This window comes from Anguilla anguilla, chromosome 12 (assembly GCF_013347855.1).
Source record: "Anguilla anguilla isolate fAngAng1 chromosome 12, fAngAng1.pri, whole genome shotgun sequence".
Classification (NCBI taxonomy): Eukaryota; Metazoa; Chordata; class Actinopteri; order Anguilliformes; family Anguillidae; genus Anguilla; species Anguilla anguilla.
The window spans coordinates 19,993,521-20,213,828 of NC_049212.1; the positions used below are offsets into that span (position 1 = coordinate 19,993,521).

The 220,308-nt window shown below is 43.3% G+C and overlaps 11 protein-coding genes across 27 annotated transcripts in view; 6 read left to right on the forward strand and 5 right to left on the reverse strand.

The window, feature by feature from the left end:
* Positions 1-9,526: 9,526 nt before the first annotated feature.
* On the reverse strand, positions 9,527-18,428 carry ccnl1a (cyclin L1a). Of its 4 annotated transcripts, XM_035385101.1 has the most exons (12): positions 18,104-18,281; positions 17,597-17,671; positions 16,969-17,078; positions 16,353-16,392; positions 14,474-14,594; positions 14,113-14,174; positions 11,525-11,624; positions 11,239-11,343; positions 11,012-11,153; positions 10,795-10,906; positions 10,604-10,702; positions 9,527-10,415 (listed from the first exon to the last, which is right to left on the reverse strand). In XM_035385101.1, exons 3-12 carry the CDS (start codon positions 17,003-17,005, stop codon positions 10,022-10,024), a joined length of 1,212 nt encoding a protein of 403 aa, XP_035240992.1. In that variant the 5' UTR covers positions 17,006-17,078; positions 17,597-17,671; positions 18,104-18,281; the 3' UTR covers positions 9,527-10,021. The 4 variants fall into 4 exon arrangements, with proteins under 4 accessions (XP_035240992.1, XP_035240991.1, XP_035240993.1 ...); XM_035385100.1 differs by lacking the exon at positions 16,353-16,392 and having other exon boundaries at positions 18,104-18,425; XM_035385102.1 differs by lacking the exons at positions 17,597-17,671; positions 18,104-18,281 and having other exon boundaries at positions 16,236-16,392; positions 16,969-17,075.
* A 721-nt stretch (positions 18,429-19,149) lies between these two features.
* On the reverse strand, positions 19,150-25,027 carry si:ch211-203b8.6 (ankyrin repeat domain-containing protein). The gene is made up of 4 exons (XM_035385104.1): positions 24,755-25,027; positions 22,667-22,939; positions 21,129-21,678; positions 19,150-19,951 (listed from the first exon to the last, which is right to left on the reverse strand). Exons 2-4 carry the CDS (start codon positions 22,912-22,914, stop codon positions 19,478-19,480), a joined length of 1,272 nt encoding a protein of 423 aa, XP_035240995.1. The 5' UTR covers positions 22,915-22,939; positions 24,755-25,027; the 3' UTR covers positions 19,150-19,477.
* A 7,235-nt stretch (positions 25,028-32,262) lies between these two features.
* veph1 (ventricular zone expressed PH domain-containing 1) lies at positions 32,263-98,554 on the reverse strand. Of its 2 annotated transcripts, none has more exons than XM_035383741.1 (14): positions 98,431-98,554; positions 90,140-90,417; positions 87,766-87,981; positions 84,202-84,376; positions 65,786-65,949; positions 64,369-64,578; positions 58,304-58,524; positions 56,742-56,963; positions 56,118-56,497; positions 51,348-51,487; positions 50,256-50,390; positions 44,099-44,216; positions 36,877-37,013; positions 32,263-35,131 (listed from the first exon to the last, which is right to left on the reverse strand). In XM_035383741.1, exons 2-14 carry the CDS (start codon positions 90,275-90,277, stop codon positions 34,895-34,897), a joined length of 2,493 nt encoding a protein of 830 aa, XP_035239632.1. In that variant the 5' UTR covers positions 90,278-90,417; positions 98,431-98,554; the 3' UTR covers positions 32,263-34,894. The 2 variants fall into 2 exon arrangements, with proteins under 2 accessions (XP_035239632.1, XP_035239630.1); XM_035383739.1 differs by lacking the exon at positions 98,431-98,554 and adding an exon at positions 96,471-96,814.
* Positions 72,259-76,551, forward strand: ptx3a (pentraxin 3, long a). The gene is made up of 3 exons (XM_035383742.1): positions 72,259-72,724; positions 73,288-73,833; positions 75,213-76,551. Exons 1-3 carry the CDS (start codon positions 72,568-72,570, stop codon positions 75,836-75,838), a joined length of 1,329 nt encoding a protein of 442 aa, XP_035239633.1. The 5' UTR covers positions 72,259-72,567; the 3' UTR covers positions 75,839-76,551.
* Positions 98,555-99,010: 456 nt separating the features above from the next.
* LOC118210423 (lysosomal amino acid transporter 1 homolog) lies at positions 99,011-107,977 on the forward strand. The gene is made up of 8 exons (XM_035386604.1): positions 99,011-99,181; positions 100,246-100,637; positions 101,223-101,352; positions 102,362-102,449; positions 104,288-104,397; positions 104,880-104,975; positions 105,689-105,874; positions 106,050-107,977. Exons 2-8 carry the CDS (start codon positions 100,438-100,440, stop codon positions 106,161-106,163), a joined length of 924 nt encoding a protein of 307 aa, XP_035242495.1. The 5' UTR covers positions 99,011-99,181; positions 100,246-100,437; the 3' UTR covers positions 106,164-107,977.
* A 550-nt stretch (positions 107,978-108,527) lies between these two features.
* On the forward strand, positions 108,528-134,724 carry golim4a (golgi integral membrane protein 4a). Of its 5 annotated transcripts, none has more exons than XM_035385465.1 (16): positions 108,528-109,292; positions 120,761-120,835; positions 120,964-121,013; positions 121,642-121,695; positions 122,068-122,218; positions 122,786-122,868; positions 123,247-123,330; positions 124,475-124,636; positions 125,707-126,006; positions 127,264-127,544; positions 127,925-127,998; positions 128,248-128,312; positions 128,991-129,173; positions 130,429-130,497; positions 130,909-130,965; positions 132,901-134,724. In XM_035385465.1, the coding sequence occupies exons 1-16, from the start codon at positions 109,106-109,108 to the stop codon at positions 133,069-133,071; spliced, it is 2,046 nt and encodes a 681-aa protein (XP_035241356.1). In that variant the 5' UTR covers positions 108,528-109,105; the 3' UTR covers positions 133,072-134,724. The 5 variants fall into 5 exon arrangements, with proteins under 5 accessions (XP_035241356.1, XP_035241357.1, XP_035241360.1 ...); XM_035385466.1 differs by having other exon boundaries at positions 127,925-127,968; XM_035385469.1 differs by having other exon boundaries at positions 124,475-124,537.
* A 3,523-nt stretch (positions 134,725-138,247) lies between these two features.
* LOC118209328 lies at positions 138,248-144,871 on the reverse strand. 3 transcript variants are annotated; one of them, XM_035384565.1, is made up of 7 exons: positions 144,713-144,871; positions 143,295-143,448; positions 141,577-141,670; positions 140,521-140,639; positions 140,171-140,313; positions 139,082-139,255; positions 138,248-138,735 (listed from the first exon to the last, which is right to left on the reverse strand). In XM_035384565.1, the coding sequence occupies exons 1-7, from the start codon at positions 144,721-144,723 to the stop codon at positions 138,624-138,626; spliced, it is 807 nt and encodes a 268-aa protein (XP_035240456.1). In that variant the 5' UTR covers positions 144,724-144,871; the 3' UTR covers positions 138,248-138,623. The 3 variants fall into 3 exon arrangements, with proteins under 3 accessions (XP_035240456.1, XP_035240455.1, XP_035240457.1); XM_035384564.1 differs by having other exon boundaries at positions 139,082-139,279; positions 144,713-144,870; XM_035384566.1 differs by having other exon boundaries at positions 138,695-138,735; positions 139,038-139,279; positions 144,713-144,870.
* Positions 144,872-146,536: 1,665 nt separating this feature from the next.
* On the reverse strand, positions 146,537-163,907 carry serpini1 (serpin peptidase inhibitor, clade I (neuroserpin), member 1). Of its 2 annotated transcripts, none has more exons than XM_035385362.1 (9): positions 163,649-163,907; positions 153,722-153,993; positions 152,865-153,095; positions 152,207-152,401; positions 150,002-150,206; positions 149,589-149,698; positions 147,981-148,064; positions 147,590-147,679; positions 146,537-147,363 (listed from the first exon to the last, which is right to left on the reverse strand). In XM_035385362.1, exons 2-9 carry the CDS (start codon positions 153,969-153,971, stop codon positions 147,314-147,316), a joined length of 1,215 nt encoding a protein of 404 aa, XP_035241253.1. In that variant the 5' UTR covers positions 153,972-153,993; positions 163,649-163,907; the 3' UTR covers positions 146,537-147,313. The 2 variants fall into 2 exon arrangements, with proteins under 2 accessions (XP_035241253.1, XP_035241252.1); XM_035385361.1 differs by having other exon boundaries at positions 147,981-148,067; positions 163,649-163,902.
* A 204-nt stretch (positions 163,908-164,111) lies between these two features.
* On the forward strand, positions 164,112-174,545 carry pdcd10a (programmed cell death 10a). 2 transcript variants are annotated; one of them, XM_035385364.1, is made up of 8 exons: positions 164,112-164,267; positions 166,844-167,030; positions 168,832-168,885; positions 169,463-169,580; positions 171,860-171,986; positions 172,296-172,374; positions 172,516-172,598; positions 174,056-174,545. In XM_035385364.1, exons 2-8 carry the CDS (start codon positions 166,941-166,943, stop codon positions 174,135-174,137), a joined length of 633 nt encoding a protein of 210 aa, XP_035241255.1. In that variant the 5' UTR covers positions 164,112-164,267; positions 166,844-166,940; the 3' UTR covers positions 174,138-174,545. The 2 variants fall into 2 exon arrangements, with proteins under 2 accessions (XP_035241255.1, XP_035241254.1); XM_035385363.1 differs by having other exon boundaries at positions 164,115-164,263.
* Positions 174,546-175,586: 1,041 nt separating this feature from the next.
* Positions 175,587-198,842, forward strand: LOC118208837 (WD repeat-containing protein 49-like). Its single transcript, XM_035383761.1, has 21 exons — positions 175,587-175,778; positions 176,940-176,978; positions 177,009-177,096; positions 177,567-178,016; positions 178,631-178,807; positions 179,683-179,854; positions 182,180-182,347; positions 183,775-183,923; positions 184,380-184,613; positions 184,936-185,100; positions 185,428-185,543; positions 186,368-186,498; positions 189,099-189,197; positions 189,481-189,645; positions 190,696-190,883; positions 191,871-192,068; positions 192,647-192,861; positions 195,104-195,213; positions 196,398-196,544; positions 196,696-196,825; positions 197,138-198,842. The coding sequence occupies exons 3-21, from the start codon at positions 177,016-177,018 to the stop codon at positions 197,172-197,174; spliced, it is 3,132 nt and encodes a 1,043-aa protein (XP_035239652.1). The 5' UTR covers positions 175,587-175,778; positions 176,940-176,978; positions 177,009-177,015; the 3' UTR covers positions 197,175-198,842.
* Positions 198,843-214,191: 15,349 nt separating this feature from the next.
* zbbx (zinc finger, B-box domain containing) overlaps positions 214,192-220,308 on the forward strand; it is a 31,926-nt gene continuing 25,809 nt past the window's right edge. For 4 of the 5 annotated variants that reach the window (XM_035383700.1, XM_035383703.1, XM_035383702.1 and 1 more), the window contains exons 1-6: positions 214,192-214,305; positions 214,935-215,042; positions 215,415-215,528; positions 218,188-218,269; positions 218,569-218,617; positions 218,758-218,879. In XM_035383700.1, coding sequence (XP_035239591.1) covers positions 214,981-215,042; positions 215,415-215,528; positions 218,188-218,269; positions 218,569-218,617; positions 218,758-218,879 — 429 coding nt within the window. In that variant the 5' untranslated portion in view covers positions 214,192-214,305; positions 214,935-214,980. The remainder of the gene's footprint in view (positions 214,306-214,934; positions 215,043-215,414; positions 215,529-218,187; positions 218,270-218,568; positions 218,618-218,757; positions 218,880-220,308) is intronic. The other variant, XM_035383701.1, reaches the window with a different exon arrangement.

Below are 220,308 nucleotides of genomic sequence, written 5' to 3' on the forward strand. Positions count from 1 at the left end.
AGCTAACTTTGGAGTGATACAGGACTGTGTTCCATACCTGTCTCTGTTCAGGTATGAGGTCATCTTTAGCGCAAGTGAAGTCAGCCCTACAGACTCTGAAATGTTTGAACCTTAAATTATATAACTGGAAGTAATCTGAACTGTGCACATATGGTACTTGAGATTCAGTTGAGAACTGAGTTTTGGGGGGAGGGGAGCGCCAGTGATTGTGTGCATGTGTGTGTGTGCGTGTGTGCGGGTGTGTGTATGTATCTAGACTTTTTTGTGCGTGAACGTTGTATGTGTGTATGGATTGACAGTGACCTCCATAATGTTTGGGACAAATACTTTTTTTTTTTGATTTGGCTCTGTACTCCACAATTTTAGATTTGTAATAAAAAAAATTCACATGCGGTTAAATTGCAGATGTTAACAAAGGGTATTTTTATACATTTTGGTTTCACCATGTAGAATTTTTTTATAAACAGCCCCCCATTTCAGGGCTTCATAATGTTTGAGACAAATGGCTTCACGTGTTTCTGATGAGTCGGGTGTGTTCAATTGCTTCGTTAGTACAGGTATACAATGATTCTAGATGTTTGGTTTCCTTTGGAGTCTGTTATTGGCATTTTCAACATGAGGTTGTGTCAATGAAAGGTAAGGAAGCCATTATGAGGCTGGGAAATAAGGAAAGGACAGTCAGAGACATAGACCAAACCTTAGGCTTACCAAAATCAGGTCCTGAACTAATATTTAATGTTACTCATTAGATATAAGGTCTTGTATATTTAGGATGCCAAGGTGCAGTGAGATTAGCTTGACGTAGCTAACTTCAGTAGCCTTTTGTACATGCCATTCCCCTGGTTTCCAGGCCATGTTAGTTAGCCTCACATGCTAAAGGCTGCTTCATAATTCACTCCAAGAGAGGAGCCATTGTTCTCTCAGGCACCATGTGTGCTGGTGAACACACACATGACTAGACACACACACGCAACACGCGAGCCCCCTTTCATATCCCCTCTTTATTTAGTCTTTTAGGATTTTAGTTTAGATGTGTGTTTAATAAGGTGTGGATTTGTGAGTGACTGCTGTTTGCAAAAGATTTCACAAAAAGAAGTAAAGAGGCTACACTGCAAGATGCAAGCTGCTAGTTTGCTGCAAAAACAGGAGGCCAAGTTAGTTTGCTAAGACGTACCTAAAACAGCCTGCAGAGGTTTTGTGGACAGATGAAACCAAGATTCACTTGTGCCAGAGTGATGGCGAGAGCAAAGTGTGGAGGCCAAAAGGAACTGCTTAAGATGCAAAGCATCTGTGCAACATGGTGGTGAGGGTGTTATGGTTTCCCCATGTATGGTTGCCACATGTCTTCCATGATAATGTAACTGCTGATATCAGCAGGAGAATGAATTCTGAAGTGTACAGAAGCATCTTTCTGCTCATGTTCAAGCAATTGTCTCCAAACTCACTGGATGGCGCTTCATCCAACAGCAAGACAATGATCCCAAATATACTGCTAAAACAACAAAGGAGTTTTTCAATGCTAAAATTTTTCACTGGCCAAGTGAGTCACCTGATCTGAATCAAATTGAACAAATACTCAGCACCTGGTGATGTCTATGGCTCACAGACTTAAAGCAGTCATTTCTTGCAAATGATATGTGACAAAGTACTGAACATGAGTACTTTAATTTACATGACATTAACATGTCCCAAACATTGTGATGCCCTGTATTGGGGGAACTATGTAGAAGGAGTGCTGTAATTTCTACAATGACACCAAAGTGTATAAAAATACCCTTAAATAAATGAGAATGTGCACTTTAACCACATGTGAATTGTTACAAATGTAAAGTCAGAGCCATATATATATATATATATATATACGTCATTGTCCCAAAAATATGTCCATCTATGTGTGTGTTTTTGTGCTAAAATATTTGTAGTAGAATTGGAGCATACACTTGGTGGAAGACAGTGTTTTCTTGGAAGCTGCACTCAAGTATAACTGGAGAATACAAGGGGCTTGAATTGAAGATCACATGCACAGTTAAATATCCAAAAATAACTCAGCATTTGGTTCCAAACAGACTAATCAGATTTGAAAGTACTCCCTCCCCCCTCTCTCTCTCTGTTTGTGTGTGTTTCTATACCCTCTCTCAGAACTACATTGGCTGAAAATAGGCATGTTTCTCCTCAGTTGTGTTCATTCTGGATGGCAGAGTCAGAGACAGGTGCTTGAGTGTTCAAAAGATTGTCATTCCCACAGATCAAGTGTGGCAGCCCAACACAGAATTTTACATAAACAAGAAGACGCAGAGACACGGCTCTTGGGCACACACTTAGGCAGTGTTTGCTGGCCTTGTTTCCTGAGGCATTGTATCTCCACCTTGTGCACATTCTCTGCTCCGTTTGGCTGCAAACATTCCCTACAGCTGCACTCATGACCTTTGACCCTCGGCCCTTTCATCTTACCCTCCTGCACTGAAGGGCCTGGCGCGATGCTTCCTGTCCAACCTGCTTTTGGACCTCTGCCTCTGTTCTCTTTGTTGTCCTTAGAACTTTCAACTCCTGCCAGAGACGTGTGTAGTATCTGGCGCTGTGGCTTAGTTGGTCAAGGTGCCTGTCTGGTGAGCAGGAGCGCTCTGCAGCAGTTTAGCAGAATGGTTTGGGACCTCGACTTGTATCATTGAGGATGTTGTTTCAATTCCCAGGTGGGCCACTGCTGTTGTACCCTTGAGCAAGATACTTAACCTGGATTGCTTCAGTAAAATAAATAAATAAAATTCAGCTGTGTAAACACATTGAAAGTCATGCAATTACTCCGAATGAGAGCATCTGCTAAAAACCTCCATTGTCAATGTAAGATCATGCTATCTTTTCTCTGAGTGATGAATATTCCAAATTTCATTGCTAACTGAAAAGGAGGGGTACAATCTTTAAGTCTTTGGGTCAGCTGCTGCTTTTCTGTACCCCAAGTCCATGTGATGGTTTCCTCTCTTATTGCTTATTTGTCACACTGAATGGTTTTGGATCTTTAGACAAAATGTAATATTATACAAAAGGAAACTGAGCAAACACAAAACACAATTTTTAAATTATTACTTCATTTTCTTCATGAATAAAGTTGTCAAACATGCATATCACTCATGTGAAAAAGTAATTGTCCCCTTAGTTACTCAATCAACCAATTAACCAAATTTAATTGATTATTAGATTCAGCTGATTGAACACTGCCAGGTTTAATTGCAACCAGCCCTGCTTAATGTAAACCTCACTCAGACTGAATTTTATCATCAGAGTGAAGTAGTCACCACACAGTTTCTACAGGCACTCTCTACCACGATCAAAGGAAATACCAAAAGACTGTTGAAAGGGTTACAAAGCCGTTCCTAAGGCTCTGGGACTCCACAGATCCACAATGAGAGTGACATTTGGAACAGTGGTGAATCTTCCCAAGAGTGGTTGGCCTGCCAAAATTTCACCAAGGACACAGTGACAACTCACAAAAGATCCCAGAAGAACATCCAAAGACCTCTGCAGACCTCTCCAACCTCAGCTCAGGTCAGAGTTCATGACTTGACAATAAGAGAGCGACTGGGGAAAAAATGGAATTCATGGGAGAGCAGCAAACCACTGCTAACCAAGAGAACATCAATGCTGGTCTCACATTTTCAAAAAAGCACCTGTATAATCCCCAAGATTTTTGGAATAATTTTCAATTGACAGACTTTTTGGTTGACCCATTATGTCTGGCATAAAGCAAATACAGCATTTCATAGTAAGAACATCATACCAACAGTCAAACATGTTGGTGGCAATGTGATGGTGTGGGGATGCTTTGCTACCTCAGGACATGGTTGACCTGACATTATTTAAAGAACCAGTCATCTGTCTGTGAGCTGAAGCGTAATTGGGTTATGCAGCAAGACAATGAGCGAAGGTGGGGTTCTTTCCGCTAACTGAACCCACCACCCACCACCTTCCCCCCAACTCAGGGTCATATCACATATTTTCCACCTCTTTAACCTGAGGGTACAAAGTGAAGTGGAAAGTTATAGCCAGGTTCATTCTTTGCTATTCAGTTAAAGGGTGAGAGAGAAACAGTGTGGCCTGGATCCTAGGTCATTTTACATCAGACACTCAGACTGTTGAAGTGTATGTAGCTTTCTGGAGAAAGCATTATGAAACCTCCCCTGACACAAGAGTACTCATCCCAGCCTGTGCTGAAGAAAGACACTCTTGCCTACTGGTACCTAATAGCTGGGGAACTGCACTAGATGCAGGTCAATCCTTCAGTATTTCTTTTCAATAAGAGAATAAGGGGAAGTGACCCTTGTGCAGTACCTGTTTGCCTTGGAAACATACTTGCGTACCATGGCAACTGGCCTACCTTCGGGGTGGTTAGTTTTTGCCATGGTTACTTGGCTTTGTAGCATGGCAACTTACCAACTTGAACATCTGGGTGTGGAATCTGTTCCTGTCCAAGGAAACTGCAGATGTTTTGAAACTCCTGATCCTGTTACGTCAATGCCCATGGGCTAGTATGATCACTCCTCTCTGCGTAGATCACCGCACTGAATCATTCTTCTCTGTATATATCACCACACTGGATCACCCTTCTCTATAGATCATTACACTCTGGATTACTTCTGTCTGTACAGATCACCATGCTCGGGATCAGCCTAATCAGATAACCACTGTGTATTTGAGATGAGAGGCTGGCTCTTGGTTTCTGTACGTGTGACAGTGTTGTCAGTAGGCACCAGGTTTCAGCATCCCAAGTACTTTGTGTTAAAGAATGTGTGGTGATATCATACAGAGGGCAGACTAGTGTGGATATTAAAACATCTTTTGGCAAGATATTTCATATGTAGCCTAAATATATATTGTTTATGTTTTATATCAAGTCAAATGACTTTGAAGATGGCTGATCCGAAGTGGGGAAATGGCTAACATCATCACCTAATTTTTGCCCAGAATGTAATCACGCTCCACAGTAGAGGATGGCATCATAAGCTTCTACTCTAAGTGAACAGAGCCATGGGAAAGTGCCAATAGGAGTAGTGGAGATGAGGAGAAGAAGGCCATAGGAACAGCTGGTGCTGAGTGCTGAGTATACACTGTATTTTTAATCTGGGTGATGGCAGTTCAGGGAGACTGTCTGAAAACCTTACTCTAAATGTTCCTAAACACGTCCCAGTTTCAGTGAGAAAACAAAGGGAAAAAACTTCAGCTGTCCCAGCCTGACTGACTGTAGGAGTGTGAAAGTGAGAGGCATGGAATGAAGAGAAATGTTTCCTCCCATCCTGCACTGTGGCCTCTGTTCTATTACTGAATCTCCCAGAAACCAACACAATCAGGGATGCCAATGAATAGCCCCAAGATACTTTACTCTCAAAGAGGTCATCTGTGAGCGTGCCATGCCCTGAAGGACCAAAACAAAATCAATAAATAAGAAACGCTCAGGAAAAAAAAGCTTGGCTTAAACTGGCTATGCTGCTCTGGTTTGTCTTTCTTCGCTTCCTCCCCTCTTTTAACACACGTTTAAGTATGATGAGTGGAATGTGCGCGTGTCACAGGGGAAGTCTTTCATGACTGTGCCGAGGATCGTGCCTATAAACGAGCCCCTCCTAGCACGGGGTGAGCCTTTTAGCCCAGTGCTCCTGTTTGTGATTTATGCGCATTCCGAGATTCCGCCACCTCCCCCTACGCCTTCCCACACCCACAATCGCCGTCGCCAAGGCGACAGGAAACACGCGGAGGGCTCTCCGTGGGGATGGCGTGAGCACAGGGAAGGTGTTGCCGCAACAGGAAGTGACTGCGAAACCTCAGCCCATCATTTCCGAGCATACTAATGTGAAAACGTGTCATGAGGCTAGGAGCTCATATGTCCTTTTGTAAATCCACCCGAGCTTAAATGTTCTCTTGTCAAACCACATTTTTTTTGTGGGAGTTTCAAAACAAGAGCTTTATAAAGAGCTGACATAGCAGTAGATGTCCACTCGTACTCATGTGCTTGCTACATTTTTCTTTCTAAATGTTTTGTGTTGATGCTGTGTGAAAGCCTTCTAGCTACATGACCTACAAGTCCACAGTGACAAAAAGACCTCTGTTTTTGGCACAACAGATGCTGACTTTAGTGGGTTACCAAATTAGCCTTGCTACATATATTATTCATTTTTGGTAACACCAGTTCACCAAGAATCGCTGAAGGCACTGGGTAAATTCTTTAGTATATTAATAGGATTAAGTTCCACATATGTTCACACTGAACAATGCTGTGCAGCTCATAGATTCCTTTTGTGTCTGTGAAGCAGCTTATCCAGCTGTCCTGGAATACCAGAGATGTGGAATCAAGCTGACTTGGCAGCTCAGTGTTAGGACTCACTTGTATTTATAAATGCTCTGTGAGTCACCCTGGAGGAGGACACGAGCCCAGTGATTTATGAATAAATAATATCGGCAATATGAAAATCTCCCAGTGGAATGTTTGACCTCGTGTTGAGGCATGATCTAAAGTGAATTAATGAGCTGCATGATCTGCAACGATTTTATAAGCTACATTGTTGCCTCAAATGAACAACCGAGTGGATAGGTGCTCTCAAATAATCTGTAAGAGTGAATTCTTTTTTTAATGTATGACCTAATGAAAAAAAAAAAAATACAACCCAACTTCTCTGGGCATGATAATTAATTCCATGACACTCCAAGGTATGCCCTTCTACCATCTGTTACTGACTGAGGTGTCTACGTGAGACCGGGAGTCTGGTAGACATGCTGGATGGGGCCCCAGTGTTGTCAGGGTGGGTGCTTATGAAATTGTGTGGTTTCCATGGCAGAGACAGGACAGTGTCAACAGTGCAACAAGGATGAGGACATTGCATTATATAACAGCAGAAGGGTCTCATTGAAATCATAGTGTATACACAGCCTTACCCCAAGCACTGACCATTAATCAGCAATTACTTGTGTGGCAGATTTGTTTGGTCAGTATTATGGTATGGAAGAAAGGGATCTGTCAAAGTTTGTGTAAAACTGATGGTGAAACAATCCTCTGCCTAAGAACATTTATTTTTATCCTGTGCCAATCTTTACGCCATACTTTTCTTTTCAATCTTTTTTTGTTTGCCATTTTTCTCCCATTTTCTCCCCAATTTAGTTATACCAATTCCCTGTGTGCATCACGGTCCTGGTAGATGCGCTATCCTTCTGTTGGTCTGGGGAGGGTGTAGACTACCACATGCCTCCTCCAATACATGTGGAGTCGCCAGACACTTCTTTTCACCTGACAGTGAGGAGTTTCACTGGGAGAGTGTAACGGGTGCGGAGGTTCACGCTATCTACCCCAGATCTCCTCCCTGCTGAACAGGCACCCCAACCAACCAGTAGGAGTCACTTTAGTTTATTGCTGTTTATTTATCTACATAGATATCCCTTCAACAAGGTTGAACCTGTGTACAATTACTATTGTTATCATACCAACATCATAGTTGGTTTATTCACATCTGAGAACCTTTCACATGCTGTGAACTAATCATATGGCTAATGTGTTACTCTTTATCATTCAAGGGCAAACCAGCGGGGATAGTTCCAAATCCACAACCCGGGTGCAGTGACCTTGCCCGCTGTCTACAGGACTGTATGAGCAAGTGGTAGGGATCTAGATGGGTTGTTTAAGAGGCAAGTTGTCCTGGTTCAGAAAAAAGAGTGATGTATCATGCCTTGTGTTATGGTGCCCTCTGCTGTCAAGTATTTCTTAATATTCAGAGCTGTTGAACTGCAAGTTCTGTCAAATGCCTTTCCATTAAAATATCTATTGGAAATGTTCTGTTTAAGTGTCAATTACGCACGTATTCTTTTAATCGATGTTTAAATGATTAATAACCAAAATAAATACTCACTGAGCTCCGTCGCTTGTAAATATGAACCATCAGCTGTTGGTACTAAAGTAAACCAAATTTGTGAGACATTATCATCACCTGCTAAATGATTATATTGGATTCAGCTGTCGCTGATTTACACATAACAAACTGTTTAAAAACGGAATTGCATCTGCACCGGAATTTCAGGATAATTCAAAGAAGGCAACTATTTAACCAGTTCCTGTAACATTTCACACAGCTAGCTCCTCGCCTCAGCGCTTCATAAAATTGTTCAGTATTGCAGCAAATCAAGATCCTCCAAGGTTAAAAAAGTGCTCCTGTCATTGAATGTTTGGTTCTTTCTTCCCAAATGGTGACATTTTTGTGTTTCTGTAATACTGTATTAATGTGGACTTTCTGTGGTTAGGTTGAGCGTTATCAGTCTGCTGCTACGATTTTGCAGTGGCCATTTGCCGCCGCTGTGGGTTTCAGATTAAAGCTTTGAAGACACTATTTCAGTCATTTGTCCATTCAAGATGTAAAGTGGATGGAGACCAGAGGTGGACAGTCCAGCGGTCAGAAAGTAAAAGCCCTCCCATGCATTTCTTCCTCCCATGAACTCTGCCAGCTGATTTCACTAAATCAGTGGTGTCAAACTCGTTGCCATGGAGGGCCGTGTGTATGCAGGTTTTCATTCCAGCCTCAGATCTTGATTATATAATTAGTTAAATTATTTGCTGAATTAGGGATGCAGGTTTGTGCACAATGGTGACCCGACGTCTATGGTGACCCGCATTGTCTAAATAAAAATTTTCTTATATTCTGTGCTTCAATGCAGTTAAACGCATATGGCTGAATGAGTAATTGGACTCAATTAAGGCAGCATTAATTGGTTGGAATGAAAACCTGCATACACACGGCCCTCCATGGCAACGAGTTTGACACCACTGCACTAAATAGTCCTACCTCCTGGCTGAGGAATTGTGCCAATTGGCAAATCCAGGTGATTGGAACAAAATACTGGGGAGGACATTTACTTTCTGAACCTGGACTTTCCACCTCTGATGAAAGACAAACCCGCTTTTACAAAATGGCTTGAATCTTCATTATTCAATGATTGATCAATTTGCCCTTGTCTCTACACGGGGATAACCAAAAGAATGCAGTCAATATAATACATTATGGGCTGTATTCCCCATATATTATACAGGGAATACAGGCCATATTTTATCACAGCAGGAGCCATTTTCAACTTTACTGTGAAATTATGTTCCCGTGAATTCAGAAACCTTCAGTTTCAATTTCTTCACAATGAAACGCTCACCTATTAAGAGGATTCAATGTGTTTTTATCCACGGGTGTGTGGTTTACCCAAGAAATTTTGTTTTCCAGTGTGCTAAACAAAATTCTTTCCAATATCAGAAATCTACAGGTCCACACTGCAGCACTGAATACCTCAGAAAACACGCGTAACCTCCGCTAAGGTTTCGTAAATCTTTGTGAGCCCAAATGTCTCCAGTGCTGCTATCGAGGTTTATGAATGTTATCTTAGCAAGGTACTTTAAACCTGAGTTCACTCAAGCGAACCTTGGGAATCCGTTTAGGTGCAGGGCTGAAAGGTTGCAGTTTACAGCTCATCTCTGCTGAATTGGTCATTTAGTTAAGACAACTGAAAAACAGGCCAGTGGTTTGTACCGAGTCTTTTATTGAGTAAAAATCAGACGAACACGTGCAGACTAAAAACCAGTGTAACAAATTCACCACGATTCTAACAAAAGAGGTCTGAAATTAAGTGTCTGCAGCCAGCTGTAAAAAAATAAGGTCTATATCTAGAGAAACCCCTTTTTTCCTTATATCTGTACAGCACACAACTTTTGTATACATCTGTCCAAAAAAGTAAAACATACATATCCAGGTGTTCATCTTTCTTTGAACTGTGCAAAATCTAGATCTTTCCTGAATTATTTTTTTTCCCCATAAATGTTGCTTTTATAAATCAAAGCGTTCTTTGTAATACACTGGCATAAGCCATCTTTTACACTGTAAATATGTTGTTTCAAGTCCATAGCTTTACATAAACTGAGGGTTTGCAAATTAAAAACAAAAAAAAAAACAAAGGAGAAAGTAGAGCACAGAAACACGGGGGGTGGGAGTCTGAAGCCAGCGCTCTGGACAGCGTCTCAGCGCCGGTGGCGGCCGTGGCTGGAGTGACTGCTGCTGTGGTGCTTGCTCTTGTGGGCGCGGTCGTAGGAGCGGGACCGTTCCCGCCGGTCCCGGTGATGCCCGCCGCCGCCGGCGCGCTCGTGTTTGTGCTTCTTGGCAGCGGCGGCGTCGGAGCTGCGGTCGCGGTCCCTGGGCTTGCTGGTGGACCGCGAGCGGCTGCGGGACTTCTTCCTCTTGTGGGCGTGGCGGCCCTGCAGCTTGAGCTCGTCCGCCCGGTGCTTGGGTTTCAGGTGCGGCAGCAGCGGCGACGGCCCGTGGTTCTGGTGTCTCCGCGGCGACGGGCTGCGGCTGTGGGATCGACTGCGGGAGCGCGAACTGTAGGTTCCAGAGCGGCTCCGCCGGTTGTTGTAACTTCAGACAGAGGGGACACAGTCAGACATGAGCTGAGAGAAACCACAACCATTCTAGCTGACAAGCTTGGTCCCCGGGGCCTGCTCTAAGACGTATCCAACACAAGCCCTATTTCTATCCATTGACCCCCACCTGGAAGCATTCCCTTGTATGTGTGTGTGTGTAGGGAGAAAAGGACAAGTACTTACTGTCTGCGAGGGGAGCGGGACCGTGACCGCGATCTCGTTCTTGACCGTGATGGACTCACACTCCTGCTGTTCCGGGTCAGCTTGTTATCTTTCCTGAGGCTGGGAGGAGGACACACAACACCGACTGTTAGCCCAAGAATCCGAGTCTAAGCTAAACTGGAGGGCTCCTGGGAGGGGGCGCTGAGACTCACCCATTGTGGGGGCTTTTGGAGCTCTGCGGCCGGTCATCCGGCTCCTTCTTCACCACCTTCTGCGTCTGGGGGTTGGGAGATTTCTCATCCACCTTCGACTCTCTTGGAGATGCTGAAAAAAAGCAAGAACGGCATCATTAGCCATCGCTGCGCTGGACGCAATGGGAGGGACTTCATCTGGCAATGGGTGGGGTGGGGGGGGAAGAGTGCCACTTACATGGTTTGGAGCCGGGCGAAAAGCCGCCGGGGTTGGAGAGTGCAGGGGTGCCATCGGGGTTCAGCCCTTTGGCCTTCAGCTTCGCCTCCTGCAGGGCCATTTTCCTCTTCTCCACCTCCTTCTCCAGGAAGTCGTAATTTGGCTGAAGAAGGAGATCACCTTTAACAACCCACACCGTTTACCTGAGGACCCAGGGGCCGGCTGCAGAGGGCGGAGTGAGGACTCACCTTCTTCCGGGCGTACAACCGCAGGGTGGTGATGCAGATCTCCTTGATCTCGTCCTCAGTGGCTCCAAACAGTAGATACCAGTGTGGTCTTGAGGGTAGGGGCATCTGGTGGTCAGACAAGGAGGATTTGAGAACCAGATGGACTGAACAAGACCGAAGGAAAGAAGCAGCAAGGCAAACAATAGTACAAGAGAAGGGAGTGGGAGATGGAGAGGTAGAGGACATTATTACGAGTCATTTGGTCAGATCAGACGAGGAAATAAAGGGGGAGGACAGAGATACCCACTTGAAGAGCTCGAGCAGCAAGGTAAATGCAGGCACACGCGATGGTCTCCACTTGAAATCTCACAAACACGTTTGTCCTCAGGCTGTCGTTCATGTAATTCCTAAAACACAAAACCGTAGAACAACAATGCAGCATATCCTACACCGTTATTTTGAGAGGATCAACTTAATGCATTTCAACTCATATGGAGACTCAATTTAGCTTTGTCCTTTTCTTCCTTAAAGTGTGTCCATGGTGACAGCGAGACATTCACCACAAATGAAAGCTCCAACCAAAAAATAAAAAAATAAAAAGGGGGGGTGTCATGGAAATTCTGATGCATGCAGCACAAACTTCACCTAGTGCAAGATAATGGTTCACCAATTTCCTTTTTTTTTTAATTTTTTTAAAGCAAACAAAGGAAAAAAAAAGCAACTGCCACAAAAGCATTCCATACTCTCTCAGTGCACAAGGTGTGCTGTACTGGGGGAGGGTGTGGCAGCGGGTATGAATGTCTAGTATGACGAAGTATAGATTACTGAAATGCTTCTAGTGATTTGTACAGCATGTTCCTGAACAGGTTGCTCCTGGTCCAATTGCAGGACAATGACAACACCCTTACCAGTGTCATAACTGGTGAAAACAAACAGCAGCCTGACATGGTGGCAATGGGTAGGTAATTTTATACACAGAGGACAATTAGTGAGTTGTCAAGACAAAACAAGCCAAACGATTTAAGGATTTAAAGGAAGTCAAGTGAACAAAAATGGACGTGACCCTGCTGTCCACCCCAAGCCCAGACGTGTATATAACTAAACAGCAAATCATGCCCTCAGCCAACCTACGCGGTGAAGCTACTGGAATAAAGCTGTCCAGCATGTTTCTGCTGCGTGTGAGAAAACATTGGACCTTTCCACAGAAACCAATACAGAATATGGCAAAATACAACTATTAATTATATTCCTCAACTTGATTTTATCAGTGTTATATTTCTTATGAAGTTGAGTTTTTGGGACACTTCAGTTATTTTGATCCTGCATAGCTTATAGTCAGCAAGAAATGTGGCAAAGCTGCAGGAGCGGGTTCCACTATTGATTCTTATGTTATCATACAACAGCTATGAAATAAATCTATGAACGCCATTATATCAGTTGTAGCCAGGCCATTCTGTGTAGATATTCAGCAACTACCAAGCTGGTTAGGAGATTATTTGGTTTATCAATTCCCAGGGCTACGTGGTTAAAGCCTACAGTTCCATGTTTTTAATAAGCTAGTGAGGAACTTAATTGTATTTGACATTCTATGTTGCCAACTTGCTAATCAATATAATTAGCAAACTTGTTAACTAGGAGATTCACAAATAATCAGCAAGTAGCAAAAAATGAACTTAACACATTTACATTTGATAGCTATCCAGAAGGCCAATTCATGTAGAAAGGAAGCTTGTTAATGAGTCATTTTGCAAACAAACCCCTCTAACTTTAATAATGTCTAGTACCCAAGCATTAACTGTATAACGAGAGTTCCCCCCCCCCCCTTTTTTTAATTTGGCTGTCCAAGTATCTTGGTTTAAATAGGCAACAAAAGCTTTTGCCCTCATCCCATGCAGTAAAAGGCTGCTACCAGTCTGATCCTGTACTTCAGCTCCTCACCCTTCAGTGAGTGTGTGCGTGCACGTGTATTCTGTACCCCCCCTCCCCCAAACAAGCTCTGCAGACACACCCTCATGGTATATCCCCTTCGGGGTCAGATGTAGGAGAAACTGCAAATGAAGACGGAAAGCTAGAAAAACGCCTGTCGCTTGCTCAAAAAAAAAATTATGAGCTTTAACGTTTCGCATTTAGGTTCAAGTATGAATTTTAAAAATGGCAAACGAGTAAACTAATCGACAGAGCTAGCGAACGCAGAAGATGACAGAACAGGTCCTTGGTGACAAAGCCTGCGCTGGAAGAGGCCTGAAAGACAGCTCTGGAGACCATGTCAGTTTAAGATAGCAGGCAACAACAATAAATCATGAAACATTTCATCTATTTAAAAAACTATGCTGAAATAAAAAGGAAACTAATATTTACTGCTTAAGATGCATTTACGTAATGAAAAATATAGCAGAGAGCAGTTTTAAAATCTACAGAACTACAAAAAAGGTAACATTTACACCTGGAAGCCAAAAAAAAAACAAAAACAAAAAATACAAATCCTTTCGACACCCCAAGAAAACAAGGTGATGCTGCCAGATGGAATAGGACACCTTCAGTGATTCTCGGCAGAGAGCTCTCACTGGATTGGCTGTCTCGAGAAGGGCAGCCAATGGGGGGAGATCCCTGAGGTCATGTGGTTGGAGGAGCAGAGTTCAGAGGTTCTTTATGACACTTACCATCATGGACTACCCTTTAATCAAAGAGTAGAAAGAAAGGACAAAGTTAAACTGAGTTCCCCGTTCACATTCATAAATGAAAAAAAGTCTCAAGCCATGAAAACACAAGACAAAGAAGTTTGAATAAGAAATTCCAGAGAAGTAGAACAGAAACATTACAGAATGCTGAAGCAAACAATTTGGCTGGTTAATTAGGGACATGACATCACATACGAGTGACCAGGCAGCCACTTACCATGCTGTCTGGATCAGCGTCTGGTTTTCACATTCAAGGACTTGTAGATACATGACAATAATCTGTAATAGACATGACAAATTATGTACCTAGAGAGATAGCCAACTCTGGTGAGTTCTGAAGTGAAACTTTGCTAACCATAATAGCATGGCAGCCTGAAATGGACTAATCTACACTCAAGACAACACTAGACACCAACAGGAAACAGGTGTGCTCTCTGCAAAGTCTACATGGTGGCACTGCACCAATGATATAGCTTTGCGAAGCATGCAGTGTTCTGTGTGGGGCCTGGGAGTCAGAATGGAGCCACATGCAGCAGCGGTGTGCATGCGGAGTGTGCCGCCTGCGGTGTGGTGCTCACCTTGTGCGGATGCTTGACGTGAACGCAGAATCCCAGCTCCTTCAGTACACGCCGCTCCGCTTTAATAACCTGGTTTTTGGTGTTAATGTAGTTCTGATCAAGAATCAACGGACTTGGGCTCCTGATTTGCAAAAGAATAAAAAATAAATGTCTCCCAGGCAAAAAAAGAAAACAAAACTAAAACAAACAAAAAAAAAACCTTTAAAAAAAAAAACCCAAAAAACTGGCCACTTCTTCAGTTCAGTTTTCCCTTTCAACCAACTAAAGGCAACAGATTCTAATTTTTTTTTTTCTTTTTTAACTCCTGTACCTGCAATAGAAGCTTTTGAATACCACTGCTCAGAAGAAACTAAAACAACCAATGTGCACCCTCTCTGACCATGCACCACAGCTTTAACAGAAAGTCAAGTTCCACACAAACCAAACGGCAACTTTACACCATTTATGCCATGGATAACAAATCTGCATACATTTAGTGCCAATGGTTCTCACCCATCTGAGACAAAACCCCACCCCCTTCCATTCATCATTTCAATGAATATCCTAAATTATGGAACCAAATTTTGAGTTTACACACCTCCACATGCCAATTCCAAATGATTTCTATTCAAACAACCATCAACCACAAACGACATTTAGCTCTTCCCAAAGCCCCACATTCAACACAAATCGTTGTCACATGCTTGCCATCTGGATTTAGGCTATAATTCACATCAAAAGTTGCAGATGCTGCATATTCTTCATCTCAATTCAACCTGGTTTCTTGTGTATTTTCAGTTCAACATTTACAGCTCATCTAAAACACATACCTTGAGAACAGCTTCACTGTTTTTCTCTCGGGTCACATGACAGACATGGTAAAAATAAACCATGCTCCTGCCAATACAGTTCAGACCATAACTAAAAGCAGGATCATATCAGGGTCATCACCTATAGCAAAAATACAATAAATCTGAGCTTCTGGACAGTACCAGATTGTACTAAATCACTAGTGAAAAGCTAAGTGCATCGCGGTTGACTATAAATGCCAAAATAATACTACCACTACCTGTCCTCATTAATCAAATATGTAAACATACTCATTTGCAGAGATCAAGTTGAACTTCTACAGTAGATCAATGGAGCCTTTAGTGTCATTTCTTTTTTTTTTTACAGACATAAGGTCAACAATCCTATTACTACAATGGCACCAACACATAAATGGGTTTACACAAGCATGTATAAAAGTGGCATACAAAATTAATGTAGCCAAAACTAAAACTATAACTGTATAAAGATTGCTAACCGTATAATTTCAGATCACTAAATACACAAGCTCTGACAACCATTAAGATCATCCACGATTACCGAACTAAATTGGACTACAATGAAAACGCATTCTACAAACATATAAAATAAAGCATAAGCAATTTTTGAAAAATTCCCCTAGGCAAAGACTGCTAAATTTAAGAGTGAAATCCAATGACAACCTGTTAGCCACTTGTTGCAAATGATGATTTCCAACAATTTCTCAGTGTTATCAAGTACTGGATAGAACCAAGAACCTGTTCTAGTGTACATCAGTGATGTGGGGACTTATTATTCACACATTTAAATCCTACATACAAGGTGTAAGTGATGTTTCTGTGAAAGCTGTGGCATGCAATTTAGACTCACTGCTGTCACATTAAATTGTTTTCTTTTTTTAAGTTTACCAGCAGTACACACAAAAGCTTAGACTGAGGTACAGGAGTTTCCAAGATGCCTCGAACCAGCGGCCAACCTGTCGTCCCCGATCCCAGTGACCCGCTCTCAGACCACTGGCTTCTCCCGGGGGAGGAAGGGGGGAATGCGACACTTCGCTCACTGTTGCCATGCCGACAGCTTCATCTCTACGTACCATTCCACATCACCCAGGGTTTGGTAAATGTAGCTGGTCGCTGTTAGTTGGTTGCAAGGGAAAAAAGAACTCAAGTTAATACCATGGCTCTGTTTCAATACTGAACAGATTCCTCCAATACAAAAAGACAAAGGAAATCTAAACCCTTGTCTTAGTCCTCCTGATCACAGATTGAAGCTGCTGTATCTAGAATCTGAAGATACAATTTCTAAACAGATAAACTGCATTTATAATTTTAACTAATTAAATAAAGCATAACAATTAATGTTGAGACAAGAACTTGACCTAAAAGGACAAGTCACTACAATTACCCTTAAAATCACAATTGATGAAAACTGAAAAGTTAAGATGGATTTGAACATTCATGAAACAAAAACAAGTAATTCAAATGAAAGCAAAGTTTCCAAGTAATGAGAACACTTCACTACTTACACATTTTAGTTTATGGTAAACAGGATAATGGAATTAACATCAGCAATAAGGTTTCAACAGAACAGTTCTCTAGACCATAACAAAGGAAGGAAGCTGCTGGGGTGGTGGCACAACAAGTTGAGGAAAAACACATTGAACTTTTGGTGTAAAACATCGGAAGTCGAAACTAGAATGAGATGCTTACCTTTTTCCTCGTAACTGTCGCAAGTGATGGAAAACATTGATCACATCCCTTATTCGTCGGGGCGCTTCCTCGATCTTGGAGGCCAAATTCACGCAGGCCATAGCAACAATCTGGGGAAACAATACAGATTTTCGGTAATACACGGTTCTAAAAAGGCGGAGCTGTCTAAAAAAGACCAGGGTAAAATACAACATAAATGTATTCGTCCACTTAAAGTTGCTAGCCATTTCAGTCCTTTATTGCGAACTCGTTCGACAACTGCCTTTGTTCGCAGGGAGTGACGTCGTAAGATTCGCAGCTAAGGGCACTCGCTTTCTGGCTGACGCAAACTGTAGGACTGGTTACTTAACTACCGGCAAGCACTGACAATAAATCCATGAGATTTTTAAGTGAACCAATCTGCATTACGTTTGGTTTGTTAGTGGCGTTAGATTTACTGTTATTTACATCGATTTCAAACACTTAAATCGATGCGCAATTGTACATATAGCTTAGCAGTGAGCAGGCCTTTCCTAACGTTACCTTGCTGACCGAGCTCACAAGCAGCTCACGTTAGTCACAACATGGCTGCCAGTAAGAGCGTTGTAATTACGTTAACTCCCGACAACGCAACTGACAGTGCACTTACCTCGAAGCTGTGTTTGACGAAAGACTTCGAGTAGAAAAATCGATGAAACAGGACTTGCCCAGTAGCCATAGCCACCTACAAAAGTAAAGAGAAATTACTGAAATATGACATTGTAGTCTATTCACTGAAGGCGCCCTCAATTTTGTGTCCGCCATTTTGTTTTTGTCATTACTCATTCTCAATAACAAGCCGACTGAAAACTCAAATATCGCGAACGAAGTAAAAAAAAAACAACAATAAGATAAGACTCACGTGTTAAACGTTGCTACGTGATTTAAAAATTGCTAACGTTTCACAAATTCCCAATAGCATGCTTATGCTAACTATGCCATGTTCGCTACGGTTAGCCGAGTGTATTTTTAGCGGATATGACCCGAGAAAAAATTATGAGGTACACAGCAGATGTGGGAACTTCTGACTGACAAGTGTTCTTAAACGATTGGTTTTTATGGTCTCGTTTATAGAATGATTTATTTCGAATGAGCATATTCCGCAACACACACATACCTGTGGCAACCGTAGAAGAATGCCGGCAGACTGGATTAGTTCGCAGCCTAGAATGCGTAGGTCCGTTTCGGAGTGGAGGTCGAGGCCATCGAGCATAGACGGTGTGGGCGAGAGCCTTTCTTCAGGTATAAGCGAGTTGTCAATTGTGAGATAAACCTCCGAATACACCCTATCGCCGATTAGTATCCCCTCATTGCTTGTGGATGTGTTAACGATAGGAGCAGTCGAGAAAGCACCAGTGGCCATCTTTTCCTCAATCGAAACCAGACCACACGACACACAAGCAGCCAGCCTGGAAGAGATGAGGAAGAGACGGTACGTCTATGACGTAAGTACGCTGCCAAACCACCAGCTAGTGTATCGCTGGAGGACTGTATTCATCCGCGTTCCGTTCGCGCACTAAAAACAGAACAGAATATAAGCGTGCCATTACGTTTATTTTCACATCATTTTTTTAAAGAGTAGTGGAAATTTGTGACATGTCTTGTTTATGAACTTGAAATCATATATACTCTTGCTTCGTAATCGAATTAAATAAATTGTGATAACGTACTATCTCGATTTCATTTCACAAAGTTTGTTTATGTATGTGTTCGGATTAGTCTTTGACCAAAAGCGCCTACCAAATAACTCATTTGTAAATTTTAGTTTATTGAGACTTTGGCGGTGGAAGTTCCCGTGACGTCGTTTCCAGGAAAACATCACCTCTTCTCCATTAAGTTTTGAACATATCATTCCGCGAATATCGCGATCGTTTGCTTCTATGCCTGGAAGCGTAACATGGGAAGACGGGCAGACTTACGTATGTTCAACGTAATGCGAGTGAGTCAAGTAGCCCGCCAAATTGTTCACTCCACTTTTTTAACTTAGCTGATATGTTGCAAGGATTTCTGTGGCTGATTCGGTTTTAGTCGGCACTTTGGTTGCAAGATAATGTGTTTGCCTTTCAGAGATGAAAACTTTCGACCTTTGAGAGTAACAATTACGACATAAATAGGTAGGCCTACATCACATTATTTACGTTACTCCAAATTAGACATTTAGGACACGGAAGATAGCACCAACATTTATTTTTTATTACTGCATACATTTCATAAAACAACTAAATATCACGAATCATTGAATGCGATTAAGAGATTTTTGAATCAGCAATTAAAGTACTGCTAAATAAAGGAATTGGCTTTAGCGTAGTTTAATATACAATTTTTGTGAAGTGTTTATATAATTTACTAGATTAAAAAATGTTAATTGGTTAGGCTTAAAAATATTTAAATGACCAGTGCATATATAACCACATCATGTGAATTGTAACTTACAATTCACTGTAACAAACAGACAAACACCATTGTAATTGTAGCTTCATCTTAGAAGCTACTATAGGATGCTGTGTTGCCGGCCCTTAGCATGGGTCTTTTGCAGGGTCCTCAGGTACGATTGAATGACCTGCAGTGCATTGTGCTGCTTATGCTCAGATGCTATGTCACTGGCAGTCTCCTGCCAGTGTGACCGGAGCAGTGGGTTGGCCCCGCCCTCCAACAGGATACGAAGCATCTCGCAGTGGCCCTTCTCGGAGGCTAAGTGGAGGGGCGTCCGTCCCAGGCGCTCGGCCACGTCCACCTTGGCCCCATAGTACAGCAGAAGCTTGGCTGCCTCCGTGTTGCCCCGCATGGCCGAGTGGTGGAGGGGGGTCATCTGCAGGCGGTCCTGTGCATTGAGCCCGGCCCCGCTCAGGATCAGCAGGTGCACGACGGCGCGAGAGCCGGCCCCAGCTGCCAGGTGCAGCGGGGCCACGTGATCTGTGTCCACAGCCCCCACCTCTGCGCCCCCAGTCAGCAGCAGCTGAAGAATCTAGGGGAGAGACCAAACAGCGTTAAGAACACAGGAAATCAGCACTGTGCTGTGTCCTGCCAAGTGCCATCTGTTCCCCTCTCTGTTCTCCCATGCGCAGTAAAATAAAAATTATCTGGTATACATTATAAAGACTGGGGATATAGAAAGTAGTGATTTTTTATGGACAGTGTTTCAAAAATACTTTAGATTATAACATTTTGTTTAACTGTTTGTGTTTTTATGGGATAATTCACACATATCATACATATATTACATATTTGCTGGACAGTTGACAAGATGTCCTGAAATGTTTTTGAAAGCTAGTTGTCAAACCAAAACGTTAGCTTATTTGCTGAAAATGTATTTGTAGTCAAGCTATAACGGTAAGGACTGACATTTTGCTAACAGGATGCCAACAATTCAGAGTAGTTCTATTTTATAATATGAAACCTTTTCTCAACACAAATTTTAGGCCATGTTTTAATATGCTCCATTGATTTGGAAGAGGACAGATAAGCACTGCCAGTCACCACTTATGTTCACTTAGCAGATCTGCCCTAAGCTGTGCGGAGTAGCACACTTCATATGCAGCTGATGCTGACTGACTGCATCCACCTGACTGACCAGAGCATGGGGCAACACTACCACCTAGCTTCTCTGACAAGAGTGGTGTTTTTGTAACAGTATGAATGTATCAAATCAGTAATGGGGATGGTAAAACTGTGTAAGTATGTTCCACATATAATAACAGTTGACTCAGGATATTGAATGTTAACTCCTCGCAAACCTTCATTTGGAGTGTAGACTACAGTATTGGGTATAATGGGTTTATTGGGTATATTATTTTTGAAGAAATGTGCTCAGTCAAAAAACTAGAAAATATTCTGCAGGTGAGTAGAGCCATAAATGAAAAAAAAAATAGAAATGCTGACTGCATACTCTCAATCTTCACTGAATCAACATCGGTTTATTTTAGCTCACTTGCTGACAAAACACTGCATTGTCAACGCACCCCTCTGGGACGCCCTAAACATCTCACATTTTCAGAGGTTTTATATTAGCTGCAGTACTTGCGTTCTGATCTCTGATGAAGTAAAATTAGCGATGCATATGAAGGTCTCTAAAAGAGACAAGCATAAAGAAGGAAGAAGAGAAGAGATCCTCTGTCTGTTTTAAAAGAAGACCGTGAGATCACCTTCTTGTTGCCGGAGGTCGCGCAGACGTGCAGGGCCGTCCTCCCGTCCTGGCCCCTGGCGTTGGCGCTGGCACCGCAGCGCAGCAGGAGCCTGACGCTGGCCTCGTTCCCGGCCAGCACGGCCAGTTGCAGGGGGCTCATGCCCCCGCCCTCGTCCCCGTCCGCCGTCACCCCTTGCCCCAGGAGCAGCTGCACCATCTCCCCCCACCCGCCGAACACCGCCCAGTGCAGCGGGGTCCATTTGTGGATGTCCCTGGAGTCTGCCTGGGCGTGGAACCTCAGCAGGACCTGCACCGTCTCCAGGTGGCCGTTGGCCGCGGCCAGGTGCAGGGGGGTCTGGCCGGAGCAGGTTCGCATCTCGTGGGAGGCCCCCTGCTGCAGGAGGCTCTCGGCCGTCTGCGCGTGGCCATTCCAGCAGGCCCGGTGCAGGGGCGTGCAGTTGAAGAAGTCCCTGCAGTTGACTTCTGTGCCTCTCCGGAGCAAGAATTTAACCACAGGGAGGTGGCCACCAAACGCGGCGTGGTGTATGGCTGTCCAGCCCTGGGGGTCCCTGCAGACATGACCAACAGATTCAGAGGACCCCGGATTTAAAAAAAATGAGGCCAAAAACATTTTTGATCTGTATGCTCAAGGATTCAAAACCCATCGTTAAACCTCACAAGAGGAAGAACCTCATTATCATTTAAGACATATACTGTATGCTAATCAGCTTCTTTGAGATCACTGGTTATGTATTAACACATGGAAGCTAAGAAGTCTGCACATATAAGTAAGTGTCTGAGTAGTCATGGAAACCATATTCTGTTCAATCTGTAAGAAGATAAATTTAGACAATCACAAATCTCAACATAATAATGTCTGATACATTTGATCCTGGTCATGGGAAGCCTGTTGATTTCCATGTATTATTATGATATATATATATGATACATTATGATACATATATATATATAAATTGAATATATATATATATAAATGGAAAGGAGCTCAGTACCACTTTCATTATGTTATGGCTAATTGCATTGCTATTGGCAGACAGTCATATGTACTTACAACGCTAATTTGGCATGATGCATTAAACATATGCTGTGCATTTATCACTGGAGGAACAAGGACAGCAATAGAATTGGTCAAAAGCTGCCAGTATTATAGTTAAATAAACATTAATTTGAGAAACAATGTTAAAATGAATATGTGAATAAAAATAATTTCTTGCAAGTGTCCTTAGGGACAACTGAGTAATAATTATGATTTGTGCCGCGGAGTAATGAAAGTCCCAGCAAGAAGTTACATTGACCGAAATGATCTTGTTTCATATTTCATATTAAGAATAACAAATGGAAGTATGCGTAACCATCCTGTGATGTGGTGTCTGCTGTATTTTGCTAAACCTGGTTATGCGCTCATAACTAATACACCTGTGAAACAATGAGAAAAGTTCAGAGGGCAGTAACGCAGACCTAACTGAATGGGGGACAAAGGCTTCCACATGTTTGGCTTGGACGGCCTGGAGGTCTGAGCAGTGGAAAGACACTCACTGGCAGTCTGCCGGCACGGGCAGCTCGAGGAGGGCTTTGACCTGGTCCAGACAGCCGTTCCAGGCCGCGTGGTGCAGCCTGCGCTCGTCCAGGGGCGAGTGCTGGTGCCCCGGGGGCAGGCGGGGCCAGCGCTGCAGCTGCCAGCGCTTGAGCCCGGCGGCCCGCCGGATCTTCTTCTCGGCTGCGTACAGGGACACCGAGTCGTGCAGCTCCATCCATGCCCACAGGACCTCCGGCGGGACACGCATGGCCAGGCTCTGGAAGCACGGGACACTGGAGGACAGGGAGGAGCACATCCACAGCGCTGGGTCAGGCAGGAGGAACTCTACTGCACATGTGCATAGGATGCTGTCCAGTCCTTTCAAGGGGCTGTTTATTCTGATTTGCAGCTGAAATTTGAAAATGAGTGTACTTTTGAAAAGCGTTTAGACTTTTGAATCATTTTAGTACTTACAGTTTCCTTGGATTGTAGCTATTATATAATTGTACGTAGGCACTTCTTCATGATTCCTTCGCTTCAAAAAATGAGGCTTGAAAAGTGCTGGCATGAATGAGAATATTTGATGCCAAACCAGAACATGGTGTACCCATTTACATGCAGTGAAGAGAGAGAGGGACAGGGAGAGATATGAACAGATCCAGACTGACGGGAGTTGCTTGTGTAGCGCAGACAGATGGAGGAAAAAGACTGGTTTCACAGCAATTGAGCACATGAAGCCTGTGACTGCCCCTTCTTCCCCCAAAGCTCAGCTGCTTTATCAGTCATTGTCGGATGTGAATGTTGAATGAGCAGGATACATATTTACTTGGCTACATTTGGCCAAGGTGGTCAATGGAAGCAGGCACAGTGTGTATCTTAATTTTTAGGCATTAATTTCATTACATTATATTACAGGCATTTAGCAGATGCTCTTATCCAGAGCGACGTACACAACTTTTACATGGCATTTTACATTGCATCCATTTATACAGTTGGATATACACTGAAGCAATGCAGGTAAAGTACCTTGCTCAACCTTGCTAACCAGTAATTGAACCTGTGACCTTTAGGTTACAAGACCAGTTCCTTACCCATTATACTACTCTGCCACCCCATTCAGCAGGCGTTCTTACACAGAACAGCTTACGTAACTTACATTGTTTTTGTATACAATCTATTCAACGGAACATTTACTGAAGAAATTTAGATTAAGCTCTGAGTTCTCCAGGGTGCAATGTCATTGCCCACACCTAAGAGTCAAACTGACAAGCCAAGTTTGCAGTGCAGGTAGGGGGGGGGGGTTGTTTCCTGTTTAACTCATTGCAAAATCTGGTGAGGGTAATCATTCCCAGTACAGGTCAAGCAGTAAAAACAATTTCAGCTGTCAAGCACACAGTGGGTATAGTGAAGAGTTAAACACTGGCATGACAATATCCACAATTCTGTCTTCAAGGAAATGACAAAATGTAAATTTGCTCATTTCAAAAGCAGAGGGTTTTTTAATGCCATGCAAATGACCACAAGCATACCTCCTGCACATGCTACCTATCAGTTAGGCATAATGCATTACTGTGCATTTGCTAGGTATTAACACTCCTGAGGAATTTTACCCAGAAGGCTTTGCTCTCACCCCACTCTGCCAAGCTGAGCTGTGAGCAGTGGGATCTCTGGGGGGGCGTAAGTGAACTGTCAGGGCGTGCGATTGTGTGGGTGGACGTCTCCAGCTAATTCTCCTTTTGTATCAGATTTTACTGCAGAATATTGTACTTCACCACAGAAATTTCAACCCATTTGAAGACATGGGGACAGGGTCTGTGTGGTTTACATCAATTTACTCACATGGCAAAAGAAGCAGATTGCACGTAAATACAGAAATAAAATGAGAAGAAGTTGAGGGGCATTTTGATAAACCTGTATGTTTATCATCTGAGGGTGGCAGCTTTCATGATTAAATCAGGCATCAGTCACAAATGCTTGTTCAGGCACTCAGTCAGTTACTGGACAGCTGGCACATTGCTAGAGAGATCTGCAGTACTTTTTAATGCTACTTACTGTACTTGAGCATACCAATGAATTTAAGGCAGTCCACAAAATGATACCAAAGTTACCTTGTGCTGTCTACTCGGTGAAGAAGTGCATAACCCTCCAGGGCTCACAGCAAAGCGTCAGCTTCCTGTAGTCCCTCAGCGCGTTCTAACATGAAATTCCAGTCCGTCCGCCTTCCCTTCATACCATGCTGAAAATGTTTCTCTTCCAAGAGTGGTTGCCGTGGAGACAGGATTAAGAAGAGTGTACGATATTGTGTGATGCTATTTACGGGGAGGGCAAAGCGGAATAACAGCGCCTTAGAATGCTACAGTGCGCATGCACCTGCCACTTTTGGTGGCAGTGCAGATTCTGCCACCCTCCCGAGGGCACAAGGTGGCATCTTCACAACCCCGCCCACACTAAGGTGGGCTTTTCTTAAATCCTCCTGCTCCTCAGATTACACCTGGCTGGGTGTCACGTGGAACTTATGCTTAATAAGAACGGCGTGGTTCTACAATTGTAAATACTCCTGCCTTTTGAAATTTGTAGTCCCACCACAAAGTAATTGGCTTAAGGATAAATGTAGGTATTATTCTTAAGTCAAATGTTGATTTGAATTAGACTTGTAGGCAATGTCAGCCTGTATTAGTATATATGAAAAATGTGCATGCTATCTCCCTCTTACATAGCCTGGAATATAGAGGAGCATTGCAGAATAAAATCCAAAATGCTGGTGATTGTTTGTGCATACGTTTTTCTCAAATAGTTCGCTAATGAGTTAATATAATATTTTAAACAAAGTGTTCAGTGCAAGTTCTTTTCGTTTTTATTTTTATATTTTATGCTTGAAATTCTTATCCAAGCCATCATGCCTTTCACAGTGTGTGTGTGTGTGTGTGTGTGCACGTGCGCATGTGCCTGTTTGTACACAGTTGCATCCAGACCTCATATTGTTCACAAAACATAGATTAAATATTTTTTTATTTTATAAGGCCATATTTATAGGTAATTTTCTTTATCGGCAATGTACAATTTTGCTAATTTTTAAGACCATGCCATGTTGTATCCATTATCACACAGTTTATATACCCTTTAATGTGGTTTATAAAAATTCACTTTTTTACAAGTATTACCTGGGCTGTCCATCCAAAATCCGAATGATTTTTGAATAGACACATTTCCCCACACTCAGTTTAATACATTTGACTTTTTAATGACATTGATCCACATTTACCTTACCTTAACAACTGTACAACTTGCGTCAAACGTGCTAAACTTCCATGTTAGTCACCAAAATAAAGGAGATGGACTTTCAGTAACTCCATACAGTATATCCCACACATTTTCCACAAGGGGGAGATATAAGCTTACAAAGCACATTACAAATTCTGTACCACCAGAGGGCAGTATCACAAAGTTATTCCTGGCATGATCTCAGTTCTCGTATGCTGAATATACTGTAGCTCTGGCTTTTTCATACTATTTACATGTGTCCTTTTGCGTCAGCCTTTATTAAAAAGGACTTCATGAATCACTGCAAAGAAGCTGGCCATGTTCACTGATTGTAACAGAAGATACTTATATATACTGTCATATCAGTCATACGCTTGCCCAGACCCTCTGTGTAATGGAATCTGCAGTGATAAGTATTCTCTGTGTCCACCACATCCTCTATCTATTTGTAATTTCTCCTTCTAGCAAAATCCGAATGCATTTAAGAGAGAGCTGCCTCCTTATCAGAAAAGGACTGAAACACTGCAATAATTCTACAGTCTGTCACAAAACAGTGCAAACAACTCCCACTATAGGGCAGAGGTGTTAGATGCCCACCCGAGGGTTGGGAAGTAGTTTCTCAGGCTGGGGTGAAGCGGTGTAGCTTCTGCTAACGCTTGTGTGCAGTATGGTCACAAAGGTTTCCGGTTTAAGGCCACCTTTTGGCAGGTATTTGAACAACATTTACTTGAGAAATGCTACACAATAGGCCTGCATAAGGGCATGATTCAAGGGACAGTTCTGGGTTGGTCAAATATACACAGACAGTGGTGGATAAAGGGGGTAGTTTAGCAGGAAGTATTCATAAATGTTTTCAGGCATCCATCTTTTTAAATAAAAGACCTGGGCATGCTGGTTGTTTATATTTTAACTCCAAGATTTCTGGAGCAGCCAGATTAGCTAGCTTGAAGAAATGGGTAAAAAAAAGTGTAGTTTCGATTCCTCCTGGGTGCTGTCAACTGCTGTTAACTGCTTTCATGATTCATTTTGGGTCCTTTCTGGTGTTTGCATATTGTGAAGTGTTTTATTTCATGAGGTTGTTTAGCTCACTCACTCGATGACTAATACTGCCATAAAGGATGGCAGAGAAGAGGAGATGGAAGAGAACAGAGTGCAGCAAAGAAAGCTCATGAAAGTCTAGGATTGAATGTGATTGACAGTATGGAGTGAGATGAGTGGGATAAAGATAGCATGGGTTGAATTGCTCCTCAAATTGTCCTGGATTGTTGGGAATGATATACACCAGCTGAGACACTTATTCCTAATGTTGTGTCATATAGTGCAGAGCCTGACCATGCCAGTGCTTTATATGAGCTGGAGGACACAGGTGCCAGTGTGCACCCTCCCAAATTGATGGAAGATGTTACAGATAATGAGGTAAGAATCCAATTGTGAATGGTGCATTCCAAATTGGAGGGGAAAAGAGAGACAGTTGGTAATTATGACTTTAAAAAATACAATGCCAAGGCATTTCCACAGCAAACCCTCCCAATTCAAAAGCATCCCAATTTGAAATGAAATGTGCCATGGTCATTATTCCTCAATCAACCCATTCAACCTACTGTGCTTTCATTTACAGATCTACCAATGAGGTCGCACATATCACTTTTAACACATGAAGGGCTTCATTGTTGAAAAGCTGGTAAAATCTGACTAATATGTAATTTCTCTACATGGAGCAATATATGTAATGCTTCTCATTGGCTACATCTAACACCTCTGGCAAAGGAATGAAAGTTATATACGTTGGTATAAGCCATGGTAGATTAAAGTAGCTTTAAGAGAAGTTGTACTGTGACACAACACAAGTTCACTGATGTAAAGTGCATTTCTCCCATTATAAGACCACGCCATGACACAAGTGCATTTTGTTTTTGTTTTTTTAACAGTGAATATCACTCTTTTTGACAAAAGCATTAGGCATATTAATTTATATCAGCGATAGGTGGCTGGTAAGGTATAAACATTGTTAGAACAAAAAGCTTTTTAAAGTGAAATGTGGAGTAATTAAGATGCAGTGCCACCCCGTGGGGGCCTGTTCATAAATAATGGGCTGTGGATGCGTTTGGAAACACGTGCGGCTCCTTTCTGAAGTGCACAGTTTGCGTCGCTCTCAGGAATCCGAAGCCAAATGACTGTGCATAAATCCAGCGGGCACCAAGCGAGAGAATCCGAAGAATGAAAATCGAAAAAGACCGACAGCACTACGGTGCCATTAAATATGTGCTCGTGTGTACGTGTTTGCATGTGTGCGTGTGCGTGTGGACGGAGGATGTGTCAGCACACTCTCTCCGGCTCGAGCACGCACTTTCACAACCAGATGTGTCCTCTCCTGTTAAAATTGTGCCATATGGGAAAAGCCGAGTGGGAAATCTCACCGGAGAGTTTCTCTTACTTTTACTGTAAGACAGCCAAAGGACTCTGAAGAATGACTACAGAATGTCTTTTTTTCAGAAGTGTCTATTAGCTTTGAGGGAGTGCTGCGAGTATCTAGATTTCTGCTAAAGAGAAAAAGACAGAAAGTAAACATTCACAGTTTAAACGAGTTCCAATGGATATAATGTACTCTGTCAGTATAAAAAAGTTTATAGGAGTTGACTTGGGAATTGATACGGAATTTTGCAGTCTTAAAATGTAGGGGGCAAGGCGCACATATATATTTAATCAAATTGTACAATACTTCATGGATTCCCACCTGGTGTTTAGGAGAACCATGGCTTGCATTTGATGGAGCCAGAATTGGTATGGGTTCTAGTGAAGATACCATTTGTTCCTTAGAAATTGAGAGGCAGAGAATCCAGGCTCAGAGAGCTGGTTGTGCTTAGTTTAGACTTGAAGTAATTATGGTCCTCTAATGATAATCCTCATTTAAAGTGTATCTCTGATCATAACATGACTGACAAACCCAAGCAGCACACCCCATCTAATTTACCTCTGTTTACAGATTCAAATCACTTTTAGTTATGGATAGGTTTGGCCTCAGAATAACATAGCCATAATGGCTGCCATAATGCTTAACATGTGTTAACATTGCCAATGACCAGTATAAGCATATCTCAGAATAACCATTATACTAAAGGCCTTTTTTGTCCTCTGCTGACAAAACAATTTTCATGTAATTGATTGGCCCATTAACATCTATGGTATATACAGATGTGCAGATAAATCTTTTTTTCTGAACACTTCTGTCTCAAATCATCTCAGATGAACACACACAGGCAAACTCAGAATCCCTGAGCTCACTGCATTCTCCATATGATTTCCATATTGCTAATGGAACAGCTTTCCACAAGCTTGGCATGATATAAAATATAAGACATAACATAAACACATTAAAGCATTGCATTTGGCCAAGGTCATCTGCAGAAGAGGTACCACTTGAAATGCATAGTTGTGCCATTTTGTACTGGGAAAAAACGAGGAAATAAATTGTAATCACATTTCAAAGTCATTGGATCTTCCATAAGCATTTTGGTTTGTCTTATGCATTTCAGTAGGCGCAGGTTCTGAAACTGATTCTATGTGAAGCCAAGTGACGTAGAGCATAACGAAACAATTGATATCAGATGAAGGGCATTACCGTTAATAATTATATGTTTTCATTCCAAAACATACTTGGAAATAAACCATTTCATGCTGCTTTAAATGGAGATTGTACACTATCTCATTGTCATCTGCTGAGCACAATTGCCAAATGCCTATGAAGTACTGAAAACCCATTTCCTGTTATACTAAAAGTCTGATCTAAGGGTCTATACATTTTAAAAGAGCAAAGTATATAGGATCATCAAAATCCTTGCCTGACCATGTAGAAGACTTATTGTTATTTTTCTTTCTCAAGAATAATTGTCCACTACAGGAAACAAAACCAATGGACCAAAACCAAAGCCAAAGAAAATGGCGAGCATTGTTGGGCTGAATGGCCTGTTCTCGTCGTTATATCATGTTATGTTATGTTAAGGAACAATACTTACCATGTCAGTAGAAGCCAAGACAATAAATATCAGTAGTTTTAAATGAACGGGCTGTCCTTAAAATGTTTGTTTTAGCCACTTACCAAAAAGACACTTTAACTTAATTTTGAGCATTGATTATGAGAGCACGGTAAATGGAAAGGTAATGGAAAGCTCTCAGATATGTATCAAAATATTTTTTTGGAGTAATTGACATAAATCATCTTCAATGTGTACTACCCCATCAAAGTGGCAAATCGTTTTTGGGATTACATAAGCTTGTGTGTCATTAACTGCCTGAAAGGGAACCACTTTCAGCTTTTGGCTCGAATCCAGACTTAGGGTTCTGTGAAGGGGGGGGCAGGAAAAATTATATACAAATCAGCGGTCTGCGTATATTTTTCAGGCAGCCCTGTTTATTTGTTTAAGCACGTTCCCCAAGGGTTTTGTGGGTCTGGAGCCCAAGAGCCTGTCACTCTTTCTCACATGTGCCGGGGATTTGTACCGGATCCGTGACGCGGTCCTGTCAGGACCTTCTGAGGTGTGCCTGCTCGCCCGCGCGTGTATCCACCAGCAGGCAGAGTCGCGCTGCCGGGCACGCGTGAGCGGGCGCCGGGGAGGGCGACGGCGGGGGAGGGGGCTGCCACCAGAACGAGGGCTTGGGGGTCAGGGACGGGTGGCTCCAGGAGCACTGCCGCATATTTTGTGGGATGCCAGACGTTTTCATGTGTCTCCCCTCCTCTTTGGTGACCCCGCCACCTCCATCAGCATGTCAGCCAGTGCCAGGGCTTCAGAGCAGAAAGTTGCCGGATTGCCTCCAGAAGTGAGTTTTTGTTAGAATGCCGTTAGGGGGTTGGAGTCAATCAAGAGGGAACTTGAGCTTATTGTCAACATGCTTTCAATATTTTTGGGCACAGTGGTATGTTAAATATGTAAAATGCAAGTTTTTTTTCTTTTTTGCTTCAGACCACTGTCTTTCTCTGCAGGGAGCTTTGAGCAACCTCTTCTTGGAATACTCACAAAACATATCCTTGTTTCCTGGTAATATTTTTTCTGGATGCCTGCAAATATTACATGGACTTTGAGATGCAAAATACACAGAGGGAGACAGAGCAAAGAAATGCTCTGTGGGAACAAAAAGGATTTGCACCAGTGGTCTCAACCCTCCATGGTCCTGTGGTTCTTAATTGATCTGAACCCTTTATTTCGCAACTAATTCAACAACGGAGCTTGGATGTCAGTTGACAGGTTGCAGCTGAAGGTGCCACAGTATTTGGAATGTGGGAAGAGACATTCAAGACCTGCAGGACCACATCCCCACTGGAAGGCCAAAGTTATCTTCCAACAATTGGCCAATAGAAATTAGGCTGAAGTGAAGTACACATAAGGAATCTACCCCTTTGTTTTGAGACTGGGGTAGGTGTGGGGGTTGACTGGGGAAGCAGGATGTTGGGAGTATTGATCAGGGTAGGGCAAATTCCACCACCCCCTATGCTCATAGTGGAACAGACAGGGCAGAATGGTGCAGAATGGTGCAGAGTGTACAATGTGCAATCCCCTGCTAAAATTATACACGCCCACAGGCATAACAGAGAATATTTGGCAGGGAACACGTCCAATGCAATGCTAAAACTGCCTGATTTGTCCCCTCCAAAAATCATTTCCCGAGTCGAATTTCCTCTTCGGGACTTAAGTGGGACTAGAAGCCTCTCTGCACGAGAGTCTGCCTTGCATTCACATTGCTGTAAATCACATTGATTTAACCTAAGATGCTGTTATCTTTAATCTGTAATCATGTGTGGCTGGGTTCCCACAGACAAGTGGCTTTGCCCCATCACCAAATAAACCTCATTACAGTCTACAGAGAGCCAGAGAACAGGAGGCCCCGGGCCAGGCAGAAGGGTGTGCGGGTCCACTTACACAGCACTGTTCGTTTTATGGCCTGCTCGTTTTCGTTATCAGAGAGAGCGGAAGTTCCCAAATTTGGAACGCCATTTGGAATCATTTCCAGGAAAGCACTGCCAAAATGTCAACTGCTATTTTAACTACACTGTTGTACTTTTCCACATTATTCTTCTTACACCATGCAGTATTGAGAAATATTTGTGATACAGAACACTGCCTAACGTAGAATATTTAATGTGGCAGCCAACTTATGTAGTTATTTCTCTCGGGCGCCACACATATATTCTTGTACATCCTACAATTACGGAAATACATTAGTGCTCAGAAAATCCAATGGACAGACCCCAAATCATGCTGGTTCACAATTCTAGAATGAAAACACTACAGCAATAGTGTACATGTGATAAATGTGTTGCAGTGTGTGTGCTGTGGTTTGGTAGCCAAGGGAGAACACAACATTTTTCTGATGTGTTTAATTTTTTCTAGAAAATGGAGAAAAAAAGGCAAACAGTATAGGTTTTACAAATCTCAGTACATGCAGTGAAACCAGTACCAAAGCAAAAGTATAAATCACGACTACAAAGACAAAATTGCATTTAAAAATGAAAGGTTTTTAAAGAAACCAGCATTAAAGAAAATTACATCTGATAAAAATTCTACTTACAATATTTTGGAACAGTCATTTGACTAAAATGGTCTGTAGCTAACAGTTTTTCAAGTTTGGTTAAAGTTTCAACATGCCTGTTGCTTGAAAAAATAAATACTGACCTGCAAAAAAACAAAATTGATACGGTTAAAAAATTACCTTTAAAAGTCAATGTGACGAGAGTTAATGAATATGTTAAACTATGATTTAAATGCCTAAAATGAATTTTATAAAGCCTTAATACTTTTGACTTGCTATGATTCTTAGCAAAATATCCACGTACATTTTCCTAACATATTTAAAGTGATTTTCACAAAACCTCCCATTGTGTTATGTTAAACTCCACTGCAGAGCTTATGTGTTCCAGTGTATGCACATAAGGAAGGGTCACCCCTCCTGTGGACTAACACTCAGTTCCTGGTTTAATTGATTTCAGACATAATGTCCCATTTTTTGAGAGCAGCAAAGAAAAAAAAACTGTTTTTAGAAAATTACATTTGGTAATGTCAAACTTAAAGGCAAACGCTAATATGAAGTGTCATTACAGATGGGGGTATAATAGATATATTATATTTACACAGCTGCCTATGCATGCAATTTATTATTATTATTTTTAAAAAGAAGCTTTTGGCTCTGCATGAACCTCAGAGGATCTGAAATCATTTGGAGAAACAAGACATTGAGTCTGGGACAGTACTCCTGCGCTACGGCCCCAGACAGCCCCGGAAAAGCACACAGAATTCTTGCGTCCTGACTAAATTGTGTGGCAGCACAAATATGGCGCAGCTGACACTGCGGTGCGCAGTGGTCAGAGCCCTGGACTGGACCTGGAGCCATGGGATCAAACCTCGGATGAGATACTGTTGTTGCACTCTTGGGTGATGCACTTTCACTTCAATAGCCCCAGTAAAAACCCAACTGTGGAAATGAGCCACAAAATGCATACAAAACAAAACAAATGAAATAATTTTTCAAGTCGCCCTGGATAAGGGTGTCTGGTGAGTAAACAAATAATGTCACATCATGAAAATGTTCTTGTGCTCGCTTGGAGCTCTCTGCCACCATGGCCAAATAGCTTTGTGTAAGATTTATATAAGATTTCAAAGGGTTTCTTTGGTTACTGGAAACTTCAGCTTGAATTTGATGAATACTTAATATAAAACTGATTGGGTGGGAACACAATGGAGGAAATAGACTTCTATGTAAGGCATTTATTTTTTACTGTGACGTTTTATTTTATAATTGTATAGACCATCCATAGGCACCCACAACACTGTCTATTGTTTATTACACCCATGTAGTAGGGGGTAATGCTTTGAGATAATCTGTTAAAATGTTTATTTCAATGCTCTACTGTCTTAAATTATAATTAACTATTTCATCAAGCAAGAGGGCAAGAGGGGAGCACCGATCCTCTTTTGGTACATAAATATTTATACTGTCTTTTAAGTTTCAAATTATATTCAAGTTCATATATATATATATATATATATATATATATATATATATATATAGTACAAATATTATTGGAGCTATCCATCATGGCTGCTTCAACTGCTTCACTGCAAATCCCCACTATCACAAAACATAAAATGAAGCAGTTTGACATGGTTCTTTTCTTTGATGGAAACTTAAGGAAAAACTTTGCCAGTAAACATGTTTTTTCTGTGGAGATGCATTCCCAAAAGAATCAGAGGTTACGAAATATTGATCAGAATAACAAAGTTTAGGATTTCTGCTTTTCACCATTTCATGGTCCTCAGAGATTTCCAGAAGATCGCTCTTGTATGATAAATTACAGTTAATACCAGCAGACCTTGCTAACTTTTTTGAATGGAAAAAATATATCACAACTTTTCCAGTGTTAAATCAAGAAAATCTATATGCTTGAAAACTGTGCTAAGCTTAAAGAGCTATCATTCACTCCTCAGTATTTGCAGAGTTCAGAAAGAGTGCGATAATTTACGGTCTTAATTTCCCACACCACTTCTCGCTGGGCGCATCACAGTTTTCAGTGGAACCAGTATTGCTGTAAATTGGAAAAACAGGAATGCATTTGCTTCTTTAGGTTATCTTTGTTCTTTTGGTTATCTTCTTTTTTTCAGTTTCCACCCTTGGCAGCAGTGCAATAGATGACTCACAGGTGTCATGGTCACACAGTCAGGGCATTGTGGTCCATCTCAATGGATGGTTTGTTCCCGTGATCTCCTTTGAGTCACAGCTTTTGTTTGGTTGTGACAGGTAAGCTGAGTCTTTGCAGAGCTACTGTTATATGTCGGATTTCAGGTGGTGAGGTGTGGGGTGATCGTGGATTCCAACAGATGCATTTGGGTCAAAGGCGGGCCAGGAACTCACAGTTTGATGTTCTGTTGTGGAGGGGGGTCACACTTGAAGGTCACAGGTAAGAGGTCAGGAGGGGGCAGGGGGTGCTGCCGTTGGCTGGGTCACAGGTAGGTGGTGGCCTCGCGGTTCTCCCTCTCTTTGGCCTGTGCCATGGCCACGTTGATGTACTGCAGCCATTCTTCGGCGTGCTTCTCGTCCTGCGCCTTAAGGACGTACGTCTTGCTGTCGGTGAAGATCTCGAAGGCCCGCGGCAGGCTGCGGTCGCGCCTCTTCTTCGCCACCACCTTCACGCTCTGCACCTTGCTCAGCTCGATAGGGCTGTCATCCAACTCCTCCTTCTGCAGGGAAAGGAGGAAGTGGGATGGAAATAGGAGGACTGCAAAGCAGGGATGCTTTAAAACAGGCTTGCCAAAACTCCACTGATGGCCCGATGATGTCTCCCCGCCCCCCACCCCAGTGTTCTGGTTATTTTTCTATGTATGCCATAATGTTATAAAATACAGGTATGATAGATTCCTGTGAGATGCTATGTCAATGTTTTACTCTGCATGGAAGCTGCATCCATCTACTTTTGTTAGGTCTGATGGCTTAGAACTATTTCCATGTTAAAATCTGAGCCCCTTGACCCCAGCCAACATTTTACCAGGCACCTCCAAAGACCAAACTGTATCCTGTATCCTGTTAGCCTTTAGTGTGGGCTCATTATGGTATACTCTTACATTCAGAATGGCTACAGAAGAGTTGAAAGACACCAAGGCCTTGTCACAGAAGGGGGGTATAGGGCAGAGGGGTTTAAAGGAGGGGGGGGGAGGCAGTTCATGTTGGTGGGAATGGGAGGGGAGACAGGGGAGTGGGGGTCTCGCTGAAACTGCACATGCAGGCTTTGCTGATGTGCCAAACAGCCCTGAAGGTAGACTGGCGCAGGCCACTGTCTGGTCTCAATTACGAAGAGAGCCCAAAAAAAGACAAAGGGCTGGAAACCATGGAGACAGAGTGAGGCTTTTCCCCGGCCGGTGGAGTTCAGGGGCACCAGGAAGATTAAAGCTCGGCCACATCAGGAGTCAGTCGGACACAAAGTGGCGGTTTTTACAGGAAGGAAAACCGTCAACCAATCACCCCGGCAGAGGGAGAGGGATGCTTGGCCAAGTGGAGGACTGCGATATGTATCGGGTTGTACTGGCTGTGGTGGGAGCACAGGGGTGCCCCTTCGTTTTGGTGGTAATTCTTCATCTCTGTAAATATCTCCCTAAAGCCCTAAAAGAATGTGAAGCCCTCAATCCATAAAATCTCTCATTTTCTTGACCAATGCACAGTTCTCAGAAGATTGGTTCACTTCTTACTCTAAAGATTGTTTAAAAAACATGATTTTGTTTAACAACGAAGACCCTTTGTTCTGCTAAGTGAAATTACCATTATGACCCTCTCCGGCATTTTAAAAACAGACACGGCTATATAGACAGTTTTTATACTGAACAATAAAATAGTGTAATGTATCTAATTTCCTTGTGTGGTGAGCCATGAGAAGAAATAGTTATTATGATAGCTGGAATGTTTTGCTGTGTTTGGCAAGGTACCAGGGTGCACTGGTGCCTAGCTAACCTCAACTTAGCCTGTTTTCCTCCAGGTGTTTTGACTGAACATTTTCTCTTGCACAATAGCTTTAGATTTGGAGGCTAAATGACCTCAGACTAAATTTATAGTGAGCTGCCATCAATGGCCTCGGTTACATATACAATGCTTATTCATCATTCTTTTATTCTCTGCTTTTGGATGTTGATTTTTATCCAACATTTTAAAACACAATGACTCATGTTGTTTCTGCAATTGCATTTTGGCCGTAGGAATTCCCCAAAGATCTTTACCGGGACCAACATTATTACGTTTAGCTGCAGCTAATCCCCTGGAGAAAAATGATGCCTTATCGGGAGATGAGGTTTCCATTATTCCACAGACACCCATCCTGATTCAATTACAAAGAGCCAAAGAGCAATGGTATATATTATATAGTATAGGGTGTTGTTGAGGACAAGGGTTGAAAACACTTTCTTTCATGTGCTCCTCAGAGAGCAAAATGTATACCTACTGATTTTCCTTTTCGGAAGAGGAGCTGGTTGCTGGCCAAGGTGAAGTAACGTGTTTTCCAGCGTTTGATGAACTTCCACCGCACCTGTTTCTCCTTCAGCTTGCCCTCGATCAATGGCTGGCCTTCTTGGTTCACAACTAAAAGTAGGAGGAATATATTTTTTCAAATGACAAAGAACTGGGAAAATGGCACTTGTCCAAAATGATGACAATACAAGTGTTGTTCATTTCTTCAAAAGTTTACATAAAAAATCGGCAACCTAAATGTATGTGTTGCTTAAGCATATGCACTGACACACAAAAAAGGCACGCCCAACACATCAAAGTGACACACCAGTCACAATATCTCAGTTACATCTGGGCCTCCATCCCCCCTACCCCACAGCCCGGTCTGCCACAGGGAACAGAGAGGAACTGAGTCACTGAATGCCCTGTGCTGATGCATCCTGTCCACTCACACCCACCACTGGGCCCCTGCCACCTCCATCTCCTTGAGCTCTCCAACCCCCCCTGCACCAAAAACAAAACATCGCCCTGCAGCCCACAGCGAAGAGTTAATGACCATTACGAAACTGCAGGAAAAGGACCAAATCTCCTTCACATTATTTACTACCCCAGCGAGGCCCAGAGTGCACTGCAATGCGCCTGTCACTTCCGATTTTAGATAATAAGCCCCCTGTTTCCTTTTTCACATTGGTTTGGCATGCTGGGCCTAAATCTGGGTGCAGTTTGCTTTTTGGAGAGCTCTGGTACTAACTGTTGCCAATTAAACAGGAAAAGAGGGACTGTCTCTTCCAAAATAATGCACAGAGAGCTATTGTCCTGGTTGAAGTCTCATCTTCTACTGCCCTTTCATCCTCTGGGATTAACTATGAAAAGGCCCTGTCCATCTGTCCATAACTGCTGCCAGTTAGTGATTACTGCAAAGCTGCATGATTTATTTCTGACTGTGAACTGGATTGCACAGCAAAACCTAATAACATTAATCAAACTCCTTTATGAGCACAGCATTATTGATTTATAAAGAACTTATAAACAGAGGTTGTGCTTTTTGTGACCCACCGCTTTCATTTGAACATGTTATCACAATATTAATGTTAAAAGCGATGTTTTGTGGAGGCTGCAGGAGCAGGTCTCAGACAGCCACAGCAGACCATGACTAGTCCACAGTAATCCACCAGGCCAAGCTCCAATGAGATAGCCCAGGCTTCCTTTCCCTCTCCCTCATACTCCGCGAGCACAACCTGACTGTCGGTTAGCATCGACCAGTAGCCCGTGTTTCGTGTGAAAATTGCCTTTGACATTATTCATGTGAGAGTACAAGTCACTGTGATGTGTTGTACGCCACGGAGCTGGAGGAATGTTGGGCTGGGCAGCGCTACACGTGCGGACCCATTCCCTGGCTTCCACAGGCGCGGGCCGGTTTTAGCGCTCACGTGGGGGCGTGTGCGCCAAGGTCCCGCGGGGTGCACCAGCACACAGAGCTATTAACAGCAAACGCATGCCAAGCGCTTTTACACATGACATCATTCACTCGCCTCTCTCGGAATGTACGGCAACGTCGGACACGCGTCCTGTAACATTCATTCTCGTTTTATTTTTTTATGATGGCGATTAAAATCAAGACCGCGGACCTCATATCGCTCTGACGCTCAGACCACTGCTCTGCACTGCAGCCCGTGACCCTCAGGTCCAGAGCCCAGGGCTCTAACCACTACTCCGCATTGCGACTCTTTTTAATTGTGCGCCTGTGAGGATCAGAAACTTTCCACAGCATGAAACAGCAGCTCATTTAAACCTGTCACATTCCACATCATCCCTGTCTCCCTCACCTTGTAAAAACCACAATGAAGCACGCAGCATCTTTGAACGGAATGAAAGCCAGACCCCTTCCTGGGCTGTTTACGTAACGTGATCCTAGGCTTTGAGTGCTCTCACAACAACTGTGTCCAAAGGGAACAGGAACATTTGCTACTTTTGGAAGGCAAATAAATTGTACAAATGGCCGTAGACTTCCACAAACGCAGCATGCGTCCAAGGTTTCTTACACTTTCAGAACCATGGGGTAGAAAGAGGTCAGGATTGGATGGTATATTTTTTTGCAGATTGAGGAGTCTTTTTCGAAACTTCTGGAAACCGGGGAATTCATTCTGCTGTTCATGCAACAGTGTAAACAGTGGGAGCAACAAAGAATATTCCAAGCCCTGCAGAGACAAATCAAGTCCTGTACAACTTCTATATGACGTATCAGATCCTGCACAGTATCTAACAGGAAAAGTTCAGCTTGTTCATGCTTGGTTGGAAGGAATTCAACAATCTGTCAAAAAACTCTAGGGGCGCTGGTTTCTAGAGAGATTTGGGGAAGGGGCGGTGATGGGGGACTTGTCTTTGGGGGTGGGGGGGGAGGATGTAATTGAATGTTGAGCACATGTTCAGAAGGTCCTGCTGACGCCCATGTGAACATGTGAAAAGTGACAGCTCCTATTTTTTAATTCATCTTATGGCTCCCCTGTGGGCTCTTCTGTGTTCTGGTCACTCCATAGAAGAGTGCCGATCCTAAGGGCAATTGAAGGAAATCTACACAGATGCAGACACACACACACACACATGCACACACACACTCACAAGTTCGGTCTGCTTCACACACAGGGGTGCGAGTTGCCACGATAATTTCCTGAAGCCAAGACGTTTTCCAAGCAGTGAGGAACTGTTCCAGGAGACAGAACAATGATTGACTATGTGAGACTAAGGCGTCACGTCCTGGGCATTTTAAACATGGCGAGGGGCAACTTTAATAACATTTCTTTATGTAAACGGAAGGAAACTGAGGCAGGGAAAGAGTTGAACCACAAACTGTTGCTTTGCTCCCTTCTTGTCTAGGAGACACTGACACTGATTGGTGATTGGTGTTCAATACATCAAGAACTGAACATTGATCCGACCTTAGTACATCTAAAAGGAATGCAAGCAGCCAAAATCAACAGCAGCAGCAAAGCTAGGCTCTGAGTGGCATTATACAAATTACTTTTGTCCACGCTCTTGATTACTAGAACAAACAAGCCAATTCATTGAATTACACAAGCTGTATTTCTTAATGATTTAAGGCCTTTACTCAGTCTTCTGATTAAATGTCAATCTCTCTTAATCATTTTTTGGGTCTATTCATAAAGGTGCCCATATTTAACTTAATATCCAGTGCATTGCAGTTTACTTTGTCAGTTCAAGATACAACTCAATTGGACCTGACACTACAGGGTTTCACTCAGTCATGAATGTACCGTATGCAAACATCAAGACATTGTTTATAACACAGTTGATTCAAGGGCTTCCTGCCCTGCTCATCTAGCCCTTTGAATCAATTTTCTGTTTATAATACCAAAAACATTACATACACAGACTCCTCCAGGCCTCTACCAGTTTAGGACCAAGGGAGCTGTCTCAATAATCAATTTGAATCAGCAAACCGTAAATGTAAATGTTATGATGACAGGAAAAGTAGCTTTAATGATTAACTCCTGTTTTCGTAGTTAAAATGGCACTTCTATTCCTGCGTTGGCAGTAGTTTTTACATTCTTTAAAAAAAATTATTAGTGCACTAATAAATTGTTTTGCATCAGAGACTTCTGTTGAGTTCACAACAACAAAATTCCATTCTCATTATGAAGATCATTGTTCATCTTCAGAGGAAGCTTTCACCAATCCATCAGCCAAATGAACGGACTAGGTCTGGGTTAACATAATGTGGATTATTGACTTCTGGGCCAAAGCAGACCCTGAATCATCCAAAGAAAACACCAGGCTTTCATGGGTGTAGATTATTATTTCGTAATAACCATTTTATTGTGCTGCACCTAAAGGGATTTGGTTTCTCTGCTCTACTTTTTTAATAGTCCATTTGTAAAAGGAGTTAAGGAACAGACATACATCTAGCCCCTCTATCTCTTCAGCCAGGGCTTAGGTGAGATGTCCAGGTCTCCAGCTCCCGATGGACCACTTAATTGTGCACTTCTGGTCGAACCCTACACTTCCCCAGGGAGGCGGAGCCAGAGAGCAAATGAAGGGCTCGCCTGTGAATCACACACCAGGGCCAATACTTTATAACCGTGTCTCGAATGCCAACTCAGCAGTTTTTTCTCACCATCTTAGCAAAGACAAAATGTCCTTTATGAAGTCACCTAAAGGTTCCCAGCACGCTCCACATTTCTCAGCGCCATTGCTGTTGACTGTGGCTTTTACTGATGTTCTTCAGCAATTAAGAACATTTTTCAGTCTACAGCAGGGGAATGAGAAGTGTGAAGGTCAAGCCACTAAAGAGTCTGACAGATGGGATAAAAGTAGGAGTAAATGGATCAAAAGGTATTTTGAAAATGATCTAGATTTTCACCTTCTAGCTTCAAATTAAATAAACAATTTTTGTAGTGGTTTGTATGTGTAAATATCGTCTTATCTACTGCTTGTATTTTTGCGTAGACTGCGTTGTTGCTGTTCTCGTTTGTGTTAGTATTAATCAGTTTAACCTTCAGGGTCCAAGTTGAACTGTGCGGTTGTTCCCTGCACTTGGAACGGTACTTCTCTCTAGGGTTTTCGACACACTTGTTCCTGGTTATGGTTATACACTTTATTGTACGTCGCTCTGGATAAGAGCCTCTGCCAAATGCCTGTAATGTAATGTAATATATATGCTGGTTGTTGATTGGGATTGAACCAACAATATTCAGGGCTTAATCTTGGCATTTTTACTTTACTTTGTGATTAGAGCAACGGTCATACTTTGTGGTGATTAGAGAGTGGGTTGTGATGTTTGTGCTTGATGATTAGAGAGTGGATTGTGATGTTTGTGCTTGATGATTAGAGAGTGGGTTGTCATGTTTGTGCTTGGTTAGAGAGTGGATCACACTTCTCATGCCTCCTCCAAGGTAACTGCACCTAGTAAATAGGAATAACAGCAAACCCATCTGTGTTGAAGAAACCAATAAAGAACAGTATTCCAAGATAGCAACCCCAGTACAGAGCCTGTCCCAATGATACATATTGGTTTATAGGAAAGCCATATAACATGTGCTCAGAAAAAAACCCTAACTGAGAATTTCCACATAGTGTAATACACTGAAGTCTTATTAGCATTAAGTGAATTTTTAGTGTTAATTTTAAGTTTGTTGGGTCAGTCTAATTAATGATTTTTTAATTAGACTGACCCAATTAGACTGTTTGTGTCCAGCTTTCTTATGTAATTTGATATCTCACACAGTAAAGCATGTTGGCAGCAGTCTTTAAGTGTGCTTTGTGCACAATGTGCGTGGGTGGTGGCTGCTGGGATTTGTGGGGCTTGGTAACCAGCCAACTCTAACAGTCAAGGCAAAGGCTTGCAAATCTTATGCCTGCAAATGACGCACTTGACAGCCTTTATACAGTGCCGTGAAAAAGTATTTGCACAATTCTACAATTCATCAAGTCTGCAAGATGGACTTTCACGCGAGTCCACTTTGGTGCAGACTTAACCAGACTTTGCCAGTGGGATTACCAAAAATTTATAGCAATAAGGATGTGAGGCAGTAAGGAAGCAATGCCAAAAGCAAAAAACAAGAAAATAATATTAAAAGCATGGTGGGAAAACAACCGAGGGAGGTCTTCCAATGCAAATAGTACATAATTCATAGAACCTAAATCTATTTTGCAGACTTTGATTTATTTATTTTTTATTTATAATTTATTAGCGGTCATGTTCACCAAGACGAGTTAGGTCTGAATTCCAGTCTCATTAGCAGATAGCTGAAAAGACGCTAAATTAAAGTTTCGAGTTGTCTAGTCAATGTCCTGATTTGAACCCTGTAGAGATGCTGTGGCAGGACCTGAAAAAAGCAGTTCATGCTCGAAAACCTACCAATTTGTCTGAATTAAAGCAGTTCTGCAAAGAAGAGTGGGCTAAAATTCCTCCACAGTGATGTGAAAGACTCATATCAAATTATAGGAAGTGTTCGGTTGCAGTTATTTCTGCTAAAGCTGGTGCAACCAGTTATTAAGTTTAAGGATAATTTTTATCATTAAATAAATTAAATAATAATTTAAAAATATGTTTTGTGTTTATTCAGGTTTCCTTTATCTAATATTATATTTAGTTTAAAGATCTGAAACCATTCCGTGTGACAAATGTGTAATAATAAAGGTCCAATGTAAAGTACTGATAACCTGGCCACTCCTAGTGAGTGAAGCTCTATATCCAAATGAATTTTTGAAGTAATGTAATGTAAGCCCGTACTTATTGCTATTAGTTACAGTATGTATGTTAGTATAACATAATGTAGCTGCAATTATGAATACATATTTTACACCATGTAAACACTGGAATAACATTGTTGTTGGGGAGATGAGGTACCAAGTTGCAGGTTTGAAACCCTGGTGAAACCATACTGTTGCATTCGTGAATACAGCAGTCCAATACAGTATACAGTGCTACTATGCTGAAACTGTGGTATGCTGAAGAAAATTTTATGTTTACAATTACATTTTTAAAAATCCCAGCATTATGAAACCCAATCAAAGATGAGAATACAATTTTCATATAGATATCCCAGTAAACTGGCAGTTTTTATCATTTCTGGACCTGTGAAAGCAAAAATCTAAAGATGGGATGTAGTGGATTATACAGTATATAATAAAATAATCTGCAGCCCATTGAGCCCATTGTTCACCTTCAAAATGTATGACTTCAACTTCTATAAGATCAAAAGAAATGGATATCTCATAATACACAGCAACTAACAAAGGGCCAACATGTTTCTATTCAGGGCTAACGAAGCAGCGTCTATTTGAATTTTGACAGAATTGTATTTTTAATGTGTCATTCATTTCCACTGTCTGCCACTTTCTTATCTGTCTGCAGGCCTGTCTGTAAGCCAGCACATCTGGAGTCCACATGCCCTTCACTCTTTTTGGGTCTCGTAGCTCCAAATGAACTCTACTATGTAAACAGTGTACTTAATATGTTCACTTTCCTTGCAGTATTCCAGACAAAAAATACCCACAGTTCACTAGCTGACATGCCATGACCCATGATCTCTACAGGGGACAGGTGATATCACACAGGATTAAGGTGAGACGTACCTACGAATGCTTTCTGGTAAAATGTAACTGCACCTTAAAGACTAGTGGCCAATATTAACATGCATACCTTTGTCTTAGATTGGATGTGGCATATTTACAAAAATTAAGCATGACGTGTCTACCTGTGGCTTTCTCTGGATTATTACACATGAAGCAGAGCCAGCTTCCTTCCTCGTCACTGTAGCCGAACAGATCAAAGAAACGCACCTCCTCCAGGTTCCTCTGTAGACTGTCCAGATCCTGAAGAGAGAAAGAGAGAAAGAACAGAGCTTGTCTATATACGGATTTTTGCTTCCACCAATTACCTTGGCTCAGTTAGCTAATTAGCTCTCATACATTTAGACCACAGTAAAACTTTTTGTCTAGGGACAGAAGAACAGTTATCAGCTGTGATTCATGGGATTATCAATAAATCTAGCAAAATTGCCAGATTACATAAATTAGTGGGCTACTGAAAAAGTTAAAGACAAGCTTGCATGGAATCCAGAAATGCATAAGGCCTCCCTTACCCACCCTGAATTTAGAGAGACTAAAAACATCTGTTTTTTTTCTCCATTTCCAAAAACCATTATCTAGAGTCAGTTATAACTTCACACACTCCACAGGCCATTCCTCCTACAGACACATTAAACCTCCAGCTTCCAGCATGCATGGAGCAGGCAGATGAGTGGGGAACCTGGAACGGAATGCGCCATTCCATCATTCAACCAATCGCAACCACCGCAATTTCCTACTGAGGTGAGGCAAGTCCCTCCTGCGGCATGCTGGGAAGTGTGAAAGGAGGTCATGTTTGCCTTTGATGATTACGTGAAGTGTGAGTTCTGAGACACGGCGTACCGCTGGCCTCACGAACGCAGACAGTGAGCAAGACGGGGCCCCTAAGATCCAGTGATGAATCCTTTCTTTGGACCCAATTTGTGTCCCTCTTGACCACTTACTCCTGGATAAGGAGCGGCCTGTGTTGAAGCAGAAGTCCTGACATTAGGCCACATCTGGAACCGCTTTGCTCTTTCGCCTGGGATCACTGCTCATGTCAGCCGCACTTCTCCTTCGCGTAGACACACTTCTGCTCTCAGTGTCATCGTTCCAGTACCCTTTCACACACATCTTGGGGATGTGCACACACTTCAGTAAAGGTCCCGCAGTCTTCATGTGTAACTCTCATGCGTCATTTTGCCTGTCTTTGACACGGTATTCATATGTAACTTATAAAATCTCTTCACATCTGACACAGCCTTCACATGTAAAGCGCTTTGGATAAAAGCGCTATATAAATGCAGTCCATGTACCATGTACCATGTATCTAATGAATATCTTTCATATGTGGTGGCATGGTCTTCCTGTGCACTGTCGTCTAATGTTGTGCCACTGAAAAGCAATGACACAACCTCGCTAAATCGCAATTTGCCCCCAAATCAATTATGCCTTATAATATCCTACATCCTTTTACAATAAGTGTAACTGTTTTTGATTCAGCTGGGAGGAAGATTCAGGGAGGAAAATACTGTACTCCACAAATGCAACATGAAAACGAGCTGGAATTGAGGCAATAGCTATATGGACAGAGAATGTATTAAAACCTACAAATAGTATTGTTATTAAACCAACTGCTTGGGTAATTGCTCTTGTTAGTGTCTATTTAGGGTAGTGTACTATATTTTCTACACCAGACACCAGACTACACCAGAGAAAATTACACCATGATTGATAATCAGGCTGGATCTCAGTACATCTAAATTACAGAGCATACTCCAGGTCGTAATCAACACATCATGATTTGTTACAGTTATACTACTAGGAATACTGATTGGGTATACACTGGTGGTAGAAAGCTTACATCTTCCTGATTTGTGTGCCATTTTGTGTCTCTTTGAAGTTTCTGTCACATGAATGTTCTCATGCTGGCCAGGGGGGTATTTGGCTTTACCTTCACACTTTTTCGGAAGAAGGCCGGGGGCCAACACTGTGAGCAGTGGAAGGAAAAAAAGCCTGCGTGGGACGCTCCTGTGCCCCACTTCAGTTTCTTTGCTCTGATTTTTTTTTTTACTGGGATTCATGACATCATAATAAATAGCAGACTATTAAAGATCAGTTTTCAATTTCTAATTTGTGCAGCCCAGGGACTTTTTACCTTTGTGTGAGCCTAAATGCTGGGAAAGAGTATGGACCTCCACCAGGAAAAACATACCCTTGTTTCATTCTGTTGTGCGAGTCAACAAATGATTACCGACTGCAGGGGTCCTCATTCCTCTCATGAAAACTTGTTTTCACACAATCATACAATCTACAATCTTTGTACTACATCCGGATTGTGAAATTACTTTTCATGGGTACGTTAACGAAACGACTCAAAAGCTCTGACCCCTTTCCTCTATGAACAGTATAGTGCTCCTCGTAGAGCTCACCGTTACTTCAGTCCTCTCCTACAAACCTAGGTGAAAACGTGTGTGGGCTGTGTGCGGAAGAGTGGGGGGGGGGGGTGACACTCCTCATTTTTCACTGTATTTTACACCACGTTCATGGTTTCTACATTGCTGGAAGCTTAAAATAATTCAGCCATACATGCTTCTGTCAGGCCCTGTGAGATGGATATTAATGATCTTTTCCGACTCCTAAATTCTGACAGAATGGTAATCCGGGAAGTGCGTATGGCCACCATTTTTCACTGCTGCCCCCAAACCCTCCCCCCAAAACACCACACGTCTTCACTTTGAACTCCTGAGCCGGGCTGAGAGGCAGAAATATGTCAAGCGAGGAAAAAATGGATACAGTTACAAATGATATTTCAGGGACGCTCCATTTAAAGGGCTTTACACAAGGGAAGAGGTTCCAGGCTGTTTCTGATTCGTACAGGTTTACATTAATCTGATACAGGAATCTGTGGCAGGGCTTTGATTTACACTAAAGAAAACATGCTGCTCACATCTAGCTGGGAGACTTGTGACGGTACGTGATGAAGCGACCTTAGGGAAGCTTTACAGTTTGTCTTTCAGATCATGAGACTTGACTGGTTTTGGTCCATTTCACCCACAAGGGCATTCTCCGTCAAATGCTAAATTACAGGGGAAAGAAAGCAAAGAGTGCTGGTAGGCCTGGAATATCGCCGTGTCTGCATTGAGGCAAACTCAGAAATGTGTATTCTGTGAGACGGCATTGTCCTGAGCAGGAACGGAAACACACAGAAACACAGAGGCCACCAAACTGGGACCATCTGCATGGGGGGGGGGGGGGGGGGTTGCCACTTCTTCTCGCACAAAGCGTTCCCTTAAATACTTTCATCCCTTCCAGTTAAATTCTTCAGAAACTCTGAGACTCCTAATGTGCTCCATGCTCGCTGGCAGGCGCTGTGCTTGCTGGAAGTGCCCCAACAGCTCTAACCCTCTGTGTCCCGGTCCCGTTGGGAGGAAGGGATGTAAGGGGAGAGGCGAGTGTACAATCCAGACACGAGTCGCCCCCCCCACTGCGATTTACAATCCTGGACCTGGAGAACTCCTGGAGGTTGGGGGGGGGGGGGGGGGGGGTTGGGGTTTCAGGCGAGAAGGATTCGTGGCCGTCGGGCACACGGGACTCCGGCGGGCTTCGCGTGACACGGGGGTCCCTCGAAGCTGGCTGCCGGAGCCGTGTGAGAATTCTCCGGGGCCTCTTTGCTTTGCACAACTCCCTCCACAGCTCTGCATTCTGAGCTGAACGGCAGGGACTGCAAGGCTGGAACGCGGACGAAACGGCCCCAGCAACAGAACGGCATGAGGCCGTTCCGCAGAACACACGTGCCGGCAACGAGGGGGGGCGCCAGGCCAGGCGATAACTCGAGCTAACAAGAGATGCACAAACTGCTCTGTCTGCTTCGGAACGGATAAATCAACCTCAGTGCTTACATGCCATATTGCAATAAACCTTCTCTGTTTCCTGTAATTGCGGTCCGTGGCGACAAGAAGTTGACTCAAAATATTATGGAAATTCGTGTTTACAGAGAACCTTTGACTCTGTTTAAGTGAGTGTGCACACACATGTTTGTGAGCATGTGTTTGTGTGGGCAAGGTACAGGAAGTTTATATGTTGTGTTCTTTTTTTTTTTTACACATGATTTTTTAATGTCTCTATAAGCTTGTCCAGGTGAGTCAGAATAGTGAGAGTTGAGGCCTGGGTGGGCAGTTTACCACTTCCTGACAGAAAATGACACAGGATTACAGGAAATAGAGAGAACCATCTTATTGCCATGAGTAAGTACCGAGTCAGTCGAATTTGGGCAGTGAGTCCTTTACCTGGAAGACCTTGGGGACCCAGCAATGCCTGGAGAACCAGACCCACGAGAACACACGTTAAAACTCACCAATCAGGACTAACAAGTACCAAGTACCTCGGACTATGAAATATCTGATCAATGGGCAATTGATAAAACTATTTAAGTTACAAAAACACCTTCTGTTTCCCCCACACCATGACCACGACAGGACCAGCTTTCACATACATACAGTACCTACATACTGACAGACGTAAGCACTCAGGCAAATACTCAATGCTTCTATGCCAAAGCAGCAGCATTGAGTAAGCCAGAGACTGAAAAAAAGAGTTGTATATGCAAAAAACACTTTTGTTTAACTACGTGTGTTTGGTTACCACCAGACGCACTGGGAAAAACAAAGAAGTGATTCTTGCGACTTGATGCCAATTTATTTATTTATTTTCCCTCCTTTTGGTGGAATGGTCCACAGGAGAAAATGCCATGATTTGTCACTGCCAAAATGACATTTCTAATGTCTTCAAGATGGTGCAGAGGGCAAATAACTCTAAGACCTCCTGCAACTAATTTTTTTTTACTTTTGGGAAGCAAAAAAATAAAAAGAACAAAATATTGTCAGCCACATTATAAAATCCTCTACACTCCACTAAGCCTTTACTTCCAGGTGGAAATGATTGCGGGCTCTCTCTCTCTCTTGTTAGCTCTGTTTCTCCCTCTCTTTCTCTCTCTCTACAAAACTGGCAATGGCAGCCACCATGTCCATGCTGCTGTTCCCCTGTGCAGGCTATCTAAGACCATGTTTGGATTCCGCTTCACTGTGAGAGAAAATAACTATTTTCTTCTTTTGAGAGTCATGAAAGAATTTAAGAATACAGCAACAATGGACCAAGATGAAGTAGAGCTGTTTGGTTCACTAATAAATTAGTGACTCTTGATTTTAAACAGATTCCACATAAGCGTACGCAGTCCAAAACAAGCTAGGGGAGAGTGCATACATCCCTCTTGTATCCCACCCTTCCACCCCCCAGTGCATATTTTAAGCAGTATGTTTCTTTCCCATGAAAAGGTAGCTGCTCTTTGATTTTTGCTTATCAGCAGGAAGATGATTAGTACGGCAATAAAGTTCTTTTTCCCATTATTTCCACCAAACACATGTTTTTCATCTCAGTCTGAGCACATGTTTCTGATTGAGGACTCATATGAAGCAAGCACTTCAATGTACAGGACTGGGAAATTTCTGTATTAAAAATGGGCCAGATCCAATCCATAGTCAGTAATAACTTCTCAAAGATAAATAGGTAAAGATAAATACAGGTCAAGCAGCTGCCCTTTCGTGTACTCTTTCTGGGAATAAAACAGGTCAGTTGTGGCAGGGACCGTCATAGTGTGCACTACTCATGAATAGGCAGGGGAATAAATCACCGGATCAATATAGGCAGGATATCCCTGCTGCCTTTACCGGGAAATGTTAATGAGCATGTCGGAATCCGTTAGCGTCTTCTCTTTGCGTAATGTCTGCTGTATACACACACCATATGGTCGCCCTGAGAGTGCTCATCTAGGATGAGAAATTACCCCTGGAAAAAAACACAGCTGTATTTTCTTTCTATTTCTAATTATTTCCTATTGTCCACTTAGAGTTTCTTATACTGACATGAGTGAATGCGAGTGGATGCTTTGCTTACAGAATTCCAGCCTCATAAAATGGCCAAAGTTAAACATGAAAACAGCCAGCTCTTTTGGGTGCCTCTGACCTTTGACCTTTTGCCTCAGCACTTCACGTCTCAAACTGCATGGCTTCTGAGGTCATTTTCTCCGTGCTACAACACAGCCAGAGATGTGGGGAACAGAGCACCAACAGGCCGCTTTGTATGGGCCAGCACACTGACACAGGGCTCGCGGTGGAGGGAGCTTGTGGACATGACCCTGACTGAGGTTCGCCCTCGGGTGAGCGGAGGTCTGCGAGGTCGGGGTCAAGCGCAGGGCCACAGCTCTGTAGGACCCCAGACAGACGGATGGGGGCGGACGGGGGAACCTACCTTCTTGTGTGGGAAGGTGGCCTGGGTCATGGCCGTCTCGAAGGTGTGCAGTCCCTTCAGCTGAGCCTTCTCCCACACGGCCCTCAAGAACTGCACAGCCTTGTCCTCTGAGGAGAGGGGCTCACTGGCTTTACTCTGAGAGGACACAAGGGCCCAAAATCAGCCACACGCCCTACCAATTGAATTCTGCTGGATAACCTAAACTAACAGAGGCCAGCATGTCAAAGCCAAAAACAAACACTGGCAGGGAGGCCAGGTGGTCAGGCAGATTGTGCAATACAGTACAAAAGAGACAGTTTTTTATAAAGGCATTCTGCTCAATAACTATTATTCAGTCTGTGTACCTACTGTACCACACTGTGCTGATACTTCATCACTGGGCCTTGTTTCAAGGGATCTAAAACCTAAAATCTTCTGATCTTTGTTCTTGAACCTCATTGTTTGGAGTGTTATGCCGTTACATTCCTGTTTCTGTTCCCCTGTTTTGTCTTGGGATACTGTCTTTCTGTCTATAGGTGGAGCTGCAGAGGGAGATTAAGGGTTTATCAAGAACACCTGGCTACCTCCATTCCAGAGGATAAAACAGTCCTTCCCCACCCACATGGAAGCCTCTCTGTTGACTTGCTCACCCGATTGCTGATTCATCTATTTTGATAGGGTTTGCTGGATCCTGTTCATGTTATAGCCTTTATTATTTGTTTCTTCCTTCAGTATTTTGTGTGGTTTTGCCAGGTGCACCTTTTTGTAAGGGTTTGGGTGAGAGTAGGAAGATCAGGGCTGTAGTATTCTGTAGGTCGTATTTTGACCTGTCCTTTGTCCTGTCCACTTCTGCCTCAAACACCTAAGTGATTCATATGTATTTTGTAATTTTGGGTTTCTGTTATCTTGCGTCTATAGTTTTGTGGCAAACAATTTGATTACATTTAGCGATTTTCAGAACCTTGGTGGGTTTTTGTTGGTTAAGTACAAATGGTTGTCCTCCAGTTAAAAAACATGGCCCAAGCAATCTTGCTGTCACTTGAGTATCATTCTAGAATTCACTGGAACCTTGTCAGCACTGTGCCTCCTTTGGGCATGTTCTAGAACTCTTACCTGCAAGGAGAGCAACATGACGTGTATCCAGATGTGTGGCTGCCGGCTGCTGAGGGTAAAGCTGGACTTGCCATAGAGGCAGTAGTGTCCCTTCAGGGGGCAGGAGAAGGAGAGTTTGGCCACGCAACCTCGGCTGGAATCTGAAAATGGGCAGACAGGGAGAGAGGAGCCTTACATTCCTCCTGCATCACTCAATAACTCACCGCTTACACCTCGGTACACAGAATGAAAATACAGACCTGTGCTGTTTGGGGATCAAAGGATTTCAGGTCCACAGGTGTACCGGAGTAGTTGTTAGAATATTTGACACTGAGCCTGAGGGTTGAGGTGTTTTACAACATATTTTCAAGGAACACATTGCTGGTACACATAACATAGGTAGCAATGCGGTGTTATTGTAACAGAACTTGGCTTGAAATACTCAGCATAGCATATAAAACCCTTGGCGATATAAGCAGGGTAAGGTTTTCCGCTAAACAAACAATAATGTAAGAACTGCCAGTGTTTACAATCCCTCTGGAAAATGTCTATGTACAAAAATAGAGTACATGTTGATATACTCTAGTGTGCCTCAGTCTGAGGGGAGGCATCCATGCATCTTATGACGATAAGTCTGGGCATTTTTACATAATCCCCATTTGTTCCAGACGAATACATATTTCAGGGTACTGTTTTTTTCCCTAGTGCCACAATTGTACAACACAGCCATAAATATCCTACACACTCATTACCCAGCAAGCACTTGACCTCGTAACTGGGCTGCAGTGACTGCGAGGCCGTGTTTCGAAAGGGGATCTGCGGTGAGGGAGCACTTTCCAGTGGCAGCGGTATGGTCCCCCTAGGCCTGCATGCTGGGGCCGTGGCGATCGCACCCCTGGAGCCGGGATATGAGCACGCTGCTTTGAACGCGCCAACTTCACTCTGCGCAGCACCCCATGGCCAGGCCCCCGCTGCCGTCTTGCCTTTGACACAGTTTCCTCTCCCAAACAGCCAAAACATGAGGGTAAACTCCTCCAGGTGTGTGTGCGTGTGTGTGTGTGTGTGTGTGTGTGTGTGTGTGTGATTGCGTGTTTACATGTACGCGTGTGTGCAAGGTTATTTGTATGAGTTTGTGTGTGAGTGTGAGTTTTAAATGATCACTCTTGGACACCACAGTGCGGTAACTCTCACTATAATGTTTCTTTAAAAAGAACAAGACCAAACAGACCGCTCTTCAGACAGACTTCTGAGGGTGGACTGGTTTGGATAACAAAAAGACTAAAAACAGCTTGGCTGTGGAACTCCAGACAACTTAATCTGCTCACAAGACAGGACAATGACAATGAAAAGGAATGTAAGAAAAGGAAGACCGTTGCAAGTTCTGTCTGTCCGTATGATCAGTCCGTATGTCTGTCCATACCATCTTCGAGGCACAAGCTTGTCACCCAGTCTAACTCAATTACATGCAGTGCAGTCTGTAAATATTTGGACAGTGACACAATTTTTGTTGTTTTGGCTCTGTACCCGAGCACACTGGATTTGAAATGTAACAATGAATATGAGGTTAATGCGCAGACTGGCAACTTTGATTTGAGGATATTTACATCCATACTGGGTGATCTGTGTAGGAACTGCAGCCCTTTTTATACATAGTTCCCCCATTTGAAAGGACAGAAAGTAATTCGATAAATTAACATAATCTTAAATAAAGACATCATATTTAGTACTTGGTTGAAAATCATTTTCATTCGATGATAGCCTGAAGTCTGCGACCCACAGACATCAACAGATGTTGGGTATCTTCCCTGGTGATGCTCTGCCAGGCTTGTGCTGCAGCCATCTTCAATACTTGTTTGTTTCTGAGGGATTTTGAAGCATCTGGTTGGATCTGAGCAGATAAGGTGTTTCATATCATCAATAAAGATAAGTGAGCCAGTTCCAGTATGCCAGTATGTATACAGCTGTAAATACAGCTGCATGGTTCACCCTGTATGGATGTAAATACCCTCAGATTAAAGCTGGCAGTCTGCACTTTAACCTCATTGTTTCATTTCAAATCCAATGTGCTGGAATACAAAGCCAAACCAACAAAAATAGTCTCACTCTCCAAATACTTACCGACTGCACTGTAAATCATCCAGGAGAAGCCTGGAAAACAGCAGCAGGCTGAAGAGCAGCATTCCATCCTGTGTGCCATAGATTTGTACTCACCCTTCCTACAACTCATGAAAAGTACAAACTCAGTGTGTAGGTGTGGCGCACAACTCTTTTTTCTGACACAAATTACACTTTAAATCTATGATTAAAGGCTTTACTGTCACAATAAATTTCCACCTCTCCATTGTTGTGTTGACCGAAAGGCCCTACTGGAGTCCAGGTGGCAGGATGTGTTCAGTAATTCCTCCTGTTCCTCCAATGTGCTGTTTTGCCAGTTTTTTCTCTCAGGGGGAACGTGATGGCGCTCCGTGCATTAAATCTCTCTCAGCCCGAGACTCCACTGTTTGTGCTTTCTCTCAGGGTGACCTCTGCACACTGAGCTGGAGGTGGAACTCACCGACCTCTCTAGCCTACAACAGACAGAGGGCATCCTCCATCCCCCCACACCGTCCCCAGCAGAGCTGTCAATCACAATGATTTCATCTCAGAACTGCCTGAGGGATTTTTACATGGATATTTGTGAGGTGGGACCATGTATTCCAATCCTGCTTGTGACAAACCCAGATACCAGTCATTGGCTCGTGCCTTTAAATCTCATATAATCTGCAACATATTTCCACTGCTAGTATTACATTTGAGCACTTTGTAGTGGTTTTTTTGAAGTGGAATTCAATTTTCACATTTTGTTGCCTCAGAACTAGAAATGACATGACACTCTTTGAAAAAGAATTCATATTTCTGATCTACACAGCATATATAAACAGTATATAAATAACCAATTAACAATAAACGTGTATGTCTTGATTGCATTCATTTGGATTCAGTTTATCAAGGTCACACAATTACTTGAATGGCATTCGTCTGTGTCCAATAATCTTACTTGACACAGATCATTTCAGAAAAATGAAACCCAACACATTTGTCCTAGGTCAGGCATTGAATTTCGAGCAAACATCGAACCAAGTCAATCATTAGAAAGTGAGTAGGCATATCAAGCCACCTGGACACAGAGATCAGTCTGTCTCCCACGTCTGAATAGCCGAGCAAAGACAACCACGGGGAGGATAACAGCAATTTAAAAGAGCTGCAGAATAATATGACCACAAATCAACAATAGCCTGGTTGTTCCACAAAGGGAAAACCCTTCTGATCTGATCTCTGTGATTTAAATTGATCAATCTCAAACCACCATGTTCCATGATAATTTGTGTGCACCAGAACTAATCTAGATTTTAGTTCAGGGATAGTCCAGGGTCTGACTACTTACGTAATCAACAATCAAGCATATTTAATTATGTATTTATTACATATAGGCTATACACATACATGTGTTGCACTTTAATATCAATGAAGGCCATATGTCTTCAATCACTGAACCTGCCACTCTGTTTTTTTTTTTTTTTTTTTGGGGGGGGGGGGGGGGGGGTGGGGTTCTGAAGTGCTGTACAAGAATATGACACTGCCATACCGTGATGAACCATCAGCTGTTGTGGATAACCTAATCCTAATCATACCCCCGATGATTCATTATGGACTACTGTCCAGACACCCACGACTCTCTCTAAATGTGTGTGCTGTATGTGGGACGGGGGGAGCAGAAAAGGGACATGCAACAGATGAGATGGGAAATATATACGAGTAGCACCCCCCCCACCCCCTTCAGGCCCCCAACCCCCCATCTTTCTTCCACCGGACAATGCTCATTTCCGTGGTAATGCCCAGCTGGTGTTTATCGAATTTACTGGACTTCAAGGGCACATAAGCTCCCAATGAGGCCTCATAGTGGCCTCTTTAAAGAGAGGGGGGGTCCCACCCTGCCTGACACCCCCTTAAAATAGTAAGTCTAAATATTTCCATTTCCAGATGTTTTCAATTTGAAATGACTCTGGGAAAAGATTTATGCTGAATGTGTGGTGAAAGCGTTTTTGAGGCAGAGATTCAGCATTATTTCTGGCCCTGCATGCGGACGTGTACAGCACTATATGTCGCTAGGGCCACTCAGAGACTACTCACAGCCCTGCACTCTGATTGGATATAACAGATGAAACTTGGCCACTGCTCAACTTTATCAAAAACTGTCTCCTAACATTAGAAATAGGGTCTTAGTTTTGACGGCCCCCATTAAAAAATGAATGTAAGTAAACTTCTTGATTGTATTTCAGTAATGAAAGATCTTGGCTATTGCAGAGTACAGGGGTTAGGGGAGAGTTTTGGTCCTGTCCATATGTTTATAATTAATTCTTCACACAGCTCCTGAAATGTACGCATTCTGTGCTGGGGATAGGAGAGGGACACTAATCATTACCATGTCATCAAACTGTCAAAAAAAAACGCACTTAATTTCACTGATGCAAATAACACCTTAAAGCTCCGATTAAAGACCTTAGAGTAAAACTGAAGCTATGATGTAAACCTAATGGATATCCCATTCAAATGTGAAACACAGACAGTAGTTGAGCTGGCTGTTTTGTGTATCTGTGGTGCAGTGTTCATCATATGAGGGGCTTCAAGTTGTACCCATTCAATTAAAAATAACCACAGTGAATTAATCACAAACCTCTTTCATTTCCAGCGTAAGCGATTTAGAGGCTAAATACTTATCAGATAGAACAGTAAACTGAAAAGGGCCACTACCTTCGATGACACACTGTTCTGGCACAGGGATGCGTTTGATGATGTCAGAGCAGAAAGCCTTGATCTTCTCCTCATTGTCCTTTAGGTGGACCCAGAGCTTGTCTCTCTCTCGCGGGTCGTCCTCCTCCGTCTGTCCCGGACCATCTGCGCAGGGGGCCTGCGGCGGATCCACAGGAGGGGCGGGGTCACAGGGGGGACTGGGACTCTCCTCGGGGGGCTCGTCTGGGAGGTCAGCTCCCTCAGCGTCCCTTCCACTTTCCGGGCTGGGCGACCCATCGGACAGGTACGCCTCTGGATTAAGCTCCGCCCCTTCGCCGTCCTGGCCGTTCTCCGAGTTGAAGGAACGGGACCGCACCGCGTGCAGTGCCAGGCTCTTTGACCTTGAGGGGTGGAGGCAGTGACTGTGATCAGTGGCTGTTTGTGTTTGTCTCCTGATTGTAAACAAGCTGAATTCACACATGGAGGCAGGCCACAGTACTGCCCCCACTGGAGAACATGGTACTGATCTCTTCCATAGCTTCCACAGTGTGAAGTATTAGCCCTGTTGCATGTAACATTATGACAGTAATGCGATTGCCTCTGTGAACACTGAGGTTTGATAAATGAGTGTGGTGATTGGCGCACCTGTTGAACCTCATCTCCCGGCGCTCTTCTCGGGCGGCCTGGCCCAGGCTGTGGCGTCGCTGTGGCCCGGGCGACCCGGCCTCGCTCTCCCTCTCGACCTCGCCCTCCTCACCCATCTTCTCCTCGAATGCCTGGATCTTCACCTGGAGCTTCTCATCCCCGTCGCTCGCACTTGACTCCAGGTCGCAAGGCTTTGGACACTGCTCCGTCTCGTCCTCTACCCTGAGGTGCACACACACAGACACACAGCTCATCACACCTTTGTGTCCTTTCTCCTATTGTCTGTACTGTAACAGTACTTTGAGTCAAACATTTTTCCAATGCTGCTAGGGCTGCAAACCCAGCATTATTGTACAAGCACAGCAGTACATGCTTCACCACGTTTCAAGAGCTTTCATCCTTATTCACTGAATACATTTACACACAGTCAACAATTGTGCTTTAATTCCTGAGCACCCCGATATGTTCACCTCAGAGAAAGACTGGAAGAGCACAGGGGTACAGGTAGGGAACTTTGCTGCGCACGTACTCTACACAGACACACAGGTGCATTGGAGTCTGAGGATCACACAGGTACACAGCCATGAGGTACAAAACAACACAGCACAGGTGTGTAGCCACAAAGAAACACAGGCACACAGTTACATAAGCACACGTTATAGGAGCGCAGGCGCAGAGACACACAGGAGCACAGACACACAGGTGCATGAGAGCACAGGCAGAAAGGCGGAAATCCAGACTGACGCAGACACAAAGGCAATAAAAAGGACAACGCAGCAGTGCAGAGATGAAGGAGCACAGGCAGGCACGTTGACATGAAGGAGGAATGCAACACCAGGGAACAATGGAGAAACCTCCGTGTGCAGCGCGAGACGAATCATACCGAAGAGACCCACTCGACTCGCTCCAGCGAACATATTTCAACAGAGCCTCGTCCCTCGAGTACGGCCAGCACAGGGGCACTTACTTAAACAACATCACCTCTGTTTTTTTCAGTTATTTTTTTTCTCTTGTAATTTTAATGACTCCTTCTTCTCTTCCCAAAGAGACCCCAAGCAAAGCTTTAGGATGTGTAGTGGACAAAATGTTCCAGCTGAACCGTCATGGAGTGAATGAGTGCCAATTTTAAAAGCAAGCCAGCAAAACATCTGAAAATAGAGCCTATGATATGGCTTACTGCATCGCTTTTCTGTTTTAAGCTGCATGTTCAGATTAAAACAGATTGATTACTGGGAATAAATTAATTCCATCAAATGTGTCATTGTTTAATATTTTCCACCACTGGGCTGAAACGAGGAGAGAGCCCTGTTTGTGAGACTTTTATAAAGTAGCTTCACCGTCCTCATAAAAACCATGCTGTACATTATACAGACTAACAGAGACTGTTCCAGAACATAACACACAAAATGTATTTTTCAAAAAAAGGGAGTTACAGAGAGGGAGGCAGAGCATAGTGAAGATCTCCCCAGATGTGTTAAAGTGATGTGTGCAGTAAATACCAGGGGGCAGGGCCTGAGTGCTGGACCGGTTTTGATTGACGGGCCGAGGCACGCGCGCGGTACCTGCTGGCTGCTGCAAGGTCGGCCTCCAGGCGGCGGCCCAGCAGCCGGGCGATGGCGGTGAAGCTGTTGCTCATGCGGTAGATGTCCTTCCCGCAGCCCCCCAGGATGGAGGAGAAGCGGTCGGTCAGCCCCCGGATCTCCAGCAGCAGAGTGTGGTGAATGCTGTGCTCCATGCTGGCCAGCAGAGATACCAAGTACACTAGGGAACTGTGGGCCTGCTCCTGGAGGTTGAAAGAGTATGTCACAAACCAGAGTCAGAGCAGCAGTGTGGGACAGTGGTCAGAGCAGCAGTGTGGAGCAGTGGTCAGAGCAGCAGTGTGGAGCAGTGGTCAGAGCAGCAGTGTGGAGCAGTGGTCAGAGCAGCAGTGTGGAGCAGTGGTCAGAGCAGCAGTGTGGGACAGTAGTCAGAGCAGCAGTGTGGGGCAGTGGTCAGTGCAGCAGTGTGGAGTAGTGGTCAGAGCAGCAGCAAGGATCAGTGGTCAGAGCAGCAGTGTGGAGCAGTGTGGTCTGGGAAGTCACACCCATACAACACAGCAGGAACCTAACAAATGAGACATTAATGTCTGAGTAAGCCCACCGCAACAGGACAACGGTGACAAAGAGCAGAGCGGCCTCCTCAATGTTAGAGCTAGACCGACAGTGCACCATGAGAGGGGGGGACAATTAGAAGGTCACGTGTTAATGTGCTCCTGAAAACACAAGGTATGCCGCAGTATTAGAGAGGAGTGTTTTGTCCAAATTTTCCTATGGTGATTAAAAAAATATATTTTTAAAAAACCCAATTTAAAATGTGTGGTTTGGCTTCAGGATATTCACATTATTCAGATGGTGCCAGCATCTCTTCAACCATGGCATCCACACTGTTGTCTCCACAAGGGTTTCCCAGGAAACTCCACATATTTGTTTGTGCTTTTGTGAATGAGAAACACACAGCAATTCACTCCCTTTTAATCCTACTGGGGTTTGACGCGTCAGTGTTTCGGTCATACGTTCCTCTGAAGACGCTGTCAGTAGCAGTGCGGTTAACCGCACCTAATAGGAGGCTTCAGCCTAATCCCTCTGGCAGCCTGACGTCAGGGGTTAAAGGCTGAGGAGAAATAGGCTCTACTTCTGCGTTATTTTCTTGTCTGTTCTCTGCCCCCTTCTACCCCCCAGCTGGAATGCTAGGGTAAATGACACCAGCTCCTGACAGGGATGAATATCCTCACATTAGTGAAACACAAACTAGCGCTGTTTCCATTTGAGCTGGCTCTGGAGTCCTGCGAAGAGTCAAGCTGCTTGCGGTTTGTCAGTGAGACACCTTTATGAGCAGTTTCCAGAGTTTCTTCAAGCGAGGGCTATATATTCAAGGAAATAAGAATGAGAGAATGAGAGAGAGAGAGAGAGAGACGCATCTGGAAATGCTTATAATACGTATAAAGTGGGGTCCAGGGTCCAGTGAACTCTTCTAATGCAGTTGTCTGTGCCAAGTCATCATTTAAACCAATGCTACACAGTTTCCTCTCCTGATATAAATCTGTACCCATCACGGGCTCACATTAGAACATCCAACATCCACAAATATCACAATATCATTTTTGCAATATTCTACATTTCTTCCACATAATTATGCAAAGATTCATGTCATTCCTCCAATTGCCCCACAAAGCAATAGACCTGCAATAGCTGGATATGAACCCAAGGCCATGTGGGTTCCTGTTAGTGCAGACAGCCAGTGCAGGCCTCACATTTACAAACCAGCTGATCCCCCCATCCCATTGAGCCCGGAAACAATAACCTCCTTCTCTCCCTCTCCCTCTCTTTCTTTTCCTTTGTCTCTTGTGAGCCCAGCGATGCATTGTTGCCAAGGAATAAACAATATCACCCAATGTGTCAGTGTTCCAACCAACAGTTTCAAAAGCATCCATCGGAAGCTGCTCTGACAAGCCAACAGATTACAGATCAGCTACAAACAAGGGGGTTCCATACACAGTGATGGACAGACCCAGGTCCGTGGGGGGAGCGAGCGGATTTGAGGGAACATTTGATAAAGAATAGTCATGTAGGGCCTGTTTATGCCTATTACTAAGGGAAGTGTGTCGTGCTCAAAATGAAATGGAGCCAGCACAACTACAATTTACATGAAGTTAAGTCCATTTCAGTTTTGTACAACCATGAGTTTGAACCCTCTGTGTCAATAGCCACTACAACACACCTCTGCCTAAATGTCAGATGTCCGACTATAATGTTACAACGTGCTGTAGCCATGTAAAGACAAAAGAAGCAAAGATTTCATGAGGTTGGATATGCTGAGCCAACTAGACATAGGTAACCCAGGTAGGTGACTAAGAAAGGTTTCAGGAACATCTTGGTATGTTTCTGCTCTAACGTGTACAAATAGGTGTTTTGTAATGTGCTTTGCTTCAGTTTGTGATCAGGCCAGCTGTGACCGGTCTTGTCCCAAAGGCAACCAATATTAATGCCCGACAAACCGTTGCCCGAACCGCCTCTCCCTCGCCTTCCTGGCGTCTTTCAACTGCCCCCTACCCTCTGTCACGCTACAGTACACTGCATTTCATCATTCTGATAGAATCAGGAAATAATAACAAATGTTCAGAGAGATGCCTCCACAGAGTTCTCCAGAGGAACTGCTTTTCAGTGCAGAGTGCCCCTTACGCTTGGCATCCTCTCTCCCTGGACACGGCTACCCCCCTGTACCCCCAGCGTCACCCCTGCACACACATCCAAACCCCCTCCATATGAAATCTGTACCACTACTGGTCCCCCAACGCATACTTTACAGATCGCCCTTCCTTTGCCAGATGCCTATTCCATAAAATCACGATTCATCTCCCTTGTTTTTCCAACAGAGCATCACCCCTGACACAGCCAGGATATGTTCTTCCTTTTCCACATTTTTCTGTCTCCCTGTATGCATGCTGTAAATTGTCAAACAGGAATGAATGATGTTTCTATGCATTTTTGGACATCTACCATAGATTTCACAATGGTCTGTATTCACCATCTCTTGGGAAGATGAAAACATTTTAACGTTGACCACAGTATACACCCCAGTCTGAGTTTTCAATTAGAATAAACTGTAAGTTACATCTGAAGCTCCAAAAGAAATCTGCAAATATATCAGTAGGCAGTGCCTGTAGCTATGGTAAATTTATTAAATCACACTTCAAAACCAACCCCATATGTTCTCACTTCCCTTTTTAATTATTAGGTGTTGAATGATGTATTTTCTGGTCTCAGGCCATTATAGTGCTGGGCCAATCTCAACATCTCATCAACCTCTTGGCATTTAGAGATTTTTCCCAACTGCACCACATAGCTCTATTCATTTCCTGCTTTTCAAGGGGACACCGCAACAGGGAGTAATTTGAGGAAGACTCTAATCAGATGATAATTGAATTATTGGTTCTACTAACATCCCTATATTTTTCTGAAATACAAGATACTCCACTGAGAAGTGCACCCCATGACTGAATCTAGGGATTCCTATGCTTGAGAGGCACTGATCCATTCCGATGGCTATGCTCTAACTAACAGAATCTAATCTGGGACTGCAGTCACATTCAGACACATCTTTATTTTGAATGTAAAAAGACCACAAAGGTGAAGGGAAACACAGGGCTTACTGAACCTGGTCAGGGTTACCTATTTTTCAAACTAAAAATCAAACCCTCAGCCCTGCCATTCCATTAGTCCTAGAATTGTAAAAATACACCAATGTATCTCCTTATGCTTGACATTTTTTGCCTCTAGGATCCATAGGGTCCGGCTACAACTTTTGACTGCCACTTTAAAGTTATTTTTAAAAATAAAGGCAATTTTGACAATTCTAGGACTAACTGGGATGGCTGGGCTGAGGGTTTGATTTTGGGAACTGATCATAGTGCCCCATAATTGCCACCTCATGCCATGGCCTGTAATATTTATGAGCCAAAATGGACAAAAAGTTTGACCGATGTCTAACCCAGTTAATAGGGGAGAATAATAATAATATGAATTTCTGTAAATACAACAGGTTTCCCCTGCTTCACAGTGCAACCCTAACAAGGAATGCGGTGATACAGGCAAGGGTCCAAAATATGCAATGTCCCTCCCCCCTTGGGAGGTTGAACAATTTTGCTTGTCACTCTCAATCACCTCAAATTTCTGATCGAAACGTGTTGGTGCCATGGAATATTCTGCCAGTATATGTGCTGAATGTTTGTAGGAAAACAAAAGAGATTGACTGCAACAGAACTGCTGTAAAAAATAACCTCATTTTTGTTTTGCTTTCCCCCTTTTTTCCAAATTGTCATCCCACTGGGTCCTGAAAATCTTCACACAGCATTTGCATTTGGCACGCAATGACTTTCTTTAACAAGTCATACCAGTCCCATAAATGGCAGTTGCACACATCCACAGAATATGACATGCTTCCCTTTGCATGGAGCCATTCCTTCAAAATTTTGGAAAGGTATCAAAATCACCACCAAAAGATTTTTTTTCCTTATGCAGCTTTATGCAAAAAGCTTCAGCCATTATGTACTTGTTTATCCTCTGAGATATCTGTGTCTACTTCAGTAAATCATTAAAGATAATTCAGATTGTGACCTACAGTTTTTTTTCAACGTGAATATGTTTACATCACTAAATCATTAGATTTATATCCTACTCACAAAGCATGATGTAACATTTATTGCTTTTCTCCAAAATGAATCATAATCCTGCTTACACCATACATTTCTTGCATAAGAGGCCTCAGCAGGCAGAAGCAAATTAATGCAGCTGTAATGTAAGACAAACAGTGAGATGCAAAGAGTCAAGGAGGCTCACCACTAGCGGTTTACATTAGATTTCTTCAAAGAACTTGATGGGTGAATTCGGAGGGGGGGTTAGTAAGAATATAAAAGCAAAAAAGCACAAGATAAAAGCATGTTTTGAACTGTTACCAGGCACGGCTCTAGCAGGGGGAGGGGCTTAGGAGTAGTATGTAGATAACACATACTTTAAACCCATTGCTATGGCAATTACTTTCGAAAAAAAAAAGATTTATGATTTTCAAAGAATATAATGAGCAGTGAACTGAAATAGAGTGGTGCATCTTAAGCTGCCTTCACACAGCTGTTTTGGTAACCATCAAAAACACAAATCTCATTGCTCATTGTCAATAAGAGCAATGCATTGGGATGGAGATCAGCAAACTATCATCACTAAAAACAATGCTCTGTTGACCGGTTCACCTTCACCTGTGTTGAAATTGGTATTTGTTGGGAATTGTTTCAGTTATTTGCATTTTACAACAAGGTGGAAAAAACCTCCTTGTTAGTGCGACCACTCACCTACATTTTTCTTAGGTATTTTCCAGATGCTCTTGCCCAAAGCAACTGACAAAAGCACAAATACCAGAGATGATACCAAGTTATCAGTGCCACTACCAAAAGTAGTATTTTATTACAAAACCTACAACATGGCATTACATGCCATTATAGATGGAAGAGAGAGATTCAATATGTACGCATTAAATAGCAAACTGGTTTGAGTGTGTAGGGTTAAATGTAGCGTAAGTGTACTCCACCCAGAATAAATGCTCAGAGTTTATGGTTTGTTGAACCAAGATGCAGCATCAACCGATGGAAGACTGATGAGACTGTTCTGACAGCAGTAGGCTAATTCCTTCATTGGAGGATTAGAATAGAGAGAAGATATGACCAAAAGGAAGGACCCTTCCGGGAAGGGATGACAAGGGGACCTGAAGGTTTGATAATAGATTTCAGGTAGGAGTGCAGGTCCTCTTGCTAGTCTGTATTATTCAGACCACGACTTGCAACCAGTGGAAGGAGATGAGGACAGGTATGGTGTGCCATGCAATCGTGATGGAAAGACCTTTGAGGGGAAAGGATGTCACTGGCAGGTAGAATAACTAAATTTTAGACTAATCACCCAATAGATCAAGTAGAATCAAGACAGAAAACATGGATGCTGCTTGACTGAGCACTTTCAGTATGCTGAGAGGCTGGAATTGAATGCAGATAGGGTCAAGAAGGTTGTTTTGAGATAGGTAATGTGTCAGATGATTGGATACTCACCTCACTGGTCAGTCCCACAGCTCCATGGATCTTGGCGACGTGGCCTAGGAGGGCAGGAAACTGCTGTCCGACCTCTCTCAGGGTGGGCAGGAAGTTGGAGACGGAGGCTGGGCAAGCCAGGGAAACGTCCACCAGCACGGTCAGCACCGCGTCATTGAGCACAGGGTCGCTGAGGTACCCCACCAAAGAGGGCACTAGTGAGCTCAGTGCCTGCAGGGGGAGATCACATTACAGACTGTTTTAGCTGAACATGCGCTCTTATCCTGTTTACATCTGAATCATTACACACCTAAACAGCTGGATGTTTACTAGTGCAGATGTTGCTCAAGGGCTACAACAGCAGCACCCCTTGCCCAAATTCAGGGTTCAAACCGGTTCCACTGTGACATCATTCAGCAGTTCAGGCCCTTAGGGGAAGGGTAGAAGGATAGGAAGAAGGGAAATCAAAAAAGATTAGGGAAGAAGAACAGGTAATAGCAGGAAATAGACAGTAAAGAAGATGAAATGGGTAAAAGTTAACAACTCTAACATAAAAGAGCTGGAAGTGAACGACGGCCGCACAATGCTAGGGGCCTTTTATCTGCGAACATCTGAGAACTGAACTGGATGGTTCATAGAATGTAAAAGAGTAAAAAAAGATAAAAACTCTTATTACAGAAAAAACTGATTTTGCTTTCTGAACAGTTCTGTCCATTCTACCACAGTACTCTGAGGACAAACTAATTCTGGAGCCCGATTGGCCCAGTTCGGGCCCTCTGTGCTCTAATTGGCCACATCTGAATCGCCCACTCCAACCTGACACTGCATATCGTTTCTCTGAAGTCTCATTTGGAAGCAGCAGTGTAAGAATCAGTGTTGTCACTTCATCTGAGACCCCCGTTTTCAAGTTACAGTTTCTGCAGGCAGTTATAAAGGAGGAAGTGATATCACACGGCTCTGTGTCTACCATAAAATGCTTACCTGGTCCCCCAATAAGAATTGGCCTCCACCTGCTGCAGATGACCCTTCGTCAAATTACAGATTACAGATCTCATATGACTACTCCTCTTTGAAGCTGTTGTTAATACAGAGCAATGACGTTGCTGTGTATGTGGAAGTTCCGATTTTCAGACTTCTAAAGTGAGCTCAAGAAAAAAGATTGCCGTTGAAATTTCAGCGGTTAAACTCAAGACTGCGCACATTTTTGGCCTACCGCTGACGAGCCAGATTGGAATGAGGGTGGAATTACGACGGCATTGCGCTTTAATTATTTACAGCAATGCACTACATAGCCGCTCCAACTGGAACAGTGACACAACTCATTAGGGCTTTCCCTCAGTCCCCCTGGACACGAGCGGGGCTCGCGAATACACAAACCGGGAATTTCCACTTTGCGCCGCTCTTACGTAAACCGCCGTCGCACGCCCGCATCGCTCACCAGGGGGTGTTGCTTGGCGACCATCTGAAGCAGTCTGAGAAGGTGCTGCTGCTCTGGCTGCTCAAGCTGTGACATCATGGCGGTCAATTCCCCGATGTGGAGGTGGATGGCTTCTGGCTGCTTCTTGTACACGGAGGGAAGGACCCGCAGGAGCATGTGGTTCCCTGTAGGAGGTAGTGGTGCAGGGAAAGACACATCTACATCAGGGGGTTTCAACCCTTTCGGATCCAGGGACCCCCACCCAGACTCAAAGGCATTTAAAAAAAAAAAATGTAATTTTATATTTAAAAATATTTTACAAAGTCTATATATAGTAATTGCATATTAAGACTGGCCAGGGACTCCCTATAGTACCTTCAAGTATCCCCAGTTGGAAAGCCAGGATCTAGAAAATACAGAAAAACCTCCCCTTCAATTTGTATGGACATAGGGATAACTTGAACACAGGAAACTGCTCTGATCAGTGGCAGTATGGTGCAATGATTATGGAAGTAAGTATCCATCCATTTACTAACATGCCTGGACAGTGGCCTATGTATGAAGGCCTCTTGTAAAGAACTGAACCGGCCCAGTGATAGTACTTCCATGGATTTGTATTACTGCTGCGTATCACTAGCATGTAACCACCTGACTCAAATACTTTATGGTATTCTTACGGAATTCAATTTATGGCATTGGATTAATTTAGCATTAAATTTATTGTGCCAATCTGATCACCCAATCCGCAATCTGCTTTTGAGGCTTCTGTATCACTGGTTAAAAAAAAATCAGTTAATATCCATGTGGTTACCCATGTGGCTCAGTCATTCCCTCATAGTACAAACATGAAAAAAATGTGAAAATGGAAACATGATAAGCTTAAGAATATTATGACTACTAAGTCAACTAACAGCACACACGTCTAGCAAGTCTGTTGTGCAATGTGGATGTGATTTCGAGCAGATTCACTCGGGGAGTAAACAATCCTTCATTTCGTGCAGAATTAAGTGTTTTTTCCCCCCTCTTAATCAAGACTTGATGCTTTTATTGATGTTGTTTCCTTTTCTTTCATTGATTTATATATTTATTTTGTTAAATGTCAAACTATCTCATCTGCCTGGCACATGGGTCCTGCTCTGAATAGAACAGGGCTCAGAAAGCAGGTCTCCTACCCATGCCGATATCCCAGCATGCAATGCATCAATGAACAACTATAGTTACAGGTCACCTGGAAGCAATCCCGCACTTTCAAAGGGGGGATCACGTCGTATGAAATGACGCGATTTGCAGGTCGAGGCAAACTATCTTCTCCACCAAACACTTGCGAGAAAGAAAAGATGGAAACTACCGCCGCGAGAAACATCAAGCCCACGTGCAAACAGGAAATCCTACTCATCTCCCAGGGTGCCTGTGTTGTGCTGGGCCAGTGGGGATTACTCACGGAGACCAATGAGCCAGGGGACCTATCGGATCCCTTGTCTGTGCAGTGAATAATCTTAAATGAGTTCTGTAAAAAATGCCCTGGACCACTGGCGTCAGGTCCCGATATATGACGGCACGTCAGGGGAGGGGTAACGCTGGGTTCACAGGGAGATACTATATGCACTGTGTCAAGGGGGTGTGACTCACCAGCAAATATTATAAGATTTACAATACAATATGCGCTGCCTTGAGTGAGCTGATGCGATCAGGTCAGTTCAACCAAAGGCTCAGACTGCTGGACAGTAGCTGAACCTCACATGATTATGTACTAATATGTCTTTCACTGACAATGGCTCCAGCTGCTGTGTGATCTGTGCGCACTGGAGTGTAAGGTAAGCTATCCCACTATATCTCCTGTACTGCCCGTACCAGGAAATGACTTATATTACACAGAGATCCCATTAATCCTGCCTGAGACCCATCCAACTGACAGCAGAAATGCTGAAGAAGCAATGAGAACCACCCCAAGACGCCCACCTATGTTCACAATGGTTTAGGGCACCAAACATTTTCGGTAAACTGTTAGATTGGATTGGCATTTTAAAATAAGAGTTAAGTTTAGTTGATCAAACATGACAAATGCCACCCCTTCCCCCTTCAAATAAGATCTGCAGGTCCCGTTGGGGGGTGACATCACAGCACAGTCTCACTGCCGCCATGGCGACAGACTGCTCTCACAGCGACCTGACTGGCTGACCTGACCGGCTGACCTAACGCTTACAGCGAAAACATTGAAAACCAAACAAAACAACAAATACAGTGCGCCGCCATCCGTCACCTTTTCCATCCCCCCCAGCTGCGGGAAATCGCACCAGTGAATTATTAACGCCCCTTTCATGTCATGATATGACCTCGGTCACCTTCGCGCATGCACACTCAAACAAACACTGCCTAAAGATATTCATTAAATTAATCAGAGGCCAGTTGCCCTTCCACATGGCACGTCTATGCATTTTTGCGTGTATACACATGGGAGGAGGTTGTTTGTGTGTGTATGTCTCAACATGTGTACATGTTGTTGAGAGAAGGATGTGTTTGTGTTGGTATGTGTGCACGTGTGTGAGTGTGTGTGTGCGTGTGCACGTGTGTCACTGTGTGAAGGGAAGACAGAGGGGGACTCAGAGGTTTGAGTGGTGGAATGCAGAGGGCAGGAGCCCGTGGTCTTCAGACAGAAGGACTCACTGCCAGATTTATGACTCGGCGCACCGTCCTCGTTTCAGCGACTCGCTCCACGTGCCTGGCGAGAAGCTAGCTCATGAAAACTCACAGCAGCCATCTCACTTTCACATGGACATTTCACCGAAACACCGGAGCGTAACGGGATGACAGCCACACAAATGAAGCCCTCCCCTTCGGAGAGGAACCTGCGCATCAGCATTATTCGCAGCCTGGAGAGTATTGTGTTCTCTGAGCTTTTTACTGCTGTAATACTGAGCCGAGAGCTGAGGCCACACCCCTGACATTGGCCCGAGGGCTGGTCGTGATGGGAGCATTTAACAAGCGTCTGTTCCCTCTAACAGCTATACAGGAAAAACTTTTATTGCAGTTGGAAAAAATTCTTTACACTTGTAGCGCATGCAGAGTGAGTTGTATAGGATAGATTTACAGCGATATTAGAACAAGCAACCAGACTCACCTACACTAGCCAGACATCAAAAACTATTCATCAAAAACACATCAAAAACTATATACAACCATGTGTGTGTGTGTATGTGTAATTTTTTATGTAAATATACAGTAAGCTCCATAATATTTGGGACAATTTTACATTTGTAATCTAGCAATTCACATGTAGAAGTTACAAGGCTTTTTATACATAGCACCCCCCCCCCCCCCCCCCCCCCGATTTCAGGGCAAGGTAATGCTTGGGTCAAATGGCTTGGCAGGTGTTTCTTCCTTAGTTAAGATATAACACAGCTATTCACATCTAGTCTTGATTCTAGGCTTTTGATTGGCTTTGGAGTCTGTTATTGGCATTTGTCAATATGAGGAAGCCATTCTGAGACATAAGAAGAAGAAAAAAACAGTCACATAGGCCAAAAATTAGACATAATTAAATATAAAAAAATTAAATCAATTGTTTGGAACATAATTAAGGACAGAGCACTGGTGAGCTCAGTAATCACACGGGGCCTGGTAGGCCAAGAAAGACCTCTACAGTTGATGATCACTATATTGAAGAAATATCCTCAAACACCTGTCCAGCAGATTCGAAACACACTTCACAAGGAAGGTGTGTATGTGTCACACTAGTTAGCCGCAAAATCAGGATGGCCAGGTTACAGTTTGCTAAGAATTACCTAAAAGAGCCTGCAGTCTTCTGGAAAAAGCTCTTGTGGACAGATGAGACCAAGATGTATTAGAGTGGTGGCAAGAGCAAATTTTGAAGGTCAAAATGAACTTCCCAAGATCCAAAGAACCCCCCCATTTATGAAACATCATGGTAGGGGCATTATGGTTAGGCATGTATGGCTGCCACAGGTACTGGCTCACTTCATCTTCATTGATCATGTACCTGCTGATAGCAGCAGCAGAATGAATTCTGAAGTGCACATCAGTTCAAGTTCAATCAAATGCATACAAACTCACTGGCTCCAAATGACTCCAAACATCAAGACAATGATCCCAAATATACTGCTAAAGCAACAAAGGCAAAAACAGGAAAATTCTTGGTTGGCCAAGTCATTCACCTGATCTGAATCCAATCGAACATGCATTTCGTATGCTGAAGAGAAAACCTAAGGCTACTAGGCCCTGAAACAACCAGCTGAAGATGGATGCAGTACAGGCCTGGCAGGGCATCACCAGAGAAGATACTCAGCACCTGGTGATATCTATGGGTCACAGACTTTATTCAGTCATTGCAGGAAAGGACTAAACATGACTTCTTTAATCTGCATAACATTAATCTGTCCCAAACATTATCAGGTGCCGTAATGGTAAAACCAACTCCACATGGTAAAACCAGTGTATGTAAATATACCCTTAAATCAAAGCTGAGAATGTGAGCTTTAACCACATTTAAAAGAATTGTGGCATGCAGAACTAAATAATGTCTTTGTCCCAAACGTTATGGAGCTCACTGAACATATGGAAATCAAAAAGATGTGCACTAGTCACTCTCCACTATTGGGAAATTTTGAAAATGTTACAGGATATGCTTTCTGGTTGTTGAATGACCTCTTAAAATAACACTTAAAATTTGATACCGACACCAGTTCAGTGAGACTGATCCCCACAGGACCTGCCTTATGGAAACTGGATGTAAAACATAAAACTGCAGTGACAGGACTTACCCTGAGACTGCTGCACATGTAATCACCTTATTTATGGGAAGTTGCATAAGTCGAAAATGCACAAATTGGAGGAAAGATATAATTGTACTAACGATGTAATTACATCCAGTGTACACAAGCCATTTGAACTTGTTTCTTTTACACTCCCCTTATTTTGTTCAAAAATGTATGAATCACATCTCTTAACAACAGGCTGCAGAAAGGATGCATTCTAAACTGGCAGTCTGTTATGGGTAATGATGACAGTATCCAGAAGCCTGGCACACTGTTGTTGTACCACAGAACACCAGGTGATTTTGCTTTGTCAGCGACAATAAAAATTCAGCCTGTAACCAGCCTGTACACAATGTAAATTATGTAAAAATGTGCAATAATGATGGCATGTACAGAACTCCCAATAATTTTTTTCCAGAAAGTCAAGCAAGCACATTCAGATTTTTAGGTTTTTATAGGTTTTTGCAACAATGAATTTCCAATGACGACATTGAAGCATTTCCCAGTATAGTACTCCTTAACTGAAAAATAAGAGCTCTGGTGCAATGCGGCTATGTCATCAACTGAATTTCAAAACCTCCCAGAAGAGCCAAACTGCTGAGTCATGAAATGAGTGCTCACAGAGCAGTGAGGTACAACTTCCTGAGAGTAGTACAGTACAGACATTTTGAGCAGCCACAAGCATTTCCACAATGCTTCTACAATACCAAAATGACTTTACAGGCCAAAACCTAGCCATGTAATATGAACTCATTTATCTGAAACTAAAGTATCTTGGCAAATAAACCAAAGAACTCCACCATTAAACCAGCCTCAGATCCTCATATTTCCATTTTCATGACACTTTGGCACCATGCTGGGGAAAAAAATAAGCTTACAGTAAATAGCTCAGAGCCCATTTAAAGTGATAAACGCACTCTCTATATTGACTGCAACTGGAGAGAGCACACCTCAAAACTGCAGTGTCAGCAAGAACAAAGTTTTACCAATAGCGGTCGAGGAAAATAGTCACAGGCACTAAGTAATCAATTTTGTCAGTGAGGAATTGTTCTATCTCACCTGAATGGAAAATAATGCTTTACCACTGGTCAGATTCCAGTCCATGTCTGCTTGTTTTCTCACTTAAATTCCTTACAAACCTACTGGACCATCAGAGGCTGAGAGGGCATCCATAAGTCTTCTATCATTGCAGAAAAAACAATCGTATTGTTGTATTTGGTAAAGCTAAGTAAAGTAGAAGTAGCCTGGCTTCTTTGGGTGTTTTAGGGTGGATGTCCGTGCTTGGTGACTCTGCTGTTTATTTGTCATGACGGCAGGAGCCTCTTCCTGTCCCCCACAGCTGTGTTTACCTCAGAGTGAAGGAGAGAAGGAAGCTTTGAGCCACAGCCCTCCGGGCCCCGGCGACACTGCGCCCTCATCTCCTTCACGCGCCCTTCCTGCCCTCAGGTCTCTGTCCGCCGGCTCTGGCACATGGCAACGCCACGCTACCGCATCCCACAAGGAGCGAGCCGGGGTGTGGGGGGGGGGGGGTCTCACGAGGAAGTCATTATGCTTCCCCCCACAGTCGAGAAGAGGGAAAAAAAAGTAAAAATATTCCCCTTTTGGCAGTCTCATCCACCCACGCACAACACATTCTCAGAGGGGGACAACATTTCTCTCGTTCCTTTTCACTCTCTCTTCCCTCCTTTCTTCTCCCCCACACACCCCCCTCCACCCCAACCAGCAGGAGCAGCAGTTATATTTGATTACAACACACATGCTACCTCCAACGAAGCATTACTCACTCCCCGACTTCCCCGCTCCGTGTGCTGTTTATATAGACCGCGCAGCCCCGTGTGCGCTCAGTCTACTTTCAGCCGGTGCTCTGTCCACACCGAGGAACGCGGCCAAGAGATTGCTCAGCAGTACAGAGGGAGGACCGCGCACCGCAGCCGACTCCAGCACTTTGCTCGACGAGAGAGAGAGAGTGAGAGACAGTGAGAGACAGTGAGAGAGAGACAATTCCACAGAACAATACACGACTCCAGCGACATGCCTCTGCCACGGGTTCTGCTGATGTGCTTGGTCTGCTCCTGCACTGTTCTGCTGACACGATGCTACGAGGATGAGATCGAGGTGAACTACGCCGATCCTTTTTACAACGAGATCGCAGAGGGCGCTCAGCCGGAAAGCACCCAGCCACAGGAGGGTGAGTCAATCAGTAGATTAAATAATTTAAAACCTTTTCATCTCTTCAAGCCTTTTTCTTTCTCCACTCCTTTTATGTGATAGCCCTTTGGCCAGTTCCATAGCGGTAGATTTAACAATGCGCTATGTTGAAGAGGCAGAATTCGGTCATCGCCAAAGCGAAGTAAAAAATTTAATTGAGGCTTTGTTGTGAGCTGCTTTGGAGAGTGTGCTTGGGTGCAAAACAGATGAGCAAATACAGGACGTTGATAGGAAGGAATGCTCTCAATTTGAGAGTACAGAGACAAAGAGTGCTTGAAGCTAAAAATGTAATGCGATTAAATATTTCATACAAAATGAAAACATTCCACATATTCTTCCAGCAACAGCTCATTTACTACTCTGTCCTGTTTCTTATAAACATATCTATGAATATATGAACCAAAGCCATCTGTAGCTCAGCCTGCTAAAAATAATCCTCAAACCATCCATCAGTATATCTACCTGGCCCCTGAAAGTTCTGTTTGTTCCTCTCCTCCTCCTCCTCTTCCTCCTCTCCTCTCCCTCATCTTCCTCCCAACTCAGTGGCACCCACGACGGCCCCCGTCAAATTGCCGGAGTTCAACAAGTGGGACAAGCTGTTCACCATGCTGGAGAACTCCCAGATGAAGGAGAACATGCTGCTGCAGTACGCCGACAACATCATCAAGGTGGAGCTGCAGTCCCTGAGGGGCGAGATGCTACAGTTTGTGGCCAACTACGCAGGGGGCTGCTCCAGCGCCGTGGACACCGCCGGCCGCCGGCTGTCCCTGCAGCTGGAGATGAAGCTGGCCCAGGCCACAGAGCGGATGAAGGAGGTCAACGCCGAGCAGCTGGGCCACCAGGAGGCGCTGCTGCAGCAGCTGGTGAGCGTCAGCCGGGCCCAGACAGCCCGGCTGTCCAAGCTGGAGAGCACCTGCCTGAGCGCTGCGACCACCAAGGACCTCCAGTCTGACCGCTCGGTCCGGGATGCGACCGCGGCCGAAGGCCAGCTGGAGAAGAGCCTCACCGCCATGGCAACTGACCTCCAGAAGGCCCGGGTCCAGCTGGACCGCTCCCTGCGGTCGGCCGAGAGGCATTTCCTGCCTTCAGGTACCTGGTCCTCGCCTGTCTTCCTGTCTCTGTGTCCATTATATAATCTGCACTATAATCTGTCTAAGAGCTGCTGGGATGGGATGGGATTTTGTTACATAAGATCCTGGCCATATTCTTTTGAGTCTACCCCCCTAACCCTAAAACATGACGGCACAACACAGCTATTGAACTCACGCTGCAGCTCTGCTTTTCTGCGGGGGCCATTTAAAAAAGCAGAAACCTTTCAGCCATCACGAGGGCAGTAAATCCTGTCAGTAAGACTGATATTTTACCCAGTTTAAATGAGATAAAAACGATTTAATCTCCAAACACCCATATTATCCGTATTATATGTTCAGTAGATATGACTCTCTCCCTGAAAAATAGAACAAAGGATAATTGCTAAAAACGGTTAAGTGCTCCCACCACACCAAAGCTGTCGATAAAGAAAAACAGATGGAGAGCTTTTCTGTCCTGAGGGATTATGCCCTAATCTAAGACAAATGTAATGTCAATATTTTGGGTTTTGTAGGAAATGTGAGTCTCTGCTTGTCATAATGGAGGATAAGCCCAGTGGTTCCGTTTCCATGTGCCGCTGGGAACTGTCTCTGTTGTACCATTTCTCAACCCCTCACTTCACTTTGCCTTCACTCAAAACAGCAGGGTGTGACTGTACATCTATCCTCACTTGTGTCTCTCAGCAAGTCTGTCCATCATGAAGTGGAATGGGGTGGGCGTCTGCATGATGGGAAAAAGGCACATTGAGATAAACTGCCCCAATGTTCCTCTAACATTGTATAACTGCTATCATATCACTAAGATTTTTCTACTATGAGAAAAAAATCATAAGACACACGGCCTACAGCCAGGACCCTGAATTGCATATCCAGTTGCTGCACTTTGAATTGAAAGAGCAAAAAGGCTTGCACCCTACTGTGCACCCTGCTGCTTGAGGCCAGAAACTTCTGACCACTGACCATGTTTGGAACCTGTCTCCTCTCCTGATTTAAGTTTCCAGTTCACTTGCTGCTGGATGAAAGTGGTAAAAAATGTCAACAACAGAGCCATGCCTACATAAAGCAAAAGGGAATAGTCTTTTGCTTTCCCCCCACCTCTTCTAGTCCCCAAGCCCCTTTACCTCCAAGAGTAGTCCCTGGGTAGACCTTTGCAAACACACCACTGGCAGACATGAACCAGGCGTGAAACTGAGAAAGATTTACTTCATTTTCTGGTCTATGAATGTTTCTTTTTTTAACAGGAAACAAAATGGTGGGTTGGGGTGAATGGAGTATGGAGAGAAATGCTGTATGGAAACCTCTGTATTCAACTCCCAGTTCAACTTCCATTTTCTCCTTCATCTTCTTCCTCATCTCCCTTTCTCTCCCTCCTCCTCACAGGGTGTGAGATGGCTCTGCTCTTCCCCATGCGTTCCCGGCGGATCTACGCCGCAGTGACGCCCGACGGCGACATGGGCCTGCACTCCTTTACGGTCTGCCTGTGGGCCAAAGTGAGGGAGGCACTCAACAAGACCGTGCTCTTCTCCTACGGCTCCAAGAAGAACCCCTTCGAGATTCAGCTGGTCCTGAGCGGTCACTCACTGCTCTTCACCGTGGGCGGGGAGGCACACCTGGTGGAGGCCGGCAACGTGGTGAAGGACGGCCAGTGGAGCCACTTCTGTGGGTCCTGGAGCTCGGAGGAAGGCCTGGCCTCGCTGTGGGCGAACGGGCTGAAGGTGGCCAGCTCGTCCGGGGTGGCGGAGGGGCATGTCCTGCCCAAGGGGGGGACCATGAGCTTGGGCCAGGAGAAGAACGGCTACAGCAGCTTTGGCTTCGACAGCGGAGCTGACCCTAAGCTGGCCTTTGCGGGCAAGATGACCGGGGTCAACCTGTGGGACCGGGTTCTCGAGGAGGAGGAGATCTTCCAGAACGCCCAGCGGGAAGGCTCCTGCAGCAGCCGGGGGAATGTAGTGGGCTGGGGAGTGTCCGAAATTATTCCACACGGAGGCGCACAATACATCAACTAACTGCTGCCGTGGGAAACCTACAAAAGAGCCAGCGTTTCTCAGCCGCACACTGAGTGATACCAGCAACAGCAACAACAAAGCCCCTTTCTGACAGAAAGACTGAAGTATGCTCTCCTCACCAGTGAATGTTTCCCATTTGTGGATCTTCTGTTATTCATAACAGAAGCATTACTCGGCTTTAGAAAGAGAAGTCTAACAAACAGCATTTACCAAAGTAAGAAACCATTTATGAAAGAATAAAGAGTGAGTGGATCTAATGTGCTTTTTTGTCGGGAAGCCAGTTTGCAAGGTGCCTTGGAGGGGTCTTCTTTTAATCTTATTTTATTTTGTATGAACTGAATCTTAAACTTTTTTCCTCAACTACATAATGTGTAATATTTCCAACTTTGTATTTATCAAAATGTTTACATTCAAATCTGAGAAACAATATTTGTATTTTATCTCTGTTTTTTTTAGTTATTTGCGTGTCGCATTTGAAGTGATCTGTGAATCAGTCAATGTTCTCCCCCATTCCTCATTGTTTCCTTTCACACAAAGACATTTCTTTTGAAGATCGATTAAGGAAAATGTTTACAACGTCTGCCATGACTGTTTTTCTGTTTTTGAAATGTAGAAAATGTGTATTATATTGTAAATTGTTTCGGTAAGACATGAAAATGAATGTATTTTGTACATAAATATTTTGTCAAATGAATAAAAGACATAAAAAAATACAATGTTTCATAAGAGTGGTATGGCAGATATCCATCTAAAACTTCATTGTAAAAGGTGTAGTCCAGGAAGATCAAACAGGGCATAAGAAATTATAATGGAGTATACAAAATGAGCAACTTACAAGTACGCTACAAATAGCACAACATAGTCCAACAGTCCATTATTTTACATTTGCTGGGATTAAAAAAAAAATGTCCTCTCCGAAAACTGGGTCAAACAGTGGGTCAGTTTGGCCAGTCAAATGCGCCAAACCGCAAATTCAGTGAAGGCTAGGACAGAGCCAGGCGCACACACAAGTCGCCGAAAACGCACCCCTCAAATTGCCTCCACATGTGGCTGTGTGCAGCCTTTAATGCGGCCGAGGGTTCCAAATAAAACAGTGGCGGAAGAACAGCTTCCGGCGCACGTCTGTGCAGCTTGGCCTCCCTCTGCGGGGGACGTCCATTTTCCGCGGGGGTCCTGCAAATTGACGCGTCTGGCGTGTTCTGGTGACGCGCACGGCTACATGAGAGGTCTCCGTGTGTTCTGAGACTAGGCTGGGGAGGGGGAGGTTATGACACTGAAGGGAAGCAAGCGCTCACAATTAGAAATGCAATGTTTGTGCTATTCTCATACTCCCATAAACCCAACTGAGATCATCGCTGCGTAATGATCAAGGACGGAGCTCTTCCAAACTACTTGGTTTGACTTCCCTCAGGTCAAGCATGACTACATTGTGTCCCAAGTGATAGACTACAGTTTAACAGGGATCTGGAGCAGTGGTCAGAGCAGCAGTGTGGAGCAGTTGTCAGGGCAGCAGCGTGGAGCAGTGGTCAGAGCAGCAGCATGATGCAGTGGTCAGAGCAGCAGTGTGGAGCAGTGGTTAGAGCAGCAGTATGGAGCAGTGGTCAGAGCAGCAGCATGGAGCAGTGGTTACAGCAGCAGTGTAGAGCAGTGGTCAGGGCAGCAATGTGGAGCAGTGGTTACAGCAGCAGTGTGGAGCAGCGGTCAGAGCAGCAGTGTGGAGCAGTGGTTAGAACAGCAGTGTGGGGCAGTGGTCACAGCAGCAGTATGGAGCAGGGGTCAGAGCAGCAGTGTGGAACAGTGGTCAGACTAGTACTGTGGAGCAGTGGTCAGAGCAGCAATGTGGAGCAGGGGTCAGAGCAGCAATGTGGAGCAGTGGTCAGGGCAGCAGTGTGGAGCAGTGGTTACAGCAGCAGTGTAGAGCAGTTGTCAGGGCAGCAGTGTGGAGCAGTGGTCAGAGCAGCAGCATGGTGCAGTGGTCAGAGCAGCAGTGTGGAGCAGTGGTCAGAACAGCAGTGTGTAACAGTGGTTAGTGCAGCCGTGTGGAGCAGTGGTCAGGGCAGCAGTGTGGAGCAGTGGCCAGAGCAGCAGTGTGGAGCAGTGGTTACAGCAGCAGTGTAGAGCAGTTGTCAGGGCAGCAGTGTGGAGCAGTGGTCAGAGCAGCAGCATGGTGCAGTGGTCAGAGCAGCAGTGTGGAGCAGTGGTCAGGGCAGCAGTGTGGAGCAGTGGTCAGAGCAGCAGTGTGGAGCAGTTGTCAGGGCAGCAGTGTGGAGCAGTGGTCAGAGGAGCAGCAGGGTGCAGTGGTCAGAGCAGCAGTGTGGAGCAGTGGTCAGAGCAGCAGTGTGGAGCAGTGGTCAGAGCAGCAGTGTGGAGCAGTGGTTACAGCAGCAGTGTGGAGCAGTTGTCAGGGAAGCAGTGTGGAGCAGTGGTCAGAGCAGCAGCATGGTGCAGTGGTCAGAGCAGCAGTGTGGAGCAGTGGTCAGAGCAGAAATGTGGAGCAGTGGTTACAGCAGCAGTGTGGAGCAGTGGTCAGATCAGCAGCATGGTGCAGTGGTCAGAGGAGCAGTGTGGAGCAGCGGTTAGAGCAGCAGTGTGGAGCAGTGGTCAGGACCCTACTCTCAGTCCTAGGTTAAAAGACCGAGTGGGGGGTCGATGCTGTGCCCCTGAGCCATGGATCCGAGAACATGTTAGTCCCCCTGGATAAGAGCATCTGCAGTGAAAACAAACGCTTGTAATGATTTAAATAACCCTCGGTTAGTGGGGCTGTCTCAGAAAGGCCCTCTGCGGGCTATTAGTAATACCAGATGGTGTGTGGAGCTGCATTCTTTAAAGGATATAACTAATAATGAAACAGCCCCTGGCCATCACTGCCTACAAGCCTCATGCCACTTTCAGCTACCTCTCTGTCTGAATCTGCTGCTGTGCTACCTCCTTGGGGGAGGGCTGGCTGTGAGCTTGATGTTGCGCGCATATAACTCCAGGCTCCCATTCATCGAAGAGAGAGAAAATAAGAGCACCCAGCCGTCAAGATGGCTCTCTCACACAGAGATCCACTGTGAATGTACACATCCCTTTGATCTTCTAACTGTGGGGGCTAATTGCAAGAAACAGGAATCAGGAGGTGGTGTGTGAAAATGCCCCAGACGGTCAATGCGGTTCCTGACCTGTTGGCAGGTGAGAGTTCTAGCAGACTTTGTGTCTGGCAGTGGGGATATGTCGCCGGTGACTTAGTTCAGCTTCCTGTGAGCTCAGCGGGAAAGCGCCTGTGGGCTGGGGAGGGGCAGGGAGGTCAGTCTTCAGAACTAAAGCCAATCCGCTACGCCCTGCTTTTGCCCTTGGCGCTTGCTTCCCTCTGCCATGGTCACATGACTTTTGTGTTACCTTAGGCAATGTTACCTGCGATAGTGTCCTGGCACCCAAGAAAATTAGTTTGGGAAAGCTGTGACAAGACTTAGCTTTGGAGTGAGGGGTTGTTTTTGCAGCGTGAAGCAAGTCTCACATAACACAAGTTGGCAGGTCTAATAATTGAAAAAGGCTGCTTTACCTGAGACCATAGTGTGCTGCCTGAGGCAGCCTTATGGCAATGTTACTTTAAACTGAGGTAGGCTTGTGTAAAGCCGCGTTTCCACCAAAAGTACCTTTTGGTCCCAGGAACTACTTTTCAAGGAACTAAAAGGTTCCTTCAGCCCATTGTTGTCTGCGTTTCCACCGTGGTCTAAAGTCCCGCGAAGATTAGGCAAATTAGCCCACTGACGTATGAAAAAGCGACGTTGTTGTCGGTCCATCTGTCCTATGATTTCTTCTGTAACCCCATACTACCACCGAAGTAGCCTACGTTATTTTCTAATAACCGGGACAGCCCGGAGGGGTTTATTCCACTTATATTTACCAACGGGTTACCAACAATGAGTATATATGGTTACTTTTGTATTTATTGATTTTTATCGATTTAATCACCTGGAATTGAAATATTCTTCTGCAGCCGTTTGGGCATATTTTACCGTTGTCAAGCAAAACTGTCGTTGGTAGTTGAACTTGGACCGTTGTTATGCAACAAATAGGATATAACAGGCCAATAGTCAGATTGTAACTGTTTTATATATCCTCTCAAACACATTCATTATGTTTCTATGCGAACATTCACTTTCATGTCTTGACATCCGAGGCGACAGAATGCATTCACATTTCCAATATAACTGGCAACAACAGCAGAAAACATGCACACGTTGTAAACAATTTGCTGTTTGATTACTTTCTCATCGTCAATTCCATACAGGCTAATCGCAAAATGACAAGAATAGAACGAAAACTCGAACGTGAAAATTTAAATTAGCAGTGGTACAGCCACCGTTTGCTTTCCTTCAAAGTTACTGCTAGCCGAGCAGCGAAGTGTGCCCTCCAGATGCGAACCACGCACCATAAATTAGTCCATAGTCTTCCTGGTCTTTTTGTGGAATTAAAGAATGGCAGAGTAAAATTACGGCAGTCTGAAAAAGCTAAAGGGACGATTACTAGAATTAACCTGTTATTTTACCCTGACAAAAAGTGCGGAAGGTGATTTCCAGTTTGTTTTTACTGTATCACCAATGTGAATTACGCAGAACTACCGCATACCTCACATAACTGTACCAAACATTTTGAGTCAATTCCAACGGGCTAACAAAGAAAATCCGGAAGAAAATATTCAGCAACCGAATTAATCCGTTTGAATGTTTTGGTACGTAATATGCTGTCCCAGCACGAATGCTTAGCATTTTATAAAATGAATACTAAAGCAAGAAAAGAACAGAAGAGCACACTGTGGTGTGGGGATGGCTGGTTTAAGCAGCCACACCTGCCCTGGGTCAAGCTAATTAGACCTGGCCAATTGGATAATTGGTTAAGAATTAGATAATTGGCCAGGCTAATTGGACCCAGGAACAGGAGTGGCTGCACCTGTGCATAGTGAGGTAATCACTGCGCACAGGTTAAATCTGCCATCCCCACCCACACAAGGAAGCTTCTCTGTCATGACAGTGTTTAAGATCTGCTCACTTGGCTGTAACATCTTGCCAAACCCTCGTAAATAAATGTGGACTATTTGAACATCTTCGCCCTGTGTCTCTGTGCTGGAGGACCCCTAGGAAAGCCACTTCGGTGGCCTGTGGCAGGCGTGTTTGCCACACACACGTTATAATTCTAAGACGCTGGCAGGCTATAACCAAAACTAGGCTACTGCGCCGCATAACATACAAGTTTGATTTGAAATTATTATGAAAATAAATTGGTTTGCGGCTGCAGATTTTTAAACATGGCGGTTGAAATTTAAAAAAAATTTCAGCGCTTGCGCACCACCCCAAAGGTTCCGGTACTTTTGGAAAGTACTACCCCCGAGCAGGGACGTTTTTGGGGGTAAAATAAAGGCCCCGGGACTTAATTTAGACCATAGTTCCTGCGGTCGAAACGCACTGAGTTCCTCAAAAGGTTCCTAGTTCCGGGGTAAAGTTCCTGCGGTGGAAACGCGGCTTAACATGCAGAAGTCTTGCTTCACCTGAGATGGTCCTGTGTTACCAGTGCTGTGTTAGTGTAGTGTTACCAAAGCTAGTGTTGCGAAGGCCTACCTGGTATATTAGAGTTTTGAGACCAGCCTGACTAAAAACTGCCTCTTCCAAAAACAGCCCTTGTGCACTCACCCACCCCCTGCCATCCTTACATAAATTCACTTCTTGTTTTGAGGGCCGAGGAGGTGAAAGGTGAATGTTTATTGGTTCTCAGTAGTGGCAGGGGCAGTCGCGGAGAGACTGGTGTTTACAAGGCTGCGTGAAGAAGCTACGATGCTCGACTGATTTGCGGAGTGCGGGAAAGGGGGAGAGAGGAGGGGCAGGGGGAGGCGTAAAGAAGCGTTCAGCAGCTTTAGCTCCCTGATATGCCCCCCTGCAGACTGTGTGGGGTACAGGGCTCAGGGGCCTGCTAAACTGCTATATATTGCATTACACCCTATTACATTTATTTATGCTGCTTTTTTCACCAATGCTACCCACTGATACAGCTGAGCATTTGCCGAAGCAATTCAGGTTTATTTCAACAAGCCTACCACAGCCACGGCCCACAAGTCATACCTGCATGAGCAAGTTCCCTAAACACTCGTGGCAAAAGTGAAACGGAGAGTGCAGTCTGGCCTCAGTTCAGTTCTAACGCTTCCCAAATGTTTGGAGATCAGCCAGAGTTTGTAATGTCTGGCTGTCTTTCATTTACTACCCCCCCCCCCCCCATCCAGAACCGTACAGAATGGCCCCCCACCTACAGAGAGGCAGTGAAAACATGGGGGAAGAACATAACCTTTCCTTTACAGGCAGTAATCTGTAAAATGTTAGCGCGCATAAATACCCATGCACATGCTGACCAGGTAAGTGGCCAGGCACATTTTCTGCTTGAGGGAAACATGTGGCTGACAAGAGGCTTCCTTGATTACTGTGTAAATTGTACTCGTCGGCAAAATGTGCCTGCATGAAACTAGAAACCCATATTGTTGTTACTGGTGCCATTATTATTTCATTAACTTGCATGCACAGAAGAATGGGCACACAAGGAGAGATTAGGGGCCACAATAGGACAGTATTATTTGGGGGAGCCCTTCTCACCAACCGAAAAAGCATCCCTCTAACATTCTGTGGACACTGGAGCCACGTGCTCGCTGGGTGTGGACGGGGAGGAGGGTCGAAACCTGTCGTGGTTCATGCTGGCACGCTCCTGTTTGCTCCGCGGGCTTGTTTTCGTGCGTCAGGTGTCGGGGGCGCGGCTCCCGCTGTTCCGTCTGCTTCGGGAGCAGATTAATCTTAAAACGGGACCCATTAGGAGCTTAGCGAGCAGGGCTCCCTGTTTTCCACAGCTCTTAAGCAGCTCCACCAGGTACCGCCCTGGCCCTGCCTCCATCAATCAGCCCTCCGGCGGGCGGGGACTCTGGGGTCCATCCGGTCCCTAATGAGGCTCTCTAATGTGGTTGCCTAATGAAGTTTCATAACAAGGGTCCCTCACGGAGAAGTGAGGGGGGCGGGGGGCTAAAGAGTGCCTGTTTCGCAACCAGGATGCGGTGCAGGGCCACTGCCACTTGACTTATGACTGAAGGCCTTATTGATTCAGCTCTTCAGAGGGAGTGCGCTGTTGTGACCTTTAGCAAGGCACTTTACCTCACGTGCTCCTGTCGTAAATTCCAGCTGTATTGCCTACTCATGCGTAAATAAAAGGAAAAGCCCCCGTAAATGAATCATTAAAGAATTATTTATTTAGAGCCCGCTCGCGAGGAATTACAGCCCCGCACATCCTGGTGCGCAGCGGAAATGATTCGTTCTTGTAAAGGCAGAAAATGAGTTTTAATAAATCTGTTAGGGTGTGGAAACAGGGCCCGTTGAGGGGCACAGACACTCTCAGATGGACAACATGGTGAAACTCGTTCAGTGACTACTTTTCTCTCTCCCTCTGGAGCGAAGCCCTTGTCCTTTGGCTGACCCCCAATCAATGAAACCATCTTATCAGCTTTCCGCTTGTTAATGCATGTACACAATCTAAACTGAATGAAGCTATTCCAGTGAATATTAAAGCCGAAGCAGATGGGGTTCATGGACGCTCCTCTCCCTCTGGGCCGCCTTTCCGGGTGCCATGACAATGCTGTTTCACAGATCTTCCTCTTGCGAGGGTTTGTAAAGTTTTCTCGGACCATTTGTGCTTTCTCTGAGTAAGCCCTGAAAATTTTAATTATTTACCAAATAATGGCTGTAGGGCAGGCAAGGAGGATCCAAGAATAATTCACTCACAGAGCCAGGACTTTGAGAACGTGCTTTTGTTCAGATTGAAACTGGAACTGACACAACCAGCTCCAGGTGGGGCCAGCTTCATGTTCCTAGCCTGTGGCCTACAGATGGGCAGGCAACTCTGTAAACCACCTTGGAACAGATCTGATAAGTAGATGGTTGAATTAACCACAATATTATCATGTTAATGGGAACTTAATTGGGAAAAATCTGAATTTAATTTCAAAATTGTACCTGGCCTGTTACAATACTTCTTTGCCAGTGGTTTTTCTTTGAAGCATCAATAATTGAAAAGCATCTGAAAATTAATTAAGTCTACTCTACTAAGTACCCACAATCAATTAATTCTTAATATCGTACAACCCGCCACACAGATTCAGTTTCTTGCGGCATGGGCCACAGTGCATGCTGGGACTGCTCTCAGTCTGTGACAGGCTGTGGAGTGCACGATTCTGCTGGCAGTTCATTCTTGCTGGGTCTTCTCAGATGCAAGTCAGGTGGAAGTTCTGCAAGTTCTGCTGAGTGGAGTTGTGAATTAATGTGGTGATGGGGAGGTGGTCTGAGGTGTGCGATCCCTACCTCTCAGCACACTGCAGGTGATGGCCTCCGTGTGCTCGGCCAGGAGATCAGCCTTGGCGATGGCCGCTAAGGACAGGTAGCTGGACATGTTCCGGGACAGTTCCTTGTTCCCCCCCTGGAGAAACTTGACAGCTACGGGTACTGCCAGTGCCATCACGGGGGGCTGATTGTAATTCTGCAGGGGAGAGAACCGCAATGACGCACGTTACGCCATCCGATTTGTCTACTCAAAAGAATGTGATGAGAACAGTTTCTCCCTCTCTCTTTCCAAAACGTATAATTTGGAGTTTTCCTAGAGAGATTCAGATGAAGAGCACTGTTCCAAACGCAATCCAGAGATGCACTACTGCTCGGAACTGCACAAACACAAACCTGGGCTCGGGTCTTCATAATTTTTACTCTCGATCAAAATTATCTGGACTCTACAATCATCAATTTCACAATCTAGAATCACTTCAGTTGGAATGCTTGTCCTCCAGTCTTTTTTGAAATGACAAGACCGGATGCTTCTGTTCCAGAACTAAAATAATGAAGACAGTAAAGAAACACCTGATAGGCAGGACACAGAGTCACAATTAATTCCCCTCTAATCTTACATACAGTATTAGTAACAAAGACAAAGGCAATTCAGACACAGTTACTGCAGTCATTTATTGCTGCATTCAAATAAGGGCTATCAAAACTCATCAAAACAAACCAGAAATTCGTAGATCAAGCAAAGTTAGATTGGCTTTTGTTTTTATTTTTAACTTTTTTGTGGTCGTTCAATTTTTTTCTTTTGGGCTAATGAGCGCTTTATGCCACAGTTACTGCAGTGCTACAATAAATAAACTTCACTAGAATTAAAAAAACTTATATTACCTTTAGTGTCTTCAACTTAATTTTATTAACATTTTTCATAAACCTTTCAAATCCACCAATCTAATTGGACAGGATTATCCAAATACTTTGGGTCAAACCTCAATCTCAGTCTCGATCTTTAACTTTTTAGACTGTGACGGCCACATTTAATTGCGATTAAAGGTTAGATTGGATTACTGAAACTGAATAATTTCAATCTCTTTTTTCCGTTATGGATAGCCCAATGAAACTTTAATCCAATTCAAATCTGATTTGAAAACTTGAAGAATCAGGCCCTGGCGATGAAGGACATGTGACCACAGAAATGAGGGATGAGTCCAGACACATCTTCGTCACCTGGGATTAGCAGGTGGGGAAACATTCATTTAATTCCTACACTCAAAGCAGTATATCATGAGTTTAAACCTGTTTTAAAATGGAAAAACCTTTTTTTGGCTGCTATCCACTCTTATCCATCATCCCCCATCATAAAGGAATTGTAATCATGTAATCCCCCTAACACACACACACACACGCACACACATGCACATATACACGCACACACACACGCACACTCACACGCACACATACAATATGCACATACACACAGATACACGCACTCACATACACGCACACACACATTTGCACACACACATGCACATTCACACACATACACGCACTCACATACATGCACATTTACACACACGCACACACGAACACACACACACATATACACGCACACACACACACACTGCCCCAAATATATAATTCCTTTCAGATTCCTCAATGGATAATTTTATTCCTGGAAGTAAATTCAATGTGGACCCCCTTTGCACTTACAAGATGATTCCTTATAGTTCCTTGTGTTGTTTCATGCGTGGAAAACATCTTGTATTCTATTACACATATTACAAAGACTCCACATGGGGTCCAATTCTGCTCAGCTGGATCACAGGGACAAACTGATTCTGACCACAGTGGACAGGAAAGCAAGGAGACAGGAAACACGGATAAAGACTGAAAGATAAAGGCGGGCATTAAATCGCTCTCTCTCTCCCCGTCCCCACAAAACCCAGAGGGGACTTGAGTGACTCATGCAGCAGCACTGGGGAGAGTAGAAGGGAACATTGCGGGACAGGAATGTCTTACTCAACACGTAAAGCTTCTCTGCTCATGTCCTTAACCAACACATGTGCATGTCTGGCTGTTTGAGAAAATCACTGAAAAGGTTTTGGTGCCCCCCAAAGGAGGAATCAGAGAACATGCAGGAAGGATGGTGTTTGTCTTTCTGTTACTTATTATTACTGCCAATGTCATACCCACTACTGCCAACAATAATACACTTATAAATGCTTAATGCTTATAAAGCTGCTGCCTTTTCAACTACTTCTACTTCTCCCACCATTAGAACTACAGATGACTAGTTACTTCAGCTACTAGTAATTCATATTATCACTCACTCTTAAACAACTAATGCTAAGGTTTTGATAGTATTTGTAAGAAGCAAATATTTAGGTTTGACTCCAGCACTAGAATGTGACCAGCTCTCTCAAAGGTTCACTATGAGAGCTTATTTCATTTTCACTGCTGAGTGCATTCATTTTCTTGCCATTCCAATTATGTCCAGCATGGGGAACCCTACACACACTCTAGACACACAAGCACGTACTGTATGTATGCATGCCTGCACATGCACATACATACATACATACATACACACACACACAGACACACACACACACAAACACACGAACTCTCTGTCAGGATTAACAATCTCCTACAGTTTACATGTACCAGTGTGCCAAAAACAAAATCTACAAACTAATGACAAGAAAGTCATTCCAATGTCAAGCAACCTCTTAGATCAAAGGCTCCCTCTACAAATAGCTCGGGAGAAGTCAGCCATTTAACAAAACACTCTGGACAATCTCTGGGCCTCTAATTAAGCTTGAGCCTCCCCGCTACCCACCTTCCTACTTGCCAGCCATACTCTAGCTTACAGTAATAGGCAAGGGACACTGATTTCAGTGAAAGGGGGTCATATGGGAGGTAGACACAGTCTGCATTGTACAGCTCCTGTCAGAACAGTCACCATAATTTATCACAACATAATTCAACATCATTCAGTCAACATGATTCAAAATCATAATCTATATCCAGAATTTTCTCATGGACATGTCACACCTGCCTCTACGTTCCAAGCTTTTACAAAAACGATTTTTCTTTTGTGAAATAAATAATGGTTTACTTCAGCCAGTAACATTTTATTTGTAAGGAACTTCCATTTATTGACTGGCTCAAACATGCCAGGTACTGATACTATGCATCCTGGTAACTGTAGTCATTGGCCTGGTTTTTAGTATCTGCTGTGGGTGGATGGGTCAACAAGGTGACCTGAGTGTGTCCTGCTTCACAGCTGTCACACTGTAGCACCCTGAGAATGTGCTTGTGATGGGGGTAACCCAGGAAGGGGGGGGGGGGGTGTGTGACAGTTATTGGACAGTTATAAAGTGAAGGTGATACACACAGGCTTACAGATATGTGTTTGCAGTGGTGACCGAAGAGGGCTGATGGATATGGGGGGGGGGGGTCTGAAAAATATTTTTTATTGTCCTGGGCCCAGGAATTATGTAGTAATATAATTTTATCCCAGGCCCAGGAATTTCCCCCAGTAGCCCTGGGTATGTTTGGTAATTGTCATGGCGGTGACTGAGGAAGCCTGACCTGCAGGATGCAGCTTGTGATGTCAGAGGCGATCTTGGCGTGGGGCGTGTCCTCGTCCTTGCCCTGGGGCTGCAGGTTGTGTTCCAGGCAGGACTCCCACAGGGAGACCAGTGCTGCCCCATGCCTCTCAATGGAGCGTGTTTCCCGGATAGCTGTAGTGATACGCGTGATGCAAATCTCCACCACGGCCTGGTCATTGTCATTGGTCAGGTAGTCCTGCCATAAACCAATTAGGGACACAGAAATGTTAATGCAATAATATAGCTAACTAGCTATGCATATATGCTGTCCCTGTTAGAGCATGCAATCCATCATTGAACAGTTATGTCATGTATAATATTGCATTATAAATATTGTTAATCAATATTTAGATCAGTGTGTAAATCATATGTATATCTGAATTACATTCATTTTTAACTGAAAAATGTATAAAACATTTTACTGAACTCAAACTGATAGTTTGGATAACTGATAAGCAAGATAATATAATTCTAAAAACATGGTCTTTAGCATATTATTTTCAGTAAACAGAAAACTGCAAATTAAATAAATGTGAAGCTTAAAACTGAGAGCGCATTAAGCCCTGGAGGATGTAAGCTCATTCAACTCTGAGTCACTGGACTTGCAAATGACAACTTTTGAGGGAAACGACAAGGATCGTGAAATCATATAAAAAAGAAAATTAAGCCAAATGAGAAACAGCTTGGTGCACTGGAACCCATGTTCAATCCTGGGAACACAAACCTTGTGTTTAAATGCCTTGGAGGGCTCTCCTGAAATGGCCAGAGGAATTGTGCAACATATCCATGCACAGTTCCCCCACACTGCATGGAGCAGCATTTTGTAAGAGGTAAGACTCTGACACTGACTCATACGCTCTCTGAAAGGGTGAGCTGGCATTAAATTGGGGGGTATTCAGTGGACCACCCTGCCGGCTATATTCTGTTGGGCAGTGCACCCCTTGGCGTGTTGGGCAGAGGACTCATAAAGGGGAGGTGGGGGGCAGTTAGGAGGATTCCAAGGACGCTGACTGAAAAAATATTAAAATATTAGACTTTCTGGGGTGATGGGGCCCAATGTGAGATCTTTTCATGGGGCCCAAAATCCCTGGTGAAACTGCCTGTGTTGGGTAATAAAGAGTTTCTTGCCGCAGGGTGTATCTTTAAAAGATGTGCTGGGAGAAAGCAAGGTGCACCTTTAAAGGGTGTTACTGTGAGTCATGGTCAGTTAAAAAGGAGTCGGAGTTCAAAAGGATTCACCAGCCTGCTGACATATCATATCTTTAAGAGCTAAGTGCCCGATGGAAGTGTCCTTCAGCATGGTGGGTTATTAACAGCAAGCCACTCAGTACACTGGTATACAGGGTGTGTCCCAGACCACTCCCTTCACTCTTACAGTGTGGCTTCCCTTGCCATGCAGCAAACTGCTCACCAAAACCAGTCCCAAAACTGAAAGAGGTGTTTTATTACACCCTAAACTGTCCTCATCCATCAAGACTGCGGATGTGCCAACTTCACAACTCAAACTGGAGTAACCTAAGCCAGTCACATAGGCATTGTAATGTTTGTCTGCATAACAGCAAACACAGCTATATAGGCTGTTTAATGCACATTCCTTAGTTTTAATTTATTTATATACAGTGAATGATAAATTCACAAATTCAGAAGTCAAACATAAGGAATGTATATTCATCAGCTATAATACTACAGAAAGTGAGCAAGCCAGCGCATTAAGGTTAAAAAAAAATATTGAGCCTGTTTGTTAACCAGTGAATAATAGATTTGATAACTTTCTGCAAGCTACCTAATAAAGTTTAAAATTAATTTAGCTAACATGCTCATGAATATTTTTTCCAGTATGTCAGCTACCTAACTTATAAAAGTTAAAAACCAACTAAATGAGCTTTAGCTATGGATAACTTGTGAGGCAATATACTTTAATGACAAAACTAATGTTAGTTATTAGCCTCACATTCCAGTCTACCTATAGCAAATAGCATATGGAGTTGACACTTGTCAGTTATTGATGGTTTAGTTTTCCCTTCAGATGCTTGGATGACCAAACTGTAACTTATTGAGCTATGCTAATCCAACAGGTCTCATCACAAAGAGAAACTTGACAGAGCGTGTCCAGGACTGGAGGTTTTGCACTCCTGCCACCCCTTCTACCCTCAGCATCTAGCTGCTTAATTTGCCCACTCAATGATGTGATAAAATTACACATTAAAGGGGCTTCATGTGAAAGAGACCTGATAGAGGGGTCAAATTAAAGCACAAAGTCTGTGCTCAGCCATGTGCAGAAATAGACTGCGTGACCCTCGGCATGCTGGGATACAAAGGGTAGCTTGTCCTGGAGGCAAGGATACGGTTCTCACCGGAGAGCAGGAAATGGCCTTGATCTCCTCCAGCGCCTCAGAGAGACAGTCCTCTATCACTGCATCCTCCAGGGAGAAGAGGTCCCCAGCGCGCGACAGATCCCGCTGGCCCAGCACCAGGCGGAAGAGGTGGTGCATGACGCCAGCCAGCCCACCTCAGACCGTGGCCAGCGCTGACCCTGCGTCGCCCTGACAACCGGGCATAGCACGGCATGCGCCACTTTTTCTGGGGATGGCCTTTGGAATGGCTCCACACACATCAGACCTCCACCCTTAACCTGGAAATAGGAAAGAGAGCAGGAGGTAGAAAAGGGGAGAGAGGGAAGAACACAGAAAGAGTACATGAAACCATGTTTTACCTTTTTAGATATTCACAATAGAGCGCAGTGAAGAGTGCTGTTCAAATTTGGTGCGCACATGTATATGAAGATCAATTAAAGTGGCTAGCATCTGTGTCAATTGCATTTCAGGAAGAATTATACATATAATGGCAAAGGGGTTCTGTAGGCTTAATTAAATACTTAATTAGATGGGTCATACATTTTTAAAACATTTAGGACATCGGACATATGTTATGATGGATACCTGTTTAAAGTAATGTTTATAAAACAGAATAGTTCAAGGTAGACTTTTCCGTCTACACTTGCTTAAAAACAAAGGCAGAGAGTGTCCTGTGTTGTGTCACATACGGTGGCAGCTATATGCCTGTCCTCTCTTTCAGCCTGGTTAACTAGTCACCGTTAATGAGTAATGTGTAAATTCTCTCACTTAATGAGCATGTTATTTATTACATAAAAGCAGAATGTGATGTGAATGGATTTACTGTCTCTCATGTTCACTTTTCAGTAAATAAATAGCACAGGTCAGTACATTCCAGAATGAACTGAAGTGTATGTATAGCCTGAAAAACCTGTCTCTCAGAAGTGCATTTTTTGGAGAGGAACCTGTTTGGGGAGCAAGTGGGACTGTTTTCATGGCTGTAGAGAAAAGGGGATGGTTAACAATTTACTGTGTTCCCTTCTGCTACACAACATGTAAAAAAAGACCACTCCCAGATTTCCACTTCAGCACATGCATGTTCTGTTACCGAAGCCCAAACACTCGATCGACAAGTTTCTAAAACGAATGGTGCTGCTTTCCATTGAAAAGCCTGTCTCATGCTGGGCTCATGCTGGTAGTATTGATGAAACCCAGTGTATCGAAACATCAGGCTCACTGCTGGGCCATTCCATTCAGCTATTTTAGCGACCCAATGTTTATGACAATGGGGTCATATCTTTCTGTAATAAGGAGGAAATCAATTTCTCGTTATGCGAAAACTGCTTTCTCGCCATGACCTCTATGAATCAGCTGTCATGTGACGTGAATGTTACAAGTTGGGAATAGTTACGACGCTTCGTTTACTGTTTACATGTCTAAAAAAAGAAAGCGAGGCTTCATTTAAATGAAATCTAGAACCATTCTCTGAATTCCTGTTTCATTTCTTACTGTACCACCCTAGGGGCAATCTCAGAGAACTACCTTTTAATATAGTGCGCTGATTTGTAAGGCAATTTTGAAAGCAATACAAGTACAGCTTTTTGTTATATTGACATTACACAATACGTTTATATTTACATTACAAGTACATGACCCCCAAGGGGAGCTGTTAAGTTTACTGTTACTAAATGCATTCGTGATTTCAGTCCACAGGGGACCTTTCAGGACGCTGTTCTGCAAATGCTAAATGTTTTAAGGCCAGGCTGCACCAGCAGCAGAAACATTACTCACTTGAGTGGAAAGACTCCCTGTGGTTTTGGGAACTAACCATGTGTCATGACCACACAGCGTGGACCTGGGACTGCAGTTTCAGTTCTGAGGCCCCATGTGCTGCCAGAAAGGGATGATGTCTCGGACAAAAATGCCCAGAGCCAAACTGAACCCATCCGGGCAAGTGAGAATTTGTTGAAATCTGCGATTCTTGAATGCAGTGGTTTTAGCAGTTAGCACCCGCATTTAATGTTTGGCACTCAATAACAAACACAAGTGACTTCAAGTGCAAAAACTCCTTGCATATCCAACATGCAAAATATAATTAAATTGATTTAACTAGCTCATTATTATCGGACACACACACACACACACACACACACAATTGCTTCCTCATTGGTACCAACTCTCTGTAGCTTACCTCTATGGTGGTTTGATCAAGGTAGTCTAATCTAGAGTCTACATCTGGCCAAATGGCAAAATTAGAGGCCCTAAAGGAGCAGTCTCAAACTAGAGTGATCTGCCCTGTATGTGCTACTGGCACCAAGGTCCAATCTGAACATTTGTGCTGTAACTGGAAGTGGGCACTGCATTCTTCTTTCAGAGCACCACTGCTTTCTTAGATACAGATCATCGAAACAAAATTTCTCTTCTCACATAAAGTGACACATCAGGTTTTAAGTATTCAAATTCGCCTCAAATTTGCAAACTAAAAAGCATTAAATCCTGCAGGAAATTTGAATTTGAAGTTCCAAACAATATCTTACATGCCCATTTAGCCCAAATGTATGGACACAAATTATATTCCCTGGCATGGATACTTTCATTAAATATTACAATTTGCAATAATATCCACTGTACATAAATAATGCTTATTTTTAGTTCTGTATAGCATAATGATGAAACTCCACAGGTTCCCTTTGTATAATGCAGAAAGAATATATGGCTTCAGATATTCTACTTCACTAAAACTTTTTTGTTTCCTCAAAGTTTAAAAAGCCTTGCCATGCAGAAACTTTGTTGTGTGTGTTGCATTTGTAGTCCTGGTTAATGAAAGCCCATTTATGGCATGTGCGTGCCCAACATTGCCTGACACTATGTGGGACTGATAGGGGACATTATGGGCTACAGTCACACTAAACCAGATCCTTACCCTCACAGACAGCACATAGCATAGGCGATGCATGGTGAAATGTACTGCTGAGATAAGTTTAAAAGCATAGAAAAGAAAGCATCACATGCTCAACAAGTCAGGACTAGCTGAACTCCCGATGCTGCAAGGTGCTCTTGAAGAAAAAGACTGCAGCAGCCTAAACATGAATATTAGTAAACTTCAGGCACTCTTGCACAGAGCAGAGATTAGTGAAAAAACTTTATTAGAAGTGAGTTAAAATGCCACAATAACGGCTAGGGTTTTTTAATAAAATTAATAAAAATAAACCTTTATTAAAATAAATCACAGTGAAAAACCTTTATTTAATAAATCACTGATGCATAGACTTGCTTTCTGGACTGTGAGGGCAGCAGCTAATGATAGCAATAATAACAAAATATAATAACATAGTTTATTGCATTTCTGTATTATCATACTCATGTAATGTGAATCACCCACTCACTTGTACTTAATTTAATGGCCTAATTGTATTGTTATTTTTGCCATTACTGTTGTTCTTCATATGGCTATATGAATGTTAGGACAGACACTACCCACAAGATCAAGCGACTCAGCTCTTAGGGGAAGGGTCTGTATATAACCATGGCTCGATGATGGTAATAAGAGCCTGTCCATGGTGGGTGCACTGTGAGTCAGCAGGCCTTGCTGTCTGCCAGCCGGTGCACTGAAATGTCATTTTTTATGCCAGTGCAATGGTCCTGGAGACACTGGATCAATGCCAGACTCTTTTGAAAGGGTCTAAAGGCACAGTGCTGGGATACAAAAGTAGGAATTCCGATTGGACCATAGCTGCCTTTTGTCAAGCCAGCAAACCATAAATATATGTGTTTGTTACTCAAATATAAATATTTGCTTTATCCTAAAATCGGACCTCTGGCAGATTTCCTCCAGTGCAACCATTACCCCTTCTTAATGATATCAAAATCACAATTAAGATATTAATATTCTTATCCACATTCTGCCTGCATCATTTCTCTAATTTTGCTCATGTACATGTGATACTCGTGTATGTGTTCTTGTGTTTAACAGCATGCCATGGAGAGTGGGAGAAGAGGAAAGGTAAAAAGGCGGTTAAATTCAGTGTTCTAAATCCCCCCTCCATTCTCAAGCAGAATTCACAGTGAACATCCAGTATTCCACTCAACTGCTCACTGTCCATCACAACCCGAGCCTGCTGTTACCACACACGTACGCACATGCTCAGACACATGCACGTGTGCGCCCAGCCACACATACATGCTCACACACATACGGCCACACACAGAGAGCAATGAATGCATCGACCTGCAACCTGAATGTTGTGGCATCTCAGACTGCCTTGTGTCTACTATGGTCTGTAAACTCAGTTGTAAACTGTGACCATGGCCAAGTTTTGTGTAAAAAAGGAGCCTCTGGAATTCAGCTCTTAAACAATCAGCTAGTTACTATTAATCACCCTGATACAGCTCAACAATCTCAGGAATGCAGACTTTAAAAAAACAGGCGGAGCACCAGAGCTTGGATATGGACAGATCCCGGGTCAGTTGACTTGAGTGGACGCACAACTAGACAGTTGAAAGGACCTTGAACGAGGAGGGTAACTGGGCAGGGGGGAAGGGGAGTGTAGGGTCTGCATGTGTGTCTGTGCATGTGTATGTGTGTGTGTGTGTGTGTGTGTGTGAGAAAGAGAGAGAGAGAGAGTCTGTGCACGTATGTGTGTGTGTGTAGTGTGTTTGCGCGTGCGTGCATACATGTGTCTATGCGTGTTGTGTGTGTTGCGTGTGTATGTGCATGTGTGCGTGTGTGCATGCCTGCATGTGTGTGTGTGTGTGTGTGGTGGAGGTAAAATCTCTAAAGGGCTTAGTCATGTGGAGCCCCCTTGCTCTCCCAGGCACTCCTAACTTACTGGGCAGAGAGAGAAAGAGAGAAAACACTGGCCCTTTTGTGTCCCCAATAAGGCAAGCCTCTCCCAGCTCCCTGCTCAACCCCTGCTGCCACTGAAGCCTGTAATGTGCACCCGCCGGATACTGTTCCCACTCTGGGACAGAAAGGGACACTCGTACGGAGGGAAAAGTTTTTTTGATCTTTCTGCTGCTCCATTTGGTTTGTCCCAGAATACATTGCAAACCATGCACATGGTGCTAAAGTTAGCACGCTGAAAAAGTTACATGTTTCAAAGCAACTGTGGGTCTTTACTCAGACATTTATTTATGCACATAATTAAAGAGGCCCTTTGTGGAGAAGGGAGTTGGGAAAAGGGGGTGTCAAGAACTCAAAGGCCATTCTTCAGAGAGCTTATGAGAAAGAATTTGTACTATTGATGAAGCCAGTTAATATCTATGCACTAATGAATGATCACAAATCTGAAATTTTGATTATTTAAACGATTTTTCCATACATTGGGTGTCAAAAGAACCCTGTTGTAATAACCAACATAGAATTCTCAGCCAGGATTCAGCTATGCGCTATATGATCTGAAAATGATACAAAAGATATATAACATCCACCACCCCACCCCACCCCCACGCCCATTCCAATACCATGTGAGTCAAAAGTGTACAGACCTTCTTCATATTAAAAAAACCAAATGTTCTTTTTAACTTCTTACATTCACAGCTTGACAAAATTCTACTGGCAGTTCAGCATTAATAAAAAAATTAATTAATAAATAGGTCACACTCTGTTGTGTAACATACTGGATTTTGTGCAAATCATTAATTAATATGAAGCAAGTTCAAAAAATAACAGCCAGAGCTGTTACAAAAAAAGTTTAACTGCTCCTTTAAAAAAAACCCATCTGCAGCCTGCATTATTTAATGCTTGCAGTATTTCAGCAGCAAGACACACGGTGATGCATATCTAGCATCAGTGAAGACAAAATGAGCAATCCAGAACGGATGTGTGGGCCAGTGCACTGTGCATCCATTCTTAGGCTCAGGCAGTGCATCCCTGCTCTGGCTCATGTGTCATTCATTCAAATTGAGATATTGGGCACAATCGGACCTCTCAAAGAGAAGCACCTTTGACTGGTACACAGTCGCTAAGCAACGCATTCATCCCACTGGCAGGAGCACTTCTACGGTGTCTTTATCTAAATGTCCCCAAAACTTCTGCTTTTGAATCAATCAAAAGATGTGGTTTGGCACAGTCTAGCATAAGGAGGCTCATTTTCAAAGACCATAGTGTCCATTCAGATTGTTACATCAATCTCATTTTAATAGAACTTGACAACCAAAAAATGATATACATATATATATATATATACAAGTACGGCGCAATATATGAGCAAAGACAGAGGAAGTGGTTCTCTTCTCTGGATTTTTCTTTAAGGTAATAGTCCCTGCACTGTTGTCTACCAAATACCTTCTGAATTTGGCGTTAGTCAAGCATGCACAAACTTCATCACCAGATAAAAAGAAATGCACTTACATCATCACCAGCCTTCTAGATGAAAGAAAAAATAAGAGAAAGCATAACTAAGACCAGACAAAAAAAGCTGATTTTGAGTCCAGAGCTTCCAGTTACTTAGTATCAAATGCTCCTCAGTGCAGCCGCATGAAGAGTGTTCCACTCCCTCAAACAGAGTGAGAGACGGACAGAGAGAGAGAGAGAGAGAGAGAGAGAGACTGCTCAGTGTTCCTATGGTTTCCATGTGGCTGACAATCAACGGGACCTCTTCTCAATAAATCTTTTGATAGACCCTGATGTCTGAGAGCCAGAGCGCATTTTTATGCAGGCTTTAAGGCTCTCACAACTGCACCCGTCTGCTGAGAGCCCAGGGAAGAAACAAATACAACAATACACACAAACCCAAGGGACAAACTCTCTCTCCCCCTCTCCCGAATTCTCTCTCTCTCCCTTCCCATAGACAGCCACTGACATTAAAATAAGAAAAGAGTCCTCTGGTCCTTTAAGGGCATCTCTCCTTCTCCCACACACTTTTTATATCAATTCTTAATGTTCCTTAGCAGCAGTGATGTGTAATATTTCTGACACCAGTGAAATCTAAAAGCTGTAAAAATTAGTGAACTAGTGAAGCTCCCTATCTGTCCTCCCAGGACTTTTTATTTACTTATTTATTTTGCTCTGAGCTAATGTTAAAATTAAAAAACGTTGTGCATTTTAATATCAGCTATAAAACCTGCTGCAGTAATAATAATAATAATAATAATTATTATTATTATTATAATTATAATAATAATAATTGCGGGCCAACTGTGAAGCTGCATGTTATAAAAATTAAACAGCGCAATTTACACAGCATGAAACACCAGTGAGTAGCCTATGACACATCACTGGGGATGCAGCAAGTTCAGTGTTGGGCACATCAAACAGTCCAATATGCCCAGGTGCAACAAAGATAAAAGGGAAACAAACTTAAAACTTTGTCACACTGTGATGATTTGCAAATACATATTTAATTCTAAGCTTTCCTTCAAAATCCGTCAGAGCATTTGCTAAATTCAAAACCACCAAGCAATATTTTTTCCAGCCCATCTTAATTGCTTTGTAAACAAGGATTTAAAACTAATACAGCCTAATACAGTATTTTTGTAGAGTGGCTGGTATAGCAGTGTTGAAAGAATTGGAAGATCGCCATGAACATCTTCACAGCACGCAGGTGATCAACTTCCTTTTCTTCCTTAAAAGTAAGCTACATCTCAACCCGAGAATAAGAAAACGGTATAAGCTGGTAAAGGCAGGCAAAACTTCACAGACATCATATAAGAAGTGATCAAATGATTTTCCCTTTGGAAAAAATGTATTTTTACCCGTTGTTTTTATTGCCAACCGGTCCACATAACCTACTCAGATACAAACGCGAGCTCCTGCCAAAACAGAATTAGCATAGGCTATATATGAGAACACATCAGTGTGTGTTGTCTTTTTCCAGGACACTTCAAAAGTCTCTGACAAGACTCCGACGTACGATTTATTATGGTGTATCAGTTAAAGCAATTTGGCATTTAAATTGATTATTTGATCAAACTGGACAAGAATGTTATAGCCTTTTCTGTAACAATTGCGGTATATATTAGTCCACTGCTTCAATTTATATTGTAACATTGCCCAAATGTAATAGGGCATCTATTCCGTATCTCAAAAGACATTCCTATAGGATGAAATTGCCACTGTATACGTGAGACCTGTACAAAAGGCAGCTTGCAGTCTCTATAGTCTATTGTGGGACTGTTGACATATAATTATTTTAAAACAATTTGTTAAATTGTAACTAAATAACAGCTTGTGTCCTGCACGGAGACTTTTCAACTTTTCATAAATGAATGCAAGCACGACATCAATGATATTCCAAAGGCAAGCGTCATAACTAGTGCATCATTTCGAAACAAATACGAACACAGTCAATGATTTATAAAAACTGACTCACCGTTTCATTAATCTCGGGTAACGTATATAATAACTGTATTTACATTATTTTCACTTGGTTCCAGCTCCGTTGTGATGGCCACAGTTGCAATTGTTCTCTTGTCGCCTACTACGCAAAGCGCGCCACCCCGTGTGCGGCTATGTGCGCAACAGGTGTATTAGACTACTTTGCCTAAACTTGCGTTCATAGCTGACATCTTACAATAGGCTACCTACAACTGAATATGTCGTGTACACGACAGTAACCCGGTACAGTTATCGTTGTGATCTTGATCGTTGTCTTCAGTGTCATAGCCTGTAATTTTTTATTTATTTTTTATTTTTTTGCGCTTTTGCAATTAAAGTGCTCATATTTTGGCTAAATATTTTTGAGAAATTTGAGAATTTTCATTAAATAAAAGGGTTATAGACTATATATTTTAATTTAGGAAAATTGCATTATCTGATGGAAGCCAAAACATTAATATTACAACTTTCACGGCCCAGTTTTTTCAAGTTTAAAAACGCTTTTCTTTGTAGCCCCCGAAACGGTGCTGTTTGTCCCTCTTGTGCCGTGGTGGTCTTCCATCCGTAACAAGGAAATAAATTTAGCCATTCGCTTGTGTGTTCTTTGACACACCAGTGCCTTTTCGGGGATTGTGTATGTGTTGTTGAATGGCAAAATTTGATTTTTGAAATAGCATCACCCGAAGCAGAATGGGAAACCTTTGCTTAAACATTCAAAGGAAAACAAATCGACGGCTTACGACAAGGTGACAATGGAGAGAGACAAGTTTTTATTTTTATGGCAGCATTCAAACAACCAGAAGCACAGTAGCTGAGCCTTAATGATCTTCCTGCTTCACCTAATTTAATCCTAGCACATCTCGTATAGGCTACTTAAAAAATATAATAATAATAATAACAATAACAACTAACAATAATGTTAGTGTTCTTTGTATAATAATACTAACAATAATAGTCTATTGTTATAATAACAATAATAATGATAATAATTATTATTTTTGTTGTTGTATTAGTAGACTACGGATTTGATAGCTATTTAGCGCCAGCTCCATTCGCAAATCATTCAGCGTGTTAATTTTTCTGCCAAGTTGGCGTGTTGGTTAGCTAACTGTTTGCGATGTTAAACTTGTGCGCTACGAACCCCAGAGTAATTTATAAAGCTGGTTGTATTGAATATCAAACAAATAGTTTCGTTAGTAAAGATTAACCTTAGTTAGTTTAAATGTGTTTGTTCAAATGTTTTCATTTTTCTTTGCAATGAGGAAGGCATGCCATTGTTCCCAAATAGACTGGTCGCTTGCTAGCAAAGATGATCTGTGTTTTGTTCTTCTAAATTAATAGCTGAACTTGCTAGCTGCTCATATTTAAATATGTAACCACCTCGTTGTTCGATCCTTGTTTTACATCGTTGTTATCATACAAATAGCTTAGTTTGCGAACAAACTATAGTGTTTGCTGATAAAATCTGTTGGACGGTAGCTGTATAGTTCGGCTTCTGCCGAGTGATTCTCGATTTCCTACAGGGCTGCCCAACCCTGTAGCGGGAGTCTACCGTCTTGTAGGTTTTCATTCCAACCTTAACCAAGTAGCCTACCCCTTATTCAACAGCTCGAGATCTCGTTGAGCTGCTCTTAGTAGATTCTACTGGGTGTGCCAATTTGGGATTGTAATGAAAATCGCTAGATCTCCAGGAACAGGATTGGCCAGTCGTGGTCTAATCTATGAGCAGTGCCGGTGTCCGTGTTGAATCGGACATGTCAACTCTGTCTTATAATATATGGCCCATAACGTTATGTTTTTGTTTTCCCAGAGCTGATAAATGACAGCAGACTAAGAAGAAACGCCACGCGTCTGTCGAAGGCGTGGTGCGCGGAACACACATTTGAAAGGTTACATCATATCAGCTGGAGAGCGTACATGTACGGGGAGCCGAGTTAGACGCCAGCTGAACAGCGACGGACCACCGAAGCTCTCCAGACGGAGAGCCCTGGGATTCTCCTCAATGGCCCACGTTCGCTATCCGGAGGAAAGGCCTGTAGATGTGGCCACCAATCTGTCCTCGGTGCTTGGACAGCCTTTATGTGTCAACGGGACCCCGTGGATTTTGTATCTGTTTGAGGAATGCGTTGAAAATGTTTGGGAATACTCGAGCGTCGTCATTGGTCTCATCTCAATGTTTTGTTTCTTGTTATCGACTCTGCCGTAAGTAGTCATAGCTATCACTAGTTGCCAGGGATTATATTCAAATGATCTTGGCCTAATCTAATTTTACAAAAAAAAAAAAAAAAGACAGTGTTCCACGTATCACCTAGCATAGCCGACTGTGTCAGACTAATAACTCTCCTAATTTGAACGTGCTTTGCTTTGTTATATCATTTGTACAATGCAGTGCATCTGGTACCTAAACATGTAAAATTATTTTTTTCCCCATATCCCTTAAATATACATTCATGATTTTAAAAATTACTTTAAATTCTCTAGGTCATGAACATGGTGGCTACTTGGATTAATTGGGAATGGCAGTGTAAAACTCAATGGCCAGATTGTTTGCTTAAACTTTTATACTTTTCATTTGTTAAACTGATTACAGTTTTACTTTGTAGTGTACTTCTTTACTTTGTTAAAAAATAAACAATGTCACCTTTACATTATGTTTATCTTAGGTGTTCAAAGTTCTAGAAATAATTTGATAAAGCTCATCTCGCCCCCCACCCCCCACCCCCAATAATGAGTTATGACTTCACTTCATTTTAACGCACTCTCTCTCGTTCTTGCTTTTGTCTTCAGTCAGGTCTGTGAGGCCTATAGGAATGGGAAGGTAGAGGAGGCCGTGTCTATGGGTTTCTTGCTGTTTCTGATATGTGGGGATCTCAGCAACTTCACTGGGTGTTACCTGACCAACCAGCTTCCCATTCAGGTACTGGTAGAACTTCATGGAAAAGAAAATGGAGTTGACAGGAAATTTCAAATGTGTTCGAGAGTATAAACATCTTACAATTCATATATCTTTATTTAGTTAAGTCTTATTTTTGTCTAGTCTAGTTGCTATACAATTAATTATTGTGTGTTTTTTGTCTGTAGTACAGACAAAAGCAATTGGTGATGGTTCAAATTCAGAAGCATTTATATTTAAGTTAGTCTTTTTTTCTGCTTTATTTGCTGCTTTAAATGCAAAGGATTTGGATGTGTTGGAAAAGTGTCCATCACCACTGAGGCTACAGAATTTCATTTATTTCTTCTAGATACAAAGCTATGGTGGTAGATTTGTGTTTTTGTTTTTAAGAGCAAGCGAAATGTTTGAATTGAGAGCCAAATAACCAGTCTTACTAAATAATTAAATAAATTAATAATGACAATAGTAACAACAACAAAAATAATAATAATATTTTTTTATTATTTTCGTAAATTGTTATTGAAAGCTAAACATAAGTCCAAACTGGAAAAGAGCAAAACAAGCGCAAACAATATTTTTTATGTGAAAAAAAAACTAGTGAATAAAAAAAATCACTCGATCACTTCAATTGCAATCTTATCTTGCGATAAAATTGCTCTTCCTTTTGTTCTACCCCTTTTGTTTATGATTCCCAGGTCTCCGCTTTTGTTTTTTCTTCTTTTTGCGATTGCGGTGGTTTGCGACAAATCTCAGGTATCGGAGGGATCTAAGAGGACATATACCATACCTTTCCTTATACGTTTGTTTGCCGTTTTAATTTAGACTAGTCCACTGCCATACAAAGTTTAAATATTTTGTACCACTAGAGGGCGCAACCATTATAAATACAAGAATGGAAAGCTGTAAAAGTTAAAGTAAGATAGGAGTTCAAATCCAACAATGCAACTGTTAGCCCGTTCAAACAGAGGCGGAATTGGGCATTGTTTAAAACTAAATAAAAATATCTGTTTTCTGTTCTGCACATGTTTTCCAGATCGTGACAGCTGTGTTCTACATCTTCACTGATGTCATTCTTATCTCCCAGTTCCTATACTACAAGATCAAAAACAGACGTGCTCGAAGTAAGATCATATTGGGGGGGCATGGGTTTGACTTGAAGAAAAACCTGAACTTTGCCCCAATCTAGCTTTTTTCTTTCCACCCTTGTGTTGTGCAGTTTACTTTATTCTGGCTGAACTTAGATAATTACAATAGTGAAAGCTTAAATAATGTCTTAAATGCCATACATTTGAGGTTCAAACTTTGTAACAAATTGTAACAATTTGTAACAAATTGTGCTTTTTATGTTGTTTAGCTCCTCAGTGTGCAACATGCAACACATCATTTATGGTGCAGAGTTAAGCTTTTTAAGTTGCAAATTGTGAATTATATTTAAACATGCTGACAGTTGAACTGTGTCATGATATGATGGTGCTGTCATCCTGGATGACTGAAACCCTCCCATTCCTGGGCATTGCTAGAGCCAATTGGGGACCACCCAGCAGGGCTGCTGGCCACAGTTGGCACCAGAACAATGCTTTAACAGGCCGAGCCACTCAGCAGGACACCAATGCTGACTGACACATTCTCAGCTGTAAAGGTCCTTTTTTGTATGCGTGGTCTGGTCCACAAAGGGAGCTCCAGATGTGCGTATGTGTATGTTTAGAGCAGGGATCAGCAACTCACGGTCCTCGAGGGCCGAGATCTGCTGGTTTTCCACCCTCCCTTTGCCTGGGAGTCAGGTGTGAAGACAGTCTGGCCAATCAGTAGCACTAATTACCCGGGAGAAAAGAAACCAGGGCTGGATTTGGATTCGAGGGCGAGAGTTGATGATCCCTGGTCTAGAGTGAGCCAGAGTTCAAGATCTGATCCACCAATGTAATCCGGTAGTTGGAAGTGGAGGGGAGATTAAATGATCCATTAGATGAGATTGCACATTTGCAATCACAGACCTGTATATTTAGGATCATGTTTAGTCCCTTAGCCAGTCATACCTGCAGAACTCAAGACAGTGCTTGTCTTGGTGTATGTCAGGTCTGAATCTTATGCTCCTCCCTTAGCTGGTGACTTTCTCATTTTAGGTAAGTCCAGGTCAATTCAACACACATTTGGACTGCATCCTCATGGATTTTAATGAGATTTGGCATGCTTATTTGGTCTTATAAAAAACCCCTGGAACTGAAATGACACTTCTCTGGGATCATTATTAAGGGAACTAAGGGCTAACAGAGTTTGGGCAAATTAGCGCGACTCTTGACTTGCCATATCTGCATTACTATAGGTCATAGAGAAATAGTTCTTGTATAATTTTCTAGCTTTATCTTTTACATACGCATGCCAAATCTCTTTGACAATGTGGTCCACAAGTCCGTTGAACTGACCCAGACTTATCCCTTCATGGCTGGACCCTGCATTGAAATTGTTCCCTTAAGCAGGGAACCTAACCTTGATTTTTTCAGTAAAAACATGCAGCTGTTTACATGAGTTTCAATCTGTGTTATTCATAAAAGTTGCTGCTAGCATCTCTGAATCTCGCTAATTAGGAGCAGACATCACAGCAGTGCTAGCGTAGTGAGCACCAGGCCTTGTAGTCCATTCTAGAGCTTAAAGGCCTCTAGTGAGGACTGGTTAGTGATGTCTTCCACACAGCCCTCACTCATGCAACTTTACCTGCTAGGTGGAGTTCAGCTGCTAGTTTCAACGAACCTGTCCTGGTGGTCGTTTTATTATGAGTGACATACTCCCTGCTGCGACCTTTAGAAAGTTGAAGGAAACGTTGGTTGAGACTTCCCAGGAGACCATAGCTTGTCCAGTGTAGGGCAGAGTGCTTGATTGGTCACTTAGTTGACTGAAATGTTAATGCTAAAGGTACTGGCCACTGAGGTTTCCAGAGTGTAATTTGCAGCTGACTATATTCCAGAAAACCCCTTCCTGAAGTGGATCTGTTTCTTGTGGTGCGGGGCTGCCACCGTGGGCTGCATGGTGCTCCCTAAACTGATCGAAGACAAAAAAGTCAACACTGTTGAACAGGTGAGGAGCCTGTGGAACCTGTTCTTTGGTTAAAATGCGTTTTACAGTGGAACGATGGCATCTGCAATGAACGGCTCAGTCGCCCAAGGCTTTTGGTGTGAGCACATAAGGCAGTGCCTCTGCAGCAACACGTTTGAAATCCTGTAAAGCTGATGACGATGGGGGACTGTGCTGTAAACCTGTATCAACAATGTTAACTGCAGTATTTGTTGAGTGACTAGTAAGTTGTCCTTTGCTGGAAGGAAGGGTGGGGTTTTATCTAATGTTTATTCTTTTGTCGTAACGAACAGCATGTGTTGTAATAAAAGTAGTAGACCCAGGACCTATATAAATATTGCTGTTTTCCCTTGAGCAAACAAAATTGTTTTGGGTTGCAGCATTGGTAGCAGTGCAAGTTGTTTTGGAACTTAAAGTTAGTATGATAAACTGATGAGTTTGAAATCGGTAACCAATGTAATGACGGGATTGCGTTGTTTTGACAGAATCGCTTGAACAATGTTGCAATCTCTGGCTATGTCTGCGGATACCTGGCCTCCATCTTTTACCTGGCCTCACGTTTTCCCCAGCTCTACAAAAACGTATGTGTGACTGGGATGGGGGGGGGGGATGTCATTTTCCTAAATCATTAATGAGTAACAGGCAGCAGAAGACAATGGAGTTCTGTGTCTTGTAATGTTATACCAACCACTGTGGCTCCTGCTGAGATGTGCTTCGCTGCTGCTCGATTCTTATCCCTCTGTAATGGGGGCTTCTCGCTGTGTCTCTCCTTTTTTTCTCCAAATCAAATCCATGGGTTGCTTTGAGCAATGTGCTGTAATATGCATAAATGCAGACACTTAGCCAAAATATGAGCCATGCGATTCAGTCTGTGTCTGCAATCCATTTTGAGGCATTTGGGTGAATGAAAGATTGGATCATAGCTCCTTGAAAAGTATCAGCTCGATTCTGGCTTTGCGCATCGAGCCAAACTTTCTCAGTGCTTAGGTTTTGTCCAGTACTAACTTTCGTTTCTGCAGCTGACTTGCATTGAGTTACTTTAGAAAATTCATTTTATATCCATGTTTAAGTGATAAGAATTTTGTAAATCTATATATTTTTTCTGTAAATGGTTGAGTGTTAATTTGATGCATCCATTGTTTAAACTATCTAAAACAGTGACCAGGAAAATTATACTTTATGTTTTTCTTCTGTAGCTCTTTGCTTTAGAAAGCAATCAGGCCAAAAATTGATTTTTTCCATTTGTACAGGATGGGGAAAAGATAACATTTGAAATGTATTTTCTCTGGTTCAGTTCAAGAGGCAGTCGACGGAGGGCACGTCCTATTGGCTGTTTGCTCTGGCCATGCTGGGGAATGGAACCTATGGTCTGAGCATCATTGTGGTCTTGCCTGCGCTGAAAGGTTCCAAAAGCCTCTTCATCCTGAACCACCTGGCCTGGCTAATTGGAAGCCTGGGGGTTCTCTTACTGGATTTCTTCGTATCCTTTTTTGAATTAATGCTAAAGGAAGCAGGAATGCATTCTTTAAAGTGTGCGTGTACATGTGCGCATGTGTGTGTTTGTGTTTGGGTGCGTGTGTGTGTGTTCAACATTTCTCTATCAGTGAGCACATCCATACTTAGGTGTATTTTCCTGAATGAGTGCTTCTCTCCAGATCTCTGCCCAGTTTATCATGTACAGGAAGCGGACTCCTTCTTTGCCTAATCACTTTTCCATGAAGAAGGTTCCAGAAGTAGAGCCTCTGCTTTGTGAGGAAGAAGAGGCATGAAACCTGCAGCCATGTGAAAGTTCCAGAACGGTTCCTCAGTATTCACTGTGGAGTCTGACTCCACAGAACTCTAGAATAGAGCCCTCCACATTGAAATGGGTCATGAAAGGTTCTACATTAGATATATACAAGTACAATGCAGCTGTAGTATACATTCAATTTATAGATCCTTAAACTTGTTTATTTATTTTCTTAATCTATAAAATAATGTTACTTGAAATTGCTCCATTTATTGTTTTTTGAAATTCCAGATATATTTAAAATTTGTACTTCGTTGACACTCTGTGCCATTTTATGGTTGCATCAAACGTGCATGCTTTAGAGAGGAGTTCTGTTTGTTCCACACTGAACCCGCTATTCCACTCCAATTCAGACACAGTGACGCCTCTCATCAGTGTAGTCTTCCTGTTAGTGTGTGATATAATAATCAAGTGTCATCTGTAATTGGAGAAATGGCTGCAAAATATCCCTGGTGTTTAAGATTATTCACGATTTTACTGATAACTGTGTAGACCTACATTTTGGTACAATATCATTTTTTATGAGAGTGGGATACCATGTCATGTTAGTGTTGGAAGTGCCTTTGCACTTGGAACACTTAAGTGGACAGAATGTCCATGCACAAAGTGCATGTGGATTGAGATGCAATAGGAATGGAGTGTTTTCATGGTTCTGTTGTTGACAAAGAACATGAATACTCGTGTAGGATTGTTTCTGTATGTAGATTTAGGGTTCTATTTGTGTGATTTGTTCCTTTAATGCAGGCTTATACCTCTATAGCCAAGTACACTGTGCCTTGTGTTGGTCTGTATGTCAATTTTCAGTTTTGTAATTGTGCATTAGTAGCTTGGCATAAGTGTGGCCCTGGTCATGGTTCATAGAGGGGTAAATCAAATGACCGTAATAATAAGATTGTAGTATTGGATCAGAGGCATTGGTCAAATTCAAATGTGATGCTTTACCCAGCTGCAGTGAAACCAGATGTAATTGAGCATAGGTCGGCTCTGCGATTGATGGTACCTCAATTCAGGGCACCATCTTGGTTAAGCCAGTTTTAAGAAAAATTTAACTGTCTTCTTAACATGGTGCTTATTCCTAAATCATTGTAATAGCTAATTGTAATGGGCTTAGCACAACCACAATAGGGTGGGCCCTCTTGGCAAACTTGCACAGATTTTGCTACCTCATTCTTGGTGTCAAAAGCACGTGCCATTTAAGGGGCCAATTATTAGTGGGACTTTTGGGCGGCTCTGTCTGGTGCTTGGAGTGGCCTTAGGTAGTAGGTGTGAGGCAGTAGCATGTTTTTTTTTTTTTGCTCTCTTTCAACTCTGACTGACCCAGAAAGACACTTTTGAGCTTATCCAACTCCATTTAGCGTAGCCATGGTGCAGCGAAAATGTCAAGTGAAGTTTGCTACCCTTAAATAGTTGTGGTATTCTGGCAGAGTTAGTGTAAGCAGTTTCCATTCTGTAATAGTTATTGTGTACTGTACTTCCTGCCTGCAGAATTCGTACTGCGTTAGTGAACAAAAAATACACTGATAAACTCCACCCTATATTATAAATGTGCATTTAAAATAACCAGATTAAATTATATTTATACTTCAGGTTAAATGTACAGGATTAAGTAATTGTATTGTATATTTTTTTATCTATGGGAAGAATTCCATTTGGTTTATAAACATTTTTTAAATGAAAGTTGTTTGTAAAAGTTTTGTTTGGCTTTCAATGCTCAGATCTGCCATTCTAATAACATGTTGATAACTGCGAACAAATAAAAGTGCAATATACTCATAACAGCTACTTTACCTCCAACAGTGTGTCAGTTTGTTTTCCTGGTCGTCCTTCCGTATTTTAGCTGTGGATTATAGTTGTTTTAAATCTTTCCAACCAACACCCTGCTTCACGAAGCAGGATTACTGAGTTAGCTGGATAACAGCACGGAGTAAAACCCAGAATCCTCCCAAATATGGAACACAGACTGAAGTAAAAAGAGTTTCGGGTTTTACTGAGCGCAGTTATCCTCTAACTCCGTCAGCCTGCATCGTGAAATATCCCCCAGTTATCACAGCGGAACGCTGCTAATATAAACAAACGCGGACAATACAAAAGTAGTAGTCTACGTGCTTTCTGTTCGAATGGAACTCAAATGGCACGGGCCTACCCAATTCTGTGGGGAAATAATAAAGTAGTTATCGGTATATTGTGACAAGTACTACGACTTGTCACAATATACCAGATCAAAGCAAGTCTAACACGTTGCAGTTTGACAGAACACCTCAGTATCCAATGATAAAGTTTGATTTTCTGTAGGGGCGGGAATATGGAAGGGGGCATGTAGCTTTTCACACGGGAGGGACTTCCTCCTGGGTTGCTGTTGGACAGCACTACTCATAGGTGACACGTAACTTATACTAAAGGAATCCTGTAGGCCTCGCAAAATAGATACAGGAACTCCTTGCAAGTCCTTTGCTAAACTTTCTGCGGTGCTAGTTTTGTCTTGTTTAAATGCAAGGTTGGAGTACTTCTTTGGACAAGGGGAAGAGTGGCAGTATATTTTATAATCCGATATCCCTTTATCTAATGAAGACCACTGGGAAAACTTTGGCTAGCGAGCTGAGCGACAACTCAATAGCCTACCGACAGGATACTTACAGAGACTATTGTAAAGTGCAGCGAAGAAAGTGTGACAGGACTGTACGGTTATTTGCGTTCATTTGATCGCACACAGAGTAGGCCAGCCTATGCTTTAGCCAACGATTACCTTGCATGAAATAATTGCATTCCCGCGGTATAGTATTCTAATCGATCCCTCCGTAAATTATTCGGCTGATGCATCGGTGAAACAGAACCAGGAATAAAGGCTGGGCTAAAAGTTTGCTGGAGTTTGAATTGAATTAAGTCTCAGCCTGTTCGCACAGCCAGTGTGAAGAAGCATTGAATATGGGCAACGGAATGTGTTCCAGAAAACAAAAAAAGATTTTCCAGTTTTTGTTGCTGCTCACCGTGACTTTTGGATTCATTTATGGGACCATTTTTTCTTACGAAATGCACAAACAGCTGAAGAGAACAGAGGCAATGGCAATCAAGTACCAGCAGCATCAGGAATCGCTTTCGGCGCAGCTCCAAGGTAAACATTTTACCAGATGTCGGCAGCTGGCAAAATTTTTAAAAAGACCTAGCACTTTCGACATTTTGTAGGCTAAAGACTGTTGTCGGCAGGTTTTGTATTGTGGTGTTCACTTGTCTGTTGTCGCTAGCAGTGCCCACAAATGATCACTTCTGAGATTGTTGCGACTTTATTGCATCTTCTTAACGTTGCTTTGGATTTACGTTTGAGCTCGCATTCTTCTTGCATAAATCACATTTGATATCACTCAGCCCAGCTGAACAGCCCGATTCTAAGTGTCACATGGGTATCAAAAGAAATCATGAACGGATGTGCAGTATGAAGTTATCTTAAACGTTGCCTAAAAAGACCATAATGACACCGTTTACATGAGACTGAGTTGGCTATGATGAGAAAGCTCTAGCTATTGTGGGATTTTTAGCTTGCTATCACATCTCGCTCTACTTTTACAGTACTGAACTTAAAGTTTAAGGATACAATAATTTAACATAATTAATGCACATTTAAAACAATCGCATGTGAACTAACTTCAGTGCATGGTATTTGGTCTTCTAGTGAGTTCCTGCAGAATTCGATTTGTTTGCACCTTGTTGTCGGAATGTTTTGTTTATTGTTTCCTGTCAAAACAACAACAACAATAATAATAATACTAATCGCATGCTGCATTTTGCATCTGCTCTTCTAGTCATTGGATGTGGTACAGAATACGAAATCGGATTCGTGTGTTCCGATTTCCCTCGCGCTCAACCGTGCGGAGGTTATATTAATTATGAATCCCATCACGTCCGAGTCTGGTTAGAAGTAGCCCACCCAAAAACCTGAGAACATGTCTCCAAGACTACTGCAACTACCAATGAACGCTGTGGTCACGTAGACTGAGTTAACACCATGTATAAAAAAGGCTTCAGTTGTCAAACTAGCATACTGCGTAATGTTTATGACTACTAGCATTAAATATCAAGAAGACCAATAGCACAATTCATAAGTCACAATTTACACAGTTGGCTGTTGACAATATGATGTCGCCTTCCAATTGCAAACGCATCACACAATTTCAGTATTGCAATAGCAGTGCTTAATCTCACTGACGTGTTGCTACTGGGTACAGCCCCGAGTAAAACCAATATTTTGCTTAGCCTATCTATTCAGGCTAATTCTGAGTAGTCTAGCATAAGAATTTCAGTCTCGACTCTACCACGAAACAGCTTTAATGTATTGACCTATTTATAGCCGAGGTTTCTGTAGCACAAAACCAGAGTGAGCACTGGTGCGATCGATCTTTAATTACCTCAATTAGCATATGGGTGGCCAGTTATGGCAGGGGACAAGCAGTGAATACCGAACTATTGGAAACGGCATGCATCATAAGGCAACCCACTGATGCATGTCGAAAATATCCATATATCCAAATATTGTTTTGCCCTTGACTCCACTCATCCTTATTCTGTAATTCATTTCACGAAGAAGAATGTAGGCTTGGAAATGCTGTCCAATACATACTCATGTATGAATATGAGTTTCATAGCCTACTGCCGAACATTTTTAATGGACCCCATCTTGCCATGGCTAATATTCTACGGTCATTATAATTTACTACAAACAATAACTACTGAAACTATTCACCCACATTGACTATTTCTCATTTTTCTGTGTTGCGAAGTGAAATTACAATATATTTCAATTAGATTTTTTCCCCAGTGCTATTGGGTTTGTTCGGTTGGCATAGTGGGAAATATTCACATGTAAGAGGACAAACTGCAGACAAAGTTCAGGAGGGATGAACACTTTCTGAAAGCACTGTGATACTTGGCATCCACTCAATATCCTGCACATTCTTGTGATATGCAGTATAAATCTCTAATAAGTTCTCTAAAATAAGCTTGTGCCCAATAGTGAAACTATTAAGTTAGTCAAATAAGACTGCCATGGGAATATAATGCCATTTCCCTGATGAAGAGAATATACCAAAACATCTGAATAATTTAGTCTCATCTCCAGTAAGTGGTGACTCTTTCTTTCTTTGTATTACTGATTTAAGCTCCTCTGTTTTTAGCCCAAATGGTTAAAACATAAGTGAAATTCAATTTATAAATAAAACATATATGTGATTTATGCATTCTTGTGCACATGTTTACAGACAATTTAAGAACTGTTTACATGCTAAAATTTAGTACGAAATCCACTACAGTTTTGTGCATAAGGCCAGATGTCCAAGAAAGTCACACAGAGAATATGTGGAAGAGGGCCTGTGAGAATAATGAGAACACATGGATATCTGTTGCCCTTGAGGGGGTGTAGAGTTGGAAAAAGACACCTGAGATTTTGAGTCAATGAGAGCTGTTGTGTAAGGATAGCCTCTTGGATGACTTGCAGTGCTCCCCTGTAGCCCTTAAGTAGGCTATAAGTAACAAGTGTGGAGTCTGAGGATCGCATTTATGTCGATTGCCTCAGGAGGTAACCGCTTGAAGCACATGTGGTCCCTCATTGCCTGGTGTTGCAATTATAGACCCAAGATGGCAAGATTAGTCAGAAGTCCTTGATTTGTGTAAAACTATCTTTGTATCTAACCTAGCCACTTGTATGGGTGTACAAACAACACAGTCACCCTACATTGTGCAGTCACAGCAGCTTCAGCTTTCATTGTATGTGAATATTGCTTTTGGAGATAAGACATATAACCATTTTACTGACTCTGTTTTCTGTGTCTGCAGCACAGGACTCATTGCTTTTCATTGCAAATTCATGAAGAACTTAAGCTGCATGAGCACGAGCTGCATCATGCTCAGTTTCTTCCAGTCATTTCAAAAATGTCTTTGATTTGCCTGGAAACCAGGAAACAGATTACTGTGTCCTAGCTCTGTCTGCCCTCGAAATGCTCATATTCTCCGAGACTCCCTTCTGCTCTTAGATCCCAAAGAGTTCAACTATAGCACAGGCGCTTTAAATAATGTCTGTTTTGCCATTAAGATATATTGATAGGAATGTGTTTTGGTGTTGTACTAAATGCATGAGTACATACAAACAAATAGGCTACACATATAACTAATGTTCATGGATGCAAGCATAACTACGATCCTTAACATGTTTGATGTACTATCCCCTATGACAGAGAAGTTATTTTATAGAAATGGGTTCTGGGATATATAGCTATTATTCAGAGTCAGACATAAGCAAGCTATGAAATTGTGTAATAACTGCATGGGTTATGCAGTGTAAAAATCAACATAGTCTATGCAAAACATACATTAATTGCAAACGATATTCATGTCTGAATGGGCAGCAGTGTGGTATCATTTTGTTGACTGGGATTATAATTCAGAGGTTGTCAATCCCATCCGGGGTCCAGCCATTGTACCTTTAAGTGAGGCGTATAACCAGAATTGCTTCAGTAAATATACAGCTGTTTAAATAGATTTTGTGTTAAAAATGTAAGCTGTGAAAGTCTCTCTAGATAAGCTGCAGCTGCAAAACACTAAAAATGTAAAAAATAATGAAGTGAAATTGGAGGGCAAAAGAGGTAGTCTTGTTAGGTGTGTGCTTACCCTTTGGGACCACCTCAACCCACACCCCCTAAGAGATTTGCAAATATCGTGTCGCTCTACTCAATACCAGAACTAATGTGATGTCATACATGTCCTGAGGTCTTATAGGTGGTGTTTAGGGTGATATTTCAAGTATCACCCAGATTCCTTTACAAGGAAGGAAGCTGTATCCTGCTCTCCTTACCGGTGTCCTTTCAGAAGTAGTGATAGCCAATACTGTTTTTATCAGTTGCTCCACTGGGCAGTGCCTCGGGAAGAGGTGAAAGGAAGGTGTAGTAGGAATAGGTCACTCAGTCCAGGAAGTTTCAGGAGAACACCTCCCTTTCTGAGAACACCTTCATGTTCAGTCTCGATATCCTGGTCAAGGCCTGTCCCTTTCGAAAGGAGCCTGGCTCTCACCTGTCTATAGTTGCTTGGCTGAGTTGGGTTACAGTCCCGGTGAATTGACGTCCCCTCCCTTCACCTTTCGGCCAGATTCAGAAGGGTTAGGACCATCCTGTGAAACCTCAGATGTAAACAACCTGCGTTTCCTACCCAGAACCCCCAAGTCATGCAGAAACAAGGAAAGGTCGTCTACAAAGGGGCCATTCTTGTTTGTTCTTTTCATGTATAAAGTCACATTCACCATCCTGCCATTGTTCTCTAGCTTTGACTTGCCGAAAGCACTGAATTTATGTATTAAAAACATAACTTCTTCACCATTATTTTTCTTTTTCCAATAAGTTTTGAAAGTTTCATTATATATCTTGGATGGTGTTGTATCCACATCATTGTAGCCTCCTTCTTTAACTCAGGAGAATGTTGAACTCACATGCTGTCATTCGCAGTCCAGGTTCTGTCTGCTACATTTCTTCCCTCTCCAGTACGCGCAGCCGCGCAGTCTTTGTACCGGAGAAGTACATTGTGCGTCTAGCACAGGTACCAGTTTGAACACAGGAGGCGTGCGATGAGGCTTGGAAAAGCTGGATGGACGGGAACCCACCATCCCTGGGCATGTCATTTGGACGACACCCTGCTGACCTCAGTCTACGGCTTCAATACCAGACTGCGAGGTCCATCCACTCACTGGAATGGTGTCTGAAAAGAATGAGTCACCCAGCTGAGTACATTTAGATTTAAACGCACTGGCATCTGTCCATTTTAACACTGTGCGGTGTGATGAATGATTTGAAGTAGCCTACATCCTCAAGAAATGTTCACACTGGAACGGCTTTTTTGTGAAAGACCTATGATTTCAGACCATACATACTACGTGTTACGATGCTATGATCAATTGCGCTTGAAGATTGCATAATTGTTCTCTGTTTAGTGCATTGTATCATTGGCAATCAATGCAGTTGTGTACAGCTAGTTGGCTAGTTGTGCATATTTGGAACATGCACAACCATATACAAACCTTCCATCAGGAACTGAGATTGACACCCACTTTTCTCAGTAAAGTCAGGGTGATGTCATGTGATTGCTGTATATCGGAAGGGATCTAACAGACTTTGGGTAGTCGGTGTTACCATCATGTGTCCAAAAGGCCAATAAAATCAAATATATGCTCGGATGAAAGAGGTGGGAGATGCATAGTAAGAACAGAGGTGGGTGGGGGCGGTTGTGGGGAATACGCTGCCAAGGAAACGCAGGGAACAGGAACATGCGGCCATTCACCTTATCGTTATCGTGAACTGTGTGGCGGCAGTTTATTTCAGCCCACCCACTGGGTCTTCTTGACTTATCATTGGTGTAGATTTGTTCTTTCTTCATCCCTCCCCCTTATGTCTCACCAAGTCCCCGTTCATCTGCTTGCACTATAGTTCTCACTGATTTTTTTTTTTGTTCATTGCATGTCTGTGTCTTGGCTGCTTTGCTTTTAATTCGTCAAATGCTGCTAGTGCTGTCAAGAGAGTGCAATCATTGGAATTAAAATCTGCCTCAAACAATAGGAACATAAATCTTGGTTCAGTTCAGCAGGAAGTGATTAAACCGCACTTTTGTTTTTACATTGGTGTGGAAACGTTGTTGAGACAGTCTTCCTCCCTGGAGAGGTGATGGAATTAGGCTATACTGCTTAGGTTGTGTAATGATATAGGCACCCTGCTAACTGGAGAGCAAACCACAATCGCCACAAGGAATACAAACAATACCTTATTGTTCCATTTTTGAAAAATTATTTTCATGCCTAGCCAAGTAGAAACAAACAAAATAAGCTTTGCATGATGTGTAATATCCTATAAATTACCTGTACTCAGGATTGAAATTATTTGGCTCTCCCCCATGGATTGTGTAAGACTGGCCTTGGCATAGGCACCCACAGTTGATTGTCTGCCGGTTACTGGTTGGCAGTGATTGTGTTCGCATGGTGCTGGTTTACTGCCCTTTTGCACACAGGCAATGGAGTCTTTGTTGCGTTAAACGTAATTTGCCTAAACAAATTTTACATCCCAGAAATTGGCGGTGCAATATTTTTTTTATAATAATAAGCAATAATAAGTTTAAAAGTGACAGAGGAGCTTGTCTTTGTAGCACAGTTATGTGTCCCACAGGCTTATGGGAAATCTCTGAGCTGGTATAAGGAGGACTGACCTTTCTTTTTAGAGGATTTCTTGTCATCTGGTTGCTCCTAAGTCTGATACTAGCTTGCTCAGGTGTTGCTTGTATTGATCTGCCACAAACCAAAGGTATCTAGGCTATATAAAGCCCCTGTTAAAGTAGATGGCGGTTACTGTGGCTTGCTGAGGTGAAAACTCTGTATTCAGCATGAAATAAGCCTTTTCTAGTTCAATTCTGTTACACCCGGCATGTCCCTTTCAGACTTATTTATTTTTCAGTGTATGCATAAAATTGGTTATTGCCTCAGATTTTCAAACACTATGTCTGGTTGCTAAGCATTCCTGCTATTGCTCGATTGGTTGGACTGGTTACCTCAAATTGTATTAAAATGTTGTCCCTGGTTACAGTCAGACTTGTTGCCCTTATTTATTTTTTCTTTTTCCCTGTTAGAGGACGCATTTTTATTTTTGTTTATTTTTTTATTTCTGGCCAGTAAGCCATCTGTTCCAGCTGGAAGGCACATTGATTGATCTGCAGAGCCTGGCTGCTGGCAGTGACTCTGAGAGCGATTTGTCATGTCTGCCTGGGAGGTTTGGGCTCTAATATGGTCACTGGTTCTCTTCTGTGGGTCACTCTCTTCCTAGTGCCAGAGTTTATACATGCAATTTCTCTCTTTTCTTATCTGGGCAGTGAAGTTGGATTTAAAGGGACATCATTTTTGGCTTTCAGGAGGCTGAGGGGACACAGAAATTGATTAAAGTTTTATTTCTTACTCATTTTGAGCACCCTGTAGTCACTTGATGCTGATAGTGCAAGGGTATGGACTAGCAGGCATGTTTACTAGTTGGTGAGGATTGATTAGGCTAGATATTTGTTTTTGGGAACACGGATTCATGCTATTACTCAGAACAAAACAAAATACTAGTGCATGTTTCTTACATATCTTACGTTTTGTTTTAAACTAAAAATGAGTCATTTAAGATTTCTTTCATAGTAGGATTCAAGCCTGCTAATAAATAATGTCACTTCTGTAATGTGATGGCACAACCCTTTCACTCCCAAATGTGTTGCAAAATTCACCGCAGCCATGACTGAGAAAATGAGCTAATGTTGTGACGAAAAGGGCCGAGTCCCAATGTAGGCTTGTCCCAGTGGGGGTTGGGTGTATGTAGATGGTAGGCCAAAAACAAAAAGTGGTGCGCTGCCTAATAGGACAGGGGATGCAGCTGACTCACCCCATCTGTAGGAAATCACCCTTGTTCTGCTTACTTGTTCCACAGCCTTTTGCTGCTTTGGTTCCCTCCATTTGCACAATACGATTAGATCATGTATGGATACAAACGCACATGCAGTGTCTCCGAGGGCCTGTTAAAGGGGTTGCTTCAACTCCTTAACAGAACAAACGGAAGTGGGAGGAGGCTAAAGGGCCTCATTCAGCGAAGAGCAGCACAGTCGCATAAGCATGACCTCTCAGATTCCCATACTCAGTTTCACATTCCAGCAGAACCACAAACACGTGTTCAGAAAATGACCAAGCAGATGGATGAAGGCCAAATCAAATTAATCTCATGTTGTTGCGGTCACACAAATTGCCGACCTCAGGACTTCTGTCTCTGCACAAAGTCCACAAACTACCAAGCAACCTCAAATTTAAACTTCAGTGCCAAAATTAGTTTTTTGTTTGATGTCCCTTTCTCCTTCCAGCAGGAGAGAAACTTTTGACACTGTGACATTATAATACTTAATTCCCAAACGATAAAGTTTGATCCTTTAAGGAAATGGAATACACTGTGGTATATTGATATAAACGATATTTTTAAGCAATTGAAGAGTTAATCATCAAAGATTTCTTAATGATAGTATTCGACACTGTCCTTGCGACAGCTTTCCATTTCTTAAACATTGGTTTCCAAGGCTTTATTTTTTAGACCTTGTGTTAGCATTGATAGTGCCCTTAAGTCATTCATAAAATAAATACCCAGTAAAAAAAAAATACCACCTGCTCCTTTGTTGACTAGGACAGGTGGAATGTCGGCACTATTTCCTAAGTCATTGTGCTAAAGATGGTTAATAGATTTCATCCAGGGAATTAAAGCCTTCTGGAAAAATTGCTGTAGAAATGGGGTGCTCTGGTTTTTGTAAAGTTACAATCACATTTGCACACATTGGATTCATTGGAAGTTAATGTACTGTGAAGAGTAAGACAAAGATTAGCAGACACAGCCGCGGTAATCATTCGAACGATACATGCATTACGGAAGAATTTTAGTACCTAAGATTGTGAAGCATGAAGGTTGTATTAGCACCTGGAGGGTAACCCAAAGAAGAGATGGTGAGCAGGAAGATGTAATTAAGATTAACTTTGACATGGATTTCATAGCCAGAGGATGAGCTACAATTATTAAACGATATAAATGGGAAACGGACGTGGGGACACGGGAAATACCAATAAGATTGTCAGTGTACGGAATAATATGATGAGCAGTACCATTAACAAAAAACAATCCCGGCAAAAGGTCAGACAGGCCAGAGAAAGCAGAGAAGTCCTGGTGAATCTGATTAATTCTGTCTGTATGCACGCTACTGTTTTACAATGGAGTGTATGCAACTTGGACAAAGGTGGGATCAAAACCGATTCTTTTCAAGATGGATACAGATGGTGCCACTTTCAAGTGTCGAGTGAGAGCTTTGAAAGCATGATACACTTTTTGGTCGGGGCAGTGTACATGACCGTGGGTTTTAACAGAGATTAACTGAAACTCGTGGAGCTGGTTTGGTCATAATTTACAGCGACAGTTGTTCTGTAGGGTGTACAATGGCAAGGCCGTACTGTTGGTAGCTGGGTAGAATCTGTGGGAAGGCCCTGCACTGTTGTGGCTATTGTACGGTACCAACACTATAAGACTGTTGCAGAGAATAGTCTTTGTCTGATTAGTTAGCTTAGCTGTGTAACTTGCGTTGTGGTGAGAGGCACAGTTCAAATTGAATGTGTACTTAGAGCATTCAGTCTTTTCATTGAGAGTTTGTAGGCTGGTCATTGCTGCTGACTTAATGAAATGAGTTGAAACTATTGCTGTTCCAATAGTTAAAAATGTGCATTAACTGCATTTGCTTTCATTTATACTTGACAATAGCCGTTGGACTCGGAACCCAAAAGGCTTGGATAGCAGATCAAATTGAAAATAGAAGCTTTCTGGAAGATTCTTCTAATTGATTTAGTGAAATCTGCAGGTGGAAGTTTTGTGTCTGTGTGCCCAGCCCTTAGTTGGGCACGAAGCACCTTTCTCATGGCCATCGGTCCACCACAGAAATATCTCCTGTAATAAAGCTAAAAAATAAGAGATGGATGACCTCTTCTGCCATCTTCCACTGATGCGTGAGAACTTTGAGAAGTTTGAATGCAGAGACCTCCTCTTCAGAGCCCGCGATGCTCTGTGATTTATAGGGGCGCAGGCGATGAGCAACGCTCTCCCTCCACTGGCAGGCTGACAGAGGGGTTGTGTGATGTACGACAGACAGGTCGGAGTTTTGGGGGGGAATAGTCATTACTGCTCCCTTATTTAGTTGCCGTCTGCTGAACCCTAGAAGATGGTAGCTCACGTTGACTGATGCCAGGTAGCGGAGCGGCCAAAAAAGCAAGCTGGAACGAGTTGAGACCGAAAGATAAGCGATCTCGGCTGTGCCACCCTCGCTCAATAAATCAGCAGGCGGGGCAACGGCAGAGAGGAGGGCATCGGACAGAAATAAGGCGCCGTTATTGAAGTCCTGAGGGGCTCGTCTTTGCAACCTGCCTCAAGTCTGAATAAAAGAATGGCCATTCCCTTCCTCTTTTTCATGTTCGGACTGACAGAAATGGCTGTGCGGGGTGTGCGTGTGTTTGTCCGTGGGTGCCTCTGTCCCTGTCGTTGGCGTGTGGACTTTATACAGCGTGGGGCCTGCACCGGTGTGCCGAGGTGCACAAAGGCCAATGGCGGGCGTATGGGGTTTGGCCGGTCAATAAAACATTCATTATAATTATCCTGAGGAAATCTGCCACAATAACACATTTTCTTGATGCACTAATTTTGTTTTTGCATCCAGTTGCGTCTGTTTTCCTCAACTCACCTCGCTTGTAGAGAAATACAACAGCCAGTAATGGTGCAGGAATAAGCCATGCAACTGTTTGCACAGCATTGCAACAGCACCTGTTGAGAAAGGAAGATCATGAGAACTGGGAGTGACAGCAACTGAGAATGTAGCCTCAGGACTGGGATCAGAACATTGTTGGCAAGAAAGGTCACACAACTGATTTATGGATTTAAAAAACTGGCAGTACGCTCCACCTCAATAACTGGGTGCTAGGTACAAAATTAGCATGGTTGGAGCAAGTTTCCGAGGGAGCAGTATAATGAGCTGAAAATAAATCTTGTTTAGGCTACAGTAAAACACACCGACAGGTGCATGTATTTGTTATCATTGCTGGTCGCAGTCTAAGGTAGTTAGATGCCGCCTATGCTGTTGTGGACTGCTACCCTCCCTTTCAGTGTTCCTCATTGGTGCCATGTCTTTTGTGACCCCAGAAGGACCAACCCTAAGCTTGCTTTGAACTGGAGGTTTTCTTTGTGTGTCCGTCTTGTACATTGCTTGGTCAGTCACTTTCAGTTTCTCTGTAGGCTTAAACAACACATATTGGCCACATTCTCTAAGACAGGAGCATATGGTTTGTAATCTTCTTATTTTAAAAAGAGTAGCATTTTTTTGCTAGCAGTGCTTAAGGTCATTATTCTCCTGAGCCTTATGTTTTTTTCAGAATGCTGACATCAAAAAAAAAATTTCTCAAGTGATCCTGGTTACAGATTGTTTGATTATTAACTTATAAACAATGTATTGCTACAACATGAGAGCCTGTAAGCCTGCTAATGTAATTCAAGGAACTGTCCCAATAAATGATTGATGATGAAGTTAGTGTTCTTTTGAATCAAAGTTAAAGTCCTGCATGACTCCCATTAGCAAATGATTCATATAGCAGGTCCTGCAGTATTTGTATAGCTATATATGTGTAATTTTATCACTAAATGCCAGCTTGTTGATTCTGTCCAAGACAATGTTGTCTGATTGTCAACTGTTATTTATTATCTGTTATTTATGATCTATTGCTGTGGATATTTGGGTATTTAAGCTGTCCGTGATCCCTTTTGATTTCAGGCATCGTCCATCATTTCTTTGATTCCTAAGTTGCAAATCCTCTTCAGCCATTACATACAGCATTATTGAGATGTAGGCTATATTGTGATAATATCTTTGACCATATCGCCCAGCTCCTAGTACAGGCCAGGGCTTAATGTGCACGCTTCCACAGTGAGGGGCAGTGAACGCCTCATTGAGTCTTGCTTCCTTCTCTCTTCACAGTGGTGTATGAACACAGGTCAAGGCTGGAGAAATCCCTGCAGAAAGAGAGACTGGAGCACAAGAAGGCCAAAGAAGGTTTCATTCAGTCCATGTCTTTCCTCCCTTTAAATCCCCCAGTATTGAAGTTGTCATGACCTTGGTATGTTCTAGATGTACTTTATTCTTCTGCTAAGGCTCTTATGTTTTTACTGTTTTTGTCTAAGATCACCTTGTGTACAAACTGGAAGCACAACAAACACTGAACAAGGAGAAGGTAAGAACTGTATAGCGTACCATTGTGTGATGTAATTGTAATTATTATAATAATTGTATATAGAGCCACCCAATCAACGTAATATCTTGATGAGGGAGGATGGAGGATGTGGCCATCAAGTGGCCAATAGAAGAACATAAACAATTGGACAAATGACCAATAATTACAGTACATATATGTATGTGCTGCCACTGTCTCTACAGTCAGTCAGTTGTCTGTCTGACTAGATGAAAGCAGATGCATTGTAATATTGAAATTGTGATATAGGAATTAGAAGGAACTTCTGCTTTAGGAAACTCGCTGTTGAATTATCGATGTCTGTGCGTGCCTGAGGGAAGGGGGGTGGGGTCAGTCGTGACTGCACTTTATGAGCTGGGGCTCTGCTGATTCCAGAGCCAGATACAATGACAGTAGAAAGTGATCTGTCTAATTCTTCCTATATATCCCTTCTCCATTACTGACCTTATCTACAACTTTTTGTGGGAGGTTTAAATGACTTTTTTGTCTGTCTGCCATTGAATACATTTAGTTTGTGTGGATTAGCAGACATGGATGTGATTGCTTTTAATATGCGTTAGAGATGTGTAACGGGACATGGTTTTAAACGTTGATTACTTGTTGTTAACAGCAAGACTCCAGCAACAGATTTAATTCATTGCATGTGCAGCACCAGATGCTCAAGGTGAGTAAATAAACACTAGCTCATTAAAAAAAAAAACATTAAAATGCTGTTGCATGATTGTACACACACACACACACACACACACACACACACACACACACGTGCACACAAACCATTGGTGTGTGTCTCTGGAGCTGTCAGTATACTCAAACACACTCGCACACATGGTCTTTCATTTGGATAAGGGGTCCACTATGAAAACCCAGCTTTATTAAACACACAATAGAAACATATATAAATCTCACAATGTCTTATTCCCAACCAAACTGAAATGGCAACCAAGTTCAGTATTCAAACCCTAACCCTCACATTTGTGGGTTGCTTCCAAACGTCAACTGTTTACTCAAAGCATTTGTGTGCTCTTTGCTTCAGAACCAGCATGATGACCTGAAAAAGCAGCTCTTCAGCCTCCAGGATGAGCACCAGGCCTTGAAAGGGGGCCACATGAAGGTTCTGGATGACCACAGGCAGAAATATGACCAGCTGCAGCAAGCCAGTGAGCTGGAGCTCTCCAAACTAAAAGGTACTTTAGGTACTTGTCTCAAAATCTCTTGGCAGACAGCAAGGAATGCTGGGTCAAGGCTAGGGCTGCGGATTTGTAATAGGACAGGTATCAGTCAGATCAAATTTAAAGTGTGGTGCTGATACCAATTTTAAGTTGCCATCAGCTTTCAATGAGCTGTTATTTCAGCTCAGGCTTTGGTTCCCTCTGTTGGTTGTGTGTAGGAACTACACTGTGGGCACCATGTAGAGACATGTCTACTGTATTTCAGTGAAGATGATTCTTAGCCAAGCTGTAGTCAATTGTATTTTAATTCCATAGCAATTTTTCATTGGGAAAGTCAAGTCGTAAACCTTTATTTTATTGTAGGCACAGTAGGTATGGGTCTACGGCTGGGGGAGCCACTGGACGTGCGGGTCATTGAGCAGTGAATTAATCGATATGAACTGTTAGTTCTGTAATGACAGCTGCTTTCTCCATAATGTGATGTGCATTCAGCTGTGTCTCCCACAGCAGTTACACTCCAGTACAGTTTCCTCATTCTCTCTCTCTCTCTCTCTCTCTTTCTCCCTTTTGTTCTCTGCTCAGAATCTGTGTATAACCTGCAGGGGGAGAACAGACAGCTCAGGAAGGCCCACCAGGATGTTCACGTCCAGCTGCAGGATGTTAGGGTGAGCGGAAGTCCAGAGCTGCTGGGAGGGAGGGCGGGGGAAGGAAGGGGTGGGCCTGGGCGGGGCGTGGAATTGCTGGGGGGGCTAGGAAGTGGGTGACCTAGTTTAGATGGACCCTCTACAGTGAATTGTAAAGGCCTAAGGAGTGGGTGTGACATAAATCAGATAACTATATGCTTGATACCATTATTATACACTTTCTGTTATAGTACTAGTACTAATATTGATGTGTTTTGTTTTGTCCAGAGTATACTATATCGCGCAGAATGTATTTGCACTGCTTGGTGCACGGTATGGGCATTCAGGCTTTTAGAAATAGCAGCTGGTAGGGAAACCTCTCCTAACATCAGTGCTTGATCTGTACGATGTTCACTATAGCAACAGCACAAGGATTTAAAGTCGTCACATGACCGACTTGCACTGACGTTACAGGACCACAAGAGTGCGCTGGCGACTGCACAGGTCAGGGGGCCATGCCTGGGTTTCGGTGGCGGGTTTTGCAGGGGGAGGGCGCTGTGCTGCATGAGGGGCACGCTGCATTCCAATGAGCGCAGAGTCTGGCGGTGTTCTGAGGGGGAGCTGAACGCTTGGGGTGTCTTGCCTCGCTTGGACACTGGTCAGCTTACTAACAGCCCTTTGTCTTTATTTCTCCTTCTCATTCTCTCTATCCTGCTCTTTCTCTCACTCTCTGTCTCTCCTACACACACAAGCACGCACACGCACACAGCACACAAACACACACACACACACACACACACACCACTCATTCTCTCTCACTCTCTTCTCTCTATATCCTTTTATCCCATCTATACCTCCCTCTCTATGTAGCTTTATGCACATCCCCCTATTTCTTGGTCTTTTTGTCTCCTCTATCCCTCCATCTCCTCTCTTCACCCCGCCCCCCAATCTGAGCAGTTCTGCCTGCTTATTACTGTTCCTGCCTCTTCACAGCGCCAATTAGACCCAGTTCATCTAGCTTGCGTGATTCTTTTACGCATTCATTGTTCAGTGTGACAATATGAGGCTAGTCAATTTAGCCTAAGAGGAAAAGGCTTGTTTTAAGATCCATTAGTTATTCATTACAAACTCCTATCAGGGCTCGCTGAGGCTTTTTAATTTGTGGTAATAGGTGAAGTCCCGTCGTTTTGGCAGGGGTGTTCTCAGTCCCCTGGGGCAATTTTGAGGTGATTGCACTGCATGCTGCACGCTTGTGTAAATCAACAGGAAAAACAGCACAGGGCCTAACGAGGGGGGGAGATGGGGAGATAACTGGGTGAGGGATGTTTATTTGTGGGAATCGACGGAACTGATTCTGTGCTGCGGATTGACAGTACGCCGGCTCTCTAATCTAAAGCAACCCGTGTTTTCACTAATCTGAAGGCTCCTGTAGGCCGTCGCTATGCGTGCAGCAACACACGTGTTGCCCTTTGACCCCTTTAACCCATGAGCTAGGAGTGGGGTATTGGCCTTGATTCTTTGCATGTGCAGTGCCTGTCTGGCAGATACTGGGCACATCATTGCTAACTCTCCATTTTAATCTTAATTGTTGCCCCATTTTTCAAATATTCTTTGTAAATCTCTGTGCTCATCTTTTGGCTTCTTTAAGCTGCAAGTAGAAGAGTACAAGCAGCTGAAGGAGACGCTGAACAAGATGCCCAGTCTACGGCAGGTGGGTCAAAATCCAGCACCGCCCCCAGCCAAGACTGCTGCTGCCCTGGGGGTGGACAACACCCAAAAGCAGCTGGCCCACGTGGCTCCACAGGCCCAGGTACGAGCGTTTATACCGTTGAGGCTAATTCATACTTTCCGCGTCCGCGTGTCCGCGAGGGTCCGCTTTGGTCCGCGTGACATAAATGTCATCATCCGCCCATGTCCGCGAGGGTCCGCGCGGACCCCTATGCAGACGTGCTCCAGATAACAAAATTGGATGCTTGTTTTGAACAGAGTTGTGCGAGGAGATCCACTATTACCCACATTTATATTGTCTAGCTGGGCATTCATAAAAATATTCTTTCACCGTTCAAAAATCGTATTCCGTCATAGCAACAAGATAAACCCGACAATAGCCCTAAGATATGCCAATACGGCAGTGAAAACACTGCTCACTGAATAACGAAATAAACGAGACAAAGTTTTAAAAAATGATACCATGTCATTATACAGTCAATATCTGGGACTAAATATTGAATAAATATACAACCTTCCCATTGGTTTTACGTGTAGAGATGTCCGTTTTGAGACTGAGTGGTCATATATTGTCTTAGACAATCCGTTTGTGAAATACACACGCATTTGTGATGCCTGGGTACATTCCAAAATAGCTGTGCGTAGTACTACACCTGTTGTTTACGGCGTTGTCACCCTTTTTAGTACAGTCTGTCTTGATTGACAATTCATTTATTCAGTAGGTGAGAGTATAAGCTTTCTAACGATGTGCAGAATGTCTAATTTTGCTTTTGGAATAGCATTTTATAGGTCAGCGTAACCAAAAGTTTTCTTATCATCGCATTCACTTACGCATTCACTCAGAGATAATGGAACTGGAATGGAGTGTAGATCGGGAAATGCGCATGTGTGGAACGCCAGACCGATGCGGACCCTCAATTGTAGTATGAATGGAACCGCGTGTGCGTCCGCGCGGCCGGTACAAGTCCGCAGCTGTCCGCGGACGCGGAACACAGAAAGTATGAAGCAGCCTTTACTCAGCTCTTATCCAGAGAAGTGTTCCACTCGGTCCCAGAACTGAAGATGCCTTTTGTGTGATACTTCATAGAAAATTTGAAATGATTTGTGGAATGCCCATTCAAACGCACATGTCCTAATCTGACTGCCCCAAAGGTGGAGGAGGGACAAAGGCACCCCCTGGTGCCCTTGGGCGGGAAGCAGCCGGCTGTATCCCAGCATGCAGCTCGGCCGGATATCCCAGTCGTCCAAGGGGCGGGGCCTGAGCGGGGCGGGGAGACGGGCGAGAGGCAGGAGGAGGAGCGACGCAGGGAGCTGGCGGAGGAGGAGATGGAGCAGGCGGGGCAGCCCCAGCACCTGGAAGAGTCGGAGCAGCCCCAGGAAGAGGGTGAGGAGGCCGAGCACGGTCAGCCTGACGAGAATGCTCTGGATCATGACAAACGGCAAGATGCGCAGGTGAGAGCCATTTTGAAAAGACGATGTCCATCCATTCAGCACTGCTGTAACTTCTCCAGCTGTTTTCCTCAGTTGTCTGTTCACCTGTTTTTCCTCACCCTGTTATTGCTGTTGTGATGAGACGGCTTCAACCGTCCCAAAAGCTTTGGCAGGGAAATATTTGTGACTAATATTTATATTTAGCACTATCTAAAACATTTCAAGCATTTATAGCAAACTATATAGAATCTCTGGTATTACATAGCCGGTACTGATAGCTATATTTGTCTAGCAGTGATCAAAACCTCTGAATATCTAGCTAGTCAACTCACATGGCTGACATATTTGTTAATACCTAGCTGGTGTTTTCATTAGCTTGCTAACTCTGCTCATCTTAAGTCTGCCTCCACAGATATTGTAAGTACACAAAATCACACAAACATGCATGCTAGGTAAGGTAGCAGTACTTAATAATGCCTGGTTATTTTCCAAATACCTCTCCTTTGTAATATGAGCACTTATTTTGCTGCACAAATAACATATGCCATATCTCTCTTGCTTGGAAATTGAAGAGCTATATTCTTTGGCAGATACACATAACCAATTGTGGTCATTTTTACTAACTAACTGTTTATTTTTTTGTACATTTGTATGCTGGTATTTATTCATGGTAACAAGCCTATGGTAAAAGCAGAACAGGCTACTTTCCAACCTATGTGGTTCCCTTACAGCACCTGGGAAGGGCTATGATAAACCCACAGTGGTTTGGTATTTTCCTGTCACTCCCACATGAAATACATGGGCAGTAGCTGGAATGTATGACTTCCTGTGTAAATGTAGCCACCTGTGGAAATAACCCGGAACATCTAGCCGCACTTAAATCCTGCACCTCTACAGAACAATAAAATGTGTGCATGTGTTCACACGCCTGTGCGTTAAGTGTAGGAATGTGAAACATACTTCAGATGAATTACTGCGAGTTAAATTACTTCTAGTGTTATAGCATGCCAGAGGGAATTATGCCGGAGGGTTGTGGGTCTTCAAAATGTAGCCAATGATAATGCATCCTCCCCGCTTCCTGTAGATTAAGTCTCTGCTGTATGCTCTTACGTAAAGGAGTGTTCTGGAAGTTTATTGCAAAAAAAAAAAACAGTGAATTAACACACAAAGATGCTGCACATTATTCAGAGCATTAGAACAGATTTAATAAAGTCGCTCTAGAGCTGGTAATGACCGCAAATGTTGCCGTGCCGTATGGCACCGCCGCCTCTCTCTTAGCGCCTCGCACAGATACCTCAGCTGGACGTGCGGCCGGAGCCGCCCGCGCAGGCGGAGCGGGTGAAGTCTCCGTACGAGCAGCAGCAGGAGCAGCAGCGCCTGGCCGCGCAGCAGGCGGAGGAGCGCAGGCAGCTGCAGCTGCGCCAGGAGGCCCTGCAGAAGCAGCGGTGGCAGGCGCAGCGGGACAGGGAGCTGCTCCTGCGCGCTCAGCGGGAGAGAGAGATGCAGCAGCACCGGGAGGCCAATCGCAAGGAGCAGCTCCTCCGAGAGCAGCAGCTCAGGTCAGGGGTCAAAAGTCAAGGGTCACAGCGGGAAAAGATGCCGCAACTAGAGTATGAGTTTATTATTTTGTGCATGCTACCACTATAGCTGTGTCACTCTAGCTCAGATGCATGCATATCATAACATAACCTAATATTAAGTTAAATTCAATGCTTTATGAAGGATGACATAACACACTATGTTAATTGGAATTCCAAAATTGGCATGGCACACTGCCATTTGACGTTCTGCAAACATTCTCATTTCGCTTTGGTAGATAAGGTGATGTACACATGCTTAAAACATGTGCACATACTGTAAATGGTGACCCTCTGCATATCTTCCGGTTTCATTTGTCTGCACTGTGTTTGAATCCACATCTCTGCCTTACGTCTTGCAGACAGAGGATGCAGTATGAACATATTGACACAGGCATTGTTCAAGGTGAGGAAGACTGGAAGAAGGAAGCAGAAAGTGAGTGTTCCCATGCTCAGACCGTTAGTATAAAGATAATATTTTCTCCCTTCTTGGTTTTCCATTGTATAGGGTCTGCCCCAATTCTGTGTAGTGCTGCACAGGCCTTTGCCAGATGTTACATTAATGAAAGCAGCGTGTCAGAGGACAGGTGCTCAAAGGTCACAGATTGGTCAGCTGATGTGTGTGGGCGTGTCTGTGAGTGTGGGGCTTGTTTGGGCAGTAGACTGTAACTGTGTCTTGTTGCAGTGAGGAAACTGAAGGAAGGGGAGGAGAGACCACAGGAAGTGGGCCGTGGGAGACATCCGGAGGGGGTGAGTTAAATTATGTATTCATATGCAGGTTCTCGCATTATGGAGTTATTTTCTCATAAATTACACATTAAATTGCAAATGTAATTTTTCTAGAACTCTTGATTTTATTCACAGTGATTTGTATGCCTTTCAAAGATTCTTAGAAAGCTGTTAAGTCTGACGCAAGCCTTCAAAATGTAAATGATTTCCAAGGCAGCACACACACAAACACACACACACACACACACACACACACATATTGTTCATACTCATTATACATCCCACCCTTTTTGGTTTTCATATTCCTCACACATACATACACTACACACAGCCAGTTATTTTTCAACTCTGGTCACACTTAATCTGTGTCTTACTGAGCAAGACCCATGGCTGCCCCCTAATCTCATTGTCTCAGTTTTCTCAGCCCTTCCTCCAAGTGCTGCTGAGACTTCCTGATTGATGCTGTCATTTTCAGCCGTTGCCAGGCAGTAGTTTTCCGGCTGTATGAGGGCACTAGACTCTTGACCCCAGACGTGGGTTTGATTATTTTGCAGTACACAGCTTTGTGAAACGCTGTACCTTATATGACCTCAAAGGGAACTGGTCCCCAGAAACGGCCAAGCTGAGCTGGAATGCTAAACTCACTCACCTGCGACTGCGCCGGTCTCACTGCGTCCCGCATGTCCCCCGCCCCTCCAGAACCTGGCGGAGAAGGACCTGAATCCTGAGGACGACCCCAACAACCAGGGCGAGGACGAGTTCGAGGAGGCGCAGCGCGGGGAGGCGGGGCCACCAGGGGGGAACCTGGATCAGCGGGCCCATGAGAACCCAAAGCCTGCAGTGGTGGAGAGAGACGGGAGAGGAGGGAGAGGGGCTCTGGAGGTGAGGCTGGAGGGAGAGGGGGGAGAGGGGCCTTGGAGGTGAGGCTGGAGGGAGAGGGGGGAGAGGGGCCTTGGAGGTGAGGCTGGAGGGAGAGGGGCAGAAGTAAACTTGGAGAGAAAGGGGGGGGCTATTTAGAAAAATGGATAAAGGAAGGAATTAGGAAGGAGTTGAAATAGATGGAGAGCCTGATGGAGGAGAGAAGCAATTCATTGGGTTGTATTCATTTTTGTATGTAGGTTAGTCCCATTGAGATTAAAATCTTTTACAAGGGAGACCTGGCCAAGACGGGCAACGCATTTAGTTTTAGTGAATACAAGGTAAAAGCATACAAAAACAACAAAGACAAGCAAAAAGTACAAAAATACAATCAAGTGCAAAAAGCAATCAAATTACAGCTAAAAACATTTGCCAATAATTACCAATAGAATTTGGTTCCCATCTGCAGAATACATGAAGGCCTTCTTGCCAAACTCAGTGCACACTTTAGGAATAGCCATAGGAAGAAGAGTATTGAGACGTTAACTTACCATATGAGTGCCTTTACATTTTAGTGCCATATACCTGCATAAATTTGAGGAAAGTTTTCCTTACATAGCCTATTGGTGACACTTTATTTTTATAAGTGCAGACATAAGATAAGATATAAGATATACTTTTTATTGAACCCCGTGTGGTAATTTGTCCTCTGCATTTGACCCATCCTAGTTACTTAGGAGCAGTGGGCAGCCACAGTGCAGCACCCGGCGACCAACTCCAGTTCTGAGGCCAGTGGCTTGGTCAAGGGCAACTGCAGGAGCGCACCTAACATAGGATAACCAGTTAATCAAAGGGTCATATTCTTCAGTATTTAAAAATATCAATATTTAAAAATGAATGTATTGGTATATTTGTATCAATAATATGCCTGCCAGGTTTAACAGTGGCATTTTCTGGTAAATGATTTGTGACACTTGTTAACCGAAGTAGTTTATCAAAAACTTCAATTTATATGTGCAGCATGTTTATTAACCATTTCAGAGCAAGAGCCATTGGTATTTCATTTTTAAAAAATATATAAATATTTATTAAATGCTTGTGAGCATGCAAGATAAATAGTGGGTGATGAATGTAAGGGTGAGGGGAGGGGAGGAACAGTGTACTGCATTTATGGTCCTAGTGATGCTAATCCCAGCTGAAAAATGACCATTTTTCCGGTGCGGTCAGTGTGTGAGTAGCTGAACGTAACAGGAAAGGGTTTTTATGGTTTTTGATGCAGATTGCTGGAAATCCAGACCAACAAGAAGACGCCCTGGATGAGCAGTACCAAGAAGAGGGAGAGGAGGAGGTGAGATGAAAGAATAAACACATGCATGTGCACGCACGCTTGCCCACACACACACAAGCGTGCGCACGCGTATGTGCACACGCTTACATACTCACATATGCATGTGGACATTCATCCCGCACACATACTACAGACCCACAAGCGTGTGTACCCTTACAGGCTACACACAACCAAAGTTTACCTACAGTACTGTTCTGCACAACACACAGTCTGACATATTCACGGTCTGAGTTCTGCATACTGTAAAAGTAATTTTCAATATGATGTGTACTGGGTCTATTGTGTTCAGAGTGATAAATATTGAGTGGTGTCTGTAATATTTAGAGTAATGTGATGTGCCTAAGAGTAACCAGATTGTACAAACACGTGTGAAACTCCTACTGTGTGTCTGTCCTCCTGTTGGCGAACCAGAAGAGAGAGGAAGAGGTGTTGGAAGAAGACCCGTACAATGACGACAACAGGGAACATGTGAGTGTATATTTATCTGTCTTTTATTTATTCCTCCAACCGGACATGTACTGTATGTAGATTTCATAGTGTGGAGAAAGCAAAACTATTGGATCAGCAGTTTAAGGTGTACAAGATGTAAGCACTGTCCTGTATGCCTAAAATTCTGATCTGCGTCATTGGCCCAGAAGTACAATGGAACACCTTACATTTCAGCATTGAGCAGACGTTATTATCGAGAGCAAGTTACACCGACAACATTTACATACAGTTGATTTATTTGTGGTAAAGTGTCTGGTAAAGGGTGAAATGGCAGTGCCCCAGCTGATAATCAAACCCAGAACTCTGAGGTACAAGCTCAGCTTGTTAAACAGTAGTACGGCACTACCCTGTTTTTTTAGTTAAAAGATCTAAAAAGACCATGGCTGGCTGAGACAGGAGGGAAGGCGGGGTGTACGGTCTCTCCAGTGATAAATATTGAGGGTTTTACCCAGAGAAACCTATTGCTATTAAACGGGTGGGGTAGTAATTATCCTGGCCTGGTGAATCTGCTGAAGAGAGCGATTGGCACAACGGGACAGGAATTTGAAAACATTTTTGGAATTGAACTTCAGTTAATTTGCTAGTTTTCTTTGCACTACACAAAGGAAAAATGTCAGGTGGTTCTCGTGGTGACAGTTTGATTAATCTGTAATAATTATCACTCTTATAAAAGTCTGAATGTTTAATTTACCCCCTAACACTTAGACACTGAAAATAGCCCTGTCTTTTACACAGCAGTAATTGACTGGAATGGAAACCAGGGCCAAAATATTGAATTCTAGTTTTAGATTCGCAATTTAAAGATCCCCCCACCTCCTTGCCATCACATAAGTCACATTGATTTCTTGTCAGGTCATTATGCAGCTCAGATACTTTTGGCTCACTTGCAAATTATTTTAGCTGTGACTATGTGGGTTGTTGAAGTGACTGCCTGGAAAATAAATGAATTCACACCTCAGGCTTTGGACTTTTTAAGGGCTTAGTTAGTAAGCAGAGAATTTTTCCTTCAGTATTTTGAAATTTAGTTTGCCTGTCCCCATGCTTCGCTTCTCTGTGTGTATTTGAGACAGATGCGTGTGTGTGCGCGCATGTGTGTGTGTGTATATGTGTGTATGTGTGCGTGAGTGTGTCTGCATGTGTCTGTGTGCATGCATATGCGTTCACGTGCCTACACTGCTTCCGTAACAATAGACTGATCTGTGTGCTGCAGTTCAGCGAGCAGAGGATCGGTTACATCCCTTCCTCAGTGTCCAGTTACAAGTGCTTCATTCTGCATCTGTAGCAGACAGTACAGTTTACCCTTTTCTCTGATGTGCACTTAGGCACTGCAACATTTCCTCTGAGAAATTTTCACATTTCCAGAGTCTTTTCAGTGTAAGAAACAGAGTCTATTCCACCATTGTGCCATCCTTCCAGAACATTCTATCATTCAGTGTTCTGGAACATCCTGTCTGCCTGTCCTGAAAATTCTGTCTATCATCAGTATAAATCATTTCACTTGCCAGAAAGGTTTATCCAGCACCACCGAAACAGAACATTTTATCCTTCTCTGATCCGGTCATCCCCATAGGAGTCTATGTTTACAAAGCCATGTATTTTATTAAAGGGTGAGTAGAACAGAATGCATCTGTTCTGTGCTCATATCTTTTTTTAATAGATATTTTTACATTAATATATTTTTTTTATCACAATGGAATTGTGTTTGTCCAGCTACAGCTTGTAGCACCCACATCACGCAGATTGGGCTGAAGTCTGTGCACTCTACCAGTATGAGGCCAGTTGTGTCCCTCCAATGCAGACTCCTGGTCTGTGACATAGCCGTATATCCACCTTGCACTTATGGCATGTGCTTTTGCTGAGCTTCAATGGAGCCTTATACTTACAGTATATCTCCTTGTGTTTCATGTCTTGGAGGCTAACGTGAAACCACACGAGGGCCTAGAAAAAGAACACAGAGATGTCAGAAAATTGGGAGCAGCCAACGAGGAGGAAGAGAACTATGAGGAGGAAGATGAGGAGGAGGTTGTGGAGGATGATGAGGAAGGAGCGCATGACAAGCCAGCCAACCGCAGGGCAGAGATGTGAGAGAGTTATTCCAGCTTCTTCTTCTTTCCTCAGGCTTTACCAGATTTTTTCCCCAATCTTTAAAAACAAAGACTTTTTCATATTTTGTTTTGAGAACTCACTTTACTGGGACTGGCCATGATCAGGTCTGCTGGGAGATGGATGTATAATTTCCTTTCTGGGATTGGAACCAACCACCACCTTCCTCAAGGATTGAAGAATTTAGGACACGTCTACAAAAAAGAGGGATCTGACTGTCTGAATGTCTTGCCAAGAGAACACTATCATAAATGCCTTAACAGGAGTGAATAGTGTGAAACAAGAAATCTGATGGAGTAGATTGAACAAGAGGTCGATGTTGAAGAAAGGCCACTGCTGTACACTACATTTTTTATGAGAAGGATTGATATTTAATTTTATATGGTTATTAATTATGTTTTATATGCTTGTTTATAACAATCAAATCTCCCACATGCATTGTACCTACAGGAGAAACGATGAAAGAGATTTGAAACTAGGAAAGCCACTGCGTAAAAAAAATCAAAGCAACTTCCCTTCCATTAGGAATTCCATTACTGTGGTATTTGGTACCAAAAAAAAGTTCAAAAATTTCAGGTAAAATTCAAGACACTGTGTTTGAATTAAATTTGAATGCAAGTGCAATAAGAGTAGAAACCGTGAAGGACAGTTGCTAAAGTGCTGTATGGCTCAATAACCTGTTGGAGATGCAAGGGGATGAATCCAAAGGGTTTACTGTACTTTGCTGTTGTTGACCAAGCGCCATATCTTCCCTCTGGTAGAATGGAAGAAAGCACTTGTTTAGTACAATGGGAGAAAAGCTTACGTGAGGCTGCATGCAAACCTTCACAAAACAAACAAACCCAGGGTATGGGAATTGTTTTTCTGGGTAAAACTTTGGGAACGCTGTTGGCCTGTGTTTCATGAGGTGTACAGCGTCGTTGTTACTGAGGTCCTCCCGCCTGAACGCCTGCCTGAAGGCTGCAGTGTGCTGTGCATTGACCCACAGTTCATCCATCAGGCCTCTGATGTGCCCTGCCAGTGCTGGGCCTCCTGCTCCCTGAGGTGCTGACCTGAGCTGGGCATCTTTATTCCGGATCTTTCTACTCAGCTTCTTTTGTTTTAACAGGCCAAGCTGGTCATGGGAGAAATATATTGTCCTAATGTTCATTTAATTTTGAAAAATTTCTTTTTTTTCTCTATTGTGTACAATACGGGATTGCTATTGTGTGTCATGAAGTATTCTATGATTGTTTTGAAAGCATTTTTTACGGAGTTTTTCAATGTATTATTAATTGTAAAGTGTACATTCCCAAAAATATGCAACGTGTTATTTATTTTTTAGAATACAGAGATTCTAAGATTCTAATCTATTGTGAACTTGTACCATTGCTCCGTATAGTATATTTTTGTATTCCCTTTTATGATCCAGGTGATTTTCATGTCACATACTGTACACTATAAAAGCAATCCGATTCTCATATATCTACTGTAATGTTGTGTGTATATAGATATAAAAATATATACATTTGTACATATTTTATTGGAGCAACTGCGGACCTTCTCTTTCTTAAAAAAAAAAAGATTTTGTACTGAAAATGCATATTGCATTTTATCTAGAGGTTGCTGAAATTAAAAATGTAATGGGATATTCCATGTCTTGTGTACGTCTCTGGGTCTCTTGGGCTGAGCTGCATTGACTTTTGGAAAGCTTTTCTGAAGCAGAGTACAACATTTGAGTGCAAGTCATTTTCGGGTCAGTAGGGAGACCATTTCCTACCATGCTACTGCCTGTCTTTTACAGAGAGATAGAAAAAACCCAGTTATGCTCACAGTCATATGGGAATATGTTTGTAATTGTGTCGAAATGTTGAGCGGATTCCTGTTGCCATGGAGACCGGTTAGTTGTTGATGAGGTTTCTGCATCGGTTGGCAAGGAATGATTAGAAGGTTACAGGGTAGTTGGCTCTCATCCTAGAGTGTGTTAGTTATTTTAGAACGTAAATTAAAAAGAGAGGGAGGAGGCGTTGTCAGGATTAATCTCATCTACCCTCCCTTCCTTAGTGTCTGCCCCCTCGCTGTCTCGTTCATTTCTGAAATTGTGGGTGCCTGCCCGCACCTCAGCTGCGGCAGTGGAAGTCATGTGTTCTCTCCCCCTCCCCCTCTCCCCCATGTGGCCCCCCAGGGGCATTCAGTAATAGCGTGGGAGCTGTTGCACTCCAGAGGTGATTCATTACTTTTCTCAGAAGAGGGATGGCAAAAGGATTACAGAAAAGGTTGTGGAACTTAAATGGCTGTGCGGAATACACGTTGAAGGACTGCAAGGTGATGCCGGTAATGAAGTTATAAGGCGCTAATACATTTATGAGGCAGGGGAAGCTGCTCACATCAACCACTAATAATATGTATGGTGGCACCCCACTGTCTCCAGATTAGGGAATGATTACAATGCTAAATTTACATGCTAAGTGTGATGTGGTCATGAGCATTAGTGACTAAGAATGTTTCATATAAAAAGGCCATCTCTTACACCAGCAGTTACATTTGTGCTCTAAGATGTTTCATTCTGCTTGTTCAAGAGGGAAGACCAGCCCAACAGTTCTGGCTGCAAGATTTAATTCCCAGCTCCTCCCATTCAAATACAATGCCCAGCCTCATTTAGGTTGACACCTACCAGGATACAGGATATGTCCACTCGCTGCTGTATGTTGCTACAAAATATTCTTCATGAAAGTGACCTGATTTAAATTAAATGCTATCAAAGGAACCTTGAAATGGAATTACTGAGCAGATGATTTTTTAATGGGGTTGCATTAATCTGACTGAAGAAAACACAATGTACATCCCAATGGAAAGTAATCCAAGTATGTCTGTGAGTGTAACCTTCAGAAATTCTGGAAATAATTACTGTCTTCTGTAGGGAACAATGCAAGTGATGGCACAGCATTATGGATTCAAGTACATTATAAGGCGACATTATTAAGCTTCATGATGACCAGGGAACCAGCAATCAGTTGAATAATGAACAAATGACAATACGAATAAGTGATTGCAAAATGCAATGGCCTGTAAAAAATTATGTCTGGATATTATTGGAAATGGTCCTACGATACCAAATTTCATCCTTACCCCTTAACCGTAACTGAATTCATAAAGATAGTTCATTAAATATACAGTAAAAGAAGTATTACTGCAAACTGTTTTACACATGTATCTGCTTTAATCTGTTCTGGCAGCAGCTGCAAACCACACTTAACTGTTTAAGTAGTGCTGTCTTTGTAAGTTTAGCACGTACTTACTACTGTAGAATGAAGACACATCTTAAAGGTGAGGTTGCTTTTTTCAAATAGATCTGGTTCAGTGGGTTTTTTATGTCAGTCTGCTCTGCCAGCCTCTCTTATTTATTAGTGATACATCTGGGTGAAAGATTGTCACCTTTATGATCTTTGCTGACTCTACTCACTCCTTCTTTACTATATTCATCTCTATATTCAGCCTTCTCTCCTTTTTCCTTTTCTATTTTTTCCTTCTCCATTTCGACTATACTGTACCCCTCACCTCCTCTTTCTCCATCTTCTCTGTATCGCTCTCTCCTTTGTGAATCTCTCATCTGCATTTCCTGTTTCGCACTGCAGGTCTCGCAGCTGTCTCGTTAATATAATGAGGGAAAGCGAATGTAAACAGCTTAAACGGGACTCTGACACTGCTGGTTTGGGCCTATTTTTGGAAGCACCCACAGTGCTGTCTGTGTTCCATAGCCAAAGACCCATCCTGTCTGGACTGCAAAGTAAGAGGAAGAAACCATGGCAATAAAAAATGTACATCTGTCATGGACGGCACAGACCACAAATCCCTGCTTTTTGTTTGTTTAAACCATTATAGACAGATTTTATTATGGACGGACCAGATGGTCGGCTCCATATTTGTGACATTTAAAGTTCTCTCTCCATTCTGTCTACGCCACAACATTCCAGTGTGGTGCATCTACTAAATATTCATTAAGGGGCGTGACCAAGGACAGTGCCAGTTTCAATGGAAGTAGGAAACTACAGGAAACCTAGTTAACCAAAAAGGTAGATGGAATGTAGGTACCATTTTGCTTTGTCTGTACATTTAGGTTCAACGAAATGCCTGACAATATTTTTCTATGTTGTAAAAATATATAGTCCCTGGCTCTTTACATACTGACAGTGCTGCACTGTAGATTGCTATGTTATATTGACTTAGGTATGGGTCTGCACTGCACATAAATGGCTGTATCCCTCTGAAATGAACCCTATGACCTCCTCTTAGTGTTTGTGTGCTTTACAGGAAACGATGGGGATGCTCATGGATTTCACAAGGCCAAAGCAATTGGACGTGCGTGTGTTTCCAATGCTGTCCGATCCTGTTTCGGTGGAATTGAAATCAACACCAAAATTAAAACAAAATACTGTACTGGAGATGAATAAATGAAGGGATGATGAAAGGAGGCAGCCATTGTGATTGTGCTGGGGGGCGAGCATGAATGGGACACCTCCAGTGTCTCCTGTGTCTCTGCTCTGACACACCATTGCCAGGAAACGCCCCTCAGGTACAGCGCAGGTAGACGGGTCCGAACAGCTGAAGTACAACACATCAGTATGTGGTGTGTACACATGTTCAGGTGGGCAGGTGTAGCTATAGACATATTCTTTGGGTGTGGGCTGATGTTTTGGTGTATGGGAAGACCGGTATGTGGCACAGGCTATTTTAAGGTAGACGGGTGTATAGCATTGACTAGTGTTCATCTAAAAAGAGGTCCGTGTGATACAGATTGGTGTTCAGGTGGGTAGGTGACTGGTATACAGGACTGTGGTGTGGTCTGTGGTGTGGACCGTGGTGGACTGTAGACATATGCGTGATACAAATGAACATTCAGGTAGAAAGGTGTACAGGATGGTTGTGACTTCAGAAGGGAGTGGCACTGCCCTCAGCAGAGGATCACATGGCCACGGCTGATCCGTTAAACTCTGTCTGCCGCAATAAGAGACCAGCAACCAACCCGTATCACTGAGGGGTAAATTACTATCAGAGAGTGGAACACACTAAAAGCCAAGGAGCACAAGATGCACTAAAAAATCTAACTGCACTGAATATGAACGAGGACATGGCCTCTCCATCCAGTGAGCATTTGGCCTAATGGTTTCAAACACTGAAATAAACAAACATGATTTATTAAAAAAGAATGCTTGCATTTACTTATCATTCCATCAAAAAAGTTGAATTGATAAAGATTCCACCTGGGAAAAATGTGAACCAGGCACAACTGACAATCTGTTGAAAATACATGTACACAAAATGGCTTGCAGTGTCTACAAATACAAAAGTCACTGTTAGGTTGTAAGTTTCTTATGGAAAAGTATATATAATTAATTTAAATATCTCTCTCTTTTGCAGTTGATAAGTATCATCTTAGATAAATGTCTGACTATTGGGTTTGTGTGCCAGTATAAAACATTTGGAATAGATTTAACATAAATGTTTCAGTAGAGCACATTAAAATGGCATGAGGGGACAGATCACCCTCTCTGAAGTCACAGAATAGTGCACATCCTGGAAGTGGCCAGGGGCTTGGGAGGCACAGAGTCTTCTAGCAGTTTGGGGATCCCGTCCAGGACTTCCAGTTTTGGCAAACAGGAGAACACTCTGAGGAAACAAGGGACACTTGCTTTAGAAGAACAAATAAAAACAGGGAAACAACAGCAAAAGAAGACAGAAGGACATTGATTTGGAGGTTAGTTAAAAAATGCCTGAAAGGAATGTAAAAAAAAAAAAAAAAAAACACTTCACAATGCCTGCACAGGAATGTCATATCCCGAAAACAGTCAATAGCAGGTTCCAGGACATATTTTTAATTAGCACACATATTACATAACCTTTACAGCAGTGTTGTGGTTTGAGAATGTACCCCTATCCCTCAAGATGGTGGGCTATCTGTCTGTACCTACGTTTGCGTAAGGGGGGCGCACAAAGCGGGAAACACCTCTCTCACCGTGAGCGGTAGTCCTCCAGGAACTCACAAGGGTTTCGGCTGAGTGTGAGGGACTGGAGGGGCGTGGCTCCCAGCAAGGCCAGCTCCCCCAGGGCCTCAATGCTGTTCTCCGACAGGCAGAGGTGCTGGATCCGAGGGACCTTTGGCAGCTGTCGGATCGACGTCAAATGGTTCCTATGCAGATTCAGGCTTATGCATCTGTGCGGCAGAGGGCACACCGTTTCTTTCATACCCATTTAGGAGATGAACTTTTTTCTCAGTGACTTCTTACAAATTTCTTCATGTCACAGGACAGATTTAAGCTTAACTGTCCAAGGTTGCCTTTTAAGTTAATTATTCATTTTGCAACATACAGTAGCTGCAGATGCTACATATGTTCAGCATCTGTGCAGCTTAGCAACTCATTTTCAATACTTCTGAGCAACATAAATGTTACGTCCCTGTTTCTGCTCCCTTTTTGTCTTGGGATACTGTCTTTCTGTCTATAGGTGGAGCTGTTGAGGGAGATTAAGGGTTTATCAAGAACACCTGGCTACCTCCATTCCAGAGGATAAAACAGCCCTTCCCCACCCACATGGAGGCCTCAGGCTGTGAGTACACGTCAGTCATGGGGGATCCCTGGGCATGCTGGTTTTTGTTCCAACTGCAATTACTCTCCCAGAATTTCAAAAAACTGTTCTTATTTCTTTTTGTGCTCTGAGGGATTATTCATCCTTTTAAGCCACATTATGTCAGAAAAGGCTATGCATACCATTAAGAATAGTATATAGAAAATGATTACAAAGAGAGATAAAAAAAAGCAATTGGCTGCTAAGTGTTGAAAGTGTGGATACATGACAACTAAAACTATCTGGTACATAATGAAGAATTTTAAGGCAAAGCAAATGATAATGAGCAAAACCTGTATTATATTTAAGGAAAAAAATTATGAAAGAACTTAAACATGTTCGACAGCCTTAATTGAGCAAGACATTGGCTGTTACGAAAACCAGCATACATAGGGGTCCCCAGGACAGAGTTTGAGATCCACTGACATAAACATTATTGTGATGTTGCTCCACAGTTCCCACTGCATTCTGGGAGGTGTACCTTGGCAGTCGGATAGAACTCAGGTCCCTCAGCGCATTGTCCACCAGCTGCAGGCGCTCCACTCGAATCAGCCTGCGCAGAATCCTGTTGAAGTTCTCCAACTGGTATGGGTCCCCCAGGTCCTGGTAGGACAGGTTCAGCTCCTGCAAAGGAGAGAAAACATAACTTTATAAGTACAAGGCAACAAAATATGTTGTTGAAAAAACATGCACGTTATGGTATAATCCGTGTGTGAGCTGTCTACAGCATGTGCGTTTGAGCTGTGTGCATTTGTGTGTGAGTATGTGTGTGTGTGTGTGTGTGTGTGTGTGTACACGTGCACATGTAGGTCATGGTTGTCAAGCTCTCACCACACAGTTCTCCCAGTTCTCCTGCAGTCTCTCCTCCCACCTCTGCCCCTCCTCTCCTCTCCTCCTATCCATAAGCACATTCTGCTCCCCTCTAAGGAACAGTTCTTCCTCTGAGGGACCTGATTGGGTGATAGATATGCTGTACATTACATCAGGTTCTTAAATTCCATCAATGAATCGGCAAAACAAAATGCATTTGCTATGGAATATTTTTACATCTGTATCTCCACAAAGCACTGAGGCTTTCCTGTATGAACTCAGAATAGGTGTTGGGGTGATGAACACCATAATGGGTGAAGGTGGGTGAATTATCAAGGCAACAGGCAAATGTGAATAATTAGTACTAGTACTTGCAATTAGAATCAAAATGCTAATATATCTTCACCATGAAAGTAGTTATTGTACAAATGCCTAAATTAATCCATTTTGTGTGCAAAATTATTTACATTCTGACTTACATTATGTTGAGCTTGATTGAATTGAGCCTAATTGTACTGGGTAAGCATAGTTACATTTTATCAATACATTTGTATGAGTGAACTGTTGATCTACTACTCTCATGATTGGCAAACTTAAATGTAGTTGTTTACATTCTCCGTGTTCCAAGGGAAAACTGTTGAAATAATGACATTAACAGATCTATAGCCATCATATTCATTGGTCCTACTGTGATTAATGTGTAAACCTCATCCTCACAAATTTACAAAATGTGTAATCCATGTAAATGTAATTCAATATTAAATGTTATCATCAATCAATTTCTGTAATAACCTTTGTTTCTTAAGGACGAACACAATGATAATGGATTACTACACCTCAGAGACATTACCATCACTTTGATATAATATAATAGAACATTTTATCAACAAATCAATGAGCAAATGTATGAACCAATCAAAAGCTGCTCCTAACAGCAAAACACCATGACTGATTCAAATTCAGTGAACCAAGGAAATCCCTCATGGCTGCACTCTTTCTGGTTAACTGCTGTTAACTCTGTAATGAGACACTGTTCTACATGTTGCCACACACAGAATGAGGCAGGTCTGACCTCACCTTCTCTGACTCTAGGGCAGGCGAGCTGGTCTCCGCGGACATCGTGTTTCTCTAACTTGTACCAGGAGACGAAGCGGAAGCGGCTGGATGGCGACTGAAACAGAGGAATGCTGTGTGAGCTACTACACAACCGAAATGTAAGCTTGCTGAGGACCTCTGGGTAATTTAGTTATGCAATACCAGCTACCACACAAGCAAAACACTGAGCTGATACTGAACAGACAACCAACATTAGCAAAATGGTGGCCTTATCTTAAGGAGAAATCTAGTTCTTTGAAAAAACAATCAGTATAATCATACGTAATATTAGCCTTCTTCAAAAAATATTAAAATGGCATTAGCCACCAACATTTCTGTGCAGGATGAAGATACTTCTGAGATATGTGTTCATATTCTGTATCTATGTCTGTCTTAACAGTTTTTCTTAACTTTTTCTTGCATTTCTTAACATGTGCTGTAATTCAGTCTAGCTACGGCAGCCTTAAATGTCCCTCTGGATAAGAGCATCTGCCAAATGTTTAAGTGATAACAGCAATAATAACAGCCATCATCACCAGCATCAAAGCTCAGAATTTAGTCTGTGAAAAGCAAACCTTTCAAAACATAGTTTAGCGACGAGGGGCATGTGACACAGGAGACACACGTGTCACACGTCTTTAGCCTACTCTCCAAGCGCACCGTGTCTGCAACCCTTCATTTTCACCCAGCAGGGCGTTGACAAATGCAGGCAGTGACAAACACCTTCTCGAGGTGATTGTGACAGATCTGAAATAGCAGCTTCACTCTGAATGACAGGAGGCCCACTGATGAGTGTGTGTAGAATTAAACACACACACACACAGTCTGAATACTCTCACTAAGTGTTAGTAAAGACAGTTCTCCACCACGTAGGGAGACTGAGAGAGTGCTTTCCTCCCCCGCTGTTTCCCTCAGCAATCTGTCTCTCAGATCACAGTCCCCTGTGTTGCTGATCAGACCCACTGAAGCACTCAGTAATATACAGTACTGTTTTCTCCTGACCTGATCAGAGGTCAGTGTAGCGTCAAAAATAAAGTCAAGCCTGCACACCATTTCTCTTCAAACCAGTGCAGTTCTGCAAAATAAGGACATTTCAGTCCAAACTGGGCCTTTGTCAGATCTGCCAGCAATGCACCAGAGATAGAGCAAGGTGGCTTTCATGCCTGCATCAAAACAACTTTCATATTTTTAATATTTCCGTTTTTCAAAGAGGTTCATCCTTCGCCATCCTTCAGAGATATTCCACGTTCACCTTGATATGTCATTTATCATATATATATATATATATATATATATATACACACACAATTGATTTCATGGTTTTAAGAACTTATATGGTCCTTATAATGTTGATGCTTTGCTCTCAGGTGAGGCATACCGTGATGCCCTCGAGCAAGGTCCTTAACTTTAAACACTTCAGCAAAGCCCCAGCAGTTCAAATGGATAATACATTAAACGTAAGCCACGTAAGTCGCCCCAGGATAAGAGTGCATCACCAGGTAAATAAATAATACAAAGTAATGCTATGAGCAATGAAGCATAATTTAATAGTCAATAGTAGGGGAACACACATAAACAGCCTTTAACAGGGTTTAGCTAACAGACTCTGCTTTTATGACGTTACATCACTGGTGGATGTGTGTCTCAGTGTGAGATGGGAGGCTAGGTCTTGCGAGGCACGGGGGGCACGAGGTACTCACGGGGGTGGCGATGAAGCCTGAATCCGGACTCTGCTCCACTGAGACCCTTTGCCGGGAAGGCCCCGCCTGAGAAGTGTGGGCGTCGCTGAGGTCAGAGTAGCGGGCAGAGTGAGACTTGGGATAACTGTCATTGTTCGTTACTACACCTGAGGAGCTGAGAGAGAGAGTGGGAGGGGAAAATAATATTATAGTGAAAAGTGAAAAAGGGGGCAGCAGAAACGGCAAGAATTGGTGTGTGTGTTTGTGTGCGTGCGTGCGTGTGAGAGAGAGAGAGAGAGAGAGAGAGAGATTAATTTTTTATTTTCTGTTCCAGTTATCAATATTATCTGTAGCTATAGGCCCAGTGCTAGCTTCTTTTGAACAGTTTAAATGTATACCTGTCTTTCTATTTAATGCTTTGCCAATATTATACATATACATGCCAGTACAGCATTTTGAATTTAACCAAGACAGATCAAATTAACCTAGAATCTGAATTAACTCACGTTATGGACCAAAAAAAAAAAAAAAAACAAAACACAAAAAACAATATATAGACCCACTGTACGTTTGGACCACTTTTTGACTGCGTGCTAATTTTCGAAGCCTAATATTTTAATTGGTAGGCCTATTGAAGTCATCATGTCCGGTAGGCTACATTTCAGTTTACAATTTAAGTTGTACGTTCATAAAGTTTAAGGGTGTCCAAATGCCTTTCAACCAAACACTTGTGACCTCTGACGCAATAAACGGATCAAACATGTTCTTGCACGAAACTGCAACGTCTAGGCCAAATTGCCTGATTGAAATGCTACCCATCCCATATATCCTCTCCGCTGAAATTCTGACCTGCTTCAGCCCGTTTAGGGTTACCGTGAACTCTGCACCCTGTGCCGGATTAATGCGGTAGCCATAACAGCGGGACACCCGAGCAGGTGTCATTAACTAATAATTTGAGCATTAAGGAGAGCGTGGACACCCTTTATCGGTTCTGCTGCTTTTGTAACTGACCGTAAGCACATTCATTCACGCCGCTGGTTGTGGTACTTCTTAAAATGTCGTTTTTCACTTTTTAAGATCCGGTGACGCCTTCAGTAACACCGACACTAACTTTCAACGAGCTAGAAAATGTTGCCTTAAAACAATAAATGCAAACAAGGCTACAGTGTATTAGCCTATGCATATTCTAAAAACACCATTGCATACAAACATCAAATGCATCTCTCAAAAAAAACAAAAAAAAAAACCAAACAAACAACAACAACAAAAAAAAAAACAACAAAAACAATCAGTTAATTCTGGAATGTGGGACCAAATGTTATCTGTTAAGAGTTGAATTGACACTGTTAGATTTTAAATAAGCCTGACATTTTACTCTGTAGGCTACAATGACATGCAACCATGACGTAGCTTTGTAAAATGAAATAACCAGCTCCTACCTTTCTGACATGTCCTGACGCTGTCCCGAACTGCTGCTCTCTTTAATTCATAGTGACGTTGGCGTTTTAATAATCCACCGGCGCTAGTTCCCATCAGGACTAACAGCCCTGTTATTGGCGAGGTAAGGCTGCACTGGTGGCTTGTGCTGAAAGGTGGTGTAGCGCTCCTGAAGCCACAGGAGAAGGTCATCAAGGGCAGGTGTTTGTTGCCTAGCAATGCGGTCTTGTGCATTTAAAATAGTTAAAGATAGCTACACACAATTCGTCCAAATCAATTTAAAATATATATTTATTATATATATTAAATTGTGTGTTTTATCGTGTTGTTGCTTAATTATTCCAGCTATGATCACATATTAAGTAAAATGGTTTAAGGGAGACAAAAAGGAATCATCTATTTCTAGTATTACCATAAGTAATAAATTGACGCAAGTGGAAGCCATTTGCTGCACAGGATCATGAGCGATGCTATATTCCTGTTCGTTGCGGCGAATGAAGATTTTACACTGATCTTGGCTGTGAGCCTCCAATAACCTCTGCTTCAATTAACTGCAGGTCAGTCTCGTGGTGATCAATCAGGCGTTGGGACACCCTGCAGGCGCACATGCCTTTGGTCTTGAATACCAAAATGTAAGCGACCACAAAACGATTAGTAAGAACAAAGACAATTACAACCTTTTTATTAATTAGTGTGGACTCTTTCCCGTTGATTTTTCTTATTGGAATTTGAACATGGATATGATTTGTATGTTTTTTTTCCCCTTCCATACCACCCTCACCAGCTTATTTTTCACTTTCAGTATGTGGAGAATCTGTTGTTTCCTGTTTATCACTATCTGCTCTTTGCAGCACCTGGCTGAGGCGCCATTGCTCTTACCCCTAGACAATGATAATTTGGTCCTGGCAGACCACGCTGCCAATGCTATCCTGCTAATCTAAATCATCTATTACTGTACAGTCCACCTGGTTTCTCTGTATCCACCTTCCCTTGTTACGCTGTCTCTATCTCTGTCCCCACCAACATCTATTGTAAAGACCTTGATGTATCACGCTATTCCTAAATAAAAACAACTATCTATCCTTAAATCTACCTTGCCATATTACATGTAATCAGAATTGCATCCTTTCAGAACAAAAACATGGCTGTGCTGGGTTGGTGACCCATTAGTATTTAGTATTATAAGGTGTTAAGCCACAATATGGAACTAAAGATAATCATTAATTTTGCAAACTCACTTGAGCTAGAGCACAGTGCTGAGATGAACACAGTAAAGCTGTTGAGCCGATGGAAAAGAATGTCTGGAGTAGACATCCTGAAGAACAGATCAGGATGCTTTTCCTGTGACACCCTCCACATCTTAACACACAAGCTAGCTGTCGATTTGGAGCATAACCTTTTCACATACTGCCTCTGACTTTCCTCTTTCCGTCAAATGCTATCCAGGGGGCCATGCTTGTGTCAACTGTGACCAGATATGCTCCTCATGACCAGGGTAAGAATTGTGTTTGTGAGTGAAGCAAGCTGTGAACAGTGCTAAATATGTATAAAAAGTGATGTAATTCCTACATGATAAAACCAAAATGTATAAAAAATACTTCATTAAAAGCTGATAATCTACACTATATATATATACACACACACACACAATATTACAAATCTTTCTTACAAATTTTATTTTGTCCATTTTTTGTTAAACAGAGATACTCTGAGGGTTTTTGTCAGAGAAGCTAAAGATATTTCATTGGGAGATTAGACCCTGTGAAAACAAGTTATTCAAGCACAATGATAAAATCAAGGTAGTGGAGAAAAGACAGAAGGCTCTCTAATTTGAACACATTCATATTTATTTCTGAAAAGAGTGCATACAGCTGCTGGTTTTCTCTGTACACTGACCTATGTCACTGAGGCAGCCCACCTGCAACATCTCCTTCATAGCCTACCTGAAAACCTTCACTTCCTGTACACCTGCAAGTCCATAAAATCAAAAAATAAACAATAATATAAGGCATATTTGTAGTGTAGCAGTATTTAAGCCATATACTTTTAACATAAAAACAAAAAGAAATTAAATTAATAAGCTCTAGTGATTTCAATACAGAACTACACAAATTTGGCAATAAATACCTACTCTCATATGTAACACAATAGTGAATGTACAATAAAATAATGCTGAGACAATTTCGTAAAGATACACACTGTGATAACCAGTGTAATGGGCTGTAGGGTGTCTGGGAGAAAGGGTGCAGGAAATTGGAGATTTTCCATAAAGAGAAAGCATTTTCAGATATGAGGAAGGATTATGCATATACGTGTTCTGTGAAGAGAAGAGTTTAAGGATATACATGTTCCGTAAAGCAGATATAAGGGGTACATGTGTTCTATAGTTCTCCTGCAGTGAGAGATCTTTGCTCAAAGACTCCATTTCCTCATATATATTTACAAATCTGTTCTGGTGGTTTAAGCTTACAGTATAAAAACACAAACCCTATATTTAATATAAGGTTATAAAAACACAGCAAATGACAAGAGAGAAATGTATTCATTAGCCGTTCTGCTAGTCGCAACAGCTTTGACAGAGCTACGCTGCATCACGATCACGGTCAGTCAATAACCTCAGGATTCATGACTCTGCCCATGAAGAGAATGGAGCCTGCAGAGAGGAAAAAAACACAATTTAAAAATGCACTGTGCCTGACAAAGCGGTGGGTTCCCTCCCCCAAGGCTTAAAAAGTTACACTACAACAGACACGCACACACATGCACAAACGGACAAACACACACGCACACGCGCGAGGACACACACATGTAAGCATTTCTATCACAGGAATAATGAGGCTCTGTGAAGAAGAAGACTGCCCCGGGGGCAAAGCTCTAACCTGTCCTCCTGTTTCTAATGAGAAAGAAGAAGGGATGGTCAGCCATGACCTGCGGGTACAGCACCAGTGTCCTGGTCAGTGCGATCATTCCTGAGAGGGGCAGAATAATGTCAAAATCAAGCTAAACTCAGTCACAAAAAAAACCAAACAGTAAAGCAAAAAGAGTATTGGTGAGACTTAATCAACAGAAGGGGGCAGTGTATGCTTTTGTGATGGTGAGGATTTCTTTGGTTCTCTAAATACGCCCTTCCACAGTCACAGAAAACATAACCAAAACAGAGAGAGGGCGTGAGTGAAAGCATAACGCAGGAAAAAAAGAACAGGTGATAGAAAGTTTAATTAAAAGAGAATGCAATTATATATATTTTTCCACAGAAGAAGACTGCATCACCTGATCCAGCGGCTCCCTCCGCCCCTTCCTCTGTCACCTCCAGGTATGCCTTCTGAACTGCTTTCCCAATGAAGAGCTCCTTGCCTTCTGAAAGGCAAGGACACAGCCGTATAAACGGAGACGGCCCCTGTGAGGAAGGCACCGAGCACGGAGGGTGGGGTGCGGGGGGGGCACCCTAATAGATTCTCTGAGAGGGGTAATTAATGCAGCTGTTGCGAGCCGCGCATGTAAATGGCTTTTGCAAGGTGGCCATCAATTGACCCGCAAAGGTAGCGAGAAGGGCACGTTTGAAATGGCTAAGCCAGAAAAAAAAAATATTCTACTGGGATTTGATTATTAAATGCAACCCAGGACAGCGAAGCGATCGTAATGATACTAAATGTATAGTTGTTATTTCAAATCGTGGCAGGGGTAGGATCGACTAAACCTGACTGGCTGCTGAAACAGAGAACAGACACCCCTAAACATTCGCAGAGGCTATTAAACATTTAGTAGATAGGACCTGCGCTCTTCCTTAGAAACTGTACCGGTATTAACATTTCTTTGGCACTGTCATTGGTTTGGCTAAAGTCAAGGAGGTATATTAAGAATTCATAAAGAAAACAGGGATCTTCAGCTTTTTACAACACAAATGCCTGTAATGCAATTGCATTTAAAGGGATCAGGAAATTTGTTATAGATAAATGACAGAAAGGAGCTTTGAGCTAAGACTCTTCTCTTTATAGACCTTTCTTCACTTTTTTCACAACTCAGACATTGTAGTCAGGAAATGGACATACTGTATTATCCAGCAATGACTTCTAAAAAAAAATCCGCAAAAAAACTAATAAATGATACTTATCGCAAAGAGTTATCTATCTTATCCTGTCAACATTTCCAACCTGGCTCTCTCAAATTGCCAATGAATCATACCCTGATTTAATTGGCTAAGAATTGTTCTCTTCCTCTCCACCTCAACTGATGTATAGTGAGTGTTCTGGTTCAAAATGGCTGCTGTGTATCCCCCAGGTAGGTGCTGCACAACAGTGGTGGTTGAGGCGAGTTTTCCCCTTGTCACTGTAAAGCACACTGAGTTTCCGGCTGGTGATAAAAAGACTATATACATGTAAGGAATTATTATTATTATTATTATACAGATTACACTCAGGCTATGCGCTTTGGACAAAGTTTTAAGAATGGTACTTTGCTCAATAACTTATTCATTATTCATCTTAATTGGGAGCCGAGCTTCTTAAGGCATATGCCACATCACTGACACTGACACACAAGCATAGCTGAGACACTTTCAAGTAGACGAAGGCCATGCAGTGCCACTCATAGCACAGGCCCTCACTCCCACGCCACAGCTGGGCGAGCGAGAGAGAGACAGGCTCAGCGCCCACACTGTGACTCACAACAGGAAGCTGACAATAGAAGTGCCAGCAGAGCGCTTCCTGTTAATTAACCAACGGTCGCTGGCGGCGCAGGTCGGCCAAAGTCCAGGGCGCCCCGGACTCTTATCAAAGTGATTCATTCTGAAGCTGGAGATACAGTATGGCATGGCGAGCGGACATGGGCAGCAGGCATGTGACTGGTGCTGTGGGATGGCACCAGAGGGAGAGGACTCACCTGCCATCTCGCCTGCCATAGCTGACAGGTCAGCGTCTTTAGTAAAAATGTTCTTGATGCCCAGATTCTGCAGGGTTTCTCTCAGATCTATCTTCTGTTCCACTTTGAATCTGCAAACCGATATGCCAGAACTGCACTGAACCATAACATACTTATCCTGCATTGCTTCAGTATATATCCAGCTGTATAAATGGATGCAATGTAAATGCTATGTAAAAAGTTGAGTAAGTCGCTCTTGATAAGAGCGTCTGCTAAATGCCTCTAATGCAATAAAGCACACAATGATCAGAGTGGATGTCCCCATGTGTATGTTAGGACCTCATTAAATGTTTGTGTATAACTGGATGCTAAACACTGCCTAATCTGCCTTAAATATGTTTAATTACTAGCTCATTTAAGTCACTAGGGCTCACCTTGGCAGGTATACCTCCACCTTCTGCTTCTTAACATTGTTGGCCCAGTCTTCCAAGAGCTGTGCCTTGATGATTGGTTCCAGTGAAGCTAGAGGCACTTCCTGTCGGGGCAGGATGATCATCATGCTCATGTCCTCGTCCTCATAGGGCATCTCCAGCACTTGATACACACCCCCTGCTTCTGTGGAACCATCACTGAACTCACCTGTGCAAGGAGTTGGGAGTACTGTCAAAGTGCAAGTCATGCTTCAGCACAGTGAGAAATGAGCTGTGGTGGCATGCATCACTCTCAGAGTGGTTAGAGGGTGAATGTCTCTACATCAGCTCTGCGTGGAGAGACTGTAGGTGGAGCTGCAGTATATTATGAGAACAATATGTTTGAAGGACATGGCCCTGGGGGACCATGCCTTTAAGTACTGACTCATTCATTAAGACAGAATGTGTCACCATGGCAACAACACACATGCTGACCAGTCCTTGACAGAAAGAATGCTAATGTCTGCTCCACCACATGTTTTCCCTCTTTTGGGTGTTCAAGCATGCAATGCACCTGGCACAGCACACGTGCATGTATGTGCGTGCGTGTACATCAGTGTCTGTGTGAGAGTTCTAGCAGCACTGCTAAATATAGGATGAGTGAAAACTGCTGAAGATGCAGCACTGTGGGAGAGTGTCTTCAAAATGCTAAGTTCCGCATCAGAATTCATAGATTTTCATTCAGTTGTGTCCTTAGAGGTTTGTTATTTTCAAATAACTGCTTTACATCGCCAACAACGTCCTGCAGCCTACGTTTAATTTAAATATAAATATACTTGACTATATATATATATATATATATATATATATATATATATATATATATATATATATATATGCTGCATTGTAAGAGTTATGGTGCATAAATCAAGATAGTGGGTGTTGTACCAAACAAAGCTATACTGCAGTGCTACCTAAAAAATAAACCTCTAAGTCTCTCAGAGAGGAGAAATAGAGAATGAATAACGGAGAGGTAGAAAATACAGAAGAACATAAAGAGATAACAGAGAGATGGAGTAGTAAACATAAATGCTCAGATCCACCTGCCAACTGATGAAGATGCACTACTGCAGGGGTGTCCAATCTAATCTGAAAAGCACCAGTATGGGTGCAGGTTTTTGTTTTACCCCAGGTATCTGATTAAACTAATGAACTAATCATGGGTCTTCAATCAAGATCTTGATACAGTAAGTAGAATTGAGCATCTTAGTGCTGGGCTAAAACAAAAACCTGCACCCGCACCAGCTCTTTTCAGATGAGATTGGGCACTCCTGCACCAGTGGACTGGTCCGTTAATTACAGCAGACCCAGGTGACTTATCAACAAAGAGTAACCAAACAGCCATGATCATGTGCAGACTGGAGAAAGAGTCACTTCTCTTCAGAATAGCCTTGCAGAGAATGTTAATCAGAATATTCATATTTGACTGCTTTAATGTTCTTCATTTTGATTTAGTTGCCAGCTGGTTGACATTTGTCCTCTGTTGCTGGCCAGTGCACAATTGCTCCTTGACTGAAACTCATCTCTCCAAGGTACTTCATTGCACTAATCCGATCTAAACCTTACACCAAATTGATCCCAGATTTATTGCTGACCTATACGAAGCTGGTCTATTGTTTCTGTCTGGATCTTAACTTCAAAGGAACTGGATATTTACAAAAAGAGCAAAGGTGCAAGGTTAAAGGCTGACCACCAAATAGAGTGAAATACAAGATTTTAATTTAAGCACCAAATGTTATGTCTTTGCCTACATTCAAAAACTAACAATAAAAGGTTACATTTTTGTTTACAATCTGGTTATAAAATTATTATTGCCATCAGTATTGATACAGCACTAATACGGTTCCAAAATGCCTTTCAAGTTGTTGGCCAGATTCCAGGGGGAATATATGAATAGTTTTCAGTTTGCTGGTTTTACTCATGATTAAAATTCTCTGATAAAATGATCGAGAGGAGCTATTTGGATGGAGTGAAATAATGACTCAAGCCATCATCTCGATGTACACAGCTTCCCGTCAGGTTGCAGCTGGTACGTTCTTGCCACCATCCTTCGAAATTTGTGTCCTACACTGTGCCTTACTTATACATCTGGGAATTACACCCAAACGACCATAACTTAACCATGAGCCCCCTGTTCTGCACCCATTCCCGCACAAGACAGACACTAACCATAGTAGAAATCTCCCTGCTGGTACATCATCAGGGTCTGCACCTCACTGCCATCGTCCTTGCTGAAGGAAAAGGTCCGGGTGTTTTCTGGTCGGAACTGGTTCTTCCAGCTACCCCGGAAGTAGACTGCATTCACCAGAGTGAGGCGGGTCACACTACTGAAGTCGTCCGCAGACAGCAGATTTTGGATTTTACCTGTAAGCAGAAGTCACGCGACCTTTAGTCATGTTGAATTTTAGGGCAAATCTGACTGGGATCGGCATCATCAATTTTGTCACTGTTACAATGGACAGGCTCGTCCAGATTAAATCAATGTTCGCCAGATGACATGATACATATAGCTCCTCTGTGTATTTTTTCTGGCATATTTTTTGGTTGTTATTTTTAAATGCTGTTGAAAAACGAAGTTTAACAAGATTATAATTTTGAATTTAATTTTAAAAGAACTTGAAGCAATGGTTGAACTTGAAGCCAACTCTCACAACATTTATAATTCATATCAGCTTCTTAAAAAACTGAAAGCTAAGGAGAAAGCACACTGAAATTAGACTGCAACAATGAAACTTGTAATTACATTTCAGCGTAATGTTCCAGTTTCAGAGACTCTAAAAATGAACAATCCCAAAACTCTGTTTCCAGCATCCCCAGCCACACTCACTCTCCGTATGGTTCTCCACCCAGGTGTTGATATGATCAGCCACAGCACTGGACTCGCTGAAGTCCACCGTCTCGATCTCTGCCCGGAAGTACTTCTTCATGAGCTGCAGGAAGTCGGGGTTGAAGTGCACGCCGGTCTGCAGGAAGAGGGAGTTGGCCAGCTTGACCACGTTCTGCGTCTCTTCTGTGGCCAGGGCTTGAGTCAGGTTCCTCAGGAGGGAGAACTCATCACCTGCCCAGGGTTAAAGGGGACAGACCAGGGGACAGACAGTCCAGATCAGAACGAGATCCAGAGTTGGTGGACAGATGGAGTGATATGGATGAATATATCAAACAGATCAGCAAATGGGTGAATCCATGAAAGGATAGGTACTGTATATCAATGGACGGGTGGAAGAATGGAATAAAGTTATGGAAGGCTGGACCACTGAATATATGGAAGCGCACATTTATGCAGATAGCTGTGAAGATGAAAAAATATGAGAAGATGATTGGATGTAATATGGAGGATGGATGAAGGGATGAGTTGGCTGGATGGACACTATACAGGCATTGTTATTTTTCGATTAGTCTGATGGATTTCCATTGTTGTAGGTGTAACGAGATTCCATCTGGGCCTCTCACTCGTCCAAAGATTTAATTGGCAGCGGCATTATCAGTCAGTTAAATCGCCCCTTAGCCAAGAGCAACATAGTTATTTTAGAATTTGAAGGTTGTGTCACGATAACCTGCAACAAGACCTTCGCTTTACCTCACCTTTACTGTGCTTCATTAGCGAACTAGCCAAACTACACCCACAGGCTACATAGGCACGAGGTCGAGGAAGAAGGTGCTGTCCTCATCGTCGGCGGTCCTCACCTGCTTTGAGGTGGCCATAGCCCACGGCCTGTCTGATCTCGTTCAGGGTGGGCCCCCGGGCCCCCAGCTCCACCATGCCGAGCGCCACAGACACGCTGAGGGGGGAGAAGATGATGTTGTCCTCCCCCTCGGAGGACCGCAGCTGGTGGTACAGCTTGACAGAGAACTCCGCCGTGATGTCCTCGGGAACATCTCCCGCCCGGCAGGGCATCTGCAGCAGCAGCAGCGGCAGGAACCCCACAAGCAGCATCACGCAGGAGAGGCTCTCACAGCTGCGGGGGGGCAGAGGGAGGGACAGAAACGAGAGGACAGAGAGAGGAAGATCGAAAAGGGAAGAGAGGACAGGAGAAAGAACCAAGGGAGATAAAAAAAGAAGAGGGAAGGAGTGAAAAGGAGGAGGGGAAATAAAAGACAGGAGGAAGGAGAGGGAGGAGGCAGCATGAGTGGTAAGAAAGAAAAAAGGGCAGTGGGGGGCAGATAGAAGTAAAAAGTAGAAGATGAAGGGAAAGAGAGGAGAGAACAAGAGGAAGAGGTAAAAGATAAAGGAAAGGTGAGTGCCATTGTCCTACAGCATATGCTACTCATGGCTCATGAGCAAAGCAATATGCACAGATCACGTGTGCAATTACTGTGGTCTGTTGCATTTGCCTATATTTCATAAAGCTTAATTTACAAAAGGACCTAAAGCATTTGAAGCAGTTATGTTCCCAGCTTAAAGGTAGCATTATCCCAGAGATTTGAGGTTGGTGCTTTTGGGCACCTTCCGCTTCCACTCCGCCACTGCTGCCCTTTCCACTATGGCTGCACGTCCCGCTGCCTGTGCTGTTGCCTAGCAACGGCGTTTTCGCACAAACAAAGAAAACATGAGCGTGTGCAACGTGCTTAAATTCACAGAGAAATGTACGCGATGTCACAAACGACAGAGAGATGGAGAAAGAGAGAGTTAACAAGATAAAGAGAGAGTGAGGAAAAGGAAAGATAAGCATCCCTGCCTTACTCTGTGATCTCTGCTGTGATGCGCTCCAGCAGAGCCGTGTATTGTGTCGCCTTTGTTCGTGTTTAGGGGAGCAAGCTCAGGCAATGGCCTACTGCCACTTTAGTCCTTCGCGGGTAATAATCCTCTGCCACCACGGTCCTTGACTGGGACGGAGTGTGGCGCAGTGGGTAAGGAACTGCGCTTGTAACCGAAAGGTCGCAGGTTCGAATCCCGGGTAAGGACACTGCCGTTGTACCCTTGAGCAAGGTACTTAACCTGCATTGCTTCAGTATATATCCAGCTGTATAAATGGATACAATGTAAAGTGCTAAGTAAAAGTTGTGTAAGTCGCTCTGGATAAGAGCGTCTGCTAAATGCCTATAATGTAATGTAATGTAATGTAATGTGGTGCCACGGGTTTATATCTGCTCCTCTCTCGGGCCAGGCTGAAAGGCTCACCGTGCCTGCTGTGGTTCTGGGGGCCCGTGCACATGCCCATTGTGTCTGACCAGGGTCTGACTCACGCGCGTGTGCGCGCCTCAGCTCGGTAACTCAAATCTCCCGTCCATGGCCCTCCTCCAGACGGAAAACAGACGGTCGGTTGTGAGCGAGACGGAGGCAGAGACACGCCTGAAAAGGAGAAGCCCGCCTGACCTTTCAGGACGTGGGTCCTCTGTTCTCTGAAAGGGCTGCCGTGCGTAAGGGAAAGCCCCTCTGACCACTCACGGTCTGTGCGCCTGGCCCTCGGCCCCTGCGCTGGACGGCAGCGCACCTCAGCGCTTGATTTAAAAATATGAGACAACAATGACACTTTATTCTCTTTCCAAGGAGGTTCCTGGAGGAGACCTTTTACACAGTGGTCTTTATTATACACCGAGAATGATGTCACACATAAAAACGTCACACCGGACTCTCTGCCTGTCTATTCGTGCAAGTGGTATCAGACGCTGGCTGATGCAATGTTCCATAAATGTTACAGGAACATTTATACAATGAATGGAACGTATTTGCACCTCAATTTATTCATAGCAAAGCTCATAGGGGAGAACAGAGAGACTTCCATCCACGGGAAATCCCACAGACCCCATTAAAACAAATAAGACTCAATTTAAAAAAACCAAGCAAACTGGGCTTTTCACCCCTCGGGGTAGACAGGGCCCTGGTCGATTTCCAGCGCTAAAAGATGCAACAAACTTCTATCAAACTCTTCCCTTTTTGCCATGCCCTAGTGATCTCTTTTTGCAGCGTTGCCATGGCGACGCATGTCCTTGCCGGATTTCACAGCTTCCCCGTGGGGATTCTGCCCGTATGCATGAGGGAAACTTTGAAGCGCAGAACAGGAAATCGAAGGTTCGGCACTCCCAGGGTCCCGCAGCCTTGATGGCTGGAGGAGACTTTGAAGCCTCAGCGCAAGGGGTTTTCCCTCTCTCAGAGCCTTTCCATTTACAACGCTTGATCCAGTTCTGTCAGATTATCGTGGGGAGCTCTTCTCTCTCTTCAAACAACACTGTACAAACTCTGCAGAGTAAGTCATTTTTAAAAGGCTCTGCGCTGCTTTTACACTGAGGCAGCAAAATGCAGGTGCTTAATGCAACCCTACATACATTTTCGGCAACTAATAAACTTTAGCATAGGGAGCTACGCACTCCTGTAACGTACTGCACAAACACAGCTGTTCTCAGGTAGGCGTCAGCACTCCACAAAGAGCAGAATCAGTTCTTCCACAGAGCAGCAAAATGCCCTGTTTTTCAGGTAGTGCCACCCTACATGGCATACCAGGTCATTACAAAACTACACATTCTGCAGCATGGTAAAAGAGACTTTAGGTAACATGCTCTCTGGTAAGCTTTAAGGCAAAAAGATTGCTGGCATATTCCCTGATTGTGAAATATAGAGAAGGACACTGATATAATTGTGGGCATGTTTCCAAAGTGGTTCTGACAGTCTATTCAGGAGCACGTGCCCTGTGAAAATAAAGAGTCGCAATCAGAAGGGCTAATGTTTTCAGCGGTGATGAAGAACACTCCCCACAGCAGAGAGCCACACATGCGCTCTCGCTGGCGGTCTCTCGCGCGGCTACACGGAGGTGTGCTGCAGCACTGCTGCATCTGGAGCGGCCAGCAGGACCGTGCCGAACGCCGCACTGCTCCGCGCGTTCGGACGCATTCATCAGCCCAATTCCCACCGCCGGAGCGCCCCAGATAACGCGGCGCTGCAGCGAGCTCGTCTAGATCTGATCTTCCCTCACTCAACGCAGCACCTGACTCAGAACACCATTCAGTGAAAAGGATTGATACAAGAGGCGGTGACGGGGTTGGTGGGAGAGGCTGCAGGACAGGACAGGGAGGGAGGGGCCTTTAAGAGCATTTGGCCCCACACACACGCTTGTATCGTCAAGCCAGAGAGCCGACCGTCGAAAGACCTGCCGCAACATGGGACACTTCAAGTGTGCAGCGCATCAACAAACTGAGGCTCAGTGATAAGATGTTCTTTTTTCCACTCCATTTTCAGTTTGTGAAGTGCGCCTTCATTGCACACCCAAATGGATCAGTTATCTGTTTCCAAAATTTTGCCCCCAGCCAATGCAAACATGAGCAAATCACATGCTCACAGAGTACCTGGACTGCATCTGTCATTGTCCCATTAGTGTTCATGCCAGTGTTCTCTCTGTTAAACCCTGCTTTACTTCGCTCTCATTGGACCAGCCAAGCTTTCTTCTTGAGATATTGTTGTCAGTTTCAGCTGAAAGTCATTCTCCCTGTGCTGCCTCTTCCAAATTCTGTCCTGCTCGTCTTCTTGAGGGTGAAGATAAGCAGGATTTGGCTTGCTGCTCAGAGTGTCTCTCTTCATTAAAATGTGAATTGAGTAGTCATTGCTTTGTCTTTCACATTTTCGGCGACAAGATGCAAATATCACGCCGCTCTCTAGAATGACTGGAATCTTCAATTGGTCTGTTGTTCAAAGCACTGCTGTCTATCAGATTTAGAGACAGCAGAGGCCTCTGAAGAGGAATTTAAAGGTGGGGACAGGGTGTCTGACCCTCCTTTTGTGATCCCTTTCCATGCTGCTGCTATTAAAGATACTGGGAAGGAAAGCAACGGCAAAGATCCCAGGGGATCCAGAGAAGGCAGCTTCAGGAAACATTTCCCCACATACTGTATGACATGATTTATTTTTTATATTTATAGACTGGAGTCTTTTTTAGCTAAGACTCATTTTCACAAAAGCCTTTCAGCAAATTGCCACTGCCGCCTCCACACTCACCCTAGCTGACCTGCAATGTTCTCAGAATGCACTTACAATGTCGCAGTCAAGTTACATTGTCACCACAGTGTTTGTACCATATTTTCACAGTTTTCCAAGGAACCGTACCCCCCCCCCCCCCCCCCATTTTGACATCATCTGCCCCTTCATCTTAGACTCACCCTCCTGGAATCTGTACTCTTGAGTGACAGCTGAGATGCTGCGACTTGCTTGCAGAGAGTGCTTTATGCTAATGCTGAAAACTGCAGCAATGCGTTTCTCTATCTTGAGCTGTGTGCAGTACAGTGGCCTGTCCTGTATCTGCAACTTTGCCCAGCTGGCTACTACTCACCACTCAACAGGTTTTTCATAAAATGACACTTGAAAGCATGACCAAACCTTCATTTAGCCCATACGCAACTACACAAACTTAAGTATCAGGCTCATTTTCACATTGTTTGTATATGTGTGTATGAGCGCAAGTGTGTGTGTTTGTTTGTGTGTGTGTGTGTGTGTGCGCGTGCGCGTGTGTGTGCGCGTGTGTGTGTGTGCGTGTCCACATGTGTATGTCCATGTGTTCACTATGAACATTCAGATGGAAACGGTAATGTGTGCCTATCGTGGGTATTTCATCCTCCTCTCTGGCTGTAGATTTCCCTCTTCATTACAGCGCAGTCTGAAATCAGCACTCGCACTCTCTGGCATCTCTGAATAGCAGGCTGTGAAATGGGCCAGAGGTTTCTGTATTCATGCAATACCACAATGTGTCCCGACCTACGGGAGCTTTGTGACTGGGTGACAGACAACAGGAGCTGTGGGAGCCAGGAGAGAACAGCCATCAGACTGAGATGGGGAGGAAAGTCCGGCATAGCTTCCTCACCTCCCCCTTCATTTGAAACAATGGGAATAAACTGGTCTCTGTCCTCTTGGCTGAGACGGTTCAGTGCCATTGATTAGGGGGAGCACGGATCTGCGTAATGGCTTAAATATCCACCCAGCAGGTTTTAAACTTAATTGAACGGCAATCAATACTATCCAACCTTGCAGATTTGTTTATGGAGCCTGCCACCTTAGATCTTTTCTCAGCAGGTCTGTTGTCCTCCGAGAATCGCAGGATGACAGAAGAAGAAAAAGCCCACCACGCACTGGATCTCATCTATTGATTTGCCACTCGATCGCCAGCTTTTAGGAATAGCAAAAACAATTGTCTGATAAACAATACGGACTGAATAACTAATCGTGCTCACCAACAATGAAATGAATTGTCATGGTTTTGTGTGTGACAAATCCTTTTGTTTCATGGGTTTTTGTTTAAACTCTTATAAAGAGAAGGACAAAAGAGATAAACAGGACAAGTCTGTTTTCTTTCCTTCCAAACTGATGAAAAACGAATATACTTGCAAGCTGAAATTACGGGGGTCACATTTATAAACACTTGAAAATCAGAATACTGCATGAATGATAAATTCTATATTATTGAGATACACAATTACATTGTCAATTGCTTGATGAAACCCTTACAATCTTGGTTACAAAACCTAATCCCTAACCTGTTCACAGTTTCAGTAGGTGTCAAGGAACTTTCTTACTAAATGTCAGATGTCTGCTGCTACTGGAAATGGTATTTTTCTCCATTTGCTATAGGCCACCATGAGGCTGACCAGCTTCCTGTAGGTGAGGTTTCCATTTGGCGTAAGCCTGCTTACATTCCTGCATGAAAGCACCTGGATTTGAAACCACAATCTCATGGTTACAAAAGCAACTCTCTAATCACAAGAGCACTCTCGGTCTCAGTACAAAAAGAACAGATCTGCAATACTGCTGATGTGTAATTAATGACTGGCTCCATGTGGTTAGTGTGGGCATTTGGCATAGGCGTATGTTTTGCCATTTGGAAATAACAGAAGCATTGTGTGCCACCAAATACGAACACATAACCTGGTGGTTACAAACAAAGCTCCCCGACTAAAACAGCACCTGTGGGACAACTAAAAAAAACTACTGTATTACCCACACACCATAACTGAATTCAGACATATTTTCTTACATATAGGTATGATATTTTTTTTTCTTATTTACATTTACTTATTGACATATTACCATGAAGAGACATAATGGTAGCCTATACTAGCCTGGGATGTAAATTGGGATAAAACATTCATGTGATTGAAGCATAAGTTAAATTTGAAATGTTCATATATTGTGACTCACATAAAAAAAACAACTTTAAAGATTTTCTGCATGTTCCAGATTTGACCTTTAATTGAGAACCTGGCCATCTCAATATATTACACCATGGAGCACTGCTTTGCATTAGAATTCTGAGCTTACTTACAGCTGAGGAATAGATGACCAGGAATGAAATGCAAAAACCTTATAGATGATAACCAATTATGGCTAATTAAGATATTGTGATATATATAATTGCATACAACTACAGTTTTGAACATGGACATAATTGAACATGGATATATGGATAATAAATATGGAATTACTTCAGAACAGTTAAAAAAAAACGTAATTGAAATTATATGGCAACTCTATGCAAATGTGTAAAATCTCTCATTGCGTCTGGAAGCCGACTGTTACAAATAAAAAACTTGAATTTTATTAACCTGAAAGATAGTAGTTCAAAGATATTGCATATCATGTTTTGTGGAAATCAGCCCCATGGGTAATAAGAAATGATTTCTTGGAGCTGATTGGCCCCTAGCAGCCAAGGTTTTTGAAGCTTCAACTTTCAATATTTGCACACATACTGTATATAATTGCTGCAGTGTTCTAAGTTTGTAAAAACCAGCCAATTATATTTATAGAAATATTTTTTTGTGAGATTTAGCAAAGATGAAGAATAATCAACAATGATCTGATGGAATATAGTGTTCATGTGTTCTTTTTAGATATTTAAATGAAAATCTGAACAATTCATAGAATAAGTAGCCTATAAAATACTGACACAAATCATGACTTGCGCAAAAGTGCATAGATATTCTTGCCATTCAGAGGTCTTTTGACTTTCCACAAACATTTAGATAAAGTGAAATTCAGATGATGTAACCCAGATGACTCACAAAATTTATTCATTATATGATTTTTATGTGTTTTTGAAATCCTGTATGAAATAATAGAATGAATCACATATAGAATAAGCTGCAGTTGCAGTATAAAGAATAATGTTCAGGATGAACAAAAGGACATTCGTACCAAGATTCAAGTCTATATGTCAGTGGTTTCCAAAATGGTTTTTATTCCAACCATAATTTCAATATCTGAAGTATGACAAGATGTTAACTGCTTTTAATACCTTCAATGTAAAATGCAACATTATGTCAGACACAGATATTCCTGTTACAATGAATGGCTATGTTACATTCATTTAAAAATATTTAATCTGTATTTGCTGTAGGCTATGTGAACAAGCTGTGGCAAATTATTTAGTCTGAAAGATTACATTTTTACACTGTGATTCATTGACAGATCTACAGTTGTAATCAGTGATAAAGACAATATTGTTGCTAGAAGAACAGGAGGCTTCCAGCACGTTTGCTGCATGGACCCCTGTTAAAAAATGATCACTCTAGCTTCCCTGTTAACACTGTGCATCCATGCAGAGTCATGCACGGTCAATTTCAGGCACTCAAACATTCCCCGTTTCTGTGCAAAAATGTCCTCTTGCATTTCGGCACAGTCAGGCTGAAGGAACCTGTGAGAGTAGCTTTGGATTCAATTCACGATGACATCCTCTCAGAGAACATTTTTGTTGGTTTTCGTAATTCGCGTACGTCAAGTTTTTTTTTTTTTTTGCCTTAAACATCATACGGCCCGTTACCCAAGCTATGAATAAAATTCCAAATAAATGATTAACTAAGTGTGCTTGCCTCCTTTCTAAATTAAATCTAGTGTCATGCGAGCTTCTCCAGGAATCCCAGGAAACTTTCGGCTGAGGGCTAGAGGTCAACAGGTTATTAATCCTTGTTAACAGCCCAACAAAGAAAGGGTCTATTCAGCAGCTCATAGCAGAGAAGGCTTTAAATACAACCACCACCCTTCCAAGCATGGAAACAAGGGCTGGCGAGCCAAGGTTACCCAAGCCGTCCTGCCCGACACGGCTTGCCTGGCCCTGAAACCCCCACTCCCTCCGACACCACAGAGGGGCCGCACCTCAGAGATTTCACCAGTAATTGGATCTGCTTCTATTTAGATTCATTCAGTGGAATAAAAGACTTAAAGACATAGAGAGAGAGAGAGAGAGAGAGAGAGAGAGAGAGAGAGAGAGAGAGAGAGTCAACCCATCCAAAGCAGCGGGGAAAACAAAGACAAAATGCCGCTAACCACGCACATATCCTTGATACTTCTGCCCAATATGTCATGAGAACAGCCATAGAGGTGTAGTGATGAGGACTATAAAATGAGAGCAATGGCTATTGTCATTTCCACCAACTGCTCTTGCAAAAACTGATACATCCTTTAATGTTTTCTTTTGGGAGGGAATACTGCATTTCATGCCATGCAAGTCTTCTGTTTGTGGTAAATGAAGGGTATAGGTAATTACCAAATTAACAAAACCCTCATCTCCCTCTTTCTCCACACAACACCCACACATCTGACAAGTGGTATACCTATGATTTCATCAGTGCGAGAGGGAGGGAGGGGAGTATTATGTCCGCAATCATGACAAGCACCACTCTCTCCGGGGAAAACCCCTCTCTTGCCTCTTTAATCTGCCTCTTCACTGAGTAAATATTGATTTTGAAATGGCTACTATATATATATATATATATATATATATATAGAATGAATGCCCGATGAAGAACATTATAGCATCATATAGGCTACCACTCACATTACTTTCGGACAGAAGTGTGCCTTGCAACACGGTAAATGTAATTATCGAAGTGCAATTACCCCAGAAAATATGCACATAATGAATATGAAACTTATATGAGAAGCATACACTAACCATAAACATTACAATTTTCCATAGAAAGATATGTCGAAAAAAAAATTGTTCCTAAGCCACCACATCAGATATTTCTTTCGGTTGGGTTTATTTTTGTAATAAATGTAATATTGATAATTTTCTCATAAAAAGACACATAATAATATTATTGTCATTTTCAGATATTTGGCAAAGTAAATTAATTGGAATGGGTAAGGCTTACTTTGGGGTATTTCCCGATTCACGCGCCTATTATTACAGCTAATGTGTAGCAAGCGGCAACTTCTCAGGACTGGATGTAATTTGGCAGTATATAGAAACATAGGCGTATTTTCAATTAGGTTTACATTACAATTGTGATTGCAATACAGCTATCGAAATACCAGCACTAATTTGAAAATTTTATTATTATTATTATTATATATTATTATTATTATTATTATTATTATTATTATTATTATTATTATTATAGTGCGTAACCGCGGATCAGAATATCAGAAGAAAAAACAGGGAACGTAACCGTATACTTTCGTTTTCATCGTCAATCACTTGAAAATACATTTATGTCATAATCATAACTGGTACTCTACCATTATAAGGGAAAACAACTTTGAAATATTACATCAGGATATTTATATATGCATGAAACACAATATTATTTGGATATTACAACAATAGCATTGGAGACATTTGCGTCAAGTCGCCATTCATACAACGCAATATATAAACAAGCGCAAGCAAGCACATTAATACAGACAAATCTCCTTACCGAAGCGTATCGAGAACGATCCTGCACAAACTCGTGTTGCCTCGTCTTCTTCGACGCTGCTGCAGGTTCAACAGAGAGCTAAATATTTTCACTGATGACCCTACCTTTCTGCCTCCCTATTGGTCCTTACCACCCTACCTTAGGAACCCTTTAAACTCCTCGCACGTCATTTTTATTTTGCTATTACATTGGCTTATTATGTATATTCTGTAAAATCTGCAGCATGACTTTTAACAATGTGAGAATTGAAGCACAATTACAAACAAATTGTATTCGATGTATCCCAATATCTAATAACCATTTGATAAGCGAGGTGCTAATCACTTTTGGAAGACCCAATAACAACAAAAGAATACACTTCCGGGACTTGTATTTCTGATTGAATGTGTTCCTATGCTCATGCTATTGTGACAGAAGATCAAAAAACTACATTTCCTCCTACTGATACACAGTGGCAGGGACTCCTGTGTGGTGCCAGTTGATTGGTTTGTGCGCGGAAGACGTTACCCCTGCCTGGTCTCTGTTCATGCAGAAAACTTCCGTCTTCGGTTAAAAAGGAAAACACGTAACGTACTGAGGAGTTGTTGGTCTTACATTGAAGACCCGAAGGAGCCGGTAGGTATGGAACGACTAGTTTCAATTGTAATCACATGTTCGTTCAACAACGCTGGTTGTAGTTTTCTCGAGTTTTGCAGAGTAATCCAGTTCATCACGCTAATGGATTAGCAAACCAGCCAGCTAGCTAGCTATCATGCATATTCGAGTTAGCTAGCTAGCGACGTTCAATCGAGGTTACTGGCTGGACGATTCATAAGTACATTTACGCCAAAAACATAAAAACATTTACTGCCTGATTAACAATATTGGTCCACTTGAACTGGAGCTAAATTTCAAAGTTGTAAATCAGAGGATAAGATTTCGGGGAAAGGGGCCCCGAGTTCGGCCTATGCTTGGTCGTAGACAGTTGTCAGTGTATTCCGGAACTTGGCTAGCTACTACTACTAGCTTTCTAACGTTAAGTAGCTGAATGTAACATAAGCCTTGCCAATAAACTGAATAATCTACAGATGCCTTGTAGAGAGCTGCCATGCAAGCAATCCTAGCTACAAACCTGAGGTCTCGATTTTGGGGTAGGCTAGTTAGCTATGCATTTAGAAGTATCTACAATCAAAGTAGCCAGATGTAGCTTGCTGACACTAACTAGCTGAAACTTAGTTTATAACTAACGTTGACTAACGATATCTGTTTAATGGTTTACAAACTCTGACATTGGCAGAACGTGTGCACTATTTTACTGTAAGGTTTAATGTAAGGTACTGACCAATTAATGTAAGGTTGTGATAAATTACTGAGCTAGCAGCCTTTTATCGTATTATTTTTGAAGATCAGTTGCTGCTTTGCGACAAATAACTTGGTTGGCACATCTTCCGAAGTAAACCAACTCGGCATGTTCCCGGTCTTTCACCCCCAGCACACTCTAGAAAAAGATAGTTTTGCTTGCTGTCTACGTAGTTCCTCATCGTTATGCAATTATTTATTAATTTAGTTAACCAACAAATGTCATGTCCGTCCCGGTATTGCCCATTATACAGTCAGTGTAGCGTTGTGTGTGTTTTTACTGTGATTTTCTTTTATTTACCTACGAGACTGGTTTTTGTTTCTCAGATTTCTTGTCATATGCAGCCAGTTAAATTCATTTTTCTCGCTAACGCCTTTCTGTTTTTCCATGTCGTACATGGCTATAAAATGTTTACATTCCCAAAGCTGCCCTGCTCTGTTTGTGGTTGAGTTAGCTAAACGTTTCAATTTGGCAGGGCAATGTTACATTGGTACGTGTAGTGGTATGGAGGTTTGTTCCGCATTCATTCACATTTATGGTTTCATAGGTGAGTGCACACTCGAATCCAGGAGCCTTGCACTGGAGAAATGCACTAAACGCATCATCTGGGATATTGTAACTTCATTCAGTTGCTTGTCAGCTGTATTTTTTGAAAGCATGGCCAATGCTAGCTAGGGAGTGATAACTTGAGAGTGCCTCTGGTTTTAAAAATTTGATTTAACTCCCAGCCATAAACCACTTAATTTAACATTGCAGTAGAGCAGGCTGTGGCTGCTTAAAATAATGGCTAATGAAACAGTGTGGTTTTTACGCTGTGACAAGCAGGTAGTTTAGAACATTATTTTAATGAATGATGAACCCCCCCCAAGAGCCTCTTTGGGCTAAAGTCCTAAGTCATTTAATCAGCTTTAAGACTGCTTTGTTTAAAACGCCAGGCAGACAAGCATCAGAAGACTCTCTCTTCCAACAGTTTGATTTCTCAAATCTGCAAAATATGGAACATAGTGCATTTTTTAAAATTCTGGTGGGGGTAATTTTTACCTTTAGCGAGGTGGCTGATTCATAGGCGTTGTGCTAAATCATTCTTCAAGAATCTCAGGTTATCCAGTGCTCAAGGCCAAATTTTACAGCGACAGTTATGTAACTCAAGCTATAAAATCAACTGCATGAAGTTGAGGGCATGTTTGTAGATGCTGTCAGTCAGATAAAACTGAATAACTGCTTGAAATTCTGGGCTTTTTTTCTTAAAATACCTGATGTCACAATTTGCCATAGTATTGCGAGTGCATGTTCTTGACCCTTCCCAAGGGCAGATGCCCTAATCAGTGCACAGGACTGCTTGTTCAGTTTTGGGCCAGTCTCTTATCTTGAGGATCCTAGTGACATGCAATAGAAAAGAATGTCATAGATTCAAGTCCATTTTATTGAAAATATAGTGGATGGACTGTCTGTCTGAAACAATTCAAGTCACTAATGATATAATTACGGCACTGTACCTCCGAGAATTTAAATAAAGGTTCTGACTGAATTACGAAACAATATTATTTAATGTACTCAGATGCTCAAGTATACTTTTTCATGCCTCAAGAGCGTGTCACAAGCTGTTCAGTGAGACTGTGTTGAAGGGTGTTTGTTCTCATTGCATGGCTAAATTCTTTAAGGTGGCATATTGACTTTTAAAGGGTTCTTTGCAATCAACAGTGATGATGATCAAATAAAAGTGTGAATGGGTATTCATAAACTTGTCTTTAGTGGATTTTTTGGTCAGTGATGACAAGAACAGACAAGACAAATGGAGAGACTCATATCTTGCCTTGGGTAGAATGTCTTTTCCAATATCTTGTCTTTCTTTGCAGTGGTTTGCTGGGCTGTTCCTTGGTGCTAATCTGCTGTGGATGAAGAGGATCTTGCCTCTGCGGCACCTTCTCACCGAAAGTGGGCCTTCCAACGAGGATGACAATGGAAGAGATGAAGAATGAAGCTGAGACAACCTCGATGGTTTCCATGACGCTCTACGCTGTTATGTACCCAGTTTTCAACGAGGTATGGCAGGTGGCAGGTGGGAGAGGGGAATATTATGGTCTGCAGGGGCTTGCAAGCTACATGGCAGCAGTAAAGCATGCCCTGCTCTCTGTGCTTTTCCAACTTAGAGGATATTGAGAATATGATTCAATGCAAACAGTGTAATATAGACACTTGTCATAACCAGAACTTATGAAATGGCATCATTTTAAATTTGGCGCATACATGAACAATTTCTTAACCTAGCTCATATGTGTTTTTTTTTTCATCTTTTGACTATTTCTGCAACTCAGGTCTGTCTGTCTAACGTGATGTCAGCCAGCATTTCTTACCACACTGCAGTTTGCAAGTTAGGGTCGCGCAGACATGAGTCTGAGGAAGACCGCTAATATGCAGCTTAACAAGCAACCATGTGGGTGCCCAGTTTACTAGCAGGGGCTGCTGGTGTGCAGTGAGATGCCATCATCCCGACCGACCAAAACCGATATAGCCCTGGGCGACACGTGAACCAATCGTGCATCGCTCTGCGGGGCTGCCAGAAACAGTTGCCCTGGCACAGTCCGGACGGCAGGGGCCCATGTACGTACTATAACGGCGCTTCAACAGGATGACCCGCCCGTCAGCTCTCCCATTATACCTTACAAAAGAAAAGCAGAATTTTCAGCCTGTTTTCACAGCAGACTCTGCGGTGCTGTGCGCTATGCCGTCCTGTAGGGGTCACTCTTGAGCTGCGTGGGAGACTTGGCAGTCTCTATCTCCTCTCCCATTGCGTGGCAATAAATGCACGAGTGTTCCTTAATGTGACAAGGAAAGTGCTGCTAGTGTTTGGCGAGGCACCTGGGTGGGTGAATCGGCTTATTTGGGGCAGGGGGGAAGAGATGAGCACGGAGCTGGCGAGGGAGCTGTGTGGGCAGGGATGGCGGCACGCACACAGTCCCTGCGAGCTCCGTGGAATTAGCGAAAATAACTCTAACAGCGATGATAATGAGTTGACAAGTCCCAGCGTGCGCGCTCGGAGTGGGAGCCGCGTGCGATAATTGCTCTGCCCAGCGCCGCTGTCTTTATAATGCAAATGAAGCGGCCTTCCACTTTGATCAAGGGAGACCGGCGTTTCTGCTGCACAACAACGAGCTAATCCAGGTATTAGAGTCTCCTTACGCATCACCCCACACACTTTCACCCTCCTCACATACAGGCACGCGCGGCGCACTTTGAAGACTCAGAGTGTGTAAACAAGCATTAATCTTCCATTTTTATGGTCACGGTTAATATAAGGCGCCGGATTGTCCATCACTGCCTGCGTAGTGATTGGGCTTCGTGGCCAGGGTGGGCGTGGCTGTGTGCAGGATGGTTGAAGGCCACCTTTTGAGGTCTGTCTGTTTTCATATTGGCGAATGGCCCATTTATCATTCAGCCACACTCTGCCCCAGAGTCTAATGAGAATTAAGAGCTCCGCTAATTAGGGGAAGCTTTGGCCTCCACAGGATGTTTTTTTTGTATATATTAAATTTGCTTGTAGTAGTGTCAGTATCCCTGTCATAGAGTGTGTATGTGTGGTGTGTGTGCGTGTGCGCGTGTGTGCATGCTTGGGTGTGAGAGAGATGTCTTTTGTAACATAAGTGTCCATAAGTTAAGCATTGGCTGTTCCAGTCAGTGAAGAGAAAAATGATGACTTTGGCCATGAACATCAGCACTGGATTTGGCATCGGAGGCACACAAAAAGGACGTTATATCTATAATCAAAGATTTTTTTGGGTTTAAAATTATTACTTGTTTAAAAACAACTTTTTGTAAAAACATTTTTATTTGTGTTTGTGTGCAGCTGGAGAGAGTGAACCTGTCAGCAGCACAGACGCTGAGAGCAGCCTTTATCAAGGTAGGGGTGCAACCTACATGCTTTCCTTGGGTCAAAGAGGGCACCAGTGTCCTAGCAGATGCACAATAACACAATCCTACTGTCGAACTTCAGTTACTACTGGGAGGGAGGGGGGCCATTTACTAGAGTAAACAAGTACATTCCTGCAGATTCTTAAAAAATAAAAAAGGTAGTCAGAAAATGATTTTTTTTTGTCATCTTTTAAAAATAATTTCTATAGTAATGGGTCATAGCGTCTATAGCCAACGTGTTGCGATGACCCCAGCTGGTCTGCAGTCTTGCCTAGGGCGGCAGAAAGCCAGGTAACGGTTGAAAACAAGCTTTTATCCTGCCAAACACTGTTGTCATGTGCGATATCCTGCATCGGTGAACATGCCCTGCAATGCCGTCAAGCAGATCAGCAGCTGTAAAACGGGCTTTTGGCACGATAAACAAATAAATAAATATAAGAGTGCTTATGTAAATTAAAGGACAGGTCAGCTTGTTTTGAGAAAGCAGTTCAATGTCCCGGCCCTAGTTACTACTGTAGGGGGGATTAAGATGAAGGGACCTGTAACTGGCTCCTCCCCCTGGCCAGGCAGAAAAGGAGAACCCAGGCCTAACCCAGGACATCATCATGAAGATCCTGGAGAAGAAGAACGTGGAGGTGAACTTCACCGAGTCCCTCCTTCGCATGGCTGCTGACGACGTGGAGGGTGAGGCTGATGCGGGGGGGGGTGGGGTGGGGGGCGGGTGGGGGCCGAGGGCGTACTCTCGTCTCGCTGTCTATTAGACATTTATCTTTCGCTTCGCGGCACCTGCTTGTTTTTATTAATTGAGCTCAAGTGCACGCCTCTGGTATAAATCAGATAATGGTCTTTACTTTGTAGACAGTTTGAAACGCCTCTTCCTCCCAGCCACCATATTAAAAAAAAAAAAATCTCTCTAATTAAAAGTTCTGTCGTCCAGCCTTCACGGTGCTGTGGGGAACGTTTATAAGCAGTCCTGCTTCAAACCTGGCATGGGATTCTGCTGCAGATTGAGGGAGGGAGAGAGCAAAACCTTCAGTGAAGTGGTTTTCACCCTAAATACTGATCCGGAATGTTCCACGTGTCATTGAGTGTGCTGCAGTGCAGTTGGAGATGAGGAGAGATGATTGTGTTTCATAACTGTGAGAAGCAAAATCCATTATGGAAATCTGGTGAAAGCCTGGCCCCTTGAATTGGTGATGCGCCCCGAAGACGCTGTTGGTGTGGAGCGAGGCGGTGCTAGCGCTGTACCCTGTTTCCTGACCGAGGGCGTGTGCGGGAGCCCACCGTGTGTGCGGGAGCCTACCTGCTGCGTTAAGCACAAACCCTACGCAGGCAATCCCGCTCATAGATGGTGCTGTTTCATCACAAATGACAGAATAAGGGACTGATCCAAGATAATTTTTTTCTTCAAATTTGCACCTTTTTCCTTTTTTTTTCAAATGTGCTGCATTTTCTTGCACGCAATGTTCAGATTTACGCTCGTAATGAATTCATATGCACACAGTTGTATTAGCGGAATCGCTTGCATATGACATCTAAATGTACCTCGAGCAGTAATCCAGAGCTGTCCTTCCTCCTTAATCCGAGTCCCTTCTGCAGTAATCCTGCGGCAGGCGGTCAGGGAGGTGTGAGTGACGGCCAGGAGCGGACGTGCGTGTAGAGGAGGCTGGCTATCATTTATACCTGTTCAGTTACGGGATTTTACGCTTTTATGCTTTTCTTCCTGGAGCCTGTTATGTGTGTGTTCATATTGTGGTTATTGATTAGCATATTTCATGTGTTTTAGTGCTTTTGAGATAAATCTTGTGTATAGGATGTGTATATATTCACGGGTCAGGAAATGTTCTTTATGAGGTCTGGCAGTATTGGACATATAAATTAGGGGCATGTATGTTCTACGTTGTAAGCTACTCTGGAGCTGAGCTTCTGTAAATTATTGTATTGTCATGAAAGACCTCTGCCTGTCAATGGAATGCTCAAATTCTGGGAAATGTCACGTTTCTGCTCAGGGTCAAGCAAGGGTGCTAAGTAATGGTTGAAGAAGGGAGCAGACCTCTCTGGTGCTACTAATCAAGTGTGGATCGAGAGCGGGGCTCCCAAAACTTTTCAGGCCCCAAGACTCATTTAATGAGCCCGCACACTACCTGTAGCCCACCTGTTATCAAATGTATATGTCAGACATGTGGACTGTTTGTTTGCTATAAGCTGTGTTGTAGACAGCATGTGAACTAGCCAGTGCAGTGTTTTGTTTAGAGTGAGATTGTCCAGTGATAGGCTGTTTAGTGTTTTGTCATAGCCCGCATCCAGCATGTTCTTAAGGACAAACAGTGTTGGTGCCTGTGTCTTAGAAGAATGTGTGCTGTTCTAGCCCTGCCTTTGTTCTCAGTGAACTGCAGCGTGTGGTAAATGGTCGAGGTTGTGTTTAGCTTCTGTTTAGGTCCTGTGTATTATGAGGACCGAAGCAGACTTAGGCCCATACGTAGTGTTCTCGGTCGGGTGATGGGCCCCTGCAGGCTGCTTTTCTGTAGGGGGGTCCAGTTTTTCAATAAGTGTGTAAACCTGATTAGACAGGATTATGTCAGTTATCATGCGGACTCTGCATGTGCATTTTTAATATGTGTTCGCTCTATATGTTTGGTAATGAGCACTCTCAGAACTAGGAAATTTAATTAGTTCTTTTTCCCCAAGTCAATGTTAATTAGATGGCTCAGGTGCTAATTTGTAATTTAGGCTTATTTTTATTTTATTATTTTTTAATTTGTAGTTTATTTTTACTCATGTGGAAACGTACGGTAACCGTGCAATATCTTCTGAATATATCAAAATTAATATTCCCTAATTACCCTAATAACATGGAAGAATGGGGAAATCGTTTCCTTCTTCATATTGATGGTTTAGGAAGGGGTTTTTAACCTGTTTCCATGGTGACTGACACGGTGCCTGTCTCCTGGGCATCCCTGCAGAGTACATGATTGACAGACCGGAGCAGGAGTTCCAGGACCTGAACGAGAAGGCACGTGCGCTAAAACAGATTCTGAGTAAAATTCCAGACGAGATCAACGACAGAGTGCGCTTTCTGCAGACCATCAAGTGAGTGACACGCGTGCGCACACACACACACAGACACACACACGCACACATAACTGGCAAAATGTATTATTCATTTGTTAGTTCCACATATACAGCTGGTGAGGTTTCATGTTCATTTATGTGTAAGTTTTATGTCGGTGTTTTTTTGTTTGTTCTGTTTGCTGTATTGCTTGTATCATTTTTCTTAGTAACTTAAATGTTCTGCAACACTTTTTTTTCAGCTTGAAAGTACTGTACTGCTGTGGATTGGGAGTATTACAGACAGGCTGGTTGCCTGTTGGTGAATGATGTTTTAATTGGTATCCACAGAGACATCGCGAGTGCCATAAAGGAGCTACTGGACACAGTCAACAACGTGTTTAAGAAATATCAGTATCAGAACCGGAGGGTGAGTGCCACGCACCGACACGCCTCTTAGTCTCTGTCTCCATTTTTTGTTTACGCTGGGTAGTTAGGTTGAGTGGGTTCTGCCCGTGCGACATCATCGTGCCTCTATCATCGTGAAAGGAAACCAACTTTGTCTTTCCAGGCACTCGAACACCAAAAGAAAGAATTTGTGAAGTACTCCAAAAGCTTCAGCGACACCCTCAAAACATACTTCAAAGATGGAAAGTAAGAAAGCGCGCCTCATCGCAGAACCTCCATCCGCGTTGCGCTTTTGATTAAGTGCTGCACCTACACAGTGATTCTCTCAGTCCTGTTTCAGCGGGGCCCGAGCACCGGCTTTTGTCCTAACCGACTTCAAGTAATGAGGTTTCAGATATTCATTGAATTCTGATTTGTTTTTCACATCTCTTTGATTATTTTACAGGAGTCCTTTGTGCAAAAAGTCCTATTGAGGTGTGAAGTCGATATTTTTCTTCAGCTTTCTTTTCTCATTTTTTCCCTCCGGCAGCAAATTGATAATATAAATTAGTATTCACTTTAATTAAGATTAATTCATTTTACATTAATTGTTTTAGGGCTTAGAACTAATAATTGAGCAACCAATTAAGCTTACTTGAAGGATGCCCAATTTTTCATTAAAGGCCTATATTAACAAAATTGAATTTGAAGAAATGCTCTGACACACAAATGCACCTCCAAATCTACATTTCCCGACCTTAACATTCAGAGCAGACGGCTGTCGTATATAGATGGGAAATCCAGATCAAGATGCGTCTGTTCTCTCGCTTAAATGGATTCGGGGTGTGTTCACCTGTACACCTAGAATATGAATGGGCTTGCTGGTTAGAAATGCAGAAGGCAGCCTAAATTTCAAAGGCTGTTTTCTATTTGGATTCTGGACAGGAAGTGCTCCCATATGCATGGAGATCAACAGCTCTGTAAATAGACTCCTTGCCCTAAAGTCGCCCAACTTGTTCATGGACTTACATTTAGAGCAGGTGCTGTACGGATGCACAAGGTCATGTTCTCTGTGGGCTTGCTGAGATTCATCATACTCACATTTTTGAGTTTTGATTGTCATTCAAATTAGGGATTTCTTAGACCGCATTTTCAGTCAAGATTACTTTTGCCATTTCTCTGCAGGATCCTTTGACTGTGCTTTCTTTAGCCTCACATGGCTGCTTGAATCCACTCCAAAGAAGTCGAATCCGACGCTATACACTGCTGAAGTAGTATCACCTGAAATAATTATGGTTCAACAATGCAGGGCATAGACATTTCCTGTGGATTTTTGCATTTGAATCCATAAAACAACTTACCTCTGCTATGAGAGGGAATCATTCCCTCCTTATGTCAAGGCGACCTTAGAGAAATATGAATGAAAGGCGATATGCACAAGGGGCTCCGCTGTTGGTGAAAAGGACCAGCATTGGTGAGAGACGGTTCTACACCGCAGGCTGGCACAAACACTTATGAAGTGCCTTTCATGTGTTTAATTATGACATTTTAGCGGTAGTTCCAGAGGGAAGTTCATTCAGACACACAAAGCAGAGACTCCTGTGCTTAGCAGGCCTCCACACACTGTGGGTGTTTGAGAGGGATCAGTGCCTCAGGTTTCTGCACGTTCCAGACTCTCGGCCGACTGCTCATCTCCCTGTCTTTGTCTCCCGTTCTGTTCACAGGGCAATAAACGTCTTCATCAGCGCCAACAGGCTGATTCACCAAACCAACTTAATACTGCAGACCTTCAAAACTGTAGCCTAGGAGCTCCTGTTCTTAGAGGTGTGATTTATTTTTTTTAATGTGGGGTAGGATAACCTTTATGTAAAATGTACATTTTTTTTTTTTTTTTTTTTCTTTTTTGACTGTATAATTTATGAGTCTTGCTTCACGGGGCTTCTATTCCTTTTGCTTCTAGCTTCTCAATCATGATTTCACCACAAAAAGATTCCTGCGTCACCTCTTGCTGTCACTATCATTCTATCCGAAAGAAAGCCAAAAGATTTCTGCGCCTTAAAATGTCATGTAACATCCCTTATATGAAGTGTAAATATTGGTATTCTGTTTCAGACATTCTAACTTGAAGAATAAGAAATGCAAGTTATGTATTTAAACAGATATTTGGTGGCAAATGTTCAAATAAATAGTTTACATATGTTGGAAAATTTTGAAGTCATTTCAGTGTGGTTTAATGATCCTCTTATTTTGTGACTTGTTTGTCAGCAGTGAAGGTGTGCGTGTGTGTGTGTGTGTGTGAGAGAGAGAGAGAGAGACATAGACAGGGACAAAGAGAGTGTGAGAGTGAGTCTTGTGTGGAAGAGATGGAGAGATATGTTCACAATGTTAGAATATTATTTTAATACTAGTGCTATAAATCCTCTTAATCAGTAAAATATAAATTGTGTTTTCACTGGTTACTTTCTATAAAAAGGACACGTTGTGACACCAGTTACAACATGGCATTATCACAGAATTCTGCAGCAAAATAAAAATTGCGGTGATTCAGTGAAGATGGACATTAGTTTTTCAATCTGTATAAATGGGTTTCAGTTTTCATTTTTGATCAGCACATTTCAATAGGAATGTGTGTGTTTATTTATTTTTTGTGTCACTTCTCAATCCAACAAGTCTGCTTTGGACACGTTGGATTCTTACATGACACTTCCACGCCGTTACTGTGAGAATTCCTAAATGGCGGCCGCGGTTGCTCTGAGCCGCTGCAGAATCGCGTAGCGCGCAGGACAGGTCTGCCCTTGGGCTGGTCTGTGGAATGACAAATGGATTCCTGCCCTGGTACAGTAGCAGCGGGACCGGAATCAATTCAAGCTGGGCAACTGCGGCAGAGAGAGCCGCGCTGCTGTAGGAACGCTTGAGAGATGGTATGATTCCATGCAGCTTGCTGTGGAGTGAATTGCTTTACACCACCTTCAGCATGCATCTTCAAAGTAATATAATGAGCACTGTGGGAATGCCGGACGGGCCATTGTGTAACTAATAAAATTCATTGCCCCCCTGCACACACCGCCACACCCGTGTGCAGGGGGTTGGGGTGGGGAGGAGCTGGGTGTCGCTGTTTAGCCTTCAGCTAAGCACCGCTCCTGTGTCCAGTCTGAATGGAGGCGTGGCAAAGAGCCACAAACGCAAGCTTCTCGCTGCCTTGGTTGCCAGGCGATGTTTCCAAGGCAGCAAGACAGGGTGAGGGTGGGGGGAGGGGGTGGATAAGGCAAGGAAAGCTTGAGTTTGTGTGTTGTGCTGCTCCTGGTTAAATCTCTGGTTTCTGTGGGTGTCTGTAAACAAAAAACTCACACTTTGGCTTGATTTGACTTTCTTAAAAAATTGAGTTTTCTGCTGCGTCTCCCAGAATTCCTGTAGAGGGATAAACAAACATTTCTCAGTAGCTCAAAGGTAGGGAGGAACTTTTTCAACATTTTATTTACTCACTGTGTGTGTGCCTGTTTATCAACTTTCAAACTACCACATTCACTTGATTGATCAGTTTCTTTCATTTTTCCATTAGTATTTATAATCTTTTTTGAGGATTGAACATACATTTGCAATGAAAATGAAAGGTGCAGTTTGGTGCTTATTCAGTCTTGTTATGTTTTAGCCTCCCTCAGTACCCTTGGGTATGTCCGGTTTGTCTTGGCTGTGCCAGAAACACTTATTTAAGGGATAATCCCTGGGACTGAACTAGTGTATGGTCTTGTTACATTTTGTATGATTTGTTCATGTGGGATTCATGACCTGTGCATCGCATATCTTTTCTGTTTAGCAGTATAGCCTCATTTCCATTATTTTCTTGTGATTATTTGGGAGTTTCAGAGTTTACCTTTTGTCGTAATTGTCGTTTCTACATTGGAACTCAACATTCAGGTAAATCTTTTTTAATGTGGCACTGGTAGTGGAATTCAGCTTCTGGGAGGAAGGCTAAGGCGCAAGTCCACCAAGGGAATGCCTCACATCGGCCTGAAATAAACCGTGCTTGCCGCATAGTGTGTTCAAACAGCTCTGTGCAGTGGAGTATATGACACAATAAGGGAGAACTGTTTTTCCCTTTCATCGCCAATGGTTGTCCCGAGAGGGAAGTTATGGTCTGTATTCATGTATTCTCCCCTCATAAGCATGCAGGCCTGGTGCTTTAGCCTCTGTTTACTTCATTTGTGGAGGTTTGATTCCTAGTTATCCAAAAAGCGTCCCGGCAGGACCTGAATACCAACTACTTTAAGTTTTAGGCCATTGCATTTTATCGCTAGTGTAAATGTGAGGAAGCGCCTTATTTATATAGCGCTCACACCCTGATGTGACCCATATCTCTTTATGACTCGATTAGCACGCGGTACGTTCGATTAACTTTCCTGAAGGCCTGCCCGCAAGCACAGAACTCACGGTTCTGTCTAGAAACTGGTGAGTGACGGCAGGATCGAGGGGTTCCCCAAGTGCCAGCTGTCAGCTAAATGGCCAATTGCACACCTCGGCTACTTTTAGACATATATTTAAGGTTTGCAAATTTTCTAGGAAAAATGATGGCAACTCAACAATTTGTCTCTCTGCCACCAACACCCCTAGCTGGCTACTTTTCTCACCTGGCTGGCTACTAAAAAATTTGGGGAACCCACTGAGGGTCCCAGACAGGTCGGAAGCCATGGAGACCAAGAAGGAGGCGGAGCTACTGGAGTGCAGGCTGAGTGTGTCAGACTTTGTGAAAATGCAGAACCTCTTCCTGGTAAGATGAGCTGTATTTTTCACTAGACCATCATGAATATTAGAAGAGTCATGAGTGTATGTCTATGTGCATGTGTTTGATTAAGTCTTCACTTCACAGAAAAGCAAAAGAAGAATTCTATCACCAAAGGGGCAAGTCTTTGTACCTAATAAGTTACATAGGGGCATTTCAGACATTTTTGCATATCTGTACAGCTGGCATATTTGTGCAAGCATTTTAAGTATAAACACTATATTCCATTCCAGAACAAACCCACAGCATTGGGTCCAAAGGCATTTCCTTTGCAGATACTCAAAGTTACTTTGGCAGTACAGTTGTGGGAATTTTGGGTTTGGGTATCTACTAAAATCAATGTATCTGAAACAGGCCAGTCAGAAGCAACGCCCGTTAAAAGATTTACTTAAATGGGGTTTGCACAAAGACTAGAAAAATGGCCGAGGGGAACCTCTCCCTCCATCCGTGCTCCTCAGCCAGGTGAAGCAGGTGAGTCAGGTGACCCGGTGTCCTTGGAGAGGGCGGAGTTTGTGGAGCGGGCGTGCTCCCTGGTGGGCCGAGGCTCGCGCGAGGAGTACGGGCAGCTCTTCGACAACGTGGACGTGACCCGCGAGGGCCGCGTGGACTGGGAGAAGCTGACCACCTTCCTGCTGCTGGAGCTGTCGGAGAAGGACGAGCACGCCCGGGCGGCCATGGTCACGCGCTGGAGGCCGCTCCGAGCGCTGGCCGCCGCGCACAGGGAGCCCGTCCAGCAGGTGGCATACCTGAGGAGCTCCGACGAGTACCTGAGCGTCAGCAAGGACGGCGTGCTGGCAGTGTGGGCGGACGACCTCGCCCTTCTGAAGACCCATCGCCTCGCCAACGACTCTGTCAAGCCTAAAGATCTCTGGGTAACCGGAATGGTGGTCCTGGCAAACGTGCAAAAGGTAAATGAATAGCATTCGATGTGGCTTTTGGAAGTTATTTTTAATCGAATTGTTTACTCTAAATGTAAACAAAGCATACACTGGGGATCTGTGGGTTTGATTTTATGTTTTTGTTTAATGAAATACTTCCTATAAGGCCTGCATGTTTAGAAACATGGTCTCTGTCATAAATATAGAAATGAAGTGGTAAACAGTGCACATTTTAATAATAAAAGGCTTCATTTGAATATCAAAGGTAGGAATGTACCCTGTATTTTCCACCAGTTTACATAAAGGCATGAGTTATATTGTAATATAGAGCTAAGGGAGTAGACGGATAAGTGTGACTTCAGTCCTGTCTCCACCTCCCTCAGTTCAATTTTGCTAATTGAATCTCTCTCTCTCTCTAACTCTCCCACTCGCTTTCTCTGTGCCTGCCTTTAAGCTTGTCTCTTTTTGACTGTCTTTTCATCTGGTGCCAATCATCCTTATTTCCTTGTAGTTTATTTCTGGATTCTCTCTTTTTCCTTGACACTGTAAGCATCTCTTCTTTTTTCCCTCTATCTGTTGTTGGCTGTTTGTTTGTGCACCTCTTTGTCTCTCAGAAACAGCTTTCACTTTCTCTCTGTCCCCAGATAGCTGTGAGCTTCACCAGTAAGGAGATCTGCTTCTATGACCTACTGTCCAAGCAGGAGTTCAGCTGTCAGTACAAACTCCAGGGCCTTAAACACACTCCCATCAGCCTGGACTACTGGTTCAATCCCGAGAATTCAAATGAGGCTGTGCTCAGCTTCGGAGATGTTGGAGGAAAGGTCAGCCCTCCTGTGTGTGTGTATGTGTGTGTGTGTGTGTGCGCGTGCGTGCTTGTATGCTTGTGTGTGTGTGCATGTGTAAAACTTCATGGTTGAAATCTCGGGTTGAGATTACAATTCACACCTTTTCTATCAAGTGCACCCTTCTCATTCAGTTTAGCATTTTGTGTTTAAATATACGGAAAGTGAAAGTCCAATATCTTAAAAGGTCACCAAGTAACTGAGTTGTCTGGACAAATGAATCCAGGAATCTGCTTAAGGGGCTGTTGTTGTGGCTTTGGTTCATCTAATACAGCACATTCTATATTTCATTTTCAAATAATCATGGGCTGTCTTTCCTAGAGAACTCAAGCCTAATTTGGAGGCCCAATTACATGCATGTGTCCAATTAAAATGGGCTAGCAAGTAATGACCATTTTTCAGAGAATAATACCCTCACCTTTTGGATAATAACCTCAGGCAGAGAATAACCTTAGGCTTTTTCTCTGGTTTGGCTGCACACATCAGTCTCCTGACTCTGCTCTCTCTCATCACACACTCAACCTGCAGCACACTGTGTTCTCCTGCTGACCTCATACCTGTGACATTGACAAATATTGTCTTATGACATTACATTAGTCTCTCTCTTGGCAGACACCCTTATCTGAGGTGCCTTACAGCGCCTGCAAATTAACACCTAAGACACACATTGACTCAATTATACACACGATGAGACTCCATTATTTACCTGGAGTATTACTGCAGAAGGGGACGTGAAGTCATTTGCCTGGGACACTCTCGGGGCTGCTGTTTTGCGGGCTAACCGCTACGCTCTGTCCCTGCCAGCTTTCTCCTGCAGGCGTGTGTGAGTGACGTTCACCTGCGTGCGCTTGCAGGTGAGCGGCATCTGCTTCAGGACGGCCCAGATGTCCCTGTTCGAGAGGCCTGGCGCAGGGGCGGAGCAAGAGGCGGTCCTTGTCATCAAGTGGGCGGAGCTTGCGCAAGGTCGCCATAAGTGCTGTTATACCGTCCAGCACCAGGCGCACGGCCAGGTGTGGGTCCGTAGAGGTGAGCCTGCAGGTCCTTCTGCTCAGCCACCCCGCTCCCCCCAGCCCCCGTCCTGTTTGTGCCTGCCCTGGTGTGCAGGTGGATGTGCACACGAGCGTCACACACTGCGAGTGTCGCGTGCAGATATCCAATCACAAGTAATTAATAGAGCTGTGATCTGTGTGACATGTCGCCTGTCAATGCTTTTTATCGTCTGTCTGCCAAAAAATCAAGCACGCTGAAATTTCATGCCTCTCTCGTTCATTCATTATGATCACATCTGTTTGGGCTCCCTCATTAACACAGGATATCACTTGCTATGCAAATCGAGTACATTTGGTAGTCCTTACTCATTACACTCAGAATAAAACTTCATCTCCATTTTTGCTGTTGTTATCATGCCCAATGAGCTGAAAGAGAGAGATTACTGACTGTGGAACTGTTTTGTGATGGATATTCTTTAACTCTCTCGCTCACACAATGCAGTCTTAAGATTCTAAAAGATAACTTTATCAAAGCTTACTGGACAGAATCCCACTGTGTGTGTGTGGGTGTGTATGTGTGTTTGTACTACTATCTTCGTGAGGACTAAATGTCTTCACAAGGATAGAAAGATGAGGAAAATTACGGGAAGTGAGGACATATGCTGGTCCTCACAATTTCAAGAGGCTGTTTTAGGGTTAAGACTTAGGGTTAGGGTTAGAATTAGGTTAAGGTTAGGGTTAGGGTTAAGCATGTAGTGGTTAGGGTTAGAGGTTATGGAATTAATGTAGTCAATGGAAATCAGTCAAAAGTCCTCACAAGTATAGCAATACATATGTGTGTGTGTGTGTGTGTGTGTGTGTGTTTGTGAAATTATGTATGCATGTGTATGGACATATGCTTGTGAGTGCATTAACAAGTGTGTAGGTGTTGATGTGTCTCTGAGTGTTTGTAAGCCCTGTGTGTGTTTTATGTGTGTATTTGTGTGTGTGCATGCTTGTCTGTTTGTCTGCATGTTTGGTCCTCTGTGGTCAGACCCCTGAGTGAGACACATCTCTAGTGCTGCTCAGCTCATCTGTGCTTTCTGAGCCAGCTCTCATCAGAGACTTCCTCTGTCAGTTACCAGTCAACCCAACTGTACTGTATCCATTACTTATTTTAACTAGGTTAGCATGGTATGGCATGTCCACTTACTAACTGCCTTATAATTTCCGTCAGGTGAAAGGCAAGGCTGATATGATATTTGACTACGGCCCTCTGGAAATGGATGTGTCACTGTTGCTTTATGCTTTTGGCCTGATTCCTGATAAACAAGCACCTGGGGGAGTGTTCAGTCTAACTGCCGAGGGTCCTTGTCTTTAGCTTCAGGCCTTCATTCACATTCCGCGGACATTGCACGGCAAATACTCTGTGGCATTATTCCGTAGTTGTGAGCGCTGTAGTTCTGTTATTTTGTCTGGGGAGTTTTGAACTTGAGCGACTTGTGCTGTAACCATGGTGACTCGCTGCAGTAGGTGCTCAGTGTATAGCAGATCACCCCGTGGTATCTTAATTACATCATTAATGACTTTATTACACTGTGGCGTGTCTGCACCGCGAGCATTTGTTCAACTGTCAGCTCCACTTCGACATGGAGAGGAAGCAGTGCGTCCATCCGTCCATCTCCCTGTCTCTTTGTTGATAGGCGTGAATGTATGTATTTGCATGTGTGCTAGTGGTTAATGGGGGAGGTGCTTAGGGGATGGAGAAACTGTGTATTTAGTGGGAAGAGACAAGAGGATCAAAACTAATTAAAAAGAACAACAGAAAAGGCAAATCAGAAACAGAAATAAAAACAAAACATGAAAAGGACAGCTAATGTACATTTTCAGGGTACATTATCTACACTAGTTTTTTTGCTGTCTTTTGAAGTATATAGCCCTGAAAAATTGTCTGGTGTTGTTGCGAATTAGAAGGGAGGGTCACATCCAAACCACTGCCTTGTAGCACCGGCCAACCTCGGGCCAGAGGGACGGAACTGATTTGAAGTCAGAGGAGAATGTGTCAGCGATAAGAGCTGAACATGTCTCCTGAAAGCTCATTGTGAACATTAGCAAAATTTGCATTAAGAAGGCAGAAAGTTGTTTTTTTTCCCCCTCCAAAATAGCAGCGTCGATCCCAGACTTGTGAATCTAGGGCAGTGAAACTACTTTCCGGAAGAGTGAAAATTGGTTGATATCTTTCAAACACTACTCACTCTTACCCTTTTTCTTTATCTTCCTCTTACATTTCTTCCTCTTCCTCACCTTCCCGCTCCCAGGTGGAGCTGAGCCCTTTGGAAAGGCTGAATTATTGAGTAAAATTGCGCTTTCCTTCCTCTTCCAGTGAGGTTCCTGGAACACCTGGAAGCCTTCATGTCCTGCTCCACCTGCAGTGAGAGCAGCCTGGTCCTCGCCTGGAGAGAAAAAGAGGCCAAAAGCCTCCGGACCACGCCCTTCCACATCCCCAAGGGCACCAACGACCAGGACTACCACACCGGCCTCAACCTCATCGGTATCACTCCATTAATCCATCACTCTTCTCTTCCTGGGCCACCCCCCCCCCCCCCTCACGCCCTCCTCTACCTCCCCAGGCACTCGTTACTTTATTCTGATTGTTAATTATCTCGCACTCCTCATTTATTCCTTTCCCGGGCTGACGAATGTACATTCCTCAGTCACAGTGAGGTTTGTTTTTTTATAACAAACAGGACAGGCTTTATCATCAGAAGGTTTTTTTTTCATCAATAATTATAATTATGGAAAATTCCTGGGCTACCGTTCTGCTGATCAACAGGAGATTAATTGACTTATTAACTAAAATGAATTCAAAGTAAAACGCAAGACTAAGCAACAGCAGGGGATTCGCCTCTGTGCTTGTCTTGATACACCAGCTCTGCTGTTGGCTGCATTTACATCATCTGTCATGCACAACTCATTGCATTCTTCAAGCACAATACTTTTGGCAGGAGCTCAGCACAAGTGTATTAATCATATCTTCCCTGACATAGTATTACCTCCATCTGAGATGTTGTCACACGAGTGCAGTTCTACATCTTATGTTGCATTGAATTATGCATTTGCTCTGGGGATTCTCTCCTTCAGGGTCGCTTGATCACTGTTACAGAAGCAATTTGTGATCATTTTAACCTCTGACCACCTCAAACTGCATTCTAAATGGAAGGATTTGAACCCTGGCTTGATCCTCATATACAACATGACACCCAGCATTAAGGCTGTGAAATGCCGAGAGCATTGTTTTTATCGCAATGACCTTACGGCCTCTTTTTGTTACAATGTTAAATCTTTCGACGGCTGCAATATCAATTTTGGGTGAATGCCTCACAGTTGGTGACAGGCTTAAAAAGTGGTCATAAACATAAGTGTACCTCACTTATAAACACATTGGGAGTAAAGATAACTCTTCAGTCTTGTTAAGGCGGTGTCTGGATGGGCCCTGGATGGGCCGTCCTCTCCGGTATCGAGTCCGGACTGTGCCATTGCCAGTGGTGGCCGGCAGCCCCTCAAGGCGATGCTGTGTCCAATCACAGGGAGGGACAGATGCGGTCAGCTGTGATGGCTGTGTCCCATTCCCTCTTAGGGACCCCCGCTTGCGCAAGCTGCACAGGAACGGTCTTCCTCCAGCTCATATCTGTGCTAGCTAAGCATGTGGTCTGCTGTGTGAAATGGAGCAGAGGTGTTTCAGGGGAGATCACATGCTTGACAGAGCGCTCCTGAATTGAAAGAGGAGGTTGCAGAAATGAGTGCTGCTGGGAAATACAACTGGTCATTCAAAACTCTGGAAAATTTGGTGGGAAAAGAGAAAAATTTAATGTCTTCTCCATTCACAATGTATTCTTATAGCATAACTATTTGACAACTGTTTTCAAAAGGTGGTATTCAGTACATTGACCTCTTTGTCGCTCTGTCCTCTGTCTGCAGCCACGGCAGGCATCGACAGCAGGGTGTGTCTGTGGAACCCCTACGTGACCTCTAAGCCAGTGGGTGTTCTGCGGGGTCACATGACTAGCGTTGTGGCAGTGCAATTTGTTCTGGGAAAGAATCAGCTGATGAGCTTCTCCAAAGACAAGGTTAGCGGAGAGGAGCTGAGGAACTGCGTGTGTGTGAGTGAGTGAGTGAGTGAGTGTAAGTATGTGTGTAAGACACAAGGAACAATAAGTCTCTGGTAAAAGAATGGTGGATGTGGAGGATAGAGAGGACATGGCCATGGTGTGACATGGTCAGTGATTAATTGATTGATTGGAGGTATTAATAGTCAGTGCTGTTGTGTCTTAAGCAATTTCGATTGTTGAATAATACAGTTTAGCTTCCACAAGAATGTAGTATGTTCAAAGCTCTGAAATGTTTGTAACTTTGAAGGTGAAATGCAAATGAAACACTTTTACGAATTTGAATTCTTTGACATATTAATTGGAATCATGCACTTGGAATCAATGCCGCGCGTTTATTTTAAATTTGGTTAATGTTGAGGTGTCCTCTCCCCTGCGGCTTTGTGGGCCAGCGCTGAGCTGCTCTCCTTTCCTCAGGTGTTGAGGGTGTGGGACGTGCATCACCAACTCTGTGTTCAGCGGGTGGCGGGGGTCTTCCCCCGGACGCAGGAGTGCCAGACGCGGCTCTTCTTTCACGAGGAGTGCGGCCGGCTGCTCCTCACCTTCAACAGCCTGCTCACCCTCCTGGAGGCCTGGCAGGAGGTGGGCAGGAGGGTGAGCAGCCACGAGCACGCGGTCACCTGCGTCCTGTACAACCCCCTCTTCAAACAGGTGACCTCTCCCACATCTCCCTGTTCATCTTCATCTCCCGTTTACATCACCGCACTTGTTCTTCCTCCTCCATCCCCGTATATTCTCCGTGCTTCTTTTATTGCTGCCCTCCTCTACCTCATCTGCCTTCTTCCTCAGTCCTTCTTCTCCTTTCTTGATATGCTTTTACATTTTGTGCCTGTTTGTGTTTCTAACTATTGATCATTCAGTGTGTGTGTCTGCCAGTCTTACTATCTACCTATTGTAAAAAAAGGTCCAGGTTTATCATTGTATTCCAGTTGAATTTGTGTCTGTAAAAACAGCATTGCTCATTCTCTCTAAGGTCATAAGCAGCGATGCCGGCTCCACCATTACCTGCTGGTTAATCGACACAGGTCAGAAGGTCAAGCAGTTCAACCACTGCCATGGCGACGCCGAGATCTCCACCATGGCTCTGGACGCCTCCCAGACCCGCCTGTTCACCGGAGGCAGCGACGGGTCTGTCAAGGTCAGACGCCACGGGTCGCCATTCCCGCCACTCTTCCCCGCTCAGTGTGCGATGACCTGACTCAGCGCCGCGGCTGTCGTCATGGAAACAGGAGATGATGAGGGATGTCACGGTCTTTCTCCACTTGGGTTGTGGTGTTTGTTTACCCTGCTTCCAGAAAGACAGATGTCATAACAATGTCTGACTGGATGTGACATCTACAATCTCTTCCTCTTATCTGTGTTTCCTACAGTACCAGACACTTTCTTTCTTTCTTGTTCGTGTCTTTGTTTTGATTTGTTGGAGTTGAGCTCCCTCAGAATGAATTTTCTGTGTTGTCTCTCTGAGGTGTGGGATTTCAATGGACACTGCCACCACAAGCTGAACGCGGGTCGGGGTCAGGCCGTGGAGATCTCCCAGATTCTGGTCCTGAAGCGGACGGTGCTTGTGCTGGGATGGGAGAGGTACGGCGCTCCACATCGCCATCACCTGCGAGCGCTCCGCCCTCTTCCCCTCAAATCTTCAGTCCTTCTCATTACGTCTCACTCCTCCTTCACCTCTCTGTCCGTCTGAGTTTTTGATAGAACATAGGATCCGATATCTATCACATAAAAAACTCAGCCTTTTGTCAGACGTTTTAGTTGCCAGTGTGTAGTATGAATCCTAGCCGCTAGAGCTTTTGGAGTGTTGGAGAGCCTATGGAGCAGAAGCTGGGCTTGGCACAGTGAGGGGGGGCCTTGTCTGTCTCCCTAAAAAGAACATCTAACATCTGGAATCAACAAGTAACATCTGGAATCTCCAAAGACCAAAACCTTGAAATTGTAGACTCACTGTCTTTTTCACTACAAAACATTGTGTGAACCAGCCACAATTTGTGAACTATCAAAAATATATCCAGGCTCTGGTTCAGAGCTTGTAAGGATTGAGAGATGAGCAACTCTCCCTCTGGACTATGCTTTACAGGCAGAAGAAAAGAACCGTAGCAATGCAGGGCATTTTTATAATGCCATAGAGTATATGCAGTTTATTTTCCTCAAGCAGTTACTTAATAAGATGTTACATTTTGTTGAAACTCTTCCCTGTACAGCTTATAAAAACATATATTGTGAATAGTGAAAGGATCAGATTTCTTGAGACTGATTTGACATCATGGTATCAGATCACTCCGATACTGTGGTATATTGTCATAAATAGTATGATGTCCTGGTAATGTTGAGATATTGTGGTAGTGATGTGCTAGCCTGGTCACATTGTGATAATGATGTGCAAAGTATGTTCCTTCTTGCAGGATAATCACCGTTTTCCGGCTCAACACGTTCTCCCAGTTTTTAATTCAGCCATCTGAGTGGAAAGGCGGTGTTCAGCATCGCGACGATGTCCTCTGTGCCGCCTTCCTTCCCCCTCAGACTCTGGTCACAGGTACGTACCGCGGTGTTCACGATTAAACCTGTTCACAGCCAACAGCCAACAGCAGGAACTTCAGCCAGGTGAAAGACTCTCACCCTGAACACTAACAGCAACCTGGGAGAAACAGCCAATAGCATGTCATGAATGAAATGTATTAATTTTACATGCCAGTAAGTGTCAATTAGAGATTCAGATTCAGATCAACTTTATTATCCCATATGGGGAAATTTGTTTGTTCCAGTGTTCCAGACAATTAATGTGCAGTATTAACGTGAAAATAAGAGTGTAATTTCACCTGTTCCCTCCAAAATATACGCTTATGGTACGTTTCCCTGTCTCTAAATAGCTGTGCTTTCAGGGTGTGTAAATCAATGCCATATGGGTTGTTTAAATGATGAGAATGTAACAGGATCTGTTGCCTGTAGGTGAACTTTGTCTCACATATTTAAATTTACAGTGAATGGTTCTGCTTGTCCATTTATTAACTATATAGCTGGGAGTTAAATACTGACCAGCATCTTGCTGAAAGTACAACTGCAGTGTTTCTCTGGGGATTCAAACTCGCAGCCATGTGGTCCAGTGCTGTTACTGGTGACAGACTGTGCACTAGGGCCTTGACATACAGTGTGTTGCACTCCTTTGAGTTGGTGTGGCATCTATTTTTTTAGGTTGTGGCTTATCACACCCTCCTACATATCTCCTTTTGAAGCATCAAACACAGAGTTCTGAGCCACAGGGTCTGCTAATTTTGTTTTCACTTTAAGCCCAGTTCCCAGTTCAGACCCGTGACACCAGGTGAGGTGAATGAAGTCTGTTATTAACTGCTTTCATGTTTAAATGAAGTGTTAAGTAAGAACAGGACCCAGATCCTGACCTAACAGAAGTGCAGAATGTCTGCTTGGCATGATTCTTGCTCACGAGACTGTGTCAGGGTAAGGGCTCTTCAAGCACTGTGACTTGTAGATGGAGAAGGGCGCTTTTAATTTGTAGCACTTCCCCTTCCCTCCCCCTTGGTAATCATGCAATGACATGCAGACTCAGGGAAATACTCTGGAGTGCCAAGAGAAAAGAAATCTAAGAGCAATTAAAGCTCTTCATTAACCTCTAGGCTCATCTGATTAAAAACAACAGGCTCTCTGCCCCTTCTTTCAGGCGTATTGCTCTTGTAGAAGGTGTAAATTCGTTACCCACCAGCATTCCAAATTCACACACTCACACGCAGAGCAGTCTCCAGCATAGATTCAGAACATGGAGAAATGCTCTCTCAAATGCATGATTGGCAAGAGAATGTAACTCACTGGAAGGAAAAGACAACAGCTTTATTCATGCTTATATAAGCGCTATGTACATGTGAGGTTTCTGGGCCTCCTGCAGATGAATTGAATATGAAAGGGCTGAGGGAGAGTGAGAATGAGATGGGAACAAAATACAGACAGGATGGAAAAGGTTGAAAAGAAAGAAAAAAGAAAAAAAAGTGGAGAGGGGCTGGGGTATACACAAAGCTAACAAGGTATTCAGAATGATAGTGTGCTCTCTCTCCCCCTCTCTCTCTGGATTATGCTAATGCAGAAATTAAATTACGTTTATTAGTGCAAGGCGGAGACGGAAGAATTTGCTTTGCAGGCTTGAAGTCCTCATTCAGCATGCAGGGAAACATTTGGCTGTTGGGGGACTGTTCTTTTTGCAGCTCCTCATCAATATTCAAACTCTGCACCACATACACACACGCGAGCACACGCAACCAGACTCACTCACACACGCACACACACACACCCACTCTAATACCCATCACGTCAAGGGCTGCCGACTTTTTTTATTTAATCTGCCATCTCTTGTAACGTTTCTCGCCTGAATAACCGGATATTCTGGGCATGGTCTCTGAAAGTTTGACCATCCACAGGGGAATGTGCTGTTGAACCGTACTGCTTTGTTTAAAAAAGAGAGAATAAATAATGACCATGATTTTTTAATGATGCCCCCCTCACTGCAATGGGCAGTAACTGACAGCTCAGAATTTTGCCCCTCGGGTGAGGCCACACGGTTTTGGTACACGCAGGCCGCTGGTGCAGGGTTTGCTAAGGCAGCAGTGCACAGCAGAGGCTACACTGCATGCTTAACATGGGGGTGTGGGTTTGAATTTCCCGATGGGAAACTTTCTGTTGTGCCCCTGAGCAACGTATTGCACCTGAATGGCTCTAAATCCGAGTGAAATTAATCAGTTCGAGAAGATGAGCGTTTCACTATTTCAAGAGCTGTCGCAAAGTTTGGATGAGGATGGCTTTGAGACAAGCAAATAATACAGCTCCTCACTCCTCACTGCTCCTTGCGGAACTAAAAATGAAAAGCAGAAAAGGTAAGTGACAGAAAATTAAACGCATTATGGATTCAAAGCCAATGCAGACTTTGCTATGATTCTGCTGTCATCTTGTGCATCCTGCAATTATCTACATGACTGAAATTATCTTTCGAGCTCTGCAGTCGTCTCCTTGAATCTAAGGTCATCTCCAAAGGTCTGCAGTCATCTCCACGGTTTTGCTGTCATCTCTGTGGTTATGGCGTCATCTCTGTCTTGCTGTAATCAAAGCTCTGTTTCAATTTCATTGTCATCACAGGGAGCTATGATGGACAGATCACGGTGTGGAACAACAGCACAGAGAATGCCCTGCGCAAGCTTCATTGGGCCGGCCAGCAAGGGTTGAGGTCCCGCTCAGGTCAGGATGGACTCCTAGGACAATATAAAAACTTCCAGTTTTGTGTTTTGATTTGAAATGCATGAATTCCATTTAAAAGGACCCACAGATCTAAGTTATGATGTGCACAACTGTCAAATCCTGCAGCATTAATGTTAACTTTATTAAGCAACACAGTGGTGCTCAGGATTAGGTATGCTCTTTTGAATCATAAGGGAGATGCCTGCAAGAGACCAGGCAGGAAACGCTGCTGTCCCTTTCTGTGGTCTGACTAACCTCCAGTGTCGTGGCCATATCTCTACAGACAGCAAATTACTGCGGCCGCACACTGTGCTGGCTACCCCGAGGAGCTCCCTCCCTGCCTTACCCCTGCTGTGCCCTGCCCCCGCTGGCGTGGAGGACCCAGAGTGCAGCAACGCCGTAACCCGTCTCTTTTTCCTGGAGGCCAGAAAGAGCGTGGCCGCAGCGGGTAGGGAACGCTGCCAAAGCAATCAATAAGTGTGGCTACAGACCGAATTGAACTTTCCGTTTTGCTATCAATGATCCATTTCAGCGAATCGGGTTAAGTGCCGTTAAGAGAAAGCACTTTCATAGGTTAGAATCAGTCGACCATTGAGTCAGCATATCTCAGCCCCTTCGATCGATGAAGCCTGACAACTATGGGACTCCATAGATGTTATTGAGCAGGGGATTTTGGGCACTGCTTTAATAAGGTAAACTAACCCTGTGGAGAGGCGGATCTGAGTCATGGGTCTTGGGAGCCATCTTGCAAGCTCTTTGCACCACCTGCTTTCAAGGGGTTTGCACTGTATTGATCTGTGAGATGAGTGCTTGTCTGAATTTGATATCTTATTGTCAGTTACCTGCAGAAAGTCAATGTAAAATCATTTTTACGTGCGTAAAGATAAAAACTATGAAGGAAATGACCGTAGGGTGCCAAGATAATTTGTGTACTTTTTAAATTATTGTAGGGCCTGAAACAAATGAGCACTTAATTCATCTTAATTGACACAGCTGCTCAAAATTTCTGGTGCAAATATTGACTAAAGTTATGTTTTCATCAACACAAAGACCTTCAACAAAACGTTTCTTCAAAATATTTTCAGCAGGTAAATGTTAGGAACCATTAAATATATTTTACTATTGACTAAACCCATCGATTAAAGCAATTAAAATAGACAAAAAATGGCATAAAAAGACTACTTTGGAAAAACTTGGAAATCAGATGATGAAAGTCTCTCTGGAACATATTACCCTTCAGGTGCATATTTTCTTTCCTTTATTGATGTTGCTGAGCACTAAAATTAAGCAGAGAAATTTCCCTTAGTTGTGTAAAGGGCACTTCATAAACCGTTGAATATGTTTTGAGCACTGGTTCCTGTCTGGTCAGATATCTGAATGTACTTCCCTGTCAGAAATTCAGCCCTTGAGAATTTATTGGGCGTGCTTACAATTTAGGGTTAGACTAGGTTCAGCTAAGATCCGTGGATACTCACTGTCCTGGTGTGGTCTGTTGCAGGGGGGGCGGACCTGGTGTCTTGTGGGGGCTCGGGTATGGTGCGTTTCTGGAACACGGCTCAGGGCTGCATCATGGGGGAGTTCGTTGCTCACGAGGACTGCGGATCCATCATAATGACGGTGGACAGGAGCGCACGATACCTCATCACCGCAGACATGGACGGAGGAGTGAAGGTGTGGGACATACAGGTGAGAGGCTGGAGGAGAGAGATACAGAGAAGAACGAAGGCAGGCAGATCGAGAGATGCCCGAATTGCCCACAGAGGAAAAAAGATGAGAGAGAGAAAACTGGAGAAGTAACCCGAAGGAAGGCTGAAGGTATAAAAGGTAGAGGGAGGCTGAAAAAGAGGCCTGCCTCCATATTTTAATAACCAGTGTTTGAGGATTGATGGATCAGGGTGGGGTAGAGGTGGGATGCGGAGGGGTGATGCTAAGGGACACAGGGGGATGAGAGATGGGTAGCCCAAAGGAAGCAGCCTGCTGAAACCTTATAAAAAAAGCTGCTGACTCTCAACATAATATTCAATTTAGTTTCTCTCTCAGGTGTTCCAGGCATCAAGCACACATTATAGCCTCTTGACAGGACAGCTTTTAAAAGAAATATCCTTTTTTTACTCGCCATCAGCGTCAGAAGCCCCACGTTGTCCTTGAGGAATAAAGTAACCCTGACAATGGAGTTGGGTGATTGATGGCAGGCGAGAGGGTGCTTGTCAATTTCCCGAACTTTTCTCGAAGTGTAACTACATGCACCGATGAGAATGAATTGCGCGGCCATTTTACTTCAGCACTTTAATAAGACATGATAATTTGTGGTCCCGTGTTTTGGCAACGGGCACCGCGGTTGATGTAACGGCTTCAGCGATTCCGTAATGGATTGCCTCCAGCCTTCCTGATGGCGCTCATCAAAGAGAAAGTGCTACGGCACGGCACATCTCTCTCACTGCAGCCGCACCTTGAGCGTGGACACTCTGCGGCTCAAGGTTCCTCTGCCATTAAGAAAATTCCAGGCACGGTTCCAGTCCCTCTCCCGCGCGCTGTTGGCTGTCAGGAGTCATTGCTTCTGTCTGGTGGTGCCCGCCCGTCTGACCGGTCTAACGTTGTTAGCGTCTGACTGCTTTCCGTACGTGCTGAGCCCTGATTGGATGTTGCGCTGTTTGTCGTGCGTCTGCCTCGCAGGACTACTGCCTCCGCCCCTGCGAGGGCGTGAACCGTGAGGCTCCGGCGCTGCTGACCAGCGCCCGCCCTCACCTGGACTGCGTGACTCATCTGGAGACCTGCGTTCATGGCGGGCAGCTCTACCTCCTCTCCGCCTCCGCGGACTGCAGCCTGGCGCTAAGCTACCTCCCTGGAGCTGCCCTGGGCATCTTTGGACAGGTGAGCGTGCAGAGCTCACAAATGTGTCTAGACCAGACAGACAGTGTAGTGTGCAGAAGCCAAAGATGCATCACTCGAAGGGCGCATGATGGTACAGCAAGCAAGAATACATCTCTGGATAGACAGGGGAATTGCACTCAAGTGTGTCTCTGGATGGACAAATGAATCCGACTTAGGTGTGTTTTATGATGATCAGGTGAATGTACAGCATACACAGACATGGCTCTTGGAACACAGTGCCTGTTTTTGGGCAGGGAAAACACTCCAGAGTACGTATGACCAGGTGGTCTATGAGGTGGTAGTCTATGAGCGAGATCAGACTAGGTAAAGAAAGTAATGTCTTTGGAAAAGAACCTGCAAAGTTTCAAAGATGTTTCCACCTTTTTCTCCCAACAAAGATACACTGTCTTTTGCTCAGATTTATGAACATAGCTTTAGGCTGTTTTTGTAAATTCCTTCACATTTTGATTTAGCCCGAGGGTCTGACGTACTGCTGAGTGTGTCTGCCGAACGTGTCTGTCCTGCTGCCCTCCTGGAACGTGCCCCTCTTCTCATGCGTCTCCTCTTCTCACCACCAGGAGGTGCACTGGAACCTCGATTGGACTGGGGAGCCCCTACCAAACGGCAACGTCCTGCAGGAGAACCAGGAGAGCGAGTCGGGCCGCAGGGAGGGGCCGGGGTCAGCCACACCCTCCGAGCAGCCGTCCCGGGGGCGGGGATATCCAATTTCGGAGGACGCGTCCGTGTTCTTGGCTGTGGAGGTCGATCCGGACTGTGTGGAAGGGAGCATCAAGTGAGTTGCTTTCCAAACAGGTTTATGCACATTCATTCATCACCGTTTCTTATGCCCCTAATCCCTTCTTTCCAGCTCTTCAATATATCCTCTGTTAACACATTTTGCTTCTAATTCTTGGCATTTCAAACTGTATTAAATTATTCAAGTATTATTGTAAAATTTTATTAGTTTGTTAACAAGATTCCCTAAATGACTTACATGGCCTATGTTTAACAGGTTCTCAATTTATATACTCACACCACTCAAACGTAATCGTGGAGTCCTGCCTGGTAACTTGCCAACCTACTGTCTTTACTTTTCTGCATTGCCACCAGTCTAGCACTGCACTGTGCCACTTATAATTGTTGGTTTTAGTATCACTCTGAATAACTGTAAGGTGATGGCGGCAAAAGGGCATTCTGGGTGAGATTTTAGACAGATGAATGATATTCATTTATCATATGAATGATCTCCCAACGTGAAAGTTCTCTTTTATCTTTTATAGCATTCATTTCAGAGCTGTGATTTATTCATCCTCTTCTGCATGTGTAAAATTAATTATGTGCACTTTGCCTTCTTATTATGACGATGGTGATGATGATGATGTTGATGATGATAATGATAATAATAATAACAATAATTATTATTATTATCATCATTATTTTTATTCTTATTATAATTATGATTATGATTGTAATGATGATTATTATTATTATCATTATGAGCAGAGGAAAAATCAGATAAGTTAGCTCACTGATAGTTCCTTAGTTTTTGTGTGCCATTGCAGTGTGGCATCCACTGATAAAATGCACAGAGGGGACTCTGTACAAGAGCCTGGAGTTGAATAAATCCTATCCTCCTTTACACACCTGCACATCTGTGCACCTGTATTGTCATGGCAACCACCATGCCCCTGGCGGACAGATAGAGTGGAGTTATTGGGGATTGGAGGAGGACAACAAAGTCATGAAGTCAGAGCCTTAAAAGATGCTGAGGACCATAGATCTTCCAACACCATGCCCTGAATGAATATCTACACAGGGAACAGCTGCTGAACATTCTAGAACCACATCGGCATCTGTTAATGTACCGCATTTGACTTGGAGCTGAGATTGTGATTCTGTCATTCTGAAGCAGATCCAGTCTGGTAGCTGTGCTCCATGTGCTGATGGTGCACAGAGTGTGCTGAATCCACGCTCAGCTCGGTGACTGCTTAGCATTCTCAGCAGAAAAAGCCAGGCATTGTAGAGTGTGTCTTACAGAAATAATGGGGACAATCTGCAGAATATATTCAGAGACTCCCTTTCATCCCTGGGCATGGAATGACAGTGAGAACCAGCTTTCGGTTTTATAAAGTAGTATTTTCTCATTCATTCCGTAATTCAATTCGTACGGACACATTTCAGTATCCATCACGGCTTCTGCAAGCGCGGCTGCAGACTGGAGTTGTAAAAGAGAAGGATTTGCGCGAAAGCAGTGCTTGATATTCTCGCGTGCTCGCTCTGGGCTCTGGGAGTGCTCATAACACTTTGATTTCGTAAAGGCTGTCGCCGTTATCGCGTCCTCCCCCCGCCCCCCTCGCTCTCCCGTCTCCGCGGTCTCACCCGTGTCCCCAGCCCGCGCCGCTGCTTTGATGGAGCCCTGCGAGCGGCGTGCTAACGGCGGCGCGCGGTCTCTCTGTCCGCATCGCACGCCAGCCGGCGGGTCGCAGGTCAAACGGCCCGATCTGGCGCGTCTGCCGACCGTCTGCTTTCCGTTAGGATTAATTAGGCAGCTGTCCTGTGTCCGTTGGTCCCTCTGTGCCGGTGTGTCCCTGTGACTGTACTGCCCTGTGTCCGTTCGTCCCTCTGTGCCGGTGTGTCCCTGTGACTGTACTGCCCTGTGCCCGTTCGTCCCTCTGTGCCGGTGTGTCCCTGTGACTGTACTGCCCTGTGTCCGTTCGTCCCTCTGTGCCGGTGTGTCCCTGTGACTGTACTGCCCTGTGCCCGTTCGTCCCTCTGTGACTGTGTGTCCATTTGTCCCTTGCGTCTGTGTGTCTGTCTGTCTCGTCTGGCGTCTGTCTTGATGCCCCCTGCTTCTCTTTCTTTGTTTTCTTGTGGCATTTTGTCCCCCTTGCCATCTGTCCAATCATCTTCAGGCACTACTGTGTGGCTGTGCATTCTTGTGTTTGGCCCCCTGTGTGTGTTTGTTTTTCCCTGTGTGTTTCTCTGTTCATATGTCTGTGTGTCCTTATGACTGCCTGCCTGACTGCATTTCACAGCACCAGTCCCTGGAGCAGCAGCATTCTGGGAAAGAGCTACCAAGAGAGGTGGAGCCTGAGGAAGAGTGACAACAAGCCGTCCCTGTGGAACGATACACAAAGTCCCATCGGTGAGGACTAACAGTTTATGACTCAGTTATTTACAATTATGGAGGATACATGTTTTGATAGTATACAGTTTTAATATGATGCCAGTACATTTTCCATTTGGTATAAATGTCCAATACATTATGATTTATGCCCTGAGCGGTAAATCATGGCTTAGTGTTAGAGTTGCATGGAGAGCTCACTGCAAGCTACATTTTGGTGCTAGATAGTTGCAGCAAATTCCTTGGCTCATACTTGAGAAGAACACATGTCCACATGTCCTATCTTTTCACTCAACTGACTACCAGCTGTGACCAATGCACCAGAGAACTGGCAATCCCCTGCTAACTGCAGCTTCTCCTCCCTGGGAGATGCCATGGATGATTATGCATTCTCCTGCAGACCCACAGCTGGCTCTGACATGCTCAGGAGTTACTTCTGGAGTGTGGGGTGTATGCACTACAGGGGGGAAATACTTCACTAATGAATTCCTTTGAAAGTAATTACTTTGTAAGCAAAGTATTTTATGATCTAGTATTAGGTTACTTTAAGTTACTTTCCATAATTTTATCATCATGAGGTGATAGGAAGTATGGATGAAATTTATGGGAAAGCATGGTGGGAGATTATAGGATGCTGTGTTGCTAATAGCAACTTAATCAGAACGTCTTTTGGGCAGAGGAGGCGATGCTTTGCTAGTTCACCACCAGCGAACAGGTGTTTATTTGTTAAAGTTATGGAAGATTTCCCACTGGTATTCACCATGTGTCTGTGGAAGCCTGTTTCATTGTTCGACTTGATAATGCTGAAAAGGTCTTGAAATTTAAATTGCTGAACGTTTTTAATTCACGTTTGTGCATTGTTTTTGGTTAGGAAAACCAAAAAGTAAAGTTAGGCAAATTTGCTGGGTTTTATTTGTTTCACAAACTATTCCCATTTCATTAGTATAGAATTGTACAGTGTGAAATGATGTGTCTAGAAGGTGATTTTACATCAGTTCTGTACCTGTCAGTATTATTCTTTTTGTATGGAGATATATATGGTGGACCGCTTGTCTTTCCCATTTGTCATTTCTCTTCTTGCTTTTTTCTCACAATGTTTGTTCCCACTATCCCTGATTTTGTTGTCATTAACCCAGCTCTGTTTTTTTGTTCTGTTCTGTTTCCCTCCATTTCATGTACCTTTTGGGTGCATGTTATCATGTCAGGAACATTCAGCTCACTGCATATGGAGGAGCTGGATGCAGTGGCAGACGTCCACAAGCCTGACTTTGTGACCAACCCTCAGCAGTACTTCAGGGAGAGCTGGGATTGCGCCACGCCCATTCCGTCCTACCTCCCTATCGCCATGGAGAGTAAGATTCCCCCTCTGCCCCGCTCACCCCCACCACAGCACTGCAGACCGAGCTCCACACGCATACTGAACGAACATGATGAATATATGCTCTCTGAGACTTCGGGGCTGTCGCTGGTCATTATCTCTCATTATACCCTCTGGGCCAGCAGCGGTGAAAGCAGCCTTTGATGCCAAGAGTCTGTTTCCGAGAGAACTCCTGGAGCGGGACCAGTGGACGGGGCCGCCGCACGGGGCCTATGAGGCTGGAACGAAGAGGAGCGGCGGGCATGGGCGTGGCAGGTGCGTGAGTGAACCGTCAGCAAGCCCTGTTGCTTTTGCTTCTGGGTGTTGTGTTCAGTTTGAGGATTGCAGGAATTCTTCAGCACGCCACAGTGTCGAGGGATTACAGCATGCGACAAAAGAAGTGATTTTACTAAGGGCAACTGTGATAAGGAGAGTATTTACTTTGTGCCCTTTTACGGTTGGTCATAAACACGACACATCTTGCATGTAGATGCAGGGCATTGATTTAAAATGTTTACAGTGTGTCCCTCTTTGGAAAAGACACACTGCAGATCATGGCTAATGTGTTTATCTCTGTTTTTCACACAGGAAACCAAAAGCTACAGCGGCTTTCAAAGCCAAATAAAAGAAGACCACACACGCGCACTCACACACACACACACACACACACACACACAAAGGCCTCTTTTAGTACAAAGCCCATTCATACTGTATACTGTAAACCTAGAAATTGTAGATGTGCCCTTGCTTTATTGAAATTATTTTTCATATTTGTTTTATTAAGACTATGACATTGAAATGGAAGGTCTTTTATATTACAGTTGCATTTTATTTGTGCACCATTCCCCGGGGAGAGCTGGACTGGACTTGAATCCACTTACGGCATGTCTCTGCATTCATTGTTACAATTGTGTTGATGAGCATATTCTTATACCATTGCTCATCTACGCTGTGTATAGAGGCTGGAGAGATTTGTTGAAGACGTGTGTTGGAGTTAGGTTTCCCGGTTCCACCGATCACTATCCTGATGAAAGCTATCAGATTAATCACAGAGATCACTTCATTTCTCAGTACATTGGGCTACAAGGTGATGCAAGAGACTGTCACCTTTTCAGTCTCCAGTCTGCTCAGCGAGACAGTGCACATCAGTTTGATGGATGCATAATGGCTGTGGGCCCTCATGCTAAATGATGCATTTAGTGCTGATTCTGAATCAGGACACCTCACAGTGCAGTGTTACACTTTTGGTTCAACTTTTTGGTTTCTGCCCATCCTCATTGCTTTGAGGGGCAGAAGACTGATGGCTCATGGTGTTGGAAGAGGGGGAGTCTTCAACAAAAGTCTTGACCTGCATCATACATGCGGGCAGGAAAGTATGTCTGTGAGTGTGAATGCGTGTGTAATAAGTGCATCTAGACCTGTTGTTGAGGGAGCTGTATAAACCTGCCTGTAGATACTGTACTACACAAACAGGCCCAGGAGCGTATTTGGACTCTAAGGATCCCTTAAATCCCCCTGAAAAAGAGAAACAACAACAAAGAACTGTGAGTGTGTGACAAGCCAGTGAAGAGTTTGAAAAACAGCGCTACTCTTTAAGGTGAGACAGCAGCTCTCCGGGCCAAGAGCGAGAAGAAAGCGCTTTCGGAAGACTTTTGCAGAACTTTAATAAGAGCGACTTTTCAGACTTCACAGAAAGTTTTTCTTTTTCTCCGTGCGGCGAGCGGCGGAGGCAATCCGGAGCTCTTCCCGGCCCGTTGCCAGGCAGGGAGAACGGATGGGCTCATTTGCTGCCGTGGCGGATAAGACCATCAGCGGTGCGGTTCTGCTGGCGCTGACAGACTGAGGCCGATACGCGGTTCGGGGGGACGGGATTATTGATGGTCCTCGACGAGGGCTCTAATCTCTCCTCAGAAACAGAAGGCTTAAATTACAGCGGGGACAGCAGGCTGAGGCTGGGTCCAGCTCACCCCCTGCGACTGGCGGAAGACTCAATTAAAAGCCTGAAGTTTCCACAGAGGTCACGGGGCGCGGAGTGGAGGGGAAAACCAATTATCGTAATAAATGCAATTTTTTGATGATAATTAGTGTTCGTGCTGTTGCTCTGAAAAACACCTGTTGCTTCCCATGATTCTGACAGATGAAAAGATTGTTGCCATGGCACTGAACCCAGACCAATTTATTTTTTAATATGTGGTGCAGGAACAAAAAAAAAACTGTGAATTTCTGCACTGTTTGTTTTGCTTGTTGAAATATCATATGATCTAATAAAAATAACCATTGGTTCATAATCCTTTCAGGGAAAATAATGTAGTTGACTTGGCAAGGTGAGTAGAATCTTCCTGTAAATATGGTTTTAAGATGATCATTGCCAGTAAATAACTTCACCTGTTCTGCGATTAACCCCTCTGTTCTTTGTCATACAGCTATTGTTATTCTCTCTCTTTCTTTTGTAGGCATCTAATGCTTAGCTGAAAGTCTCAAATGAATATCTGTATTCTCCCTTTAAGCCTGTCAGAAAGGGCTCTGGTCTCTGTGTGTCTCTAGTAAGGGTGTTTATTTCACTGTAGATATCTCTTAAAGGTATTTGGCCTCCTTGCATGTCTCTAGTAAAGGCCATTTATTACCCTAAAGATCCCTGTTCTCTTTGTCTCTGCCCAATAAAGGTGTCTGGTCCCAGTGCAGTCAGTTCTGCCTTAAGACTATAGTAGCACGCTGTGGTGATATAGTCTTAAACCACAGTAGATCCTCCTAAATATTTAATGGTCCTACTTTACATCCTCTTATATATTTTATGTTGGGTGGAGTTTGGCGGCACCTAGTTTTGTAGATTACGAGCCTGGTGAGCGGGGCTATTGGGGACCTGTAGGGATGTTGTGAAGGAGCAGATGTCAGTGTTGTGTGTTCACGAGGGCTTCCTCGTGAAACATCATTACCTGCAGTCAAACTTCCTCTGTTCCTCCTCCAAGCACCTCAACTTCAAGCTTTTCTTCAATGTCACTCATTTTCTTTGGTAAATTTAAAGTTCCCTTTATTTATACAAGTGATGATTTATACAAGTATAAATATATAAATAAGGAACACAAACACATAATCCTCCTCTGCAAAGTTAAAGGATGAATACCAATGACCCACTGCAGAATCTGTAATAGGAATTTGATGTTTTGGACAATGCCACATGCAAATATTGGCCGGGCTTCGTTCTACGTGGAATGCCAATCAGGGACCTGGGAAATACTAATTTTTTATTTTCTTTGTGATCTCTGGTGACTATTGTCAGAAGAATGTTTTGTATGTTTTAAGAGATTTTCAACACAAAAGGAGAAAAACTGGCTCTGGTGTTAGTTTTGGGTTCATAATATTCTATTAGATTGACAGAATGATAGAAATGCGCATGTGCTTTTGTGTTATTGTGATGTGAAAATATTCCCTTTGTAATAATCAACCTGATTGCTTCCATCATTGTTGTCATTAATATAAATGGCCTTGCTCTTGTGTACTGCATCACAAAGAAATCTGAAGCACGCACAGTGAATTCTAGCTTGCGGATGCAGCACACTGACTTGGTTTGATTTGAAAGTCAAATCAGCTATCCCAATTATTCTAGTTGAAATTCCCAATTAATTTTATTCATAGTGTGTAACGTCGCTGCTGCATGCTCCTCTATTTCAAATACAAAGAGTAAATTGCCAGAAACAAGGAATATTGTAATATGCCCCTGAGCTTGTGTGTGTATTAGCATTTCAAATTGAGCTATATGGTTAAATAAGTACCCTTTCTGCTACTGCTGTTTACAGGGTATGTTACTTATTTATTTATTTATGTTTTGCTCAAATGCAGCAGCAATGCGACATCAGTATTGGACCAAATAGTAGAAAGAAAGAAATAATTCCTAGGCACATATCCGAGACCAAGCTGTCATTACATTTAACCTTTTACAATTTTTATTAAGTCCAACAAAAAAGAGTTCAAAGCACTTTTAAGTAGATTGAGTTTAATCAAGTGCCTTTCATCGCACAGACGTCCCCATGTCTGTATATGAGTTTGTTTGTGGGACAATCTAAGCAAAATGTTACATTTCTTTTTTTCAATTTACTTCGAAAGGGCACAACATCAAGACACAGCGACAGAACTATAATCAAACAATTTTGACAGAATTATGTTTTTATTTATTTTTTTATTTTAGGGGGTGGGGGGCAGATTTAGCCTTAAATTAGTCATACAGGTTTTCAAATGTTACTTTCTGTGTTTGTCTAAATTGGGACTCAATAGCTAAAATTCCATTAGAATGGTACAAGGGAATTGCCTTGGATCCATAAAAAACAATTGCTTTTACTCGTTATTTGAAAAATCAGGTGTTTCCAAAAGACAGGTGTTTCCAAATTGTTTTTCGTCTGAAAAAGTGGTGTCATGTAATTTGAGCCAACCACAATTGTTTATTATTTGTCACAACTTTAAATATCTTTTGATTTTTATGTAACTTGTACATATTTAGAATCTTCCTTTAGATTTAGAGAAATCCTAAGGTCTAGCTCTTCATATTAGTGTGTGTGTGGGTGGGTGGGGCTTCCTGTATAAATGCATAATACTTTAAAAACTTTTTTTACTGTGTTCATATTTATAGCGGCATATTGTGCAATGGTATGCTTATTCGCCTTGTTGCAATCTGCTGTTTTTGGGCTTTCTTTTTTGCCTTGTGATTTGTTAATGTTCAGCACTTGCAAAGGAACTGTAATTTCCCTACTCCACTGAACACAGCAGTCCGGGTGTTGACCGTGAAATCTTTGCTGTACAAGTTAATTCATTGTCCAGAAATGAGGTTTGCTAGGAAGAAAAAGAGGTAGTGAACCCATTGCCACAGGCTGGTTTTGGGGGGGGAATAAGTTTGAAGACATGAGAATGATTTTTTTCAGATGTTGTTGAGTCTCAACAACTGCGATTGTAAACATGTTTCCAAAAAAGCACTGTAGCGGACTCAAACTCAAAAGCCAGGGACATTTCCCTTAAATCATTTGACACATCACTGTATGCTTGTATGGATCTGCCATTGTTTACTAGTATATGTGTTTATATTTCTGTTTATGTGTGTGAGTGTGTATGGCCTGACTTTTGTACTGAGCTGTAAGCCCAACACTCTGAGATCTGAAAATATCTCGGGATTTATAGGTCTCTTTATAGAGAGAGAGATTGTAAAGATCTGGGACAGGAGCAGTAAAGGCAGTCAGGCTGAGACTGTGGATACTGGCAGAAAAACCACACAGTCTTTGGTCTTCCTGGACAGCAGACAGGCACCCTCTGGACCTTTCCTATCTCTGAAATCCACTGTCAGACTGCATTTTACGTAGCAAACAGAAGTGTACTGCGGCCGTCTTTAAGACTGTACTAGCAACAGGCTGAAAAACCTTTTGGGTTTTCATGTAATTTTTCTAGCTCCATTACAGTGACAGCTTAATTTCAGTGAATAAAATTGCCAAATCATGTCCTCAAGTCTTAATAATAGTGATTAAAATTAGCCTGCACCTATGGCATTAATGTTATTCACACTGTCACAAAAGTGTCAGAGATACTGTACTATTTTAGTGCATAACTGCTCCTCCCTCTCAGCAGGTGGAGATATGGTGTTATTGTTTTTTTATTGTTAAGCAATTTCATCTCTGATAATTTTGGGATGTGAAAATTGTTCATTTGAAATTTAGTCTATATCAGCTGCCGGGGAGTTTAGGAGCTGAATCAGCTCCATATAACCACACTGAAGGAAAAATCATATACACAACACTGCACCTGCTTATACTGCATTCAAAGTGATACTGTGCCCTTTTAAACAAAGTATACTTCTGGGATATACTACACTATCATAGTAATACTTCATACGCTTACACTAATATTAGGATATATTTTGCTAACAGTAACATTGTACTGGACTGCATTCTATGCTAGCAACATTCGGTATTTTTATGTAATTCACAGTGCAGATATGCACCTACAACAGCAGAAAGGATTTAAGCCGCAATCAATGGCATAAGTGCAGTACCCCAACATCTGCTCCAGTGCCTTTGTTTTTCATTAGCATACATCCATTTTCTATTTATGGCAGGCAAGGGGAAGTGTTAAGGGTAAAATGTACTGACCAACCAGGTCAGTTAGGGTCAGTTACAATTTGATCCACGTAATCCTGGAATTGAATTGAAATTCAACAAGAATTGATAATCCCCACTCAGCATTGTCATTTTTTTAAACTCATAAATTGAAGGTTGATTTGTTTTATTTAAATGACTTCGCTTACATGGATTTGACCACAAGCTTATGACTAACAACTTCACAGCTAAATTAAGTCTCTTTCTCCCACACTTCAGTATGATTCTGCAAGCTGCTCTTGGGCCCTGGGTTCTGTTTCCTCGACCTGGTGCTCACTGCGTGTTGCAAAGGTTCGGAAAGGGGATGGACACGGGTCAGCAGGACGTTACCAAGAGTGACAGATCCCCGCCTCTGATAGCGATGATGATGAAAGAGAAAAGAAAAATCCACATTAAACAGACCAGAGTGGAGGACGGGGAAGAGGGTAAGCAGCACAGCTGGATCATCCTTCTCTAAATTTGAGGAGTTGAGGGGTGTGTGTTTGAAATACAGAACCTTCACCCCTTCTTATTTTGAATTGTAAGGAAAGGGAGTGAATCGCATCTTCAAAAGGGTCCAAGGGTTCTTTCAAGTCCTAGCAAAGGGTGAAGATCTTAATCAGCCCATCCTCAGTCATGACTTCCAAAAAAAGAACACACACACATTCCATTTATCTTCTAGCTCTTAATGCCTTTTTAATTGCATTTTGATTACCAGTAAATACTTAATTTCTCCTGTGTGCTGGTAAGTTTTAAGTTATTTTCCTTTTAAAGAGACAGAACAGATTTACTGGCGTGATGAGAGATGTAGCAGAGATGGAACACTTGGGTTGTCTCTTCTGATTTTATTAACTGTAAAATCTATTTATCTTGACTTTATTTCCTCTCCGTCAGTTTCTCTGTGTATATTCCTGAGCAGTCGGCTCCATATGCACAGACAAAGTGAAATGCAAATTCTATTTTCCCCCGAGCACTTGACATTCTGAAAGTAATTCCGAATGTTCTCTGTTGCAACTTTCAGAAGAGACCGCAATGCCGCACGCCTTACAAGAGCCCCCTTGTCTAATAAAGGTTTCAGCCTTCATTCACAGATTAATGTGGAGGTGAAGCTGCGGGGGGTAATTATTCCGTTGTAGAACCTAATGGGAACTCCTGAGACTTTACTCTGACAACAAACGAACAAGGTCATGCGTGAGTGTCAGTACATTTTGACAGAGTAAAGTATTTTATATTGTATTAGTTTGAAAACAAGCGTGTGAAATGATTCCATAATGGTATTGTTCGTTCACATGCTTTTGGGGAGAGGGGAGGGGGAAAGAGTGTAAATGAGTTTTTGGCTGGTGAATGCCTTTCTGCATTAGGGAGAGTGTTTTCTGGCAGTGTGTTTGCTGCTTTTGTGACAGTGACAGTTTGTGTGTGCCCGTTCCCTAAGGCGATGCTCAGTCTGCTCTCGTTGTGCTTCTTGATACTTGCCACAGGGTCCTGCATGCAGAGAAGCGGCAAAATATAGATCTGTGCCTTGGTTCTCAAATATCCAGGAGAAGTGAAGGCATCCTCACCCAGGTAAGGAGAGGGTGGGTGGAGAGAAAGTAGACACATCCGCCATTTCTAAACCAGGAAATGGTAAAGAGTAGAGGTGTGTTGCATGGTAGAGGGAAGAATATTTCAAAGGCAGAGTTACTCAGTCCAATAAAGACTGAATTTTCATTAGAAATGGAAGCGGGGGGGGGGGGGGGGGGGCATATTAAATTCAGCTTTTCCTCTTCTGAGTATAAAGGTGACCTCCTTTCTGTGAGAACAACAAGGAGAGGGGAAAAATAACTGATTTTATTTTGAAAGTGGCTTCCTGTTAAGGAAATCAACTTCAGTACTCTCTAGAATTTCCAGAAAATGTGGGGCCATACCATAGATGAATGTGCACACAAATTCTAAACCCAAAAAACATACTTAAGCATTGCATTTGGAGCAGGATTCATGTCTGGCTGAAGTGTCAAATGAAGTCTTCCTTCAGCACAAAAGTTTCCATGTAGCTTCATGAAGACAAGACCCTGAGCTGATTCATTGAGACAGACCATAACGTAACGTAACATAAATCAAAGTTATTCTTATCCTCCAGCTAACGCTGTGAAACAGTGCTTCAGCAGCCATCCCACAGTTACAGTCCGGGCTCACTTATCTTTTAAAGCTGTGTTTTAGTTGGCTTCAGTTGTGTCATGTGATAGATTGACTGAGGGTCACTCCAGGTTTGCTCAGTTTCTGATTTTTATTTTCTCATGACTATTAATTACCTAATGGAATTAATTAGACATTTACTGAGATTTATTCAACCTTCTTTGTGATGTGTGAGATACTGTAGATGCAGTAAACCACAAAAGCAAACAAAACAACTCAATTTGGTACTGACACCTTTGGGGGAGCAAAACATGACAGGAACTGCGTGGCAGGTACTGAAAAGTCCAAATCAGGATTTATGATGCGCATTCACCAAAACAACGGTGTAGCATCGATGTAAATTTAAGCAATGCTTTCTTTATGGGGCACCATTCAAGTCTAACAAAAAAGATGGACCGCATCCATCAACCTGGTGGGTTTGTACACATCCATGCTTTAATACACCTGAACAAATCTTATTTAGCAGACTGTACTGCTTGCATAACTCAGTAGGCTCAGGTTGAAAAGAAATATGCTCTAAAAGTCTAAATTGGATATATAAACTGCTTAATTGCAATGATTTGTCATCATATAAATTCAGATGACACTGCACATTCGAAAAAGTCTACAGAAAAGGAAAGAAAGGTACTGAGTCTGACAGAACACACACACACACACACACACACACACACCCACACCCACACCCACCCACCCACCCACCCACACACACACACTGTACATACACTCTGATATTATAGACCAGGCCTTTAGTGTATCCTAACAGAGATTAGTGGTCCCTGTCAGCATCGTGGCACGGCAGTCTGCTCTATGTCCTCAGCGGAAATGGAGAACACACAAACACATCTGTACAGCCAGCCTGGAACGAGGGCAGGCGCCTCATTACAGACTGATTCATACAGAGTGACGCTCTTATCTGAAGAGAGAATGAGGGGCAGAGCAGTAATCATGTGGTGTCTTTTAAAAGGAGAGCCAGTCAAATGCCAGCTCAGCTTCGTCAGCACGATGGAGACACAAGGATGGCAAATTTTCAAAGCTATCATGGCAACCGACTCAGATTTACTCCTCTTTACATAGTTAGCTTCCCCATGTAACAAGACTGGAATCACACTGGCGATCACTTCACCTCACCATGATGGCTCTGTAAGTTTTTCCTGACTGAGCGTCTGCCAGGTGGACAGAGAGTAATGATAGCGATTAGCAGGTTCTCGTGACAGTGAAAGTCGGTGACCTCAAAAGTAAAACAGGGTTTGCAAGACACTGTGCGAGCTCTCTCTCTTCCTGGTTTCTCTCTCTCCTTTCTCTCTTGCTCACTTTCCCTGTCTTTCTACCTGTCAATATTTTGTCACTCTTTCTCTTCCTCTTCCCTCTCTCCCTTTGTCTCACTGTCTCGCTGAGTGAAGGCAGGGAATCAACACCCCTGACAGGGCCAGTCAACAAGTGCGGCAATGGAAATCCATAGCAACACAAACCTGCTGATCACAGATCCAGTGCTGACTGCTGAGTGTACACACACTAGCAACAGATACAGAGAATGGTCAGCACCTCAGGCGATCATTAGATGCCAGTCAACCATAAAGGTGGCCATTAGAGACTTGTCAGCACCAATGCCGGTCATTAGCAGCCGGCAGGTACTAAAGTTGGTCTGGTAACAGAAGTAACAGAAGCAGGTCAACAGCATAGGGCTTATTAGAAGCCAGGAGTCAGCAATGAAATTTGTGATTTCTACCATCACAGAGGCGCAATAGAGACCCCTGTAAAATCTTATCATCATACTCCCTCATAAACTTCACCCACCCCATATATCCTTGACCAACTTTATGAACATCGCCCCCTTTATTGGTGTCACAAATTTAACATCCCATTGAATTACTGTCTCATTTCCACATCCCTTTAAATTTGGGAATGCACAGGAACAGATGTTTTCAGGGGTAACAATGGGCAGAGTATCTGTGACAGGTGAGAATCTGACTACCTTCAAGCACAGACTAAAGACTCATCTCTTCAGGCTGCACCTCTCCCCACCCCTCCCTAGCCTCTAGTTTAGCTCAATGTACCTAGTTAGGCTAATGCGATCATGTTAGTTTTGTATTTGGCAGGATTGTTTGTTTGTTTGCTGAACAGGTTACCCTACAGGGTTGGAGTCCTGATCTATGTGGTCACTTCTGGCACTACGATCTTTATTTCACTCTAGTGTGTTTTTTCTGCACCTCTGTACCTTGAACTGATGCACTTGTTGTACATCGCTCTGGATAAGAGCGTCTGCTAAATGCCTGTAATGTAATGTAATGTGTATCAGACACTCATCAATGGATTTGGGACAGATGCATGAGAACGTGACCAAGTGATTTGGGATGGATATATCTTGGACTGTGGGACAGTGATTCAGCACAGTTGTGTGCGGGAGTGATTTGGAACTGGTGTGGGGCAGCAAATGAGTATTTTGGAAGAGGAGATTGGGACAGTGGGAATGTGATTTGAGTCAGTTGTTCTGTGTTTCGCTTCTCTTGTCTCTCAGAACAGCCAGCTCATCCACACTATTTTTTCAGCCACATCGCTTTGCTTGCATAACCGTTTCAGTTTCAATTTCTTTGCATATGAACTAGGGTTCTGATTCCAGTTCCCAGGAAATCCATTTTTTTTCCATGGGGGAACGAACCCTGTTAAAAGTGTACAATAACCCTGGAATTAAAACTGCGAGAAACACAGACTGTGAATATTGATATCATTATTTTGAATTGTATTTTATACTGTTTGTTATTGAAACATGTAGTCATGTAAGTGTTAAAGTGTGCACGTAACTTCCACGAATACAGACTCTCAATGCTATTTTACCATGAACTCGTCAATCATTTAGAAGCTCAGTGGATTCGGCTTATCCAAGGAAGAGGCTGAATGGTGTGTGACAGTTCAGCCCTGGGACACGTCCACATATATAATATCCTTTCTAATATCCTGCCTCTTCCAATTTCTCTGGGAATTGACCGTACTCATGAAACAAGGTTATGCATACAAAGGTTTTATTCAATTTCTGCACGATTGATTTTGTCCGTCGGACGCATGAGGCAGCCTGACTTGAAGGAGACGAAGGGGAAGAGACACCCAAGCCCTTTGAAGTCCAGAAATAAAAAGTGCACTGAGTCCTAAAATCTGTTTAAGGTGTGCGTGAGTATCTATGTACATTTGTGCTCTCTCTCTCTCTCTCTCTCTCTCTCTCTCTCTCTCTCTCTCTCTCTCTCTCTCTCTCTCTTTCCCTCTTTCTCTCTTTCTCTTAGAGCCTAGCTCATTAATGATGCAGGACCTGGTGGCGTTTATCATGCCATCGCCTGGTCTTTGTGTGTTCTTCCATGAAATTAAAGTTGTTTAAGCTCGTGTTTAATCAGGGAGCATTGAAAAGTGCTGTGCTGACAGAACGTTCACAGAACGTTGGGAGTGCACAAGAGCAGTGGCCATTCATAATGGGGAGAATGATATTAGAATAATTAAAAGCACAGGCGCTCCTCTCCCTGTATGCTCAGCAGTGGGGCTGTGTGCCTTTCTCCCCTCTGTTCTCCAGCATTTATTTGCATTGTTTACAGTGGGGGGGTGGGGGGGTTATAACTTCTCTTCTTATATTGGGGGCTACATGACCAATTAAATGAACCACTACAACAAAATCTATGTTAGTGCTCTCTTCAACCGGAACTTGTCTGGGGAGTGTGGATCAGTAACAAGGCTAGGATATATCCACTTACGAAACATTCAGTTGTGGTCATTAGTGCATGATCACCGATGATAAAGGTTGATGACAATGATGATGATGTGGTACCAGCGCAGGTAGTGTGGCCAGTGCTGGCAGCTGCCTTCTTGCTGCTTTAAAGTTTACTGCCCAGACTGCCCAGCATACTGGGCCTAATTGTCTTGTGGGATGACTTGGTGGTCGGTTTCAAAAAGTGAGACTGGTCTTTTCACAGGTGAAAGCAATAAATTGATCAGTAGCTTTTTCCTTGGGGGGTCAAGAGGAAACGTCAAGCTTTACTAAAAATGTAGGTATGGTTGAAAAAACACCACCCCTATTCTGAAAACCATCCTCGGATGACCTCTAGATGGCACTGCAGTCAAGAGCAACGCATGCATCATAGCGTGATGGGAGAAGGATGGAGTCCAGAATGTTTTCACTCTTTACCTGCGCCCACACAGGGGAATGTGGGATCTCCCAAAACCCCACACCGAACGTCCTAAAATTTCTTAATTTGTTGCCACAATTAAACGAGACGGTGATGTGAACTATCGAAATAAACTGCAAATAAAGATTCCCTGAAATATATTTTCTTTTAGAACTCCAATTCATATTGCACCTCGGAGGAAGAAAGATGCCAAATGTGTCTGCTTAAGCATCTCTATAAGCAGTAATTGGAGGGACATTTTTCTTCATTTGCATTAACGGCGCACCAGCTGACCCCAGCGCCGGCCCCCCAATCACATGCATGAGGCTCCAATCGAGCGCTATCAGGAAATGCAGAGCAGAAATGAAGTCTGACAGCTTGGCAGGGCCCTGCTTCAGACATTTAGCACTCCCCTTTTCAGGGTGACAGGATGTCATCTCTATCAGCACTCCGACGGCACTCTGATTACGCTTCGCTCGAACCGCCCACCCTCCCCCCCATTCTCTCCCTCTCCCTCTCCCCATTCTCTCCCTCTCCCTCACCCCCATTCTCTCCCTCTCCCTCACCCCCCATTCTCTCCTTCTCCCTCACCCCCCCTTCTCCCCTCTCCCTCACACCCATTCTCTCCTTCTCCCCTCTCCCTCACCCCCATTCTCTCCCTCTCCCTCACCCCCATTCTCTCCTTCTCCCCTCTCACCCCCATTCTCTCCTTCTCCCCTCCCCTCACCCCCATTCTCTCCCTCCCCCCTCTCCCTTTCTGTCTCGTCCCGGCTCCTCCTCAGTTGATTGTTCGGGGGAGTCTCTCAGAACACGCTGTCCTGTCGGGAGCCACCTGTGGTCACCCGCGCCCTGATGTCCTGAAGCTCTCAGCTCTCAGCCTCAGCCGTGGGGACGGTGATGAGGAAAAAGAGCCTGCCTAATTAACTTAAGCCATATCTCTGCCTCTCCCATCAATTCCAGGGCTATCAGTGGCCTTTTGCCCCAGCTCTCCCTGCCTGCTCTCCCTTCGTCTTGTTTAGTCCAGTCCCTTGATTGTTTTGGCTGGTCGACTGTTTGGAAAGACTCAGATGGCTGATAAATATATTGTGATTTCAACAATGCTCTCCTTCTTCTTAATAATGTTCCAAACAGTTGATTTTGGTAAGCCTAAGGTTTGGCAGTCTCTGACTGTTTTTTCTTATTTCTCAGTCTCTCCAAACGGCTTCCTTAACTTTCATTTGCAGAATGCCGGCCCTTATGTTGACGAATGCCAATAACAGACTCCAAAGGCAATCAAAAGCCTAGAATCAAAACTAGATACTGAAAGCTCTCATACCTGCATGGAGGAAGCAATTGAACACACCTGTGGAGCCATTTATCCTATACATTATGATTCCCTGAAATGGTGGGACTATTTATAAAAAGGTTCTGTAATTTTTACATGGTGAAACCAAAATGTATTAAAATGCCCTTAAATAAAAGCTGAGAATGTGTACTTTAACTGCATGTGAATTGATTATTACAAATCTAAAACTGTGGAGTACAGAGATAAAGAAGAAAAATGTCTTTGTCCCAAACATTATGGTGGTATGATTGTGCGTGTGTGTGTATATACAGTATATATATATATATATATATATATATACACACACACACACGACACCATTTCTTTTTTGAAAGACCAGCCATCACAAATGCTGTCTTGTTTCCCCATGAAAAGGTCACGGGATTCTTCGCTCCATCACGGAACATACCAGGTCCTGGAGGAGCTGCACATGACAGATCTGACATGAGTGACACTCGTGACCCTGCTGCTCTAGGGTAACATTATGGGGTATGACCATTTCAGCCTGATCCACACACTGTACAGCTCCTGAGTTAATAGGGAAGGACAAGAGCCATGAAGGCATCCAATCATTAGTGAGTGAGATTGACAACATGGCCAGTCATTGAGTACAGCAACAGAGGGTTGTAGGCTTGAATCCTGGGGATGAGAACCAGTGGTTTTACTAGGTGCAAATCTAATGAGCCTTTGTAAATCAATTAATAGTACAGGACAATATGTGTCATACTAGTGGAACCAGATTTGTTAGTTTTAACAGAAAAAATAAGGTACATGTTGTGAAACCCAATTAAATTTTCAACAGATCATTATGTATTATTATTTTTAAAGAATATGCAAAAAAGTAAAACAGCAAATAAAAAATCCAATATTAGATTTTTGAAAAAGGCATCACACAAAGTTTAGAATTTGTATGATCCGTTGCAGGTTTTAATACTGTTGATATACTTGATAAACAAAACTGCAGCTGAGCATAGTTAAAAATATATTTTAGCATATTATAGACACTTAGCCAATCACAGCGAAGGACCAAATAAATTTAGCTTGCTTGATTTACATTTCACTTTGTTCAAAAGCAACCATTTAAAAAGTAAATCTATGAGTATTGTTCAGTAGATGAATATATGATTAAAAGAAAATTTGTTTAAGAGAATATAAATATAAGTGCTTCACACAAGCTAGCCATAGCATGTCGGTGATAAATTGAGCTATTAAGGACATGGCATAGGAATACAAAATGAAAAAGAGGCAAATTCAAAGTTTTGTGTTTAGTTCTATTCTCCCCTTGTAAAACACATTTATAGCATGCCATGCACAAGTTAAACAAACAAATAATTCCGCTACTGTATATCTCCACTGTGAGTCTCAGTGAGCATTGCTCTCTTCCTTCTTCCTCTGCCATCCCTTTAACAGCCTGCGCGCCGCGCTGAACCTAGCTAATAATAGCCACCGTCTGGGTGTGCCGCCAGCTTCTAACAGTCTTAATCAGAGGAAGGTGACATTAAATGACATTAGATGCTGTGTCAGCTCTGTTGTTACATTTTATTTATGGTTATTTGCTTATTTAGTCTCACTAATGAATGGAATATATTGCAAAAGTCTCATTGTATTTTATTTATTTATTTTTTGGCAACATGATCAACTATCATGCTATACCATTTATTATATGATAGTTGGCTTGCTATCACATTTTTTTGTACGCACAGGCATGCACATACACACACACAGGCACACACCGCTTATTTGCAGAAAAGCATCTTCAGAAGGTAATATAGAAATGATGTATACTACATTATTAATTACAGTCATAACCATTTGTCATGCAAGCAGTCAACATGCTGGAGAAGTATTCCCTTTAGTATGTGTGCAGTTGACTGTGATCAGATTAATTACTTTGGTGTTGAATGGAAATGAATAAATGAGCTTTCCTGAGAGGATAGTGAGAGTGTGTGATAAGATGTACACATGTGATATTTACATAGTGTATTAAATACTTATTAAACACTAGGTTTATCTTCTGTTTTCTGACGGCAATGATAATGACCATTATGATTGTGGTTAGAAGAGTATGCCCCAGTAGTAGAATGATTATTATTATTATTATTATTATTATTATTATTGTGGTCAACCATATTTTTAAGACATGCCTCACTGTAATTTTAAGATTTACAATTTATCTTCAGGTAAAATAATGTGAGTGCAATTCAACACGATTAAAATAATGCAAATAATACATAATCTTCCTTTTCCTAAAATTGGAGCCAGCATATCTTTTATTTTAAGTTTTGATTTTTTTTCCTGTTTTTTTTCTATTGTGTTGGTTTTCTTTCCATCTTTGATTATTATGTATAACTAGAATTGTATGTCTCCTTTTTTACTGTTAAATAAAGGAGCATCAAAGGTCTCTCTTGCTCTCTCTCTCTTTCTCTCTCCCATTATTATGTGAGCAATTGTGGTCGGCTGGTTTAGAGAGTAGACATTTCTGTCATTGGTCCATGTTTACGAGGGCTCACTGCTTTTCCCTGTCCCTGTCTCTTCTCTCCCCTCCTCATTCTCTTTTCCTCTCTCCTTTCCATCATTCTTTTTCTCACTCTCTCTCCTCCTCCTCTCCCTCTCCCCTCTCTCTCATTGCCACCCTCCTCATCAGCATGCAGTTACATACCTGGCTGGCCTCACACTGGCAGGAGCCAAAGTTGTGAGATGGGATTGCATTTTTGTGAAGCAACTCAAACAGATTAAGTGGCAGGTAAGAAAGATGGTCTCTGGTGGAGGGTTGTGAGCCTTGTGCAGGGGTCGCTGTGTCCCAGTGGCAGGGGCCAACATTTCTGCTTCCCACACCCCGCTGAAGGGTGGACCTGAACCAAAGAGAGGGCCCCAGACACTTGCTGTCACCAATGAAGGAGGCAGGACGGTGCTTGCTGAGGTAATTGGCCCCTGCCACTCCCCTCAGATTGGAGGGGAGGGGAGGGGGGGGGGGGTTAGGGTCAGGGGAAATTTACCATAGGAAGGGTGCCTTCACAACAGCACATCTGAAAGCTCCCCCCTTTTCTTCCTCTGAATACAAATGAGGCCTGGTTCTGGTATTGTAGTTGTTGGAGTCATAAGACTGGGCTATGGCTGTCTCTCTCTGGAGGGTCAGGGCTGTGTTCAGTCAGGTGGCTTCTTAGGAAGCAGGTTCTGCTAGGGCTCAGACAACATCCCAGAACACTTGTAATTGAAGTGGCTTTTTCCTGATTGACATTAGCAACACATTTGGTTTGTAAAATAAAACTAAATACAATAGGCACATCATTTAAATATTTTACAAGTAACAGATAAATGTCGAGCAACATTACTGTGCTTATTATTTTTAAAATTCTATTTCATCATTATAAATCTGAACTCTTGCTTGGTTCCTTTGATTACTAATTTAGACATACTGACTCGCAGCAGCACTTAATGAGTTTTTTTACGACTGTAATCAAAACATCATCTATCCAAATTTTGATTTAAATAAAGTAATGATTTTCATTAAAGAATTCCAGCTGGCCATGATTGAAGTAGCAACAGGGGTCTTTTGATCTTTGAAATTGATTATATTAGACTACCAAAAATTTGTTTCTCTACAACAGTGGCAGTTAATGTGTAAGCACATAGCTATATGATCTCGTGTTAGCTTTAGATGGTCATTAGTTCTTACACCCAGCGTTTACAAGGCTCAGTCAAATAAAATAAAGATCTTATGATTTCCTCCTAAGACTCTAGTTGAAGTGTTTACATCCAAGCATTTCTAGCCCAGTCCAGAACAAAAACAAGAGGTTAGGCTAGGCTCTGGGCATACCACAGAGACTGTAAAAAATACCCACGGACTGTCAATGAGACTAGCGTTGCCACGATAGTTCTCGCGAGAATTCACGTCTCCATAGAGACGCCCATATACAAACGTTGCCTGGTTCACTAACTTATTGTTGAAGTAACGCAAGCTAACATAAAAAATGTCCAGTTTAAGGAAACAACCAAGACATCTCTGAGGTAAATATCTATACTAAATGTTGATATTAACTATATGCAGCCCACTTCTTATGTGTTAGTCTGCACGCGTTTTTTGACAGGACAGCACATTCGAAAAGAAATGACAGCTAAGCCAGCTATTGAAAATACCTGACGTATCAATTAATACTATACAAAGTCATAATACCAATCGCAAATAACAGGTTAATGTTCACAGTTCACGTGTTGCACAAATGAATCCATTAAGCAAAAACAACAGAAGCTAACTTTAGTTAGACAGCTTCAGCTGGGTCTCTCAATCTAGCCAATAAACGCATTTACCACGTTAAATGGATAGACTAGCTTGCGATGTAGAGTAAGCTAAGTGACAACGGTAATGTTTTCAGCTATAGAAGTTTTCTCAACAGCATAGGCAGCCAAATTTGGAATATGGCCAGCTATTGTCAATGTTAGCTAACTAGACGAAGGTTAGTTAGCAGCCTACAATAAATCTTATAATTTGTATGGAGTCTATTGCTATTTGATTGTATAGCTATTTCGTTGAACATTAACGATGCACTTTATTTCATTTAAAAAAAAAAAAAAAATGACTATGTGTTTTATAAGGATTTGAGAGAACCACCACTCATGTTTACCTTGTTTTTTTACAGGAAGAAATTAGCTCAAAACCCATACATTGCATCCAGAGAAGTAACCATGAATTTAAATTATTTTGTGGTTGTTCCCAACAAGCCCAATTCAATGAAGATGAAAGGCAGGTCTGTGCATCAATTTATCTGTTTCTATGTTATCTGTTTCTGTGTAAATCAAGGCCAAACAAACAAGCAAACAAACAAATTAACAAATGTTCCACCATAATAGAACTTGTGTATGTATTAAATTACAGTTTTAATTGCTAAATACATCTTCCAAAATAACCTAATAGAATTGTATTCAATAGATTTTCAATGGAGCTTATTTTATAGTCTGTGTGTCCACATTGGGAATTGTACTGAATCCGTGAGTTTTATTCTGAGATGTATATATACCTTTGTCAAACTTTTAACTTCAACCTTCCTCAGACTCTGTGCCGAGGCACATCTGGGAGGTGTAGCCTATTAACTGATAAACGGTTTGGTGTTCTTCCCTAGGAATCTGCCGGAGCTGCATCTGGACGCTGTGCAGCTGGATCAAGAGAGCAGGATCATTGAGAGCCGTCTTCAGCAGCTACGAGAAGACATGAGCCGGGAGAAAGAGGAGAGAGAGTGAGTGAGGAGGAAAGAGAGACAGAGGGTAGAAATGGGGGTGAGCGAGTGAGAGGGCAGCAATGGGAGTGAGAAACCAGAAGGCAAAACAGGAGTAAGAAGAGAAGCACTGAGAAAGGCTGTGAGAAAGGAGAGATTGTGAGAGAGGGTAGCAGAGAGATTGAATAAGAAGCAGTAAGAAATGATAATGCAATAGGGACAGAATAGGGAGGAGAAGCTGTGTGTGTGTGTGTATGTGAGAGAGAGAGAGAGAGAGAGAGAGAGAGATTGTGTCTGTGTGTGATGGAAATTACAAAGTGAGTGATAGATGCGGTCTTACACTCTCCTGTAAAACTGATGTTACTATAGCACGGTGTACATGAGCTTTTCTGGGTAATTTTGTCATAATGCAGCATCTATGGTTATTTAGCTCTTTCTCAATGGGAGGGCGGTGATGAACGTGAAGAGAAGATGTCAGTTATGACCTTCACCGTGCCCCTCTCCAATGTGGAGATTAAACCGATATCCCAAAGAGCCAGGGGGAATTGAGTTACCTCTTCCTGATGCTGGCCTGCTTATTCTGTTGTAATCTTTTTGGGGAAAAGGGAATGAAGTTTACTTCAAAAGGGGGAGCCAAAAGGGGGCGAAAATGATTTTCCCCTCAAAACAAACATCATAAGAATTATTAATGCATTTGTTTTTCGGCACACCCTTCTTTCCATTAATAACATTAAGATTTGACCCATGGACCGCGTGTATGTAAATTATGGAGAGCCCATTTCGTGTGTAAATCAGAATATACGATGGCATAACTCACGCGGAGGGGAACCGGCAGCCCGAAGGCAGACTGCATACATCATGTTCTCTGAGGCGCGCGCGCACACAATCAATCATAATAAATTGCGTCGGAAATCTTGGGGGAAATAAACACCAAGGTGAGTTTGTCTCGACATAACACGTATGCTTTGTTGCCGCGAAATTCATACATCACCACGTGCAAGTTAACGCCGGATAATGGGATGAAGATGTATCTGTGAGCCGTTCTCTGCGACCACTTCTTGGGAAACGCGCCGCTAATTAAAAGCTCACGCCTCGCACGTTGAGAATATTGAGCGCCGGCCTTGGATAACAAACAAATAAGTGAGAAGGAATAAAATACTGCGTCGGTAAGGGGGAGGGGTTCGCCTACTGATGCCGAGAAAATGAAAGTGCAGGAGCGGCTTCGCACTCCAGTCGTATTCCTGCTAGTAAAGGGGATTTCGGTGTAGCGCGCTCCGTTCGCTGGCTGTGCCCTGTCCCGTAAAAGTGCGGCCAGGTTTTCCTGGGCTGCAGAGGCGCGCTAAAATCCGCATGTTCATCTCCCCTCTGTTACCGTGGGAAAGTGCCCTGTGACCAGTGCATGTCGTTATTTATCTTGAGCTCCCAAGTTCCCCTGCTTGTTAAAGGACGGGGATGAGCTCATACTGCATGCAGTTACAGATGTCATTTGTGCTGCCTGCGCTATATAAAATAAGGAGAATGACCATGTCAACTCCAGAATGGAGATGCAGTGTGCTGTGAATGGTATTTACTGCTCTGTGTACAGCCTTGTGCACTATAGAGATGCACTGTTTGTTGCTTTGCACTAGTATGCTTTTCTAAGGTTCTACACCAACTGACAGTCTCTTCCTCCCCTTGTATAATCTCAGTGATCACTTCTTGTTTGTCTTCCTTCCCTCCTTTACCCAAGCTAATCTCCCTCCTTTTTTATTGCTTCCATCCTTGCCTCCTTCCTGATCTCTGTACTGTGAGTTTACATCATAGGAAAATCAGGTTTGAGGCTGATGCCGAAGTTGAGATGTACTCAAGAAAGTTGAAAAGAACAACAGCACTCATGCCTTTATTTACCTGTTGCCATGGCAGCTGTCATCATGCGAATATTAGTTTGCTTTCTGATGATAAGCCAGAAATACAGCGAGGCCTCCTTCAGTGTACACTGCATTTTGGGGTTAGGCTCAGTGCGTCATCACGCAGTTGCTCTGACGCAGTAGACCTTCGACGCCATGGCATGTAGAGCTGGGTGACTGAGCTCCTTGGTAATGCATTTGAGCAGATAAACAACTCACGGCCAAACAAACTTCAGCAAGGGAGAATTATTAACTGTGTTGCTCATTCTTTTAATTATGCATAAGCCCTTAGACAACATTTGATAAATTTAGGTACAGTTTTTACTTAATTTGATGTATGGTTGTTTGCTTGAGTGTGTTATTTTGTGTGAGTGTCCTTGTTTGTGTGTGTGTGTATCATTGCGATGACCTCACTCCTGTGTGTATGTGGGGGGGATCACATGACACATCGCCTCCTGAGGTGTTCTCTGCGATGATGTAATGGAGTTGACCCGGCTCACGGTTTCTGCCTCGTCACAAGGACACGGTGTCCTCCGCTGCTGCCGCAGCTGTCTCAGCGCAGAGAAATCTGTTGGCTCTTCGATTACCCGACGCTACGCTCCACCCGCACCATTCACAAAACATCCTTAGTGATTAATCTGTACCTCAGGGTCCGTTCCTTTCAGTGGCCCTGATGAGAGAACCTGTGCTTCACTACGTTACCTCAGGCACAACGAGCATGCCCAAGGGCCAGAGCGCGTCATTTTTTAACAGTTTACTGAGAGTAACACTGTGCACGCTCCTTCCTCTTTCAGAAAGTCTGGTGGGTTTCGTTGGAAGTCGGTGAAAGCCACTTCTCAAGGTGCGACCAAGACCAAGGAGAACAGCTTTCAAAAGGTGAGTCACTTCAGAATCGCGATTTTTCCCCCTGAGCCATTAAAGCGTGTAAACAGGCCCTGGTAAAAAGAGAGGTCAGCGCGCACCGGAGCAGAAATTAGACACAGGCTGGTGAGGCGGGGAATTCTCCAGGTCCCAACCACAAAGACAAAAAACAAACAGATTCACAGTATCCACTGTGCACAGACCAAAAGATACTGCAGTCAAGCCAATACTATTACTGTTTTCAGCTGGCACTTGTTTCACCTCAGAATATCGACGATACGTTTTGTGACGCACTTTTTAATGATTTTATGCAGCTGTCTGCTGGGAAGGTGAAGATGAGGGTCCTTAAAGGGGAGCCGGAAGGTATGTAGCGTTTCAGGCGCTGGGGTTTGTGAGAAAGAGAGGGTTTTAAACTCCATCGTGTTTGTAGAGTGGGGGAAATTCAGGTTGAGGCTGTGCCCGGGGGGCGTTCGGTCTGACCTCCCCACCGTGTGTTCTGCCAGCAGAGCCGGGCAGGCCGACGGGGAAGGCGCCACGCCCGCCGCCCGGGGAGCAGGCGGCCAGCAGGAAGCCCAGGCTGCGGGGGAAGCCCTGCGGTCAGTGCGAGGCCAGCGCTGCCAGGCTGGTGGGTGTGACCCGTGTCCCGCTCTGCTGCAGGGCCTGTGCGCGCGCGGTGTGTAAATTAGCCAGAACGCTAGGTGCTGCTAGTTAGCCTCCCGCCGGCTGGGAAGTGCTTCGCGCCCCTTAGAGCTTCTGAAGAGCCCTGCTTCTCCTTCTCACAGTCCGCTCCACCTGCATAGCTAATGTGACTCGCCGTCAACTCCAAGCTGACTATTCTGTCCATTTTCACTCTTAATTCTCACCACCCTCGCAACTAACAGCATTCTCTCCACCTAGAACACCCACACGGCTAACGACATTCTCACCACCTACTCCACCCACACAGCTTACTGCTGCTGCGCACTTTAGCCTTGCAGCCCCCTCCATCCTCAGCCTCACCTCCACCCTCGCCGAACGGTCGCGCCTCAGCCTTTTCTCCGCCCTCACAGCCAACCCCACCCGCGCCGGGGGCTTTGTGTTTCAGGGTGGGGAGATCTGCGGGCCTCCTCTGCAAAGTGCGATTTCTGAGCTGAAAGGCAGATTAAATGAACATGGATGTGCATGGCATTGCGTGTTTTACTCACTCTCTGCTCACTGCTCTGCGCTCGCGTGCCCGCGGTCTGTGCCTTTGCTCCCGTTCGGAGAGCTGACGCGCGCAGAGAAGACGCGCCTTTTAGAGAGGAGCTCTGTAACGCGCGCGTAACGTGGGGCTCTACCAGCGGGAGCGAACCCGACCCTTCTCTACGGCCGTGTCCGGGTTTCCGCCGGGCTCCCCGGTGGCCGCAGCCGCACGCGAAGGCGAGACGGGCGAGGGGAGCTCCCCCGTCAGTCGCGCCGGCGGAAGCCGAGCGGCGGCCGCGGCGGTTAAGCCCCGCTTTAGCGTGGTTATTTATCCCCCGGTCCGGAGCGATGAAACGCTGCTGTTTTTTATGGGGGCCATTAACAGGCGGTAATGGGCGCAGCTGCGGGTCCGGCCCGCGTGCCCCTCTCTCCCGGGCGCTGGCGGGAGCAGACGGGAGGGGGGCGGAGGGGGGAGGCAGGTGTGCAGGCGTTCTGTCGCTTGTCGAGCTCTGAGACCAGAGCGAGCTCATCTAACTGAACAGGAAGCAGTCAGCTCATGGAGAAGCGGAGGATTGGGGGGATGGTGGGGTGGCTGAGTGTGAATCAGGATGTTTGACCTTCCGTCAATCCTCATGCCCATACATATGCCTTCACACAAACACACGCCTGCACGCGCACACACACACACACACCCACACAGACACACACATCTGTCTTTCTGTCTGTCCACTTACCTCTTCTGTCAGCACACATTGGCTGCCAGGGTAATTTACTCTGTTATAAGAAATAATGAGCTCCCCCAAGATCGGCTACATTTTTATCACAAATATGCACACTGTGGTATTATGTTCATTTTATATTTATCACTTTCGAGTTTGTTCTCAAGCTTAAAG

Excerpts from the sequence above, each read along its gene's own strand:
- LOC118210423 (XM_035386604.1), top strand. The coding sequence starts at position 100,438 with ATGGCCCACGTTCGCTATCCGGAGGAAAGGCCTGTAGATGTGGCCACC. Across the intron at positions 100,638-101,222 it reads TTCTTGTTATCGACTCTGCC|TCAGGTCTGTGAGGCCTATA; the intron begins GTAAGTAGTCAT and ends TTTTGTCTTCAG. Across the intron at positions 104,398-104,879 it reads AAGTCAACACTGTTGAACAG|AATCGCTTGAACAATGTTGC; the intron begins GTGAGGAGCCTG and ends TTGTTTTGACAG.
- ptx3a (XM_035383742.1), top strand. The coding sequence starts at position 72,568 with ATGCCTCTGCCACGGGTTCTGCTGATGTGCTTGGTCTGCTCCTGCACT. Across the intron at positions 72,725-73,287 it reads AAGCACCCAGCCACAGGAGG|TGGCACCCACGACGGCCCCC; the intron begins GTGAGTCAATCA and ends CTCCCAACTCAG. Across the intron at positions 73,834-75,212 it reads GAGGCATTTCCTGCCTTCAG|GGTGTGAGATGGCTCTGCTC; the intron begins GTACCTGGTCCT and ends TCCTCCTCACAG.
- si:ch211-203b8.6 (XM_035385104.1), bottom strand. The coding sequence starts at position 22,914 with ATGCGTGTCCCGCCGGAGGTCCTGTGGGCATGGATGGAGCTGCACGAC. Across the intron at positions 21,679-22,666 it reads CCCGTGCCGGCAGACTGCCA|GGACCCCCAGGGCTGGACAG; the intron begins GTGAGTGTCTTT and ends TCATGTCTGCAG. Across the intron at positions 19,952-21,128 it reads CGACCTCCGGCAACAAGAAG|ATTCTTCAGCTGCTGCTGAC; the intron begins GTGATCTCACGG and ends TCTCTCCCCTAG.
- pdcd10a (XM_035385364.1), top strand. The coding sequence starts at position 166,941 with ATGACAATGGAAGAGATGAAGAATGAAGCTGAGACAACCTCGATGGTT. Across the intron at positions 168,886-169,462 it reads TGAGAGCAGCCTTTATCAAG|GCAGAAAAGGAGAACCCAGG; the intron begins GTAGGGGTGCAA and ends CCCCCTGGCCAG. Across the intron at positions 172,599-174,055 it reads ACATACTTCAAAGATGGAAA|GGCAATAAACGTCTTCATCA; the intron begins GTAAGAAAGCGC and ends TTCTGTTCACAG.
- golim4a (XM_035385465.1), top strand. The coding sequence starts at position 109,106 with ATGGGCAACGGAATGTGTTCCAGAAAACAAAAAAAGATTTTCCAGTTT. Across the intron at positions 121,696-122,067 it reads TGCAGCACCAGATGCTCAAG|AACCAGCATGATGACCTGAA; the intron begins GTGAGTAAATAA and ends TCTTTGCTTCAG. Across the intron at positions 127,999-128,247 it reads CTGGAAGAAGGAAGCAGAAA|TGAGGAAACTGAAGGAAGGG; the intron begins GTGAGTGTTCCC and ends GTCTTGTTGCAG.
- ccnl1a (XM_035385100.1), bottom strand. The coding sequence starts at position 18,349 with ATGGCCACTGGTGCTTTCTCGACTGCTCCTATCGTTAACACATCCACA. Across the intron at positions 14,175-14,473 it reads ACGTCAAGCATCCGCACAAG|ATTATTGTCATGTATCTACA; the intron begins GTGAGCACCACA and ends TGTCTATTACAG. Across the intron at positions 11,344-11,524 it reads TTGCTGCTCGAGCTCTTCAA|ATGCCCCTACCCTCAAGACC; the intron begins GTGGGTATCTCT and ends TCTGACCACCAG.
- veph1 (XM_035383741.1), bottom strand. The coding sequence starts at position 90,277 with ATGCACCACCTCTTCCGCCTGGTGCTGGGCCAGCGGGATCTGTCGCGC. Across the intron at positions 65,950-84,201 it reads CACCTGCAGTGTGCTGAGAG|GGAACCACATGCTCCTGCGG; the intron begins GTAGGGATCGCA and ends TACCTCCTACAG. Across the intron at positions 50,391-51,347 it reads TCATGTTGCTCTCCTTGCAG|AGTAAAGCCAGTGAGCCCCT; the intron begins GTAAGAGTTCTA and ends GTGTCCTCTCAG.
- LOC118209328 (XM_035384564.1), bottom strand. Across the intron at positions 141,671-143,294 it reads CAGGCTTCATCGCCACCCCC|TCGCCATCCAGCCGCTTCCG; the intron begins GTGAGTACCTCG and ends CCTCTGTTTCAG. Across the intron at positions 139,280-140,170 it reads AGTTCTATCCGACTGCCAAG|ATGCATAAGCCTGAATCTGC; the intron begins GTACACCTCCCA and ends TCTGCCGCACAG.
- LOC118208837 (XM_035383761.1), top strand. The coding sequence starts at position 177,016 with ATGGAGACCAAGAAGGAGGCGGAGCTACTGGAGTGCAGGCTGAGTGTG. Across the intron at positions 178,017-178,630 it reads TCCTGGCAAACGTGCAAAAG|ATAGCTGTGAGCTTCACCAG; the intron begins GTAAATGAATAG and ends CTCTGTCCCCAG. Across the intron at positions 196,826-197,137 it reads GGCGGGCATGGGCGTGGCAG|GAAACCAAAAGCTACAGCGG; the intron begins GTGCGTGAGTGA and ends TTTTTCACACAG.
- serpini1 (XM_035385361.1), bottom strand. The coding sequence starts at position 153,971 with ATGCTGCTTGTGGGGTTCCTGCCGCTGCTGCTGCTGCAGATGCCCTGC. Across the intron at positions 149,699-150,001 it reads GTGGAGGTATACCTGCCAAG|ATTCAAAGTGGAACAGAAGA; the intron begins GTGAGCCCTAGT and ends ATCGGTTTGCAG. Across the intron at positions 147,680-147,980 it reads GGAGGGAGCCGCTGGATCAG|GAATGATCGCACTGACCAGG; the intron begins GTGATGCAGTCT and ends TGCCCCTCTCAG.